We start from the raw sequence: 243,793 nt of genomic DNA on the forward strand, positions 1-243,793 counted from the left end.
AGATTTGGATTTCGATTGATCGGATCCCGTCTATTTGTCGCTACGCGAAAATAAAATAAAATAAAATAAAAAAAAAAAAAATAATAAGCGGACGTACAATAACTGACATTCAATACACGTGTTAGAGAATCCAATGCCTCCTACCTCCTCTAGCCAAGTCCAATCTCTATTAAAACAGGGTCGCTTCGTTGCTTCGCTGTTCGAAGCTTCTCTAAAAAGCCCTCTGCAAACTCAATTACACCCCCCGTCATATAGTAATCCAGGAACAAAACAGAACCACCAAGTTTCCGCTTGTTCTATCGTTCTACCGCTTCCATCAGCCTTACCTAACTGTATCTCTCGATCATACCCACCCACTTCCAGATCGAGTTAGACATTTATTTTGCAACAGCTATTAGCTCGAGATTGTTAAGATCCGTTTCTTCGTCTTTCTTGGTTACCGAAGAAATAACCCATTGAATTATTCAAGCCGCCCCTTTCCTTCCAATTTCTCCTATCGTATATCCCCTCTCGCACAACCCCCTTCTTTTCTTAACAATAGTAACAACATATCGTATAAAAATCACATCTTTCAACAAAGAAACTTTCCTTCTGTTATATATATAAACTAAAAAAAGATCAACACCAAGCGTTAACAATCAAGTAAATATATTTAACAATAATACTAATACGATAATAATCGACGATAATAGTAATGGAAAGAAAAAAAAGGAGAAACAAACGAGAAGAGAAAAATAAACAAAATAATACCAATGGAATAGAATTATGACGCAAACTTGATGTAGCGTGCCGAATAACGAAAGAAAGAGGAGCGGCGAGGATCGTATTCGAGCAATAACGTGGAACTTGGCCACTCGCAATAAGTTTGTCGATTGTGCCGATGCGGGAGAAGAGGAAATTAAAACTTGTGCAATTCGGCGGGATCCGTCCAGCTTTATCAGCCGCGGGGCTCGATGTTTCCGGGTTGAAACAAAGGCTCGAGGCTCGAGGTTGGGCGAGGAAGGGTGAGCGGCGAAATAAACAGGTTTGTCGTACGCGTGGAAAAAGGGCAAGCGGTGGCCGGAAGCGAGAGAGACGGCGCGGCGAGGGAAATTGTTTACTCTGCGACCGTGCGAATAATAGGCGAGACTAGGCCTGGCCGCGATTATTCTCAGGGGTAATTTTAATCCTCGCATCTTCCACCTCCGGGCGGGGTTTCATATTGCCATGGTTATATATTAAACCCTCTGTTCCGATCATACACGAGCTCGTCGATGGGCAGAAAAATAATCTGGAGCAACCGCTCCCGGGAGGATGGTTCATTAGCGTGGCTGTTTACAAGACTTTCGACGATGCCACGCTCGATTTCTCAATTTAACGACCCGATTTTTCAACCTCCTACTTCCGCTTTTTATCCACCGGATTTCCGCGAGCGAAGAATATTTCGTTGTCAGCCGTTGCCTGGTAACCGCAACGAGCTACTAATTGGTCGGATTCTTCATCGATTTTTGGAAGGGAGCGGTGTTTCGTCCAATTCGTATCGATTAAATACGAACGATTGTATTCGACACGAGGCTCGTTTCATGGCGCGGGTCGGGCAATCGCTCTAAAAATCACGACGAGGATGATATCCCTGGGTGTACGTCTCAATTTCTTCTTGGGAGAGGAGAAAGAATTCCAGGGAGGGACCGCAAGCATTCGGTGCATGAAGAAACGGGCGAGCGATGGAACGAGGCTGTGGAAAGGGTGAGGGGAAGGAATAAAAGAAGAGAAAGAGAGAGGACGAATCGTTGCAGAGGGGTCGCGCGAACGTTTTACGCTTCGTGTTGCGTAGGAAAAAAAAAGAAAAGAAAAGAAGAGAGAGAGAAAAAAAAAGAGCGAACGGTCGAGCCTGGAGCGACGTACACTCGTAATCCGTGAAAACCGCAAGACGATGTGGTAAAACGAGAAATTTCGCGCTGGCCCTGGGTGGACGTAGCCGTGCTTACGCGGATATGAATTAGGATAGAGTAGAGTGTGCACAAAAGCGGAGGCGCTTGCGCTAAAAGCGGGCAACAGAGGGGGTGGCGGAGGGCGGCGGTGGCGGTGGTTGTCGAAAGAGGGGTAGAACCTCCGGCGAGCAAGGCCAAGCGGCGAGGGAGGGGGTGTTGCAAGCTTCTGCGGGAAACGGAGAATCTGCGAGAGTCAGTGCAATTCGCGACGCGACGCCCTTCGTTCCCTCGATCCGCGCTCAAGGGGTGGATCGAGCCGCGAGACTCGAGGGCCGAGCTCGATAGCAGAGGCTCGCCAGTGTTCACGTGCCGGGAAAACTGCAACACCTTTGCCATCGTCAAGTGTTCGACGAACGAGAAGAGAATGAAAAGATACGAAAGATTTATTTGAAACTCGCGTTCACGTGCGTTCGCGTTGCTCAGTGAGACGTTTCGAAGGAGGATCGAACGATTTTAGAAACGATATATGTGTCTTCGTACAGTTTCTTGCTCTGTAACCAATCATTCGGGGAAATCGATCGAATTTCACTTTTATCGAACGATTCCACGATTTCTTACGGGTCTACGTTTCGCTCGTGAGAATAGAAAATGTGCCGAATCGTGTGTGCTCGATAGAAAACGTGTACGATAAATGGAGTAACGAGAGAGAGAGGGAGAGAAAAGAGGGGAAAAAATAATATTATTCGGCGTGGCAAAGCCGGCCACGTTGATATTCAGCTTTCACCGATCCGTCCGTGTTTGGATCATCGATCCCAAAGGCCGGTCGTTAGTTTTTCATAATCGCATGAATCTTCGTATGGCGCGACGCCACTGCCTCTCCCGTTCCGCCGGAGGATGTTGGAAAAATTGAAAATTATGCAAACATAATTTCCATCGTGGCGCTCGGTTTCGCATCCACGCTCGCGCCACAGGCGTACAACCCGTGTATGCGTCGCCCCGCAAAGTTCATTGTCATCGGGGTAGCGACCGACGTAGTTTCAAGTAAATTTTTCGACCATCTCCCTTATCGTTCTATCTTTCCTTATTCTTTCTTCCACCTTCCCGATTTCAAACCTTAATCAATCTGATCAAACCTTAATCAATTTTCCATGAATACTTGTTTACTTCTCGCCTCCTCCTTCTCTGTCGAATTTATCGAGTCTCGCCTTTCCCTTTTCCGCACGACGAGTTCTCTTTTCTTCTCTCGCTCTGTTTCTTCGATCGTGGCCTTCGAAATCCCGTTCGAGGCTCGATCTCGCGCCGAAACAAACGGGCAGAGAAATCTCTCCCAATGAGCGAGCGAAGAAACTTGGATAGTTGAAGAAACTTTTGTTTCTCGCATCTCCCTCCGTGCGCCACCCTCTCGAGCGTTTCTCGAGCGTGTTGTCGCGAAGCGATTACGGGCCTCGGTGTTTATTTCGAAATCAGGATTTGCCGAGGGCCGATCCCCGCTGCAAATCTGCAACCCGTTAAATGATTTTTAATCGAGGCCCATTAAACGGAGTGCATCAAAATTACATGAATATTTACGCCCCTCGACGAAATTACGTTTTAAACGATCCGCCGGCACCGCGGCCCCCAATGAAAATTGCATATTAAACGTCCTCCTCCTCCCTCCTCGGTATAATGTAAACTGATTTGCGTAAGTAAGTCGCGTTACGATCGATTAATTAACAACACTGCAACGACGAGGGAAGTGCACGGCCGAGATTTCTCCCTGATCAGTCGGATAATTCGAATTCGAATTACGGGGAGGAAAGGGAGCCTCGGAGGGAAGAACGTTCGAACGCCTATTTTTATTTCGACCCCATCCGATTCGAGCCACTATCGTACCCGTTATTAACGCGCGTTGAAGCCGTGCCGCTCCATGAATATGAATCGTCGCCACCACGCTAATGCAACGCCACTGGAAATCCCCTCTGCCCACCCCGAACGTCACCGCCGTGATTACATAATTTATCGCGCAGCCGAGGATGCATCGCCAGATGGCCGGATCTGGACTCCAAGGAAAAAACGTTTCGGTGAGTATATACGTTAGTAGCCGTTGTCCTTCCGTCGATTTTGGCAAATCGATCGATTCGGCAAATACGGGAGAGAATTCGAACTGCTTCTTTTTTTTCCTTTTCACAGAGGAATAAAAAGGACGCGAAAATTTGTGCGCCCGGTTAATTTACTCGCGGTCCTCGTTAGCGATTGTAAACAAACGGGACGCGAATGCATCGTTTGCACGATAAAAAATCGAAAGAAAATCGGTATGATATAAGCAACATCTCGATTGTTTCTTTTTCCCACGTTGGAATTAGGTCGAAATGGAAATTTTCGATCGATATCTCGAGAAAATTCTTTGGGAAAAACGAAGATCGCGATCGATCGGCGGTGAAATTTCGAGAGAGGTATCTTTCCAATTTCCAAATGCGAAAATCTGAAATCGGATGACGGAGGAACGATCATCGGGGAAGCGTATCGGTAACGAAGAGCGAAATTGATGAGAAAAGAAACTGGATAATTCTCCGGGTCTCTCGATCCGGATCATTCCATCCCGATAATAATCTTTCGAGGTTGATCCGATTAGTCTGATCAATGCCACTCGACTCGCGGCCCCAGCCGAGCCGAGTCAAGGTTCGATCGTTAATTACGCCGGGGGGTGAAACCGGATGTGAATAATCTCTCGTGGCTTCCCCTCTCTTCGCCCCTCCTCCTCCCTCTTCGAATTCGGGCAGGGATTGATCCGATTGATTGACAACCACCTTTTTTTTCGAAAAGTGTTTCTCCCGGCGTTTTTTTTTTTTCGAATCGCAGGAGAGCCCGCAATTCCGCTGCACCGTGGCGTAACGAATCGCGATGAACGCCGCCACGCGAATTGATATTCCCCCTTCGTTGTTATCGTACGTAGTGGCTCGTTCAATGCCCGATTTTCACCGTTCGTTGTTCCCTCGGGAGCGGGGGAAAAAAAAAAAAAAGAAAAAAGGAAAAAAGGGAAAAGAAAAAGAAAGAATCGTGAAATTTTTCAAGGCCGGCGGGAAGGGGAGGGAAGGGTTCGATCGTTTTCCAAATTTCCTCGACTAGGTTCGTTACCTCGTGGTCGGGTAATGAACGATTCCCGCTCATTAGCTTTTTCTTCTCGTCGAATCGAAAGATTGGCGAAAATATCGAAGAAGCTTTTTGCTCGATATTTGACGATGGAATATCGATGCCGAGGATCGATAGGCGCCGTTCGAAAAAAACGATTGCGAAACACGTTTCCGTTTCTTGGCGGAACGTTCGAGGGCAAAGTTTGCAAAGGATTAGAATCGAGCATTAATTATTGATGAAAAACAGATGAAACTGGCGGTAAAAATTTCGCGTCCAACGTTTGCACGCATGGATTACAGGCGGTTAAAAGGGATTTCAAAGGTAATAAAAAGCGTTCGACTCTGTAAATCGTTACAATGTTTCTCTATTTTCTGTTGGCGCAATTTCGTACCACTGTTATTATTATATCGGTTTGCTCCCTTTGAAAACCATAATAAATCATAATCTTTCCTAAGCTGCGCCCCATGAAAAACTTTCTATGCCGAGTATAGAAATCCGTGGATTTGGTTTTTCATGGAAATTAATCTCCTATTTTCCTTTTTTAAAGCAACTCGATCGCGTTAAGTTTCATACGATGTTTGCGCGAAAAGGAAAGGGAAATGTGAAACGATTGGAACGGTCTAACGTTTAAGGAGAAAAGATCTATCTATAGTCGGACACATTGAAAATCACAATGCAACTTTTCTTTTTCTTATCGTAAGTGCAATATTTTGAAAGCTGTTTCGAGTAAAGTTTTTTTAAAGTATATATAAGAACGTATATACTCGATGCATTGTTCACAAAAATATTAACAATAAAAATATTATATCGGTTTAATAATTCTAATATTCACAAATAGATAATTAATATACACAAATTTCCCCAAATTTAAACACATATGCCATAACTTTCGCAAGTTATTCCTTTCCACTTTTCAATTATTTATTTCGTATCGCAGGAATTACTTCGATTTAAATCACCCGCGTTCGAATCGAAGATTTGAAAATGCAAAAAGGATGCAGACTCAATTGATTGTTACCTCGAACGTTACCTTTTTCGAAATCACGAATCGATAACCGTACGAGCCACGCTTATTAAAATATTAATAATCGCAAAGTCGCCCCTCCCTTTTCAACCGATAAACCGAATATCGTACACGCGTTAGCGGCCCGTTATCTCGCGCCAATGGAATATGTTAATGGAAGATAAACGTTGGAGCGTGAAACGTTGGAAAACGTTTGGAAGAAAAATCGGTCGGAAAACATCGGATCCCCTTCCTCCCCCACCCCATAAGCGCGATCATAAGCTTTTAAGCCCCGCCTAAACGAGCGGCGTAAAACGCAGTTTGTACAGTTGCACGGGTTGATGCCCCGATCCGTGCAATTCAGGCGCCGTTAATCGTGCCACAGCTCCGTCCGGCTTTTATCCGTGCCACGATAACGAGAAATTAGCTGCGAAACACGCGGGCGCAGCCGGTGTAATTGGGCGCATCGATTAAAAACCGGTCGCCCATCCGTTTTTTTCCACCCCGCCCACGACCCCCTTTCACGGCCGCGTGATGAACGCGGCTAGATGAGGCATCGATTCGAGGACGCCAACTCCGGGGACGCATTAGCGTGCACTCGATCGCGAATCAATAGTAGCACACGATCGATAGAACCGATAGCGTTATAGGATCGGGACGAAAGTGTAGGGGAGTTGTTGGTTGGAGACAGAGTTTCGTTTCGTTCGTATTTGTTATCAGGGGATGTTATCGGTTGAAATAAAGTAAAGAATACGTTTAACGAAGAAAGTAGGAATAAGTAATTGTTAAAAAGGGAAATGGGATCGTCCAGTGATATCCAATTCATAAATATACAAGATATGAGTCGCATATATTATATGTGTATAAAACTCAAATTTTAGTGGAAACATGTAGAGTAAAGATGAAATCGTGAATCAAGAGTAAGTAGAATTTATGCTAGTTGCATGAAACGGGGATGAATATGCAAGAAGGGGAAAGAGGAAAGTTATTAAATTAAATTATATTTGTAATGAAAGATTGCAACAAGTTTTAATTTATTAAAAAATATTTCTTTTTCGATTTCAGCTGGATAAATTTATCGTAGAAAAATCGATCCCAATTTTCCCAAGTTTAATCCACAAATTCGACGAGTTACGTAGAAATACGCGAGCAGAAATGGACCTCTTGATTAAACTTATTCAAACTTTCTCGTTCAAAATTACGAGGTGGGTGTGAGTGACGTTTGCATTGGAATCTCATACGTATGGTGTCGATAGTAACAAGGGTTAGAGGCACACCTGCACGCAATATGCGCAAGGAACACGGAGTTATTCTCCTCGTGTTCATCCGCGTACACCATAACTGTGGTCAATTCGGTAAACGGTGACCGAGTTTCTCCACGTTCCATATCCATAACACTTTCGTGAACGTTCACACGTGTCGCCAAGTTTCGACCGTCCTCGTCCTCTCTGCAATTCCCCGTTAATCGTTATTACCTGTAGGTTCTGCGCCTGCTGTAATTCTAATATATATATATATATATATATAAAATATATATATATGTGCTTGTGTGTATACATTTCCACGAGAACGGTTTTCCTTTAACTTGTCGTGACCCAGGTTCGTTCAAATCGAACGAAGTTAGATTTCGATCGGGGAAAACTCGCGATGAAATATCGCGACCGTTACTCACTCCGGGGTGTATGTAATTCACGTTTTCATCCACTTCGAAAGGGTTAATTTTCATCCGATATAAATGAGATACATCGAGTCGTTACGTATGCATCGATATCGTCTCGCGCTATAATTGCTATAATTAAACGCTAATTGCCATCGAAATCTAGAATGGGAAAATGCAGGAAAGGGACAGAAGGAACGTTCATTAGTTTACCGCGTTTGAATTTCCGATCGATAATATTTCACTCCGCTTCTGGTGCGGAAATAAAACCAAGTGAAAAATGGTAAATCTACTTTTCAAACCGTAGAAATCCACTGTGACAGAGCATACGGATGGAGGAAAAAAAAAAAAAAAAAAAAAAAAGAAAGAAAGAAAAAATATTGCTCGATCAGCCGATTTAAATCGGTCGGTCGTACAGAATGTGGTATTGTTCTTACGGTATTTTATTGTATCGATCTCGAATCATGATTCAACATTATCGACCGATCCTCTGATCTTCTCAACCAGTCTCTCTCTCTCTCTTTCTCTTTTTTCTTTGCATTTAAAGAATCGAGAATCGGATAGAATTTTTAAACCGTTTTGCTACATACGCGTACATTCTCCCTCTTGTACGGTCCAATTGCCTCGCTTTTAACGACACGATAATCCTCGTAATGCGATTTCTACGCTGCAATCCTTTATTGTATAATCGCGAATTGGGTAAAAAAGTACTAGGTATACTGCTTTGAAAATTTTTTCGGCTCGCCGGGCGTAGATTCAAAAGAGAGAAAAAAAAAAAAAGAAAAAGAAAAGAAGGATGCTTAATATTTCGTTCTTTATGAAACAAAAATTTAATTTACGCGTATTATCCTGAGACGAAATCCTCAACAGCGGGAATGGGACGGAATAACGTGAATTTTTAAATTTCATACAACGAGTTTAACGAATTTAAAATAAACAAATAACAAAGAAATGGAAGAAGTATCGTGCGTAAAGCGGACGAATAATTGAGGAATCCTCGCGGATTATCGTTTTCTGAAATCGTGCAAAAATATTCAAATACATTCCGTTTCGATTCAACAACAAAAGAGTCGAGAACGAAAGAGGATGAATTAATCGTTGGAAACGCCGTGTGACACGCGTAACATTCGTCGATATTTCGATCGCGACGCGTTTCACGGTTGCTTGACGTTCGATGGATAAACTTTTATCCACGAAACTAGCTGCGCGTTGCACGCTTTGAGTCGCTCGTCGATCGTCGATCGAAGGCGAGGTTTTTGCCTTTCGCGACAGAAATCGCGAACCGGTCGAGTGTCAAAGAGGTTTCGATAATTTCGCAAATGGGAATTGGAAATAAGCGACGTCCACCAATGGTAGTTCGTTTAACACTTTCATCCACTTGTGAAAGTCCGTTGAAACGAGATTAACGCGTCAGAGGGAAATATGCAGTTGGTTACCTTTATGCAGATTTTTTTCAGCATCCAGTTTTTGATCTCTTCCTCTTTTCTGTTTTTCCCATTCTGTTTCGTTTGTTTCTCTTGTTTTTATACACGAATTCTAGGAAATAATATCCAATCTTACGTCGAATCGTAACAAATTAACGATTACGGAAGAGTTGATCGATTAATTTTGTTTTTTGTTCGAATCGATACTCGAGTTTTGCCAATTTTGTTACAAGTTCAACTTGAAAGCTCGCTCTTTCGTTACATCCTTGAAACAAAATCTCTCTTTGTGTAAAAACGAGTCAAAATTCTGAAGATTCTGAAGAGGTTAAAAATCTAGGATCTTATTTATCGATCACTCGGATGATCGAGATACCATCTCTTAAAAATAACACATTTTGAAACATATTATCGGTCATTTTATCCTTAAAAAAAAAAAAGAAATAAAATAATTTTGCTATTTTGCACGAACGAATCGAAGACAAAAGTTTCTTGTTAAAAACATAAATTATTTAAGTTTGACAGGTTGTTGAAGGGGTGCTCGACATAACACGTTTCATTCACAAACATACACGGGGATTTAATTGCCAAGTAATCCGGCAGTTTGACGGATTAACGAGGATTTGCGGTTGAAAACAAAGGAAACCCTGACCGACTACGATTTCTGTAATCGGTCTCCTAGTTTCACCCCGATGTTTCACACCAGCTTTGATGTTTGCTCGTGAATCGTGATATTCGTTGTTCCCCGTGTTATCGGACACAACCTGGCCGACACAAATTTGCTTATTAATTTCCAATTACAATTCGGATTCGACGGTTATTCTTCCATCGTTTCGCGACGTTTATCAATATTGAAATTATTATTCCGGCTTTTTTTTTATAAAATACATCGATCAATTTCCAATTGTAATTATACAACGTGTGCAATTAATGCACGAAGATATAATTGACATTATATCTCTTATTACGTATGGATATATCCGTTTAAAAATACGATTTCAAGGGAAATTATTATTTTCACAGATGTATTCAGGAAGAATCGTAATAAACCGTGCTCTTAATTCTCCCTTTCCTAATTTTATCGAATCTTTAAATTGTTCAAATAAAAACCTGAAGAGGAATAAAATAATCTCGCAATCGAAGGGAATGTTTTACATCGATTCGAAACTATTTATTTGTACGAGATAAAATGCGCGAGTGTGGGAAAAGATCTCAAAGATGATCGACTAAATTATCACAAGTCGAGCGTGAAAGACATATTCAAGCACGCTTTCATATCGTTCACAAGGTGTTCGAGCGTTGAAGCTCAAAAAGATCCTTCCGTTGATTTCCGTCTCCAAGTTGGAGGCACGCCAATTTCTACGTCAATTAATACAACTTAAAGCCAAGAATATTTCATCTATTCGGGTCTGTCAATAATTCTGCTCGAAAAGAAGAAAAAAGAAAAAGAAAGAAAGATATGGCTGGATCGTTTGAATGCTCGCCACTCTTCTGGAAATATTAATTCTCGTCCTCGTTTCGTACGAATTTTATATTTCCATGGTTGGATATAAATTGTCCGATTTATATCCGGACGGGGGTTTATATCGATAATAGAAAAATGGGGAATAAAGTTGTTGCAAAAATACGCTCTTCCACGCAGAAGTCGTTAACTGGATGATCTTTCTTTTGTTCGAGCCAACGATCCATCCTGTTCACGGTTTTTAAACACTCGATGAACGACGGATCGTCGATTTATAATTTTGCAATATTGATGCAAACTTGAATTGCCACATTTCATTCTTCTTCACATCGAATTGAGTTTCGATTGGCGATTCCGTTACGTTTTCTGGGAATCGGAATCAAGCCATCGAATTTAATCAAGAAACGAAAAAAAAAAAAATTCGAGGATTGCCGCCGATAAGAAAAGATTTTAATCTGGGAAAAATTAATCTCGCCATCTTCTCGTTTACGTCATTTCAAATTCCAGCATTTTCATAGCTTTACTAGGTCAATTGATCTAGGAAGGCAGGAAGAAAGTTGAAGTCTGCCAAGTGTATATTAATCAGATTTCCTGAGCTGCTTCCACTCATAAACCCCGTGCTTAAAAATTACGAAACGATCACGTCGTAAACGCAAATACGAAAGTTGACGTGAAATGAATATCAGCCCCGTAATATAAATTTTATTCCTTCGAAATTATTCTCATCGAATTCTAAATCGATGATCCTCGACATTGAGGACAGAGACTAAGAAATTCACTTCCTCGATAGAAAATCATCGTTTTGTTTTCATCTGCTTGCAAAATAATAATGGCTATTCCACAAGCCATCAACGCGCCGATCTTCAGAAACCATTTTTCACCATTATTTCATCCACTTTTCTCGAGAGTAATTAATCGAAGCGTAAAGTCGACGAAAGTATCAATGAAAATCAAAGTTTGAAAAAATAATTGAAAAATATAATAACAGTCTCGCAACTGAATGGATGATCCTTCCGACTTGTCACGGTTCACCGTTTCGCGGGACAATGAAGATCGGGTTGACCCTTTATCACACCCGATTCATCGGTGTCAATAAACGAGGAGGACGGGTCATCGATCGACAAAAGTACACTCGCCGCGCGAAATAACAGCGGCCGTTGTGCGACGTGGGTATCGGCGTGACAACGGCCTTGGTTTCGGGGATCCCTCCACTTTGTGAATATCAATGAGACCAAGAGTGGGTACACTCGGTGGGCTACTTTCGCGGAAGCACAGTTTCGGCCGCCTGTTCGTGTCACCGAGGCTGTAACCAGCCCGGGCAACCCTTTGTCATTGACGACCGTGCGGTTTGATACCCTCGTCAATTAAAGTTTAGAGGCCGACCGATAACACTGTCTCGAGTATGCTTCCCTGGGATTAAGAGGAATAAAAGGCACGAGGATTAAGGATGGAGAAAAATAATAGAAGTGTAATGGATACGTGTTGCGATTTTTTTTGTATATATATTTTTTTTCTTTACTTCGTATCTCTCGAGTGGAATTATATAATTTGAAAAATAAGAAAGGTCAAAGGTATCACGAGAGGATTCCCCTTTTTGAAGAGAGGAAACGTGTGGCACGAGCGAAGCGTTTCATTTTGCAAGATCCATTGTTTGCTCGCGGCACGCAAAAGCACGAAAGAAAGATCGTTTTTCTACGCACGGAAAAATAATACCGCAGTTGTTCGTTTAAGGTGGATAGTACACGTGGCCGAGTAATTCAAATTAATTAAAGATCAACAAAGACGTTGAAGACGTTCAAAAAGGTGGGATTGATTCAATGGGATGATTGAATGAAGGAAAATTAGTTTCAAAAGTAAAATTGTATAAATCATAATTCTTTTACTCGACGACATTTAAACTTTTTATCTAGATTTCTTTCCCCGATAATTGTACATTTTGTACAATTATTCTCGAGATGAAATCTCGAACGATTGATCTTCCATCGATCTTTTATCAAATAAATTTAAAGAAAATATATATCGTTTCTCAAGTACACAACAAGTAGTGTCGAAGGAGGGAACGTAGGCTAATGTAGCGGGTAAATAAATTATACGACCCATTAAATTTCACAAACTCGTGCAATTAATTACAGCGCTGATGCTCCCTGCGATTTACGACCGCGGCCAAATCGCAACTGCGTTCCCCGAATCGTGTCTAAGTCTTGTTCGAAATTTTCCAGGAACGCGTTTAAATCTAATCAAGATGGTTCCCACCGATTTCGAGATATATAATTCTTAGAAGGGTTTTCGTGTTGAAAGAAGGGTTGGAAGGGTCGAGACCCTTAATGGAGGAAGTAACGAATCCAACGATCGTAAGTCTTAATAATGTCGTGATCGAGATATAAAGAAGAATTTCGAGGAATCACGAGTTTTATTAGAATCTAGAGAGATATCTTTTTTTTTTTCTAGAAACTTTAAACGAAGGTTATTATTATTCGTTCAAAAATTCAATTACACAAGAATCATCGTTTTAACGATATCACCATTTTTTTATTATAACTTCATTGATCCTAAACAGAATGTTTATATGAAGATTTAGTATCGATAAAGTGCGAGAGAACGCGTTTGTTTGAGAAAATTACAAAAACAGAAATAAATATTAGGTTGATAAGTAAGAGAGAAAAAAAAGTAAATAAATTTCTTTCGAGCATCAAACACAACTTTAACAATCTCCGCCTAAAGATCTCTCTTTCATTCCCTTTCTTTCTTCCCTGGCCAGGAAGAAACTCCATTCGAGCTATCGCGTGCGATTCGATTACTTTTTTTCTCCACCTTAATCACATTGCCTCCTTCGACCGAAGACCAAGTCTTTGGATAAATGAATCTCGTAAGAAGAGACACGCCCCCTCGTAGCCACCCCTGTGTAAAAGAAATAATTGCGACACAGATGAAGTTTCATAGCAAAACGCGTCAAGAGGCACAGAAATTCGTCTGTTTCATCCTTTTCCTCGCCAATTTCCACGAGAATCGAGGACCTCGCGCGCGTATGATACAAAATATCTACTTTCCTTCTCAGAATATTCTCGATGGACTTCTGATTTCAACCGTGGTCGTTTCAGAAGCGTTCGTGCGTTAGCGCGTCGAAGAAGTCGGCTTTCCTCGAAAAAAGGCCAACCCTCTCGAATGCAAATTTGAAAAGGAGAGAAAGGAGGGGAGGAAATAGAAAGGACAATACGTTGTGCGTCTATGAATTGAGAGACGAAACAATTCCGGCCTGGTCACAACGGGTTAATCCAATTTCGTTTCTGCAGAATTTCCAAGAGAAATTCGGTTTACGGTGGCGCAGCGTTGTGCGTCACACGTATGCCTGTGTGCGCGATGCTGGACGAAGGTCCATGTCGAGATCGTAATTGGCGCGATAAGTCGGATTAATGAAGATATTTTGAGGCCAACGAAGGGGGGCGAGAAAAAAGAAATATTGGTTTCGATTCGTTTCGGCGTTTCGAAGAAGAAAAGTATAATAGATAATAATTTTGTCATGATTCAAGAAATGATATAGGTACAAGGATGAGATAGGTTTAAATGGGAATTAAATTACGAGCTAATTATTATTAATAGATTGAAAGTAGAAGAAAAGATGAGAATAAGTTTTTTCCACGTTTATAATTCGCGTTTTCTCTTCGGATTCTCTACGAGATATTTCGTACTTAATTATCAATTATTGCTCAATAATTGAAATTTAGAAATAAATAAACGCTTTACCGGAACATTGGAGAGATACAGAAAACTGATAATTTGCATGTACCCACGAGTTTTGCGATAATGAATTCCTCGTGTGTTATTAACGATACGGATCGTTATACTGTGATTATATTAACCAGATTCGTTTGTTATTGTTAGTTTTACTCTCTCATGATATACGCGCATTTTATCAAATATATTTTATCAAGTGATTTTAAGGGAGGGAAAAAATATTTTTAACGAAATTGATTACGGCTATCAAAGGTACGTGATAATTTTCGATTAATAATTTTAATTTTTTTTGATTAAAAAATTTTGAATATTAATATTTTTAGTTAAAGAATGAATTTATTCGCGTTTCTCTACACGGAAAGGTGTTTAATTAAGTTCAGGATCTCGTTTCTTCCGTTAAAAAAGCTTACTGTTCGTCAGTAAGTGAATAGATGCTTAATGTTATTCCAACGTGAATGAATTCTTTTCCACGTATATATAATACGATATAAAAATTTTATGAAATCTGTTTGCGCCCTATGAATTAAATATTTTGCATTATCGATTATTTGAGATACGGAAAATATTAGTCAAACATTATCGTTTATGAATATTTATATTTGCAATATTTTCATTTATTGCGTTTATTAATATTTATAATGGGCCATTTACTTACATTACATTGGTACATTTACATTTTTGAAAATATATACCCATCGATAATTAAATACAAATCATGATTTAATAAAGTGATCATCGCACACGAATTCGTCGTGTAAAGATATTTTTAAAATTTTATTCGAGCCAATAATAATTCATCTTTCCACGGGTTATAAACGCGAATTTTTACTCTTTTGAACTTGAGTTCGAACGTACATACGTAAATCGTGATCGAGGAAGACAGATTTTGAGCGATTTTCGTATCATGATGCCATGCAAAATTTAAACCACGCGACACGGAGGATAATATACGTACGTGTTTCGTCGAACTTTCAACGTCTCTTTCGCGTGGCGAAACGTTGAACGCACATACGCGAGCTCATGAAAGATTTATGATGTTTCGAAGAGCAACGACGAGACACCTAAAACGTTCGTCCTCGTGGAATCAATTCGAAGGAATCGAGCCACTTAAGTCTACGAGTCTACTCGGCCAGACTGTTAAACTATCGAGACAGATATGAAACGCGGGCGAATCGATCGAACCGATCATTTATCATCTTGTCGCGCATTGGGAACGGCGTAACAACCTGACGTATTTGCCACTGCGTCGAGCAATAATTTTCAACGAGATATCCGCATAATATACCAACATTACCCCTTTGTATATCTCGCGTGTTCGATTCATGGAAAATATGTCGAAACGTATCCACATAAGATCGTATTTTCGAGCTTTAAAACGACAACTTGTCGGAATAATTCATAATTGATAATTTCTTTCTCCGATAACTCTGTTCAATGAGGATTTTACCGTGTTGCCTTTATGGCTGATGTTTCATTCTGCGTTTTTATCTTTATAATTTTTTTTGAAATATAATGTGAGTTTTTTTTTTTTTTTTAACGATTAATGCAATTCATAATATCGAGAGGGTACATTGAACCGAACCCCGTTCGGTGAAATAATGCGAAATTTTCTGTTGGCAGAATAGCAGCGAGGAATATTTAGTGGTCGTAAATTTCCAAGATCGTTTCATTCTATCGTTGGCATCTGCCTACCGACTTTTATCGTTTAATGTTTTACGAGTACCGGCTACATGTGCTATACTTTTTAATCGTTTCATCTAATTGAAATTTTCCTTGCCATTAAACTAACGAAAAATCGAATGGTTCGTTTTCTCGTAAATCGAAATATCGTCTTTAGGTTAGGGAACAGTTTGATATTTAATTAAAATATCAATTTTGGAAAAAAGATATCGAGTTTCTTCATCAAGGAATTATAATCCCTTAAATAAATTAATATAATTCGATACGAATACAATTTGTCAAATTTTACAAGAAAGAAAATAAAAAACATCCCTTAAACTTAACTCAACCAATTCACACTTTTCGATCATTTTCAATCTCAGATCGATACCGTCGAATCGATTCGAGTGAACATCACGACTACAAATTGAAAATTTATTCGCCGATAATTGAGAACTGCGAAGAAAACTTTAATCCAGACGGGGAGGAGGGAGAAACGGACGACAAAAGGGGTGATATTTAATTAAAATATCAATTTTGGAAAAAGATATCGAGTTTCTTCATCAATTATAATCCCTTAAATAAATTAATATAATTCGATACGAATACAATTTGTCAAATTCACTCATAATTTTACAAGAAACAAAGTAAAAAACATCCCTTAAGCTTAACTCATAATTCACACTTTTCGATCATTTTCAATCTCAGATCGATACCGTCGAATCGATTCGATAAATGAACGTCACGACTACAAATTGGAAATTTATTCGCCGATAATTGAGAACCGCGAAGAAGACTTTAATCCAGACGGGGAGGGAGGAAGGGAGAAGCGGACGACAAAAGGGGTGGTGTGAACGGCAGCTCGGTACGGCGATACGTCTTGCAAGGGTGGTGCGTGGCAAGGGTGAAGCCGGATCAAGCCTCGAACAAAGTGAGTAGACGAAGATTGGCGAACGTTTCGCGCGGGCAAAATTGGCGGTGATTAGATTTAATAAGCCCGGCGGGAGGTCCGCGACGCCGACGTGCAATTTGCCAGGACACCGGCGTGGCGTGGCGTCTCAGGATCGGCTGTCTCTCCCAAGTAGCGGTTTCCCTCTCACCCTTCTCGCGGTAGCCCCTCCCCCTTCCTCTCCTTCTATCTGCCACTAATAGAGAATCTCGATTGCCTCTGAAACCCCCCTCAACTTAATGGAATATTTTGCACGCGTTCTAATTGCCCTCTTTCGCCTCCGTGCTTTCCTGCACGAAAATTGCACGGGTTTATTTTAAACATTTAATCGGGCCTTACGGCGATAAGCGCGAAGAATTATTCGTGATCAGATTATGGATTCTTCGTGTAAGAAGTGTTCAAATATTTTGGAGGGAATTTTTTCATATAAAAAAAAAAAAAAAGAAACGAGGAGAAAATTTCGTCGTTCAAGATTTACTCGAGAATATTAAGTCATTTTTTGTTTCATGTCTCATCTCGATTATCGTGGATATTAGGATTCAAAGTTTTAGTATTTGAGATTATAAATGGATCCAGTGACTTATATTTTTTCCTATACGTAGTGTGTTTCCCAGGAGTCTTGTCTGTTTGGAGTTTAGAATCAATGAGATCAATGAGGTGTAAGCAAGAGATCCGAGTAAAGGACGAGATAACGAACGATTAAAAATTCGAAAAACCTTTTTAAAAAATAAAGTTTAATGATTGTTCATTCGTTAAAGTCGCTATCTTTAGAGTTTACGATTTTTCCTAATTTTAGGAGGATTTAATTAAGAGGATATAAAGTAAAACATTAAAAATTATCTTTCGTTTTATCGATAATATCTCGGGAACCGGATGTCGTATCGAAATAAATGAAAAAGCGTATTAAAGGGGAAGGTTCCGTGCGTCTAATAATCTTTGATCTAATCTCCGGAAATTATTAAGTTCGGAGTCATAGCGATTAAAATTCGCGGTCTAGTTTACGCGATATATCCGATGAAAATTTTTTTCTTTAACGTGAAGAAAATATCGCGTGGATAAAATAATATTTATATTGCTCTCTATTTGATTGTCAGAGAGTTTCATTTTCTTTTTTTAATAATCGTACGTCACAGAGAAAATCACGTTTACCTAATTCCCTTGCAATTACCTTAAAATTCCTCTAGCTTTGGGAATAGAGTAGAGAATCGTGAAATTAGCGATAATTAGGTTTAATAAGTCGTAGGAAGTTTCAACATGAGACGTAACCGTGCACATTCTGCTAGGTATCAAAACGGAATTTCCAACTAAGTCTTATTATCACGATTGCCTCGTTGATAGTCATTGCACGTACGTTACGAATCGAGGGTTTCCTTTCGGATAAAATTTTTACAATTAAAATAAATTATCAAAATAATATCATAGTCTCTCCATCACTTCTTATTCCCATAAGAAACATTGTTAATAAGACGTTACTATCGATTTAAGTGGAAAAATTGTTATTTTCTTTCGTTCTTCTTTCTGCAAATACATTTCATTATCGCAAGAAATCTATCTCTGAAACGTTATCTTTTTTTTTATGTTTCTCCGTAAAGTTTACTGTCAAGCGATAACTGTAAGTCTGGCTTCATCTTTCTCGTTACGACTTCTTTCCACTCTCAGCAACGTAGGCAAATTGCGCGTCATAGGATACAATCATTTCCGCCTATCTTCGAGGATATCTGTTGAATTTGCTCAAGTAATCGTAAGAAATTTTTTCGATCGAGACTATCATATCGTGTCGATCATCTCTTTTATCTCTCACCTGTATGCATCAGGAGGAGAAAGCAGATTTTTTTCTTTGGTCTACGTTTCGGATATCGATCGTGTTATTATTGGATTTGATATTACGTTCGAAAACGGTTGAATCCGAAATTTATTGAAATCTCTTGATTGATCGCTGGTTAATGAGGGAATTTGTGAATTAGCAGCCTCGAACAGTTCCCAGGAATGAATTTATCTTAGTCAGGAAAATGTGCAAAATTTCTATTACCGTTATAAACGCGGAAATGTCACTTTGATAATAAATTACAAGCGTGACGAGGATTGGATAGGGGTGAAAGTAACTTAATGCCTGCATAGTTGGTTGGAAAGTAAGTGAAAAAGAATTGAAAATAGAGGAAGAGAAGACGTGACGTAATAATAAATGTACAGATTTGAACAAGAATTCGATTCTCCTCTCCGAAAACTTTATTTGAGAATAGATTTTCCTCGGATGGGAAAAATCAATTCGATTCATTTCGAAAATTCGGGATATAAAAGATCTCGTTACGACTAATGTTTCTTTGCTTAATGATGGCGAATGAATACAAGATGATTCACAGAATTTAAGAGCGCGAAATATCAAACTCTTGAAAGATTTTAATTCGCGAAGGAGCATTGAGGTGTCGAGAAGAGGGAAATGCGTTTGAGGATAAAGAAAATTTTTTTCTCTCTCTCTCCTCTTCTTTCTCCCCAATAGCTAGAGATAAATTCGCGTTTCTGGCCGGCAGAAACTTTTAATTGGTGGGCCAATTATCCTTCCAACCGACTGCATCCGAACTTGCTTCTCCTTATTCTTTCCTCGACATAAAGTTTTTCTTTTCTTTTCTTTATTCCCATCGGTGAGCGTGTTTCCCTACGTGACGTGACGCTCGTGCTCTCGCTCTGTTTCGTGCCGATTTTCATTCGGGCAGATGCGATGGCGTGGCCAATTTAAAAGTCGAAACTTATTAATGACTTCGAACGAGGCGGGATCGAATTAATCGTTGACCGAGCGAACTTTTTTGGTCTTTCCGTGAACTTCGATGCGACTCCATTTTTAGTTACACAGTTGTACACGGCGAAAAGGAGTAAAAGAAAAAAAAAAGAAAAAAGAAATCGTATTTGAAACTCGAAAAAGTCGGAATAAGTTTCGAATAAATCTTGCTTACTTTACTTTCGAAAGAATTCGATCGTGAGGAATATAATAAACGGTGTTGCTGGAATTTTTTTCGACGCGAAACCTGTCTCGAACGAGTGGAGGAAAATTTCGACAAAGGACACGTAGTCCATCTTCGCGGACAATGGATGTTTTTTTTTTTTTTTTTTTCAGGGGGAGAGAGTCCGTGATTCGAGTAACTGTAGGGGTTGTTTGGCGCGCGGAGGATTGCAGAGGGTGCCCTCACGTGCATCGAGGGTGTGTATAAAGGAAGGGGCAGGAACGGCTAATGGAAGCCAAGAAAGTTCGAAAGGGGGTTTGGAATTCGTTTCGCCCCTGTCCGACGTCTGCTGGACATGCAGACAACAAAGCGCCTACAGCGCTCTCTCGCCTCGTATTTTTTTCCTCTCCTCCCCCCACTCTTCCAATCCCCCAATCCCTTTGGGGGTCGAGTGGAAACTTGAGAATGGAAGTTCGGTCTCCGGGATACCGGATTCGAAGTTTCACGAGAGAGAGAGAGAGAGAGAGAGTGGGAGGGCATTGGCAATGACGTTTCACCAAAGGTGACGGACCAACCTGAGTTTTCTCGTTTCCTGTGGATTTCCTGTGTTTCAATAGTGAAAAAAAAAAAAAAAAATTCTGTTAGTCGAAGAGGAACGATTGATCCTTCGAATCAAGATTTTCCTCGATCAGGAATATCTTCGTTATGCGGAACAAACCGTTCGGACAATCATTGTTCCAAAATTAATCGTCGTTAATTGGTGCCGCGCGGATGAAATCATTTCCGCTCCGTGTAGCGCGATCAATGCTTCCACTCCCAATTTTCTCCCGCTTCGCAACACGTTATGTATATATATTCGATTATGATCTCGTAAATTTTTAGTAAACGAATTCTTTCATCGATATCTGTCGGTTAAGTGAATAATAATCGTTTCGATGTTTGGACCGTTCCTGTTTATGGATCACGCGCTTCCGGGATCGTTATGATCGATCGACGTAGCAATTTTACGAATTGTTTATTCCATTTCTATTTTTCTTCTTTTTTTTTTTTTTCATTTTACTTCGTTGACTTTATTTTTTTCCTATATCGAATTCCTCAGCCGCGAATACTTTCTCCGATTAATTTTTGAAATGACGATGAAATATATTTATATTTTTCTTTATATAATAATTTTGATAAAAATTATAATTATAATCGATTAACGGTAAGGAACGATGCGTGATGGGAAAAATAAGGGTTGCAATTGGGGACAAATTCATTCGGGGGCAAAATTACTGGGAATTGTCGCGCTCGTATCCTCGTGTTCCTCGTTCCTGTGACGCCCGCCCGATTTCCCATCGATTTAATGCCGTCGGTATTTCAACGGAATTCCGTCACACTCCAAATTCTATTTTCAACTGCGAATTGTCCACAAGTACTTGTCGAAACTGTTAATCGATACGCGATGTTAATGAAATTCGTCTATAGTCGCCACTAGCGAAGAGAAGAGAGATTATTCCAGGATAACGTAATCTACCTTCGATATTTACTCACGAGTTTCGATGCGAACCTTCCAACCGAATAATGCCGGTATCAACGTTTTCTAATAAAGAACAATTTCAATTAAATATTTTAACTCGAATATCAATTGAAATTAACATTTTAATTATTATTGTTGTTATTTCGGATCAAAGATTTATCATATTTTGTCATCAAATTCGACAAACAGATCTTTGACTCGGTCGTCTCGAAATGATATAATCGAAAGAATTATTGTTCGTGGCCGAATTGCGGATATTTATCCAAATTGAGATATATTTTATGAATATTTTATTACACAGAAACGGAGCTGAGATAAATAAATAATATTTTCCGATCGAGGGATGGATCGAACGAATTTCAAATCGGATCCTCAAAGATTTGAAGAACGGAGCGATCTCTTGGAGGAAGAGGCGAGCGAGTCGATCGTTTATCTCGGCCCATAAACGCACGATTTCACGGGCAATTTGGCAAATTGGAAAGGCAAACCGCGATTCCAAAATTCCTCGCTTCACGAGAAGCGATCTCTGCATTTCTCTGGAAACGCCAAACGATAGCCCGCGTTACGCGTGCCTCTCTCTTCTCTCGCGTCCCTTCTTTCGTACGAAACGGCGAAGAAGAGGAGATCTCCTCCTCCTCCTCCTGCTCCTCCTCTCTGGATGGGATCGGCGCCGCGCCGCTGGAAAATCCGACGCCGCCTCATCGAGACGCCGAGTTTACAAACGGGACGAGTCGGCAAAGAGGATTACCGTGAAAGGCGCGCCGGCAACTTTACGCGTCGAGACGTTTAATCTTCGTGTACGACAAAGTATCGTAACGGGGGATTAGGCGTGAATTTCATTTTTCATGGACCGCGGTTCGACTTTGAATCCCGTGGAAAAGGTTGGAAAGAATCCCGCCGCTCGACCTTTGATTTATTCGTTTCGCTTGATTTATTATTCGCTTGGAAATTGCATGCTCTCAAATTGGAGGATTCGAGATGGATTGTAAAAGTGCAGACACGTTGAAACGTGTCGCGAGTTACGCACCGAGTGATGGGTTTAAATTAATAATTTACGTAACTTTGGAAGCTTGATGCGAGATAGAAATTTTATTTTTTCGAACAGTATTCGAGTGAAATATGAAAGTGTTATTTCTCAAATATTTTCACTTATTTTTCTACCGATTATAAATTCTCGAGGCATTTACACCGCGTATTGAAATAAATCTTTTCATTATTTTCTCAAATGTAATAATGCGCGCTTTTTTCTATCTTTTTCTCGTGTCACGTGTATAAATGCTCGACACGTAACCAATCTATTTAACTATTGCATCTTCCCCAAAGCAAGAAGAATTTTCCAATTAAAACATCGATAACCGAAGGATGGTCATTCTCTTGCTTCACTTCTATCTTAATATCTCCTCGATGATGTGAGATTTCCTCTCTCCTTTTCCCCATCGTTGCCTCCTTTTTACCATGTTTATTCGAGAAGGATGACAACGATTTTAATCCTGCTTTAAGTTGCAACGAACTTGTACATTAAAAAGGTATTAGCGATACATTAACGGGATATTAGTTACGGGCAAAGAGAAACGCGGGGACTGGATAAAGTGCTGGGGCAACTTTTACTCGTTATATATTCCGCCACTGCTTCCGAAGGACAAAAATTTTCTTCAAAAATGCTCCGATTACGGAAAGCATTTTTATCGTATCACGCTGTCGAAATAATTCATCATCGTCCATTGGAATTATTACAGCGCAGCACACTCTCTTCTCATAAATATTCCCACTCGTAATTAAAAATATAAAATGCATATGTATATCTTGAAATTAAATCGATGTAACGTTTTTTCCAGCCACACGATGCGATCGCAAAACTCTTTTACAACGTGCACTGTTGTGTAAGGAAAATCATCCATCATGGATAATTTGTACATACGCACATAGAGTATAATAGATTGTATACATTTTATAAAATTTCGCTTGAAAATAATTTTTTTTACGGGAAGATAACAAAGCAGTAAAAATTGAATATTTTTACAATTCAAAATTTTTTTCCGTTGCGAAATTATAACGAAAATAATATAAAAATTTCAAAGTAACATTTCATTAATAAAAAAATAATTGCAGGCATAACCTATTATAATCTACATACTCATAATAACGTAATTTGATTCGTTAAAACAGAACGATCGTTGTTTTGATAACACAATTTATTAATTGAATTTGCATAAGACGAGGACTTTAGCAAATAACTACCACGCGTAAATTAAAATTGAAGAAAATAACAATTCTTGTAATATTAACATTGTCCTTTTTTTCGTGACAATAGGTGCAATTTGTGGTTTTATTGCGATATTTGAAATAATAACGACACAATATCGCGTACACGCGTTTCTCTACCGTTTCATTTCCATCTGTAATTAACGCAGGGAAGAGTTTCACGGGGAGGGGAAGCGGAGAGGGGGTGAAGCTTCGTTTAAAAAAACGGTAGGCCAAAGCAGACGACGGACCGCCATGCATAATCTCGTTCGAAATAGATGGGACGCGGTTTATTGAAATATTCATTATAATTTTTCTCCCTTTTCTCTCTTTTTTTCCCCTCTCCATTGCGACTCCAGAAGCGAAACGCTTGCCAACCCGACGACAAGGGGCAACCTTTGATTCACGATAAGTACAGAGGGACCGTCCACGATTACGATTCGGCCTGCGACGATCGTGCACCGGATATTTCGTCACTGGGAACCTTCCTTTTTTCACGTTATTACGGATACGTTTTACACGTTTTCTCCACCAATGGACGTAGATATCGTGGAAATTTCATTTCGTTTCACCAATATTTTCGGCATATTATAAAATAGTTTATGTTGCTTGAAATTTTAGTCCATTCGCGATAGGATATGTGTATATTTTACGTTAATTGTAATCACGAATATCGCAGGATGATAAAATGTTCGAAGATAAAAATATTTTCCTTAATTGGAATGGATACGAGATATGAATGTACTTTGAGAAAAAAGGATAATTCTTTTTAATACCGTTCAATTCATCGTTCAATTTAACGCTTTGTGATTCTATATTCGAGAATAAGTACATAAATTACAGATTTTATTCCGATAGATTTATAGATTTTATTTCAGCCAGTTATTTCTTGTTATATTCATATTGCATTTAAATCGTTACTAAATAATATTTTAAAGATTAAACTCTTTTCAATATTGCATTTAATTCATTCGATCTAGTTCTCTATACTTCTTTATACATTCAGATTACAATACACGATTATTAATAGATTTTATTCCGACAGATTTCCCAGTATAAAATATCTCGATATACGAAACAATACAACTCTTTTATATCTTACATTTAATTTTAATGATAATACAATATTTACATTGTTAAATAATCACGAAATAATCTTAAATAATCGAGAATTTAATAAGTAAAATCCCCCGTAAACTTTCCTTCTCCTCTGTCGAAACCTCGTATTCGTTTCGCCTTACTCTGTTTACAATAACAAAACTTCTCCTCTCGACGCGGCGAAATAGTTTCGCGTGTATTCCTTCGCCGCAGTCGGGAGTGGAAGCCACGACAACGACGACGCTCCTCTCCTCTCCTACGAAACTTACATTTTCGACGTCCCCTCTCTCTCTTTCGACCCCCTCCCCCTCCCCCTGCCCTGCGACGAGCTGCCTCATAATTTATCGGCGTTATTCGGCGTCGTTTCGAGTATACTTTGCCGCCGTTTCGGTGCCGACTATCGATCGTCCCTCCCCCTCCTCCACCACGGTGACGCATACTCGCGCAAGAAATTAATTCCGTATGCACCCTTCCCCTACGGCGGCGATAACGAGTGATTTCGAAGAAAATTTCGCATCGAAACTTTCGCCCTTCTCTTCCGAAACTCGCACACTTTTCCCAGACGATCCGTGAATCGAGTGATCGACGTGGACGTGACTCGATTGCCGATTATTTTCCCAACCCGAAGGGATCTTCGAATTCGTCTCGTTTCCAAGAAAAGTTAGGAACGAAATCGATGCAACTGTGTATACTACAGAGATACGATTGATGAAGAATGATAATATCTGTCTTAAATTAAAATACGAAGAATCTGGGATGGGAAGAAAATTTTAAGAGATAAATCTCTGTAACGAGAGAAAGAATTGTCTCGCGAATCGAGCCATGAATCCTTCCCCGCAAAAATATGTGTAACAATAACGGATCTCCCTTAAAAGCGCACGCGAAATTTAGTAGGGAAGTTCGGGAAGAAGAAGATTTTTCGGGTGGTTTAAAACTGTTTTAAAAGTTTCTCGTTACCCTCGCCCCGTTTCTATCGTAAGAATCGCTTCCGGTTGGACATTCTCTAAAACCGGTGACAGATAATATCGCTATTCCTCGTTCTCCCATTGCAATCGATTTTCACGAGGAGAGAGAGAGAGAGAGGGGGAGAGGAAGGATCTAGAAAGGATTCGCAATTTCACGAGCAAATTTCAAAAAACGTCCGCCCGGATTCCAGTGCACAGTTTTTCGCTGGAAAGTAGGATCACGGGGCTCAATAATTTTCGAAACTTATCGAGCTCCTGTACACGCGTATATACACCGAGCGAACAATGTACATTCGGCAAATACGAGAGCGTTTCCACGGGAATTTAACGGGGATTAAGAAGGAATTTCATTTCTATCGAAATCCTTTTAAAACGGCCGCCTCTATTCCCCGGTTTGGGATTAGCCGCCTTCCTCGATCGAAGAGGGAGCTAACGCGATAAACCGCAAGATTCAGTGTATCCATTGGTGTGCAAGAGTGAAATAACAGGGAGAGAAATAAGGAGAGAGGATGTTAACAATCCGAAAGAACGTTGTTGATCGAGAAATCCATCCGTTGTTTATAACACGTACCGGCTCCATTGCTCTTAAAGATCGAAGGAGAATAAATAGGAGATTTTGAGATATACCTTTGTTTCGTGCTGAAGACGTTATTACCAGACGTTTTAGAGTACAATGGATTGATTTGTTCATCGTTTGAGAGCGTCTTGACTATCTCTTGCTCTCTCTCTCCTTTTCTCCAAATATTTGCCAGCTTCCTGATCGACCGGATATCACTACCACCACCGAAAAGACCCTTCCTCACCTGCCCCATGGCGAAGTTAATACTCCTCCACGGTTGTTGGTTGCAAACTGCACCACCTAAAGTAGTAAGCGGAGCGCAAGGAGGTTTCGTTCTTAATGAAAAATGGAACAGAGAAAATTGAAGGAAAAAGAGAGAGATGAATATCGAGAATAAAATTAGAGCGAATGAAATCGTTCGATTTGGGTGCTCGATCAATTCCTCTGGAAAAAAGGAAGCAGGAATTACATTGACGATGATGGATGGACGCCTAAAAATACAAAATCCTGGTTACGAATATCCCGTGTTGACTGGTAAGGTGTTGCGCGTGGGGAGCAAAAATAAAAATGATGGCCAGTCTGAATTATTGCCAGTCGTTCCACCCTTTCCCATCCGTTCAAGCGTGTTCTCGTCACCAGAGATGCAACATCTATACATCTCGCCTCTCCACTCGTCTACTGAAAATTGTAATCGTTTCCAGACTTCGATTCGCTACTTTCTGGTATTATATTTAACGTGATTTCCATTTCTTTTTTTTTCTTTGATCGAGTCAATTTTTTCCACGAATGCAAAAAAAAAAAGGAAAGAAAAGCTCGAATAGTCAATGTTATATTTTTTTGGCAGGAGGAATCAAGCAGGCGAGAAATGGCGTGAAAATATCAATTAACACCATCAGCATCATCAACACTGTGCAAGATTAAACTCTTTAATTCGTCCGGCCGTCGACAGGCTATTCGAAAATGCTCGTTAATTAGTCACCAGAGGGGATTCATCCGGCGCGAACACCGGGATTCCATTAAAAATTTTTACCGCTGTCAATTCGATTCTCGCATCGAAACCAGTACACACGCGCCGCGAATACACACAGATTGCAAGTTATAAATATATACATATATATATATATATATATATATATATATATATATATATATATAACACAATGCGACGCCCACTGTTCCACGATTTATCCTTTTCCCGATTTCGCTCGCCAGCCAGTTTGGTCTCGTGAACTCGCGATTAAAGTATTAAATATTTAATAACGGCTCGCGGATTCGCTATAAACAAGCGCGTCGTTTATCGGTGGACACGCGTGCACGTGGTCGCTCCTCGTATCCTCGTTTATACAGCGTGGCTGGATAAACGACGATAAATGTTGCCGGTCTGGTAGGTTCGATGTCGTACGCCATCCATTTTTGAGCGGTGGACTGCGAATTTTTATCGAAACGTGTTCAAATATTTAAACTAATGTACGAGAAAAGGTGTAATGGGGGAAATTATGTTTCTATGCATTTCGTATCGCGAGAACGGATAAAATTTTGACGCTTCGTAACAAAAAAAAAAAAAAAGAAACGAGAAGAAGAAGGAAAGTTTCGTCGTCATTGGAAAAATCGTGGAATGGAATTTAAATACGTTACCATTCCGAATATCTATCGAAGAAAATGAGAAAGTAGACGGTAGATATTGCGGGCTTGGAGGAATCGAGGATGGCGCGTGATTAATGTTAACTCCGACAACGAAACTCCTCGGACTTTCGCTATGAATAATTCGACTACGATGACTACGGGACGCTGATGAACCGGTGGACTGTTCGTTCGCGTCATGTTAAGAGGATTATCTAAAATGTTCGTCAACGATGATTGCTCGAAACGTTAATTTCGCTTCTCGACCCTCGTGTCGAACGAAAATTATTAAACTTTCTTCGACTTGTACACTCGACGTGAACGATTACCTCGGTTATTATCCACGTCGTTTGGAAATGGAAATATCAGCCTCGATCCCTGCTGGTTTTTCGCTTATCGATAGATCCTACGAATCAGTGGCCGGTGACAAATTAATCCTTTCTTCGAACGATTAATTAAAATGTATTATAAGGCAGATTCGCCGTCGGTGTCGCATCACGTGACGTTAGAACGGGCCGATTTATCATGTTTTACGCCGCTGCTTTACGTCGATGATAATAAATCTTTGTCAGATGTGGTTCCGGCGAAACAGAGGAAGAGCGAAGTTTTGGGGTGGACAGGTGACGCGCATCATGACGGGGGAGGGAAAAATGACTTGTGGTGGCAACATTTCTGTTTCATCTACGTTTTCTACAACGACCAGTCACCCGTGCTGCGCGACCGTGTACCTTTCGCCTCTATTTTCTCCCGTATATACCCCTCGACGGAGGGGCCGCGCTAAATAATGATCTACGATGCTTTCGTGATGCGCGAATGTATTCTCACTCTCTCTCTCTCTCTCTCTCTCGTTCTACATGTATATACGTCGATGAAACGAAGGTGTGAGGATCCCAGTTAACCGCCACCCCTCCGCATCCCCCTTTCGCGACGTACACGTAAACGCGATCCCATCCAAGTCCCGAAAGATATATTATCTTCCGCGTGAAATATATATATTCCTTCTATCGGTATCGATTTTTACTCGAGCGGGGAAAGGGAATGGAAAGAGAGATCGCCCTCGAGTTAATTCGATCTTTGAATGTTTATTGTCCCCCTGTTAGGATTTCTTTCGCCAAAGGATAAATCTGTAAATCCTTTTATCCTGTAGCGTAGGGAGAAAATAAGGAGAGAGATTTTCGAACAATAAAGTATCTTGATCCTTTTGTATTCAACTTTAATCGTACGTTTCTCGCGAATGCAATTTCTCATCAAAGCGATGCTTTTTTGATCCATATATATATGTATTTATCACGACAACATGGACAGGCGCGTTTCTTGTCAATAAACGTTGTCGATTCCAAATTGACGCACGCAAATTGAGTCAAACAATAATAACAATGCTATTGAAATTTACAGCGTCTGATGGACATCGCTGTTGATTTTCGACAATCGTTACATTTACTCGATCGATCGAGGACACGAGCTTGATGAAAAGAAGGATCCGCTTCGAAGCTGGATACGACGAAGGAGGGGGTTCGAGTTACGGCTTACGACGTCGCTAAGTTAGCCGTGCATCGTGCATCTTGTCCGGATAACATTGTTACGCTGTGTTCGAACCAAAGACCTGTTCGAGGCTTACGTACACTCCCTCCTCCTTCTCGATTTCGCCGAAATTTATCAACAATCTAACGTTGAAATCTCGTTTACCAAACAAATAAAATAATAATATTAATTCTTTCACGATATTAATTTTATAAAAGTTATAATATTATCCTATGATTCACTAATTATCGTATACGATGTGGATGTATCGATTATCGCGATCGATCATTTCTTGAAGAATAATTGGATCGAAATTAAGGCGAGAAAGATTCATCCGGCAGATTGTAACCTATCGACCCCCAGGGTAATATCGATCACCAGAAGAACCAACGGCGGTTGATTATTATGCTGGGGTGTTTTGCCAACTCGGCTGAATGTATTATGAATTTTCTACTACCTATGCGCCTTCCCCCCTGGGGCCGGTTACATAATGCAGGATGCGCGGGTGTTGGAGGGTGTACACGCGTGCGTCAGCTCGACCACAATTCTGGCACGTACGCCCTGGATGAACCTCTGGGAGAAGGGAGATATACATATACATATATATATATTATTTTCAATTTACCGTTTACATTTTACGCAGCTGCTCTTTATCGATTCCAATTGATCAAGCCGCGTATCTCGTTCAAGACTCGATCTAAATGCAATGAACGGCGGTGAACGGAGGGAAATTTTATCTCTGGGGCGCCAATTAAATAATCCGATTTAAATCTATGTAACGAAATCTTTGCCCATTTTCGTTACAACGCGATTCGTTACGCTTCGCGCGTGCGACCGTTTTCGAATCCAATCAGGGAAAAAAGAGGAAAAAAAAAAAAAAACGGATTAATCGTGTTTTTAATACGATTCCCCCAAGCGTGTAAATCCTTACGTTTGATACGCATCTATCGCGCTTTGAAAAATATATACCGGCTTCCGCTTTATTTTTCCAATTGATGAATCACTTCTCGGTATTATCGTTTATTAATCCTAAACGTTCGATTAACTTTCCGCGTTTTATTTATTTCTCTCCTCCTTGATGAATGAAACCTGGCCTTTATTTAAATATTGTTCTTTTATCTCGTATATATATTTTTTTTTAAATTTTACTTTGAAGGAATAATATTATATCATCGTTCTTCGACTTCGTCACCACCACAGGCAAGGCTGTAATTAATATTAAACCACCAGTTTCACACCGGTTTTTTTTTCGATACCGTAGAAATTTAATTTCTCTCAATTTCCATCGAAGGCGAGAGAGAAAGAGAGAGAGAGAGAGAGGCAACGATATCCATCGGGAACGACTAAGCTGACATTGATTTTCTGGCCCATTTAAAGAGCCTGTCTCGCACTTCTTGACACAACCAACCCCATCGGTGGGGATAATTTAATTTGAGCGTCGTCGACCGGTCGCGAAAGAGCGGGATCGATCGATATCGGTTATCCGTGATATTATTCACAGAGGACAACGAAAATTTATAGGGAAATTACATTTTATCACGGACGAAAAACAAAACAGACGTGGTGTGTAATCCTTTTTTCGCGTGTCGCGGGAATTAGAGGATATCGCTTGATATTTTTATATACGAAGATGATCCTAGCTTTGGTTGGAATTATCGGTTTCTTGGATTTAAATAAAATAATGGACGGAAAAATAAGTCAAAAATATATCAATTTTATTCGGAATTACGGAATAATTTCACGTATCATTCAATAATTCTGCTTTCAAATAATATTCTCTCGGCAGAATCGAAAATTTGGATAAAAATTTTGCTGAAATTCCCGACTATTTTTGTATTAGGAGAATATAATTCATCAGAAATGGTGGTACTCGAAATTTTTCCAAGAATTTTTCTAAGTCCTAAGATAATATTTGTCCAATTTTTCGATTTTAAAATAATAACAGAAGGAACGGCACGCGCGAAATTTTTCAAATATTTTCCAAAATATTACAACAATATTTCTGCTACGATATTTTTCCATTTTGCAAAAAGATATAATTGCGAAGCAACGAAATAATACAGAGAAGATGATACAGCGAGAAAAGAATTTTAAACATTTCTCTCTCAGTAAGATATCTTGGATCGCGGAAAACATCGTGGAAACACGAGCAGCGCGTGCGGTTAGCACGGGAATTAATTTAATAGAATCGTCCCATAGTCGATTAACTTTTATCTCACGGTCGCCCCATTGTCGAGCAACTATCGAGGCCAGATCGTTTGCGTTCGTTGCAATTGCGACCGATTGACAGATACCTCGTTCGAGCCTTCGTTTTATCGTGCCATTTAATCCGATATGCCGACCAAGGCTGAGTGTTTCGTGTGTATATATATATATATATATATATATATATATATATATATATATATATATATATATATATATATATCTATCACGATATGCTCTGTCTCTCGTTATCAGGGATATTTTCTCCCCCCTTATTTTTCGCGTTCGTCTCTCGCGTTTGCAATTTTCTACTATGACGCCATTAACGCCGCAATTGCTTGCTCACGTACAGTCGATTGTCGTTATGTAAATCGGTCGATTTCGGCCAAACGGGGAATATTTATCTAAAAATCGTGACCCGTATTGAACCCGTTTCGTCTTAGCTTTCGTATAATATTTGCGTATCACGTCCACGATTGAAGTATACCGTTGCATAATATTTAACTTCAAACACGATCAAGATTTCTACATCTTAATCGAACGAGCCAATAGGAAGAGGGGACAGAAACTTATCATTTCAGATAGATATAATTTTACTTTATTTTAGAAAAAGAACGTATAAATTTACGCATAAACGAGTTATGAATAATTAACAAAGAGGGGAAGGAGGGATAAAGATTAAATCAATTTAAAAATTAAGAAGCATCGGGCTTATTTTATTAATTTAAGAGCGACGTGTTTAATTTTCTTTCGGCGCGAACAGGTTTGAAAATCAATTTTCCACCACTCGGGAAATTGGCGAGATTCTCGTGGAAGGTGAACGACCCTTCCCGGTGAAAGTTTCGTCATCAAAATTTCAGATCCGCGGTAATTAGAAGTATGTAAAATTCAGGGCCCGATCGAGGCCGATGCACCGTAAAATTTGATATCGGCCATGTTATAACAAAGTTGGCGGGAACGCGACGACGTCGCCGTGCGCCACGTCTCGTCGAATCGAAGCTTAAAAATTAATGGAGTTTCCCAACTGTTTGTCTGAAAAGTTTTCGCAAAGATCGAACGGCCCGCCATCCATCCAATCCCCCGACGGATCTCTCCCCGACGATCGATCGAAATTTACCCGCCGTTTGAATTATCGCCGTTTCGTATTCCCTGGCCGATGATTAAAAGGATGGCCAATAAAGTTTTAACCACGTTAATTTACCTATATTTTTCAAATGGCGCCGCTTTTCCTTTTAATTCTCTCTCTCTTTTTCTCTTTCTCTCTCCTCGCGCCTCGAATCCAGTGAATTTTCGAACAGATTTTCGGGATTAACGCGAGCGCGATGAAATAAATGTTGCGATAGTGGTTGAATAATCGACTTACGATAATATTCCATTTATAATAATAACGTTTCGTTCGAGATTGTGCGAGAAAAAAAAAAAGCAACGACGAAAATCCTGAAATACACGTATTATTAACGCGTTAAAGAAAATACATGCAACGAAATTATTCAGAGGAGGGGGGGATTAGCTTACTTTGGAAAAATTCTCATTCTCTCCGTTCCGTCTAAAATGATATTCCCTTCCTTGATTCGGATCTGATCCGAAGGAAAACATAAAACATTTCCACCGGTTGTTCATCGTTGGATATTTCCAGCGTCGAATTTGTTTGACGTTCCCGAAACATTTGGAGTTTCAAAGTCACCCGTTCCGAAACTCTGTTTAACTTTCCATTGCACGTGTTAGGATAACTTCCAAACCACTAATCGTTTAACGTTCCCCGGGCTGACAGCATTCCCTCTGTTTGATGTTTAAACGAACGTCCGCCAAGTTCAAATAACAGCGCTGTGTCGAGTTTGAAACGCGTTGGTGCAAGATTTTGCAGGAAAAATCCTTTCGTCCCGCTACCAATTATCGTAGTGACGTAACATCCTCCCCGTCATAGAGGAGGATTTTATTCGAGGATGAAACCGTGCCAAAAATCGCGTTTGCGTTGATTTGTGGGAAACTCGGTGGGAACACGGAGTAGGAAGAAAATAATCCCGATGGATACGACGACGTGCTCGAGTTCTCGAGAGATGGAAAGGGAGAGACGAGTAGGTTCGGCGTCAAGGGACTCGGTATTATACAGTAATCCTATACGCGAGCACCGTAGCTTGCTTCTATTTAATCTAAAACGATTTCGACTCGAAATTTAGAAAATCAGTTATTATAAATTAGCATCGAATCGAATCTTATTAATTTCGTATTAATTAAACCGGATTTCATCCATCCTCTCATCTTATATATATCTATATAATTTTAAAATATAAAATTCACGATTTATTGTAAAACTTTCATGTCGCAAATATTACGCGCGAATATCGAAAATATAAGCGTTGTAAAATTTCACAAAAAGGAAGAAGAACAAGAAGAAAATAAACGATCAAATCGAGTTTGGCATCAAATTAACAAATCTCATTGTTTATAGGAAAATCGGTCGCGGGAGTTCGTTCACCTCGAACGGAGCCATCGGGTCACCGCGGATTTTCCACGGATGGAATAAATCCTGGATGGTGGCCACCATCCCGTCTCTTCGCGATGTTTGGAAAGATCGTGTACACTGGAATAAACGCGGGTCGTGCGCCATACTTTATTTAATTCTTCTCGACTTGTCGACTGAACGCGGGTCGAGGACGTTGTTTATCATAGAGTAACGCGAATGAAGACGCAGTCCCCTGCTCGCAATCGAATTAATTCAAGCGACTGCACGGAGGAGAATTGTTGCCGTCTGTCGGTTTGAAATATGTATATATATATATATGTGTACACTCTTTCGAGGAACGCATCAGGATCCGCCGGACTCCACGTCGAATTTCCACGCGGAAGGAACGCGGCGAGCAAACAAGGAAAGTGGAGTTTGATCGATAACTCGTATCCTCCATACGGCGAAAGGGTCTGATTCCTCTCTGTACAACATCGGCTCGCCTCCGGCCTCGTAACTTAAACCTTTACCCGTTCTTATGTTTGCTATTTTGACTTGTTAATATTTGGACCGTCCGACGGTCTTTTCATATTTCCGAATTATTTGTAGAGCCGCGGTTCGTACGAGGCAATGTACATTTCCTCGTGATCGTGATGACGATGATGTGAATTTTGAGAATATTCGTTGTATTTTTGTAGAACCTGTTGTATTTACAACTCTCGTATTGGGTTTCAATTTCTCGCAAGAGAAATCCTATCTCACGTATTTTCGTAATTAATCTACAATCAACAACAAAAAAAGAGACAAATGAACATACAAGGAAACATCGATGATTTCATTAATATTGAACACATGTTCTGATAATCGACAAAGTTAGAATTTCTGTCAATTTCTCTGACATTATGGCGAAGAGGTTCACTAAACTCACTAATGATAAACATATTATTATTATTATTGTTATATCCAAAAATCACTTCGCTCGCTTATACCTCCCTCTTCGTCTCCGTGCAGGTGCATAAATCACGATGAAAGGAATCACGTTATTATTAATGAGAAAAGCGAGGACAAGGCGACGCGCGGCTTTACGGGGGCGAGCTCGAGGAATCCCTCGAACAATGCGGAAAATTTCTTGCCCCGGCCAAATGGGATGGGGAACTTAGGTCGGTACTTACGTCGTTTGTCATCGCCTCGGATCAGATTTCTTCGCAAGTCGCGTCAATCTAAGCCAGATCCAACCAGACTTTTCCATAATTTACTCGTCGCGAAACTTGGAGGCGGCCCGCTCGAGCGTTTCGCGCTCGAACGGCGGAAGGAAGGAAATGCGTTCCGGTTGAATTCGTTCGTTCGTACGTCGCAGACACAAAGACCGCGGAACGCGGGATCGAGTGTGAGGGGAGGAGGAGGAGGAGGAGGAGGGAGGCAGGCAAGTGATATTTCTCGAGAAGAAGTTTCGATCCGCCTCGACACGGAGGGAAGAACGATCGCGGGAGAATTTCTGATTCGTCGAGCATCGGGGGAAGGCTCGAGATGTTGGGCGCACGTCGTAAATCAACGCGGATGCGCCGGCAAACTCGCGAGCAACTTGCCGATTACCGATATCGTTGGTGAATTAATGGCTGTTTCTCCTCCGCAGCCGTTCGTTCGGAGCCGGTGGTTGATCGGTAATTAAACGGCAAACATCGTTGCTCCTCGATCGCGAGAACTTTTCCCTCGGCGAGGAATCTTATATGAACGTTTTCGCTTCCTTCGATAACGCGTCGATACTTCTTTCGTATCAAGCAGCGTAAGATCTCTTCTGAAATGTTGGAAATTTTAGGTTTGCTCGAGTTATTAATTCAATCCAATTTTTACAGATGGATTCAAAAGGCTTGGCAAGACAAAATTTTGATGTCTTGGACTCTTCACGATGTGCAGTAAATTTTTCATCGTTGATACGTATCCTTCGCTCAACCGAGAGAGAACAAATTTATACGTACGGTTCTTTCTATATTGGACAGAGAGCTTATTCACTCCAAGCAATTCTGCAATAACGCGTTAATATCGGTAACAGGATTCTTGCGAGTTTCCACGAATCTTGCACGAATCGGGAGTAGCTCACGTAATTTCTCTCGACACGCGGGATACGTGAGTGTATCCATTCGTATGCATCAGAATGCGCGTTACATCAGGGGCGTATTCAAGAGGGAAGCGGTTGCAGCGAAGAACCAACTTCGTTGATGGATAATGCGGTCGGTTTACAGAAGCGAAAGCTCGGATTATATCCGCGGGATTCGACAGTCGAGACGATAAAAGCTGTTCTCGAAAGATGCAAATATTTGGCGTGGTATCACCTGCGAAAAGAGGGAACTAAGATAAACGAGTCATTATATGGGTTATTTATATTCCAAGATCGGAGAAAAGAAACCGGAGAATCGAGATTCTTTTAGATTGTTTCGCGAAAGAGTCTATTGATATCGTGATACTTTGATTGAAAATTATTATCTTTTATGTTTTATTCAATTTTGTAGAATATTTTATTTGTAATTTTCTTTTCCAATGTATTTGTATTATTGAATTTTGTTTTTTTAAGAATTTTCTTGATTTAAATATTCATTATTTTATTTAATAATTGAAGATCGTATTTATTAGAATTTAATTTCAGTTAATTATTTCAAGAATTTGTTCAATTATTATTATTTTTCTCTCATCTTCTGAAGATCCTATAATTTTGAAAATAAAGAAGATGAAAATCTTCTTAGAATTAATTATTAAATAAAATCGAAACGATGGAAAATTTCTCTTATATTGGCCACGATATCTTTCCTTTCTATCTGGATCTTATAATTTTACAAAATTTAAAGATAGGGGAAAGATAAACTGAAAATCGTTCCATCATTTACAAGAAAATTTAACGGAGGTTAAATCGTAACGATGGAAAATTCCTCTCGAACAGGACAGTATAACGTTCCATCTTAAAGATTTACGGCAGAATTTCGATTGATCGGCGGAATGAATGGCATTTATGATGCTCGACGCGCGACACAGAACCGATAGGAATTTCACCTGGGACTAGGCCTGTGCGACGGGATCAAATCGAATTCATCCGTCGTGGGAGTGCGACGTTTTAAGTGTTCCTCGACGAACGAGTGTTTTATCGTTTACGACCGCGTAAAATAGAATGGATATAAATGGTGGTGGCGAGCGGAGGGCCGTAAAAAAGAAAACAACATTTACGATTCATGCGGCCATTCATGTAAAGGGTCTTCCAACACTTGATTCCTTCATAAAAGCCAAGTTTCGAAGGGTCGTGCCTCGATTATGCGAATCATCACCGGCTATCGATCAACGATTGCCTTCGACACGAAAGCTTGTCCTTTTCTTTTCTCTCTTTTTTTTTTAAGCCGAGCGAATTATATTTTTTAATTCTCTCATCGACAAATTTAAATTATTAGAATTAATCGGTGTTAATAATTCCTTTGTTTCTTTTTTATGATCTCTAATATTTTAACAACGTTTTACACGTTATATCGAATTTTAAATAATAAAATATTCGGATTTAACGTTGAGGTGCGATATGAATCAAATCAACGTTCAATTCGATTGTTCAAACTTGTTCAAATTTTAATCGATCGATCTAATTCGAGTCCAATCACGTTATCACGATTCACACCTTTGGTCGACAGATGCGAATAAACGCACCTGTGTATATTCGCACGACGCACGACGTTTCGCACAAACGCTTCATTCGCTTCCAGTCAATCATCCGTAAGTAAGCATCATCAAGAATGACACAGTCAGAAATTCATATTTGTCCCCATGAAACGTAACACCGTAGGAGACACAGGTGGCTTTCAATTAAAGTTCACAAGCCTCTCTTCTCCTCTCCTTCTCCCACCCCCACCACCCGTCGTTGTGATTTAATTAAAGCGTTCGGGAGTAATACGATGACTTTACGGCCCGATTCAGCCGAACAAAGACCATATTTATCGAATGTCGGGACGTCCTCGACGAGTGGAATGCTGAAAATTGAACCGGAATCATTTTAATATGACGCGGCTCCATTCAAAGGGCAGATAATCGGGCCAGATTACGAGCACGCGAACCACCCTTTCGCGAGCGTAAACTCCGAGTAATGAGATTTTCACGATCCCGTAGACATACGTGGGGGATAAAATCTTCGAAATCTGATCTCATTCCCTCCGACAACGACTTGAAATACGGATGAAAAACAGGAGAATGTGTATATTCGACAAATAATACCATCTAATAACGGCAGGTTGTAGAGTTGAGTATGGATCTCGCGTCGAGAGTAGATCGAATTTTTTGATCTTTTGCTCGATAAGTAAAAACTCGGTATTTTTCAGAATAATGACACCGGATGTTGAATCTCTAAAGGAAATATCGAAAAGATCGAATAACGAAAAGATAATCGAGATATTTTGAAGAGGCATCGATAAACATTCGAGAAAAGTAATCAAGAAAATTACAAATACTATAGTTGAGTAACATGGAGCAACGCTAGGAATTAAAAATATTTACACGAAATACTGGAAACACGCGTTCAAAGAATCACGAGAGAAGTGTTTACCTATCGCAGCATAAATTCAAGATACTAAGATATGAATGGAGCAACAATTCGACTCAATAAGAGAGAAATTGTAAAAGTTATACAATAATATAACACATATATGTTTGGCAAGATTCAAATGGAGCCGTTTAATCGGCACCACGCTTGGCCAGAATAATTTAAGCCGCGTAACTGCGAGGCGGAGCTCGATAACGCTTCAACCGAAACACGATGGAGTAACAATTCGACGAGAATTAAAAATACAATAATATCCAAACACGGAAACAAGCGTGTTTGGCAAGGTTCAAAGGACCCGTTTAATCGCGCACTTGGTCGGCATAATTTAAGCCACGGAACTTCGACCAAAATCACGATCGAGCAACAATTCGACTCGATACTGCCTCAAAATTCCCGGAATTAAAAATACAATAATATCGAAACACACACGGGTGTTTGGCAAGGTTCAAAGGGCCGTTTAATCGGCGGCACACTTGGCCGGCATAATTTAAGCCACGGCTGGGGCGCACGGAACTCGTATAACTCAAATTCGAAATCCCCTCCGCGTGGACCACCATCCCGGGCTCACCGTGTCTGCATATTACACCCGAATACTACAACGCGTCCACGGTGGGTTGCGTATGCGCCAACAACCTCCCCTCTCTTCCCCCCTCGGTGTGCAAATTTAAGGGATGGAATGGAGCGCGCAAGAAGCCGGCCTAATTAACAGATAATGGTCACCGGGATATTAGTTTATCCGCAGGCGATACGTTGTCCACGTCATTGTGACGTAACACGAGATCTCGCGGTGTCGTTGAAGAGGAAGCGGCTCGATCGAAATGTGCCCGCCTCCTCTAATGAACGCGCTTTTAATTAGCATTCACACAGGGAGGAGATTGATTGTCGGGGATTTTGTCATGTATTCCCTTCCGAAGGATTCGTTTTTCTTTTTTCTTTGGAGGATCAGGAATTGGATAATTTGTTTCTCGCCAGTTGATTATTTAATTTAACGATATTTTGGTTGTGGTTGACCGAGAGAGATGTATAGGTATAGTGTTTAATCGAAGTTGCATCGAAGTGGAGCAAATTGATTTTTTCTTTCTTTTTTTTTTTAGAAGACAATGGATGGAGCGAACGATAGTTTCGAAGATGGGGAGTTTTGGGATGAGGATATGGGAAAAGCGGTATGATATTGATTTTTGGATGGATAAAGCAGTGTTAGGCATTCAGTTTTGGCAAGTTTGCATAAATCTTGCGGTTACTCGAGCAAATCTTAGCACGCAGGAAGTTGAAAGCCCCGATCAGGAAGGCAATTCGTTTACCCAGAACTCCTCTCTCGCCGAGCCACCCCCATGGTTTTGTCATCGTTATTCTGAACGCGTCTTGGTATATCGTCTCTTAACTTTTCCGCTTTAGAGCTTAACTTCGTTCGCGCCAACACCCGCAGCCCCCTCCTTAGTCCTTTTGTAAACTTCGTTACAAACGTATCAAGTGAATATGTATATATATATATACACGTAGCTTTGAACTCATCAGTCTGTGTTAAAATTACAACTGAACAGCTACGATATTTTAACTCTTAAAAAAATGAAACTTTAAAGTTTTATCGCGTATATTACAAATTGTTTTATTAACACTTTTGCATAAAATGCTAATCAAAAATATTGATCATCGATCTCACGGCAAAGATTAGATTAACCAGTCGATAAGACGAAACATCAGGAAGAAAAGACGTGGATGATTAATCCGTTCGAGCACCTCCAACTGATCATCGTTCTTCGCTCGCTTCGAACTTTTGACGAGCATAAATACAGAAAGGGCCCAATAAACGGTATTACGGACGATAATTCGACGATGATAGAACTTGGTAATTGAGCTGAGCGGTACTTAAAGGGAAATGGCGGGGGCAGTAAAGTTGGCAAGTTTCGAATATATAACCGTTGGGCAAGATCAACCGGTGCTCGGAGCGTAGCGGTAGCCGTAACTCGATAATAGCTGAATAACGAAATTAATGGCAGATTTACATAGATGCATAACCATCCATTGAAACACGTTTGTCTTCCGGCTCTACGATGTTAGCGCAGCTGACCAAGCTTTGATATTAAACGTCCGAGGCGAGTGTTGCCGTGTTAACAATTTACCGGACACGGTTATAACCGGTTAATGCAAGTGCCCGAGGATTAAAGAAACTTGACCCATTACGATGCTTGGGTCTCGGTTCAGGCAAGTGATATTTTATATCCCGTGTATAAAAAAAAAGGAAAAAAAATTAGAAAGCAGAAAATCAGGAAAAAGAATCGATAACAATACGTTTGCGAGTGAAATAGAAACCTCTTTAAGGGTCGAGAACGAAACGATTAACATCCCTCTACAAATTGATTATTACGCGTGATTGATATGATATTTCAATTTGGCATTTTAGGATCGAAGATTATCTGAATAATACCTCAAATCTATTCCACGATATACCAAAATTATTCAAGTCTCTTAGGAGCTAGAATTTATCTTTATATTCTCAATCTCGAGCTGCTCCATCGGCTATAATCTCCACGCGATAGTTATTTTTCCTTATTTTTTCCTACACTCCATTCCACTCGACTCTCCGTTTTCGAATCATCATCTTTTCATGCGAGATCTCGTATATTCAGAGGATCGTGTTATTTTTTTCTCTCCCCCCTTCCGTTTATATCTAAAAAGCTTCGATCCAAACAAGTCTCGTCTCTTTTCCACCCAAGGATGGAATTCGATTAAACCGGCTGTAAGGACGTTCGGAGTTTCTTCGAGTCGAATTCCAGCTATCTATCTCGTCCTATCAGCTTCGCGAGAAGAGTCCCATCCAAGTCGTGATTCCGCTCCAAGACTCTCTCATCTGTCTCGCACAACTTCCGCGAGGAATTATAATTAGAAAAAAAAAAAAAAGAAGAAGAACTTTGACCGACAGAGATTTCTACCTCAGGGATTATCCACTAGGCTTTGCTTTCGTGCACGCGTAAGGATTATAAACTTAGCTTTGTGGCCGCGTTTCAGGGCGCAAAAGAGGGCGGTCTTTTTTATCGAATCGAGCGAAGAGGCTGAAAACGTAAAATGAAACTCTTTGCAGCTGGTCTTCCGCCGTCTGTCCTTTAATTAAATCGTGCTCGCGCACTCGTCGCGCAGCCGGACAAATGTGAGAACTCCGGGGAAATTTGCGGCGGTGAAAAAAAAAAAGAAAAAGAAAAAAAGAAAACGAAAAGTTTCCACCCCTTTGTGTACATCCTCCACACGTTGGTCGAAAGGCGGTGTTGGTTTATAGGGGAGCAACGATTCGAGTGCAACCGGTTCGAATTGGTTCGAGCGGTTCATCCTTGACCGGTTTGCGTTTAAAATCGTTTCCTTTCCCCGCCATTGCCTCGAACGCGATGCGATTCGATTTTGTGATTTATAACAAAGTTGGAAGATCGATATTGTACGGATCTAGCGGCACAGCTATTTATAGGATAAAGCGAGGGGAAAAAAAAAAAGAGAACACGATGCAGAACGAAATAGAGAATCGTATATGCGTGCGCGTGAAATTACGGGGCGCGATAAGGAAAAATCCAACGTAACCGTGTTGCTGCTCTCGCACTTCGCTAATGGAATGGATAAAATATAGATATCCATTCGCCAGATTTTACCGTACCATCGTACCGTTTCTGCGTCGTTTTACTCTATCCGACGAATTCGATTTTTCTTTCCTTTTTTAATCCAGCTTTAATCCAACGCGAGAAACATTTTTATTTGAACAGAGAAAGTTGAAATTCCGATGTTCACCGCCGATTACGTTCGAAAATAATAATTAGATTTAAAGAGATTGGCGCGGATAATTGGAGGAGAAGTCGTGTGGAGGGCGAGATTTAATTAATTTCCATTTCACGCCAAAGGGAACAATAGGAATACGTTCGAACAGTTAGATTCCTCGAAAAGCATCGTCTTCTTTCTTAATATTCACGATGCCTTGTGCAGTTGTGAACTTTCTCGAGTCGTCGTCTCGAAATTAATCAACATCCCAACCGGCGATCTAATTAAACAAGTTCGTCAACCGTGACGTAACCGAAACCTTGCAAATTGCACCGAGTTTCACACTGGTTTGGAGTTGGACGGTTTGGTGTGCTGTGTGTGTTTTCGATGTTCGATGACGACTCGATCAAGCATCCCACTCCGATACCTTTGTACGTCCTAGCAAACAACTGTCTTACGATAACCGGATTTCGAACGTTTATGCGATATTCGAACGACACCCTAAAATATAATCTGAAACTCGTCATCAAACATCTTGGAACAATTGCCAAATCCCCAGAGAACTTTTTCGCATCTATAAAATTTCTTTCGACGTTGGAGGAACAAAAGTTGAAGCTACCCCATCGATTCGCAACGTCCGTCAAACTCCATATCAATCGCAACTTCCGTTTCCAGCTTCAGAGAAATGGCGACCGCCAAACTCGGAGAGGGCGAGAATTAACTCGTTGGCGCAGAGCGTATAAACGAAGTTCCATCGTACATCACCCGCCGCTCGAAGATTCAGTCGCATATATCAATCCTTTCGTTCCCCCATTTCCAACAATCAAATATTCTAACTCCTCCTCGATCGAGTTCCGCGTTATAAAACTTTCGCGAGAGCGCGAGCGCCTCTTTCTGAAGTGCTTTGCACGCGCACACACGCGCACATACACACTGATGCGGAGTTCGAACCATCTGAAATATTATTCCCCGTCACGGAAACCAGAGAGAGAGAGGGAGAGGGAGAGGGAAGAACTTTAATCCTTGGAACGATGGCCGAATCGCGAAAGGAGGAAAGGTTCGATTAATCATATAAGCAACTCTCAGTCTCTCCAATTCGTACGATGATGCTGGAAGGGAGGGAAGGGAGGAGAGTTCAACAGTTCGAAATTGTCACGATGATAAATCGGCTCGGTATCGTGTATCTCGGTCTCCGTGCGACCATTCGTACGCGGTTTAAAGCTCTGGACAGGTGTGCTCTGCTCTCTCTCTCTCCAGCGAATGCGACGACGACACTGTGCCGCTTTTGTCGCGCGGAAAGACAAAAAGAACGCGGGATAACCCATTTTCGTATGACACACGGGGGCGTGACGTTCTTCGCGAGTTTTCCTCTGAATGGAAAACAATCTCACCTGCCTCGTTCCCTCTTCCCGCGAGAGAATGGGAAATCGGAGAAATCGAAAATTTTGTCCGTTCGTTCGTTCGGTGTTTGAGGATTTACGGACATTTTGTAAGAAAGTTTAAATAGAGAGAAATGGATTTTTTTTACCACCGTGATGAAATTATTACGGGGAAAAAAGAATGGATGTTTGCACGCATGGATTTTATCCATGGACGGTATTTGCATGTTTGGTTTAATCGATGGTTAATACCATCTTGGCGGTAAACATCGGATAGGGAGCGTTTAAACGTGAATATTTATAACATTAACCAATCGGCCACTTGTTTGAACGTGATTCTATTTATCGATCATGATTCTAACTAATTGACTAATTCTGCTTCGAGCTTGTTCGGTATGCGGTGATAAAATCGTGTTTGCGATTTTGTGTACCCACTTGATTAATTAACTCGATGTATTTCTTTCCCCTTATTTGTTCGATTAACTTCTATCCATAATTCTATACACGATATATCGAGAGAAAAAAGTATATATATAATTGCACGGTGTGAACGAAATATTTATTTACTTTTTCCACGGAATATTGTATATGGCTTCGCGTATAGCTTGCCACGATTTCACGCGATTTTCTATGGTTTCTCGCAATCATCTCGCGCAAGAAAATAATTCTATACAGGTTGACTTTTTCCCATAACGCAGTTTCCATGGATTAATTTCTTCCCATTTTATATATACATAACCATCGCGCGACAGATTTTTTCCAATTCGAGCAATTTTAATTATAAAATCTTTCCAGAAATATACGAAAAGAACGTTATTTTTCTTAAAACAATTTCAACGAAACCCGTTCGATAAATAAATAAATAAATAAACCCTCTCCGCGTTTCATTCCGCTCGTTTTCAACACCGCGCCAATTCGGCGAACTTTGACGCAGATTCACGCGGCGTGGCCGAGTTTCGACGCGGTTGCAGCGTTCATTCTCCCACGTAGACCGCGCGCATCGAGCGCATCCGGCCAGTTTCACCGCCGATAACGCCTCCCCCCTCTCTCTCTCTCTTCCAGATGTAAATTAATTAAGCGGTCCTAAATCACGGCGATAAATCAACGGATGTAACGGTGTATGGTGGCGCGGGATGCGTTTGATCGGCGCGACGCGTGGCATCGAAATCGACGTCGCGTGTCAAGGGGTTACGCGACGCCACGATTTCCATCCACGATAGGCGAAGTCGGGGGCCTCTTCAGTGCTTAGATGGCATCGCTCGTTTCTACATCGACGCGCGTCAACCGATCTGTCACGCGGAAACCCTCCTCGCCCCGCCAGCCTCGACTCGAACGCATCGATCGGTTGCCTAGATTCCATTGTTTCCGATACGCGGAATCTATGGTTTTCGCGTGATAATTTTAACTGGGTCGGCGTTCGGATAATGGGGCTACGATGCGGGTGAAGCAAAGGATGGTACGTTTGCGGATTTTAAAAGATTATTAGTACTGGATCCTATTTGTTACGAGGTATTTAATTTTATGTGTGATTGATCATTGGATGGAACTTTTCCAAAAGTGTTATAATTTGCGATGCAGTTGTAAAAGTGTTTAGAGTGAGTGATCGGATCGATTCTTGTTCTGGGAGAAATTTGTGGAAACTTGGAGTGCGGGAGGGAGCTTAGCATCTTCTAAGATGATTGATACGATAATCGTATCTGATACGTAATCGATAATCTGCGTACATTTATATATATACATCGGTGATGTAAATAATATTTACACGATTTTTTAGAGTGAAACGTTGAGAAGGAGATGGAGAAGTGTTATATATAAAAATCGAAACGGTCGAATTGACAAATTAGAGAAAAGTGTATCGCTCCTGATTGGCTGGCCGAGTTAAAATATCCGAACGAGGGACTTCAACCACGCTTCAAAGTGTTCATTGAGTACGTCATTCATTGAGTACATCCGTAAGTGAAGTAGAGCGTTGAACACCTATTTAAGAACGGTATTGAGGTTGACTATAGTTTGTCGGTAATTCCCTTTTCGAGTTTTTTCCCCCTCGCTAAATAGACTTTGAAAACGGGAATAAACGAAAACTTAACGCTGCTTTTGTCGATTAACCAACCATGATGATTCGTGTATTGTTTTTTTCTTTTTTTCTTTTTAAGTTCAAATTGAATTCCCATTTATAATTTTACAAAAAACGTTTTCGAAAAACGTTTCGCTCGAATCGCGAGAATCGATAAATCGTTCTATCCGAATTTAATCCGAATTATTACGGATATAAACACGGCCACGTTGATTTAAACGTCGAAAGAAATAATGTACGTACGGCTTAATTTACCCCTTTATAATATATATTATCCCCTTCGATCATGGTGTATTTATTTTTAAATGGGAAAAATTTTAAATGCGGGCTATTTCAAAGGATAAATCGCGAGATACGTCATAATCTTTCGCAAAATCGTGGAATTTTAAACACAGCGGCGGAAAATATCGCAGCAACGAAAACATGGAGCGAAACTGGCCGCAACGGGGACAGGGGAGGGGGAGGGGGGATGGAAACGGCTTACTGAAAAATACGAGTTTGATAATCCGTCGCATTAGCGTTTGTGCCGTGAAAAAGGGAAGAATCAGGTCGAAAAAAGAAGCGGCGAAGAAGAAACGCAAAAATTGCGATCTTCGTTTTTCCATTTCGACATTGCCATCCGCATCCGTTTGCGCTTCCCCCGTTTTTAACGGTTCGTTAAATCATAAAAATCATCGTCAATGCGCGAAAGGGTTGATTGATTACTTTTTTAAAAAAGTGAAAATCGATAAGAACTACTTTTTCCAGTAGTGATAAACATTTTCAATACGATAAAGATTGGAAGAATTTGCAAAAACTTTAACGAATACCGGAAAAATGTAAGAACAGATTATTTCATTCCAATAATAACAATCGAAATAAAGATAATCCTTTCTAAATTTTTATATTTTCGTCCTCTTGAATCTTCGACGAAGAAATCGCCCTCACTTCTCGTTTCCTCGGATCGTCTCTTTATCTTATCCTTTTCTTCTTCTTCTCCAGGGAACGGCGGCTCTCGAAACGAAAAACTTTCATCGCGATCTCCCTCCTTATCTGAATCCGAATGAACCGGGCGAGAATCGAGCGAGAATATTTACCGTTCCAATCGTTCTTAATCGCGTGGCCGACAAGTCAAAAGTTAGGCGAGGAGGAAAGATGGCCGAGGAACGTATCCATCGATACCCCGATCCGTCTCGTCTGAGGCGCCGCTCACCCTCCATCCCTTTTGTCTCCCCGTAACCGGAACCTTGCCTCCTCCCTCCTTGTCTCCGCTGCGGGCAAACAGTCGGAATATTCGTTGTTGGCCGTGAGTGAAGAACAAATATCGCCGGTCTACGCTCTCGATGGATCTCGCCGTTTAAGCCGAGAACGCCTAACGTGTTTGGAAACGAGCTCGTGTGCGTGCGTGTGTGTGTCATTGCACATTACGACGAGAAATAAATCAGTCAGTGGAAATCTCGAGCCGCGTCTGGCTCGAGGAGCTGCTCTCCTTTGATTACGCCCGCACGTTCGGGATCGCGCGATTCACGCGACGAGTGGAACACTGGGAAACAAATGGAGACGCGAGCTTCCGTGTTCTTGGGAGGGAAGAGCGGAGGATTTACTCGATTCGGGGAAAACCGATCCCCTCGAAAACCGGGATTGATGGTAACATTGGGGTTGAAATATCGTTCGATTGGAAGTCAAGAGGGAGGGAGGCATTCAACGTCGAATGCTGGTGACGTGTCGTGGGTTTTTCTTTGCGAGGGGAGGGAGAGAAATTTAGAAAGAGCGGTCGATTTTTCAATTTTTCAACATCGGATGCGTGTTAATAAACAAGGGGAGGAAAGGGAAGAAGAAAGGGGGAATGTTGGAAGGGGAAAATGGGAAGAAGGAGGTGAAGGGAAGCTGGTGGATGGATGCAAGTGGAAACGTAATAGCCGAAGTATTCGCTAGTCGTAGACTGCGCGCCGGAAGTTGGCGAAACACGATTGCGTTTCACGAAATCTAGAATTTCTATCGCGTAACATTAACTCGCGGCGCATTTACCTGTACATATTGCGTTGCCGTATCACCGTGTATAAATTCAGATCACATATTTAATATGCATATATATATATATATATATATATATATGTATGTATGTATAGGAAAACGATTCTAGTTTGAGTCATTAGGACGACGAGGAAGTAGGGATTAAAGCGTGTACATTACGCGGAAATTGTACGATTAAACGTGGAAAAAGAGAGATTGATTTGAAGACGTTTCGATGATTTTATATGCGCGACGTTAAACAATGCGTGAATTCGTTTAACTTTCCTCTTCTTCGTGGTTCGAGATGAAGTGGATCGCGTGATGCGTACATTTATAATTAATTCAATTTGTTAATTTATCCCGTAGAGATATACCGTAATTGTAATTCGTTATTCGGGTGGTATAACAGATGGGATCGACCACTCGATACCACTTGATACGATCGTTTTAGATAATTTACAAGCTTGCTCCGTTCTGTATGAAAACGCATTACGCGATTATTTTGCGCGGAAAATTTGTACAACGTAGCGGTAACTCGATCATCGCGCCAGTTTTTGCGCCGAGATGATTATATACACGAGGAGGAAGGTTAATAAATTATATATATTTCACAAATTGGAATCGGAGGACGGAGTGCATAATTTAAATAAAAGTGTTTATCGTGCGAAACACTTATTTCCTACATACATCGTTCGATACACACTCGTCGAAACGAGTGAAAATTTAATTAACGAACGATTAAATTTTTAAAATACGGCTCGAACAATAACGCGAATAATATCGGAGTCCCGTTTATACGATATTTATAAACGGTGAGCTCATTGCGAATGTACGAATCACTCTGTACGCTCAAAGCGCAATAATATGTTCACCGTCCCCGAAACGATTATTAATCAGGCGTGATTTGATAAAATGCATAACTGGATGAAATTTGACGTTAAGCGACGTCGCAATCCACGATCGTGACGGTTGATTAATCGAATGATGAAACGCACAGTCATCGAAAGCCGCGGATAATCGAAATCGTGGCTGTGCACGGGCCAAGACACGCGCCTCTGATGCGCGATTAATCGATATTCCGACTAATTGATGCCTGACTCGATTAATAATTACAACGGCCCGTTCCATCCCCCTGCCAGAGAATCTAACCCGCAAAAGCGACTCGGTTTCTAATCGAATCGAATCAAACGCGTTCCAATTTAACGAAATAACGAGAGGGAGGGAGGGAGAGAAAGAGAGACAGAGAGAGGAGGAAAGAAATTTTCATTCTTCAATTTTATTAATAATTAAGGAAGCAAAGAGGAAGGGATGTTTGACATTGCGAAAAAATTGTTTGTTCTTCCATTGAAATAGCAAAGAAGGATCGTTAACAATGAACGAGCGACGATTAAAGGCAGATTTCAGAAGTAATTATTTCCGCGAATGCCATTTTCTCGCAAAACTTTGAAATTTTCTTTTTTTTTTTTCTTCTTCTTCATCAAAGTTCGCGAAATTAATAGAAATGAAATCGACTCGCCTAAGAAAAGTCGTCTAACGTTTCTACGAGTTTCTTCTCGCGAGAATATTATTCTGGTGAAAAAGAGAAAAAAAAAAGAAAATGTCATAAATATCATAACAAACTTGATTATATACCTCGTACTCGCAACTCATTATGGAAATTTATGGGACAAGCTCGACAACGTAAGTTGCATGCTTCCAAATGTAATATCTAAAATCACACAAGAACGCACTTATCGTTCGTTTCGAGGATGGCGTGTTAAAAATCACCCTTAATTACGTATAAGAATAACTATTTTCCATATAATAACATTAGATTAGGACAGTACCATTCTATCCCCAAAATTCATTCCATTTTTCTGCGTTCCACGAGTATCCAAGCTAAGTCTAAAGTAATAAAATCAAACGTTTTCTCCGCCGAATCGAGCCAATTTACCAAACTACCACCTTGGCGCGAGAATTTTTGCCACGAGACCCTTCTCCCTCACCTTTTACCAACTCGAGAATAGACCAGGTATCGCGAGAAAGATCCCGCCTTTATTTTTCCATCCAACGAGACCTAGCCCTCCCCTTTTCGCCTTTTCTCGCGAGAAAAGAGACAGGACACGGAATCGTAATAACGGCGAGAAGACGGTGGAAGAGGTGGAAGACAGGGTAGCGTTGCTCTCCTCATCGGAAGGAGAGAAAAGGGTGGCTTTGTGCCGGTGACGTTCTCATAACCACAGATTCCCTCCCCCGCTTTATCGAGTCTCTCTCTCCCTCTCTTTTTTTTAACGGCGCATTACTTCCATCAAACGGAAGTGGCCATAATTGCGTGGCGCAATTAAGGTCAACCCCCTGGCGAGAGGAGTCCACGTAAGGGCAACCTCTTTTTCTTTTCTTCTTCTATTCCTTTTCTCTTTCTATTCCATCGCGTTTCTCGGTTGCCGTGTCCAATCAGCACCTGGATTAAGTTAACTGCATCGGCGCCTTTTCAATGGGCTCGTTCGTGCCGCGGCCGCGTTCCACGAGTTCTCTCCCTCCCTCCATCTATCTACGCCCTCCTTTTCTCTGTCCGAAGAGGAAAAAAAGGGAGGGGGAGGACGAGCCAAAGAAAGGAAGCTTCTTCCGTATAAAGAGACACTTGGCCAGACTCGGCCTCCAATAGACGCGACCTGACCTGTAATTGGACGATTGGATCCGGTACACTTCGACCACTGACCTATAACCGGCATCGCGATAATGGAATCGAAATCTTTTTTTTTTTTTTTTTTTCAATTTCTCGCACGATCTTTTTTAATTAACGATATTATAATTGACGTGTTACGAGAGAGTTTCGATATCTCCTTTTATCTTGCCTCGAAGAAAAATTTAAGGAGATCCTTCTTGGTATCGACAATTTCTCCGAGATGGACAAAATTTTAACGATCGAAGTTACGAATAAAGTTTATTTAACATTATTCGAAGCATTTTGAACAATGTTATTATTCATCATGTTGGAACAATCAAAATCAAATTCGTTCAAACGATGGATTTTTCATTTCACGAAAAATAGAAATGTTTCGTTAAAACCAACTTTATCCAAAATTTTAATTCTTTCTCATTATTTCCTCAAATAATATCAAATTTTTATCCAACGCGATATTTTTATCGAGGAGGAACTCCTCAGAAATTGTTCTCCGCATCTCTGGTAGCCGATGAGCCGGCGCATTATGACTCGAAAGCGTGGATATAACGAGTAAATAACGATAACAAAACCAGTAGCTTCGCCCCGCTGGCTTGTCGTATTACGGACCACTCTCGAAGCTAGTACACGCTCTCGTTACAGAGAGAGAGCCTTGCCTCCTCCTCTTTCTCCTTCTCCTCCTCGTCTCTGATCCCTCAGACATGACGGTCACCCTGGTACACGAGATATCGACAATGCCTTACACGCGTTGCTTCCAGCTGGATGGAAGACACGCTAACGAGACATTGACGACATTTTCCACGGGATGAAAACGCGGACGTGGGTGATTCGCGACGCGGGGATCACGTCGAGTATTCGGCATGTTTTGTACGGATTCCCCTCATTACCGGGGAGAGGGGAAGGGGAAGGGGAGGCTGGGATGATGTCGCAGCGGAGACGAGCGTTCCATTCGAATCCGATGCGCTGTCTGCGGTAACGAGCTCCCCATCGATGGAAAATGTTGATGCCGGAGACGAGACGTGCTCGCCGTCATGCGAATTAAGAAGGATCGTCGTAAGAGAAATTATCTTGGAAATTAGTGCGTCGAAGCCGTTCTTTTATTAACTTTTTTAAAATTCAACCCTTTTAAGAGAGAATATTCTCGATACCTTTTTTTAATACGAAAGTTATATTAAATTGATCAAATTAGAAATAAAGAAGAATCGTGGATCGAGAATGATACGAATCTTGCTTTATTATTTTTTTTTTAAATAGCGAGAAAGATTTCGATACTTTTTTACAAAATATCGTTGCAAATGATTAAACTTCTCTCGTTGTTCCTCATTTCTTCCAACATTCGAACGATCGATTTCCACGGTGTATCTCTAATGGTTCGCGTTTCTGCTTTGTTACAGAGATCTGCGAGGGTAACAAGAGCACGGATGGAGACAAAAGGCCCCGCGGAGGACGTTTCTCGAACGAAGATCACGGATTGAACCGAGGTCGAGGCGGAGAGGTGTTCGCGCAGAAATCGTGACACGCCTTTGTGAAGGCGTCACCGATGCCGAGAGCTCGCGGATTTCTCATTCACGTTGATCGTGCACGCGTATGAAACAAAAAGAAAAAAAAGAGAACATCCAGGGGTGGAGAACACGGAGACACAAATCAAAAAAAAACTGGCGCGGAAATGAAGATTCAGAAGCGATGAAAAGTGACTCGGGTCGCGAACTTCTTCGCGAGTCGCGGTTCGTGAAAAACAGGAACGGGCGGCGTATAAAGTGGCGCTAATTCAAAAGTTTCTCTAATTTAAAAGCCGATAATACCACGGACAATTTAACCGCGAACGTCGAAATCCGCGAAAACAGATGCCCCGTTTCACGGATCATTAACCCTTCCGTGCCTGTGTGAAATCGCCACACAGTTTAGATTACTTCTCGCTGGGCTAATTGCCGCGCAAAACGATTCGACTCGGCCCCCACCATTCAATATTCATTCGTAATCTTATTTTATCATATGTGTGTGTGTATAAAAAATAAATTTGACGCGTTTCGTTCGAAATTGCTCGAGCAGGGTGGAACGGGGATGGAAGGGGACGGGGACAGTTTGAAAAGTTGAGTTAAAAAAAGAAAATCGAATTTAAAGTCGCGTGATAAAAGTGAAGTACAAAAGTGGATTGAAAGTTTGACGGATGATACTTACGTTTCTCTTTCTTACTTTTCTCTTTTCTTTTCTTTTCTTTTCGTTTTTTTTATAGAAGAGATAGAAATAAAATCGAAGACACGGCGGATCGGTGCGCGATAGAAGGGGAGAGGGGCGGCGGGAAAGCGGGAAGATGATCGGTGAAGATGATATTAAGGCGGAGGACTGATTGAAAACGTGGGAAATGGCGATTGTCGGGGCTATTAGTGAGATGAGTGCGACACGTTTGAGTGTACGGTTGGCCGCTGTTCTGTTCGTTGCTACGACTCTCGTCGATTCCCAGGTCACATGGACGCCGATCTACGTGGGCACCTACAGTGAGTATTCTTTTCCCTTCTTCTCCTCTAATCTTTCCGTATAAACTCCGTGATATATCGTAAATCGCGTTTCGATGAAATTGGATGGAGCCTTTTTTATTGCATCCTCTCAATTACGGGGGAGGAGGGGAAAGAGTAAAAAATTGACTTTATTATTATTAGTATTCGTAATTAGCTCGCGCTTTAACTTGCCCTTCCGTCACACACCAATGTTTCATTGTTCATTAAAAAATTCATTTAGATGTATATTGAATAAAAAAGTACGGGTGCTCCATCCGTCCAGAGCACGAGCGCCTACTTCAAAGAAAAGATTCATAAAAGTGGGAACGAAAATTGTTTGAAACTTGACACGTGGATAATTACCATTTTCTATTAAAATCTCGTTTAAATCAATTTTCATTTCTAATTAAAGGGACTCGTATATTTTTTTCGAGTTAACACGGTGATGAAAGGAGGGAGGGAAATATGAAAGGGCGAGAATAAAAATTTTAAAAAAGCTCGAGAATTAGAATTTTCATTGAAACGATTAAAATTTGAACAATAAAAAAATAATATAATTAAATCAGGGAATTTCATCGATCGTGCTCGAATCGTTTTTCAAAATAACTTTCCTTTTCCTGTATAAAAAAAAATACAACGAAGAAATTTTTTATTCAGAATTTTCAAACCTTCCTCGAGTTCGACATAATTTTTACTCTCGTAAACCAGTCGAATTAACCACTCGTTAGCCGGAGTCGCGCTAAATTTCATCTGTACTCTGCGCAGAGTCGCCTAATTGGTGATACCGGTGATCTCGAGAGCGTTTAAGGCCCACGAGAGATAAGGAGGAGGTGAAATATCCTCCATCCATCTGTGTAAACCGGTCTCATCGTGAAACACATCGAGTAACGTCGTTCATTCATAGCCTGTGCCAACCGATTCATATTCCGCGGAGGGGGAAGAGCGAGAGGGACGCGTTTCTCACGCGCGAGCAATTTCTTCTCGGCCTCGATTGATCTCGAAACGACATTGCACCCGTCTAGCGCCTGCTTGACTTACAAATAACCGTATCGACGCGTTTACATATTTTCACGAGTCGCGAAAACCGACCGATTTTCGTGACAAACGACGGAAGTAAGGAGAGAAGCAAGGAGAATTGCAATTTTCAGTTATTTGCAGATTTATCGATGGCGCGAAGGAAACAATTTTTAATAGAAATATAGGATCTCTCGAAAGTCTAATCGTGATGATTGTTTCAGATTCAAATATTAAAGTTATTCGAAGAAGATTTATACGTTGTCCAACGCTTCATACGAGTCCAAATATTATCTCGATACACGCAAGACAAAACGTTCGATTAAACCTGTTCCAACTCTTGTCTTTTCCATCGAAGTTTCGCCAATCAAGCGTAGAACAACCGTTTCGTTAGAAAGCTTCGGATTGATCGCGTCAATTAACTCGCAGCGCAAGTGCAAAGTTGCAGCAGCAGTGGAACTTGTACAAACGAGGGGAGTACAATTAACGAGGGGGAGGGCGTCGAGTTTGTGCCGCGACGGGGATGGAGGAAAAAGTCGCAACGGAGGGATGATTTGCAACGGCGCCGATGGATTTCGGATTACCGACTCCGGCTGCTAATAACTCTGACAACACCGAGTCTCGCGACTCGATCGCGGCGACACGTGACAAATAGGAAAAAATCAGCGAGCCGTGCCGTGTTTTAATCAGGCGATCCGGGTCAAGTGTGGACGACGATCAATCCAACCCCGATCCGTTTTTCCCCGGCATCTCGGGCGAACAGCGATCGAGCGTCATCTTTCCAGACGTGCCCACCTAACACGTCTCGCCTCGCTAATGAAATTCCTGCCCACGTTTTTCATCCACCCGTGACGATAGAAATTCGATTCAGTTGGCGAATATTTCGACCGGATTCGTCGTATCCATCGCGAACCCGTACGTGAATTGGAAATGCGACTCGGCCATAGTTCTCGAGATATTCGCGCGACGTTTCTCTACGATCGCTTTTATCGTTGAACGATGTTGAAGGATGATTCACGGAATATTTATTTATGTCGAATTGTTAATTTCGATAACGATTCATCCGTGCGACGTTCACAATGATTTCGATCGAGATTATTCTTTCCATCGAAACGAGCATACGTTTTCAATTAAGAATCGAACAGCATAATTCCCGAATTTTCGCCTTCGCTCTGTTGCGCAGTAACTGGAGTATTAATCGTTATAAAAGCGTAATCCGATGCAAAGTTATTCGATAACGGGTGAAATTAATTTCAATGGATCGATAAAGCATCTTTCCAAGTAAATTCACTTCCGATTGGACGCGAAATTTATCGTACGCTAATTTAAATATTCAATAAGCTATAATATAATTCCACCCGTCTCCTCTTTCAATTCTCGCATCATCGAGAAACAAAAAAGAAAAAAGGAAGAAGAGGATGGAAAATTCATCGAAATTGTTCTTCCTTTCCAAAAAAGAAAGAAAAAAAAAAAAAGAAACGAGAATATAACTTGAAACAGAGTTCGGCAAAATTGCTCGTATTTTCCGCCGGGGAATACCCGTTTTATGAAATATTTAGATTTCCTTTCACGCGTCCAGATTGGATCTTGCCGGTTTGAAAGGGAACGGAATGGAAACTCGGTCCATTTATTAAAACGCGCGAACACGGCCGATTCTTTTCCATTAAGGTTTATAGAGATCGGTCGATCCTTTCGATCGATAACAATGCGTCACGCGGGGATCGAATTATCACCGCCCCGGAGACGCTATCTTTCACGATGGTTGGGGTTATCGGCCATCATTCGATCCACGTAGATCCGATTGAAAAGTAATCACTCGGCCGATTCCCCGAAAAGATACGTTCGAGATCGATTTTAAAACGATTTCATGATGGATACATCTACGATTACCAACTCCGGGAGATGTACACCCGAAACGAAGACGATTCGAACCGTGGTTTAATCACTCGTGCTATTCGATTAAAATAGATTTGCACGACTGTACACGTGAAATACGAGGACTTGGAGGATTGGGCGTTGATAAGCTGAAAGATTAATTAGTTAAAATTTGTGAATAGAGTTGAAAGTTGAACTTTGAATAGTTAATAACTTTGTTTAAAATGGTGGGATAGCATTTATTCGTTGGCCACTGCGGTTGCTTGCTCCTCCGTATAACACCAGGTTAACCGCGGTTATTCCATGCTTTGAATAATAAACTACTTATTCAGCTAACTTTATTCTTAACTTTAACCGTTTGAATTTTGCCCATCTCTCACGACTTCAAATAATAAACTGAAATTCGTTCGTTCGTTGAAAAAAAATGTTTCGTGAAAAAGTTGTAAAAAAGATGGTGTAGAAGAGATGATATAATAAATACGATGTTATCGATTCTTTTTTTCTCGGAAGGATATTCGAAGGATCAAGTTTGTTTCTTTTTTTAAATGGAATCATTTTTTAATTAAATTAATCGATCCAGAGAAAATCTATTCCCCCTTAATTTGCAATAAAAAATTCTTATTTTTAATAAGATATTTTTAACTTGAACTTGATAAAAAAAAGCGTGACTAAATACAAATAGTTTAACTATATCTATGATCAGACATATATCCAAGGATCAATTTTCCTCGAGATTTTTCCTCTTTTTTTCCTTTGATTGATTAGCTTACTCTCTTTCCAACTTTCAATATCCTCCACTTCGCCATCATTCCTTTCCTCCTCCTTCTTTCGCTCGTTCATCCAAAAAATCCTTCCAACCACCTCCCACCCTGGCGAATCGCATATTCCTTCCGCCCGGAATAAGCATATCTTTCACCCCCACCGCCCGCACAAGGGGAAACTCGTCGGCAGTTGTTGGAGGATAATTCGGGGATGACCCCCGACCCGGCCATTCCACGCTTCCCCGACCACCTCTTAAAGGCCACTCACGGGTCATGTGGGGAATTCGGTGGAATAATTCAAGCCGCAAGCATCGCGTGGATCAACTGTGGGAGGAGGGGGAGGAGGAGAATGAGAAGGGAGGCTTGGAGAGGGGGGCGAAGTGGTGGAGTGTTAGGAAAGGGCGTGTTGCTGAAGACTCTCCTTTGCAGTTGGTTGTCGTCAGTAGCAGACTGTACTCTAATTAACGGGTGGGATGGGGAGGGTAACAAGGGTGGCTGCCGAGATAGAGATGGAGAGTCGTTCTAATAATTCGCGCGCGCATCTCGACGAAGAGACCAACTAATACGCGCGGCTCGTGGCGGAGAAAGAGGGCGAGACGAGAAGAAGAAGAAGAAGAAGATAGGGTGAAGGAGGAAGGGGAAGTTATAACGGGAGGAAGACGTTCTCGGGTGTCGGTATCGAGCCTTGGCTCGAGGGGGTTTACCTTAAATGTTTTTAATTAATTACGAGACTACCTCCTCTTTCGCCGCTTTCCTATTAGGTCCCGTTAAGCGCTGTTCAACCATTAACTGTCAGCGATAATTGTTTAGGCTTATTTTGTTTATACGGAATTAATTGTAATAATTCGTTTGGATAATTCTTTGCTTTTTTTTTTTAGACGATTCGTATATAACAAATAATTCGAAGTGAGGAAATATGAAACGAGGATTAAAAATTTCGTCGTTCGTAAGATTGTCGTTAATAAAAATACGCTTCGAAATTCGTATCGAAGCGAGATCCAAATATTATCAACCTCTTCCCTGTTTACACTGCGATATGAAATCTAAAATACCATTCCCCTTTCGCAAACTATAAATATTTTTCCATCATCGAAAACCTCGAACCCTCCCTCCCTCCCTTTCCTTCCCTTTCCTCGTTGCTCCAAAAGAATATGATTTCCTCGGGAAACGTTTTCTTCGCAAACATTCGCATTTAAATTATCCCGCCTCTGGTTGGCTCGCGTTACCAAGCCGATCGATCGCGCGCTTGCGGAACGCTCGCTTGGCGAAAGTCGGCAGGATACCAAAATGAAATTCGACCTGCAGTCTAGGTCGACTCTTCCCTCCGATTGTCGTCCTTCGTTCGTTTGCTCGAACGAAGGAGGAAGAGAGGAAGGAAAGGAAAATGAATGATGGAAAGGGAGAAAATTTGGAGAAGTCGAGTCGAACAACGACTTGGCGTTCACTTGGCGTCGGATCTTTCCTCGGTGGAAACTTTCCTCTGGTAAATGAAGAACCAGGTTGTAAAAAAAAAAAAAAAAGAAAAAAGAAAAATTTGTTGTAGAGCAGATCGTAAAACAAGAGTCAGCTCGTTTCGAACGAGGGTCGAATGTTGCGGCCATTTTGGGTTGCTCGTAAGTTCTTACGAAACTGAACGAACGGCCCTCTTTCGTCACGCTTTTCTAACCATCCTTTTCCTAGGTTAAGTGGCCCTTCCTACCGCCCTCGCACTCCGTTCCTCGTCTTTTTTTTGCGGTTTCTACACGGGGTATCGAATTTTCCTCACGGACCAAACTTTGATCCGTTCACGAGTTTCATTACATTGTTTCATTAACGAGTTCCACTGCTGATACTGGATCGTGAGACGAATTAATTACATCCCACTCGACCTCGAGCTTATTTATCTTATTTTTATTACAGCGCCTGTTGCGGTGTACGGATTACACGTGGATCGAACGATATCTTTTATTCTTGATTAAAAAAAGAGTGGCTCGAGAGATGATGATCTTCGAAGGAAAGGAATCCCAGGATTGGATTAATGTTTGACTCCCTCGTAGTTCTTCGGGGACCGTCGATTTTTATGAAAATTCCTCGATTATTCTATTCGAAAGTACGAATGAAAAGAAAGAAGAGGACATGAATCGTTTTCTTTTTTTTAACAAAAATTATAGAGAACAAGAGAACATTCGATATTCTTATAATCCTTTGGAGATCTTCGATTATTTATACGACGTATGAAAATTCGTTGGAAGGGAGAAGAGGACATGGATTGTCGTATCGTCCCTTTTAAAACAAAAATTACAACGAACCAACAACAGAAGTTATTCAAAATGTAATTTAAAATCAGAGGTAGAGACAATGCAAAGAGTTATATTATATTGAGAAAAGTTTGCGATGGAGAAAATGTCGGGTGTAGACGAGCAAATATAACGCGATCCTATTTGCTTTTTCAAAGAAAGGGCACCATGGTCTATTGCATACGGATGGAAAAGAGAAACGGTGTCCCTCTCTCTCTCTCTCTCTCTCTCTCTCTTTCTCTCTGTGTATTCCACCGCGTGTCTGCACATACAAGGGATCCAATATTGATGATCGCCTTTCTTCCATAAACAATTCCGACCCAACAATTCCCTGTATTCGTGATGAAATGTGCTCGCAAATTTGAAAGGAAACTATACGTCGTTGTTATCTCTCGGTGAACTCGCGCGAATACGAAACGATAAATTGGATATTCATATCCTCGTGAAAATATCTCTCGAATGTAAGCAGTTTCATTTTTTTTTTCATCGATCAAGTGGCTTCCGTATCCACTTTCTTATCATTATTGTCTTATTCCTCTTACTCCTACCTATAAATAATCGACACCTATTTATTCTACGGATGATTCTGACAAACGCGTTTCCAATTCCAAACTCGAAATACAAAAAATCATCAAAAATAGAGAATCAATTCCAATTCGCGAACACTTTCTTCCCTTCTCTTTTAAATATCTCAAAGATTCAGCATTTTTCGCCAATTTTCCTTCCCATTTAACCATCTAATCCTCTCGCGCTACGAGACAAAAGGCTCATAGAGAGGGGGCCGCCAACAACAAGGTTGGCTTCGACGATTTTGGTGGCCGGCGCGAAGTTGGGGACCACGCTCGTGCCGAAAACCAGCGAAAACAAAGCGGACGAACCACGTTGAGGAGCCATCTGTGTATATGTGTGTGTGTGCAGGTGCACTGCAGTTTCAGTGGTCTTGGACGAGATTCCGTGAAGCGAACTGTAATCCTGTTTTCTAAATGTAACCTAACTTGGAGGCGAACATGTGTACGTTCTACCGCAACCACTGTTCGACAATTTGTCTCCTCGGCCAACACGCTCGCCCTATCCTCGTCCCCTTTCTCCCCTCTTCATCCCTTTTTTTTCTCTTCCACGAACGAAGCGTTCCCTCGAATGAAGCAACCGATTGTTTGGATTTTAGCTCGGGCCACGAAAGAACGTGTTGTGGAACGTGGAAAGGTGGTCCTCTCCTTTTGAAATTCAACCAGGCAGATCAGGGGACAAAGTCAAAGCTTGTGTTGCCGCTCCTTAAGCGGGAATTAACGGGCGCCAGATGCGCCGGGAGATGGCTGTGACCGCGTTGTTTTGCGGTTCTAATTCGTTCGACGACAAATTAGGGAATTACGAGAGGAGGATGGTGGAACGAGGGAACGATTTGTTTGTACACGCTTGAGACGCTTGCAAGAGTTTCGTCGATCTAGAGAAAATTTTCTCGAGTTCGCAGAGTTTGTCCCTGATCCGTTCAATTTAAAAAGATTTTAAACGCGTTTCGGTCACAATGATTATCGTGGATACGTTGGAATTGTAAAGTAGAATGTCGTGTCTTTAACGTTGAAATGAGTTATACGTCGAGTGTTTATGAATAGAAGTATTACAGATAAGTGAAATTGATCGTTAAATAATTTAGAAAGGAGTTTGAACTTAAACTAGAACGGAATTTCTTCTAAATTCTACGTGTGAGATTAGGTATTTCCAGGGGAGAAACGGCCAGAATTCTCGAAACTAGAAGTGTAACGTATTGCGCGTGGTAAATTGGAGTCGAGAGAATTCGGTATTCCAAGAATTTCGGTTTATGACGGTCTATCCCTGCTCGAGAGGTGGTAAACTAAACTTCTTGGGAGATGTCCCCGCGTTAATGAAATGCCATTACGTAATCTTTCCCTTTCCGACAACTAGAAAAAAAAACTGTAATATAAACCCATGATAAACTGTAATTGAACAAGTAGACGCAATCAACCTATTCCAACATCTACTTTCAATTTCAAATTGGTCATAAAACGAAACAAGTCCAAAATTGAAAAAAATCACAAAAAGAAATTAGAATCTTCACTTTTTTTTTAAATTAATCGTTCACGAAATCGGCTACATATCTCCTCTCTCTACACAACGATATATATACATATATATATATACATATGTACGTAGAGTAAATAGCTCGACATAGGGCGTGGATTAGAGAACACGATAATTTGCCACGTGACTGGCGCCAGTCCTTGGGCGAATCGCATTACCATATGGTAATCATTGTAATTTCGTTACCATTCCGCTCCCCCGATAGCGGGTAGAAATTATCTCCGAAATATAATATCGGGCCGGCCAATCCAATCTGGTAACGAGCACGCGCCCCCCTTCCCTCACGAATTAACAAATAATTCTCGTTTCCCGAAGACGAAGAAATTACACCATTCAATTAACCTTCACGTCCCGACTATTAGCCGCGTTAATTTGTTTATCGATGTTAATTACCGCCCGCGACGATAATAGGTCGCAGATAACGCGAGCAATTATACGAGGTGGGGGGTACACACATACACGTTCAGTTTGTCTCGTCCCACGGTGTTGCTTGCCAAGAGCTTTACGCCTTATAATAAATCGTGCTTAATCGCCGTGCAGGCGTTATCCAATCAACTATTTACGCGGTCCATTGTTCACGTTTCGTTAATCCCCCTCCCTTAATCCCGCTTAACGTTAACCTCCTGCCACCGCGCATTCCTCGCTTCGTTTCTCAATTTTCTGTTCGAATAGGAATTTATTCTTCTTTTCTTTTTCTATTGAAAGTTCGTGAGAAAGTCATCCTGCCGACGATTCATTGGATCTAATTATTCGTTATTATTATTCGAAGGAATGCAGAGAGAAAGAGAGAGAAAGAGGCAAGGATAGATGTTAAAGCCAACATTTTGAGAACAGAGAGATTCGAAAGAAATACAATATATATATATATTCAATTGCAACGAATCAAACAAATTTTCAATCATCAACATTCCTTTTTTCGTTGAATAGTCTCGTCGCCGAAAAAAAAAAGGGAAAAGGAGGGATCTCGAAGGACGAAAAACGCGAAACGGAGAAAATTAGGCGCGTGAAGAGGCGCGCACAATTTCGAGCGCTCGTCATCGTTCAATAGACGGTTGAACCCGGCCAACGGACAATTAGTCACGGGCCCGTGGAATTGGCGAGGGCGATACAATTGGCCTCTCCCCGCCCCCTCGTCCGCTTCCCGCGATTCCAATCACCGTCACACGCGCCTATGCTCGCCCCACAACACAACTCGTCCAAGTTCCCGTGCCGCGATATTGTTCGAAATCTCCGGAAACTGCCCTCGCCCGATGTGACCGAGCGAATGCGCGTCTTCCTCCATCCAACCCGTTGAAACCGCGCTGCACTTTGCGCCGAGCAAACGCGCGACGCCAATTAGGGGCGGAAGGGGGGATTAAACGGTGGCCAGCCGATTATTCGTCGTTGAAACGGAGTGAAGAAATCGGATCAGATCAGTGTAACGCTGTTGGCGAGAGAATTTGTATCGAGAGAATCCGTTTGCTTGGTTAATTGACGATTAATTTTAATTCAATTTCAAATCGACGAGGAAAGGAGAGCGTGTTAAGATGCTTCCACGCAATGGAGAACGATTATCTTATTTCGGTGCCGTACGAATTTCTACGGGATAAATAAACTCGAGAGGGTGTGTAAGAAGACGGGATTCGGATTGCAATTAGTACACGCTCCGTATCATTTCGTTCGACAGTGGCTCAACCAGCGTACTAACAAGACATAATCCACTTGTTTAATGAAAATTAACCGACGTCACCGCGTATCACGGAACACGCAACGAAGCGGTGAACCGTGAGACTGGGGGGATTCAGGTAAGGATAGAGAGAGAGAAAGGGGAGGCTCGAAGCAAGGGTTATGTTTCAATTTTGGCCCCGTAATCGCGTGTAAAACGTTTAACAACACGATTTATGACGGGGGAGTTAAAATATAGTTTCTTATTAAACTGAGCTGTCGTTCGTTCGTTCCCTTCATTACTGCGACATCGAGATCTTGTTGCAATAAGGAGGAAAGATCACACGCAGGCTGCGCGCGCGTAGATTAAAGCATAAATTTCACAGTTGCGTCGGTTAAAAAGAGCCATCCTCCGATTTAATTTTAGATGACGCATTTGCATCGTTCAATTTGAATTTTATATAACCACTGTGCAAAGGATGCAACATCTTCTCTTCTTGAACACGATATTCAAAGTGGAAGAAATAGAAGGAAGAAAAAAAAGAGAAGGAAAAGAGAAAATCGAAGGATAACGAGAATCCACGATCAATTTCTGATTATTGAATCTAAACTATAAATCAATCTTGTTTAGTTTGCGTTTCGAATAAAAGCATTGCGTGCGATATAATTACGGGTATACGTGTTTTGTGGCTGATTTAACTCGACTCGTCGATAATTATAAAAGATAATAATATCGCACGATGGAAATTATATATGGAAAAAATTGGAGGCGATCGGAAAAGAGACGTTAATTGAAAATATTTCGCATATTGCTCGGATACCCGAGTGAAACATGATTATTCATTTCGAATTGTTCTAATTAAGCTCGCTTCAAATTCGTCCGGAATTAATTAATTCTTCAATAATTTGAAACTTCCATTCAGATTCCTGCCAATAAACAAAAGTATCCAATAACATTCGATTCGACGATCCTCCACTACGCGATTCCTTTTCAATGTAACAGAACGTAACAGAAGGCTGCGAGTTCTGATAAGTTTTCGATTATTATAAACTGTTCAATTAACGAGCTCGCTTATTCGAAACTTATTCATCCCCAGTATTGATGCATCGATAAACAAAGATTGTTATGAATTTCTGCACAAGCATATCTCATTATACTTCTTCGTCAGATCGGATCGGAAAAAAGAAATAAATTTGATGATATCTCGAAACAACAACGTCCTTTGTTGTGTCGCCACCTCTTGATGATCCGAACAAGGGGAAAGGGAATCAGAGATTACTCGTTTTTCCTCGACCACGTGAGACCTCGTGGTCCGCGAGGATATACCGTTGCTTATACGTATTTCGCGTGGCAAATATATACACGTTTTGTGTTTATTCGCAAACGATTTTTGCGGAAGCATGGAGGACCGTCGTCTCGAAGAGACGAGAACTTTAGCGAGCCTTAATCTTTACTGCAAACACACGTTCGAAATTTCGCTTCCTCCTCTCGGCAAACTGCCGCCCCTTCTATCTCTTATTTTTCTCCTCCTCCTCTTCATCATCGAAGAGAGCTGCGATCCTTTAATGAATTTTCCACACGGTCGATGAAGTTGTCTTCAAACGAATAATATTTTTTCGTTTTTGTCTTATGAAATAAGTGGAAAATAGATGGAAGCAAAGAATCGTATTGTTAGTTTTGAAAGAATGGATAGTGTATGTTAACGTAAGAGATTTGTTTGTGTATTTGGTGATTAAATGTGAAGAGATTAAGAGGATAGGTATTCTCGTTATTTATTATATAAAATTAAATTTATCCGAGAGATATCTTTATAAATGCTTGAGTTGAAGAGCATGCTAAAGATTCAGGGCGAAATATCTTTTTCTTTTTCTTTTTTTTAATTTTCCTATCTCTTTCTTCTTCCTCCATTTCTTTACAAATCTCTGTATACAATTAATAATCTTCTAAAATTGTACAGTTGGATGCAGAAGAGTCCTTTTTGAGTAAAATAAGAACGGATAGAATTTAATTAAGTTTTCTTTCTTTCCATTTGTAACTTCAAAACTGACGAAATTTATAAATCAATGGCTAATGAATACTTATTTTTCTAAACATATCAGAAACGATTGTCGAAGCTGTTCTTCCTGTTCAAGTGTATACAATACAATTCTTTAAATGATCAGACATCACATCTTGCGTCTTTCAAGATTTTCTCTTCAAATTTCGTATCCGTTTGAAACAGATCTCCCCCGAAGCATTCCGTTAAACGCAATGTCCCGCTTCAGTTGCAAAGGATAGACGTCGAAGAAAAGTTTGATTTATTTTAATCAAGGTCCATGCTCGAGTTGCAAAACAATTCACAGAGATGCAACCGAGCAATCGTTTTGTCGATGCACAGGGATAAGCAACCGCTTGAAACCGTTTACGAACAGGTGCTCGCTTCACAATCATCGTATATCATACTCAAAGTTCGATTTTCAATCAAGAGAATCTGTATCAACTCGTATAATGAAACTGGACAATCTTACAAATTCTTGTTTCTTCGAAATCTAAGAATAAGTTTTCATTGAAATGAGACGCAGTTTTTCTACGAAAATATCGCAGATATATCCTCTTTTTAAAAAAATTCAAGTAAAAGTTAATAATTTAGGAAAGGTAAGATAGTGAAAAAATTCATTTCATATCTTTCAATGGAAATTTAACATCAATGTAACTGATTTCTATGACACTCGTCGTAATCTTTTTCAAAAGGATGAATATATCTTCTCTGCATACGCAAAAGGAATTGTATTTCTTCATACTCCTCGTACAAATCAATATATTCTCCGATACAAGATTCCTCTCCCGATTGAATTTCGCAATTGATCAATTTTCTTGCAGTTCACCAATAAATATCCTCTCTCTCTCCTTTTCCATGGATTCTCAAGTCGATCAAAATCGTGGGAAGCAACGAAAACACGCCACTGTTTTAGAGTAACGAAGATCACGATTTTTGGAAAGGATAACAGTTTCATTCGTCGAGTAATATCCAACGATCTCCCGCGAGAGCGAGGCTTCGTAAACTTAGATTCGTCGATTAAACGGGGAGGTTGGAATGTTTTCTCGCGGTGATGTCGGGCATCGTTTCGACAAATTTACCTTGGCCCTGTGGATGATCTGCGCACCCAAGGGTCCACAGATGAGATTCGAAAGGAAATTTCTTCGAGGAGAAGGGAGGAAAGAAAATATCGAAGAGGGAGAAGCTCGTGCAACGCGTCGAAAATTCTCTGTCCGTCCCGAATGAAAATTTCTCAACGGACAGAGAGAAATCCTTTGACCCTTTTCTCTCTTCCGAATAACTTTTCAGAATCCCTCTGTAATCATTAACCGTGCTTATTCTCCCTTCCAACTTTCTTCATCTTACTTCGATTGCGGATACGTGGATCCTGCGCAAATAGAATTTTTGGAAAGGAAATTCCTCGATCGAATCCTTAAATTCTTATCCCATCTGTTTCGTTTGAAGCAAAACAATATTTTATAGGGAAGAGTTAAATTCGTGGAAATGTATTATGGTAAATTGGTTTCTGATGAAGCATCACTTTCACGCCTCCTAATGACTCTAATCTCAGTTTCGCGAATACGTGGAGCAAATCTGGCCACTTTTCGGACAATCGATTTATCGACACTTTAACATAATAAATAAATTGATATCTAATGATCGCACGGCGCGATACAATTTGTCCATTGTTTGATATCCCCGCGATAGAGAAAGGAAAGTGCGTAGATGGAATATTGAAATTAAATCCTCACCACGGATTTATTGATTTATGATCACACATTTATGAATGGTGGAAGAACCATTAGAGTATATTGAAATTAACGGACACGCTTGCTAATAAATATATCGGGCATAATTTCGAAATCGAATAATCCATTATCAGACACCATCGCACGGTTATTAATTCAACGGATGAGAGAGAGACGAAGGATTATCGTCCTTCCATGCTGCTCGGAATATCGCATAACGAAATAAAAAAAAAAAGAAAAAAGAAAAAAGAAAACCAGGGACGGGGTCTGAAAAGGCGGCATAGAACGAGAGACAAAGCGGATATAAAACTAATAAAGTTGTCTTCTCTTTTTTCTCCCGGAAGTCGCGATCGTTACCAGTGCTTTTGTCCCGCTGCGAAAACCGACTCGAAATATCCCCTTTGATCGCCTCGTTCCTATCTGAAAATTCTTTCCTTGCGCTCGTCGCACACTCGTCGCAACGGAGTGGTGCAGCGTGGAGAGAGAAAAAAAAAAAGAAGCGTAGTCTTTTTCACCGTGATGATTCTCTTTCTCGGTTGTATCGAGTTCCCGGATTCCTTTACGAGCGATCGAACAAAAGAGTGGAATTAACATGTGTTCAATTTTCCTTTGAACAAATGGATTGGATTTCTGATTTTTTTTCCCCCTTCTTTCTTTTTCCTATTCCTTTTTTTCTATTTGTTATTTGTCGTTTAACCGGTATCGACACAAATGCCCTGGTCAGTAATAGGAATGGATACACTTTTAAAATGGATTCCCAACACGGTATTTCGAATAAGAAAGACTGTTCAATCTCAAAAATTTAAAACTTTCAGGAGCCAAGCTTTTTATTAAAATTTTCGATCGTGTCAAGTTTTGATAAAGCTATTGATATAATTACAAAATAAAATTTCTATTAAATCTAGCTTGAGATCCTAATACAATTATATGAATTTTAATACAATGTATCAAACGAGATTGATATTGTAAAGAGTTTCTTTCTGTAATTTTCTCGTCAATCTCACGAGGTAATTAATTCTTTCTTTCTTGTATAATCTTTCTTCATCATCTTTACAAACGTCTCAATAACGAATCTCAAGTTTAATCTCGTTTAATCTTTAGTTGAATCTTTAAGTTGAATCTTCGCGGGATGTCAAAAGCTCGATTGATCGTTGAACAAGACGATCTCTTCCGGTTCGAGGCGAGGAAAGGACGGAGATCCTCGACTCGAAGCCGAAGCTGTTTTCGAAAGTCAATTTTCGCATACTTGAAAAAGCCCCGTTTATAATGGGAAGCGAGGCGGCGAAGTTGAGAGACGCATAATTATGCAGATTTGTTCCGGAAGTGGTTTCTCGCGGACAGTTGAATGCTTGAGCGTATCGCGGCTGGGAGGGAAACACGTTATTACCATTTCAGCGAGCGCGGCGCATCGCATTGTCTCCTTTCGCGAGAGTGGAAATAAAGAAAACAATTTAGGATAAACACGTTCTCGTTGAGAGAATCGCGTTTATTTCCGGAAAGCCGCCGTTTCGACGCCGCCATTTTTACGGGATGGATGTTTTCTTTTTTCCTTTTATCTTTTTCCCTTTTCGAGGAAAAGAGAATTAATTCCTTTAATTATAGAAATACGTATTTGGAAAATTTCAATATTGAATTTTTAATTAAAGGATCATCGACTTTGATCAACGTTTATCTTATCTATTTTAATCTTGACAATTATTAATTTTAAAAGCATCAACGAAGATTGAAATAAACTTTCCGTGAAATATAATACAATCTTCGCTATAAAAAAGAACAACGCAAGTACATTCTTTTCTTTTTTCTTCCACGCAAACATTATCCAAATCGATGATCCATGTAGTCCATCATCCGCAGTTACTTTTTTCCTTTTTCAACGTGATGAGGTTGTTTCCAAGAATGGGCAATCAAGGTGCCGCTGTTTACCCGCGTGCTTTTGTTCTGTTCTGATACGGGGAAAGAGAACGGCAAAGATCTCGGGGGGAGGCAGAAGCAAGGTAGCCTCTTTGAGACAGCTTTTCAACGCGGCCGAGTCTTCAAAGCTTTCGGCCGTTCCTTTCTCCTCCTGGACCCACTCTATTTCTCCCTTTCATCGGAAAGAAATATAGAATGGAAGCGCAACACGGATGGCCACTTCGCGTCCCGTCGCGCCGCAAGTCGAGTGCCGAGGAAAGGGTTGGAGGCGTGTGTGTGTCGGCGAGGACGATTTCGGCGTGGAGCCATCATCTGTTATCGAGCCACGGCTCGTCCTAAGTGCTCTTTCCAGCCGCGAATGCTTCCTCGAAAAGCTTTTTCGGCGGCGACAACAACGAGAGAAAGAGAGAGAGAGAGAGAGAAGCGAAAGTGTCGTCGATTGATCGGAAGATCGTAAGAAATGTATTTCTTTTTCCTTTTTCCTTTACAGAAATTTCTGCGTACAAATAGACCGACTTTTTTCTTTCTTAGGAAAATTATGCAAAATAGAAGAAGCTTGGTATATAAAATATATACCTGAAAAATCTATCGAATTAATTACTCTAACGGAGGATGGTTAAGAGAAAAACGCGATGTCTCTCGATTAGAGATGCAGATAGACTCTAATATCCTCGAGTGCTGGATGAAAAGATTCAATGGGACAGAACGAAAAAGGGGAGGCGGCGCGAAATGATTATCGAACAGTTTTTCAATATCGAGGGGGGGTGGTCGGATTGATAATTAGCAGTTTCCTTCGACCTCTCGATCGGCCTTTCAGAGTTTCCCCCCCTTGGACTTTATAGTCCAAGTTGGCAGTCAAAGTTTTTAATCGCTTCCACGGGCTCGAGCTGTCGGTGAAATGACGCTCACGTCCCAACCCCGTGCCTTATTTGCATGCATAATTCCCCGCCCGTAGAATGGTAGAATTCTGTCAATAATTTATTATTCCACCACGACGGAACGTGGCCCCCGTCGACGTACTTTGAATACGAATCGTCGCAGTGTGTATACGCTGCAATCGGCCCCTTCCTTTGTTCCCTTTCGATAAAACGTGCCCTTTGCTCGATTGTTGTTGTAACCGACAACACGAAGAATTCTTCGTTAAACGTATCTCGTTTGAAATTTCGTCATGGACAGATATTGGAAGAAGAGACGAATAAACGGAATAATCGAGACGAAGTGCGGGGGACGCTGTGCGTGATTTCAATTTGTCAACTCGCGATACACAACAGGGGCTCGACAGGTGTTAGTTAAACAATCTTGAAACAAGGTAGACAATTCCCAAAGAGGATTTTCATCCAGGCCCAAGAAACTTACGCCCCTTGAATTTGATGGGACACGAAAGATGCGAAATCGCTGAAACTCGAGGGTATACCAGAAGGTTTATACGAGGGGCAATCAGACGAAGAGTCTCGAAACTTTGGTTACAGAGTAAATGCTCGTGATGTGTTTAATGTGTAATCGTAATTAAGCGACCTTTGATAAGTTTCGAAATTTCTTAAACAGATTTCCCTCCTTCGATCGTTTTTATGTATACTTCTTTCCTTATCGATATCCAAAATCCGGAGATATTTGCAAGGACAAAAGGCTCGCCGCGAAAATTACCATTTCAATGCGGGAATATGAAACGAAGCCACGTTCGTGGAAGATTTCCCTTTTCATAGACGTGAAAAATAAAAATTCCTGGTTATTAAATGTGGACAGTTTGGGGAGTTGTGCTTAACGCTTGATCCGGTTGCTGCAACAACCCCCGTGCGAGTCGAATATCCCGTGCTCTGAATTCCAACGTTTGCTGTTTGCGATAAACAGCGCGTAATCCTGGCGCGGCGATAACTTGAACTGAAACTCAGACCAGCCAAAGTCTGGTGGAAATCGGTGGCGTTGCGTCTCGAAACGCGTGGCGGTTTTTAAACGGCGATCGCGTGAAACGTGGCTGGATCGGGCGCGAGTTATCGCCGTTAATCGAATATCGATTTTTCGAAATGCAAAAATTAATTTCTACGTTATTCGCGCGGAGGCAGCGAGAGGACAAAGAGCCGTTTAACCGAGATTGATTGGATAATTTTATCGGTCGTTTGTCGCGTGGCTTGAATGATTGAATTATCGAACCTTGTCACGGGGTTATTTCATTTTTCCCCCCCTCCCACTTCTTTTATTGTTTTTGTTTCCCTCGATCGGGAAAAGAGTTTTAATAAACGCAAAGTTTGACGCTTGTTTCGCAACGGCAATTCGTTTTGACGAAATAATATGCGAGGACGATTTGTTTGTTATTTTTAAAATCTCGTGTATATATATATTTTTTTTTCTTGTATCGTGTGGATATTATTATATGAAATTTTAATTTCAAATATTTTACTAATTGTTTCTGTGCGCTTTTAAAGCCTCGAGGAAAGGTTAAAATAGGTTCGATCAAAAGCAAGAGGGATTAGGCGTTAAAAAATTAACCATCTAAAATAAAGTTTCCTTAAAAACCGCTTTTCGTGGATTTACTCGATTTACTTTGAATAATATAAACTTATTTTTAAGAGGAACTTTATTCCTAACTTCAATCGTCAAAAAATTTCCGATCAAAAGAATCGATTCTTTCCGAATCATTTCGATCGATTGAAAATTCATATGAAAAAAAAAAGCAACGAAAAAATATTTTACGTCTCAAACACGTTGTTTTACCCATCATATTCGATTCAAGTGAAGCATCGCATCGGATGAAATCAATGTCGCGGCCACGTCCCTATTTTCAATCGATTCCCGATCGTTTCAGCTGGTCGCTTCGGTTCAACTGTAAACCACCGGTCAACTTTGACGGAGGGAAAAATGTGTTTACCGCGACGAAACGACCACCACCAGTTTTGCACCGTCCCGCTCGGTTTGCGAACTTTTTCGCTTGTTTGTTGTACGCGCACGAAACCACGAAACAGAAATTTTTACCTCGTCTCCCCTTTATCTTTTCGAAATCAATCTCGAAAATCAATCTCAAACCGATTTCGACTCCTTTCTCACCGCCTTCTCGATCGATCTTTCCACGCGTCATTTTTATTATTAGTTTTATTTAGCGCGCTCTTTATTCGCAAACACGCGCCTCGGCTCGAGTTTTAATCGAAAATTTACGCTGCCGGCGTGAACGCTCCCTCAATTTGGGATCGGTTCGATCGATCGTCCGAAATTTACATTCTTCATGATCGTTCGAATAATCGGCCAAGAGAATCGTGAATCGTGACAATTATGCGGGAATAGAAGTTTTTGATGAGAGATTATTCAGCTGAGCGGGATCGATATAATTTTACTCGTGATTGAAAGAGAAGATTAAAAAGTGAATTTGTTATTTTTAATTTTCGCCTCTTCGCGATTTGCATTCGTGAGATTTATAACGAATATATATATATTTTTTTCGAGAAATATTATAAATGTTCTACTCGTAGAATATGTATTCATTTGAATCTTTTCCATGCTTCATATTATCATAGTTACACGCAATAATTTGATTAATAACGAGAGTGGAGGAATATCGCGAGCGATGAAATATTCGTAGATGTCTCCTCCGTGGTTGACTCTTCTCGTTTCGCCCAAACTCTCTAAACGTGTTTCCTCTCCGCTGGTAAATTCACATTCGGTTCTACTTTGACGAGCACGCGTCTATTTCAACCGAAAAAAAAGACTCGACTTCCGCTTAAAACCGGCACTTTCACCGTTCCAGATTAATACCGCGTCTACGAATACGCTGCAATTCTACGAAAAATTCGCACGCTTGTGCACGGAATCTTTAATACGCTTTTCTATTTATTCCAGTCGGATTTCATCGTCGAGATATTATTAAAAATTTTCTAATTTCATTCCTTTTACATTCCTATTAAAATTAATGAAAAATTCGAATCGCTATATCATTAGAATCTTTTCTTTTCTATTCTATTTTATGATTTTCGATTCTAGATGTAATGTTATTCTCGTGTAAAGAAAACAATATTCTTTAATTTTATTTATTTACATCGTCTCTTGCTCATTTTATTGATCTGTTTCAAATTTGGAACGAAGCGATGAACTATCCTAAGCGTTATGGATCTTTGAATCCTTATATCTCGGCAACCCATGATGGGCAAAATTTAATAGTCGAAGTTACGAATAAAGTTCTTACTTCGATAAGTTGGTTCGATAATTTATCGTTCAAAATATAATATAATAATCGCGAATAATTGTCGAGGTTATACGAAGAGATAATCAATTATAATAGCTTCGAATAAATGTTATTCGAAATTTTAATTAATTACTTACTTTTCCAACTCTGTCGAATTATTAATGACTTTTCTTATGATGATAACGAAACGACAAAAATTTCTTCTCACGTTCTTTCGTAAAATCAAAAGGTTTCATTCGCTTCGATATTTAATAAAATATTTTCAAAAAAAAAAAAAAACAAACAAAATTCCCCTAAAATTCAACTAATTTTCCATCCATGAATAAATAAGGGCGTTTGCGAGATCCTCGACTTTTCCACTCGAAATTCCTTTCCTTTGCGGTCTCGAATGTTTCGAGGCTTGTAAGTTTGCAGGAAAGGACAGTTGTGATGCTCGCGAGTGGGAACACTTAGGATTCATATTATCCTCGCAACATCTGCTCAAACAAAGCGGCAGCAATTTCTGATGGTCAATATACGCGAAACATCCTGAACGTGGATCCTGAAACGCCCTCCTCCCCCACCCGCAAGCCCGAGGATCCGCTCGATCAACTTGCAAACTCGGTATAATGTCCGTTAATCCTAGGGGATTGGTTGCGAGGGGGGAAGGTAACTGTCCCGCAAAATACAGACGAACGGAACGGTTCCTCGTGGAAAATATATCGATCTATGAACGCGGAGGTTTACAATTTCGAGTATCGCGGAATAGGTGGATGAGCTTTCTCCTTTCAGTTTCGGTAAGATTGAACCTTAGAGTTTCTTGACATTCAGTTTAAGGAAGGATTTAACCCTCGTGGCTCGTTGCATTGAACGTAGAATCGCGGTGTTAAAGGAGTTTAAGGAGATCGAAGTGGCAATGTTTAGGGAGAGGATTTGGTTTTCTTGGTTGAACTTGGTTCAGGATTAGGATTGATTTGCTGCGGTATTATGGATAAACTTTATCGTTTATATATCGGTGACATTGGTTTCCTTCGAGGATTGCAATGTGTCGTTAATTTATTGTATAAATGAAACTACGTTCAACGTAAATGGTGTAGTGTGCGAGAGGTAGTTGGAATCGTAGCATCTCGATTCATTTTCAATAGGGTATGAATAAACGTAGAGATTCTTTCACTGAGCCTGGTAGAAAAGATTCGAGTCGTACTCGTTGAAATTCGAGGCAACGAATCGAAGAACGCCGTGAGAAGAAAATAATACCACCATTCACGCATTTATTTACGAATCAACTTTGAAAAATTCTTCGATATTCGATAGAAGTTTCCTTTCCCGAAGCGCAACACCGAATCCAGTTATCTTCAAAAGTTGGTACTTTTTCGCTCGATATAAACCCGATATCTGCAGCTGCCACGAATTGAATTCGCGTACCTACTTTATTACAAAGTGAGGAGAGAAGGAAAGGTAAGTTTCTTTTCTTTTCTTGTTTCTTTTTTTTTTCTTGATAAGAAAGGAATACGTTAGATCGGTAACGTAACATCTGGGATCCCCGTGGATCGACCTGGATCGAGGCACAATTAGCGGCTTCATAACTCGACCGCTTTGTGGAAATTAATTGGAAACCAATGAATGCGAATGAGCTCGCGACGACGTTAAAGTTTCACAGCGAGGAATCCGACCGCCTTTCTCTCTCACTCTCCCTCTCTCTCTCTCCTTTTCTCTCGCGCTATTGTCTAACCGAAACTCCTTGGCTAAGCCAATTATTGGGGGATCCAGGAACGGTGAGATTCGACGAAGCTAATTTATGCCGATTTCCTTCTGATTTCTTTAAGATCCCTCGTACCTTCCAATTACCAGAATCCACGAAATCATTGGAACCTTTATCGCGCCCAGCCTGCGCTCATTGGATTTTGCTCGACTGGCTGCGTTTCACAATCGATGCTTCTAATTTATATTCGTGCAATTATTTCGATACATCTTTAAAAATTTCAACGAATAAATTGCATTATCGAGAGGCGAAGAATAAAGATTCGAAGATATCAAGATCGTAGATGAATTTTGAATAATGAAATTTCATTTTTTGTTTCAGTTTACGAATTTGTCAATCAAATTTTTCAATCATCATTTCACATTCATTTGTAGAACCAAAGATCTTAAAGATCCGATCTTAAAGTTCACTCGAATTCACACGATGGCAGCATCTGCTTCAAAGATATGTGGCTAATGTAACCACGATTGCTGCCACTTTTCCCGCCAGGAGATCGCCACTTACCGGTGTTTCGAAATGGCGGCCAACCACTTGGACAGAGAAAGAATTGAATGTGTCGGATGGAAATGGAAAACACGAGAAAATATTCGATTTCTTCGAAGAGGACACGCTCTTATATTCGAGCCACGCTTTCGTAAAAAAGAACAAATATTGGTGTTTTAATTCCATTTTTCATCGAAGAATGTCCCGAGGGGGTAACTTCATCTTCAGTTCGTTGAATACGTGTTCATTACTGAGATATTCTTGTGCATTTTGAATGAAAAGATTGTCAGAATGAATTTTATTCGTATTATTCGTATATGCTAATCGATACTGAATATATTTCATTCTCGAAAATTTTCTTTCTTTTTACGATAAAAATATTCCATACGAGGAATTAACTATGATTAATGATTAAAGATATGAATGGAATTAAAAATGTATAAACATTGTATCGAATCGAGAAGTTAACGATAAAAGACAGAAGAATGTTAAGACTTAAAATCCTCGTGTAAAATAAAAGAATATTAAAAAAGCATAAGAGAAATGTTGCGATATGATAAGTAATTGAAAATTATACGTTCAATTTTAAACTGTCTTATCACGTTGAAATGAATTTCCCGTTTTAATACAATAATTATAGTTTAATCAACGAGTTTTATATTTCTTATATTCAAAAGTAATTCCCTCCCCTCCTCCTTCCCCATTAAAGTTTCTACTTGAAGCACAAGGTAGGGGAAAATTAAATATTTATAAATCCCGAAGAAATTCGAAGAAGTTCACGGATTAATTTAGTTTTCTCAGATGTTACCACCACGGTGGTTGTCCGAAAATACTTGTGTCCCCTTTCCAATCTTGCCATCCCCATCCCCTGGAATAAATCGATCTAAAAGGATCCCGAAAATACTCGCGACAGGAAACTTGCGCCTGCGTTCGGTTAATGAATTTTTTAACACGATTTCAGAGAGAAAGAGAGAGAGAGAAAGAGAGAGCGAACTGTTGACCCGGTTAACTTTCCGCCGCTAATTCTCGCCCTGCTAAATTTAAACTCTCCCTAAAAAAAAAATAAAAGTCTCGTGCGCTTATTCATTACATCCACCGCTCGCGATTTTAATTATAAAATATTCTATTGATTCCGTGACGAGTTTGGAGAAAAAGGCAAAAACGGAGCGAGGAAAAGAAGAAGAAGGAAAGAGAAGAGAGTAAATATTATATCTGGCTATCATCATAAATCGAGAAGAGGCGAGAAAAGTTAGAAATCATTCATTTTCTAAAATCCTGAAGCGAATAATTCCATTTAAATCGCACGAGTTTACAAATCATGGGAAAAGAATAGCTAACAATATTTTGAAGGAAAATCGGGGACGTAATTAATCGTAAAGATGACGATACGTGAACCAATTCTGAAGACTTTTTGAGACTATTGTAGGGATAAGAAGACTACCAAGGAGATAGAAGAACGACGAGTTAACTCGGTTACTCGGTAATTTCGATCGCATACACGGATGGAACGAGAGTTTATAAGAATAGTTTCGACGATCAATTCCGGAAAAAGATTAAAAGTTTAACCTTCTTCCTTTTCCCCGTGCCCTAGAAACTTCGCTAACTAACGCCCCTATCTTCTTTCTACTTCATCTCTTTTCTCTTCCTTCACTCCTTTCTTCACGCACACACGCGTCCTTTTCTTCCTCGCCATCTTTTATTCTTCCTCTTTATCTCTCTTACCACTTCAGAATCATAAAGAGTGAAGTTTTAATTCGTTAAAACTATCCTGGATGAAAAGTGTTAGCCAGTTTGGACAAAGGGATGAAAGAGAGTCGAGAGTGGATGCACGCGTAGAATTCTTTCTTAATATTGGGCGGAAATTAAAGAGCAATTTTGGGGGCGAATCTCGTTGAACCACGTTTCCTTCCCAAAAGGGAAATCCTTTTTTCGATTTTTCGTTCAACGGATGTGTCCGCCTTGGTTGAATTTCACCTTCTGGAAAGAGGTGCAAGATAGGGAGAGGAGGAGGGAAAAAAGTGAGAAAAAAAGAAACGAACGGTTCTTCTTTTTTTTTTTTCTTTCGCAAAGTTTCTTTTTTGCGGCACGATTAATTAGAGGCGTTAAAAATGGCACCGTTTTCCTTCAAGAGGTCGCGTTAAAACCCTGAGCCGGAAAGAATGGGGAAAGAAAAGCTGGACTTACCCTCGTTCCTCGGCCATCACGACCTTGGTGATATAGTGCTTGTTTGGAAAGAACCTTCTTCCATGGGAAGTTCGGAAGGTGACTCTCGGAAGAACTCCGCCTCCACCTCCCTACCCTTATTCTTCCATTTTTCTTCGACAATTTAAGGCTACGAAGATAAAGTGGATGTAACGGAGAATGTTCCTCTTAGAGAGATTCCCCGAGCTAAAGGGGAATCATTCTCTTTAACGCGAAGATTATCAATTAAAAAAGAAGCTGAAGAATCGTCTTTCTAAGTAATAAAAAGGAATAAAAGTATCTTAAGATCGATGGAAAGATTAAATTTGCAATTTTACGCAAATTGTATTATTCTTCTACATGACAGAGAAACGTTTCTGTTCTGAGATTTTTTCAGCAAGAATGGTAAAAGTTATCGGTTGAAGAGAAATCAAGGAGTTGCTTTCGAGAAGCTTAGGTTAAAAAGTGAAACGCTTGATCGAAATATCGAAACGCGATCCCTATTGAATTTTACACTCGCGAAATTACATTATTTATGTATGCACGTGTATGCATTCTGATTAATTCAATCCTGCAATCCTGCAGAAATCCCAAAACGAGGTACCGTTGTAACTTACGAGCAAATAGAATCGCTAATGGCACGATTAGACCTACGATCAAATGCAGACACTACAAAAGATCCTCTCCGTCATCGAGGCTTACATTATACGGAAGATTCATCCGGGTTAATTTCGTTCTCTCGAAACGCGTCTTAATCCCCCCCTTCTCCTCCCCCACGATACACGATTCACCGTGGATTACCCTATGTTCCGGGATGGAAATAACGACGTTGCGCGGACAAAACGGGTCGCGTTGTTGAGCACAAGGATTCGGCTCGCTCGAAGGATTAATTTCATTATCAAAGGATGATGGATCATGATGGATCCGTCCCGTTCCGCTAATAACGGAATTGAAATTTTATATTTGCGAACGAAGGAGAACATATCCCCGCGAAGATCTTCTCCCGCGAAGCAAAGAAATTATTCTTACGTCGATAAATCATCCCGGACATCGACGAAGGGAATATTCGCAGGATAATTGGACGTTGGTTCTCGCCTGAACGTAGATTCGTTAGCGAAATTTATCTTTAATCAAGAGCGTGAACCACTTGTCCCGTTGAATATATCTATTGAGAACGGGGATATTTGAGATGGAATCTCGTCGATGAGGTATAAATTTGATAAAAATAATAGGATCTATCCATTTAGACGTTTATTCTCCCAGTGCCGCAACAACTCGTTCAAAAATTCCAACGACTATTCTCGAAAAAACCGCCGAGAGCAAGCGTTACTCGCAAGAATTTTGATTGCCAATCACGCTTCGCATTTCCATTATATCCCCAGCAACGATATATATATATATATATATATGGATGGAAAAATTCGGGGCTCGAAATCGTTGGAATAGCGAGACCCTATTAAAAGGACACGCGATACACCCGCAGTTACGCAAAAAAAAAAAAATCATGGAAAAATGGGAACGTTCGAAAAAAAGTCAGAAGAATTCCTTGGGAAACGATCGATATTGTTCCCTTTTTTTTTCTGCCTCATTCGGGTTATTATTCGCGATAATTGGGCCAACGAATGATCTCCGAGTCGTTTCGTGGAGCTCGTTGCATCGCGGAGCAGATATTGCAACTGTCTCGAAAGAGAGATAGAGCTAGACAAACGGCGTGGCAAGGTGGGTGGTGGAGGATATAAGCTCGTTGGTCGGAGACGTAATGGGTTCCGTTCCTGCCCTCTGGCTGAGATAATGAGGAGTGATACTGGGATTATTAAGGAGGCCATCAGCACGCGCCGTTGTGCCGCCGCGTTTCTCTTCGGGCAGAACCGGAATGCGCCATTCCCCCGAAAATCTAAGTTTTCGCCGCTGTGAAATCGAAAACCGGTGGAATATTCCGTGTAACATCGGGTGTAACACGATCAAACGTTTCAACTTGTAATCGCGGTTGAATCGGAACGATGAATAGATGGTTTTAGATGGAAAGGATGACTTGGTAAAATTGTGATTTGGATCCTTGGAAAAAGATTCGTGGAAGAAACGTGAGATTCTACTTTTCTGAGATATTTTGATATGATAGTCTCGAAATCATCGATATTTAAAAATCAATATTTAAAATATTAAGAATAATCTTCTCTTAAAAGTCATTTTAAATATTAATTTCAATGCTCATAAATTTTTACTGTCGATAATGTTTAATCGATTGTTTAAAAAATTTGTAATTAATATTAAAATAGAACATTCAAGGAATTCACTCTCGAGGAAATATTTGGAAAAACTTTTAAAAAAGCTTTATAACTAACGACTTTCCGTTACAATAAGCTGGACGTTTATTTATGCAGATGAATCTGAAAGAAACAAGCAGCCCTATTACGTTAATGAAGGAATGTAGAGGCTATATAGCTTTTTATACTTAAGTAAAAGTGTTGAATTTTTCCGATATGGTTGCAATGTTTCCAACCCCCTTTGCAAAAATATTATTCAATATTAACATCTAACCATGGATTTCGGAGAAGAAGCCACCCCTATAGAATTTCTTTCTTTTTTTTTTTTTAGCTTGTGGAACAATTTCCTAGGGAGATGGGTTAAAACAGGGTTCTTCCTTAATGTTTTTCAACGCAGACGGAAAACAAACGAAGCATTAAATGGAACGCAGACGAAAACTCGGCTGGATTAAAATCGTGAAAAAGGGTAGAGAATTCTTGTGGCAGTCGTGGAAGAAAACTCGGGGGCCTCTCGTCATTGCATCGAAGCTCGAAAGCGAGACAGATGTTACGTTGTCGATGTTACGTATAATTTCGTCACGGTTTACACCGGTATTTATCGAGCCATTTGACGAGTTAACGACCATGCTCGACTTCATTCGCTTCCATAAACGGAATCTCATTGTCCGACGATTCTTGTAAAATCTTGCGGTGAAGCAACACGATATATAAATATATTTTGGATATATAGAATTACGTGAAACGGAAATATATAGTGGAGGAATGTTCTCGTAAAACTCTCGAAATTATAATTATTGCCAGTCATAAAATCCGTCAAGTGTGTCACTCCATCCTTTTATATTAATCCTCCCTTTCAACATTCGATTCGAATATCATCGTCCTTTTTAATTTTATTCCCCTAGAAAGAAATTATATATAAAAATTGTCTCTCTTTTGTCCCCTCCTTTTTTTTCTTCGTGTGACTCGTAATTTATAACGAAGGGAGATCGAATATCACGAGGCGAATTCGAAAACAAGATGATAAGCGTTCGAGCGGTCAGCAAATATCCCACGCAGGAGTTAAGTAACTGTAAGTGGAAACGATTTGTCACTTTTATGAGCGCACTATCGAACTGACTAACAATACCATAGGACGCGCGGCTTCAAGACGACCACTTTTGTGGAAATCGTTTGTCCGGTTCCGCAAATAAAAAAAAAAAAAGGAAATAAAAAAAAAAGCGCGCACATCCCGGCGGTTTTGACGCGAGGAGAGAGGGGAGAAAAAAAACAAGGATATCGTCGAAAAATTTATTTCAAAGGGACTCGATATTTCGGATAGCTTTGAGCCCCGATGGATACGGTAACGGGATAAAGTGCTACTCGAAACAATTTTATGGGCTGTATTTTTCTCTCTGAATTTATTGTTTATGGTCATATGTCGCGCATATAATCCGTTAACATCACTTCGCAACCATAAAATTTACAAAAACTAGGAAAAAGAGATAAAAAAAAAAGAAATCTTCCCCCATAATAACGTGTATAAGAATCTTTATAATATTCGTAAGAATTTTTACATAGAGTGCTCGTTATGAAGAGGGTTCCATGCAATCCATTTCTTTGTTCTACGTTTTTCCACAATTATCATCGCTGCGACTAACATCGATCTTTGCATAACTATCCATCAGAATTTCTAAACTATGCAAAATTTCTCTCTCTCTCTTTCTGTCCAATTTCATCTCAAACGAATCGATCTTTATCTGATCTTCATATTCGATCGTCTCTCTCCCGTTTATCGTGGGCGAGGTTCATACGAGGCGCTGCATTAATCCCCGGGAAAGAACGAATTGGGGAAGGAATCGTGGATAGGAAGGGCACGAATCGATCCCGCAGTCTCAGGTACAGCGTTTTGCGTCCAAAACTACTTTCCTCGAGGCAACAACGTTTCGACGAGGCTGACAAGTGGATCGTTACGGGCGAACAGCCTTTTAATAATTCATGGATGGAAGGAAGGAAGGAAGGAAGGAAGGAAACAGAGGGAAGATGGAGGGAGGTTGGCGAAACTAACGAACAAGTTTTCTGATACGTCGAACTTCAATCGCTCGCCACTGTGTTTGAACGCTCTTCAAATCCGCTGCGCCCGTGTTTCGCAGGGGACGAGAACTTTCGCGTGTTTATTCACGACGACGACGACGGTCCTCGCGAAGTCGTCACGTTTTTCCAAAGACATTCTCCCTTTTCATCGTCCCCTCGCCGCGTTTCGTTTCGTCTTGCTTATTTATTTCTCCCCGCACGATGGCAGCAAACGTTTCCTCGTCAAAACAATTTTTCGAGAATACGTTTGGCGCGCTCAAAGTCGCGCCTTTTCCTCCCCTCCCGCCCGTACACGAGACAAAAGACGCGGCAAGACGGCCGTGTTTCTCGCCGAATGGAAATACCGTTACGAGGCTTCCGTGGGTATGTGCGTGTATGTGCGTGTATGTGTGCGAAATTCGCGAATGCACGCTGCGTGGTGGTTGCAACCAGAGAAGGGGAGAAGATGGAAGGGTAGACGCGTCGGTTTACTTAGCATTTTGCCTCGCGTCGGAGGGAGGAAAGGGGAGCTATTGTTGGGTTGCTATAGTTTTAGACGTCGTACATATAGGAGCTTATCTCGTGTTTATTTTTTTGAAACGTATCGAGCGGGATAATGGAGTTATCGTGTTGATTATTTTCGTTTGATCTTTTTTCTTCTTTTTTTTTTTCTTCTTTTTCTTGCGACGATAATTCTTTTCGACGAGTCTAAGAGGCGCAAGAGTTAAGAGGATTAAGAGGTTGCACAATCGAGTAAACGTTTGAAAACGTTCGAGGCGGAATTCAGACGCGTAATATTTCGCGTACGCGTTTGTTATCGAAGGGGGGAAATTTAACTGAAAAGGAATATTTATCTTTGATCCCGCGTTTACAGAAACAATAAAGAATGCAATTAAACGTTATCCCCTTGTCATTTTCCAACCAAGGGAAAACACTGTCCCCGGTATCGGTGATGGTGTGATATATATATATATATATATATATATATAAATAGCTGTTGCAAGGTGTCTTTCGCTTTGAACAATTCCTCCTTGTTTACTTCACGGCGAGTAATTCGCAATTACTGAATGAGAACGCCTCGGCCCCGCCTAGTCGCCCTCTTAAAATGTTTCATCGTTATTAAGAGGTCCCTTGATCAAGAAATTCCAACGAGACTTTGCGAAGACAATTTACGAGGGAATATCTCTTGTTCTATGATGATAATAATAATAATAATAATAATAATCTATCCCCTCTCCAGAATTGAAGCTTTTGTCAAACACGCGAATTTACTTGAGAATTTACTTTTCTCAATTTTGCGCGCCAAGCATTTACCGCGTTAATAGCTCGTTTTATGCATTAGCATAATCGTCGTTCTTTTGCGCAACAAGGCGCAAGGCGCAAAAATATTCGAGCGGTCAGTTATTATAGCTGGCCGCGTTAGCATCCCCTGTGAATATTTCAAGTGCCTCTTTCCCCCCTCTTTCCGTTGGCGAAGAGAAACGGCGAAGAGAACGCGTCGCGCGAGATCGTTGAATTATTAAAACGATACGAAAGAAATAGGAATTTCCGCCTTCCTCTCAAATTGATGTTTAATCTCATCATTGATTCACCATCTCCACCTGAGAGAATTCTGCGTAAGAAAGAAAGAGAGAAAGAGAGAGAGGATTTAACGATTCTCTCTTCGCAATACTTGTAGAATTGAAAACGAGGGAGGATCATCTTCAGGGATCACGTTCAACAAGGAATCAATTACGGGAAAAATACAATACATTTTTAGATTCTTAAAAAAATCTTTAAAGCCCTCGAAATTTTTTTATATTCCGTTGAAAGATACGCTTTTTTTTCCAGATATTCGAATCATCCAGAAATTAAAAAAAAAAAGGAGAGAGAGAGAGGGGGATGATTTCGTAAAATATCGTTGAATATCGCTAAATATCGGTGAAACGGTAAATTAAACAGGCGGGAAAAAGGTGTAATATAACGTGAAACTGGGTGGATATTATTCATGCCATTATTTAACCCGAAAACAGATTTGCAAATACGCGACTCTACGTAGCGGTCAATGAATAATTGATGCACTTTAAACGAGCCGGGAACCTGGTCGCGATTTCCCTCCCCCCCCTAAAAACAGCGTATCGGGTTCCTGTTACGCGGTGCAATCACAGGATGCGGAAGCTCATTATTACCCGATATTTCGACACACCGACGCGCCAGATGAAATGACACTGCGCCATTTTCCCTCCTCCACGGGGCCGCCGATAATCGGTCGGAATTCGAATACGCTCGACATTCGCGTAATCGTTTTCGACTACCCCTGCAAAACCGGCAGTGTCCCCGAACAAACTCACCCTCTCTCTCTCTCTCTCTCTCTGGAGCCGATATTTTCCATCCCGCTATTTCGATTTGAATTGATTTGCGGCCGCGGGACAAAAGTCATTTCCGCGGATATTTTCATATTTTACGTTCCATTCATACGCTCATTGACGCGAAGGATATTTTCAATTTTAAAAAACGGACGGATTTTCAATATAAATACGCGTATTTTTTTACTCGCAATGGAAGGGCAATATTTGTCGGGAGTAATTTTTTTTATTCCCTTTTTTTTTTATAGATCACGCGACACAGATATTTCCGTGGCTTATTTATCGATCGTTTGTTGTTATTTAGAACGATCGATTTTTTTTTTTCAATACGCGGTATTGCGTGTAACTTGCTAAGTAAGCGTAATGTACAAACGTTCGTGAAAAATGATCGAAGAATATCGATCGAATGTGTTATTGCATTATTTGATTTTTCGAAATAACGATAGAAACCGAAATTTTTCCCGCTCGAAAAAAAAAAAAAGAATATTAACATTTCGGCCTACCATACGCGTAACAATTCACTTCAATCCGATTTTAGAAATCCGCATACGTATTTCCCCTCGAATTTTCACGAAATTTTTTTACATCGTGTACCACGTTTCTTATTCCCCAAACAAACGGAAAGAAAAAATTCTTTCACGCTTCTTCAACCACTCGTTATCGTTCCTCCAAACTCGAGGAAGCTCGAAACGAAGGAAGACATCCTCGAATTCTCGAAAGCACGGGTCGAAACATAATGAAACCTCCTTCCATCTATCGTCGTTAAAATCGGTATTAAAAAAAAAAAGAAAAATAATAACCCCCCTTCGTTCCAAGGATCGAAATCTCGAGTTCAGGGATAATAGGGAATCCGGGCTAGGCGAAAGCCGCGTTATTAAGGAAGCGAGTTTCCACGCGGGAACTATTTCCAAGAGAGCTGGCAAGAATGCTCTTGGTTTGTCTTCCTCTCTCCCTCTCTCCCCCCGTTTCCAGGCTACCGAGTTCCGATCGATCGATCGATCGGATCGGCGAAAGAAACCGGCGAAATGGAGGAATCATTAAAGTCGAATTCCGGAGGAATTCGTCTCGAGGAAGTAGAGAGGATTCCACGGGTGACGACGGTTCGAGATTCGGAGCATATTTAAAGGGGGAGAGGGGGAGCGCCGTTGGCCGGCAATTGCCGTCAACTTTGAAGTCTCGGGCATCCGGCTTCCGGTCGGACGTCCGTGCTCGACTTATCGCCCCCTTCCTTTTCTCCAACCCCTATGAAAATCGTCCAACTTATCGGGATCGATAATTCATTTTCGGATTGAAATTTTCTTACTTCTCCCGAGAGGAGGAGGAGGGAAGGGGAAGGGGAAGGGGAAATGGGATTTATGGGGAAATCGTCGAGACTGGAAATGGAATGGCCTCCACGGAGGCCGTATTCCAAGGATACACGTGGATGGTATTATTTCTCGATATAAGTAGTCGTATTAATTTCACTGGCAGATTCGAGATGAAAGGTTATTTCTCATCGTCATTTCGTTCGGATTATGCGACATCGAGATATGTTCGATTCATTCGTGCTACTTCTTTTTTTTTCTTTTTCTTTTCAATTGATGGGCAGACTATTGTAAAAGAAAGAAAGAGTGAAATATCGAGATCGGTACGAACAACCAATAAATTACCAGTAAATTCAAACAGACGTGGAAGCTGGATGTTAATCGCGAGACCGTCTTGGACAATTTGAGATGGCCGCAGGGACGTCTGTCTCCTTAATCTTTACAAATGATGTACCGTACATGGACCGCTAACTCCGCCCGTTCCCCCGCATCCATCAAAATCACGCAAACCCGGGATCCATTTCTCGTTTCCCCGCGGAATACCTGGCTGCCTCTCTCCTCCACCCGTTTCGCCCGTTTCGTGTGCGTATATATCAACTAAGATTATTCCTCTCGGTGTTCCCCATTATTACATTCCTCGGGCCGAAATTTTCAACCACTCCCGTCCCCTTCCCTTCGTAACACGTTCGTTCCATCACGTTTCTATCCTACTCCCTTTCCTGGCCACGAGGGGCCAAGGTTATCCTCTAACGTTTCTCAAGGGACCGGCTCTCAACGAAGGAAACCAGAGGCCAATTTCAATTCTCGAATGAAGCATTCTTACATTACGTTGCAACGTTTAATATTCGAAAAGATCGTAGACTTCGACTTCAATCGAGACCCAATTTTGACTCGAACGATGACTCACTTTCTCGATAGATGGAAGAGAAGCGAATCAACCGAAGAAGAAGAAGAAGAAGAAGAAGAGGTTCGAATTCCTGCCGCGTTCCAGCACGCGTTGTAAGTTTGCAATTCCGCGCAAATATGGGCAACCCCGTCAGCCTAGCCGGAGGCGTCAGCAACTGTGGGGTTTCAACCGAGCCTCGTTTCAAGGATATCTGGTATGCACCATAGCGAACGGACATAATGCAGGTTCGGTCCGCACATAATGGCAATAGTTGGCTCCGATCCCACAGGCCCATCCCACTTTCGCAACCGCGTTACCTCTCCTATCCGCCGACGTCGCCGCCATCTCTATCTGCCTTTCCTCGTTGCCTCCTCCTCGAGTCTCTGCCCTTCACCCCGATCCTGCAACGACGCGACACGAGGACCGCAACCAGCCATCTCTCTCTCGCTTTCTAACGAAATTCCCGGATCCGATCGATCCGGTTTGCCGGTGGATTCTGTATCGAGTAATACGAATACGAAGCAGCAGGATAAATCTCTGTTGCTTCTCTTCCCCGCGAAATCGATGGAACGGTGACGCGAACGAGATCGGCCGAACACGATTCGGCATACTTCCAAATCAGGATGAATTTCCGGGTATAACATCCGCTGGAAAAGTTTTTTGGTCAGGTTGGATTGGAAATGGGTTAGGTCGGAGCGAGAGCGTGGAATTGAATTGACAATGAGAACGGTGAGATGGGCGAGGAGCCTCTTTTTTTTTTAGCCTCGTCGTGGAGCGAGTGGATTTTTGATTAATTTGTTTGGTAAAGTTGTACAGGAATTTAATATCGGTCGATGGTTGGACGGAATTGGAAGATGTTCGATATCGAGATATTTCGGGGATTGGTTGATTTATTGTCCCTCCGTTTGAATTTTCATTATTTTTCATTTTAAATATACGCGTGATATTGGATTCGTTTAACTGGTTAAGAAAGATCGTGTTTACTTTATATCCCGTGGATTGGACGGGATTTCGGTGAATTTCGGTGTGGTGACCGAAGATGAATTGTACGCTTCGAAAGATTACTCCGCGATCGTGGAGGAACGAGATATATCAGAATTATTTTGACCAGATTCACTATATGGATTTATTCTACGGGATTATATTGGCCAATGTTCTGATGCAAATATTTTACAGGAATCAAGAGCTTTTTTTCTATGCGAATATTCGAAAAGCTAGTTCTAAGCAAGAGTTGAAAATATTTTGTCTGTTAATTATAAAAAAAAATTTCTCGATCCAATATCTCCAATTTATATTTTCGTAAAAATATACTTAATCGTATTAAGATATTCCCTAATCAAGATTCTATTTCCTCTTTATCCCTAAAAATAATTATACGCTGAAAATGAATCCAAGAGTTGATTAACAACACCTTTGAGAACGATGTTACGATCGAAGATCCGAAAGATATCAATTTATATTTATCAAACAGCTATCTATCAATATTTATATTCCCAGCCTCGCTTTTAACGCTTTTAAAACTCTATTTAATCTCGACGAATGGCCGTTGGTAGCGGTAAAGCGCATTAAACAATCGTAAAGTTTGCCGTTCTGTTTCCACCGTAATTAATCGTGATAATCCAAGGAGCGTAAAATGCAAACTGAACGAGAAACTAATTAGAGTCCGGCGGGACAACAATTTTTACCGAGTTGGATACGATTTCACGGGCGACCGAGTGAAAACACGAAACGAAGTTACGTTATACACGGAAAATAATATAACGGTAAATCCCGTCGCATCGACGAAGCCTCGAAAAATAACATTGGGGAGGAAGGAGGGGGCAGGAGGGCTTTATGAATAAAATATCCAGCCGCGAAAATTTTTCCACGGGGAAAAGGGGGAGGGGAAAAATGTTGGCGAACTTCGTTAACTTATCGTCCGTCCCCTTCTCGTCGTCGCCATGGAGGGTTGCTACTCTCGGTTTTTTCCTTTTTTTTTTTTTCGAAAGGATCATCGTTAGCACGGAGTCAAATGGGAACAGAGCGAGATACATTGTAATTTAGGGAAGTACCGTTTCACCGAATAAGGGGGATGGTAGATTTAAGTCTGGAATGGGAGATTGGGCTCGCAATCGCGTCCTCTTCACCTGTCACCCCTTTCCTGTGAAATTTAACACTGGTGGAAGCTTAGAATGGTTCGAAAGTTCGCGCGTGTCTTCGAATAGCAATTTGCTACCGTCTACCGAATAATTGAAATTCTTATCAAGGGGTTACATTATGATTCTGCATTTTCGTACACAACGCACGAAATTAAATTTCTTCTTCTCGTTATATAAATATTTTAATTTAAATGTTTTACGTTTCGGAGAGAAATGACTTATCGTGCTAAAAAGAAAAATTATTTGATATCAAATAATTCTCGTTTTTTGGTGAACAAATATATTGACAAAAATTATGAAACAAACTGCAAATTTATTTTTCATCCTCGAATGAATAGATTGAAACTAAAAGATAACAGTTCATATATCATTAATAAGTAATAATTGAAAAAGAAATCATTTTAGAATAGAAATCACGCAAAAGGCAATGAACTTGTTAAACCTATCCAAATTGTCTCCCTCAAAAAAAGACGAATAATTCAATTCTCTCATCATTCCACAATTAAATCCTCATCAAGATAATAAAATAAAAACGTTCTACCTAAATTATCCGAAGAATCTCGAATCAACTTTGCAAATTTAAACCCACCCTTGGCCATCGATCGCCATCGATCCACGCGTCGTTCCAACTGATTTACTTGCTTAGCGATTCATAGGCGAACCCAACATTGGGTTGATTGATATATGCGAGTATTGCAAGCCCCGTTTCCAACCAAGGGCGCGAATTTTTGCCCCAAGTGCATTAGATTTATTTCAAGTCTGACCGCACCATTCTTCATGAAAATCGGCAACGCTCGTGAATGCAGGTCGAAAACAATCGAACGAATGCACGATCCTTCTCGTCAATGTCTTTTACAGATTCTTTATCGGTTTTAATGGCCAATTTTCGCATGCATCTCGTCGCTGTTACACGCACGAGGATTTGTTCGATCCCGATTCCTCGATTTGCTCTCGTTCCCGAATAATTTTTGGAGAGATTTAAAGGTTTTTAGAGGAGGAGGAGGAGAAAATGGGGAGATTTGAAGATCTCATAAAGATGTATTTTCGTCATATAAGTATGAATCCAATTTTATACCAGCCATCATATTATGATGACAATTTTTAATCTTTCGTTTGTTAAAACTTTAATTATTGTCGAACGTTGAAACATTTCCGAGGATAACCGCGGTTGAGGAAGAAGCGATTTTCGAAAACGTGTCGTCGTTTACGACGTCGACGTCACGCGAATCGATCGAGATGTTTTCCACTTTCCTTGGAAAGTGCCGATCGCAGCGTTCCACTAAACGTACAAACCCGTTATCGAAGCTATTTTCACAAATATTTATCGCTGGCTGAACCTGAGGGGGGGATCGATACATCGATCCCTTCGCCGATATGACAGCGGATACTGCGAATACGGCGTATTTGAAAAACGTCACGTATAACATTCGTTCTAACGGGACAATTTCAATCGGGACGATGAAGCATCATTGGATGGTAATAACGCGAGTGGGGGGAGGGGAATAGAGCGGAAAGACGCGAAGTGTGAAATTCAGGTGAAGGATGAAAATCGTTGAAAAACGTATCGATAATATCGGAAGAGAAAGGAGTGCGATTGTAGTGGAAATTAAAATTTATAAAAAATAAAAGAGAAAGAGAGAAGAGATTTAGATTTATGATAAGTAGAATTGCTAGATGAATCTTTGAGGCGAGATTTCATACTTGTGTCATAATATATTTAATTAAGGATAATTAAATTTAATTAAATAGATATCCCAGTTAAACTGATTGTTTGCCTCTAAGTGAAAGAAAAATTTAATAAAAATGTTGCTCGTTCATTTGTAATGAAGGGGAATGAAGAAGAATATATGATACGTTTATTCAAGAAAAAAAAAGAAGAAAAAGATACCACAGATCTCTTTCTTTTCTCTCTTTATTCTCAATCTTTCTATCTCCTTTTCTAAATAATACGTATCTATCCAACGTGGACGTACGTAGATATTGAAAAATTCTGATAAGCCGCGCGCGTTCGATTGTTTGATTGAAAAACAATTTCACCGCAATGTATTTTCTAGCAGAAATTTTTCCCGAGGCGAGCTCGCGTGTAACGTCATGTTTACAATATTATAACGCCTGCTAAACTGTCCATCCTTTACAGCGCTCGTGTTTCTCGATATTTTAAAATTTTATCAATTAAAAAAAAAAGAGAAAAAGAAAAAGACAAAGAATCCATCATTATAACAAAAGGACAAACATCGTCACTTATTACGATATTACCAAGATTCATAACAGATCCATCATTATCATTCTAAATTAAAAAGTGGAAAAAATATTCACTCGAATATTTCGAAATATCAACGATTCATCGGGGATGACAAAAATGGAAGGAAACTTGAAGATTACACGGTTCAACGACGTCTACGAAATACCAACGAATGGAAGGTAGCTCGTAAAAATGTGCATTTCCAAATTGGCCGTGTGTATATGGCGAGCACAATGAACATCTCCTTGGAATCCTTGGACTCGTCAGACTCTATTCTCACGATGGGAATCGTTGATGCCCGGTTTACCTCTTCTTCACGGGGATAAATTCAGAGGGATGGCTGCTCGTATCGACGATCCACGTTCCAGTGACAAAGCCCGGCTCGCTTTATTTATAAGTATCTCGAAACGATTCGTAGACGTTTAATATCGCACGATGGAATTTCTCGTCGATCCCGGTTCTCTTCACTTTTCCCTCAACCTGCCTGTGCTTCTTTCTCTTAGGAATCTTATCGTGACACCACCCGCTTTCGACCACCTTTCCAGAGGATCGTGGAAGATTATTGTCCCATCAGATCATGGATCTGGTAATCTCGAGAGGTTATTTCTTTTTTTTTTCCTTTTTTTCGCTGCACGGTTCGCTTGCCCTCACGCTCAGAGATTGCGAGAACGATTGGAAAAATATTTGTCTTTTTATTGGCGATGCTTCTATGCTCTTCAACCGGCGCTTCGTTAACCTGTTTCGTTTAATTGCACTGCCGCCGGTATGAATTTTAATGGCTCTACCGTTGTTGTATTTCCAATTCGAAGCAGTTGGTAAATTGATTTCATTGCCAATTTCTCATAGATCGTGTTTTATTATTTTTTTATTATTATTTTTTCCTTTTTTTTTTTTTTTTTGGAGCTTTTGTTGGACCTATTAGAAAGAGGATTTTTATATTTGGAGAGAGAGTTCAAAAGCCAATCGGTTGAACAATTCTCTGAAAACACTTTCGAACTTTCGATTCCAAAAAAAAAACTAATCGTGCCATTGCTGAACTATCGGAATGATTACTTGATTGTTTCCTCCGATCGAAAGTTTAAATAATAAAGTTAAAATTCTCGAATCATCTTCTGCTCCAGCAAGTTTTCCTTTCCTAACGAACGACAAAGACAATTTGTTTCTTCAAATCTCGAGGAATCGAACGGAGGAAAAAAATATGAGTAAATTTCGACATCTCGCGAAAGATGCGATCGTCGAAAACGATCCCGTCATTTCCCAGATTTAATACCGTGATTTTAACGTTGAACTTTGTAATCTAGTTTCAACGGTAAGCCGTGTCCCAAGTAAAAGATTTCTGCGGAGATTACGGTGGGGGAGGATCGAAATCGGATTTCTGGTCCCACCGATGTTCGGCATTGAGCCAAAGCCGATTATGATAACTTGTCCGTGTCATCTTGGACAGTTATAAGGGTACCCCGCCTCTGCAATAGTTGTTTCTCGCGACTAATGGCGATAATTGGCGCGGGTCGTGCGCCTCGAGGCGATTAATCAAAAGTGCTGTGACTTCGATATTGAAAGCTCGTTTGTCCACCTCTCGTTACCAATCGATGACACGATTTTAATTACGACGGCACGCGGCTCCGAGATGGAACAGAGTGATGCTTAACGGAGAGAATTGTCCCCCGTGATCGTGATTTATTACAAAGTTTCCTCAGTTTGCATAACGTAAACACTCTTTAAGTTACTCTTAAAGTTCTCTCTCTCTCTTGAAACAATTAAACAACAGAGTTTAAACGTTGTTCAAAACTCTTTCAGACTTTCTTTCGTGAAAGTCCGACGGATTTCTTTTAATCGAATAATTAGAAGCGTGAGATTAAATATTCATTCGCGTAATTATTATAATAAAATTAATCTTGTCATCAATACAATTGACGCAGTATAATTTTCCAGGAATATAAATGCATCGGATAATTAATTTTTCTAAACGTTCGAAATGACGGAGCGACCAATCAATCTCCTCAAATCGAACAAACATCGTCCTTTAAAGTTTTTGTCCTTTCTACTGAATAACGTGATGAAGCAGAGAAGCTTTCATCGCAGAAATACACCAGAAATTGGCATCAATTAATTTTCACCGATGAATCTTGTTAATGCTCGAACAGATTCGGCAATCTCCAACCTCTCAAGATTCGCGTGGACTAATCCCTTCGATCGAGCAGATGCACCGAGGACAAAATTATATCGAAGGAGAGGAGTAAAATTAACCCCAAAGATTGGCAATATTTTCTATCAACCTCTCTGATCCATCCCTTACGATACGACAATGGATCGCGGGAAATTCTATTACGCGATCGGCGAGACAGTGATCAACGAGGTCGCCGTCGAAGAAAGGCGAAAGTTTTTCGTTCGAATCGAAGTCGCCCCTTTTCTGCATCGTAGATTAATATGGAACGATCGATAGAGATTAATGGAAGGAATAATGAGAAACTTTGGATCCCGGAACGAATTTCTGATTCCAGCGAAAATGGATCCACGAGTAATTGTAAAAATTGGTACTGAACTTTTTTGAACGAAGTGGCTCGATCTGAAAGATACCAAAAATCATTATCAATAACTCCTTCCTCCGATGCAAATTTAAATTGTTCATAATGTAATAAAAGAAAGAAATGTTTCTATGTATTAATTTCCAGAATTAATTTTAAATTGATCTTTGAAAAGCGTATTAACTAATTTCAATTATCATAGAAATGGAGAAAATATCGGCGAGTTTGCGACCTTTGCCGACCGAAAAGCAAGGACCAGTCACTTCATCAAACCACCCTCTCAATGATCCTCCTCCCCCACCCTTTCCAGGCCACGATCCCACGATTATTATTCGAACGACACCCGAAATATCCTCTCTTCTCAACACTTCCTCCCCCTATAATTCCCACTTTCCACCCTTTCTTCCACGATTCCCCTTCGAGTCGACAACGCATTCATCATCCTCGGCCGGGGTCTAGGAAAATGACGAAAGAATGAAGCAAGGGGAGAGGGAGAACGAAGCGATTCCGATAATTCCAACTCGGATCCACTAAATCATTAGGAACAAAGCGAAACACGTGGCTAGGCCGCGCTTACCCGCCCGCACCGATTCACTTTGGCAAGGGCATTTATCACTCAACGTCCGGCGTATCGCATGAGTTTCGAAACGTTGCCCGTTTCACGACCGCCTAACGGGTAAAATAGTTGGCCAGGTTCGTTCCCCCCTCCCTCTCGCCGCTTGCGGCTCGCTCGCGCGTGCGACGCGTCCACCCCTCGCCCCCCCAGGTTTGCTATTATACATATTTATGCCGGGCGGATGGGGGAGGCACGAAGCCAATTAAAGTGCAAATGTATGGAGATGCGGATGGAATTGCAAGTAGCACAGTGACCGGGAAATCGTCATAAAAGGGAAACGCGGGCTAATCGACAGCACCTTCTCGACGAGAAGAAGGGGAGAGGAAGAGTGATCGAGGGAAGAAGGATGAGCGCAAGTTAGAATGACCGTGCGGAAAGATTGGGAGGGGACGAGTGCCACGTGGTTGTGATAAATTCGAGGGGGCGTGAAAAGCAGAAACGAGAATTTCGTCGGTTGGATGAAGGGATAGAATGGGATTCGAGACGAGGGGGAGATAGAGGTAATTTCGGATTCTTTATCGGCTTTGGATGGAAATCTTCGATGGATAATTTCCGATTTCCTCGTAATTTTCATTCATATCCTTGGATCCTTGAATCTTTTTAACGTTTATCAGTTTCGTTCGCGAGACGTTGGAACGGAACGGAACGGTTTACGAGCGGTGGAAAATCGTCGCGGTGGATGATCGATGCGTACATCGGCCAAATTTTTGGAGATCGGAGCACCAAGCCAAATAAATCCGGCGTGTACATGCGACCTATACGAACGAATATATATCCGAGAACGGAGGGGTGGACGGGCAAACAGGGAAATGGGATCGTGACAAATCGAATCATCATCAATATCGGAGGAACGAGTAAACAGCGCGACCAATGTTTCTCGGGCATCGAAGTTGATAAATTAATAACGGGGAAGCAATATAGCGGCAGCTATAGAGGCTATAGAGGGGGGTAGAGGGGGTCGAAGTAGAAAAAAATGTTGGACGCCAGGCCGAAACCGGAGAACGTGAAAAATGCAGAGAGGCGCGCGTGTATCAACGGCCAGCCCAATAAATTTCTCCCGTTCGTCGAACTCTCTGTGTTTTGCGCAAATTTCCGTGGAACCGCGGTCCCAGTTTCGCCCAGAAATTCGACGATTTAAGTCGGGAACGGAACAAAAACCCACCCCCGATTCCCATATAAAATATCGGCCCAGCCGGATTCGAGAACTGGCGATTTTTCTCGGCCGCGGGGATATCAATCCCTGATTGTTCACCGGCGAAATTTATCGCGTTTTAAATTTCCGTTTGACCGCTCGTTACTTCCCCGCAATCGTTCTTCATCAAGGGGACAATGCTATCGGTCGGACGTACGTGAAAATGGGAACAACGAGATTCGAACGAATCTCTCGTTTTCGATTCTCGGTTCTCTAATATCGGTGATAACGAACGACCCCCCTAAGCACCATTCTCTCTCTCTCTCTCTGGCTTTCTACGCCACATTTATCTCTTAACTACGATCAGCCATTTCGTCTATTAGCGGACTAATGCGTTCGCCTCTCGGCAGTCGAGTAGGAGAGCAGCTGCGCGTAAGAGCCGGGTTCGCGCTCGGGTTTGAACGAAAATTATTAGACACTTGCGAAGGGGTGACCACAGCCGTGGTCGTCGACAGTATCTGCCGCCATTACGCGACAACCGCCACGTTGGATATCACTCGGATCCACTCGAGGACGGCTCCTTCGACTGAAATTGACCGAAGGGGTAGGGATGCGGAATTGGAATTTAACGCCGCCCACGCTGATAAGTGGGATCTTTTTGCGCGGCATCCTGCATGGATGGAGCAGGAATGGGATGGTAATTCGTCTCGAGAGGTGTTTTTGGATTTTATACGGTGGAGAGGAGGACTCGGGATCTGGTTAGATCTGGTGAAATAAGAGAGGCGAGAGCGAGATAGGATTTATAGGATCTGAATTGCAGCGGGTTCGGTCGTTAAGAGGGAGATGGATTGTGAGAAAGTGGGTAGTATCTCGAGAGGCGCGGGTGTATGTACGTAGCGGTGGTAAGATATACCCGGTCGTTGCACCGAAGTGAATAACGCTTTTTGTTTTTAAATTTTTTTTTAGATCGATGTCGGTTTATCCCTGGGAATCTAGAAAAGTCGCGGGGAAAGAAACGATAAAGGGCTGCCGCCTAAGTGCAATCCATAAGGCAAAGAATGAACGTTAAGTAGAACGGATGCGATCCTAAATTGAAAATCACGGATTTGGAACGTCGGTTAGGACAAGCGAAGGTAACAAATCTTCTTTTACCTGAAAGGAAAACTCGAATGCTCGCGTAAAAAAAGTGGCGGCTGGTGTAACCCGGTGGTGTAACACCAGTGGCGGTGTGCGTTCCTCGTTCCGTGATTCATGCGTCTCGCGATGTAGGTTGCCGTGAGAGAGCGCCATGGGGTTACGAACGGACCTTAATGGTCTCCGGCTAAGCAGAAAAGGAAGAAAGGTTCGCGAGGGCAAAAATTCTACCGAGGAAAGATTCGAGGGAGTAAAGTATAGCGGCAGCTATATACATATAGTTGGCTCTTTGTTTGCACTAGATTTTCCTTAATTCCCCTCTTTCTTCCATCCAACCTGCTCACTTCTGACAAAACTTCTTCTTTGCTTTCCCCTTTCTTCCTTTTTCTTTTCTCCTTTTTTTTTTTAAAAAAGCACATCATTTGGACGCGCTTCAAAATTAAAATCTCCCTTCCCGATCGATTTGGTAAATTCCACTTTTCCTTTACTCCCTTTTTCATCTCTGATGATGTGAAATATGAAACGTTGCTCCTTTTTCCATCCACTTTCTTCCCTTTTCTCTATTTCTGTTTTTTTCTTTTAAAGAATCATTAGAAATGTTGGGCTTGTTTCAAGTAGAATCTTTTCAACCGATTTGACATAACAAATTCATTCTTTCCCTCTTTTCAATCCGTTCACTTCGTACGATAAATTATTATATCGCCTCTTCCCTTTCTTCTTTTCAAAAGAATCACATCACCCTCGCCAAACCAACTAAAATCTTTCCAGGCTAGGTTCCCTATCCACGTTAAACAAACCCGCGTAATCGAGCTTGAATCGATGGATTAAGAATCCAATTGGAGCTGTCCGACCTGCTTCCACCCCCCATTCCTCTCTCCTTCCTCCGATTTCACCGTGAAATCCCTCGAAATCCGTATCCCACTACCCACCTTCGTAGCACATTCACGCTCCTGAAACGTTCGTCTTTTTTTTTTCTTTCTTTCCTTCTTTCTTTTTTTTTTTTTTTTTTTCTCTGTGAAACACACATTTCCAGAGGCGGTTCCACTGGTTGGCGGTGATGGTGGTGGTGGCGGCAATAAACTTTGCTTTATTTTTACTACCCCTCTGGCCAAGTACCGCCCCGTATTTCCTTGGGATATTGACATATCGGGGGTGGCTAGGCTTCTCCTCTTAACGCCCTTTTTACACTGCCATGGAATTTATGTCTTCTTCCTCCGCGTTTCCTTTCCACCACCCTTCTTTTCCCACCTTTGCCCCGATCTACATCTCCACCAAGCTTCTCTTTTTCTCTCTTTCTCTTTCCTTTTCGCTCATTCTTTTATCTTTTTTGGATTACTTATAAGAATTTCTTTTGTCTTTCTTCGTGTTCTCGGATTGGCTTCTTGTCTCTTTCGTTCGTCGATCCTCCCATCACGATTTCCTCCACGATGGAAAGGAAGACAATCAATCGCTCGTATCCCCGCGTTTTGCAAAAATTCAACGTCTATCAGACGTCGTAATAAACTGGGACATTTTTCTCTTGGCTAATCATGATCCGTTGAGAGAATTTTGATCATGGATATATATATAAATGAATGGAAAAAGGAAATATGTTCACGTTACGATAGAAAATTAATTGTATAAGTGAGAGATGCGATTAATTTTAATTGTAGATTTGTCCAACAATGATTAACATTATACTTAAACACATTTACAAACTGTTTTACTATAAAACCAGTTTTCTAATAAAAACGTTATTTTCTTTTTCAATCTAGAAAGAAAAGAAAAAAGAGAACTCTTCCGCGATAAAATAATACGTTCAAAAATATATCCAAAACTTTCAACTTCGTATCCAACTTAAACTCGCGTTGGTTTCGTAAAAGCAAGACCGGTCACCTCGATGGAACGACAGTTTATTAATTGTTCACGAGGTCGAGGGTCTCCCGCGGAAAGTGCAATAAAACCGAAAAAAAGGGGAGAGGTTGGAGCAAAAACAATGAGCAATCGCTCGTCCAGGGGCTTATATTCTTCGTGGTGGTCCGTTTTTCGCCGCTTTTGTATTTATCGGCGTCACGGGACACAACGGGCGTAAGAGCGACTCGAACGAACGAAAAAAAAAAGAGAGAGAGGATCGAGGCGAGAGAGGATAGTCGTGGGGGGAGGGGAGGAGACAGCGGTCACACGGGCAGTGGACACGGACGATCGAGGGAAAAACGTAATACCACGGATCGGAATGTTGGACGGGAAACGGATCGGATGGACGAAACAAAGGTCGCTATGGCAAAATCGTTTGAACTGCGATTGCAATCGGGGAGAAGAACGTGGAAACCAGCCGCATACCGTCATTTCACAGAGAAGAATTACATTTTCTAGACAAGGCAACCGTGGTACGGGTTGGGTCAATACGCCGGGAACCACGGCGAAATAAATAGATTCCGTGGTAATCATCGGACGCCACAGGTGCGTTTGCACGGAAGCCGAGTTTGAAGCAACGCGATTTCACGTGTGTTCGAAATTCGCTTCGAATAGGAATCGAATAGATTAATGAATCGGTTTCGGGGAAACATTTTTCCATTTATAACAATTTTGTATATCTATCGGTATAATTATTGGAAATGTATCGAATGGATTTTCATTCGTGATTTAATTTTTGTTTACGATAACATTAAAGTTATATACGAAATTATAGAACATAGTAGAATATAATAATACAGTTTCATATATTTATAATCCTGTTTAACGATTCAAAACACACGAGGAAATTACTATTATCTTTATCAGGATTATTATTAGAAGTTCTCTTATTTTCAAAACTTACAATTAAATAAAATCGACTTAAATATCTTTCATGTATACGACGTTCAGTCTCTAATAAAATATATCCTTTTATTCCTGATATTTACATTACTTCGATTTATAATTAATCTCCGTTTCATGTAAAAAAAAAAATATCGCGAAGAATCAAATTCGACGGAATACTTCTCGCCCGAGAAGAATTGAAAGAGCTTTGAATCTGTATCTGAATAAGTGAAAAGAAACTAGATAGGAAATTTTAACCAGGGATGATTCTCGGTAGCGAAAGCTCGTTTAAAATGTGACCATTTACCGTTTCTTAATTGCGTGCCATCTGCGAAGAGACGTAGCTACGCGAAAAAAAAAGGCCGTTTCACTTAATCCTTTCTCTGGTTTCAGGTCAAGTGGACCTTTGGACGCAAACGACGAACGGGTGCGCGTGCAGTTTTAATTCGTCGAGCAACGAATGCGCGTGCTGCGTCCCATCCGGAGGATGCAGTTGCGGGGCCGCGTCGCCGGACAGATGTGCTCAGTGCGGGTTGGAGCAATACTGCGCCAACAGTAAGTAGCGTCGTTATGCTTCATGACCATTAGTCTCAATATTCCTTGCGTCGCTTTAAGCGGCCCGCTGTACGCGCGGATTTACAACTAGGGGCTCATTTAGCGCGCATACCTCGAGATAAGAATTTCTTAAGAATTCCAGATCAACTTCAGATCTGGATTTTTCGAATAATTTGGAATTTATTTATCTGTGATTATAATTACTTGTATTTTATAGATTTTAATTATTCGATATTATATTTCTAGTTTTCCTAGGAATTCGAATAATTCTCGGGATTCGTTAATTAAATAATCGTTATTTCAAATTTTTGAATCGTCTTATTAAGACATTCTTTCGTGTCTCAGTTCTCGTTCTAAGTTTTTTTTTAAAGAATTAATTTAATATCATCTTATTTATATAATAATAATGTGTCTAAAAAGAAATTGGTAACGAAGAAAGATTAGAATGGAAGAAGATTGAATTCCTTTTTGTATTCATATTTTAATTAAAATCGAGAAATCGGTGAAACGGTCACTGCGACCACGAACAAGTTTTCCAATCGAGGGAAATTCGCACGCGTCTAAAACTGTAACTTCCAGTTAAATCCTTTCCATATTAAACTTGTTAGAGATCCAACTAGCAATTCGTAACGTCATTACCGTCCCTCCTTTCGATCGATTGATTTGTGTATTTACTTCCATCTCTGCCGATGGCAATGTAATTCCGTCAAAAATGCAATTGCCGTCCCTTTGATCCCGCGCCGTCGTTAAAAAACAAGATTTACGCCATTAATCCACTCTTTGTCGTCTTCTTGGAGGGTGTTTCGCGTTTTCCGTGAACAAATTAAACCGCGTGGAAAAAAGTTTTTCTCGAATGGGACGCAGCAAATGTCTTAGAAAAATATAAAGCTGATTCTTTTACGAGATAAAAGAAACGCGTTTTTCTTTTTTAATCTAAACACGATCGATGATATATTGTACCAATATCATCGAGGTAACAGAATTTGTTGAAAATTTTTAATATACCAAACTTGCAGCTGATCAAATATCTGAGAGAGCACGCCGCACTTCTATTAATATAAACTTTCCTTATCGAACAATCAGTTTGCCAAAGTTGTTAGAACATCTTAACATCGCTTAAATTTCTAAAAGAAAGCGTAAAATAACGTTGGAGCAAAGTTGTGGAAAGGGAATGTTCACCCGAATGTTTGTTGAACAAGCCACTCCCTCCACCGTTTTCGCAAAGTATAAATCCTACTACTGAAATTACCACCGTGTCCCGAGCATTTCTTTCTGCTAACTAATTACGTCAGTGGGTTCTTCTTTCCTATCCCTGCCCCGTTCATCCATCTACCACCACGCTTTCTCTTACCCACGTTAATTACATCTGACGTTATTGGCCCTCCCTCCTCCCCCCCACATCCCATCCATCAAACCTTTCTTTCCTTTGAGACCTTCTTCTACACACGGTTGAAACGTACACTCTCTCCTTCCTCCCCCTTCCCCCTCCGCCTTTTAATCATGCCAGAACCATTAATGGCGTCTTACTTTTACTTCTTTTCTCGAGCGGCTCGATTATTTTTCAACCTCTCTTCTCTTCTCTTCTCGCCAAAGTCTATGAAATCCCCCATCGACCAACTTAACGAGTTTCCAATTAATTGATTTATCGATTTAATCAGCTTTAAGCGTAAGTTTCCATTAATTCAAAACTCCGTTTTTCATCCCTTAAAGAGAAGAATTAGAGGAACCGATAGAATTAATATCGTTTGTGACGTTTTTTTACGATATCGAAGTTGTGTGTATATCTCATCGACAATTCGAAGTTCTTACTATCGTTGCACGAAGAAGTATACATTTCGATTCGTATCAATCCTGTCATAGAATTTTTCTAAATCATTGTTCGAAAAGGAGAAATGCAGTCTTTTTTTTTTTTATTATATCGAATTCACGAAGAATTAAGAATCGATTTATACTCGAGAAAAGTGTTAGAGCGTTGCGTGTTATTGTCGCGACTGGTCGTCGCCTGGAATGGAAAAGGCGAAGATCCGTTGTCTCGCGCGGGCGTCGATGGAACGATGCGAGCAAGAAAAATCGTTATGAGCGACGCAGCATTTTTCTTTCGGGGCTGTGTTGCGCTTCCACGTGACCCGGATTTTTGTCAGACAATGGCGAAATATATCGCGGATACAATCGGAACGAATATGATTCGGGATTCGAAAAATTCGTCGCCGCCGTGTTTGATCGATCGAAAATTCTTTTTATCGTTTATTATCTCGAATCGTGAGTATTTTAAGCAAGAAAATTAAATAAACGAAGTGGCAATAAAAATTAGATTGATAATATTATTAAAAGTGTCTTTGATTTCGTTTAATTCAGAGTGATATTAAAAATTATTTCGATAAACTCGATTTAAAAATGATGTATAAGTTAATTCTGGACGAAAAAGAAAAAGAATAGAAGCACCTCTCGAGATTGCGAGAGAATTCGTCCCTCTTTCCTTAGGCACGAAGATATTCAGGTAGTAAGGAAACGATGACTGGGCGAAAACTTGCAGAAATAGGGAGTGGTAGAATCATTTATTGGCTTGGACACAATGGTTATATATAGACAGCTGATAATGGGACAGGAGAGGAATATTTTCTTCCCTCCGCCCAGAGGAAAATGGGTTACGAAGCTAATATGATAAAAATTGTGAACTTAAAATATCCGATCGTTACGTAACGATTCTTCGAGTATAAGAAGTAGATCCCTCGATAAAGAAAAAAGATTCTTATTACAATTCAATCGTTACTGTTATTATCTTACTTTGTAATTCGTTAACTTATGGAATGGAAAAACATTTCAATTTATTCCAATCGATCTTGTACATACGACGATATTTCATTATAATTCTACGTTAATTCCCTACGTTATAAATAAAAAAAAAAAATAAAGACTACGCGCATCCACCTCATCTCCGATGCACTACATTTAATTAACATCGATCGGGTGTGAAGGAATGCCTTCCAATCGGCCAAGTGTGCAACAGGTGTGCTCGAAATGAGTTTTTTTCCCCATGTAAGGTCGTCGAGAACGAAAATCCGAAATCTATCATCGCTGAAAACTGGACTCGGTCGGGAAAACCACCCTTCACCGCCAGAATGACCGCAAATCAAATTAAACAGCCATAACAATCACACACGATCCATGCATTTCACGCGATGCGTGATAAATTATACGTAATATTCGCTAAATTGCGTGATAAAGTTTCGTTTGCAACACGTTATTACGTTTAATCCGCAATGGATTACAGAGTGCAGGTCGATAAACAACAGAGGAGTCCATTACAGCGGGGAAATGATTCGATCGGAGGCGCGCGCTATGGGTAATAATTCGCCACACGTCTTTCGCCGTTTCCTGGATCCGCGGATTTTCGAAAACTTCGTCGTTCTTACTTACGTTTCACCTTTTATTTCTGTTTCAGTGTGCAACATAACGCTCGACAGCAGACAGTTGTTCAGCAAATCGGATCGCGGATTCGGTCAAATAAAGTCGCCATCCCTTGAAGGGCCATCGAGGTGTACCTACAGATTCGTCCCGGACACGGGGCAAAGGGTCGAGTTGCAGATCTATCGATTGATCTCTATAGGACGGCACAACGGCACCGCGTAAGTAGTATTTCCTATGCTTTTCTTTCTTACCCGGAAGAATGGCCGGTTTTAAACGGTTTTAAATAGAGTTTGATTACAAAATTGCATATCTCCGAATTTACATTTTATCTTTTGCGAAACAAGATCAAAGGGATGTTTTCGTAATCAAAGCGAAATTGAAATTTCAATTTGTAGATTTATATTTACGAGATTCGAATAATTCCTCGTATATTATATAAAGGAATTGTTTTCGGTGATATTTATCTACATATTGTTATTGGGTTTTTTTTTCTCCTTGTTTAAATATCATATACAATTTTGTATCGTATCCGCAGGTGAAAATATGATATTGATTTTTAATTTTAAAAGGGATTTATTAAATTCCGTCGATTTATCGTATTTTTTATTAATTTCACTTTGTCAATGTTTTTATTAATTTCCCGTATTTTTTTTTCTTTTTTTACTTATCTTGTTAAGATTGTTTCTCAAATATTTTTTACCATAAATTCTTCGTGATTCATTCGAAATACAAAAAAAAAAATTATTGAAAGAAATTATTAAAAAAAATAATCATTTCGGACCAACTGTTGGATAATTTGTCGAATTGTTCAACGATGTTCTGCGTTTCAAACGATAAAAAGGTATGTTTCGTTTCAACGAGAAAAATTGGAATCGTGAAAAAAATAGCGTAGCAATAATATTTATTCGACGCGATTACATCAGCAATTGCGTGTAATAAATAATATAAAATCGAAGGGAACAATGAGACGACGCTGGCGGGTATTCGCGATATGATTCAACCTTTCAGCATTAATCAAAAATACTTTTTAATCACTTTGGCCATACTCATCGCTCTCTCTCTCTCTCTCTCTCTCTCTCTCTCTCGTTGCTCTTTTATTTCGTTGCGCTTTTAATTAAATTAACATGGTGCGCGAAGCGTACAACTTGAAATGCGTTTTACCAGGTTGAAAATTGTTATTGCGATAAATCTTGTTTCGCGATATCCGTTGTATCGGGCTCTTTTCATGCGAGAAACAATCCATTTCTCGTTACACGTGTCACTTGACGGGAAAAAGCGGTCAACGACGCGTGATGTGTGCTGTTCAAGCTTCATTATATCCCAGAGTAATCCGGCCACTTACATCAAATTAACCAAAGTGTATAAAATTAGCGGGACGTTGCCGCCATCATTTACATTTAGCGGAAAGTTTCTTCATTTTGTTCATTGAATTACCGTTTGTAACGTGTTTGCAATATTTCAACTTCAAAGTAGAACAAAGTTGCACGAAGTTAATACTCGTATAATATTGCTTTCGTCTATTCTATTCATAATCTTCGCGTATATCGTACAGGAATTTGATGCAGCTGTTTATTTCTACTTTATTTGAATTGATTTTAAATAAAAAAAAAAAAGATCAAATATATCCTAATCTTACATTATCGAAGATAGTATAAATATTTAAATCATGATTATCCTAATCACTTTACACGTGATAACTCGTCTCAAATTCAAAAGATCATCAAGACAGAAAATATCAATTGTTGGAAAAATAATTTTCCTTTAAAGCGAATGTACGGAGGCGATTTCACGAGAAGAGGAATCGAGGGAAGTTTTCCAGTGACCGATATGATTTGAGATCGCCCGTGTCGATGGTCGTTTCAATTTGTCATACTTCCGTTCTTACATGGACCATCGCCGCCACACTTAAACTCCTCTCGACGCGTGTAGAGGAGCAACGCGACCCTGAGAACCGGCCGGACAGTCTCGAAAGAAAAATTATCGTTTTCCGAAACCGTTCTTCCCAGCCCTCGCCCAGGCCAGAATGTTCGACGAAAGTTCGAGTTCGCAAGAGGCCTTCGACGAAAGCTTCGCGAAAGTTGTTACAATTTTACGACGAGACCTATCCCCTCTTATTCGTTCTTCTCCCCCTTCGATATCGAACAAGAGCTTGGACCATCCTTGGAAACGGCTCGAGTGTTTTCGTTTTCATCAAACTCGTCAAAACTATGTCCCTCCACTCGTACCTTTCGAATTAGCTTCGAAAGCTGTTACGTAAAGAAGTTTATTTGCCGAAACATCTCGAATTCCGTATACTTGATTTTTCCCGGAAAGGCGTTTTTACGGAAGAGGGAAGAGAGAGGTTGCTTGTAATTCGTTCGAGAATTCATACGCTCCGCGAAGTAGGTTTCGTAGGGGAAGAGAAATCGGGTTGCCTAACAAAGAACGTATATGCACAAAGGTTCGAAGGGGACGGCAGGGAGAGAACGGGCGGGGAGAAAAAAGTAAAAATAATCGTTGTGGCGTATTGTGGTAACGGCAATAATTCCGGATAAAGCTCGATAAGCCCGAGGGGAATGGAAATTCGCATTATGGCTTTTCGATACCACGCTCTCGCGCTTCTTCTCCCCCCCCATAGATAATTTAAATCTGACGTTCACCGCCGTAAGGCCTCGATGTATCGCGGCAAACAGATTACCACTTAACCTGTCGATACTCGTCGATCCGTCGGAAAATCTGGAGACACTCCCGCGCCAATCTCCTTATCTACCTAGGGATAATTTCCTTTCCCTCCGCCGATTCACTCGCTCGCGGAACGATTTTCATTCGCTCACCGGGGGAGTTGGATGGGATGGACGTTCGTTTAATAAACGGTTATAAAACGAGGCGCGCATTTTGTGGAAGCTGTCGGTGAAGTTTTCCAGCGAATGGAAAATACTGGAAACTACGGGCATTCAGCATTCACGGGACTGTTCATTACCGCCAGTCCTTCTTTCACGGGCGGTCCGCTTTATTTTTCAAACTTGAACGATTTATCACCGGCCGTGTCCTCCTTTAACTAAAAGCGCCGCGAAAATGGAACTTGTAAAAAATATAAAAGCTCGAAGTTTCCCCGTTAACGAAAGCGAGCCACGGCTTGAAGAGAGAAATATCGTTACGCTCGCGCATGTTCGCCTTTTACCTGTTCCTTGAACGTTCCCGTTTTGAGAAATTGCAATGGCTCTTGGAAAAATTGCGAGACCGACCGAGCTTCTCCTTGCCTATCCTGTCGTTGGGATATTTCTCACGCTAGATAGTCGATACGTTGTTGAAAATATCGACGCGTATCGATGCGTTTTTACTGAATTTATGATAATCCGTAGCGAGATCATCGACGAAAGTAAAGCGTCTTGAGTCAACTTTTTGGAAAATGAAAACGAGTCGAGTTTACGTTCGAGAACGATCCAAACGCTATTTTACAACGATCGTAAAAACTTCGTAAACTCCATCAATTGATAGTTGCTAAATTACAGACGTAAAACTGAAAGTAAAAGCTATTTGCTAGCCGTCTGATCGCATAGGGGGGTTAACTACTCGTCTGAGCATCGACATATAACTACTTGATGATACACATATCTGTAGAATGAGTTTTTCGAAAAAAAAAAAAAGAAATCACTTTATCCATTTAATATATTTGGCGCGGAACATTTTCTATCAATTACTAATATGTCCATTTTTTTTTTCTTTCTAGAAGAACCATTCCATGAAAAAAAGGAACGCATCCATCGAAAAATCTTACGTCAATATCTCTAATTTTCCAAGTGCAACTTCCAACACGTCTCTCAACGTCAAACACGGGTCTCTTTTACTCTTCTTCGAATTTCAACGCGTGCGCGCATACGAGGGTAGTTCAAAAGAATTTCCATCCCTTTCAGAAAAGACGACCACTCGAACGATATATTCAAATATTTACCCTCCTCGCGCCCTTTGCCTCACTGTGCATACACTTCGACGAGACGAAGGCGTCTCCAGCGTCGATTTTTTCCCGCAACTCCTCCTCGCATTGCATAGGCGTGCACGAACGCACGAAACGAGCACCGCGTTGAGTGAAATTACATCGCTCACCGGAATACTATTAAATAAGGTAACGGAATAAAATTATGGCCCGTGGGTGATGGATGATCTTAATTTTGCTATGATTACCGGCGGTGGCTCGGGAATTTGTATGAAAATCGCTCAGGGCTGGTTCTTTCACTATCCTGTATCCCATCGTCTTCTTCCCACCCGCTCTCTTTTTTCCCGCTTCCGTTCTTTCTTTCACGGACCCCATATTTTTTAATCACTCTCCCGTTCGTTTCTCATTAACTCAATATTGCCAACTCGAAAGGTGAAAGACGCTGATAGACGCTTATGAATGTTGCATAATTTTGAATAAGAGGAATTTTTATTTAATTTCCGTCAACAACGATTTTCTTTTTTCTAAGGATTTCTTTTCTTATTCGTAAAGATAGTCATAAAGAAATTTAATCGATTTCTCATGAAGAAAGATGATCGTGGAATATGAGATTTTAGCGTTAACGTATCAAGATATATAAGACTCATTCTCATATTCGTGTTTAAAAATCTTTTATATTGTTATTTTTCTTTTAATAAAAATGTATTCGTGTTTTAATTCCTACTACTATTTTTTATTGGGCTTGATAAATTTTGTATACGTAGACTTAAAATATTCACATAATATAATATATTTATATATATATTATATATATATATATATATATATATATATATATATATACATAATATAATATATTTATATATATATATTATATATATATATATATATATATATATATATATATATAATATATTATAATATATTCATTTATTTTTCAAATTGTAAAAAAAGAATAATTTTATCTTTTTCCTTAGGAATATTCCTAATTCATAACCTTAAATTATTTTATATAAAAATCATTATTCTGTTTTAACCTATCTTGCAAGTCTTTCCTTTGTAATAGTAGAATGTTAATAATAATTTGTGAAATAAACCTCATCCTATTAGCTAAGATTTCAAATTCTTATTTAAATACATATCTATACAATTTTGAAATATATATTTCGTTTTGAAATACATTTAACTCTCGACTAATTTTATGATCTCGCTATATCGTACTGTACTTGTACTGTACCTAACCTCACTCTCGGCACGGTTGCAATAATCAAAATCAGAAATACATAGTCACACAATTCATTGAAATAATTTATAATTCAGCTAACAACTAATTCTACAATTCTATTTCTAAGATATAAATACCAGAATTCGTGTTCTATCTATTCGGAATTTATTTAAAAAATATTCGATCCTACTATCGACGAAAATTACAAGATCGTGGAATTTGAGATTTTGGCGTTAACGTATCAAAATATATAAGAATCATTCTCGTATTCGTGTTTAAAAATCTTTCACACTGTTATTTTTCTTTTAATAAAAATATATTCGTGTTTTAATTCCTATTACTATTTTTCATTGGGCTTGATAAATTTTGTATACGTACATTTGAAATATTCACATAATATAACTATTTATTTATTTTTCATATTGTAAAGAAAGAATTATTTTATCTTTTTCGATTATTATTCCTAATTCTTAAATTTAAATTATCTTATATAAAAATCATTGTTCTGTTTTAACCTATCTCGCAAGTCTTTCCTTTGTAATAGTAGAATGTTAATAATAATTTGTGAAATAAATCTCATCCTACTAGCTAAGATTTCAAATTCTTATTTAAATATATATCTACACAATTTTGAAATATATATTTCGTTCTAAAATATATTTACTTTAACTCTCGACTGATTTTACGATCTCGCTATATCGTACTGTACTTGTACCGTACTTAACCTCACTCTCGGCGTCTGTTGCAATAATCAAAATCACACAATTCATTGAAGTAACTTACAACTCAGGCAACAACTAATTCTATAATTCTATTTCTAAGATATAAAGACCAGAATTCATGTTCTATCTATTCGGAATTCATTTAAAAAGTATTCGATCCTACTATCGACGAAAATTACAAGATCGTGGAATATGAGATTTTGGCGTTAACCTATCAAAGTATATAAGAATCATTCTCATATTCGTATTTAAAAATCTTTCACACTGTTATTTTTCTTTTAATAAAAATGTATTCGTGTTTTAATTCCTATTACTGTTTTTCATTGGGCTTGATAAATTTTGTATACGTACATTTGAAATATTCATATAATATAACTATTTATTCATTTTTCATATTGTAAAGAAAGAATTATTTTATCTTTTTCGATTATTATTCCTAATTCTTAAGCTTAAATTATCTTATTTATAAATTATCTTAAATTATCTATAAAAATCATTGTTCTGTTTTAACCTATCTTGCAAGTCTTTCCTTTGTAATAGTAGAATGTTAATAATAATTTGTGAAATAAACCTCATCCTACTAGCTAAGATTTCAAATTCTTATTTAAATACATATCTATACAATTTTGAAATATATATTTCGTTCTGAAATATATTTACTTTAACTCTCGACTGATTTTACGATCTCGCTATATCGTACTGTACTGTATCTAACCTCACTCTCGGCGTCTGTTGCAATAATCAAAATCAGAAATACATAATCATACAATTCATTGAAATAACTTACAATTCAGCCAACAACTAATTCTATAATTCTATTTCTAAGATATAAAGACCAGAATTCATGTTCTATCTACTCGGAATTCATTTAAGAAATATTCGATCCTACTATCGAAGAAATTTACGAAGAAAGTTACAAATTTCCCTAAGATAATTTTAAAAATTTTATTTATTGCTTTAAAAATTACTTACCCTATTCAGATCCATTCGCTGGTTTCTTGAATTTTGTCCAATATAGTCGTTTTATTCACGTTATTTTATTTTATTTGCACAGAAATCACTCACTCACTGTACATAGGTATGAACTGAAATTGCGTACGAACTGAAATTGCGCGCGAAACGTGTTTCCCGCGCAAAATGGATGCTTAATGGCGGCCGTGCACTTTTCTACGTTGTATTATAATGGTAATTTCTAGAAGGACGAGACGCCATTGTTTCCGACCAGTGTATATAATACCAAGTTTCGAGCTCGCCAAGAAAACGTTAAAACCGGAACAAACGATAAAACACGGAAAGCGTCTACGATATTCGTTCGGTTTTAACATTCCGTGCAAAATTCCAACGTATTATATTTAAATTCGTGCTATTCGTGCCCGTTGTTCGTTCAATGGCAGCTCTAGTGCAACTCGTTTTCGTTTCTGTTTCGTGTGCTCGAAACGTTTCTTTTTACATCGGACTTAATAGTATAAAATATCTCGTTGTAGATGATTCTGTAATATATACGGAATAATAACTGTGCAAATGAAGATGGAGATTATATTCTTTTTGTTTAATTGGAAGATTTACGTATCAAATATGAAGAAATACAATTTGTAATAGTGTCGTAAATATAACGTTGTTGAAAAATTTAGATAAAATTATTATATATTTTTTGTCAAAATATAAAAATTTATTAGAATAATAGTAGAATTCTTATTTATTGTATTATTTAGTGTTGTGTAAAATACGTTATACGAGTGGAATATGTGTTATTCGAGTTTAGGTTATGTGTGTGCTTGAAAAATGTATCAACCAATGTTTCCGATGCTTGCTTCGTTTACTTTCTTCCATTGTAAGTACTTTTACACTATTATACGTATTATAATAAGATAGTTTTGCAATATTATACGAACATATATTTTTCTCAATACGCTTCTATCTAGATTTAACGAACTAGCATTATACTCGTCAATTTTCTCAAAGCTATATTTTATTATTTCAATCTATCATTTTGTTTCTTAGTTTGTAACTTATTACTTGAAAAAGAAAGCGTTAAAACGAATAAGATTCAAAATAACAAAGATATCCTGATTTAAGCAGAGTGCTTATTTTAACGTTTTATTTATTACTTGGCAAGAAGTAATTTGTATCTGTGCGAACAATTAGAATTCTACGTCCATTTATCGTCATAAAGCTGCCACTCACTAGACTCGGTTAACAAAATGTGAAATGTATACGTATAAAAATTGCAAAACAGGAGTAAGATAATGTCAATGTAAAGCGTATAAATATCTCGAACACGAGCAAGCCTTTATCGGTGCTTACACATGACCCGTAATAAATTACTTTCCGGATAATTCTTTTAACCTAACATTCCTTTTTCCAATTTATAAAATGGAATATTCATTATATTTGTTATATTTATTTATTCAAATAATTTATTCAAAATATTCGTAATTCAAATAAATGCTATAAATTTCGTAAAATATTATTTTAATTTTCAATATATTTATAATTCTATTTTACGCGATTATGATTACGATACTCGTTCGTCTTGAAATCTCTCTGATTTTTCATGAATTTTTCCCCTTCGAGTATAATTATATTATTATAAAAAAATCGTAGTTACATTGTATAAAAAAAAAGAAATAATATTTAAACGAACATAGAACGTCAGTTAGTTAAAATAGCTTCTTATCTATCTGTAAATTAATTCTTAAAAATTATTTCTCGGTATTTCATAAAGAAACGAGATAGAAATATACCCGAATTTAAGCGAACAAAGAGTGTACACGAAACCAGTGTTGTAATTTAATTTGTAAGCGCAACCAAGCCGATATGAGCGAAAGCTTTCGAGCCGCCATTTGCTTCATGTATTCTCGAAAAAAGTGAACTCGGCCGTGCGGTGCAACGATAATTCTCTGTTCAAAGAGTTCATCTCGCCGCAGCATCACGAAGGTCCAACGATTTCCTCATTGTGGAAAAGTATTAACCGAGGCGGGGGGGATTTAAGTAGCTTCATAAATTACGTCACTTTTACGGCGAGATTACCTAATCTGCAACGGACCGGCTCGGCTTTAGCTTCGTGAAAACGTGCTACGTTGTAAACTCGCCCGCACAAAATGCCGTCGTCGTATCAAACGGTTCTCGCTCCGCGAAAAATAGATGTCGTTGTTCGCATCGGTGGCATCCTATTCAAAGATGTCGGACGAGTTAAATGGCGTTAAAACGTTAGATATTCAGCATTGTTATATTCGTAGAAAATTTTGCAGTCTGTTCGAGTTTTTGATACGTGATGGTTTAAAAGAAATTTTGACGTAAACGGAGCGTAAATATTTTTCGGACAAAAGATACAGAATTATATTTTTCGTACGAAGACGTTGAAAAATATATGATAAATAGAAAAGAATTTAAACGTTAGAAATTTTCAATGTTAAAAATAGAAATTTTGTGCAAGGGAGAATGAAAAGTAAAGTTGATATAAATGTAGAAATTTCGTAACTTATTCGCTGTAAATCAGAATGGAAAGGAAGAGAGATAGAGAAGGAAAGATTGATTTCGGTACAGTTCGGTTAGTCGTGGAAGGTTTCTCTGTGGTTTATCGATCTCCAAGCACTCACGGCGTTCGGTGAAGAGCAAATTCTCCATCTGTATACTCGCGAGATTTCCCGTCATGGCGGCCTGTTAATATTCGGCACGAAAGAAGCACTCGACACCGACGCGATGCCAATTACACGCGCGACCTGAATTTCGCATTCCTGTTCGATTTAAAAGAGATACCGATAACTGAAAAATTTTTCTGCCTTCCAAATTATGTCTATATATTTCTTCGTTAATAATTAAAAATTATTTACCATTCGATATTACCATATGATATAAAATTTATCATCATAAAAGTATATATAAAAATTCATAAAAAATGGATAAATACGTATAAAATAATCGACTAAATTTCAAAAATATTCATCGAAACAAACATTAATCATATACAATTCACTTGAATTAAATATATCAATAAAATAGAACAAATGTATTAAATCGCAATTTTAATTCGATTAAAAATCTTCCCTCTCTGATCCCGGGAAGAATATTTTTAATTAAACACTATTATTGGAAATATTCGCGATTAATATATCCACGAATTTTTCCCTTCTAATCCGTGAACAAAAGAGAAATGAAATTATTATTCGAAGATGGCGTGAATACGGTTAATAAAATTCGTGGAAGGCGATAGGATAGGCGAAATACGATTTCGGGATCGAAAACGAGGATAGGCAAAAGTCCAGGGATTAGAGGCGGAATCCTAAACCAGGGATAAATCGTGGAGAACGATGGTTGGACCCGCGGTCCAGGCAAATTCGACTCGCGTAATGCACGGAGAATCTAGCTAATAAATAATGGGACCATTGTTTCGTCCGTTGCACTCGATCGTAAAATCACGACTCTGCACGATCCGTACAGCTGCATTATTTCCATGGGTCGCGTGGACGCTTGTCGACATCGATCCGGAGAAATTTGTTTGACACGATCAATTGTCTCCTGTTCATTGTCCATCAACGTACCTCCTCGTCGTCGACATTCCTCTGGTCACGCGTTCGGATATCTTGAAAAATATTCCATTTGAATCGATTTATCTTCGAAGGGAATAATGATCATAAAGCAAATCTCGTTCCGTGGCATAATTAGATCCATGATTAATTCGATAATCGAAATTCATAATTAAATTCGAACTTATCACGACGAATAGAAATAATATTCTGTATTTAGAATTTTCGTATCGAATCTGTATTGTAAACACATCTAATTAAAAAATGGATCGGAGCTCGCGAAGTTTTTCATACGGATTTTTTTTCGATTCTCGGAAATATTTGATCTGGAATTAAACAAAGGAAGAATAGAGTGCATAAATTGAAGATCGAAAATTGAAGATTTTTAAATTTATAGATTTTTATATTTATTATGACATATCTTGTTTTCCACGGGATCGATCAATTTCTTTAAATTATTTAAATTATTTATCATGAAGTTGCGTATAGTCTTTATCAAAAATAATAGTTTTTCAACATTATCTTTTCTAAAAACGTTCTCATAAACACAAATAAAAATATTAATAAACTCTGTAATTCTCGATACATATTTTCAAGTTTTTCACGTTATTATCACTTCATTGCGATAGAGTTTCGAATCACGAGAGAAGAGTTACAAACCGTAATCTTCAAGCGTCACGTGGAAGTTGAAAATTCGTGCAGGCGAAGCAAACGTCCGGTCGAAATCGGGCGGCAATTAACGTGCCGACGAATTGTGCCGACCGCATCATTGTTTCCGATTCCGAGGCTTGACCGTTCTCGGGCGTAGCGCAGCAGCTACGAGAATCCGTGCGAGCGGGGGTGTTTTCAGAAAACTTGGGATCCAATTGCCGAACTTTCCGCATTACGACAATGCCGCGCCCGAGTTGTCGAGGGAGGAGGATTCATCGAGGCCGGATGCGCTCGCGCGCCAACGGACGAGTAAATGAGAAGGGCCTCGGTTTGAAAGGCGTGTGGGCGTGTAGACCCAGATGGACAACGGCGATGGAGCCGGCTTTACCGCTGATTACACGCTTCGCGACTGAGTGAAATTTGTCTCGCCGGAAATAAATTAGTTAATGGATCGAAATGGTAGCTGCAGCGCGCGTTCCGTCCCATGTATATGGAGTAGGTCGCTTGTTTTCTCTCCCCGAACAAAGAGTATTGGGAAGTTGTAAAATGGATAATAATGAGAAACATTGAGGGAGTGTTAACTTAAAGAAGAGTGTTCCCTTAAAAGTTTTCTTTGCGCAAGGGAAATTATGTAATCTTTGGATTGGAGAAAAATGAATAGAGTCTATTGTCACGATGATTACATTTAAAAGAAAAAAGAAATCGAATAATTTTATGTTGTGGATGATATTAGAGATTCGATCCTCTATTCTTTTCGGACGCGAGGTTAAAAAATCTAGGGACAAATATTTAAAAATTTATCGAGGTAATTAGCAACGAATCCATAAAAAGGAAAAAAAATAGAATTGGCTTGGCACAGTTTCATTTCGATATCCTTCCATCGAGGTCGCCCTGTCGACGACTAGAAAATGACACACTTCACGCTTATCGCTTGTCTCTGAAACATTCCATATATCATATTTTCAAATTTCATCGACGAAACGTGGGATCGGTAATGAAATGTGGTCAATATTGAATTTCACGGACACACGACGGCGAAACAGATGTTAATCAAGAGTTAATTTCAGGAGGACAGGAGGAAGCGCGGATTTAATTTCCGTTCTGGGGGTTTAAAGAGGGACCGAAGGGAAGATGGAGGTGGTTCGTAATTGACCACGTTCGATATATCGAAGGATATAGGTTCTTTTGTTCGTAATGAATCTCTCGAATCAAATAGTGCAAATATTTTTTTACCATTTCAGCTGATATTTATTTCTGTATTGTTCTACCGTCATAAAGATTTTTTCACGATTTTAATATCAAACAAATATCTCTTATTCCTTGCTATTTTTAATAACTTTTTGTACTTCTTTCAACATTCGTGAAAAGATTAAATTACGAATGCACGTACTAAGATGTGCTTCGAATATACCGGAGGGTGTATGAACCGCGATATTTAATTCCATATACTTTTACGTGGCAAACGGGGCAAACAAAATCTTCTCCAAGATTAAGCCGCATTTCTTAAAGGTTAAACTCCCTCCCTAAAAGTGTATTAAGAAACCAGGAACCAAATCCAGGGATAACTTTCTCCATAAAACGCTCGAGTTCGAAGAACCACCTCTTCTCTCCAAACAACGCTCCCACATCGAAGCATAAAATTACCTACCAACTCCAGGGAAATCATTCATTTAACGAGCAGCGAGCAATTGTCGAAAACAATTAAGCCCGATCAAGTGGGCCCGAATTAACCGTACGATCGAACCATCCAGAAACTTCCACGACTTAAACAGACTGAAAATAAATTTTCTCCTCCTTTTAAGTGCCAACAATTTACGCAGAACAATCGATCGCTTTCAACCGTTGCAAAATTTCTCAACTATCGACCGTACATCGTTTAAATACGATCACGTCCCTATGCACGCATCCATTGTACACACGCGTGTACATTCACGCGCATCGGTATCGGATTAATCGAGGCGGCGGATCGATGAACTCAGCTGGTTCGCCGCCGGTGATTTTCACGGTGTTGGAGGAAGACGCGAGCGCGGCAGGCAGGCAGGCAGGCAGCGAGCCGGAGTGGAATCGTTTCGATCGTTAGAAATTTGATTTCACGCTGGTCGCATCCATAACATCCTCTCCGGGCGTTGCATACAACAGCATAAACGGTAAACGCGGGTGGACAGCCAGCGGGTGGCGGTGTATGGAAAACAGGAGAGGGCATATACGGTATATATATTATATATATATATACACGTGCACCGGCGGAAAATGACGAGAGCCCATACCCTTCCTCGTAAGTTGATCGAAGTTAGTAGGCCGTAACGGGCGAAATATACGCGCCGGCCAGAAATTCGGATCGGTGCCCACGGAAATGATTCGTCGCGGGGTTAATGCCGATCCCCTCTCGCGACCTTTCTCTCTCTCTCTCGACGAACGGCCGGCCAGAGATAGCACGCCGCGCGGAAATGGAAAATGGTGACCCGGGGACTGTCACCGGGCTCGGTGTGAATCGTGTGTCGCCTGGAAATTTGTCGAGTTGACGATGAATCGAGGGAGTTTTTCTCGGTTTTTCGGTGTGACAGCTTTTGTTAAGAATTTCAAGAGTTGGTGGATTTTTTTTTTTTTTCTATCTTCGAAGAATTTTGAACCGTAATAACGTCGAGAAATAGAATATTTTGTAACATATAACTTTTGTATTTCGACGATGTAGAAATCTTTAAATATTGTTTTAAAGAAACTCTGAGTTAATTGAATAGAATCTTTAAAAAAAGAATGGCTCTAGGCTTCGTGTAGAAGGAGAAGGATAAACGCGGAAAGTGTATATTTTTAAACTTGGATCTTGTTAGTTTTGTATGTAAAGTGTAAAGATGTTTCGGAAGATATTTCTTGATAAATAATATCGTGACAGTGATGAATAGACGCGATGTGAAAAATGGTGGTTAGATAGTATATCTATAAATTCCTGGAACCCTTGGGCCAGTATATTCTCTCGCGAAAGCTTACTATCATAAGCGATCGTGCTAAAGACCGAATGGCGCCGATGCGACGTTTCGGAAGGCTACTCGGTATTTATAAGGGGGAGATACTTCCTTAAATATCGTTCCTCTACTACTTTCCTCAACTTTCCTACGCTCTCCTATTATTTTTCTGCACGCTCGTTCTATTATTTTCCTGGTAGGAAATCGTTAAAATAAATAACATTCCTCCTTTCTACGCTGTTTCAGAAAATCACCATGAACAATTAATACCATTAATAATTGTCGTAGGATATTAAGAAAAAAAGAAACAATTTTTCTCACTTTCCTTTCTATCTCATTCCACGTTTTCTTTTTAAATAAGTAAATAAATAGAAAGAAAGATTCGTATGAGTCACCCTATATGAACTCGATAAACATCCTCTCTTTTTCTCTTTTTCACTTCTCTCTCTATCCTCCCTTTCATTTTCCGTTACAACCTTTCATATCTATCTACTGTAACGAGCTCACTGCCAACGCGAAATAATTCGTATAAATCACCGATGACTGCATATACAAATTTCACACGGTTCCAGTCATCGAGCTGGCAATGTTTTAATAAAACCGGACGAGGTCCAATTATTCAATTCAACGCCGATAATCTGAACTCTCTCTCTCTAAAAAAAAAAAAACTCTTTTCTGCATTTTCATCCGTCCAAAATGTCAACCGATCGTTCGTGGCAAAGAATCGTTCCGTGTTTCTTTTCGCATAAACGATGGGACGGTGACAATTGAATTAAAACGATGCTCATCTTATTTCATTTATCATTCTCGGAATGATGAATTTATCAAGAAAGAAGTCGATTTTGCTAAAGGAGACAAATAATGTGAAAAGAAAAATCTGTCAAATTTCTCTTGAATAGAATAAAAGAATAAATTCCGAACTAAGAATAAGCTTCGATAAAAGTATTCGATTTTTCAAAAAAAAAAAACAAACGCTCGCACAAAGTACAATACAATTTCGTAAAAAGCTTATCCGTGAAATCGATAATCTTCGCGAAGAAAAACGGGCTCTGACTGCGCTCGCCGTCGGGAAATACGGCCAATACAAAGTCAAAAAACGCTGTCGCAGACTTCACCCTTCTCTCCAACGTTCCCTCGAAAATTCGTCGAAACAGCTTCGTTCTGTTACTCGCCAGACATCGTTATCGCGAATTACGCGAACGCGGTCCGACAGGTCTGAGCATCAACCGCGATTTCCAGAAGCCGTCATCCCGTAATATTAGCGAGAGCAGCGTTTTCGAGAACTGGCCGTGGCACGAGACGTGGATTTCAGATGCCAAAAGCATGCGTGCAAGTTTGACGTATTCCTGGCAAGCTTTAACCTATCCGCCTCTATCCTGGATAAAGGAATCGAGCACGAACGAATATTTTACAATTGCGCGCCATTGTGAAATTCCTATTATGAAAAAAAAAAAAAAATTTGCGCGGAGATGCGCAATACCTCTTTCGTTTCGAGGTTATTTTTTTTGCCTCGTTTCCATTCTTCTGATCGTTGTTTGAGTTAGATCTTATCCCTATCTCTTCTCTTGTCTTCTCGCCAACTTTTCTCTATTTTTTTAACCATTTTCCCTCCCTTTTATTTATTTTGTTTATCTTTCCACGAGATAAAATTCGCTTTTCATCTCTTTATGGATGGAAAATGAAAATTTTATCAGTTGCTTTACTTTTAGCCGATCTTGAATCTTTTTGCCCCTCGAATCGAATGAAAAGAATCTTAACCCCACGTTTTATATCGAAAAAATTTTCGCGATTTAGCGACGAAACGTGATGTATATTTTTTTTTTTCACTATTTATATAACAAGGGGAGGATTTAACGCGTTTTGTCTGAAATTTTCCACTTTTCCACTCGCAAAAAGTGAATTTTTCGCGAATCAATTGGCCGGTCGGACAAGCTCGTGAAGATTTTCAATGCATCGTAAAGTAGTCTGGGTGGAAATGTTTACAAAAACAGGGAGATGAAAGTTCGCGGAGTTTCACCATCAGCTAAGTGTTTTCATAAAACGGTTAAAGACCCGTACTTTTATTGTTATATTATACAACGATTCTTATTTAAGTTTCAGAGATAAAACATCTGCCCGGGGCTTGTCTCGAATCGGGTTTGAATATATAATTTGTGCTGCCCATTCCAGATTCGACGAAAGAACGAAATCGTTATCACTTTTCTAGACATCTTTACGTATGTATTACGTCACGAATGCCTTTAATAGAACGTGAAATTTTAATTAAATTATCATTAATACGCATTTAATCTATATCTCTAGATTAATTATAACGATATAGATATTTATTATAATGCCGATTATAATTATCAGGATGGAAACTGTATTTTTGCCTCGAATTCTCCAGAGCTTAATTTCGAATGAAATATTAATTTAATTTCAATGGATATATCACGCAGGATTAATCTGTACAAGTTTAATAACATATCTCACAATATGATTTCCCGTACAATTATCCGGGCCGTGGAATGATGGCACAATAAATTGCATAACTTTTATATTTCAGCTTATCTGAAAGTGTCATACTTGGCTTAGGATGATGTAGCACGCTCTATTATTCATCGAGATTCGCTGTTCATATTTTATACCGGGCCCACGTTATAGCGATCGCGAAAAGCTTCAAAAGCTTCCCTCCTTGCTCTACTTTAAAATCTGTTTTTTTACGATCATGAATATTTTCAAAGTATCGCCATTATAATTACTCAAAATGACAACTATAGAGAGCCATTCTCATAATATGTCCGCGATCCTTCCACTTCAAAAGATAATTCGAACAGCTTAAAGATGACCTTTGTATGTACTCGTATATACATACATTCATATCTTCATTAAATTATTTCAATCGATCTTTCGCTTAAAAAAAAAAAGAAATACCAGGAACTTTCCTGAAAATATTCATAAAACCAGAAATTATTCCCAAAACGTCTGGTTACTCGAAAATCTTGGCATCCATCTCGAATTTGACGCAATCCACACTCAGCAATTTCTTTCGAGAGGATGAACTGATGATGGTAGAAAACGAGGACCGTTCTCGTCACTCCACAACCACGTCGGTTTACGATTTAAATTTATAATCCGCCGCGATTCCATTCGAATGCCCGAGCTGAATTGATTTGCGGTATAACTTTGCCTCTCCTCTCTTTCTCTCTCTCTCGCAGGAACGTCTACTAGAAAACTACTTGCTATGAAGTGAAATGTAAAATACCCTCAACTGATCCCCTCCTCCATCTTTTCATGAAAGAGAAAATGGAAAGGATGAATACAGCGATTTCCAGTTGACATCCAGTTGCTTACCTTTTACCCCGAGTCAACTCCTTTTCCACTCAGGGATCTGTCTTCCCTGTAAGGTGTAACCGCATTCGTACGAACATCCCCTCTATACGCGGCCAGAACCGCCGGATGCACAAACGTAACGGATGCATCCTACAACCCGGCTCCGTTTTCCGCTCGGAGACTCGACTGCGATTAAGCCGCTTCTCGACAAGACGAACCAAATTGCACGGTATTTCGAAGAGGCGGTTCCGCCGCATCCGTCTGCCATTCCCTTCTCTTCTCCGTGCACCGATCCCTGTCAAATGGAGCTTTCCCGTTCTCGCACGGAGAAGACGTTTATCACCGCGAAGCTGAAACATCTTTCAGACCAATTACACTGATCCGCTGATTATATCTTTGTTTCGTTCCCCTCCCCTCATTCGTGTTTTCTGCCTAATCTCGTTACGGATTCGCTTTTGTTTCCTCGAGCGAAAGTGCCATTTCCCTTGAAAATCGAAGTTGTCGAATATTCGTTTCTTTTCATTCAAATATTTTGAATGTAATTAATCACTTTTAATGCACCATCTTCGATACGAGGAAAATTTCGGGGATAATTAAAAGATAATCTTCCTCGCGAAGGATATACACGTATCATGTACACTTTTCCTTCTTTTAATTCCAAAATATACATATTTTATCATTCTTTATTATTCCATACATATATTCTCGAATATATATTTTCTTTTCCTAAATTTATTATTAAGTGTTCATCCGATTTGGAAAATTTCTCTACAATAACGGTCGATCACGGTTAATGTCGAGGCACGGCGCCGGCAATTTTCAGCAACACAGAAATTCCGGTTTCTCTATCTCACGTTTCGGGGAACAGTGTCCACGGAGTTGGCTGTTTCGTGCCTTGTGCCAACAGCGCGATTACAAGGGACTCCGCGTAGACGAGAGCTTCCAAATTGCGGCGGAGTGTTTCGCAACTTCGCTTGAAAGCGCATAGCGATATCCTCGAGGGAAGCTGGGCATGCGAGACGTACCCATTCCCAAGAAATCTCGGTTGCATAATTCAAAAACCTGCTATTTTCCTCCCCCCTCCCTCTCCCCCTCGTCCGCGCGCCAGAAAACTCGCTGACAGTGGAAATTTTTGACGCAGATGCGGAGGAATAGTTATCATGGGCGCCGTAATTGTCACAGATTGTTGATTTTAATTAACAAGTATGCGTTTTTCTCCAATATGATTATTCGATACATTCAATTCTTGGAATTTAGATTTCTTTCGAGAATCGAAAAGTAATTTTTAACTCGTATAAATACCAGTTTGAATACCAGTTTTTCCAACTTATTTTACTTCTTCCCTTAAAACGGGATTTATAAAACAATTTCGAGAAATAAATTAATATACGCGCGGTTTTGCTTTAAAAACCAATTTACGATCCACCAAACGAAGATAGAAGATACATTTTCAGAACGAAATTTCTTTCTTCATTATTCATCTTTATTATTCGAACGGAGAAGAAACATTGTTTTATTTCATTCGAAGCAATCAAAGTGCTTCGAAAGTGACCGCTTTGATGTTTCGCACGGAAAAAAAGGTTAAGAGATATTACGAATCTATTGTTTGCCACATCGAGCAATAACGAGCTTTGGCTCGAAAAGGTATACGAAAAAAAAATCTCTTCGCAAACATTCTCGTTTCTCTCTCTCTCTCTCCAATTCGCCATCCCTCGATTTCGCGACGATATCGATTCGTCCCTCGAAAATTCCATCCCTCTTCCCCCTCTCTCTCCCTCCCTGAGTTTAATTTTCCGCGGCGCGATCGTAATCGGAGGCAAACGAAACAAAAATTGCATTCTTTCGAAGGTATCGAGGCGCACGAGACGCGTCGCGTCTACGAAACGGGGGAAATCGAATGGACTTTGCCGGGGTTAACTTCGTTTGATGGACGACAACGCGAGGCTGGTGGCGGAGTAACGAAACAAAGGTATACACGCGGAAAAGGGGGAGGAGGGGGAGGAGGTGGAAGGGTGGAGAGGACGCTGTACACGGGTAGAATCGTGGAAAATAAAAAGCGTCCAATTTCCTGGGGATACCTTGTCGGATCTGGCTACGCCGTTCTTTCTTTCTTTCTTTCTTTCTTTCTTTTCTGTTTCGTTTTGTTGTTCACTCGTCGACGAGAGAAAGAGGAGAAAATTTTTATCACGCGATTTTGAATATCTGGCAGATGAAAAACGAATTCTAACGATCTAATATTGCTTTTATATAGAAGATCCTTTGCTTTTAGGATCTTGAACTTTTGATTCGATTATGATTCGATAATCGTTAGGTTATAAATCTTTGAAGCGAGATAAAAGCTTTTTTGATTTGATACTTGTTGAAGATGAGACTTTTTAGATTTATCAAGGATGCTGGAGTCTCAAACATTAGATTAAGTTTGCAAATATTGATTTTGATTTCTTACAATTTTGCATAACGATGAGTCAGTTTTGATTAATATTGATAATTAAATAACCTTTTTTAAATTCTTTTTTAATAATTATTCTTACTCTATCAAACGATCTTCGGTCGTATTAAAAAAAAGGAAAGAAACCGAGGAAGAAAGCTCAGTAAATCTTGACTTTTCCCAAGGTGTTTCGTTTCCGAAAACTAACGGACGGCGAAAAAGTGGTTGATCTGCAAGTCAATTGAAACGAGGTCTCTCGAACGGCCGTCTTTTAAGTATTCCCGGTTTCTTTCCTCCTTCATTATTATTCCCTTACCCGCAAGAATGTTTCTCCCTTTCTCCCTTTTTTTTTTTTTATTTCATAGTGAATCGTTACTTCTTGAACGAGGATAATACCAAAGAAGCGAAGGAGAGAAGTCCTATATCTCTTCTACATCTCTTCCTCTCGACGCAAACAATTCCTCCAGTTCCTTCCTTTAAAAAAAACAAAAAGAAAAATAGATGAAAAGCTGGAAATAATGAAGTGAAGTGGCGTAAAAGGAGAAAAAAAAATATTATTCGATTGTCCGCTTCTCGAAATCATCGTAGTCCACCGTGAGCATTCTCATCTTCGGAATAAAATGGAAGCATCACAGCACCCCTTCCGCCAGTTTTACCCTCCTCCTCTCCCCGATAAAACATTTGAAAGGCTCTTCTATCCGAAATGGCTCGCGAAACGCGCAATTAACGCCCAATTACCCGACCGGTGTAGTCGGTCACCGCGTAATTACATTCACTGCCGTGCCCTTTAAAACACGCTTATTTATGCACTCTCATTTCGGCGGCCGTTCGCGCGTTTATGGTTTCCGGCACATCGGTAAAAGCAGCAACGATAAAATCGTCGATCGCCGCCCACAACGAAGAGTAGCGAAAAAACTGGAATGGAGTGAATTCTCTTCTGTTCGAAATTTTTCTTTTTCTTTTCCTTTTTTTCTCGGAGAACATCCTCCGCTGGACATTTAGCACTCGTATCGAGTAAAAGTCTGACTTTTTTTTTCGACAGAGTTTTTTTATTACGAATTCTGACGAACACGTTGAAGCACTCCAATGTGTTTTTGTCGCACTTTCTTCTCTACTTGACACATAATGCCGCGTTACCGGGATTATCTTTCTTTAGCGACATTCTAAACTTTTGTACCAACAATGGTCCAACTGCTTCCATCGAGATGACTCCTTTCTGCCGTTGTATTAACCGTGTAACATTTCGACACGAGAGAAGACATGAAAAAATTTTGAATTGCGGAAAAATATCTTTTAATCAGAAATAAAGGAAGTGTATTCTTCTTATCGAAGAATAAAATACTTTCGCGTATCGTTGTAATAAGAGTAACAACGTTTCGCTGCAAATCTTATATATCCTGAAAGATTGAGAAATCTGATGATATCTTCGAATGAATTTTGAAGAGGAAATGTCGAATTAATCGCAAGCAAAATGTGCTTAAGATAGAAAAGCAAATTTCTAGAAAGAGATACAACGAATAACGATAACAAATGACGACGAATAATAACTTGGACTAGGATATTGCTTGTTTCTTTTTTTTTTTTTTCCAATGTTTTCCATGTTTCACGAGCATTAGTTAAACAGATCGCGTGAGAGATAAGAATTAATCATTTCTCAGGTGCATTTTTATCGAACGAGGCCAGCCAGGAATATCGAATCTCGGTGTTATTATTATTTCATCGAAATTTCGCACTTCCCGCCGGGCTATACTTTAAATCATCCCGAAAAACCCAGGCCATGAATGTCGCCCCGATAATTTTTTCCTAATTAATTACCGCGGCAATAATTCTCATCCAATCGTCTGGAAATCCAGTTGGCGCGAATCGAAACGAAAACCGTCAATCATGATAATGGAATAATTCGATACGTTCCGCAAACTTGAAATGGAGATAAATAAAAAAACAATTTCATTAATCACAATATCGAACCCGTACAATCGTCCTTAACAAAACGCAAATTAAAAATTGTATTCCGTATTAAATAAACAACATCTTAGATAAAAAAAAAACTTGATTACATTTATAAAATGAAACGTTCCGAAGGAAGTGGATGTTGAAAACTGTTTCCATCCAACATTTATGAAAAAAATAAATCCTACTCTTTAAATTAAACGCAAAATTAACGTACATGCAGACGCAATACACGTACAACGTAGCCGTACGAATTGCAACGCGCGCCCGTTTATCTCAACGACAACGAACGAACGACAAATTGAACTTTTATTCGCTAAACCGCCAACGTACGAAAAAAAAAAAAAGCGCAGCAAGTACGAAACGAAAGTATTCATAAAAGTACGTACGTATCAATTAAACTTTTCCATCCTCCCCCTCCCCCTCCAATGGTTAACAATGGTATATACGAAGGAGAGACACCGAGAATGGAAATTAAACCGGATTTAATAGACAGCCCCAGGTCGAAGCCGACTGCACGACCCGCACCGGCATCAATAACGTTAATTAACATATCAACGAGACAATCCCGGAGATGCGTTTCCCGGTGGTAATACCTTTACTCGGGGATGAGGGTGAGGGGGGGGGGGTGAGAGGGATGCATCCCGTGTATCTGAGCTGGCTCATTCAAATCTTGATACACCGCGTACGTGTACGTGTGCACCGGCGTGGCTCTCGGGGTTCCATTGTCGCATCAAGGGTCGGATACGTGACCCCATAGTTCACCATTGTATCGGACGTATGGTTTTGAATTAATTGCCACGCGGCATCGACGAGCCCACGGATTCGATTCCCATCCCTCCTCCTCCCTCGCGTATTTTCCATCCTCGCTAATCCTCCGGCTAGATAAAACTTTTGATTAGAGTTACGAGCACGGAGATAAGCGACTTTTATCGATCGACGCGAGAAGAGAAAAATTGCTCTTTCTCTCTTTATTTTTTCGTATTGTATTTAAATACTTTATTTTATATATTCTTCGTTATTTCGTTTTGTACATAGTTGGAAATAGTATAGTGAAATGTAAGGATCGTGAGGTAATAAATTTTGAGATATTATTTATATTCGAAAATTAATCGATTAGTCAATAAGTGGCAGGATATAGGAGTGATTAAAAAAAAATCGAGAGTACTCGTTAAAGAATCCGAAGAATTTGTGCGAGTTCGTTTTTTAAGCCACTTGTATAAAGGTTTAATAAGTAAGGTTCCCGTTAATCAAGAAACTTTCTCATACCGTGTACACAAACATTTCCCGCAATTTCTTCTTTTCCCATCCTTTCTTCGAACTGAGCGAGTTCCAACTTTCATCCTCGTCCTCTCCTCCTTTCACCTCTTTAATTCCTCGCTTTCGAAATTCGGGTTATTTAAAGAAACCGTGCGGATTCGAATTTCGTTGCCCGATTTTCTGAAATCCAACGGTGCCCGGGGTCCTATCCAAACACTCGTTATTGTATTTTCGAATAATGGGGGAGAAGAAGAAATTGTATAAGACGTGCTGGTGGGTTACGACCAATCATGCAAATGCATCGAATCGATTCTCGTTCTTTCTTTTTTTTTTCATTTATTTTTTCTTTTCTTTTTTTTTTTCTCTCCCATTTCAATGCACCGACTAACTAACCGTGGCTGTAGGCCAGACTTCAAAAGAATTAATTTCCATAATTATCTTAATTCTCGTCGAGGATAAGAGGAGCCTGGCATTTTCTTTCTTTCTTTCTTTTTCTTCCGTGAAACGGAAGTAATTACCAGATTACGTTCCTTTTTTCGAAATACCATATATGCCATCTTCCGCAATTCGTTATAATGGAAATGATAGCCGACGTCGTTTTCATTTCGATTAACGTCGAATTCTAGCAAATAGTTGGATAAAACTCGAAAACTCTTTCCATGGATCCTTTCAGCATCGTTGCTTGGAGAACTTGGAGAACTTGGAGAATCAGTTCATTCTTCCAGGTTTTTTTTTCATCGGAGAAGCTATCTTGTCAGATCAACTGCGAGATTAACGTTAAAATGGGAATGAAAAGTCTGTTCATTGGAGATGGTTTTACATTGCTGGTTAGATACCTAGAAGAAAAGTAAAGATTTCTTTTTTTTTAAATAATGTTAAAATGTAACATTTTATCAAGATCTTGTTCTTTGAGAGATTTATTAGATATAAATTGAAAAAATATATATAAGATCTTCTTAAATCTAATCTAATTACCATTATAATTGTTTATTATTATCAATTGTATTTCTCCATTCTCTGAATATATTTTTCCATGAAAAAGATGTTCTTGATCTCGTCGAAAGATTATTCTAAAGATTAGTGATTCCAGAATCGAACAGAATTGAAAAGATATCCCAATCATCCTCCATGGAATTTGATTAAATAAAATTGTATCGAAATATTTCAATTTGTTCGAGCAAATCTGAACGAATTTTCGATAAAATTAAAATGAATTTCGTAATTGACAAATCGGAATTCTAGATTCTATTCCGACGAATAATAATCATGTTACATGGGGCGTCTCCCTTTTACGGAAAGTCGAATTGAATCAGCACAATTCCATCAGCGTTACGTATAGCCCATTGCGTAATCGTTCCAATCCACAACCATTTACGAACGCAGCCTTCTCGTGGAAAGGAGAACGAATCCTTTGAAGTCGTTCCACGATCGAAGAAGCAATTCTTCCCTTCGAATCAAACCTACGACTACGGTCGTTCCATCCCGAAAAGTGAACTTCGTGCTAATAATAATGTATCTGGATGTGATTCCATTCTTCGATGATGGGTTTAACGTTAAACTTTGAAGTATAATCAACTTGAAAATAAATGAATTAAAGATACATTCTAATCTAGATTCCGTTTAAATTGTAAAAGTAAGGGACGATTTAAAGGATAAGTGTTTAAATACTTTTCTTTCTTTCTTTCTTTTTTCATTCGTGACGAAATATATTTTGCATTCGATAGAAAATACGTTCATTTACTTTTTTTTTAAGATAAAAAAATAATCTCGACGAGATCATAGTGGAAATATAGGGAAAAAGAGAGACGAATCAAAAATGTGTTTGGTCCAATAACCAATGCGATCGTCAATATTCCAGAAATCGGTATCGAACTACTACGGTCATACGTGATTGGTATCGGCTCGTACGACCCAAGGACTATTACTGTCTATTCTGCTGATCTTGAAACTTGCCAATACCATGTCGATACATCTCGCGGCTATTAAATTTCCCAACTCGATACTTGTTTCCATCGAGATTCTAAGATTATTTTAAACCAGGGATCAAATCACTTTTTCCATTCTCCAAATTCTCTCTCTCGTTATTCAACGAAAAGAGAGAAAGATAATAAACGATGGAATGGAAAAAATATCAAAGGATAGAAAGGAGGAATTAAAATTTTTATCGTTTTTATAAATTGAAATAATTAAGCTTACTTAACTAACGTGTCGTCTTTTTATTGCAGATGCGAGGGTGGTTGGCTGCAACTCGAAGGAGGTGGACGAGTTTGCGGCCCCAACGAACGCTTCGATCGACCTGTCGTGCTGTTCTCCGACAAATCAGTCCCGATACTCCACATGCAGTGAGTCACATATTGTTAAATATTCGTTACATAAACACCACGCTCCTTTTTTTTTCCGATTTATTTCGTCCTACTCGAATAGGAAGCTCCAAAAAAAAATCGAAGTTAAATATATAACGGATCCTTCTTTTTATTTCCTCGACACGATACGTCGTCCAATAGGAGATAAGTTTCTCGTTTAAACTAACGTATTAACGAAGAGATTCGTTTTCAATTAACCGTATTATACCGTTCTGCATATTTTAACATCAACAGTACGTGATATTACGCGATATCGGCAATTTGCTCTACGGTAAAAAAAAGAAAACTTCGTTTTCCACGTGTTATCGAGCTCGTTCGTTTCAATAACTAATGACTAATAATCGAAGCAAATATATATATATATATATATATATATATATATATATATATATATATATATATATGATAATCGAAAACGATAAGTAGAAACAATAAAATTGGTAAAGATAAACTAGAAATAGATTATTGGAAATATAGGAAGGGAAATGGAGAAGGAATTGAAGAGATCGTTGCAATCACGATTCGCGTTACTTACAAATCACCCCGGGCTGTAATGGAAGAGCGCAATCGGAATGAATTGCTGCTTTACAAAATCGATTTAACATCGTTGCGCGAATTACCGTGGACGCGGAGGCCGACAACGACGAAAGAGATAGAATTCTGGCTCCATTACGAAATAGGAACACGTTCTTGGCTAAGTGCTTCTTATTACTCCTACCCCCGGCATCGTTTCACTTAGTCCAACGAACAGCGAAAGCGTTCGCGTATCGAATTTTACCCTTACACCCCTACCCCGCTTTTAACTGTGATCGATGGAAAAAAAGGAATATTTTTTTTTTTTTTTTCCCTTAATCTGCGAGAAACTAACGAAAAATTTGCATCCAATAAAATTTCAATTTTGAAATGTGCATAAGATGATTTAATTACGAGGGAAATTAAATAAAATAGTATCTATGTATGAAATAGGGAAAGGAGACTTTTTTAAAATTTGGTTGTATTAATTGGGTATTTCTCTTTTTCTTGAAATTTTGAAACGTGCACGCGTTAATTTAAACGCAGTCAAAGGAAAAAAAAAAGAAATAATAATAAATTGTTACGAGAGAAATTAATTAAAATAATATTTATAAAATATTAATTGGGCATTTCTTAAAATTTTCCTAAAAATTTTACTCTTTCTTTTTCTTGAAATTTTGAAAACGTGCACAGAAGAAAATTAAGCAATGGAGAGTATATCCTTAAGAATATATCCTTTTCAGTCTCTGTAGTAATTAATTGGATCTTTTTTCCTCCCCCTATTTAATGCTCCTTTGTTTTTTTGAATTTTGAAATGTATACAGTAGTTTCAACGCGGTCGAAAGTAATAACTTCCGTTAGAAATGGAACGAAACAAAGAAGAAGAGGTATCCGTAGAATATATACTTTTCTGAGTAAAGAAGGCTCTGCAGTAATTAATTGGGTCTTTTTCCCTTTGTCCACCATTCACGCGGCGTTATCCGGCGTTTTTACGTGCCTTCATTTAAATGCAAATTAATTTACCTTCTCACGAAACGGAACGGACTTACTCCATCGTCGACTGTTTCCAAGCCGCGATTACTTTTCGTTAGGAAGATCGTGTCGAGCGTTAAACTCTTCTCCTCCCCTCCCCCTTTCTCCTCCCTCTCTTCTCGATCATCGTTAATTGCGTCCTCGTAACGCGATTAATATTTCAACTGATTATATCCCTCCTCCTTCGTTCGAGTTAACAGGATGGATGATATTTAATTGACAATGTAAATTATTTTACGATGCGATTCAATTAATTACGAAAAGTGGATGGGAGCGTAAATTGATTTAAACGGATTTCTGTTAAACATTTTTCTACCAAAATGTCTGATCATTTCGATATAATCTATATTTCCTTAATATATCCTTCTTGTCGTTCAAATTTTCAAATGATTTTTTAGGATTCAATTCAGTAATGAAAGATTGATATTAATATTTACTGATATTAGAATTCTTTTATATTTTCATATTTTAATGAGTTGGAGAGTTTAAAGTCCGAGAGATGGATAAAGTAAATCTGTAATAAAAATATCTTTGCTACTGCTAATAAGAAATACTTGTACATTTTTCTTTCAAAATATTTATGCATGTATTTTTTTTCTCCCTCGAAAAGACTGTACTTATATTACTTTTCCATCAGGCTCTTCATTCAATGAAAATATTTAGCATTGTTAAAAAAAATATAAAAATCTTCGATCACTTCTCTAAAGGATTCGTTAGTAAAAATATTCAATATTTATTACAATCTCTTACTTGCAATTAACTCTATTCTAAGTACTCTGTAAGATTCATCTTCAACTAGAAATTCGGTAGAAATTCGTTCAAATAATTCTATAATCGTTTCCCGTAGAATGTTCGAAAAGAAAGAAATAATTGATTGTCAGATTAGAGGGCGATGAAGCATAATTTAAACGAAAGTATTCGTCCCTTAATTGACGAGAGACTATGAGAAAGCGCAACTATATATCTGGAAAACGTTTTTCATTATAGTAAGCTTATTAAATATTTATGAAGGAATCACCATCCTGCACGTATACATAAAACATCAGCGTTTTCGCTACGCATCTTATACTCTTTTTTCTTTTCTTTTCTTTTTTTTTTTTTTCATCCAAAGACGCCTCTCTTCGACCCTCGTGATTCTTCCTCTTTTTTTTCTTCTTTTTTTTTTTTTTACGCTCAAAGGGCCTTCGACGATTTTCATAGTTTCCCTTCAGAACGCTTTCGATCAACTTTCGTTTCTCGTCGTCTCGCGTTGTTTAAACAGGATTCTGACAAAGGAAATTCTATACCTCGTCCTTTCGCGACTTCGTTAACTGGAATCACGATAATACTCTTATGAAATTTTCTTCTTAGATCTTGCAATTTATAACATTGCCGTCCCTCCCCATAGACGACGCTCCCCTTTCATTCTTTCATCGCGGAAATCAAATTATTTACATCGTTACAGATACTTATATCTGTTTTCTTTATACACGTTTTATACGCATTTTGATCGTTAAGGTTTTTTTTTCTCTTTTTTTTTTTTTTTCCTTTTGTCTTAAATCATAATACAGTTGAGAAGTTGGAAAACGAAAAACGAGTTTTTGAAGTACAAAGTATTGTCCCGTAATCTAAAAATGTCATATCGTTTTTCAACTACTTTTCATAATGAAACGCATTACATCGCTCGGTCGTGGAGGTAGTAAGAATTTCACGAGAAATTCAAGAATCGTGACAAAAGAACACCAGGGCCATTATCTTAATGATCCAATGAATAATATCCCTACCGACGTTCATTACTTTGATACACAGGGTATTCGCGTAATTATTAGTCAGCGTTTTTTTTTTTTTTTTTTATTCATGAACGTTATCGTGTATGGAAAAAGTGAAAGAGGAGAAAGTTTCGATATTTTCTCTCTCTCTCTCTCTCTCTCTTTTTTTTTTATATACGAACGATACAATATCGCATGTTTCAATTTTCTCGTGCTCGCAGTGTTTTTCGTAGAGCAAAGTTGATTTTCACTTTTTGTAATCAACGCAGTGTCGCATTTTGTTATGCTCGCAATATTTAAAAAAAAAGAAAAGAACGAAATTTCCATTTTTTTTTTTTATTTTTGTAACAAAACGTTACATTTACCTTCGTGTCGATAGAAAAACGACCGTCACAAAATCAATCATCATAGCATCTTCTATACTTTTTGTCATATTGTTCGAGTTATTTCCATCTTATTGAAATCTATTATCAATTTCATCAAAGAATCGTCACGACGTTGATTCCAATCGATCATTTCGAACTTCGTATCGGTGGTCTGTCGATCGTTTCACACACATGTGTGTGTGTGTGTGTGTGTGTGTGTTTGTGTGCGTTTCTCATCTAATCGCGAGAATTGTCAATTTTACGGGCAAGCTAACAATTCGCCGAGGACAAACGCGTTTTCAAAATAAATAAATCGACTTGATTGCGCGTATAATCGGTCTCGGTTTTGCGGTCGGTCGACGTTCATGCGACCGATCTAGGACGGTTCATCAATTTCATAAATTGTCGCGTGATCAGCCCGTGGATCCACAATAATCGAACTAACTGCGGACCGACTTTATTTCCGCCCACGTGTATGCTGCGGTGACGTTAATTGGAAAATATGGAATCGAACGATTAACCTTACCAGCTCGTCAACTATAATCATTTGTAGATGATCAATCCTCTTACGAATAGAGAATAACATTATTACTTTTTCTCTCTTAAAGTATATCCTGAAAATTAGCGGCTGTTTATAAAGAATCGTGAACTTTTGAAATTTTTAAAAAATTTCGAAGAGCATTTAATAAACCGTGATTGCTATGGCAAATCTTCTTTGCAAGAACTCGAACTGGTTTTTTGGAATCGAATAATGAACCTTACCAGTCAATTATAATCATTTGTAGATGATCAATCCTTACGAATAGAGAACAGTATTACTTTTTCTCTCTTTCTCTTAAAGTATATCCTGAAAATTAAAGAATCGTGAATTGAAACATTTGAAATTTTTAAAAAGTTTCGAACAAGAGGTATTTAAGAAACCACGAAGGAATCAATAGTTTCCTCCTCGCAAGAACACGAATTGATTTTTACAAATTCGCCAACTATGAGCCTTTATCCCTGAAACATCACGTTATTATTTAAACGACGGTAATCAGGAGCAGCTGTTGTCGAAATAAAGTGTCTCTTTAGCGGGAGGGAGGCGAATCTGGGGTGTTGTTCGCGAAACTGCGACAAATTGTCGCAGTTGTGAATCTCTGGTGGGAAAAGAGAAAATGAAAGAAGAATGAAAGTAATAAATAGGATGGATCGCTTTTGATACGTGAAAAATAACGTTCGTCCTATTGCAAGTCGGTTTCAAATCGGGATTCGGATGATGGAGTTCGGCAGCCGGCCTCCTGAAATTTATATAACTTACGAAAGTCGAGTGTCACATGGCAAACCGGAGGCGCTCGACTGGCATAAATGCGCCACGACGTGATTTATGACGTCCAACTTCCTTTAACTTTCGCGATCTCCCCTTTTTCTCTCCCCGAATTCGTTCGTGTTGCACGTTAAGGACGCTTCCAAGTCGTTCGAAAATTACTTGGATGTCGGTTGGAGGGTCGAGGATGAAAGGAGGGAGGGGGAGATCACGTTTGGAATTCACGGTCAAGATCGCTCGGAGGTTAAACTGGATGGCCGAGATCATTGGAGGATCAAAGCGGAAGATCAAGGTCGCATGATCATTGAATCACGTTATAACGTGAGTCAGAATCACTCCAAGACTAATAAAGAAGGTCGATTTTTCTCTGATCTTCAGCTCCAAAATATTATATCCATTCTAAAAATCGATTCGCAAGGTTGATCGAGATAGAATAGCGATTGGACAAGAGTAAAAGAATAATCGTTTCGAAGAGACAGTTCGACTTGAAGATAACAATAATAGGATCAAAAAAGGAAAAAAAGAAATTATTCTTCCGTGAAAAGGATGGCAAAATTAGATTAGATTAGCAACTGAAAATCAAACGGGTTAGCGTAAACAGAGGATCATTATCGGGGAAATTAATTCTCGTTTAAAGCCGAAATTATCGATTGAAATCCAATGGAATGTCATAATCGCGGCGAGCGTCGAAAGTAATAAGAGCATTAACTCGGGCCGATTAGCAATGCGGATTTAGCCGGGAACTGCAAATTGCTCGATTTAACGAGCATCCCCCGTAATTCGACTGTCGCGATTTAAAATTCAAAAGGCAGGGGCCGCGCTCGATATCGTACGTATAATACGATATGCGTTGCCGTTCTCGCCCCCCTCCCTCCCCCGTGTCACGCGTGGCCAACCCCATTTCCCGATGGTGATAAAAAATTTCGTTTCTTTCCACGAACGTCGTTCGCTCTCCGCGAAACAAAAACGAATTCCTTCTTTCTTCGTAACAGTGGCCGCCTCCATTCGATTCGAAAAGTTTATGCATTACGTCGCTTTTTAACCGCACACCCTGTATATAAGCTTTAAAAGTGGCTACACGATAAAGGTTATAATAAAGGTTGCGATCGGAGTTGTACGGCGGAATGGAGAAAGTTCGAAAAGATAAAATACCGTTTGAACGTAGTGTATCAGTCGGTGAATATATTACGTATATATATTTATATTGCGCCTCGAATGCACTTATGCATTCTCTCTTGAAGCGGCTACTCCACGCGTTGATTTTTTACCTTTGACTTTCGATTCGAAAGAGAGAAAAAAAAAAAGCTTCTCTCGGCTTGGCTTTCTCGCAAATTTTTCTATTTTTCGACGAACAGCTTTGGAGATTTGCAGATGAAAGGGAAAAGTTTGTTTTCGACGAGAAAAAAAAAAAAAAGATACGTATCGAACACCTTTTTCGACTCGATTCTAATCTCTTTGTAATCACCAGATTGTTGATATAAAATCGAGAAGGAAGAAAAAAAAATTGAAAAAGAATTGGTTCGGTTCCAGTTAAAAATCGGATAAAAGTGGATCGTCCCTCGTAAAATCTCAAAGTAGCTGGCTTCAAGTCTCTCGAAATAACATTGTGATTACGTGGCCAAAGCGAAGTAGGCAGAGTTATCATTATTACCGGAACAACGGGAATTACACATTTTGATTCGATCCACCGAGGAATGGTTTTATATACCGTTAGGAGAAAAAAGTTAAGTGGATTTTGGAGAAGAGAGAAAGGGGGAGGGGGGGCACGTTGGCACGGGAACGGGCGAAATTCCATGAAACGAAATCGCTATCATCTAGCAGAGAGTTTTATATCGAACGGTTATACGGAGTTAAGGATAAATTAAATGCGTTACGTAGCTCGAATTTTCTAAACCGTTTCCTAATCTATCTCGTTTCAAATTCTATCGATTGACCATTCTCTCCTTCTCTTCGATGTATCGATACCATCATTCTATCATCGAATCGAAAAATAATTGGCATTAATTTTCATTCGATTCATCGACACGCGGCAAGGATCAGAGATTAATTTTCGAATAAAATTTCTTCTTGATCGCGAGTATCGTTTTCGTTTCACGCAGTGTAACTTGGATGAGATCGATATCTCGACAAAGGAAGGAGCGGGCAGGCGTGCATCATACGATCCATTAGACGAGTCAAAAGAAGCCGCGAGGATGAAAGGAGGAGGGGAAAGACTTTTTCCATTCAGGCTTCTCGTGTCGTCCCCATCGTCAACTTCTCCCTTTGCCGGATGAAACTTGCAAAAAGAGTCCTCGTGAAAGGCGACGCGTGTATCGAATTTACCAGCGAGAAGGATTCTAGCCGCAATTCTGGAAGAAGCCACGAATTCGTGAAAACCGCGTGGCGTGGAATGGCTGATCAATGGAAATACGTTTACCGTGTATTGTACGCGTATTTGTAAGAATTTACGAATGAGAGTGAAAGTTGGTAGTTAATAGAGATTAGTAGAGAAAAGTTTTGAAGATACTTGTAATTTTATCTTTACGTTCCATGCAAATTTTGATACTTTGATTTATCTTTTCGGAGGATTTTAATATGAAAACGAGTTTTGGAGTGATTCTTGTTCTCGAGAATAATTTTTGCTCTCGAAAAGAAAAGAATTAATAAAAAGAAACGCGTATTATTATTACTTTTATTCGAGAACTCAATTTGTTTCGTAAAGCGTCATCATTAAACTCGCGGTAGCAGAAATCACGTGAAACACCTTCTACGATATTATTACAGTAAACCATATTTCATCCTTTTTTCTTTCGTTCATTTAACGTCGCTTTATTAAAATATCGTCACTCGTTAAAATCTCGCGATTTTAGAGTTTCGAGGCAAAGAGAGCCCTTATTAAAGCTCAAGGCTATAAACGGAGAAAAGAGAGGCAGCGACGTGGAAAATTCGAAAAGGGGAGGGAAAATGTTCGAACCAACGATACGATTTTTTAATCTCGATGCGAGAAAAGAAAATGACGCTCGATGATGGAAAAGCGTGATGAAAGGAACGGAAAGGATGACAATTCTCGTCGAATCTCGGTTTTCCGCGTTCGAGGCTCACTTCCACCGCTTTTCGATCTTCTCTTTTCTTTTTCTTTTTTTTTAAAGAAAGAGTCACGCTGATTGGATGGATGCGGGTCGTGCCACGTCTGCGTCTTCTCGAAATTCGCGAAATTTGTCGCACGGGGGAGAATTGGCTGGCCAAGCGACAAGCGAAAGAAAGAAACGAATCGACGTTCCAATCCATTATGTTCCATCTCGATTCGCCGGGAACACGGATGTGCAAAGATCTCTCTCTCTCTCTGTTGCTTTTTCCCTTCGACCGATCCAACCGATCCCATCCTTGCAAACTCTTTTGATCGGGATGACGCGGCAAACTTGGGTTTTTAAGGGGTTATTTCGTGGGATATTTTTTTTTTTTTTTTTAGGAAATGGAGTTTTCCACGGATTACCAGTAAAACTTTTAACGCGGCCTCTTTTTAATTTTACACGAATTTCCATTTTTAAAACGGGACGGGGAGAGAAGGTTCGAAGCAAACCTTCGATATATGGGTTGATGTAGTTTTAAAGAGGAAACGAAGTATCCCTCGTAAAGGAGGGATATACCATTAAGGACGGAAGTGGCTGAAATCCTAATCACTATTCCATTGCGCCCAATCTCTCTCACGCGTTCCTTCTTTACGCATGCTCTATATCCGCCCCAACTCGAAATCTTGTAAGCTCGCCATTAAATCAGAAAAGATCTACTATCCCTCCTCGCCATTTTGATAAGAGGATTCAAACTCTTTTCATTTTCTTTCCCTTTCATGATCGTTCAATCGTTCGGAAATATTCGAATCGGCCATTGTTACTTCAACGCGCCGATTTATCCGTTCACCGTTTGTTTTTAACGTTAACAGTCGGGATGAAGGAAGGATCACTTTGATATTCGAAGACACGTTTCTCTATCCGTGGAAGAAATTTTTGTATATATGTATATATTTTTAAAGATAATTTTCTCGTCAGTGGGGAAAGGTTATCGGGATCGAGATAAAGTGAAATCGTGGAAGATAGAAATTCGAGTTGACCCGGCTAGAAAATCTTTCTTAACTTGGAATGGAACGCTCTGCGAGGCTCGCGATTTATTCGACGCCATCTGACGAATATTTTATTAACCAATTAGAACGATTTACGAGGGAAAGGATTCCGGGACGATAAGATTTTGCCGAATTCCGCCACGAAATTTAGTGGATCGCGAAGGAACGAAGGGGGCTGGTTTGGATAATTCGGATAGAATTTTGTAATTTCATAATGAAATATTCCTTCGTACTCGACGGGTGAATGGCGTGCCGTTGGTGGTAATGGATTTTGGAGCGTCGAGCTTATGCTGCTGTTGCTAAGCAGATGCTGAAATTTAGGAATTTATTTCTGCGTTAAAAAATTAATCCATTTATCATTGCCGAATTTTATGTTCAAATTTTCAATTTAAATTATGTCGTATCATTTGCACGTCCATTTTTTTTCTCAATAACCGTCGATGAAACGTGAAAAAGATATCGATCGATTATTAAGCGCGATTGAATCGTGCACCTACTCAATTTAATTTTTCGTTGTTTAATAAATAGCCTACTATCATCTTCAACGTTGGAAAAAAAAAAAAGTTGAAGCAACACCTCGGAATCGAGTTTGTCCAGATCCAGGTGGAGAGAAAATAAGATAAACGCCGGGTCGGCCAACTTTTAATGAGTGCGTAACAAAGTTGTGAAGGAAAGAGATGGCGAGGAGTTCGCGATTAAGAACTCTCGCTCTGTTTGCCCGAACTTCTATTTCCATCGGCGCGAATATTACAGTGCGTATAGGTATCTGGCCTGGTTCGAATGCTCCGCTACAATTTTACAACAGCATTGAGCTCGAATCGAAACGACTTTTCTCATCTCCGACATTGCGAAACGTTTAATTCCGCGTGGCAATATTCTCTCTATTTTTTTCTCCCCTTTTTTCTTTTTTTTGTTCCGTCAGATGGACTGCGATGACCTGCTTCGACGAGTGATGCGATAGGAGAAACTAGAACGAGTTGTGGACATTTCCTATCATCGAAATATCGATCTCTCATTAATTATTCTATTTCTTGCCTTTTTTAGAATTTCCAAAGGAGAGAAAAAAGAATGCAACGATTTTATATCGAATTCTATGAAGGATTCGTTTAGGAGGAGGGGATCATTTATACGGATGCCGTAGTAATACCCGGGGAAACGGAGAGGAAGGAAAAACGATGGCAAGGAAATATATATATATGGTTAAAAACAGAGAATCGAGTTGGGCCATTTCAGATGATAATTCGTCCCTATTTCTCTTTTTTAACGCACCAATCCAGGGTGTTAGCGTATAAACGACGCGGCGTATAAACCAGGTCGGCCAATTTCTCAACCTGCAATCCTTCTAATAGCTCGGTTTCGGTTCAACCCGAGGAAGTGGCTGCATTAGAAAAGCGAGGAACAACGACGTACAGCGCAACACTTCATTGCGAAAATTACGCGATCCTATTCCATTATCGTTACCTGCACTGTTATTGTTCGCTTTCTAAAACAAAAGATGCATCACTTGCACTTATATGCTGGATAGTCGTATAAATATGGAACGGTTTCGAGCGGGAAAAAAAAAAAAATTCATGTTATTTATGGACAACTGCAAAAATTTTTCAGAGACACTTTCTGTTATTAAATAACGTATAAAAAAATTACATACACCTTAAGTTGTTAACTTCAATTACAATGATTTTATAATTTTCTACAATGGAGGATACGACACGAAAGTGTATAAATTTCCCGTAAAGAAAATAGGAAATGGAATTAAGCGAAATCTCGACGAGAATTAATTTCAAATATTTCGTAACACCGAATCAAAATTCGCTTTCAAGATGCAAATTTTCCGAATCCGCACACCCTGTATAAGTGTATAAAGTCTCTGAAGGTAGAAAGGGTGAGCGGGGGAGGAAGGATAGAGAGGGAGAGGCACGAAGTGGATCTAGAGTGTGCAAATTACGGGACTATGGCGCTAATGTTAACTACACGTTTTAGCAGCCTTGTTACCAGCCCATCCTGATGCACAGTCGCTTTCATTGAGAGAACAGGACATCGTTAATCGTGCTACTTTCAGACAGACATCCCCTGCCCTCCTCTTCGCGCGTTCTCCCCCTCCCTTTGAACCGTTTCTCTCGGTTAAGGGAGACAGTTTGAGAAAAAAAATGGCGGCGGTTAAATTAGAGAAAAATACACGCGGCAGGATCGAGGGGGGGTGCGCTCGTATATCACAACCGGAACATTATTTTAATTAAAAGTTTTTTTTCCCTTTGAACACATCAGCTCCGAATGTTCAACGACATCCCAGCGATCCTTCATTACGATTTATTTTAGTTCTTGCGAAAGAGAGAGAGACGAAGGTTTAAGCGGTGATAAATTGAACTGCGGAAGTGAAATGAGACAGAGAGAGAGGGAGAGAGAGCTGGAAAGAGGGTCGAGACGAATGTGCGACGCGCAAATTACGCGGCTCTGTCACCAATGTTAACGACAGACGTTAGCAGCGTCATTACAGGGTCACTTCGATGCGCCAGCTTTCACCGGAGGAAACGGAGTGTCGTTAATCGCGCTACGTTTTCCCTCTGATTCACCCTCTCTGCTTCTTGCGCCAACGCTCTCAATTTTTCTCTCTCCCTCTCCCTCTCTCCTTCTCTCTACTTTCTGCAAATCCACCCTTGAAAATGGCTCTCTTGCCACTGCTTTGCTCGGATATTTAAGTATTACCGCTCTTTCGCGACCGGTTTCGCCGGTTTATTAAAATTATCTTGAAATTATCTTCCGGGACGGATATTAAAATTTTTACGAATGAAGTTCACGAAGATAATAAAATCTTGGAGGTAAATTTTTCCCGATTCGAAATTGAAATTTGCCATTTGTTCTAATTTCAATTCTAATAATATTACTTATCATCTCTTCTTCAAATTGGACGATATTACGTAAGAAATTGCGCCGATCAATGACAATGGCAGCAAGTTTACCACTGAATTTAACACTAAATCGCCGACAAATCGAGTTTCCATCGTTCGATTACTCCAAAACAAATAGCCTACGTTAGGCTACCGTTTCACCTATCTTCTACCGGTTATCCGACAAATTATCCGTAGAACTAATATCATAAGTCGGTAAAGTATCGGGTTGAGAGGGAGGGAGGGGAAAAACCGCCCTAAACCTCGGCCACCTATCGCGGCGGTAAAGCGCGTTAAGAACGTTGGCGAATTTGTCACGCCGGTAATCCTCCTCCCCCGGTGGTGGGAACCGGAGGATGAATCAAGCCGTGAGGGCGTCCCGTAACCGAATGCAAATCGGGTGAAATTCCCGGCTCAGAGATAAGGGATGAAGCGGTGGCCGCGTGGCTAACGATCGTGACTGGGTGTCGCGCGCTCGAGGAAGTGTTAAAACGTTCGATCGTAAGGCTCGTGTTTCCAGAAACTCCGGTGAAATTTCAAGGATCGTAACCGGCGACCCGTGAAGGGGGATGGAAATTACGACCGGGTCGAAGCTAGCGACGAGGGGCAACGAGGGGACGACGGCGTGGAAGAGGGGCAAAGTTGGAATTTCTCTCGGCCGAGCGTCGATGAGGTTAACGAACACGAATTGAAACGATGGAGAGGGGACGAAAGGGTGGAAAGGAAAAAAGGAAGAAAGGAAACCGCGTGGAAAAAACGGACGGGGGGAGGGTGGTTTCGAGGAATCGCCTCGAAATCTCGAATAGGGCCAATATTCTCTCTTTTTAAAGTCGAAAACTAATTTTTATATAAATATATTCATGCATTCGAAACTCGTGAATCGAGTTTGATTCGTGGAAATCCATCCTTTTTTGACTTCGATCACGAAGTTAATCGTATAGGTTTCGATCGTTTCCCTTGAATTCCGCTGTTTGCAATTTGCATTTTCGAACGATACTGCGAAGAGTTGACGGGATCCATATTTCGAATTTGTTAACGCTGAATTTGGTAATTTGTGCATATGTGCGTGTATGCGTTCTTTTTAAATGTCTTCCTCGTGAATTTTGAATTGCTGTAAATTAATGAGCCGAGTGCGCTTTGCTGTTTGTAACGTGACGTTAATGCGAATATGACGCGCATAATAATCGAGTGGCTTGAAATATACTATATTTTGCGACACATTATGAACATCTACTCTCGTCATTATCGAATATTACAACTTTTTTACCTATCATAATTTCCAAATAACTCGAACAAAAATGAAACATTTCGATATCATTCGTTCGATGGAAACCATCGATTTTATGAAACTCAGAAATCAATACCGATTATTTACGAGAAACGAAGAAAAGCATAATTAAAAAGAAAATTCAAAGATTCAACTCATCTCAATAGACTTCGGTCGATCGATATCCACGATTCAAAATTAGCGACGCGATTCCTTTGAACAGAAGCCTCCGTGTCAACCCTCCCCGTCGGAACAGGTCCATTTGATTCGCAATCAGCAAGATAATCGCGACAAAGTGGCGAGTAGCCGTGAGAGAGCTCGGATCTAACGAAGCCTCCCGGCATAAACTTGATCAGCCTCCCTGCGCCGCTATTCATTCCCGATTAGAGTTTATATTCGGGCCAGATATTCGATCTCTTCGAGCGAGCCCCCTCCTCGCTATTTCCATACGCGAGTTTCGAAACGAACTAATAAACGGGGAGGAGGGCAAGCTGTGGATACGTACGCGCCTCGTGTACATTGGTTGGGATTATAGGAAGCGGACGGACGATTGGACGTTCGACTGGCCATGTCGCGGACAAATAAGCGAACCCGCAAATTTCCTCCTTCTCTGAAGGGAGATCGGCTTTACGAACCGTCACTGATCCGGCTAAATTGCCGGCCGTTAATGAGTCCTGATCGTTGGACCGGCCACAACGATCGAATTCGGAACGATCGGCTTCGAAGAGGCGCACGGATAGATTTTCTTTGAAGATCGGCGCTTCGATCCAATTGTTCGGATTGTGTTCGAATCGAATCGATGGGTTGGCTATGTTTTTCTTTTAAGGGTGGTTAGAGAATTCGAGCGTGGAGACGTCGAGGATAGTTGGGAAGCAATTATTAGAAAGGGTTTGTGGATGCTGTGGATTTGTTATTGTTATTCGAGGAAGTTGGAAAGCGGGGTGTTTTCCACGCGTTTCCTTTCTTCTACCAATCCTTAGACCAACTATTCTTTCGATAATTTCATTTACAGTGACGTAGAATCGATCGAAGAAACGCGTTCATGGATGCTGGAAGGGTTGTTCCGTTTTATCTCTTGTACGAGATAATTTCGACAGGAGCAATGTAAACGATGTTTCGTTGCGTGAGAAACAGAGGGGGAAGAGAGAGGAGGAGCACAAAAGATAAAAGCAATTAAGGTTACGTCATTGGAAATTTCGCGTGTATTTTTATCGTTCAATGATCATTTTGCTGTGCAAGCAATAATCATAGAGATGTGGAACATTTTCGAACCTCGAAATGAAGTGGAATCTTGTCACTTGGATGGAAGAATGGGAGAAATTGAAAAATGGGGATCGACGTTTACATTCTTTATTTTAAAGCGATACCTTTCGAATATACGTGGATATAAAGTTTGAAGTGCGTCCTCGAAAGGTGGTTGAAGGATAGGCGCACCTGTGTCGAGCATCCCTCAAAGATCCTCCGACCCGTGCAACCCCCGTGCAACGACTCTTAAACCCGCTTCGTTTACATTTCGCCCGACTTTACGCGGCTCGTTACTACTTTTCTACCCTCTGCGACTATTCGACAAATTAAAAGATCCCGCTTTGCGAAACGGATCGAGCTCGTTGCGAAACGGAGCGTTGCATAAAATTAAAATTACAAAAAAAAAAGAGAGAAAAATATCGAACGTATACTCAAATTAAACGAATAAAACAAGACTCTCCGATTTCAAATATGTTATTCTCGTTATCAACGAGTAGACGTCTAAATGATAAAATTACCACGATAAAAATTTATCAAAAATTTATATAGACATCCGATTAAAGCAAGGAATATAAGAAAATTTTTGTTTCGAGCGAAATTCGAAATTCTAAATTTATCAACAAAATTTGATATCAAAATTTATTTATGGGGGACAGAAGCATTAATCGGCATCGTTGTGGCGCTCTGTTGTTCTCGTTAAGGTGGACGGGCTTCCCCTTTGCAAGTTGGACGTTCCACGAAACCGCGGAAATCCGTTTTCCATTCTCTCGGGGGCAAAACCGCCCTATTCTCCTAAGACGACGCAACCGGCTGCTGGCTAGCCTGGATAACGTTTCGGTCTGTTGATCGCCGCGGGTTACACGAGTTCCGTGCACCTTGTAAACGCTTCCCCCGTATTTCTCAAATAAATAACCACCGCCGTTCTCTTCTCTTTCTTCTTCCCTCTCTCGGCTTTTGGAAGGAGCGATTATCTTTATGCAAAGTTTCGCCGCCGCCTAAACTCGTTTCCACGCCCGCTAGATATTCCCGCTAGAAGAATTTTACGTTGAATTACGTATGAGTTTGCACGGGATTTTCGTTTCCGTATATATTCGTTTTCCTGATGAAAATCGAGTAATTCGAGTAAATTGTTCGCGGATATTAAGAGGCCGATTAACTCTCTATTACTCCATCTTTTTCTGTAGGAAAAGAATCGTGAGATCGTCGGAACGGCATCGTTAAAATTTTTCGACGAAATTTTAGTAAAACTTCACTTATCATATCGTTTATATAATCGAATCATAGAATATTAGTTTATCGATTATTATTTTTTCGTAACTCTGATTTTTCCGCGTAACATTCTTATTCAAATTAAATTTTTATTTCTTTCGAATATCACATTCTAAAAGGGAAAAAGAATCAAATACACGACTTCAAAATCGCGTTATGCGCATAAATTTTAAACGCGTTAAAGTGACAGGATTCGATTGACTTTTTGTTTTATTTTATTTTATCCCTTTTTCTTTTCTTTTGTTTTCTCCTTTTTTTTTTTGTTTTATCTCTTGTCCCTCAATCCGGGAACAGAGTACAATAACAGAATGAACGGCAATAACCCGTGGGTAGATTGCGAACTAACGACTTCCACTTTGCGAACGATCGAAACAGCGCGAGCCAGTTACACCGCAGTCAGCTAACCGTGAATACGCGCTTCGCCATTGTCACGCCAATCACGTAGCGCTTGCATGGCCACCATTGGAATTTTTCCTTCTAATTTTTCCATCCGGCTTTGACTTCCGCCCGGACTCGTTCTCGTTTCACGCGGCTTCCTGTCGACATTGATTCCGACGACGACGACAAAAATATTATATCTCTCCGAGCCGAGTGTGTAAACAAAGAGGGAGCACTCGTCTCGAAAAATTTTATATGTATATATATATGTAGCTATAGATTCAATTCACTTCGGAATTCGGAGAAGCACGAGCGGGTCAAATTACGTTACGCGTTTAAATTCCATCTACCAATTATGATTTCTCGTTCAAATATAATAGGAATTTACGTACTGATGAACGGATTTAATTGGCGGGAATTTGATTAATCAAACGCTAAATCGAAGTTTGGTCCGGTTAAGTATAGCTATATCGCGTTATATCGCCGGTTTTGGTATTATTAATCTCTCGTTACGCGATATTATTTCTGATACTCGGTTCGACGATTGAACGTCAATCCGTTGTAATGAATTAGCGAGACGTGTACGTAAGAGACATCGTCAAAATCGTAGAAATTTTACACTCGCGCAATTTGTACTCTCGATCCAAACTCGTATTGGAGAGAATTGAATAAAATTTCTCGAAACGTGCACGTGTTTGTAAAGTAAATTTTAATTTACAAAAAAGAACCCGATGTAGGTTATTTATGCTGAGAAAACTCCACAAAACGCGGGGAGGGGAATTAATTTTTTCAAAGTTGAACTCGTTAATCTAAATTTGAGCGAGCGAGATTTCAAATCCGTTCCAAATTCCCCGCAACCGGATACTTTCATCGCTTCGCTCCACTTCGCTCCCCTCGCACGGTGACCGGTCTAAAGAACACTCGGCCGATCCAATGCAACCGCCCCTTTTCCTCTAGAAAAACCCTAGCCTCTCGAGCGACGCGGTTATACCTTACTCTCGGAGAGACCCTCGTCTTTTTCAAACCCTTTTCATACCCGTGTCGTGTTTTAACGCCAGCCGAGCATGGAGGAATCACGACTTGCTTTTGTTCCCTCGTATCACGGTCACCGAGTCCAAACTAATTTCGTTTACATTAACTTGGCGAAATGACTTTTCGGGAAAAATTGAGGGAACGACTAGTGCCAATTGTTCCGAAACCCGTTTATTTGCAAATGAATCGTAAGAGTTTAGACAAGAGAGATCATACATCCAATTCTATTTACTTTTTATTCTATAGAAGAAAAGAGGATTCTCTTTTGAATTATCTTCGATCTCCGTTTCTTCGTTTAAACGAGAAGGAAAATAGTATTTGTTGCGATACAAAGTAAGGATTAAAACGAATCTTTCGAATCTCGCATAAAATTCAAATTCCTATACAAATTTTTGTAACACATCTATCATGTTTCTCCTCATTATTTTTTTCTTTTATAAAAATTATACATCATATCTTTCTTTATTAACTTTCCATCAATTCTTTCGACACGGAAATTTAGTTAGAAATTTCGTGACGGTTCTGAATAATCGCGTTTAAGTTGAATTTATCGGCGAGAAGGTGGTGCAGGTTATTCGGACGTTTAAGGAGTCTCTGCGACCCCGGGTTTTATCGGGTTGAAATATTTCGACGAGGTTATCGATACCTGATAAGGATGGCGGCGGCACCACTCCCATTTCCCCTGGCTGTAATCAGGACGGATCGCAGTGACGTTTCCGCAGTGGAGGAGGGTATCGCGAACGTTTCCCGTGAACGATGGGACAACGAAGGAACCGGGACACCGTCTATTATTTCGAGATTGCCCTCGGCGCTCGCGATATTACCTCGTCGACTTTTACGTACGTACGCCGCCAACTTGTCACGGAGATATTGAAAACGTTTCTGGGAGGGACAAATAACGGGGCGTCGGTCATCGATAATCGAAATTTACTCCGTTAAGTTACTCGAAATTTTAAACTTCACCCAGAAGAATTGCGCGAATGTTTCTAGAGAAGCTCGGATCTTAATGAAACGAAAATCTCTGGTTCGAAAGAAAGGTTCGTCTATTAAAGGGAGGAGGAAAGGTTGAACAAGTTTTTGAATGAATAACGAGATTTGTGATATTAAAATTACAGCCTTTGATGCCTCCGCTATTAAATCTTATACCATCAAAGGGTAAAAAAAGAATTCGCAGAATTTCAAGGAAAAGTTCGTCGTTGCGACGCGATATTATGGATAATCTATTTTCGAATTTCCTGAATGTAAAATGAAAATTAAAGTAACACGCAAAAATAATTAATTTCCAGACCTTATGAAGTCTACTGGAATATATCCATTCCACAAAATTTCCATTCCCAATATCATAGAAACGTAAAAGAGAGAAAGAAATATATAAGATGGAAAACGTCTGAACGAAGTTGCTTGCCCATCCGTTTTTACTCTTAATCCAAACGTTTCCACGTAACCCGACGTTTCCAGGCAACGCGTCCGCACAATTTCGCTTTTCAAACACGTGAACTTTTATGCGTTTCGTATCCACGGTCGGTGATGAGAGCAACGCAGGAAATCGCATTTAACTCGAGGCGGAAAGTCCACGTGGGGGTGGGTGGTGAGAGCGCGCCACGAAAGTGAGCTGCCCCCTCCCCCTTGGGATTATAATCCGGCAACCTCTCAAGTATCCTGTTTACGACGACCGGCGAGGTAATTTTGCTCGCGAGGCCTCGAGAGCCGGCCATCAAAAGCCGCCCTTGAAACTATCCGCTCAGGGATTACTTAATTTTCAAAATTTTCCAGAACGCTCGTCAATTCGAGGATACACTTTGATGGCGTATATTATTCGATTCGAATGGTGAATTTTATGCACGAGTTAATTTTTATGATCGGAGATGATTTTTCTCTCTCTTTTTTTTAAATCGTCGCAGAGAAAGGTGTGGTAAATTGGTATTTGTGTCAGAGGAGGATTTTTGAAAAATGTAAAATCTTTTCTGGTTTCTTCGTTTTGTTAATCTTTTTATTTTTCCTTCGAAATATCGGAGAAGAAAATTTGCGAACGATTCAGAAGGATTTTTCTCTTCCTTTCTTTTATTTTTCTATTTTCTCTTTGAAGATATCGTTCAAAACGATACTTGTCTTTTGATATTTGTTTTCATCGAGATCGCTGGATGTTGAACAAAGTTAATTTTTCTATTTAGAGGGATTCTTTCTTGATTTTCCTTCTTTTAATCCCTTTTTTTTTATTTTCCCTTTGGGAAAGAATCCCGGTAAATAGCGTCATCGGAGGTGTTGTCTATTAAGGATAATAGCACTTGTTTTAAAAACCTTAAAGGAGAGTTTGAAAGTAAATACCGTTGTTAAGATGGACTCAAAAAAGTGCACTTTTTACAAGAGAGTAGCAAAGCTGAGAGTAATGTTAAACATCTCTTTCTCTTTACTTTTTTTCTTTTTTCTTTTTTCTTTTTTTTTTTTTTTCATTACAATTGTATTTAATTTACAAAAAGAAAAAACGAGAGACGATTCTTAAAAAATTCTACCATTCTTTAGAATCCCAAAAAATTTGTAAAAATTGCTCCCCAACACTATCTATCGTCTCGAGACGAATCGAGCAAATTTTAAATTCTCAATTAAGAGAATCGCCCGATTAAATAAACCTGAACGTGAATCGTGCGAAGGAGCAACAATTTTGCAGAAAATTATACAAAATTATACAAATAGCTTCAAATTCAATTCCCTACGAAATTACCCCGTAAATGAACATCCCAATATCTCCGAAAATCTATTCTACGCGATAACCCAGATCATTAGCGTGTCCCATTACGAAATTCGATCGTTCACAACGTACCATTGAAACACGCGTATATTGCACGGCCGAATTCGAGGCTTGATACACACACACACATATAAAGAAGTCGTTTGTATTTGTTTACCGTATCGAAAGAAGGGAGGAGATCGATGGTTTCATTGTGCGCGATGCATCCACCCCCTCCGCGATTATCATTCGCGGGGGATGATTAATCGAGTTGCAAAGGCGCGCCTTGCCGCAAATTGCGTCAAATATACGATCGATCGAAATTGATTCGAGCATCTGGCTTGAATCGATGAAACTTCATCAAAGTTTCGCGACGTCCAGCGTAAATTGGAAGCATCCCGTTGAAATTGCCACGGTAAATGAAGTGTCCGTGTTAAAGGGAAGGGGTGAGGCGTCTTGGGTAGAGACGAGACGAAGACGAGGAGGAGACGAGAGATATAGTTGAACGAGCGGATATACTTGTTTCGTGTGAAATGGAAAATGAAATAAATGAAAAGGAAAAAAATGATATTTAGAAAAACGATTTATTTTTAAATAAATTTCGATGTTGTCTTGTTGTTGCAAATAGAAATTTCATGGAATTTGATCGAGGACGATTATAAATATCGAGCGTGATAAACTGAAATTTAAAAGGAGAAGGAAAAAAAGGATCGGAATAATTTTAATGGTAAAGCTCCATCGCGGTAAATAACGTTTGCGATGGAATATTTTATATTCACGTCTCTCCCCATATATCAAACCCCCTTGTCAGAGATACGAGTTTCACGAGTTTCGTTCGATAGGGGAGCGCAGCCGAACGAGAGAAAATAGCGGCAGGAACGAGTCCCGCGAAAAACCATTTAACGCGAGCGACACAAGGAAGGCCGCGCGGCGGAATGTGGCGAGTTGGTGGCGCGTAGGGGGTGGGGAGAGAGAGAGAGAGAGAGAGAGAAAAAAGAAACATTTTCCTCGAGCGTGTTCTATTTCCATCCAGCGAACTTTTTTCCCGTGGTGTCATTCGATTTTGATCGATCGGGGTCGCGTCGTTTTTCCGTTCCTCCGATGGAAAATGCGTTTTCCGCTGACCCAGATCCGGCAAGGCGCGGAGGAACAAAACGAGACAACGCGCGAAAAATGGGGAAACGCTACACCCATCCGCTGATGGAACGTCCAACGAATAATTATTATCACCGAAAAATTCACGCTTTATACCGATCTACCAGGCAAATTTTCGAATCCTATTTACTCTAGATCGAACGAATATATTTTTTTCGTCCTGTCTGTAAAATATAACGTATTTCATATATATATGACAGATTTCTCAAATTGCATCATTCCATACAATTATAGAAAAGATTGTACAAAAAATTCTCGGTTTATACCGCTCTATTGGACAAATTTTCGAATCCTTACTCTAGATCGAATGAATATTCAATCTTTTGGATTATCTCGCTTCATCCATATTTTTTTTCGTCTTCTCTATAGAATACGAGCAACCAATAATAACGTATTTCATATATATATACTAGACAGATTTTTCAAATTGTATTATTCTATAAAATTATAGAAAAGATTGTAAAAGATTGTAACAAAGATCGGGAAAGTATTCCACTTTGGAAAAGGGCCAAAAATCGATCGAGTCGAAAGTCGAGTCGGACTCGATAACGAAACGCGTTGTTCCTTCTTCCTATAATTGGATTCTCACTTGCCGTGAACGCGGCAACTCGTTTTATGGAAGGAAGCATAATTAACCTCGGGGACAACGTCGTCCTCGAGTGGAGGTTCACGGAACCGTGACCTCGGGGTCGGCGCTTTCCACCCGCCTGTAGGCGGTGGTTTATTGTTGGACGGGAATCGAGTCGGTAAGTGGGCCATCCCCGACAACGAAGGCGCGAAACCGTTGACAGGGTGTCGATAACCCTCCAACCCTGGAGGAAATGGAAAGAGAGGGGGGATGGAAAGGGCGCCGCGGCAATCGAACTCCTGGAATACCGATAATATCTCTCTCTCTCTCTCTCTCTCCCTTTCCTACGGCGAAAAGGGGAGGGAAGAGATGGGGTGCAGGCTTCGGAGAAAGTTTCTTCGGAAGCCGGATCCTCGCCGTCATAAACAGTCCACCAACGTGCGCCGGCGGTTGCTTGGTCGTCTTGTCCTTTCGATTCTAAAAACCGTCACGATGGGAGGGGGAAGGGGAGAGAGAGAGTCGATATTAAAACTCTTGGCGAGTAGTGGCTCCGCTTCGAGCGGAATTTCGAGAAATTGGAGGGATTTTAATCGGTGGAACTCTCTCTCCGACCGTTTCACTCGAAACCGTGCCTCCCCTTCCGAAACCCAACTTGTCGGAGGGGAAGAAGTTTTTCGACTTCATGGGAGGGGGGAGAATTCATTAAGGAGAGCTCGATGTCGTGAACAACCACGGTCCAAGGATTATGTCGCTTCGCCGGTATTGAAAGGGTTGTCGAACGGAGTCTTGTTCCGGTGTGGAACAAATTCGATGGGTGGAGGGGGAGTTTGATGGAAATTTTCGGGTCACCGATGAAGGTAAAGGTATATTGTTCGAGATATTGGATTCTAAGATAATAGTATAAAAAATATATATATGTATATGTATAAAATCGTGGAACGGTTGTTAGAATTTTATTGCATCTTCATCTTTTGATCTTTTGATCTCGGCCAAGAGAGTCTACGATTCTATTGTCCGCGCAAATTGTCCTTTCATCTTGCCAATATCAACTTGTGCCCTACTTCCGAATCAATGACGTTTCGTTGCGTCTTCCCAACAATCACATTTTATTACGAATCTGCATCGAGCAAACGGATCTTCATTTTTCTGACGAATAAAATCGATATCTATCGATATATATAGTTACTCGTTTACGCATGATTTTCGATATATTATAAATTTTATTCTATCCCATTATCAAGCCAAGTCAGAGCTGTCGATCGATTTCCTCTTTATAATCGAGAAACGTCCGTTCCCTGCCATGACATGTCGACGGACTTTAGAAATGGAGATGAAAGCTCTTCTCGTGTCCGAGCGGATAGCGCAATCTTCTCCAAGATTTCTTTCCTCGATACGAATAATAGCTGCCTCGTCCATGATGTTCGCCATGTTCGAATTATTTTCGAATTATTTTCCACTGGTGATGGGACACGATCTGGACAACGCGATCTACGATCGTATCTCCCTCTTCTTCGATTCAACGTCGTCGTTACAAATCTGATCTCGAAAAAGAGGGGAGAGTTGTGTTTAAATCCGCAAACATGGCCGATGACTTTGGCCCAGCCGAGATTACGAGCACATCTTATAATCCTCCAATGATATAAATTTTACGGGTCTTTTCTCTGATATCCAATCCTCTCCTTTCAACAACGCTCTTCTTTCTTATCATTTTTCCATAATCGAATTTTACTGGGTGTAATATAAATTCGAGAACAAAATTCTTAATGAAATTTGAATAGAGAGTAATTCAATCGATAACTAGACTGATTTGTGCTCAAATATTATCGCGAAGGATAACTTTTATTCTTAGTTCCTTGAAAGAAGAGACTCTCAGGGAACGATATTTCGTATATAAGGAAAGAATCAAGCATCGACTATTTAAAAAGATTAGTAATCTGTATTATGAATTTGTTTCTAAAAAGTGAAATTACAACATGACACTATTTTATAGGAATGTAAACTTAATCCTGAATGATTAAAATAAAAATGGTAAACTTTCTTTTTTTATTGGGAACAAAAGCGACTTCGTCAGAAGAACTTTATTTCTAGAAAATCCTACAAATCTTCTTCTCAGCTACCGCTTCCGGTTTATTGGCTGCGAAGCGTTATGCATGCGCGTTCGAGATTCTCGAAATACAGGTTCACAGTCGACGAACGAAGACGTATGTATTTTAACTTCTCTCAATTTTATCTCTCTCTCTCCTTTCTCCCTTCGTATTTTTGTGATTTATTTTTTTTCTTTCTTTCTTTTTTCCGTTATACGTTGTTCTGCACGATTTCCGATTTTTTCGCGCACCCATGCACGTCACTCTTGCGATTTTTCGCACAGAAATGTACGAGAAAGAGAGAGAGAATACAATTTAATCCGATCGAAAAGCGGTATGATCGAATTCTTCAAAAAAATTTGAACAGAATGATTTTACTCACGGTCCAACTGCGGATAGTCGCGGCTCGATAAATCCGTGATTTCTGCGATATAAAACAATATATCTATTGCAGTCGATCGTAAAAATCTTCGTAAAAAGTGAAAATTCTTTCCGCTTTAAAATCCTTTTTTTTTAAGAGGATGATCCTTTCGCAATTTTCAGAAATTTCTTTTTCTCGTATCTCGTACACAATTTTACCTGGAAATATTTAATAATTGGTACACGTACAACAAATATCAAACATTTTACGTACATAAAAATTCTATCTGATTACGAAATTATTAATAAAGAAAAAGTTTTAAGGATTAATTTCACCTTCTCTGTACACATGTAATTATTTTTACACTACTCATAAATTTGACACAAAATTTCAACAATTGATTTTAAACAATTTGTTAGTAAGATATACGTTTGAAACTATTGACTGCAAGACATTTTCGTTTCTTCGTTTCCCAAGTTGTCAATAAAAATGCAATTTCCATACTACGTATTGGTTCGATAGCGGCAGTAATGCTTGGCGAAAGATTTGTTTACTTTACGTATCCGATATATATATATATATATATATATATATATATATATATATATATTGGTTCTGGAAATATGGTCTCGATGGAGAGAGGGTTCGAAACGTTCGTAGGACGTAGGCGAAGAAATTGACAGAGCTTCTTTCCCTCTTCATCCCCAATCCCGCGTTTTATCCCTCCCTCCCTCCCTGCCTGCCTCCTCATCTCCTGAGCACCGACAGAGAATCGTGCAACTTTTCGAAACCCCCGCGAGCTTCTTCCTCGCGCGCCATCGCGCCCTTTATTTCCTTTATATCCGAACTGCCTTTCGATCACGACCTTTTACTCTTCTCCTCTTCCCCGTGCCAGTCGGCTGTCGAAGTATTTTGTAATCCTAGAAAATGGTGTATCCCGAAAGGAAACAGATTTCATCCGTGAACGCGCCCTTTATGCACGTCTGAACCCGATATTCTTGTTTCTGCCTCCTCGGAGATTTGTCGGAATTTTAACGCATCGAAATTCATCTTCCCTTTTCATCTTCGGCCGGAATCGTCGTCGACAATTTTATTTCTATTTTCATTTTTCTTTCGTCGTAGAATGGAAGATTTTAGAAAATTAGTTGATCAAAATTAACGAAGCGATCTTGAAATTAGAAATTAATTTTCTTGAGTTTGATCTATCTTTGAATTAATCTGAAAATCTAATTTGGTAATGAGATTTACGAAATTATAGATAGATCAAATATTCAAACTCAGGTACTAAAATACTTGCTTGAATTTCGATTTGTCATAGACGTTGAGACGCCTATTCGTCGATATTTTCAAGAATAGTGAAAATAATTTAGTGATTCTAAATACTCTTTGTAATTCTCGATAAATCACGAATATTTTTCCTTACCTGTCACTCGGTGATCTAATTTTTGACGTTACTGTCATTTCACGAATAAAACCACCAATCCTGATTCGATCCGAATTTAAATCCTTTCTTTACTTATATCTTTTTATATCTTTCTAGAAAATAGCGCGAAATCAATGACACCAATCTCCAAATCAAATTGCCAATATTTCTCCTAAAAACAGCTGCACTGGAATAATCCAAGTGTCGATCAGATCACATCCGACGAATTCATGAAATCATTAATTTATCAACATCGTTAATCCTTTCAAGATATTTTCTAATCTTTCGATACAATATTCGCAAAAATTTTCAACAATCCTCCACAGTATTTTCCTCCGCAGTATGAAACTTTTCCAATCAATCGAAATTTCCGATCCGTCAAAAAAAAAAAGAAAAGGAAAAAAAGAAAGCTCGATGAGCTCGACGAAACATAATTTCTTCCTTCGGATATACGAACATATCACCATTCGAAATTTTGTAAAAGCTTTCTCTAACCTCTTCAAGCTTAGTACAAATAATGCATCCGCGGGAAAGAAGAAGAGAATAGCAAGTTTAACGCCGCTTGTCCCCGATTTTTTTTTATTTTCCCGTCCGTTTAATCCCCGTGAAGTTTCGCGAGAAATCCGCTCGTTGATATTCCACGGGCCTCGTCTCCATGCAAATAACGCAATTAAGAGATTCGAATACAGGCCAGATAACGCCCTTTCGACCGCGAGCAGTCAACCTTTTCTTCCGTTCTTCTTCCTCGCCCGTTCCTTTACGATTTGCATGGAAAACCAACCTCCTCGACCGTCGCTTTTCATTGAGAAAAGGGAGGGAAGAAGGGATTGGCGTCTTTGGTCAATTCGGTGACGGGGAATTAATCGTGATACAAGAGAAATTGTACGGAGTGAAGTGAGGTTTAATCGTTGGAATTGTATTTTTAAATTAAATCGATCGAATCGATCGATGAAACGTAGGTTTAATTTATTATTATTCCTTTTATTTTTCTCGAATATTTTATCACGTTATTTAAATTAACTTAAATTAAAAATATTGGTTTAATTAAGCTTCACTTTCGTTCGTATTCTATTCTTGATTCAATTTTAGATGTAATGAAACTTAAGATCTCGATTCCTCGAAAAATTGATGATCGAGATCGCTGAAATTTTTATAACGCTTCGCAAAATTTGAACGTTATTTGTTTTAATTAGTAACTCTTTCTTTTAAGTCCATACACGTGATTCGGATAAGAGACTCCCCATCTTCAATCGTGCAAGAAGTAAAAGAGAATGTTTCGCGAGAAGTTGATTTTCGAAGAGACGTACAAACGTGATTGGAATTCCAATAGTTTTTATCCTAAACTGGAAGAAAGTTCGTTACAGTAACGAACGCCTGGAAACCTTTATCCCTTGAATCGGACTCGTCTTAATTCCGTTTGTAGGAATTACACACGCGCATCTCTGTTTCCTTCTTGTGTTCTCAAAGATATTGGAAAAACATTTACCTTAAGATGTCGGATCGCTGTGCATTTTGAACACTCGTAATAATTTTATTATTCAATGGAATATTCTATCAATTTCCATTTTTCAAACAATACGATTCCGTGAGATAAAATAAATATTGAGAATAAATCGCGTGGTTTTTTTAAAAATTTTGAGAAATATCATCTTTAAGATGATTGTGTGTTTCGAAACGATTTTTCGTTACTCAATGGAATATTCTATCACATTTATTTCCATTTTTCATTGGAATCAAGATAATACGATTCCATTTCTGTAAACTGAAATAAAAGATTACTCGTTGTTTTGAATAAATTGTACGATTCTTAAAAGTACAAAATGATCTAAGTGGCGTATCTTGAAAGATTTTCAATGACGAAACAATCCTCTTTCATTTCCATGAACCAAAATTAACGAATTTTAGTAAATCGTACAGTTTCGATATTGCACGTCGTTTACATCAGCTTCAATTCTCGGATGTTTCGCGTCTGAAAAAGAATAACTGAAAGGAGAGAACTGAAAAAAAGTAAGAATCGTAGCGTCATTTCCCTCCTCTCCCTTCCGTAGAAGAAAAGGTTATTCACCGTCTAAAAGCGGAAAAGTTAAGAGGCCGAGTCCGCGCCCCTTTGTCAGCCCTTTCGATGTTAACAAGAGAGAGAGCCCCTCTTCCTCCCCCAGCCTCCTCCTATTGCCGCGACAGCTTCGACAGATTTTTCGCGCACACGTGTCGCGATCGATTCCACTTTTTCTCCGCCATCTCTCCCTATCTTCTCTTCCTCTTTGTGAAAACCAGCTCTCCCTCTAAATACCCTTTATCTCCCCTCTCGATTTCCAAATCGAGAATCGAAAAATTTCAAGGCCAGGGAAAAAGAAATTCACAAGGCGTTTCACAATTGTACATGAAAATATCACGATTACTCTCGAGATCTTGGCGAAAAAAACAGGGGGGAGAAAACTTTGTTGGATGGAGAGGAGGTGTCGCCAGGAGGTGGATTAATCAAATTCTCACGATTTGACGACGAACGAAAGGAGGGATTTATCGTAAGCAAATAGAATTTACTAGTTACGAGTGGGCCGAGTAACCTACGCTTCCCGCCACTCTGAACAGAGTTAACCTAAGAGTGATCCAATTAGAGAAACATCGGAGTGGATACTGGGTCCACGGAATCTCGGCCTCGTTGTCTCTCGTATCTGGTCAATCTTGCGAAATCCAACTTTCTTGCCTCGATATTCCGGTCGATTCCTTTATTGCCAAATTGGTTACGTACGCGAGAAACGGTCTCCCAATTACGAATTGTATCACGTTGGTGTTGAGAGAACGAGGTTGGCTCGTGAATTGAAACAAGTCTTTGACTTGTAGATAAAAGAAATGGAATTCGAAATTGATCGTAATAGTGGATAATAGTGGAATATCATATCGATTTATCACATTGTTCGATAACAGAATTTACGAGCACTGTTGATCTTTTACGCGCGATTAATATCGTGAATCGTTTCACGGATGCGCAAAATGGAAGTTACGAGGTCGTTGCGATCAGAGACGATGAAAGGCACGATGAAAGGCACCGCGTCTCGTCATTAACATGTCAGAAACAACGAGTTATCACGATCATGAGGGGACTGGTTATCACTGGCCGACTCGACGACCCAAAAGTAGTCAACTTTGGTATCACCGTCCCGAGGATAGGATAGTTTCTATCGCGTTTCACGATCCGAGATAACCAGTTTCTGGCGTTAAATCCCCCGGGTACTCGGTGTCGAGTCTCAAGGCACAAGAGTCATCAGACTGGTGCCTCGTGCCGCCAATATCGCCCTGTTCAAACCTTCTGCCGCCAATATCCTCTTCCCGTCGTTTTACCTTTTCGTGCAACGCCCTATCGCTTCGTGTCTATTAAATTTCCCCGGTAAAATCTTCCAGTTTGTTCTACGTGTATCGCGTGTCCATGTATTTCTTCTTTTTTTTTAAGAATTATGTCGTTGTAAATTACTTGATACATCTATCGATATAAATTAAGTAATTTATGCTTCGAACGATTGACGAGAGACGTGCGAGAAGAAAATGTTTTTTGTTACGATTGATGGCAGGAAAAATGTAGTTAAATTTTGGAGAAATTCATCAAACGTATTTATTACATTCTATTCACGGATCATGTGTGGATTATACGTGCAATAAATATGTTAATATACGTTATCGTATATATAAATTCATAAATATATTCCCGTCTCGAAGGGTTTCGACAAGGGAATTGGCGAGCAGAGGAGATAGAGATATCTCTTAACCAAAGTTAATTCAGTTCGAGGATTCGTGCACGAATTTCGAATATCCATCATTTCCAGAATCTTAAAGATTCTGTCGCGTTTTTACGATAAATAATCGTACTCCCCGATAAAAAATAAGCTAAAACGTAAGGAAAATCGATGTTTCCAACTTCATACCATGTTCAAAAATATAGGAAATACTGGCGGATAACATATCGGTTTAATTAAAAGGAAAAAGTGAGCAAGGAGAAGGCCATCCTCTCGAGCGATAAATTTTTTTTCTTTCTTTCTTTCCTTTTCTTTTTCTTTTTTTATATATATGTAGGACACAGATCTTGTCCTGTTGGAAGAAGTTCTTTTCTTTCGATGGGAGATGGTCCAGATATCGATTCTCGTCCATTCGACGAAGGACTCGGACGTGCTTGCTTTCTAAACAGCTCTCCAACACGACGAACGAGCATCCTCCCCCGGTATCCGTGGATCGACGTTCGACCAATCTCGAAGAAACATCCACGATCCTCTCGCTTCTCTTTTCTCCTTTCTTTCTTTCTTTCTTTCTTTCTTTCTTTCTTTCTTTCTTTTTCTCCTCCTCTTTTCCGACAACACGATTCTTTCGACGTGAAGATGCATGTTACGATGCATCTCCTCGCCGTCATCGTCGCGCGAACTTTCTTCTCTCCCGCCCGATATATGCATATCTTACTTCAAAGTTTTCGATCGAAACGAAAGGTTCGATCCATTCCTCCAACTTGCTGTGATAATAATAACGATACATACTCTCGTTTCTTTCCTTTTCGATCTGCAGGGGAATAAATCTATCTCTATCTCGTTGTGGGCGTAACACGATCGTTTTTTCAACGATATCTTGCGTTTCGATCACTTGCGTGGTATTTTATGGGAGAATTTTATTTTTTTAATATATTTTTTTTTGTTATACACACGGTATTTTTGTAAATTGATAGAGGAAAAGTTTTATTATTACGTGAGAAGGTATATTGAAAACTTGCGCGTGAAATAAAACTTAATTTTGAAGTGAATTTATGAAATATGATTTTGTTTATATGTTTTATCCTAATATTTAAAATATATATATGTATTAATATCCTACTGCTATTTGCATTTGTTTTATATCGAATAATATAGACACGCAGCGGAACGAAATGTTCGCAACGAAAGATAAATTTTATTTATTATTTTAGAAAATTGTTGAAAATTTGATTCCCATTCTACGTATATATATATATATGTATACATGGAATTATGTTTTCCGTATCGGGTTTCAGTGAAATTAAATTTTTTTCAATTATAAAATAATAAAATGTAAGTCGAGAGTTATATATCAGATACATAAAGCTAATTTTCTCGTGGAAATAAAGTCTCGTAAAAAAATATATTTCATTTCAACTACTTTTTTCTTTTTTCTTTTTTTTTTTTTTCTCTCAACTTACTTTTTCATTTCGTAGAATTATTCTCTCGTGCAACCGGTTACAAACGGAGCAGCGCCGTTTCAAAAGCGCAAGTGTATTAACCGTAATAAGGTTAAGCACATTTCCCCTCCCTCCCCTTCCCCTGGTACAAATTGCAAATTTGTAGGCTCGAGCCGTGGATAGCACGGCCCACACACTCGAACGAGCAGAGTTGGAGTTTGAAATTTGACGATGAACCGACTGTTCATTCAAAATTCTTACTTTTATTTTAAACATTTTTCAACCTACCTTTTATATATACATACATATATATACATATATTTCTTTCTCGTTTATTTTTTATCTTCGTTTCGAAACGGCAAAAAATTGTTTCACGGCCATTCTCTCACGGTCGGCCATCGTCTCCTCTTCCTTCTCCTCCTGCGTCATTCATTAGAAAAGAATTCGTAAATTTCCCAAGCGTATGCCGTGAGAATCGAGCGTAAACACGGAGGGATATAACTCGGCTCATAATATTTATCACGGGTTCCTCTTATTGCTTCGACGCGCGAGAATTCCGTGAACCGAGGTGAGTAAGTATTTATGTTTTGCTACAGGATAAACGAGAGCACGACGAGGTCCCAGTTCCTCGCTTACTTCAGTTTCTCGTCGAAGGCGAGCGTGTCCGTTGGTTGGCCGGTAAAAGGCGGAGAACCGAAGAACAACACTGGTAAGTGAACACTTTTCTTTCTTTTCTTTTCTTTCTCTGGTATATTGGTACTAAATCTGCTCCTCCGTTGCTGCGTAATTTTTCTTCGTCGTTAATTAAACAAGATAAATAGATATTTCGTTGGATTGATAAGTATTGCTTCAAATTTTTATTTTACTTTCACGATTATGATATTATTATTATTTGCATGAAAGATATTTTGTTAGAACAGTCCACGTTTCGATCCAAAACTCGGAAATAACTACCAAATCTTGATCTAATTATACTTCATAATCGTGTTGCGTAATTTTTCTTCGTCGTTAATTAAACAAAGTAAATAGATAGGTTGTATTATTTTATATATTTATTTTACTTAAACTTTCACAATTCTGATATTATTATTATTTGCATGAAAGATATTTTATTAGAACAGTCCACGTTTCGATCCAAAACTCGGAAATAACTACCAAATCTAATTATATTTCATAATCGTGTTGCGTAATTTTTCTTCGTCGTTAATTAAACAAAGTAAATAGATAGGTTGTATTATTTTATATATTTATTTTACTTAAACTTTCACGATTCTGATATTATTATTATTTGCATGAAAGATATTTTGTTAGAACAGTCCACGTTTCGATCCAAAACTCGGAAATAACTAACCAAATCTTGATCTAATTATACTTCATAATCGTGTTGCGTAATTTTTCTTCGTCATTAATTAAATAAAGTAAATAGATGTTTGGATTGATAGATCGTATTGCTTCAAATTTTTATTTTACTTTCACGATTGTGATATTATTATTTTTTGCATGAAAGATATTTTGTTAGAACAGTCCACGTTTCGATCCAAAACTTGGAAATAACTAACCAAATCTTGAACTAATCGTGTCATAGCTTCAACGATTAAATAACAAATATATCACGAAAATAAAATAATTTCATGCAAATTAAACATTAAAGTTAAGTTTCAATTCGATGGGCGAGAATTTCGAGTCGAAGAATGGGAAAATGGAAGAAAGTTTCCATTTATCCCCTTATGGGGTGATCTCTAATGATCGACGCAAACTCGGGCCGCGAAATCACAAGTCGATGAGGGGGGGAGGGATCGCAACACGTCGGAATTACGCGGCGATAGGTAAATTCGTCTCGTCGGGAGCGATATCGGGGAAACGAGGAGGTTGGATCGACGAACGAAGTAACGGCAAACTGTCCTGGCTGTGGATCAAGCGTTGATCCAGCGTGCGGGGGAGTTCGTTATACCGATAACTTTATCTAGCTGCAGGATATTACGCGATTGTATCATTAGCGAGTTCATTCTCGCCGGTAATAGGTAGAAAGCTGCGGTTCAAACGCGCGCTCAACTCATCGATTTTCGAACCCCGTTGTCCCGGCCCAACTTTCGCGCAAAACCAATCCTATCCTGGCTGGTGGAAATTAAACGGCGGATCGAGGCCGGAAATCAAACTCGAAGGGGGAAAAGTATTCGAAGAAGAGGAAGAGAAAAAGAATCCAATTCTGGGAAATGCAGATCGTGCTGCTGCAAGTATCTCGACTCGAGCGAAGAATTAAAGAAAGAAAGGAAGAAAGAAAGAAAGAGAAAGAAAGGTCCAATTTTAGAATTCGAACCATTCGGACCATTCGCTTATCGCGAATCGTAAAATTGTACGTACCGCTATCTTTCATCTCGCCCTGCAGAGATCCAAGATTCACGAAAGCGAACGAGGATAAGGAAGGTTTCCTTGACAGAGGCGTCTCTCTCGACAAGGGTATTCTTTTTCCAACGTTGAAATCCGGGGAGAAAATGTGAGGTACTCTCTCTCTCTCTCTCTCTCGAGTGCCCTCTCGGTGTCCGTGGAACCTTTGCACTCGACGTTAATTCCGAAACGGTCGAGGAAAGGAACGAGGTCGTAGATACCACTCAGCAAGGGGGATGGGATGGGAGGGAAGGAAAGGGGTTCGAGGACTAGGATGGAAGCGATAGGGGATGGGGGGATGCACGAATTTCCTTGCGCAAACAGAGAAGAGGCGTAATTTCTGCCTAGTTAGAAGGAAAATTATGCGAGCTTAAGTGCGCCACCGTCCGGGCTTAACCGAATAAAGACAGTTTAGGATCCGTGGAGAATTTAGACTGATCGAGCCCAGAAGCGTTAACGGCTGTACCCTAACCCCCTCGTCGAATACCACCATTCGTTGCGCCAACTTTCTTAATACGACGTTTTAATGGGTTAATCATCGGGGAGGGAGAGGGGCGGTGAAAAACATTATCGTTTGTACTCGTCAACGGAAAATTTACATAGGTGTGAGGCGAAAGGGCGTTTTGCCCATTAAATTGAAATAACGTAACGTTTCGTTTGCAATTCTAATCGGTTGATTTGCATAAAATTTTAACGTTTTGCACTTCGGTGTTGTAATTTTATGAGAAAATTAGAATTCTTTTTTCTTTTTTTGGAGAGGGAACAATAACGGAATTTGGAATTTTTCAACTATAGATATGTAAATAATATGGGGAATAGAGGGGAAAAAAAAGCAATATACGATCAAACGAGCCTTGTTCGATCAAAATTGTAAAATTGATCCATCGAAACGAATCTTTTAAACAGCCATGTGTTTTTGTATCATCGAATGGGCGAAAAAATTGGGAAGAGAGAGGAAGATACATGTGTAAAGCGACCTTTTTTATTAATACTTGGCTGACTTGGCTTTTGAATATCGATGCGAACGAAATTGCGCGTTCCAAATTGGCAGGAATATTTTGGAAACGCACCCACTCTAATTAGATAATGCCTCCCCGTGTGCAACACTCACCAAACGCATTAACGTAAATTCCGCAACCACGGCGTTTCGCGGAGCCGGTATAATAATAATAATAACTGGAATTGCTCGTTACGACGAATTTTGTCGAGAGCCTTATCTCCAGACACCAGGTGTTCAACGTATCGCTTAATCTTCCCGCGATGATAATAAACAAAAAAATTTAAGAAGCCTCACGAATTATTATTGTAAATATATCGAATCATCGAAGTGAAAATAACAATTTCCACTTAGTCAAAGTTACAAATTCGTATTCCCCGTATAACGTAATTGAACAAATATCTGGATTCAACAACGGAGGGGGGGGGGCGGTCTTAGAAGTTATGACGCGTGATTTTAATCGAAGGATTCCCGACACCCAATTAATCTTGCGCGGAACGGGGCGCGTGTTGTGCATGTATTACTTGCATCGCGCCACGGCTACGGGAACAATGAATAATTTATGGAGACCGAAATTGAGCCTTACGCCACTCGGCATCGTTCGATCGATACAGGACAGATTATTAACACCGCGTTCGATTGAACTTTTCCCCTCCCTCTTCGCGAAATCAAAGTGGTGAAAGCGGGGAGGGGATCTCGTTTTTGACGCGATTAAAAAATGACGAGAGTGGAGGAGGGGAAAAAAAAGGATCGTTTGACGTGATTAAAAAATGATGGGAAAAAAAGGGTGTGAGGGGAGAAAAAGGAAAGAGGAGGAGAAAAGAGGGGAGAAAATATTATATATATATAATAGAGGTATTGCGACTTGCTGGTTACATCGATGTCACATTTTTACGACGTCCTCGTTCACATTTTTTTTTTTTTCTTTTCTTTTTTATACGACACCCTATTTCCCGGGAACAGCGTGACGAATGTGCGTCCATTCTGCGACGAAATAGCCTTCGACGGAGGGGTGCGGGGTCGATCCTCGGAGGAAGAAGCTTAATTCGATGTTGGTCGTATTGAACGTAAAAAAAAAAAAGAGCATAGAGTTCATTTAAGGGTACAACGTTGAGAAACGCGAAATATTGGAAATTGGAATAGTAAAATTCATAGGAATTTTCAATCGTTCGATCTGTTAAATCTCCATTTAACAAATTACAAATTTGTAAATTAATCGGATAGCTCAAAATTAAAAAATTAATTCGACGACGATTACTTGGGGATTACGAATTACTAATTATAATATGAATTATAAGAATAATTCGTTTTCAAGGGGAAAAAAAGAAAATGAATTTTAATTTTTATCTTTTCGAAACGAGAAACACTTCCTTCCCTTCTCGTTCCCTGGAAATCTTCTCCTATCCATTCTCCCTTCCCTATATTGTTGTACATTATTCGCCGGTATATACACAACAAAAAAAGAGAAGAGAACGAGAAATATCAACGATATAATTTCTCCTCTCGAGGAATAAGAAGAAGAAGAAGAAGAAGAAGAAGCCGCAAACCTCTCGAGCACGATATCTCTCGAAGCGCAGGCAAGAAGAAGAGAAAGAAGAAGTGAAGTGGAGGAAGGAAGAAGTAGCAAATATAAAATGGAGGCTGAACCGGCGTGTATTATTCGCGCGCACGTGTGCATCCAGCTATTTCCTATTTCGTCGTACGTTTCTCCAACGAGTAGATTTAAGGTTTCCTTTACAACGGCGTTTGTATCGATGGGAGAGGAACCACGTCGGCCATCGTCCGTGGAATGAACGGGAAAAAGAGAGGAGGGGAGGGACGTGGAAAGTAGACCCGGTCGTTTTAGCGGTGACGGAGTAGCAATAAGAGGGATGGAGGAGAAGAGGCCTGGATGAATCCGTTTCGCGGTGGTGAAAGCGCCGATGGCCCAAGAGGGGAAGGAGGGGAGGGGAGGGAAGGGAAGAAAGCTCTTTCCCTCGCGTAGTAAGGGAATGTTGGTCCGCGTATAACGAGAGACGACAACGATTCTCGATTATCCCTGGGAGAAAGCTTGGTCCCTTCCATATGCGCGAGACGTACGATTCCGGACGTCGACGTGACTCCGCCCATTCGGATGAATTCACCCCTTCTTCCTTCCTTTCTTCTTCCTTTTTTCCTTTTTCGGCAACCGGTGGAGATGGCTTTATTGAGGTTTGGACGTGGACGGGGGGAGGAAGTAAGAATGAAGGGAAATGTCGGTTGACAAACGGATCGATCGATCCGCCACCCGCCTCTCCCAGTTTTTTGCTTCCTTCCTCTTCTTGTCTTCATGAAGGTTCTTTCGGTTTAATTCTTTCTCGGGGGAAGGTAGAAGGAATCATCTTCTAGGAGGAAGAGGAAGATCGGATAGATGTGATATTTCTACCCTGATACTACGAGGTTTCGTGAGAAACGTGCGAGGCAATCGGAAGAAAAAAACGAACCGTCCACCGATTGACAAACAGATCAATCGTGGACGTTTACGTATGCGATCCTCTGGTGGGGCGATTTGTCTGTGCCAGACAATGGATATATCTAAATCGGTTACTTGGAGATTCCTGTCCGAATGTGTGATTCTTTCTCTTAAAAAAAAAAAAGTGTATTGAGAGAGATGTGTCTTCATGAAGATCCGTTACTTTTACCTTAATGGTAGTTTTTCATAAAAAAAAAAAAAAAAAAAGAGGAATGGAAACGGAGAGCAAGAAAGTGGAATTAATAAATATTTTATTTATCAAGGAAGGAGAAAGTTGATGATGGAAGGATGGTTGAAGTAACGCAAATTGCGCTTCATAGAAATAGAATATGGAAAAATGGATGGTTTATTGCTTTCTTAAGCGGCCCATAACTTCGTCTCAAGAACATTCTACAGCTATCACGTTCACGCTACCTACCTCCTTCCAGAGCCAGGCTGGAAGGAAATATATTTCTCCAGCAACACGCGATTCTTCGACAAGCTGCTGCATAAACGCCTTGCCACTTTCTTTCTTTCTTTCTCCTACTCTGAAAGGTTGTGCCACGTCGTGATATTTGTCAAATTTCATTTCCAGCAGCCTCCTCTTCGAGTTTGGCCGCGATACGCTTTCCTTTTACGGTGTAAAAAAAATTCGAATAAAGAATAAACTGTTGCGATAAATTCTAAGCTACTAGATAAAAGGAATTATTTTCAAAATGATTATCAATCACTTTTCAAACTCGAACTTTCAAATTCTTTGTCTTTTAAACGTGGGTGTATATCTTTTTTTTTTTTTTACATTTTCAAGCAATAAACGAACGCGCGTATGAATATTCAAAAGGTAAAAATGCAATTTAAAAAAAATTTTTTCTTTCTTTTTTCATTTCAATGGTAATTTTCTTCAAACATCATTAGACGGAACGACATTGAATATCGATGACGCAGTCTATTTGCGATATCGCGATACGCGTTACGGTAAATATGACTCGTTGAGGGAGGGAAAAAAAAAAAAAAAAAAAAAAAAAAAAAAAATAACAATAAAATAAACTTCGATCTTTTCGCCATCGAACTGTTTGCACGCCAACAAAAGCGTGCAGCTATGAGCGAGTGGTTGGGGATAAAAAACTCGCTCGAATATATGTATATAGGCGTACATAACATGCACAGATTCGATGTATACATTCGGTTTACATTCTGTCTTCCGGATGACCTGGCAAACGTTTGCAAAGTAGGCGAAATCAAAAACGCCGGTTGTGTGCAAGCTATATACATATATATATATATATATATATACCGGTTACAGGTCGCACGTGAAACGTGGATGAAACGAGAAAAGCGTTCGAATTGGAAAAAACAAAAAAAAAAAAAAAAACTGGCGAGGGGCGAGAGAGAGGAAATCGCGATGCACCGAAGTAAATTGACTTCATTCAATCATACTGATTTGTTTGCGGCAACGAAACGCGAATGTCTTTTATTTCCTTCTTTTTTTTTTTTTTTTTCTATTATTAGTTTCACTTTTTTTCTCACCATTTTTCATATATAGTTTTTTGAATTTTCTCCTTTTTTTTCTTTACATATATATGTGTGTGCGTGCGCGCGTGTGTGTATTTTTTACAAATGTCGGATAGTATTTATAAACGAAGAATTCAACGGAAACGCGGTGCAAGCGAATTTTTTTCCTCGGATGAGAAACGTATAAAATCCGTGTTTTTATAGCCGGAAAATTTTGTTACGACTCTTCATCAATTTTTCAAATTAAAAATCTTGTCACTTGTTTTGCGTTACGTTTCTCCGTGTTCTTCAAATAAAAAAGAAGAAAAAAAAATTTAGATTTTTAGAAGCGAAAGTCAACAATAGGTGTCAAACGCAGGCATAGGTTGGCGTAATCTCGGATTTAAATTATTGACTGGAAAAAATGCTATTTACGTCCTTTTAAGGTGCTCGTTCTAAAAAAAAAAGAAGGAAAGAAGGAAAGAAAAAAAATATATGAAAGTCTATTTAAAGGCAGCTTTAACGCAGGTTTATCCCTTTAATCTTCCCCTCCTCGCCACGGTTTTTATCTTTTCCAAGCGAGATAAAAGGATTGTTCGTCTCGCTTTCTTTTGATACTTGATACTTAGAGCGCATTTTGAAAAGAGATAAATAGATTCTTTCGAATTTAATAAACGGATATATATATTCCTTGTGAAAAAATTTTTACATTCAGAAATTTCATTTCGAAATTCAATTCAAACCCTCCTCTCTCTCTCTCTTTCTCTCTCTCTCTCTTCAGTGTCTTCGTTTTATGCACTCCTCCTCCACTTTCTTGAAAACGAAGTTGCCCAACTTTCGTCGCGACACTTTCGCCGCGGAAATTGCCTTGTTTCGTGTTGCAAACGAATCGACACCGACTTTTAATTGAAACATTTTCGCCCAACAACGAAGTTTTTCCCTTCCTTCCTTCCCTCCCGTTAACGTTACGCTCGAACGATCGATCAATCGTTGCGCTTATCGCGGAAGATCGAAAATAAGAGATGGATCGATCGAGAAACGATGGATATCGTACGTAACGTTACGATAACATTATCGGAATGGAAGGGAAATGAATAACACCGGCATGAAATTACCGGAGCCGGGATGTATTTTAAATTTCCGGCCGATGGATCGATCGTTTGGATCACGTTTTCAACGACGATTTTCGCGACGATTCCTCGCACCGTTCGAGGGCCTCAAAGATAAATTTAATTCCATTTAATTGCAACGACGTGTTCCGCGACGAGAATAAAGAAATGGAGGAGGAAAAAGGGGAAAAAAAGAAACGATTCTCGAGGAGAAAAACGAGAAGAAAGAGGGATGGAATTAAGCGCCTTCGGACGCGAACAATTAGGTGGAAAAAGAGAAAGGGACGAGACTCTGGGCGCAGGAAGCCGAGAGGGTGGACTCGAGAGCGTGAAAAAAATATGCTAAAGGACAGGAGGGAGGGGGACGGAAAAAAGAATCCTCGAGACGGGGAGGAAGCATTATATAAATTCAGAGATGCTTGCGCCCTCGTGGGCTCGACGCGTCCCATCTCTAATGGGTCCACCCATTATGACAATTGCATCCTCCGGATATATAAAACTAAATAAAAAAAAAAAAAAGAATGAAAAAAAGAAAAACACACGAAGGAAGGAACAACGTGAAGCGTGACAACGATACACCCGTGAAAATTCTACGGCACTGGAAGAAAGAGGGCGGCAGAAATATCGTCTTGCCTCGTAAAGAGATTCTAATTCGACCTGACGAGATGCATCGTTTCTTAACACGTTGATACGTAAATGGAAAAATTCTGTTTTTAATTTACACTCGTAACACGTATATATAGCTGGTATAATTTTAATTATAGGATCTTTACTATCACGAGATTTCAATATACATATATTATTTTAGTATTTCACGACGAGTGAAAAGTTAACGTTTCCAATGTTTGTTATTCCATCGATATATTTATACGTTTATTAATCGTGTATCAATTTTATCGCGACGCTAATTACAAATGTATCGAATTTATTTAATTTTAACGTTAACAATTAGCACGATAAACTGGACGCGGCGTTTCAACGCGCGCCGATCTGAATTTTTGAAAATTTCGATTCGGAAAACATCCATCCGTGGATGGATGGAATTATATATACACACTGTATCCAGTTTCCAAGTTTGGTTTGTACACGAGATTATGAACGCTCGCGTATCCCTGTCCGTGGGAGGGACAGAGAGAGAAAGAGGGAGGGACAGAGAGGGGAAAAAAAAGACAGGTCTGGATGTGGCGCCGATTCGTAAATATTCGTACTACGCCCAGTTACACGGTTTGCTTGTTAGACAATATTTGTTTTACCGTCCCGACGCTGTTCCTCTTTCCCTTCTGCTAACGTGTATTCACGAACGTCGCTCGAAAATAACTCTTAAATTTGCTCGCGCTTGTGTCATCTTGTTCCATGACGTCGCGATTATTCGCGTATAATACGAATAAATTATATTTTTAGAAAAAAAAGAAAGAAAGAAAAAGGAACGTCGTTTGAATCAACGATCAAACGAAGTGGTACGATAATGAAAATTGTTTCTAAAAAAAATTATCTCGCGAAAACGGTATAACTGGTAGACCAAACTTCGAACTTGAACATTAAATTTTCCCAAACATCGGAATGTTTTTCACAAATTTCTCAATTCTAGAGAGAATCTAGAATAATCTAGAAAAAGTTTAAACTTCGAAAGTGGTGGAAAAAAATCGTCAAGCACGATTAGAATTCAAGGGAAGGTAACAAACAGCGACTTTAGTATTTTCATCGTGTAAAGAGGCGAGGTCGAAATTTTTTTTTTTTTTCTCTTTTTCTTTTTTCCTACGCGCGTATCACGCTCACGTTTTTCGATATCTGGGATTCGCGATCGAGACCCGTTTTTCACGCGGCCTCTTCGTTTTTTCCTCAATCATCGGTGCCGCACTTGAACCCCCTCGATGGCCGGTCCAACTGCGCCCACTCCCCTCCCCCTCCATAACTTTCCACGAACGCTGTGTGTTCGGGAGGGGAGGAAGCGAGGCGGCGCGCGATTAAATCGCGAACTGATATTGGCATACGGGGAAATTTACAGCGAATACCCCGCGATCTGTTTCTAGCGACGTGTTTCGCGGATTTTAATTGAATGTCTGGCGCGCCCTCTTTTTATCCGCCCCGAAAATTTCGTCTCGACGAAACCAAGTTCGCGTGAGGAAAGAAATAGAACGAATTATACGGAATAATTTTGAATCGCGTGCTTTGTCGCGATATTATCGGAACGGAAATTAGAAATCGTTTGGAAAATTTGGAACGTTGAAGAAGATAATTTGTACGATCTAGAAGAAAGAAAGGAAAAGGAAAAAAGAATAAAGTTTATTATGGCGCTATAAATGTTGAGACTACTCTTCCAATCTCTCTTAATTTAACGAGAAATTTCTTTTAAATTTCCTTCTCTTCCCCTCCGGTATATAGAGTAAAAAAGGAGAGAAGAAATGGCCAGGAAAAAAAAATGTATTAAGCAAATCCTTGAGATTTCCTTTTCTAAAAAAAAAAAAATGTTGGGAATTAAATAAGGCGGATTGAATAAAAAGTATTTCAAAGAAAATTACGTTGCGTTAAAGCAACGTAGGGTCTTAATGGATTTAGTGAGTGAACTCCCCGGTAAACAAAGTAAAAGGAAACGATTTGACGGACGCGAAATGTGAATAAGATATTTCGTTTGTGCGTTTGAATTACCGTGCTGTTAAATTTACACGTACGTACATATCCCGTTCCTTGCGGATATTATATATAATCCTAGAGAAGATTCATACATTTCGTAAGAATTAATAGGCACGTTTTCCTTTCCACTTTCAGAGTGCGACTGGGTTTACAAGGACACCGATTGCCTGGATGGATGCGTGTTGGCCAGCCCCGGATATCCTGGCCTATATCCACCCAACATTCGGTGCCTCTATTCGATTACTTCCGGTCCCCGGATGTCCATCGCGATTAACTTCACCGCTGTACTTCTGCCCGAGAAGTGAGTACACTATTATTATTATTAAATACTTTTCCTTTGCGTTCTTTCCTTCCCTCGTTTCACCTCGTTTTTTGCATTAACGAGAGAGAATGAATATTTTTTTTCTTAACAAAGGGAAAATTCAATATTTCCCTTTTCATCTTTTCATAATCTTCTTTATTGTAACACGGTTTTTATACGAATTTTTAATACGTAATTAAATTTGTTTTTGTTATCCCTCTCCCTTCGCGAAAGAATCGAAATTAAGTCGATTAATAATTTTATTAAAGATTTAGATTATCTCGTTAAATTATTCGATAATTTGTCGTAGTTGAAAACTATTTTCGAAAGCATCGTAAATGGCCAAAAAATTTCTACGAGCACCCTACAAACACTCGACAAAGAAATTCCCATTCACCCCAATTTACACACCGCTTAAGTGTGTAACCACTACTCCAAACCCTGAAAAAAAAGTAAATAAATAAACCAGACTCTCGAGCGAAGCTTATTCACTTCGGAGGGAAAACAAAACGAAACGAGAAAAAAAAGAGAGAGAGAGAAAAAATTGTATCGTCACCAAGCGTTGGAACACACGCATCGCGTTTCACGAGACGGCATAATTCCTGCGAAACGGGGTGAGTTCTGACGTTCGACGCGTCCACAAATATTTAAATAAGAATTTCTCGAAGAATACTGGAAACGTCTTGAGCCGGCCCTTCTCGCCTGCAAACTACACCATTTAATAGAAACGATGAAACCAATTTCGAATCTTCGAAAGAAAGAAGAAAAGCAAGTGTATGTTGCATAATCGTGTGTCGATACGCGAGTATTTGCGAGGGTTGCGTACCATTGACGATGGTGGTAGACACACCTTGCCACTGCCTGAATCATCCCCTCGGGCGAAAAGAAACGCGCGAGAACTCGTGTTATACCCGTGTTACACTCGTGTTATATATATATATATCGAGTTACCCCTCCAGCGTCTTTCTCGCCTTCCCTCCTCGAACGATTTCGAGCTCGCCTTTGCTTTGCGGCCAAGCTTTTGAAATCGAGGGTAGTTCTCCCTTTGTAGTTGCGCTGCGCCTGTTTGTTTAGGTTCGGGCGATGTGGAATTTTTCTTCCTTTGTTTCTTTGCCTTTAATTCGATTCAAGTATGGCGAGCAAAGAAGAGGAGGATTTATCGAAAATCAAGGGGTTGCAAAGCGATAATTGAACGCGTTGAGGGATTTTTATCGCGCATGCTTGCATACGCGCTTTCCTCGTTCCAATATAAATTGCAATGGCAAGGGGGAGGGTGTGATAAAGAGACGAGTTGAGGAGTTATTTCCATAGATAAGAAGCTAAAAAGAAAGAGAAAGAGAGAAAAAAACAAATTTCCCCGAGATTAGATTGCTTCTCCTATTGCCGTACCTCTAATGGCACTATGGAAGCCGACAAGGCGCGTTGCTTTCTAATTACGAAACATCGAAGGAGTATGCACACACTCTCGCATGCATCTTCTGTTCGAAGCTGCTCGCGTGCGTACTCTTAACTAGTTTCGTATTTCATTACACCGTGAATATGTATAAAGCATCGTTTCTCGGTTCTCGTTACCGCTTGTTTTCGAACTTCGACAATTTACCGCGAACGGTAACTTCACTCCATTATATCCCTCGACCTCATATATATATATATATATACGTAGAAGCAAATATATATATATATGGTAATCCGAACAGAAGAGCGAATCTTGAGGATTGACTGGTTGAAAGTTACCGAACGGAGACTATCAAATCACGAATCGTGCGTTATTCTCGAGACGTAGCCGTGTCTAGCCTCGTTAATGGTATGCAACGTTGCTTCTTAATCTGGATCAATGATAGAGAGAGGATTAGAGTGACGTGGATCGATGGAAATTAATGGAGACCGTTCCTCGAAACTATTAATCCTACGGTTGCTACGGAAATTATTTAGACGCGTATTAACGGCGATTCGTACGACTCGTGCATGATCGATATTGGAGTATAGGTAACTGTCGTTTAGTTGATCGATTAGATTGCGTTTCGGACACGCTTCGATAAAATTGGGTCAATTGTTGCCGTAAATCTTTGCATTAGATTCTAGCGAGCCTGTCTCGCAAAATATTTCGTAACCGATGGACGGAGTAATTTTTGCAAATTATTCAGAACTTCTAAAATTCTTTCGATTCGATTTTTTAAAATTCGATCGATATTTAATTCGTTCAAGACCTTGGAAGGAAACGTGCGTTTGAGACTCGACAAGGGATTGCGTAATTTCGATTCGATTTTTTAAAATTTGCCACAAAATCGAAGACGATCGATGCAACATCGTTTTCCTCTGAGAGTCGATATTTTTCGTTGAAAGTTTTGGAAGAAAACGTGCGTTTGAATGCGAAACTCAAGGAATTCGTATGTAATTTCGATTTTTTAAAATTCTCCACAAAATCGATGACGATCAATGCAACGTCGTTCTCCTTTGGTAGTTGATATTTAATTCAAGGCCTTGGAAGAAAATGTGCGTTTGAACGCGAAACTCGACAAGGAATTCGTAATTTCGATTTTTTAAATAAATTCTTCACAAAATCGAAGACGATCGATGCAACGTCGTTCTCCTCTGGCATATTTAATTCGTTCAAGGCCTTGGAAGGAAACGTGCGTTTGAATGTTTGAAATTCGAGGGATTCGTGCGTAATTTTTGTTAGGGCGCAGATCGAAAGCGAAACACGGGGGTGGACGCGAGTAGAGGGGAGGTGGGGCGGGCGGGCGGGGAATAATCACGGCAGAGGAAAGCAACGAGCGCGCCGCTTTTTCCGCGTTCTTTATTGCCGCCGACTAGTTTTTTACCCGCGCAGGGTGTACGAAAGCACTTGCATACGAGAGGGGCAGACGTCAAAAGTACACCGAGCACTTCTTCCCTTCTTTTGAGCCCCTTCTTTCTTTCTTTTACCGTGGCCCCCTTTCACTTTCTCCGCCCAGTCGGCCCATTCTTTGCCGGTGGCGGGCAAAGTTATTCAAAACCGGGTTGCAATCTGTCCGAATATTCTCGCGACAATTTTCAACCGGATGAAGCGAAGCCCGGTGCTTTAACCGAGATATTCCTCTCCGATGAATGCTACGTAGTCGCGTTAACTTTCGCTTTCCTTTTTTGTTCTTTTCTTTTCTTTTTTTTTTTTTTAATTTCTTTGATCGGAAACTGTACTTGTACTTCAAGTTCAATCGGCAGACATTGGATTGGAAAAATACTTATTTAATTTCGTTCAAAAATTTATGCGAAAAAAGGAGGGAATTTCACTTACATGTATGAGAAATTGCAAAAAATTAAAATTATTATAAATAGGAAAATATTTAATTTTTAATATTGGTTATCATAATCGAAATTGATCATAAATATATTTTTAACTTCCATTTGAAAATATCTGTACATTTACCAAGATAAAATTTGTTCCCATCGTTATCAAGTGACGATTATTTCGAAAAATTACTTGCGAATTCGATACGACAAAAGTTAAATATTTTAAAAGACAAATTGTCAAAGCTTTTGTACACGGTATCCGTCAGTAATCGATCCCGCCAGACGCATTTTCGTTTCCTCGAATAATTGAAATTTATTGACATGATTGATTCCCCACGATTGTGAAAGATCAAAGCGCCAATCCACCAAGGATATTTGAGTAGTAGGTGAACAGGGTGTCTGATCGTTCGCGAGGTGTGAAACGCACGGCTAAATCGGATTTTGACTTCACAAGTAAGAGGATAACCCGCGAAATCGTTCTGCTTGGAACGTGCTTCGAACCTCGCGTATGTTTCAACTACTCCAAGGAATATCGCTCGAGATTGAAAAGTCCAACTTCCCATTCGAACGTATCGCCTCGTCATCCTGTTCCCTATACTCTTACATTTCTCCTTTGAAATCCTCCTCTTTCTAATCCTTTTTTTCATCTTTGCACATTTATTCATAGAACAGTTTACGAAGAGTAAAATCGCAAAGAGGGAGAAGAAAAATATCGATAGATAACGCATCCCTAAATATATATATATATATTCGAATATTTATGAGAGACGTTGGGCTCCCCTTCATAATAATAAATTTTCATAGAATATGCAATCCATTTTAATTCCCCACCAAGACAAACAACGACGTGTGCGCGACGGGTCAGAAAAATCCCCAAGAGGACGAAGCTTATTTCCCTCTGTGCAACGTGATCGAAATTCCGAACGGTCTCGCGCTCCTTTCCTCTCCTCCCTTCCCTCCCATTCCCCGTGGAGTGGAAAATCCAACGCATCCTATCGCTACTATCGCTCCACGAGAAAAATAATAATAATTTTCCTTCGCGACGATTTTGCCCGATCGCTCGACGAGGCGGCGAAAATTGCGCGAAAACTTTTGTTCTCGATTGTCTTCAACTTTTTTCGCAATAACCGGACAACTTTTCTTTTTTCTTTTTTTTTTCTGTCCCCGCGGCATGCTAATTGAAACGAAGGGCGGGAGGAAATAAAAAAAAAAAAATTCGAGAAAAGATGTGAAACGAACGAGTAGTGCGGCAGTTTTTGAACAACGATTAATCGTATACGTTGGATGGAAATTTCTAACAACTGGGAACTGATTTCGCAGGCAATATCGCCGTTTTTTTTTTTTTTCCTTTCTTTATCCCCGCGAGACTATCGATTCCTGCAGGAAATGGAAATCGAGATGCATGGCATGGGGGATGCAATTTAAAAATCTTGATTATCATCGAAAATATTATGGGTAAATATTTATCCGTCGGCGTGAAACAATCGAGCTCGGTTTCGTTAAAATTCCCCTGGAAATGGATATTTATTTACGTTATTATATATAATTTCGAACGAGAGAGAGAGAGAGATAAACGGTTCGCTCGAAATGATCGCGGCAGGGGCTCGTTATCGCCAAGAGTGATAACTGCGAGATTAACGGGGATAAGCGCGAGAGAGAGAGGAAAGAATTAAATATATGGTCGACTAATTACGAAAGTTCTGCAAGCTCACAGGTTGTCTATTAACGTTAACTGGCTCGAAAACGGATATATACACGAGTTACGTTAATTATCCACCGACGCGTTTACCTCGTCCAGAATCCTGTGTGACTTTGAACCGAAATATCGGTGACATACACTTATGAAATCGGGTTAACGACGTTGATCGACTTTCTTCCATAAAAACCCGGATTTTTATAGATTTTTCCATCTTTCTCCATTTTTATTACTCTCGTTTCAGAGTAATATAATTTTCAAATCGAACCCTCGCTTTTTTATTTTATTAAATTTTACTAAATTTTCTTTTGTCGAAAAGATAAATCTAAGGTGATGTCGATACCAAAGATTATCAATTTCCAAAGTTAAACTTGTAATCGTAAATCATCTCTTCGAACAATTAATCGAATTGACTTGTGATCGGTTGCCAACGGAAGAAGCAAGGAGTATTACATAAAACAGGATCCCTGGGCGGGAATTGTAGATTCTCGAAAGAGAAAGGACAATATGTTCCGCGCGTTGTAACCGTTTCAATCCCCCCTTTCCCCCGTTTCGGTCTCTTCCCCCGATATGTAAACCGGCATCGGGATAACGGGCGGGCAACTTGCTCGAACATCTCATAGGGATCAGCCTTAAAGGATTCAAGGTAGCCTCGTTCCGATTCATTATTCACCGCCTTACTTTCGCCCCCCTCGCCGTTTCAAAGACGCTAATCGCTCCACACCCCGACGAATTCGCACGGGAAGAACGGGTTGCTCGAGATAAAAGTTGGGAGGAGGAGGAAAGGGAGGGAGTCACTGCCTTCATCCATGCAAACGTCCAAATTATTCCAACTATCCACCGAGGCAGCGATTTCTTGGACACCTCTCTCTCTTTTTTCTTTCTTTCTTTCTTTCTATATCTCTTATCACACCACAAATTCTCTTCTGTATTGTTCCAGTTTATTATCTTTTTTTTTTCTTTTTTCGATATTGACATAGAGTTTTTCCTTTGGATTTCTCTTTCGATGACAGATATTGGGATGGAATGTGTTGTGTTGTTCCTCAATTTTATCTTGCTTGGTCTTCGATCGGTTAAATTGGATTTGGCGAAATTTCGTAATTAATTAGTTTGGATTTTATTTCTGAATTATTATTTCAATATATTCTTCTTGGGAAAGAATTTAAAAGAACTGTGTATATTATATTTTGAAACATCTTATTGATCGACAGATTCTATCACTAATAGATTGTGTTAAAGAGTGTTCCTTTCAAATATCATCTATTCTTCTTTTTAGTGATTCGATATACGAGTTAATTTAATTAATCAGAGAACTGTTCCAAAGAACTTTGATGTTTCTTTCAAGTGTCATCTGTTCTATCTATTTCCAACAGCTTCATGTGTTGTTGACAGATGTGTTAATTGCGAACAGAAGAAAATTTAGTTTCTCTTTGATGGTTCGATGTACGAGTTTAATTGATCAGAGGGTTGACGAATGGACGATTCTTTCACAGTAATCGATGAATTACCGATACGTCATTAGATCGTTGACGAACGCCTCGCATCAAATCGGTTTCGACAAATTTTCGTCTGGCACGCGTCGAATATACGGCTCGATCCATCGTTCTTCGGACATTCGATTCGACTGGTTTTATTAAATCTCTTGTCAATAACGTTTAGAAAAGATAGAACGTTTCGAAAAGCTTTGTGTTATTAACCATCCCGCCTATCTGTCATCGGTGTCGTAAAATTCTGCTCGTTTCATGCTCGTTGACCGCCATTCCATAACATCTCTCGAACAACCTTAACCATTCTACGATAAATTCTACATTCAATAATATCCTAAAAACTCTCCAAGTTTTCCAAAATGAATTCCTCCTTTGTTCAATCTTTCTCCTTACTCTATCCCTGCTAACGTTCACAACGTTTGTTTCAATATTCGAAAAGAATCGAAGATTCTCGCCTTAAATACGCCCTAAGCTATTGGATTGGCAACTAAGTAATTGCGGATTTCAGTTGAAGTTGATGACGACCTAATCAAAGCAATAATCGATTCGGATCGTCACAGTACAACTCGTGAGATTGCAGAGAAGCTTCATGTATCACATGCATTGAAAACCACTTAAAACAACTTGGCTATGTTCAAAAACTCGATACATGGGTTCCTCACGAACTGAAAGAAAAGCATTTAACGCAACGCATTAATAGCTGCGATTTGCTAAAGAAACGTAATGAAAATGATCCATTTTTAAAACGACCGATAACTGGCGATGAAAAATGGGTTGTTTACAACAATATCAAGCGGAGAAGATGGTGGAGCAGGCCACGTGAACCAGCTCAAACAACATCAAAAGCTGGTATTCGTCGAAAGAAGGTTATCAGTTTGTTATCAGTTTGGTGGGATTACAAATGAATTGTCTATTTTGAATTCTTACCACCCAACCGAACGATCAATTCTGTTATCTACATTGAACAACTAACGAAATTAAACAATGCAGTCGAAGAAAAGCGGCCCGAATTGATAAATCGAAAAGGTGTTGTATTCCATCATGACGATGCAAGGCCACACACATCTTTGGTCACTCGGCAAAAATTATTGGAGCTTGGTTGGGATGTTTTGCTACATCCACCATATAGTCCTGATCTTGCATTATCTGATTACTTTTTGTTTCGATCTTTACAAAACTCCTTGAATGGTAAAAATTTCAATAATGATGATGATATCAAATCGTACCTGATTCAGTTTTTTGCTAATAAAAACCAGAAGTTTTATGAACGTGGGATTATGATGCTGCCTGAAAGATGGCAAAAGGTCATTGATCAAAATGGGCAACACATTACAGAATAAAGTTATTTAGTTCCATGAAAAAATTGTCTTTGATTTTCTAAAAAAAAATCCGCAATTTACTTAGTTGCCAACCCAATACAATAAATTTCGCAAAATTGCGCCGATTCAAGAAAATTCGACGCGTCGAAGTGACGGAGAGAGCCGCCGCGATGATAGATGCGCGAAAAAACGAAATAATGGGACGTCTTTAGCGATTCTCCTTCTCCTTCCGGAATTTAATAAGAGCCGCATAAAGTTAGGGGCGAAGCTTTCCCGTTTATTCGCTTCCTCCACGCGTACGTATCTCCTCCGCGTGGAATATGTGTCCTCCTTTCTATAGATGTGTGTATGCGCGCGTATACGTCCTCGCGCCACGTAAAATAGAGGGAATAAAGGAGGGAAGGGAGGAGGTTGAAAGCTTTTGTGACTCCCCGTCCTAGAGCCGCCTTAACCGCGCGACCAAGCTTCTGGCAAGCGGCAGCCTGGCTTGCTATACTACTCGCTATTGGCCGACATCGTATACGCCTGCGGACCCGCACGCTTTTCTTGTCGGGAAAACTGCGTTTGCGTATCTTTGTGGCGGCATTAACGGGGCCGAGACTTTCACGGTGAAAGACGATTTCTTGCGAAATTTATCCCCGCGCTTCGTTATTCGCGTCCCTGTTCCTCGTCCAACATTTCTCCCCTTTATTCATGCCTGGATAATCTTGGGTTTCAAGCAATTTCTATCTCTCTCTCTCTCTCTCTCTCGTTGTCTTTAATAGTTATAGTTGCTTCGTCGAGAAGTTGGAAAGATAATTACAAGGGGGAAATGTTTTTTTTTTCTCTCTCTCTTTGCTATATTAACGAGGCAAAGTTAATGTTTTTCTTTCCGGTTTAAACAACGTGCTTCCTCTTTTTTTTTTTTATGATTCTCGTGTTAATTATATCGGTAGTTAGCGGAAGAAAGTACTTTAATGCGACGCAAGGGATATCGTCGAACAAAGATATGGATAAACAAGTGGAATCGTCTTTGAAAGAAATTATGAATATCCGTCCCAGACTTGGATAACGTTGTTGGAAAGGAGAAATGTTATTAACCCAGGCGAGAAGAAGATACTATATAAGAGGCTAAGATCCAGAAAGTGAACGTATTGCAAATATTTTTAATTAAATGCATATTTTTACGCGCGAGGCATTTCGAAAAATGTAATAACGTCTATCTATCGAGAAAACGAGTAGCTATAAACAAATGTGTCCTTTCTTCTTTTTTTCCTTTTTCTCTTTCCCGCGAAATTCCTCCATAAAATTGTTAAAAAAAGCGGCGTGAATTTACATTGCGCGTTTATTAACGGATGCGTTCCCGTTTCGACGCGACACCACGTGGACCGGTTAATTAAATCAACCGGACCGACGTGTTTCGGTAATTAATGAAGTGTCACGAAAATCGAAGTGTACACAGATACGGGTGGAGGAGGGGGAGACTGACGCGCGCAATTTTCCCGATAAAATCAAGTTACACAAGCGACTCCGTTATAAACGCCATTGCCAAAAATTGGAAATCATTATTTCGACCAGCATGTTGTTCTCCTCTTAATCTGTAATTATGTAATTTGCGTTTCCACATTATTCGATATATCATCGAATTGTTTTTTCGATAATAAAATCGAAAGAATTGGAAGAAGATTGTCCTCGTAGCTCATTATTATCGAGTTTCGATTCCATCGAGTTGCAATTCTCAAAAATATCGTCAAAAATTGAAGAATAGAAAGAGAGAGAGGAAAAAGAATTAAAAAATATTCAGATCATAAATAGCTTCCGATTCGGCGAATATTCACCTGATCTCTGAAAGTTTCGTCGAGTTCAATTACTCCAAATAATCTCGCGGAGATGTCGCGTTCTGCATCGTTGCAAACATCGTCACAACAACGAAACGTCACGCTGCCAGGCGAGATTATTACGGGGATCGCACAATTCCGCTTGGACGCTTGAATCCATGGAACGTCGAACTTTTCTCGTCCCTTTTCTCGTTCTCCGCGTGACACGCGTCATTTCAAGTCCCGTGATACTCTCGCGCACGTGTGCAAAATGTATCTCACGCGTGGATGATAATTCCGCGAGCGAGTAAGGAAACGCTCGGGGGTCTGCTCCTAAATTTTTCTGCTCCCGCGTAAAAGGTATCGTTCAATTTGTCGAAAATTTTTTTTTTTATGCATCCAATTGAAACGGAAATTGGAGATGAGAGAATTGCCAGTTGTTGCGCGCGATTGACAATTTTCGTCCAGAATTGATTTACTCACATTTCGTACAATTTATTTCAACATTGTTTTTAACTGCTCTTCTTGCGCGAACATTGCGCGTGTAACAATTTATATATTCGAGGAGATTTTCGTGATAAATTATAATAAATTAACACGCGATATCAATGCGGATATAAGCAACTCTTCAAGTGGATAAAGGAAAAAACAATTTTTTATTCCTTTTTTTTATTCTTGGAATAACCCACGATCTACGAATGAATCCTCTTCTTCCAAAATCCACCCATTCTCCTCTAATTCACCTATAGCAACCGCAAAATTCCGGCTCTTCCAACGCAACATCTCTATACATCCAATTGACTTTCCCCGACACGATGAACAACCCCTTTGTACCAAGTTCCGAGCTCTAATCGCTCGAAACGGAATAAACCGTCGCATTGTGCGGGGGCCAAAGAGAAGCCAGAGGCTCGTCTCGAAAAGTCCTTATACACGGCGACCGCTGCAAAAGAGGGTTATACAATGCTTTGATGCGCTCTCTCCACGTGTATACATGTGTGTGTATGTGTATATGTGTCGCGTGTATTCACCTCGTTCGTGCACGAAACGAAAAAGAGGTTCCTCCTCGTCCTCGTCCACGTAACCGAATATAATTGGCCGTACACGAAGCCATTACTCGCGAATTTCCACCCCTCCTCCCTCTCCCCTTCTTTCAACGGTTGAAAAATTTCGCGAGCACGCTCCCCTTCTCCATCCTTCTCTCACCGGCGTTTTAATCTGCGAAATGAATTCTTGATGGCCGCGATGACTCGGCCCACGCTCGTAAATCGGGCGTCGCCAGAAACTGTTTAGAACGTTCCCTCCTCGTTCGCGTTCCACGAACGTCGTGTCCTCGTTCTCCGTCCTCATCATCCCTTCCCCCTCCCCCATCCTTGCACGGATCGTTTCCCGAAACCAACGAATTTTCGCCCGCCGCGATTTATCGCGGCCGTTGAATCTCCGCGACTTACCAACTCTCCCCCTCCCTCCTCGACCGCCGTTTTTCATCGTGCTCCACGTAAGGCTTCGACGACTCGTGGATATTTAATCAAGCCGGCGGCGGCGGCGGCATCGATTCCGCCGTCTGCGATTTAATAACGACAAATCGAGGGGGAGAGATTCGATACCCGTGTTGCGTAACTGAGGGAGGGGAAGAGGGGTCTTGACGATCGATGCGCGAAGGAATTATCGGTTCGGGATGGGATACTTGTTTTTGAACGTTCCCTCCAGCTTTTAACCGAACAAGAAACGTTAAGAGAATTGTATCGTTCTTTCGAGCGTATAAATGTGAGTCGTTTTTTTTTAAAACTGACTTTGAAAGTTTCTCCGGTTTTTTTTTTATAATAATAACTTTTTATTGGCAAAGTTTTAAATTAGAAATGTTCGTGATTGAATCGAGACGATATCGTGAGTGAATCTAAATTTTCGAATTTTGGAAAGAATTAAATATGTGAAAAAAAAAGAAAAAAGGGGGGAAGGAAAAAGCGATTGATAACATTTTTGTTTCAAAATTTCCAGTTTAATTGGAACGATTTTCGGAATTTCGTCGGAATTTCGAATACATGTAATGGCAAAGGGAAAGAACGGTGGGAAATTTTGTTTCCCCCGTCATAATTGACTTCCGTGACATGTGTCCGGGTTTTAGCGAATGGCAAATTTGAAAGCGTTTCGCATTTTCAACGTTCCTTCTTGTCCCCATTAACGCGTCAATTTTCCGGTCATCGATCGGCGAATGGTTTTCGGTTTAAAATTGGCCGAGTGTACACGGTGGAGGGTCGAAGCCGATTTTCAAAGCGTTTAATTATTCGAATAATTTATTCGCTCTCGCGGAAACACAGTGTCGGCCGGCCGAAAATAAGCTCGTTCATTATTTCGATAAGCCGCAACAGGATGTTTGGCGAAATTTACCAAACTGGCCGCCGCGTAAAATCGAAGAAAATTTCCGCCCATCGAACCGCGGATAAACCACCGCGAAATTATCCTATATTTTTCTCCGCGTAATAACGGACGAATTCGAGTAAGAAAAATGTAATTTAATTTTTACCATGCAACTTTCTTATGTTTACAAGACGACATCATCGTATTCTTAAAATCGAAATTGTATATTCAGAATCTTCATCGTCCTTAAAGAATAATTCAATTCTTTCGATGTGTATTTTCATACCTATCATCTATGAATGTAGGAATAATTAAAATATAATGGCAACACGAATATGCATTTATGGTAAATTCTCAGAAGCTTGATCGTTCGTCACAATATCTAATATTCAAGTCGAACCAACGACCCAATGACCAAATTTCCCAGATCTCGACGATATATTTACCCGTTTATTTACCCGGTTATATTCAAAATTAACGATCGGTGGAAGGGAGGGGAAAAACGGTGGCGTGGCGATATCCCGATGGTGCAATCAAACGAGCATCATCAAACTTTTCTGCCGATGTAATAACAGCTGACAATCTCTGGATTTTGCAATAACCACGGGAACGCTGCACCAGTCCGTTTTTAAATGGTACGCAATCCAGAGATTAAACGCTTTATCCGCACCCTCTCTCGTCCACACAGTTTCATAATTTCTTTTTCCCAACCGGTACATCGAAAGTATAGCATTGTATAGAGGAGGCGGCGGCAATTGTGTGGAATAAAATTTCTCTGTTTCACTGTGATATGTATGATGATGTGTGATAAAGTATAATAATATAAAAACGATTTATATCCAACTTGATTAAAATGCCCGTTTCGATTTAACCGGTATCGATCGGCACGCGATATTTTAATTTCATTCGAATAAATTAAACGATTCGTTTAACTTATCTAAAAGGCTAAACGAAACGCGTTTAGTTTATTATACAAGCGTTAATGGATAATGAAATCTGAAATCGATCTATCGGATGTTTCGAACTGCTTTTCTTCCCAGAGTATATATATATTCGTTCAGAAAATATCGATCGCGAAAAAAAAAAAAAAAGGAAATAATCTTCTCTCGAAACTTTATACTTCCATTTATATTACACGCGATGATAAATATCGCGTACGTGGAATCTGATGAATCGACGTTTTTAGAAGGTAGCGCGCGTTCCATTGCCTCTTTAAATCATCGGGCAGCGCGTATTAAAAAGAGAAGAAAGGGGAGGAGGAGGGGAGAGAAAGGAACGTATATTTGACGTATACGGGAATCGAACCAACTCTTTGAAGAAACATTGCACCGCCGATATGAACGGCGTAACTTTCCATTACGAATCCAACCGCATTTTTCCGTGGCCGATATAAATCAAGTCGAGGCGCGGTTAAACAAACTGTGTGGCGATTTTCGTGTGCGGCTCGTCGAGGCTCTCAAAAATTTGACTGGAAAAAAAAAAATAGGAGCGCGCACACAACGAAAAACGAGAAAAAAAAATATATATATATATTATACCGTTCGATGCGTTCGCGCAAACAAAAATACAAACATAAATTCCGACTCTGATACACCGATCAAAATCTTGGTTTGGAAAGGGAAAATTTATGCATTTATTTTGCTCGACCGTGAATTTCCACGTCTATCGATCCCTTCGTGCTCGTAGTGGTATCCAGTCAGCTGCTAATATCGTTTCACTGCTAAAATTCAATCGACGTTCTGCTTATACGATTTCGTATAACTATTACGTAATATAAAGTAATACATAAAGCACGACAATTAACAAATCAACGTGCGTTGTACAGAGAATATAAGTGAATGAATTAAAAACTGTAAACAAAGAGGGGAAAGGGGAGAATAGGTGAAGCAGAAATGTAAACGAATAACTTACGGATTGACAAATTGAAACAAACAAATCGTAAACGAACGAATTACGAAGTTGAATAAACCGAACGAGAATATAAATAAACGAATACGAATGAATCGATGATAAGCAAACCGAGCAACAATTTAAAAACGCAAATTATGAATGACGAAACGAATCGAAGAAATGATCCATTCGATCATTTTCATCAAAAAAAAGAAAAAACTCTCTCAACAACAAATTTCTCGTATCTTTACCCTTTTCACCAACAAACAATCCTTATGTAGAGCAAACAAGGAACCCAGAGAAAGGAGAGTAATGGCTGGCGACTGCCTTAATCCCACCATTTCACCCTCCTCCCTCGAATCTCTTATAAGAAAAGGATATAATCCGTAATCGTTGGTTTATTTATCGAGTGAGCGGCCGCCATATCGCGACATTCATACGACACTGATCCATTCCGCAAGTTGCGGCCACGTACACGCGTGGATCACGATCATTCAACATCACGACGTTACTTAACCGTGTTTGTAGACGTTTGTAGCTTCTTCTTCGTTCGGCTAACCGAATGGCAAACTCCACGCTTCGAGGATCGAATGGTTAAGTGAGCTACCGTGTTCGCCGATGTTAGCCTCATTTACCCCCGTTGTCCGACAATGGATCCCTGTCTGGCCGATGAATAAGCGGTTTGTCTCGTCGATTCTGCGGATCCGTCTCGGCCCGTTAATCATCGGTGATCTTTCTTTAAGGAGAGAAATTGAAGGGAATTATTTTTTGTCCACGATTCCTCTGTTTCATTATTGATTATTTTCTTCGATACATTTGAATAATTTTTCATTTGAAAATTTTCAACGAAGGTTGAACGAAGATTCGAGTTGAACTCAATTTTTACAAGACGGAGAGAACGGGAAGATAGGGAGCCATTTCCATTTGGATTGGTTTTTTTTTTCTCGCGAGTTAATTTATCGCGAAAAACGTGAAGTTTTTTTCACGGCTGGTGAAAAGGTTGGCGAAAAAACGAAAATCGGGTTTTTTTTAACAAAAGATCCGCGGCAGAATCGCGCATCCCGTGCGATCTGCGTTGCATGGCGCGGGTTCAGAAGTATGGAATCGAGCGCAAAACGATCCTATTATTTAAATGAATACGTCCGCTAAACTATTCGGAGCTGGCATTCTTTCTGAAACTTGGAAGGGGGGGGATTGGTAAATAAAACTAGCGTGACAATGGGAGGATAAATGTGAAAATTCTTACGAAAGAAAAATTACGAATGAAATATACAACTACTGGAAGTTTTTCTCTCGATAACCATTGATTCTTTGACCGAACTTTGTCAATTAAGGAAGGAAATGTTGGCGGTGAAAATTTTATCTCGATCTCGAAATGAATAGAAAGATCGATCCAAGTTTAAGTAAATTTTAAAACGCGCTTAGAAAATTATTCGCATTTGTCAAGGTAAAAATAATATGAATGTGTTAAAAATTAAACAATGTGTACAAGGATCAAAAAATGTCACGTATTTGTGGAACCAGCATTTGTAATATTCAACGGCCACGTATAAAATTACGCGAAAATTACGATGTACGATCCGTGGAAAAAATATATGCCGTGCATTCTGCCATTTTGAAAAGAAAAAAAGACGAAAGAAAGAAAGAAAAGGTCTCTGAAATAAAATACCAAATTTTATACGGCAAAAGCGTATGATTGTTTTATTCAAACGAGGAGAAATTCCCAAAGAAACTCGAAACCTTCCCTGCTTCGCAATTTCTAAATATATTTCACGCGGAAGAAATTTCTTTCCTCGAAATCGAGGGAAGATGTTCGTTTAATTAATTAAAATAATCGGTTGAAATTACTTTATAAGGATAATATGTAAATAACAAGTAGATATAACAACATAACGACTCGTAATTTTAATAGGCAATCACATTGGGCAAATTGACCCAGGCTTCGGTACACGTTTGCGTGTAACAGCTAGAAAATTAATTTTCCCATAATTGGCCTAGTATTCGCGTAATTAATAAGCGATCGGGTTAAATTCGAGTTAATAAGAGTAGTAGCACGCGGGTTAATTAATATATCGAAAAAAAAAATAAATAAACAAATAAATAAATGAGGGGAAAAAGAGGAGAGGAAACGTTTATTAATCCACGAATTATTTCCAACCGTACACGTTAATTACGAAGCTAACAGCTTTGAATATTAATCATTTTAATAACCACGTATGAGTGGTGGTTGTGCATAAATATATACGTACATATATTCCGCTTCGCGGAAACATTGTCATGTCGTTGTAATTCATGATTCATCATCAGTCGTCGGGGGCAAAAAATGCGCTTTTCATCCTTTTGTAAAAGAATTTATTATATTTATTATGTACACGTATTGACATACGCGTTGCTAATTGACCAATCGACAGGGCCCCGAAAATTGGCGATTATTACTGTTTTTCGATATTTTTCGATCGTTATTTATTTCCTCTTATCCCCCTCTCTCTCCACTCACCGGATTATTTCTCCTCCTTCCTGTTAAAATTTTTTTTCTTAAAAAAAAAGAACCCTTTTCACAAAGGATCCCTTTGAAAAGAAAGGGGAAAAAAGATCTCTTTATCCACTGGACGGAACGAGATCTGCCGCAAACTGTAATTTTAACGCGGTAACAAAGGTATTGGCCCGATCAAGCATCATTGCACGAATCGAAACAATCTTGATCCTTTAAACGCCGCCCCCAAAGACCGCCGATAAAAGCGATTTTAAAAATCCCCCCTGGGTCGGCCTCTCCAATACCTGTTTACCCTTTAATATCCCCTGTTACGCCAAGAACAACGGCCCCGGCCCTCGTTAAAACGTATCGCTGCCTCGCGCAATTACGTTCTCGCCGTGGAACGCGAAGGAAAGAAAGGAACAACGGCGGGGAGAATAGCGGAACAACGGCGAAAGAGAGGGGGGTGGGAATAAAAGAGAGAAAAGAAAAGAAAGAAGAAAAAAAAGGAAGGAAGAAACGAGAGGGCAAGCGGCGGAGCTACGGGGCATTGGCAATAATCCGGCCACTCTGCGATATCGCGAACGCGTTCCACCCCTCTCCTCGTCCCCTCCTCGTCCCCTCCTCGTCGCACGGTTTGCATTACCGTTCGGGGAACGAGAATCGTCGGATCCAATTATTCCCTCGCAAGAAAATATCTATGAAGGAGGAGAAGAAGAGGAAGAAGAAGGAGAAGGAAAAGCTGGCGGTTGATAATCGGGCTACTTTGCATTCCTCGACGAGGCGACGATTGAGACGCGAGAAGAGGAGGAGGAGGAGGAATCCCGGGTCTAACCGGACAAAGCTGGTAAAAATGCCCGCCACGAGGAGATGCTTGCAACGGAAAGAGGAAAAGGAGGAGGAGGAAGGGGAAGAGGATTAAGAAGGGTGATGAAACAGCTGCAAGAAGTCGGTGATAAAGGGGAGAGTGGTGGTGGTTGGTAGTTCGTGGTGGTTATTTAAATCGTGGCGACGGCTGATTGGTCAAAGCGATGTAAATGCTCGTTTCGTTCCACCGTGCGCCACCCACGGCGACAATTTCGCTAATGCGAAATCTCACCTGAGGGCCCGACACCGATTTCAAGGGTGACGAGAGAGAGAGAGGGATATCCCTCGAGAAAGGGGGAACGAGTTCATCAGGGGTCCTTTCCAAGGAACCCTTCGGCTCCTTTCATCCCTCTCTATTGCCTCTACGAGCTTTTCCCTCTCTGACGCTCCTCCCTCTTCTCTCTCCCATTCCATCTTTTCATGACCGGAGAAGAAGAGGAGGAGAGGAAGATGAGAGCGAGACATTTTCTTCCTCCTCCTCCTGCTCCTCCTTCTCCTCGAGTTCTCAAGACGTATTGATTTATATACCATGGAAAAGAGATAAGACCATGGGCCCGGGAGTAACGAGATAACACCCTGGATTCTTCTTCCCTTGCAATCTTTCGCGGCGATAACTTCTGCTTCGACGCGCCTACGCGGAGAAAACGACCCTTGAAATCGGATACGTAAATGTCGCGCGCGTTACTATGGGTCCGAGATAAACGTGATCCGAATCGCCGTGCCGGATAACATCAGGTGTCTACACCACCTCGCATTTACCCGGGGTTTACGCCGCTTTTTCGATCGGTGGAGAAAGGAGGATAAAGTAAAATCTTAGAGTAGTATTTATATATTTATAATGTTTTCATTTTTTCTTTCGAATTATTTTATTATTACACACTCCGATATCGTACTCGACATCTGCGTACAATAACAACGCGTAATTACAGCGAGGGAAAAAAAATATATATGCTCTTTACTTTAAACCAAGAGATCGATTTGCTTTATTTTTAATCAATTATTTGCTTTCTAAAATTTTAATTTTAACGAATTGTAATTACTTTTATATATATATATTTTTTTTTTACGTGTTTCGATTGAAGAAATTCGATGCACCAGAAATTTATAATTCTTAACCGGTCATCGTCCAAGAATCCAACAGATATTTCCTTTAATTCCCAGAAAAGGGGTATATAATCCGAGCTCCCCGTGAAAATATGCATCTTTTCCCCAGTGGCCGCGGTCATCGGTGCAGACAAGCTGAAAACCGCAACGGGGTCCACCGCTTCGTGGACCTGGTTACCCCCGGCGCCGCAGAATTAATTAACACGCAGCCTCTTTGCGGGTGTTTGGTTTAGTTAAGCGGAGGCGGAAAATCTTTTGAAAATAATCCGAAGATGTAGCCGGAGGGGTTTTTTAATAAGCTGCCGGGAGGGAGGGGATGTATCGAAGAAAATGATGGAAGACTGTTATTAGCCGCCTTCGCCTCCCTCCTTTTCCACCCTCGTTCCACCATTTTTCGTCTATCAACGACCGCGACCGGGAGAATTTTATTAAGATCGTAAGAGGTGTGCCAACCAACTCACTTTCCCCGCCGCCAACCTCTGTTACGTAATTGAAGATTGATCGCGAGACGATGGAAAGCGAGTAATCTAGGGAGAAGAAAGGGGGGAGGAGGAGGAAAAAGAAAAAAAAAAGGAAAAAGAAAGATGAATCCTTCTCATCGAGGACAAGGTAAATCTTCGTCCACGAGACAGTTGAGAATTCCGGGGAAGCAATCCGCGCGCGTGGAATGGAAAATACGGAGGGACGAAGGGGAACGAAGAGAGTCGAGATTTATCTCTGCGAAATTCAAGGAAGGGGTAACGTCCCGTTCCGTCTCGTCTCGCGTGATACGAATCTTTTTTTTTTTTTTTCTTTTTAATTTTTATTCTAGAATAATATTTCGTCCCTTCGAATTTTAATTTCGAGGAATCTTTTCTTTCTCTCTTCTTTTCTTCCTTTTTTATAAATTGGAATAGATCGCGATCAATTTATCGAAGTAATTCGTGGAAAGGGTAAACTCAAGGATTTAGTCCCCTTTGTCTTGTTTTTTTTTATTAAGATTTTAGATTTGTTATAGACAAGTGATCGATGAATTCTTTTTTTTTTTTTCGTAGATTACACTCTCTCTGTTACGAAGATCCTTTGTATGGAGGATTGAAAATTATAGCGATGCCAATCGATAAAAAAATGAAACTACGTTATAATTTCGTATTTATTTTATCCAGTGCGAATTAAATATAAGAATGAACGATAATTTCCACGCGACTTATGCGACGCTATGATTCTCAACACCCATACGAGTCTTATACACGAGTTGGACTAACGAACGCAAACGAATTTTCGTTAAGGAAGCAGGATTAAGTTGGGGATTATCCGATAAGACTTTTGCGGTTTTTCATAAATTACGATTCAAATCCGAATTTAAACTTAATTGGGGATTAATCAAGCAGATTGAAAACGTTTTAATCCGCTCGATTGCTTTTCCACGGGACAATCGCAAAGTGATACCGCTACCTACGCAATCTGTAACGATTTGGTCTAATTCGGTTGAATCCTGGATAGGGAAGCCATCCAGATAATGAGTTCGAGTACAACTAGAGCGTGGTATGGAGGAAATCTCGGTCGGATGCCGGGAAACCAGAGATGACACAGAGTGTTCTTTCCGTGCAGGCGGAAACCGGCTTCCTCCGCGACTTCCTCTTTAATACTATCGAATCTTTTCGGTGTCTTTTTGGGACGAAAAAACGTTCGAAACCGGCGTCTCGATTGGGAATAATGAAAAAAGAAAAGGAGGATTCTTTCTAATAAAAGCGGTTTTCGATCACGCTTGATGAATTTTTTATTTTCTGAAATTAATTATTTTGCTTCCTTTTTTTTATCTGTCCGAGAACATTATTTCAAGTTCAAGGATATATTCTTTTGCTTGGAAATTATAGAATCATCTATTATCATTTTAAAATTACGAAAATAGGGTTAAGAAAGCGTGGGTTTAAAAGCGTGAAAAAGTGGATGTCGAAACTTTTTCTTTATATTCTTTCCAAGCTTAAAATAAATTCACACTAAGAATGTCACTAAATTAAATAAAAGTAGTCGGACTATGATATTTTTATAATATTCCAAATTTCATTTTTTTTTAATTTTAATTTTAAGCATTGAAATTGATAGAATTGACGGTGATAAAATTTTATCAATTGTCCACAGTTTGGATAAATTTAAATATTTACGCTCGATTATCGTCGTAGATTTTTCTGGGAATTTTTTTATTCAATCGACAGATACGAGGGTGATAAAAATATACAAATTCATAATTTAACGTTATTAACTGTGAATTTGATAAAATTACCGACCGTGTTTATTGAAAATAAATAAAAAAAAAAAAGAAGAATTTGCTTCACACACGGGTTCAAGCATGAAACACAACTCTATTGAAAACATTCCTCGTTGGATTATAAAAAAAAGTTACTAATTCGTCTCCGCTTTAAAATTCATTCGCTAGTTTTATTCTAATGTTATTTATAAAAATATAAAAAAGGATAAATCTGAAACAAAAATGATTTTAATTCAATTTTATTCGATACGTATATGTATCCCGTTTTTTTTAAATCGTACGAAATCCAATATTTTGACTTCTACCCGAAGAGTAAATTTAATATATAAAAGCAGTTAACCGGATATTATCTCCATTCTCCAATTGTTTCATATATTAAAAAAAAAAATTCTCCATATTCAAAATTTAATAAATTTTATCCGAAAAAATAATATTCCAAACCATTCTCGTATTATCACGCAATTTGTACAAGTCTCGTCTCTTTTTAGATAACAGTATATTCAAGTTACACTAACCTATCTCCCTTTCTCTCTTTTTTTAATTGCTTCTCTTTCCTTTCTTCTCAATCTCTTTTAAAACCCTCATCCTTGGAACACCTAACATCGATCAATCGTTACAAACAAATTGTTTCCTTTCTTTCATTCAAACTCTTGCAAACCCTTCCTCTCCAATCCCTCTCTTTTTTTCGCTTCTTCGAAATCGACAACAAGTAGCGGAGAACCACTGCTCGATTCGAGAGCGTGTGCAATCACTGGCCGACTCTAAGTTCAATTTGATCAGATTGCGATCAACGCGTTGGTTTGTAGCCATCGCTACGGGGTCCGTGCAAGAAGAGAGAGAGAGAGAGAGAGAGAGTTGGAGCAAAGCCGTTAATTCGTACGTGTTGGTGTCAGCCAAGAACGGATAAGTGCGGCCAACGGAAGATATATATCTCCATTTAAGCGGAGATGGGACTTACTCGTTAAAACCGGACCGGTCTTGCTCTCTTAATAAATTCTCCAGGCTTTGAGCCTGGCTATGAGCATGCGGGGGAATTATATTTCGAATCGATCACGAGCGAGCAAGTTTCTCTATCGTCCGCTGCTTTCGCGATCTCAAAGAGGGAATTCTTTGCTTCCCCCTCGTTGTAATTTAAATGGCCGTTCGTTAAAGTCGAAGGGGATTCGATGGATTGGAAAATAGGGAGCTTGACCAAAGGAATTAGCGTGATTTTATCGAAAGAATTAGAAAGAATAATATCATCGTAGGATTACTGTTATAGGATTAACGTTATTAGAAATTGGAGATAGCAGTTATGAGATAGCAATTAGAAGATCGATAATTGAGTTAGAGATTTCAGTGTTTAAAAGTGTTTAACTGCTAATTCTTAAGGAGAACTTGATAGCTATTGTTATGCATATTAATTTCCAATCCAAGCAATCCTCTTGCTCCTCTTTTATCTACAAATTGCAAATAATATATCAATGATCAAATGAAAAATGATCAAGAATTTGTACTTTTCAATATCATTACTTCGCCAAAATTTTCGAAAAAATCGAACGATGACGAATTAACTCTCGAAACATTTAACAGCTCGATTACCATCCCCCCTTTGCAAATAACGCCAATATCAAAGACCAATATCATTCGTCTTGCCACGAATTCTCGAAATAGAATTTCGAGCCTATTCGAGTCCTTCCTTGACTCGCTAGGGAAGGATAAATTCCCGAGGAATAAAGAGGCACGAGCACAGTGAATCGATTTACATCGGTGATTCCCGCGGAGAGGAGAAGAGAGGGAGACCGTTTAATACGTTTCGTGCGTTCGGCCGATCAATCTCGCGTCGAGCTACTGCTACCAACCGGATTGATTTTGCCGCGGTCCTACGTGAAACGAATGGCTCAGTTTTGCCCAGTTTCCGACTGCTTGCGGCCATCGACACCGCCGTACGCGCACGTCCGCAAAATAGAAGCGTGTGCATCCGATAGAGGAGGAGCGGAGGGACCGTCCAAGTTTCTCCCTTCCGCCTCTCCGCGCAATCCATCATAATCGTAATTTTCATTCTCGACGGCCGTGATTAGGCGACGCGATGGCGGTATAATATCGTGCAATGCTCGATTGATAAACAAGAAAATCGGACACCGTGTGTGCCGCCGTTCTACTAATTCAATTATGATGCAAGTTACGGCTGATTATTATCGTATACGCTTCGCGAATACGAGATGATCCATCTATTCCACCGATTTAATGGATTTAAGGGAAGACGTAATGGAAGTGGTATATTGAACGAACGCGTTTAGATTTATTTAACAATATTTTAACAGGTTGAAGCTTCTAGATCTGGTATAAAAATCGATAAATTTTTAAAATTGCCGAATGGAGGAATTACATTCTTTTCAAAGATTCTCATCGATTGTATTTGATAATTTTATCAATTAAAACTGAAAATAAGTGATACCAAAGTTGACTTTCTTCTAATTACAATAAATTGTTGAAAAGAAGTGGATTGATGAAACGAAACATGGAATTTCTGAGGCGAGACATCTGAGGAGTCATCAACGGTTAAATGGATTCTGGGTTCGCAAACAATCTCGCGAGGCGAAGCCTCATAATCCTTTATGATCTCGATTAATGCCGAGAAACATTATACACGGATTTAGGGTGGCCCGTTAATTATTCGAACTAAATTAAAGCTGTAATGAAGTTAACCCAAATTAGAATAAATCGTCTTCGTAATTCGTCCAGGCGCGTTGTTCACCCATCGCGTTAAGGCGAAAAGTTATTTCCAAATTGCGAATATGCAAAATGCCAACTCTGTCTTCCAGCTATATATTCTTTATCTTGTCCCCGATCTTCTGATAAATTAAGTTTTAAACGAGTAACTTTCTCGAAAATAGGAGCAAAGAAATCGTCGATAAACACTTTCAATAAAGTAAAACGAAAAATTCTCACCAATTTTATCACTTCGATAAAATCAAATTATTATTTTATCAAATCGATCGCCATCAAATTAGCGGCCAATTCAAAGGCAAGCCTGGTTCCATCGATTTATGAAACCGATCAGCCTCGTAGCTAATTCGATTTCGACTCCTCTCCAACTTCTCCTCCGTCGAGGAGTTCTTCGAAATCGAGAAGAGAATCGGCTATCAAGAATCCTCTTTTCGATACAATACAAAAGAGAACGGAGTGAAAGCCAAATCCAACGTAACTCGCAACATACCTTTGAGTTATTCGTACACAGAGAAATTTTTTTCCATCGATTTTTCGATCAAACATTTTATTTTATTTTATTTTATTACCGCTCATAACGGTTCACGGCACGAGATATAATGAAGCTCGTTGATAACGTTGATAACGAATTTATATTTATTGGACAGGATCCACACTCTCCTCGAGTTTGTTCGGAAATAAATATTTACCGGTTGTGGTGTTGGGCGTGAAAAAAAAAAAAAAAATAGAAATACTGCGCACCGGCTAGGAATGAGATTAATCGTGACACGGCTCGTTTGTTGATCGCTCTCTGTTGTCAAATAACGGAGATCATCGTTATCGATTCGATACGAAGAAATTATTATTATTCGTGTTCGTTCTCGAGAATCATTTGATTTCGTTAAAATAAAGGATGGACGAAAATATATTGGAGGGAGGTGAAGATTATTCGTTAGAACGAAACGAGAAGAGAGAAGTTTCATTTTAGATTTCATTCGAGATTTGGAATAACAGTTTAGAGGCAATATCATCTGTTCGTTTCGCCGAGGCTTATTTTACGACCGGCTGTTTTACGACGGCGGTAAACTTATTTTCCATAATGCCGTCGCGATTTCGATGATAAACCGCGTTGGCAAAGACTCAAGGGTTTAATGTAATTCCGTGATTACATTAAACCCCGAGCAAGATCGCTTAATTTTAATTTATATTCTTTGCAAACGCGTGACAGAAAATTAGCTCTCTTAATCGTTCCTCCAAGTATCTTCACTCTTCCTAATACGTAGGAAAAGGACACGCCCTTTTGGAATAACCGCGTCGATCAATTGCTCGATCTCACAAGTCTTGGAAGGATTCTCTCCCTCGTCAGAGATGTGTTCACGGTTCGCCGAATATACGAATTATTCGAAGATGGTAATTAACTAATAATAAGCAGATCCCCAGTGGGTGAAGAGGGACGATTGTTAGAGGGTGGAAACGATCCTAAGCAGTGGTGATTAATGCGTTACGATGAGGAGGCGGCGGGTAAGAATCGCTCCGAGCGATAATTCATCCGCCGCCCTGTAACCGGTCATAAATTATACAACACCGTATTTTCCGACCAACTGTGGAAGTCTGAAATATGATGGTTGTATCGTTAGCTGGGACAATTAACGGGGGGGACGCGGTTTAAAGGGTTTAAGCATTCGAAAGATTATATCTTGCTGTAACCCGATAAATCATAATTATGGAATTTGGATTATGACTTTTAATCCGTTCTTCGATATCGAATCGTTCTCCCCACGATTAGTGGGTAAATTACACCGAAATTGAGCGAAATATACTGAAATTGAATGTATTGCGAAACGGAAGACGTAGAATTTCTTAGAAAAAAGTGATCGAACCGATCTGCATCGCATCATCTATTGACTTACGCCACTTATCTGTCAATTCTTTATTAACAATAGTAATGAATTGAAAATTTAATAATTGAATAAGTTAGATAATTTATTGTTCAAAACAATAATAATATGAAAACACGAATAAATGTTGAGTTCTTAACTAAATAATCGATCCAAGAAATCAATCTCAATCGATCCAAAATTTACTAACGAATTAACAATCTAATTAATATTTCTCGAAGATTTGTCGAGAAGTTTTTCAAATAACTTCCACGAAACACGTATCCTTGCCGTGTAATGAACGCTCTACGACGACAGATGCAACCAACATCAATGGAAATCAGATCAATGCGGAATCGTGTAGGATACATTTCCAAAGTAATTAGGGATACCGATATCGGCGATAGCCGGAGAATCCCTTCTGGATAATCGATTCTCCTTCTCCCCGTGGAGAAGTTGGAGGAAGGAAGCCTCCTTGGATCACTCTGGAGCAAAGTGTAGGCCTCTGATCGTGCAAAACGACCCTCTCGAAACAATCCAAATCTTAGATCGGAATCTGCTCGCGTTACGTGTTTAATCCGCGTAGAAATTCTGCGGAATCTGTGCGCGTTCATTTGCACTCTCCCTCCCTCTCTCTCTCTCTCTCTTCTTATTCGCTATCTATCCATCTCTCGACTTTATTTCGGGCCAAATCCAACGGGGCGTCGAGACTGAAAAACCTTGGGCCGCTCGCACGTCCGCCGGATGTTTCATTAAATTAAGAGACGGCCGAATAGGAACGCGATAAGAATTCCACTTGGATCGTTTAACGACCACGATAGCCCAGTTCACGTCTTTCCCCCTCGCTTCTTTCACGGGCAAATCTGATTTCTTTCTCGGGGGATGTCTTTATTTTCTTCGTTGAGTCGAGTAAAGGTCGTAGTTCGTGCGAGCAAGACGAGATTTTAGATTTTTAATTTTGGCGAAAATGGCGGAGTGGAGTGGTTTTTAGTATTCTGAAAAGATTCGACCTGGCGAGTTCGCCAAACGTTTTCTGTAACAAGTTGCTGCAATGTGTAAAATAAGGATTTGTATTTTATTTTTCTTTTTTTTAGAAAGAGCGGAATACCATCTACTTCACGTTTCGCACAGATGTAGAAGATTCTTTTCTCTTCCGTTTTAAAATTATTAAAAAATCGATCCATTCGAGATATCGCCATTTCTCACGAGGAGGGAAAGGAGGACAAATTGCTGTGGGTTTCAACAAGTTATATCGCACGATAAAATAACTCGTCAGCTAACTTTCCGCATGATTTCCGGCTCGCCATTTTTTCCGTCCGCGACTTCTTCTTTTTCTTCGCAACGTCAAGTTGTTCCATCCAACTTTCCACCAGGAAATTTTTCCCAAAATCGTTTAATCTTCACACACGGTATCGAACGAGCTATGACATTTCCCAATTTTCCTGATCTGGCTCGCAATGCTAATTTTCCCAAATAAATCAAGATACGGTGTTTCCTCCCCTCGATATCCCCCAATCTTTATTTATTGCACTTTTTTTTCGTATTTCCATTCGGAATTTATCTTTCTCTCGACGTCGAGAACGGAATGGAAGAAAAACTGATGGGTGCGAAAGCATCGATCAGCATCACGCGTATGCCTATCGTTTATCGCTTCCGTTCCTCGTTTTTCGCCTCTCTCTCTCTCTCTCTCTCTCTTCTTCCTTTTTCCTCTCAGGAAACTTCGACATCTCCTTTCTCCTTTCCGATCGGTGGAAACGGATTACGTTTTTTTAACGGCGTTCCATTAGTCTGATGGGAAATATGTTTTAAGCCCGTGGTAGTAAGCCTTGCTTGCTCTGCCAATCTTTCAAAATTCGAAGGATTCGTGGAAAATTCGTTATTATCGGAAGGATGTTGTACGAATTTTTATCTCTCTGCAAACTTTGAAGAATTAACTTTGATGGATCCTTTTTTTCCTTCAGATCAAGTAGAGGGAAGGTTCGATTAAATTTACGGTGGATTTGATCTGTTTATTAGGAGCTAGATTTATCATTTTGATGATATTTTAAAATGGCGAAATAATGTACTCACTTTGTTCTCGTATTATCATAATCTTCTTTGAGAGGAATGTATAATTAAAATATTAGTTGCAGGATTACTTGTAATGATGTAACATTCGTTAAAATTTTTAATCTTTTTGATTATTTATTTTCAGAAGGTCGATTTGTTAGTAATTTGTAATGGATGCCAAGTTCGTATTCTTTCCGAAAAAAAAAATTGAAAAATCTAGTATGGATCGAGGTATATTTGTCTTGTTCTGAAAGGATGATCGCAATGTTTTCTGAGAAAGAACATTGAAAGAAAATCTTTGATTTTAATCTCTTACATAAATTGAAGATATATTATCGAACGAATTCAAATGTTCAACAATTATAAATATTGCCGAGCTGATATTATTCGTGTCGTTAAATGAATTATTTGATTAAATTATTCAATTACATATTCTTTCATTTTTCTTTCCAATCAAATATTTCTACGTTCGACGATCGTTACATTTAAACTCGGCTTGAATAATCTATAAACAGTTCTGACGTTCCTGCGGCATCTTTGGATCGAATCAGTCCGTTATTATTATCTTCTATCCCCCATCCGTTTCTCGTTCATCATCGACTTCTTTAATTTTTCACTCCGCTCGACGTCCATTCCCATCGACGTCCGTGGAATATTCCCCCGGCGAAGGTGAAGCTTCTCTGAAGTTTATTTGTTGAAATAACACGCGAGATCGTGCATCGTTTAAATAAAAATTAAAGTTCGAAAGTGATCTCGCGTTATTCATCCGTCGATAAACGGACGGAAAATGTTCACGACTCAACTTAAAAAGTTCTCGTTTCGAATGCGAGCGTAGCCATCCATCGATCAATCTTGCTTTACTTTAACAACTCGGAAATTCGAGCCTTTTCGAGCCTTTCAAACTTTTTATCTTTATTTATATTAAGAAACTTGATATCGAGCGATTGAATTAAAAACTAAAGGCCCATAAAAGTTTGTAAACCATGCGTGAATTCTGATTCAATTGAGCAGGTTTTTTTTAAAAATATTTCTTGAAATTTTTTGAATAAATTCTCGGGAATGGTTTGGTTGAAACGATCAAAACAGAATTCAGAAAAATGGCGTTGCAGATGCATAATGAACTCGTATAAAATTGGAATAATCATAGAAAATTAATTCTGACCGACTGTAATGAAATTTCAAGTGGTCGAGAGAGAGAGTTGACACTATTCTCGCGCTATTTCCACGATATTTTATTCCTTCCTTTTTTTTTGTCTTCGTGTTGACTTAAACGCGCGGTAGAGAATGTCGGACGATTTTTTACTATTATCGCCCGTTATTATTCTCATCCCGTTGATACCAAGTGTTATATTATCCCGTGGAACAAGGGATATCGGATAAAACAGTCGCGTAATATTTCGTTTTGCAAATAAAATTCCTGGTACGCGATCTCTTCGCTCGCTCGAAGAGGAGATCGACGTTCGTCGTTGGCTTCCTCCTCTCCTCCCTCATTGTTCTCCATGCTAATATTATAGAGAAAATGCTTTTGCGCATTCCTCTTTCATTGTACTTCTTTTATATATATATAAATATCAGAAATATTAAAATCTGGAAATGAGATAATTTGAAGATAAGAATTAATAATAGCAAAATTCGATTCGAAGGAAATATATGCGTATAAAAATGTATAAAAATTATTAAATTCGTGGTCGTAATTCTCGATAAAAAAATTTTTCATCTCTGGTTTAAATCAAGATTGGTGATTTATAAACATGATATTGTAAGATGGTTAAAGCTCGGGAGATCATTTTTCATTGATACGGACAAGATTGTTTTCCGTTTTTCAATTCTTTATATACTAGTCCTTGGAGAAGCGTATTTTAAAAGTGATTCCACAGCCATCGTTATTTATATCCTCCGCAGGGGCAAATCGATCGATCGGTGATGCCTTATTGGCGCCCTATCGAATTGTTTCTACAACTCGTCCCAGACGAGTTCTATTCTTCCTTATCTTCCCAGAGATCCTCGGGAAAAAAATGGTATATCTGGTGAATTATTTCGCAATTATCAAATGGCAAAAAAAAAAAGTGGAGAAAATTTTTTTGAGGAAATAATGAGAGAGATGGAATTCAATGCAAAGTATTTAATATTTTTTTCTAATTATAATTATATTGGAAATTCTAAAACGAAAGAACTAAGAATAACCATATGGTATATAATATATTGTGATGGATATTGTAAAAGAGTTAATAAAAAAAAAGGAAGGAAAAAATTTTAAATACGAGTCAGCGTGAGTTGGAACGAAACTACAATTTGTATAAAAACATAGTACGAAGTCCAGAGTTTATAGATCTATTTCCGTTAAAATATTTGCACATTTATTTGCAACCAGAATCGACTTCCTTCCTTCATCAATCCAGTTTTGCTTCTGCTATACTCGATACACATTGCTATACTTTTATTATATATCTCTCTCTCCTCGTAAATAATAAGAAATAAATTTTCTCCTACAATACGAGATGATAAAATTTTCCAAAAGATTCCGTAAAACCGATATTGATATATAATATTTTTAAAAAGAGAAGCTTGAATGCTTCTTCTTCTTGTTGCTCCTTGGTTATCTTTGAAATGATCGAAATCACGAAGAAATAACAAATATAGAGACAATAATAACAGGAACAAAGGAAAGCATTACGGTTGTCGAGAATTTATTTCTATCTTTTTATTCAATCTATTACACAAATATTTCCTTTTCGAATATCCTCTTCGAAAAGTTATTGGGAAAAAAGAGAATTCTCGGAACTCCATTCGATGTAAAAAGATAAATTTGAAGACAAAAAGAAAAAAGGAAACAATAACAGTGAGTGAGATAAAAATGATTGGACAACAAGATTACGACGTTGTACCTTTAAGTAAGATCTTTTTGTTCCTTCGTAAAACTTTCGCCATCGGGGTAGATTTTTATATCACCCTTTAAGATGTTACGTTACGTTGGTGTTGGTCGAACAATCGAAAAGAAAATTGCAACGTTAAATCAATACTTCCTGTCTCGATACTTGTTGTGCGTATTTGATATCATTGAATCAAATTCTTATTGTTATTTTCACAAGCGTGACGAAGCTTCCCTTTGATTCGATCAGATCGGAATTGCAATTGGAATAAAGACGTTTCCGATTAAACACGGTTAGATAAATTGAGATCACGTGTTGCCAGATAGCCAGCAAGTATACTAGATCCACGTATGGTTGCACTAAGTAGAATAGACCAATGTATAGCCAGAGTACAATAGGACATCCGGAGAGTGAAACAGGATTGCACGAACACAGCCAGTTGGTAAAGTAGAATATAACCGTACATGGTCCACCGGTGTTTCAATGGAATGGAATACTCAACAAGTAGATTGTATTCGTCCACAATTGCAAAATAATACACAAACACAATGGAAGAAGCGTATCATCGTGCGGAGCGAAACAATAATAATCCGATGAAGCAACGTTTCAAACAAAACTTCTGATTCTAATTATCTAGAAAATTACAGGAAAATATTGTCACGCACTTACTTAGTGACCACTATTATCTCGTCACAACGTGTCTACGTTACTTCATTTGTAAATATGAATTTTGAAATATCTATTATTACTGTTAAGTAAAAAATCCTCAAAAACAAAAATAAAGCTTTTCGATCCAAGTGACAGGGAAAATTTAATAATTGAAGCATTATATTATTCATTGTTCAAAAAAGTTATTAAACTGTTAAAGATTATAATACCTACGAAGAGATTATTATTGCTCAAAGACAAATTTCTCTCTGTTTCAGAAATTTTTAATTACTTTTTCAACGGGGTTAACCCCTTCCAACCCCCAATTCTTCGATCTTTCCTCGGCTAAACTAGAAAAGATCGATGTACCAATTCGATTAAAGAACTTTATCTCAAGCCTTCTTAATCCCTCCCGAACTTCATCAAACCGATACCGCCCACTCACGACCGTATCTCTTGGGGGTGAATTATTTTTCCAAGATCTCTTTCTCCTCGTCGTAACAGCTTCACTTCAGAGAGGAGGAGAGGGAAGGTCACTTTCGCTGACCCTTATCCTCCCCTTTCCCGGCGGGGAAAGATTTTACCGCCTGATTCAGACTTCCCTCCCCACCCTTCTCGCGTTGAATTCTTGTTTCCACCATCGTCGTCGTCCTTTTTTTTTTTTTTTCCGTCTTCTATCCCCCGATGGAATGTTTCCTCCCCAACTGAAACGCGCCAACGAATGTGCCTCGTAACGAGCAACGCGTTTTCCACGCGTGAAAGAAGAAAGTTTCCATCCGTGAAAAGCCTCGGATGGAACTTGTCCTTGAAAGAACCACCCTTCCCTCCCCACACCCGTTCGACAAGTTTACCTCACCGTCGTCGAACGATCGTTGAATTTAATTATCAAACTACTGGTGAAGGAGAGGAGAAGGAAGGGGAGGTCGACTTCTCTCTCCTCGACTTTTCCATTCGTCCACCCGGTTTTGTGGTCGGAGCTACGATTAGAGTTGGCACGAAATTGTTGAATATGTTAACCGACAAGGGGAGGGGAGGGGAGGGTTAGGTGAGCCCGTAATTAAATCGCGGGGAGGGGGACAAAATGGGGCAGCGAGACAATGACGAAATAAGTCAGCCGAGGGGATTTAAGCGGCGCGAAAGTTTGCCGGGGCGCTTTTCGAAAGTTGCCTTTCCATTCCGGGCAAACTTTCTAACAATTGCTCCTCAGATTTGTGTTCTTTTTACTTATTTATTTTCTTCTCTCTCTCTTTTCTCTGTGTTTTATGCGTTTGTTTCGCTACGTTTGGAAAATATAAATATAATACGAAGGCTGAAACTTGACTTTTCGTCGCGAGTATGGAATGTTTTTTTTTTTTTTCTTGATACTTTTCGAAGATCAGAAGCATACAGGGCGTGTAATAACTGAATTTGGAAATAAGAAATTCACGGCATGAGTGAGTTTTGTCACATTCGAGATTAGAGTGTGAATAAGGAATGGTGTAGCACGGTCGTGGCAGAAGTTTTGGGTCTGAAAACGTGACCAGAAAATATCTGGACGCGTTATAAAAATGTAGGTTTTTTCGAAGCGACTGTAAACTAGAGAAAAGGGGGCGTGAAAAGTGTGTTGTAAAAATTTTTATTCGACCATGCATATTACACGTATAGAATCGTATACGCGAGGCGACAAATTTGCTTAAATAATTCGTTCGTTGCAATTGTATCGAATCTCACGAATCAAGTAATATTTGAATATTTTATTTAAATCGGGGGACATCGTTAATAAAGAAGAGAGGAAAGAAAAATATTGTTTGGCGTTGCGCGCGTAATGAATCGAAGACGGTTTACAATCGCTAGCCGCTCGCTTCGCGACGTGAACACGGAGGGAATTTCCGGGATCACGTTTGCGATCTATCAACGGAAGCGTAAGACGGTGGGAGTGTTCCGGAAGAAGTGTAACAGGGTCGACCTCATTTTTATTCCCACCGCGGGGAGCTCGGACCGTGAAAACTTCTTCTTCTTCCACCGGTGCTTTTAATAAACGTAATAGAGTGTAAAGCTTAGAGATAAGGTCCGCGCGCAACTCGAGACATCATCCACGCTCCGTTCCACCCTCCTGATCTGACGCCGCTTAAAATTTCCCCTCGAGCAGCCACTTTCGATAGAAGTAGCTTGCTCTCCCACCCGTCGTAATTAAGAAATTTTTCCTTTCGAAATAATCGCTCGGTTACGAAAATTACGTGCGACAAATTTTGACATGATTCGCTGGAAGATTGTGTATATAATAAAAAAGAAAGTAATAACGTTGATTTATTCGAAATTGTGATAAATTTTGGAAAGGTTTGAAAGAGGAAGATTTCTTTGCGAAAAATTCATATACGGATAAATTTTAAACGGATTCATTTTGTATGTAGGAAACGAATAAAAACGGTAATGAAAGGAAGGGAAAATCGACAATGCCAGTTTCGTCGACGCTTATATTTCTTATCACGGAAGTAGGAAAAACAAAATAAATATTCAACAGGCCAGGCTCGTTCGAATAAAAACGTGCAGCTTCGGCAAAAGTTAAATAAGTGGTAGCCGGAAGTTAGTTACGGGGAAACAAGCAGGCGCAATGCAAATCCATTTTCGCGCTTATCGAGAGCTTCGTTAATTTCCATACGACCGCCTCTGAATCTGATTATTTTTCATTTTCACCTACACACCTTCCCTCCAAAATTATCTTACGAAATCTCTAATTTGTTTAATGCTATTTGAACGTCTAATAACTAAAATTAAATCAATTTTATAAAAGTTACGTGACATTTTGTGTTCAAAATTACTTTTGAAATTATTTCAATTACTCGTTTCTGTAATAATTTTTTTTCACGCTTCTTCCAGATTTACTCTCACAAGCAACGAGATCGTTAAACAATTCGTCTTTACGAAATTATATTAATAAATTTTCATCTACATATAAAATATAATTTTTCCAGTAAAAAAATTTATCGCGATACTTTCGTATGATATATAATTATTGACAAATGATTGCAAATCCTCTTTTATTTATTTTCTTTTCTACATTTTGTACAGAATAAGATAGGATACTTTCGAGGGATGGTGTATCATCTATCCTCTCTGCTTTCGATGTCACTTCTCTCCCCTTGCCGATTTTATTTCTCCCGGAAATGAAGCACAGCCGAATACAGGATAGAATTAAACGCGACACGGGGCCGCCAACTTCCGTTTTTCCCTGAGGCGCGGGCGGAAAATAATATCCGGCACATCCTGTTGCTCCGTCTTCCGCCGTCTCGTATAAATTTCGCATTACGCCCCTGCACGCTCGAATGCGGGAATCCGATTGAATTTTCCGACTAATCCAGATTATACTTTAACATCGGCCGTCACTGGCGTGGTAACAAGATTTACGTTTAATTTCGTTCGATCCATGTTTGAACGTTGTCGAGTTGACCGAATCGAGAAAGAATAATTGTATCGGATTCGAATTCGAAAAGTAACCCGATCTAGGACGATGTGTAATCGTTCTCGAGAAGAGGATAATTACAAACAATATGTTTAATTCTGGAGAAAATATATAAAATGGTTGAACGATTTCTTGCAACTATTCGTGATAATATTAAAATATTTATTTACGATACAAATCGTAGATAAATCTTTCGAATAGAGAATATGAAATGAATATTATCTGAAAATACAATCTGAAAATAATATGGGGGGAGAGTAAAAGGATGAGAGGATTAGAAAATGATATGAAAAGACAACGTACCTCGCGATTTTACGATACGATACGATATCGAATCGTGATACGATACGAGGGAAAATTTCAAATTTCTTGACGAGCTAACGAATTCTCCAATTCCTCGTATATATACATATCCAATTCCGATAACTGAAATACAGGCAGAAAATCGGAATAGGAGGGAGCCTCGAGGAAGTTGAATTCAGCCCACTTATCGAATTCCCTTGGTATTTACCTAATTTTTCCATTGGCGATCCGCGGGAATATTTTCCGACCACTGTCAATAATGGCCGGGGACGGAGGGGGAGGGGAGTAACGAAATCATCCGCGCGAACAAGTTCCTCCTACTCTTCCCTCCCCTCAAATTTTCCATTCAATAACTGATTTAATGGCGAATCGATTTAATTGTATCCGCGGCGAGCGAATCATCGATTTCTCACGGTTCTCCCTTTTCAATCCTCTTCTTCTCCATCCTTTTCCTCCCTCTAGGGAGGACGTAGGAAAAATTTTTCACGCGTGGAAACTGTTTATTATCAAATTGTTGAATTCATGTATATGTTTATACGAAATCGAAATCAATATCTCATTTTTCTCGAATTCTATATCGAACGTTAATCAATTATTTTTTACTTGGAAAATGTATTCGTGTAAAATTATAATATCGTTTCACAGTTAACAGATTTTATCAAATTGTTGAATTCGTGTATATGTTTATACGAAATCGAAATCACGCTTCTGGATCAATATCTTATCTTCTCGAGCTATATATCGAACGTTAATCAATTATTTTTTACTTGGAAGATGTATTCGTGTAAAATTATAATATCGTTCAACGGATTTAATTATTTTCTTCTAGTCTGATTAATTTAGCGTGCAAATGACGACTTTACCGTGTAAACATTAATGCTCAAAGTTCCATCGTTGATAATTATCTCTTTGCTCGCTTTGATGCACGCTGGAAATCAAGATATTCAAATTCGCAAAAATTTTTTATAAAAATATCGTTCCACTTTAATTAACTCGTTACGGGAAGATTTGAAGGAAAAGAAAAAATTATTCTTGCTAGCGCAAAAATTCGCGTTTAACGTTTCGCGCGAATGGCAGTGAAACTTGCGTTTAATTATTATCTGCTACCTCTCTCTCTCTCCCTTGATTAATTCACCGTCACGGGAAAATGGAGACGAAACAGGATAGTATCGCATTTTGCGAAAACGATCTCGAGTAACAATGCATCGTGTCGAGAGAAAGAGAGAGAGAGAGAGAGAGAGAGAGAGAGAGAGAGAGAGAGAGAGAGAGAGAGAGAGAGTGGCGGATGCTCGGTGAAGGGTCATTTGCAAACGGTTGTAAGTTTCTCCCCGCGAGGAGAGGAATCCAGTTCTATTTCACTTGTGCGACAACACGGTTTCAACCACGGTTTCCAAGATAACGAGCGGTGGATTAAGTTCTAAACCGGTCGTAACCGTATATTGACGTTTAAAAGGGCCGTTAAAACGATGCTGGATCCGCGAGAGAGCAAATTTCTCTAAATGTTTGGTGTAACTCTGACTTGGCCGACGGATTATATAATTAACGTTGTTTTTCAGGTTGAAATTTAATAATCGCAAGTGTGGACGTCGAAATGGAAACGACGAGAGGATTACACTGGAATGTTAGATAATGATTAATTATTACTACTTTGTACAATTACAATAGGTATGGATATTTAAACTTTGAGATTCTTGTTACAATGTACATTGCGTGAAAATCGAAGAGAGATAGTTTAAAATATTCGATTATATATTTTATTCCTTTGCCTTTGGTTGTTGTTCAGCAACAATGACTTTTTCAAGAATACTTGCAAGGACATTGAAATTTTCTCACGAAGAGAAAGGGAGAAAAGAAACTTATTATTACGCGAAGAAATGCTAATTCTTTTAACAATAGGTAAACGTAAATTCCACGAAGAAAGTTTCAGCTTCGATTTTCTTTTTTTTCTACCGACGAATCGAATGATTCAGTCAACTCCTTACTCTAAGTTACGGCCAGTTTCCACGGAGGCTATTATTAAGGATAACCAATTCCTTCTGGTCTCATTCCATTGGAATCCGAACGAGGGATGAATGGAAAGCTGGAAACCGATAAAGCATCGAACCATGTCGCGTGTCGGTTGTAGAAGGATCACGCCATCGGATTATCCGCTGAAACGAAAGCGGAAACTTGAAATTGCTAGAGTTGGAATCGATTCTTTTCCGATTCTAAGATTGTAAACCGTTGTAAGAATCGATTTATTGGTGTACAAAAATACATTTCTATAATTTATATAACACACGAATGATCCTTTTAAAAATAAATAAATCTACGATTCCGTAATAAAAGATAAATCGATAATGATACGGCTCCAAGATCTCCACTTTTCTTGATAAAACGATACAATCGATTATTTCTCGACAACTGAGCTAATTATGATCCCTCGTTAACGGACGTAAATCTTCGCACAGTTTACAATGCGCGGCAAGCGGCACGATATACCACCACCGCATATGGCGTAACGTCATGTTTATCTACGTTATGACTCTGTAATTAGATGCCTGGTAACCTGCATGTGTTGCAAGTTATGGTTAGACATCTGCTCGGCCGAGCAGTATCTCCTGTGGTTATGTTCTTAATAAGAGGAACCGGATACTAATCAGTTATCGACCCGGAGTTCAGTGTACGTACGATTGAAGGCTGATGTAACGATATAAATAGAGCTCCCATTAGCTCGCGAGCAGGCATTTGCTAAGTAGAGCAGGCCGGCTTTGGTCGGACCCGGGGTAAGCTACGTAAAACATACGTACTCGGACAACCGTAAAATAGAAGCGTTATACGAGTCGAACGTGCAATTTATTGAAGGTAATGCGATGTGAACACCTGTCAAGATTCGTGATTAAACTTTTTCGCGATTAATTTTACGCTCCAATTACGTAATCAATGTGTAATTACAACACATTATCCTAATAAATTGGCAATATAATTCTTACCACGAAATGATTCTTCTTCTAAAATATGATATTTTATCAAAAGTACAAATTTACGAATGATCAATTTGTTTCCTTAACTTTTCTCATTAAGCGTATATATATATACAGATGATTAAAAGTTAAAGAAAAAAAATTTCTCAATTATCCCTCTCAAAACATTAAAGTTCATTTCCCGGGAACGATCTCGTAGTCCGATACAAGATTATACAATCAGACGGGCAATTAGTAGCGGAAGTAAAATAAAGTGGGATTAAAAATTCCAAGAAATTAAAAAAAAAAAAAAAAAGAATCTCTCGAACATCATAACATTTATAACTCGAATAAAAAAAAAAAGAATTCAAGGAATAAGATATAACGATATATCGATTCCTCTCTAAAACCACCGTTCGATCTCGCGTGATCCGATATCCGATTAATCCCATCCCTCCCCCGATATTTCCACCGATTACCCACTACCCCGAACCATATCCATTTTACATATTTGATATTCTCACGCGCCATCGATACACATACGCGCCCGCTTCGGGGTTGCTTCGTAGCTGGGATAAATTTCCGCGGCTTCGAAGACAATCGGTCGCCGCGAGAGCGTGCCGCATTAATCGCGACGTGTACAGCAGAGGTGGTGAATTAATTCAACGCTGCTCGAGAGTTCGACATTAGTTACGTGTGTAATGTAATCTGTTGCCCGATTACGTGGCACGAATGCTCGACGAATGCGTGCCCTGACGCGTCCCCTGGCCACCATTGCTATAATCGTGCACTCGTTTCGACGCGACATCCGTTTAATATTCCGATCGCTCGCGCCGTCTTCGAGCGGAATAAATAATAAAGAAACATTTCTCCTTCCTCCTTTTCTCTCTCTCTCTATCTTTTCCTTCGTTAATCATACATTCGAATCGTACAACGTGGAAATGAAAAATACCTCGTATTATCGCGTAACGAGGCACGATTAAAGTAAGATCGAGGAGAAGAGAGGGGAGAGAAGAAAGATCGATCGTTGCTCGAATGGAAATGGAATGGAAGAAATATCGTTTCCACTGGCCCCCGGCACACGGTGGGAAAAATTGAGAGGCTCGTTATCGAATTATCGTGATAACTGGAAACTGTTATAGCAAAGCTTATATTAGGCGGCCATTCAAAGCATTGAAATCACCGATGCGATCGCGGCTGTGACGTTCCTCGTTGGAATTGTCCCGATTTAACGTTCGTCCATATACGAATCGTTCTTTTCTTTCTTTCATTCGTTCTTTCTTAAACGAATCATCGCTACGAATGTTTCCTTGCGATTCTGCGATTCGTCTTTGTCTGTTTAATGCGGGCTTTCATTATTTATACAAATTGGAACAAATAGGTATTTTTTAAAGAGGGGACATGGGCGAGATCTCGAGACGAGCGGAGGACGAAGAAAATTCCTTAAATCGCTTCCTGTCCCCTTTCAAAACTTTTCCCTCTCGAGTCCTCTACTCGTGCAAAGAATTTATTCCGCCGATTACTTCGCTTTTCTTGGTCCACCCTTGATTGTCCTCTAGGATAAAAGGGAGGGGGAAGGAAAGGAACAAAGGGGAAAATGGAAGAAAAAAAGAAAGAAAGAACAATCCAAACGACGGTGTACAACGACATCGTCTGCAATTTCGGCTTATCTTTGTAGATAAACTCCGCCATTAGTGAAAGTAGCACGCTTCGGCGGAGAGGGGGAGGGGCTTTAATTAGGCTCACTCAATTATTTGAGCATTAAAGGAGTTTCCGGGAGAGCAGGGAGGGGGCGACGTCGTAGCTCTGGAAATGTCGTTAACAAAAGCTCTCCGCGTTAAAATCCCATAACTATCGCAAGGATGATAAGTTGCGGACAGGATTTTCTGGATTCGTGAAATGGAAAAAAGGAAAGAGAAGGGAGAAATAATAGAATAATGTTAAAGGTTTGATTAGATCGTAATCCTGATTTTATAGGATTACGTAGCGAGATTCTTATTGTTTCTTCTTTCCTCTCTGGTAGGAGGGAAAGAAGATCTCCCTCCAGACTCTTTATACCTCAATTTTCTGAACTCTGAACACTGAAGTGCCTGATTCAAATTAAGTAGCGCGTGTATTTTCTCATGAGCCTCGGTGGGAGGATAATACAATTGCATTCGTGAGAGATAATGGAAACTTTTAAATTTTTCTCAAGTTTTATACTTTTATGGCTGCAAACATATTGTACTTTACAACTTTATTCATCGCTCCCTCGAATTAAACACTTTTCCTCCATTCGTTCCTGCACTTTACTTTTGAATATTATTTTCTTTCTTTCGAGAAAGCCATCTGTAAAAAAAAAAATAAATCCAAACGCGTTCCCCCGCTTGAAATTTTTAAACTTTGCTCGATAATTTTATTATCCTGAAAAGAAAATGAAAGAAATAAAAGAGAATGTATCTATTTCCTTTATTCAAAATTATGGAGATTAAAAGATGTAACTGATATTCGTTAAAGAAATAAGACAAGTAAATATTCTTCCTCCATTCTTCTCTTCCACACTTCTTCGTTTTTTCAGATCGATACACGTTCTCTATTTATTTAATACAAATTCCACGATCCATACACGATATTTTTAATTTCAATTTGTTCACCGATTCGTTTTATTAAGCGAGAACCCGTATTGCTTTTTCTTCTCTGTTCTCTCGATAATTTGATCTCGAGTCAAATAAATTAAAAAATGGGTCGTTTTATTCCCCATATAACCTGCTACGCCTGTACAGGGGTTGGGGTTTAAAGATAGAAAGATAGTTTTATACGTCATTTTCTGCACGAGTGGCCTGAACACCGGAAAATCGGATTCCTCCGGCTCCATTTCATACGATCCAGCCACGTAACGGAGAAAAAATCGCGTAATAGACGAGAGAGAAAGAGAGATAGATAGGGTAAAGAGAAAAAGAGTACTGTATTGTGAGCATTCAAACTGATAAATAAAATGCCACGAAATTACTCGATCCGTCAGAGTAAATTAAAAATTCTCTACTCGAATCTGCCGATTGCGCCCACAATGCGTCTATTTCAATTTTTTTTCTTTTCTTTTTGGATCAGAATTCTCATCATTTTTGTCTTAATTCCTCTCTTCTAATAATCTATCCTATCGATCTTTCTCTTCTTTTTTCACTGAGAAAATCTAATCAAAAACGAACGAAATCAATTCTCATCGTTGGTTTCTCAATCTCTCTTTCGACTCGAAAATACATTCCTCCGTCCCCCAATTAAAATAATTTCATTCGCGCATAATACAGTTTCGCGAATTGTCCGCGAGATAATTGCTTCTTTAACGAAATATCGCGTTCCTTTTCGTTTCTAATTATCGTCGGTGGAAAAGGTCGGTGTTCGAACCGTTTCACAATTTACACGTGTTTTTCATTTTGCGCGAGAAGAAAGGAAGAGAGAGAGGGAGAGAGGGATGCGGTGAGTGAATTATGAAGATGGCCGCGGCTTTCTCGGTCGGTTAATTATTCATAAATTGGCGAGGAGCCACGCGTCCCGCCGTCTACGCCGCGCGTTTCCGTCCGGGAGGCGGAAGTCGAAGGAATTCCCGAAAAGGAATTAACCACCGCCGCGATGAAATCGAACGGGGCGAACCCTCTCCAACTTTCCCTATTAATTACTTTGCGCCACGGCGATTAATTAAAATTATAGGAAAAGTTTGTGGAACACCTGTTACGTGTTTAGAATTATTCCCCCTCTCTTGGATAATGAAATTCTTCGGGAGAAATGGTGAATCGATCGTGGATACGAACGAGTCTGCGATACGATAATGGAAAGAATATTTATGAATCAGTTTTGCGAATTTCAAGCGGTTTTATCTTTTCGGATCATTTGGATCTTTTTGATGTACGACGAGCGTAAGAAACGAGAGGAGCCGCCTTCTCTTCGCAACGAGCGTTTTACACGGGCGAGGCATGCACAACGATCCTCGTAAAAGATTGGCGTTCCTCGTGAAAGTACGCATCAAACGCGAGGGATAAAAGTTTCTGAGAGACGAGGCTACGTATAAAAATATTGGTCCTGAATGTTTGCAAGTGGCCTTCCTGAGCTTATTCTTACTCAGAAGCAAGTACAAGAGCGCAACAAGTTTTGACGAGCGATCAATTGTTCGGAAATATATTATTCGGATTACGGATAGAGAAACCGCGTCTTACATTTTTTCCTTTTTTTATGACCATGCCTCTATTCCAGGGAAGGAAAACTGAGAAAAGAAATTTGTTCCGTTTACAAAAGAGTTTCATTTCGTTTTACATCGCGATAGAAAATTTTTACAAGCGGCATCAAAGTTGAAACGAATTCCATTTCATTCTATCTCGACGTTTTTAGCAAGCGCGACGCTAAATGTGAGATAAGAACAAATTACGCGCGCGGCATAAGATTTAAAGTTGATCGCGTGGTAGAAGCTGCCCTTTCTTCGCCCTTTTCAAGATTTTCGCGAGACTTCCCCTTTATATTATTAGAAACTGGCTGGCGCCCTGTTATATTTTTTTCCACGGCCACGGCGGATCCAATCTTAACTCTAAATTACACCTTAATGGGCGAGCATCCGTCGGCCGGGTCCCCGGGACGTTCCTCTAATTTGAGCAGATTATTAAAATCGCATCGCGCTGATCCTCGAAATGAGGGATCACCCCGGCAGCCAAGCGACGATGGAACTTTTCTCGTAAAATAAATCAGCCGGTCCCCATCGTGGTAATTCGGCGCAGCCGCCTCTCCCTCCACCGGTAATATCCGATATTTTCTTAATGGTGAAACTTCCACCGACTCCTGTTCATCCTCATGAACTCGTTGATAAATCGGTACACCGTTCGTACGCTTCGATCCTCTTCTTATTCCAATTATATATATATTTCGATTCAATTATCGCGTTTCATCTTAATCAAAATTGAAAACGGTTGGAAAAATTTCTAAATTTTTCCGACGGGGAATGGAAATGCTTGAAAAAACACATTTCCCAGTGAAATTTTAACGTACGCGAGTTTGCGAGTAAAAATTAATAGACCGGTTGGAAAAGTTGTAGTGAAATTTTGTGAAATGTTTGGAATTTATATTTTACACAAATTTCTAGCTTCTAGTTTTTCGACATAATTCCAGTTTGTTAAAAAATATCGATCTTTTTTCCATTAATATTTGACGTTTAAGTTTGAAGTTTAAAGAAGGAATTTATCTTAACGTCGCGAATCCCGTGCATCCAGATGTTAAAACTAACACGAGTCTCCGTTTGTTCCAGGCACTGCACGAGCGACTACATAGCCGTATACTCGGGTTCAACAACGTCGAGTCCCCTTCTGAAGATGCTCTGCTTCAAGAACAAAACGTCGTTGACGTACAGCGGCCGGAAACTGTTGGTCGAGTTCAGGTAAGGGAAGAAACGTCGCGCACCTTTTGCTTCCAAAAAAGCATCGACTCGAAAGTATATAAAAGTATATTCAACCGTTTCTCTTCGTTATTTCGATAAACGCAAAAGTTTCGAATTCTGCTCTGAAAGAACGCGAAGAATGGAGAAGAGTCGTTTTGTTGCAGAACGGGGCCGGAAGTGCCGCCTTTCGATTACAACGGCTTCGTGGCGACCCTTAATTTTATAGAGATCACTACGGAAGCTCCGACAACGGTTACCACGGATATCACGAATAAAAGTGGTGAGTATTCGATAAAGAAATTAATCGAGATCCTTGTAAAACGTTGCACCGTTTCGTCTCGATACGATTTGAAAGATTCGGAACAATGAATTTAAAGTATAAAGGAAGGGTTTCAATCGCAATTTCTCAGAGGTTTGGTTAAATGATTTATTAAAAGACGAGTAAAGAAAAATACTTTTAATTCCTTACGAACTTAATCATCAAAAAATTTGAAAAAAATTCACGTTATCTGTCGCGAATTCATCAATCGTCGTTAAATTTATATCTTTTTTTACGTGGTAAAAAGTTAACGAATAATACCAATAATTTCCAATTACCGCAATTTTATTTTTTGTTTAACTCGTGCCGATCATCATTTATTTCGTTTCTACGTGTAGAATAATATGGAAAAAAAAAAAAAAAAAAGGAACGCGTAACGTTCCAACACGAACGATCGCAGTCGAACGGGATAGTTAAATCTGATTTAACAAGCGCCAACGATAAAAAATGGCGACGATGAAGCGGTTCTGTTCGTTAGAAGGGAATCGTGTTCCACGGGGGATTTTCTGAATTATTCTGAAAAATCCGCGGCTACACTTGCCGCCGGAGATAATTAATTCCGATTCTCGTTTTTATTCGATCGGATTATAACCTATCCGAAACTGGGTCGTTCTTATTTGACGAACGGGTGATTTTAACGATTCCGATCCGAATATCTACCCTACAATTTTTTCCTCTCCCCCCCCCCCAACCCATCCAATTACCCGATCGATTAAATTAATTCCTCGAGAATTAATTCTCTGCGAATTTCGCAGTGGACACGACGAAACCGATCAACGGCGACGGTGGTTACAGCGTGATGTTCAATCCGGATCTCCAGGATCATCGTAAAGATCAAGGCTCGATATCCGGAAGCTGCGACCTCGAGGTGAGTGGCGAGAAAGTCAGGTCTGGCCACCACGACACCAGAGGGAAACTGAAGTCCACCACGTGCAAGCTCGTGCTTCATGGACGTGCTTACGACACTGGACACGTCTCGTTGACCAGTTACAATCTCAGGTAACGGTGGAAACGCCCTTTAACTTTTACGTTCGTATACACATGTGTGTGTGAGTGTATAGTATATATACATGTATATTTGTGGAAATATTTGGGGATGGTGATTTATGTTTTCGAAACAATTTATATAAGATACGTGATCGGATTATATTTATCGAATTCAGGGTATTCAGGGTATTGAAATATTCTTTTAACGACAGGTTATTTCGTCGATGCGTATATTCTTTTTTTTTTTTTTTTTTTAATTTAGTAATGCGTTGAATTTTTTAATAAAAAATGGGATGCGATCGTGCTCGATAGGATTTTTCGATCGATTTCAATCGTGTTACGAATAATTTGAATAATCGAATAATTGGCATTTTTTGTTCCATCATTGATGTTCCAATGATTTTCGTTAAATTAATAAAGGAAATTGATGATAAGGAACGTGGGGGGAGATGAATCTATGGCTTATTCATTTTCGGATTAATATTGTTGTACGAGCAATATTATATTTGGTCTGAGTTTGAATAAGATTTCATTCGATACAGATTTGCCATTATCCGCTTAAATAATATGTCACAAGCGTACGTATTGTGCGTATTATTATCGATTGCGCCAAATTATTATTGGGAATCATTTACATGAAATAATTATTAATCAACATTCCCTTTTAAAACGATACTTGGCATAAGCAAACATTTATTCGGGCATCGAAATCGTTTTTACCGATCCGCAAATATGGAAATATTAAAGGGAGGGGGGAAAAAAAAAATTATTCGGCAAATTATTGCATTCAAAGAATTATTCAATAACTCGCGAAATATTGCAATTGCATTTCGAAAAAGTAATTCACGTTTATATAAAAATGGTTATTACAAAAATGGAAAACGGCAACTCCGAAATTTTAAATGTGCCTCGCGAATCGAGGAAAATTGTTAAAAATTATAAAAAAAACACCAGAGAGAAAAAAATAGAGAAGTCAAAATTATTCACATTCAAAGCTAACACATATATTACTAAAAATTCGATATTTTTTCTTTTTTTTTTTAAATTATTTTTTCCAAAAATGGAAGGAAAATTTCTCAAAATTTCTTCTTGGCACTTTTCGTTCCAAATTGGAAAGAAGCAATGTCTACACACGATCTCGAGAATCTTGGACACGGTGTTAAGGCGATTCGAGCGAAAAGCTTTTGTAAGAGAAATGCAGTCACGTAGCGAACCGTGTGCCACAAACGGCGTGGTCTGAATTGCGCATTTCATTTGTTTACCTTTTTCGAGTGCTCCTCGAGCGAATTCGACTCCATTCGGCTCTGATCGATCGATCGTACGAAATCCAACTACGGGGATGGCCGACACTTCGATTTAATTAGCCGGCTCTCGAGCGAGAAGCTCTTTCCTCGAGATATACGAGATGTATTAAATAATATTCGAGCTAATAATCGATGCTTCTCAGAAAGGAGTGAACAAATCGAAGAAAATTGAATCGAAGAAGTAATCTTGTTTCTGTTATTGAGAATAATTATTGCGAGAAATTTGTTTTATACATATTTAAAAAAATTTTCATATATATGTAAATATTTGCAATTTGATTATGATTTAAATTTTGCTTATGTTTAATTACATATAATTTTAAAAGTTTGATAAATCTTTGTTGAAGTCAAAGAAATATAAAATTAAAAAGAGAAATTAAAAAGAATAAAACTGTTCGTACACATTGAACTCATTGTCCTCTAAACAAAAATCTCTAGTTTGTATGATATACAAGAGAAAAGTAGAGGAAAAAATTTAAACACGAATGAATTCTTGATTCTTACATTTCTCGTCAATAATTATTCAACACTAATTGCAACCAAACAAACTAACTCATAATAATACTCAATTCAAGAGAAAACTTACCTCCTTGCTGATCTCCCTGTTTAAACGTTCTTGCGCCACCCCTTGAGAAACCGAAGAAGAATCTCGTTTTCCGGCCGCGCGAGTATCAATCAGCATAACTCATCGAAATACTGCCAGCTATAGATAGAAACCCATCCAACCCCTGCTCGTCCTCTCGGAAGTAATAGATACGAAGTAGTAGTAAATCACACGAGAATGCGGCTGGCTCGTATCCCTGGGATTTTCAATTATCATGCACAATGGCTGCAACTCGCGCGGACCATGCATTCGTGGCTTTGTTAGATATGTGCCCCGTAAGAGAGATGGAACACGCGGTGGGTTGGTTCAGAGCCGCTCCACCCCCGCTCAACCCCCCGCGAGATTCCCCGCGGGTCGAATCGTAGCCAAGGAGAGAACGTAACCCCTGTTGGTGCCTCCTCAGACGGCAGATATATAACCGGGAATAAACTAAGTGAAGACACGCAGAACCGTGAAGAGGGTGAGATGGGGTGGATGGAGGCTTCAGACGAAGGGTTTATCGGGGGGTGGCATAAATTTTCGATGGAATATTGCGAACCCGTGAAAGGTGATGGGACGTCCGTTTGAATTGGTGATGCATATGGAAAGGGTTAAATGATTGTTGGAAATTTTTTGGAGGGGGAATTTTAAGAACCTTCTTTGAATCAATGAGTATATTGAAGTATATTGGGGAAAAAGTGATAAGATTTCTTGAGGAGGTATGTAGAAAGATTGTAGATTAATTTTTTTTTTATTAATTTTATTATTTAATTTTTATTGAATTAGTTAGAATATGTTATTTAATTGTTAATTTGCCTTATTTCATTCTCGTATCTATTCTGCAATGTGCTAATTATTTTCAAAAGTCAACAATCGAGCTATTGTACAGAATATTCTGCAATCAACTCTAAAATTTCCATTGGGCAGTTAATTATCCCCCTGATATATTGTCAGATCAATAATAATCTAATAACGCATCACAATACCTGATACCACATTACATCGTTCATTTCATACCATAGTATGTACATATTACAGATTGTAATTAACATCATCACCACTTCATTATAAGAAGAAAATAATTGGATACGATATAACAAACATTTTGTTCCCCTAGATTTTATTACTTATCAATTTAAAATTTAACTTATTACTTCATTATAGATGTATGTATACATATCATGCCACTATGTACATATTATATAATAGATAGTATCGTTACTATCAGCGGTTTCAGATATTCCTAAGGGAAGTTCGAAAACTACCCCCCATCGATATCGTAGGATAGTATTTGCAATAATTTGCAATAATTTCTCCCAGAAAGAAAATGTGCAAATAAAGAATATTAAGTGATGAGATGTATGTAAAATTAAACAAAAACATTTCCAACAATTCAGAATTGTACATAATCGCACGTTTGTCAATCTGAGAATTCTCAAGTTATTCACAACGATTGCGTGTGTTACGTTTGACGGATGATTTGTTCGATCCCATGGAATCGATACACAGCTTAAATTTGGCTCGAATGTGATGCAGTAATAGGCAATAATACGCACGTAATCGGATCTGGCCCTGATATTGTACTTGGTAAGTTTAGAGGTTGTGATTACGATTGTCGCGACACGCGGCAAATTCGCAAGGATGAGACGGGACGTCGAATTTCGAGGAATAGAAATTTATTCCGGAATTTTGAACTCCGACATTCTATTAAACGAATTTCTATTATAATATATGTATAACGTATCAAGAAAATTTAATATAATGAACTCTTGATTGTTATTTATTTTTAAAACACTTTTCGATATAATATTCATTTTTTTTAATTTTTTTCAATTCGTTTTAGAAATAAGGAATTTTTTCTTTTACGTTTGAACGTTATCAATAACGGTATAAAATATAATATATATATAAGCATTATGCATTCATAGATGGAGTTTGAAAAAAAATTAAAAACAAATTTCACGAATTTATAACTTCGAAAATCGAAAACTTGAAATATACAGTGGATTAATTTTTAGCCCGGCTTTCATAACTTATATCTCGGTGAATGATGAATCTACTGATCCATATTCCATTTGAGTTTTATCGGGTTGACCTTTTTTCCATCGGCGTTCCAAACCCTCAAATATTCACCGGACGAAAAGTAGGTGCGGGACACGGAAATTTTTAACAACTCCCCATCCCTGGCATCGATTTATTCAAGCTGCATTATTTACCACGGCCGATACACATTGCATTCCATATTGCATTTCTCCTTGCAATTTTATATTTGAAACTTTTTACCATTAATTATTACTTTGTGTAATGAAACAGAGTAATTCAGAGTAAATTAAATGATTAAAAACGTTTAATTTCTACGTGGGCAGAAATTATAAATCATAGTCAAGATTCATTCATCTTGAGGAAAACGAGATTTTGTTTGAAAGTTTTTCTTTTTTGGAAAAAAGAATTTATGGAACTGATAATTGATAAATTGATTGATATAAATAAGAACCGGAAGATAACAATTCGTATTATTCCTAAAAATTATTATCTCTTGAAAAACGCAAATAATATGAATCAACTAATGAAACTCTATCTTTGCGTAACCAAATACGATATCTCTGAGCGCACCATTTTATAACATCTCTCGAAAGACTCGAAAGAAGTAGTACTTTTAAATTCTAACTAAGTTCTTAAGCGCTTTAATAAACATGGTATTAAATATCCGTCAAAAAAACCTCTTTTACGTCGCACAAATTTAAATTATAGAACGTATCCTTTGATTAACTTAATTTTCAAAACTTGATCAACCTCTACTACTACTAAATCTCTCACTTCCTTGCGCAATTAATTTCCTATTCGCGTAAAAATATTTCACCCGATGCAAGATTAAGACAAAATTTAAAATACTTCCCGGATAGGAAGAAATATCGTAAGCTTGATGATGAAACGAATGGAAACGGTACACCTCCTCTCTCTGTCTGGATGTTGCAGCGCCCAGGCTTGCCAATCTTCGATCGAAATATTCGACGGCCCCTCCGAAGGTACCGCGAAATCCCTCGAGAGAATCTGCAGTCCTGTACAGCGGCCTCCGCCTCCGGAATTCGTGCAACAAGATACGTAAGTGGATTCTCCAGTTATTAGACGAGAAATACCGGCGTCGTCTACATCGCGCGGCTTATTACTTGGATACTCCACCACTAAGAAGTAGTTGGAATTCCGTTCGATTCACGACGCGAAATGCAAACCACCTACCCTCTTCGAATTGACACACAGCTCGTTGAACTTGCGAAATTAATGCGGGGAGCTCGCCCCGTTGATCGGCAACGTTCAGTTGACATTCTCCCCTCTCTCCCTCCCCCTCTCTTCCCTCGAAGAGCGGTATTGTGAGCCGCCAGGTTGGAAAATTCGCTTCATCCGGTTCGGATGCGATTGATCAGAATTCAAAATTTAAGATTTCCAATGATACAACATGATACGGTAATAATTTCAGATCAATTTGTTATAGTAATCGAATTAAAGAATAATCGAAGTCGCGTATTAAGAATTCTGAAATAAATTCGTCTAAATTTTGACCTAAATAACCGCGCACCCTTCCGTAGAATTTTCCAAACTATTACCGGTAACCTACATTAACGGGCTCTCGATGCTGGAAAACGTGAAAACTCGTCCCGCATTCACCTTATCCAGGCCGTGTGTTTCACCAGTCGAAGAACCCGATTGAGCGCGATTCATCGAGACCTGCCTGCCTCCCTCCCTCTCTCCCTCCCTCTCTTCCTCGTGCTCGATGAATGGGATGAGCCGGGATCACGGTTTCCTGCCGTTTCCTTTTGCTCTCTGTTTCGATCTAATCAAAGTGACGGCGAAGCCGGCACAGATAGCCACGATAACACGCGTATACGCGCAGCGTTTTCGATCTGGAAAAAAACGCGATCGCCCATCCCTCTCCCTCCACCGAGAGAGGAGGATTGGAGGGGAGTTATGTGGTACGTAATCAGGAAACAGCCTCGACCTATCCGTCATTGGTGCATCCATAGATATGGGTAGAACGCGAGGGGCACACGTACGAGGAGGCGCTCATCTCGTCAAGGATGAAAGATGACTACTGCGCCGCCACTGCGATCCGCATCGTTGGCTGCGCATACGTTTGCATTTACGCCGAGTTCCAATGAGGGGAAGAGATATTACGGAGAGAGAGAGAGAGAGAGAAGGGGTGGAAGAGGGAAGACGACGATCATTCCTCGGGTCTCGAACCAAATCGACGAGATGATAGACGCGTGTGCGCCATATTGAACGGCGCGCATTATGGGAAACTCGTTTCTCTTCTCTAGACGCTGTTGTGAACAACGTTTAATACCGATCGATCTACTCGTAATAACGCGTCGTCTTTGGGACGAGGGGAAAAAAAACGAGAGACGAATTCCTTTCTCGTTCTTTGATATCGTGGAATTTGAATATCGACCCCTGGATCTCGCGCGATTTATATCCTTTGTCGAGGATTTCTTCTCGTTTTATTTTATTCTCTTCTCTCTTCTTCTCTTCGTATATCCTTTGATGTACTTACAGTCATATTGCGCGTTAACTCGACGGTAGGGTATTGTAAAAATTGTAATTCGGGGCGTGTAAGGAAGGTCGTTTCACGGAATTTTCGAGGATTATTGGAGGGAGGGGATGGAGATGGAAGGGAGATATCAGACGGGGTGAGCAATGGCGACATCGCAGGATCGGCGAAATTCTGGCGTGGGATGCCTTTAACTGTCGTGTTACGCGCGCGCGTAACTCGTGCCCCTTGTCAGTGGTACAATGCTGAGTAGAATAGATATGCATATACGGTCGGAGTCGAGGCGGAGAACGAAGGTAATTAGAGGTTTTGAGATGGAAAATTGAATACGGAGATTCGTGAAAAATTTAGAATTCGAGGAAGATATTTATGTGAATAATTATCCAATGATTTTCATTTTATAATATAATATAATAAAATTACACGACGAAAATGAAATATATATATTCAATGGTGAATAATTGATTTCAGGCGTTTGTGGGATTAAATTCGTAGAATCTCAATCTTTCGAGCTATCTAAATACAGTGATTTTGCTCGTTAAATGTGGCTCGGTTCGATGAAAAATCGATGACAGTAAATCCCAAAGCGGAACGATAAATTTCCGAATACATTTAACGACAACGATTTAAAATTCACGCCCGATTTAAAGCCAATCTAATAATAATCTTGATTCGATCTACTTATTCAAAAAGAAAAAAAAAGAAGAAAAAAAGAAGAAGAAAAGAAATTTATTTCAAACGTAGCGAATAATTTATATTCTCGAGACGTTCAACTGTACTCTGAAATGAGATATCAAAATTAGCGTTTGACGTATTGAAACGTGAGGAGGGGTTCGAAAAGGGAGGGGTCTCGCCCTCAAAGGAAACGGATCGTTCGATTTTAATCAGATAAATGTCAAAATGGGTCTGATAAAGAAGAATCACGCGGCCTAGAATGGACGTATCCCCGGCTGAAAAACGTGACGGGAAACCCGAGAAAGACTTTCCCCCGCACATATTGATCAGCGTGTCGAGGGAGAGAAGACGAGGAGGAGAGAAGAAGGGGGGTGGAGGCGGAGGTGGAGGAGCACGATCTGAATAGGTTACATTCCAAATCCTTTCAACCGCGATCGATGTTCAACCCTCCACAATCCGGAGGATCGTTGGCCCACGGACGAGGCCGTCGGTCCAGAAGCTGGGGACTGGAAGGACTCTAATTGTGAGATACGAAGCGACTGGAATTCCATCGTGAACGTAAACAACGCGGTTAATACTGTGTTTGACTTGCACGGTTAAACTTTAATGCACTGCCGGAATTCCTGACCTTTAGGGGTAGGAAAAACGGGGGTATACGATCTGTCCAAAGTCTGTCGTGTTCTATCGTGTTTTTGCGAGTTTTTCGAAATGAAAGATTACCATGTGTTACCACCGCGTGCATCTCGCGGTTTTTATCCACTAAAATGATGTAAAAAAAGAAGGTATAGATTAAAACTCCCTTTACTTCGAGAAAAATCTTTTTAATTCGATTGGATTTAAACTGTAAAAAGTTCTTCCAAAATTTTTTTTCTTTCCAAAATCAGCTTCGAATTAAAAAAAACACACACAAAAATCGAACATATGATTTGTTTTCCAACAAATCCATTATTAAAACTGTTCCAAAATTACTTCGAGTCACAATTCCTTCCATTATCCACCTCTCCTTAATCACCATTAAAATTACCTTCTCAAACAAGAATATAATACAAAGACATCGCGTAAAGAAGAGTCCCAGAAGATTGAACCAGCCAAGATTCGCAAGGTATACTTTTCCACGGTCTGAAGATCAAGCTCGAAAATTCTCGATAGAAATGATCGTAATTAAGGCGGAAAGAGGAGGGACGAAGGTAGGGGCGAGTATCTGGAGGATGCGATTCACAAGAGTGCAGGAGATCTCGTGGGACGAGCGGGGTCGGCCAACTGTGGAAAGAGCACGACGTACGAGGGCCAACGGCGGCAAACAAAGTATCGCAACCTTCCCCCTGGGATGGGAGGAGAAGTAAGTGCAAAAGGGAATGCTGCGGAGTGCACGGATGCGGCGCATGCATTATGCAAGCGGCGGGAAATAGACGGACGCGAAATGTCCATGGGTTTCCACGCGACGATATCTCGAAATGAAAAAGGAAAAGAGAAGGAAAGAAAAGGAAAGAAAGGAGAACGACGACTGACCGAGACCGGCTGATTATTTCCAAGTCGAATCGAATTTTCATGTTGCACACTTGATGAGATTATGGGTTTTATTTATTTGATTATGACGTGTTGTGTTTATCCATTGTGTTGTGAGAACAGTGTTTAGAGTAATGATGATTTATATTATTGCGCAGTGAAGATTATAATAAGAACTAAAATGAAAGATTAGAGAGACTGATTCTATCTACGTGAAAGTTTATTATTGTTATTATATGGTGATTCGAAATATATCTATGTTGATTATATCATATATGTTGAATATATGATTTAATTAACTCGATCAAACTTCTATATAACGGGTGAAATAGATGGATTGCGTTTCAAGATAATTTTTACCATCGTAATTATTATAATTTTTCCTTGTCGTCTATCAAGATAAATTTGCGATCGATGAAAATATTATATCACAAGTTTCAAATTTGCGCGACGCTAATGATGACGGATGATTGGAAAATATTTCGTATTATACTTTCAAAAACGCGATATCATCGATTATTAATTTAGATTCATCCAATAATTTGAAAATCGAAGGAAATGAATACGAAGTATCGTGAAATATACTTGGGAAAGTTTCTCATCGATTTAACCGAAGAATAATCTACAATTCACCTCTCATTTCCACCCAAATGAACGGATAAATTCAAAATTTACACGCGCCTCTCTGAAATTATTTCCATAAAACAACTTGAGAGGAGAACGCTTATTATTTCAGAGGAATAAAGTGGGATTGCAATTTTAAATAGATTTTTCAAGCTCTCCAACCATTTGGTTCCGTACCACTGTATTACATGGAAGAGTATCTCTGGAAAAACAATAATCACATGGAACAAGAGATTTCGTGAAATTTTAACGACACGTCCATCGCGTTTTCCACCCCGTCTGAATTCTGATAAATTCACCTATCGTATTTCTCTCTCTTTCTCTCTTTCGTTCGCGTGTAAAAGGACAGATATCTTATACTGTAACGTAAGACGAAGAAAAAAACTGACACGATCATTCTCTTATCATACGTTTAATAGGTATAATTCTTCGTAGGTTAAAATTTGCAGGATCTTCCGCAATGCATCCTCGGGAAAGGAATTGCAATTCAAAGGAAACAAAACCTCGACGGATTTCTCCCCGCAAAATTACTCGAATTTCCCTGTGTTACGATAAATTTCACGATAATTTCCTCTAAATTGTACAAAAACAAGATTTAACACGAGTAATTTCATTCCTGCCTTCCGTTGGAACGCGGGCACATATATATTCCAGCCAAACTTCTTCGACCATCCAAATTCGCAAAAACCATCCCCCATAACTTCTGCGCGACATCGCGCGTAAGACTTCCTTCTTATTTTTTTTCCCCTCCCCTCCTCCCTTTTTCTCATTCTTTTTCTTTCTCCTTTTTTTTCTCTTTTTTTTTTTTAAACAATCCAGCTTAATTTCTAACGCGACCAGGAACAAGGGCCGAGCTGCGGAATTTATGTCCGGTTACGGGTACACGACGAACGCGCGTACCTATGGGATTGTCGCGTGTTTTATGCCGGCTAATCTCGTAAAAATTCATGCAAAATAACGCCCGTGTTTCATCCGCGCGCGCTCTCCTCTCTGTAGCCGGAGGCACGTTTTCCATTGTTCAGCCGCGGTCCAACTTTCACGATGCATTTAAAGCGACTTGAGGGGAGGGGAAGGGGAAGGGGAAGGGGGAAAGCGATGCAAGAATCCGGACGGAATATTTTGCGCCCGGTAATAATGCGATCAACCGCGGTTTCCGGCTTATCGTTCGTCCACGGGCGCAACCTGTGCTCCCCTTGGAAAATTGGTGGAAAAAATCTCTGTCCAACGGAGAGAGAAATAGAGAGAGAAACGGAGAGATTGCAATGTAAAGCACGTTCTTTCTCTTATTTAGTAGTACGATAGTAACGAGATTATTATTATACTTTTATTTTCCTCGTTGTTGATAATTGAACCGAACAAGGCTTATCACGTATTAAAAAATGACCCTCGATCGGAGAATTTTTCCGACCGAACGATTTCCTCCCGAATCGTTCCCCGATCAATCGAATTTTTATCTCGCCGCGCCGATTTTACCTTCATCGAAATTCCGCGGCCGCGCATTGTTTGCCGCGAACTGCAACAATTTTCCCGAGGGGAGGGAAGGGACGGGGAAATTTTGAAAAACCTTCATCAAGCCGACATAACATTTCATCAAACGGCTCGGCAAACTTTCGCATTAAAAGAAAAAAAAACCTCGATTGGAAATCCCATTTCACCCCCTCTTCCTCCCTCTTTATCAAAGCGATTCGACGATCCTCCGCGGCGCGCGGACGACACGCGCGGCATAAAAAAGCGGCGCGATTATCCGCGCGCGGGCACGCGCCGTTTAATCCGCGCCCATGCGTGGGGGAGGAGCCGTGGGGATGCACGGCCGTGGAGATCAATCGAGGGTGGCCGGAGCTGTCGAGTAATTTAATCTCCGCTCGCCACCGGTGGCCAACTACCGAAAGCCGCGCCGCTTCTGTCCGCTGGCGGGAAGGCTAATGAACCGACCTCGCGTCGACACCGGCTGTGCTCTTCCGGCCAAATGAACCTCCAACTCGGCCTCTGCTTGGGGGCGCGATACGCAAACAGACGGGGGCGCGATATGTCCGCGTTGTATAATTTCCGCAGTAGTGGATAATAATTGATGATCGGGGGAGAGATCGGGATTAAACGCAGATTCGAACGTTGCTACGTTTCCGCGTCAGATTAGAGGCCGTTTACTTTGCCCTTCGATTCTCGTAGCTCGTTCAAAGGTTAAAGGCCTGGATCGTGATATGGTGTTTCCTCTTGAGGCTTCTGTTCGGGTTGTGATTCGTTAGATTACTTTCGATGTAGGAGAAATGAAAATATCACAGGTTTGGATGTTATAAAAAGTATAGTAAATTATTTTTACTTTTTTTTTTTTAGTGTATGTTGTTTACTTATTGTAATGGAAAATGTTTATCATGCGATTACAGTACTCCTTACTATTTCTAAATTATTATTTCGGATGGTGTGTATAAAAATATAAATACAGGTCGGTAAATGATTCATTGTTACGTTATTATATAAAAATACGAAATATCTGGTTTTTTGTTCGATACAGCGCGCAAATGGATTGTGTTTATTTTAGATCCATTTCAGAATGTTATTCGTTCTTATAAATACAAAACGATATTGATGGAAAATTAAATTTATTGCATTAGAAGTTTCGCGTTGAATTTTTTTTTTTTTTTTCCCTCTCGGTTCAGCGAATTTCGATATATTTCGATTCCTGAAGTTTATTTATTTTTACCTAGTAAACATTTTTCCTAGAAAGTTCCGAAATAAAAATCAACGAACGTGATATTTCGTGATCTCGTAGGCTAAAGAATCGAATGTCTCGTTAAAAATAATATTCGCTTATACGTTATACCTTTCAATAAAGTAAAATTCTTTTTATTTCATTTTATCGTATCACAAATTCTATTTAAGATTCATAAAAATCACTTTTAAAAGTGCTATGATATTTATAATAAATTCTCAAAAAATTATTTTTAGCTCGACTATTGTTCATATCTAAGTAAACCGGCCACAAATCTTTATTCCAGATATTAAAATCTCTCTTTCCCGATATTATTCTTTAACCATATCCAATTTTTACTCTTCATCTTGTATCCAATCGTCGCATAATCGAGTCTAACCTAGCCAACTTAAAATACACGCAGGTAGAATGATAGGGAATGGTAGAGGCAGAAAAATAAGAAGCATAAGCCGGGAGGAAATGAAGTCAGGCGTCGGAGCAACACCGGAGGGGGATGAAACAAAATCCTCATGCAAATTGTAAGGGAAGAGAGTAGGTACGCGGGATGGGGAGGAGTGACACGTGGGAATGGGGCGCGTTAAAATCTCGTTTGAGCGACGTACGAGCCGCGATCGGTGGTGTCTGACGATGCTCTCTGGCGGAGCAAGAAGAGATATCTCGGCCACGTCCGACCCGGTTTGCACGGGAAAAGTACACACACCAGATCCAGACTCCCTCGTCCAAAATCCGCGAATGAAAGTTGAAAATGAGCCAACTGGGTCGGTTGATCTCCGCGCTTTTAAAGAAACACTCGCCCCGCCAAAAACATGGAACGTCGTCGCCGCCTTCGATGAATTCGTCGCTCGATCCCGTGTGGAAAAATTGCAATCGGATCCGATCGAGATCCGAACGAGAAAAGAGATTTCACGTTGATGATAGAAAAAAGAAAGAAAGAAAGGAAAGGAAAGGAAAAAATTAAAATTTTTCGACGAATATTTCTCTGTTTTCTCAGGGAAAAATGGATGGTTTTTTTTTTTTTCTTATTTGAAATATCACGTGTAAAAATATCGCGCGATAACTTTTGCTCATTTTTTCTCCCCCCGTTTCTCTTTTCTATTTTTCCTCATTACCGTTTCATTTCGAGCCGCAACCATCTCTCCCTCCCCTCGTTCGTTTCGTTACCCACGTATCAACTCATCGTCATGAATATAATACGTTATTCGAAGTTTGAGCAAAGTTGCTCGCGTGAAATTATTTTTATTTTCAAGTTTCCCTTCGTTATTCACCGTTTGTTTGCCGCTCATTAACAAACAACGTTCCGTCACGCAATTACAATTTTTTTTTCCAAGTTTTTAATCAAAGCAATCGAAAACCGTTGCGCCTCCATCTTCCTTCCTTTCTTTCTCTCCTCTTCTGGAAGAAGCATAAGTCGATGAAACTTCGCCAATTTCACAGTTTATCGAACAACTGCAAGATTCTATGCAGATTAATCTTCCGGTTTCGCGTTGTAATCGTCGTTTTGTTTTATCTAATCAATGCAATTGTAATCGATAAGGATATCACGAAGAATTTATGTTTCTTTTTTTCTCAAAGAGAATCTTTGATTCTCTCGCGTCTTTTAATGGATATGCTATAATAATTTTTTCCTTTTTTTTTTCTTTACGTCCGAGCTTTTGAGCCTCAAAACTCATTAAGTAACTCTCAGACGATGTAACTGGCTCGGTGAATCTATGGGATATTGCAGGATCTAAAGGATATTATGAATTGGATGAGTTGAGAAAGTTCGTAGAGCTGCGAAACTTGGAGATGTCTTTACCTTTCGTGGGATAGTAGACATTTCTGCGATCCCGAAAGCTTAAGTGACTTCCATAACTCGAAGATTTTTTTTTTTTTTTAAATCGGAGGATATATATATATATATATATATATCTTAAAAAGCGGAATGGGAATCGTGAACGTTGGACGAGGGCAAAGAAGTTGAGCAGAAGAACTCGAAGAAGTTCGAAAATTTTCAAGAAAGACACGCGGGGGGATTGCAAGGGATATCCGATCTTCGATGAAAATTTTCCATGTAAAATTTCTTCCCAGATAAAAACAACCTGAACACTCGAGCCACTTTCCTTCTAAAATTCTAATATTTTTATCAAATTCCTCCCTGCAAAAATCTCCCTTCCCCCTCTTGTTTTATTTATAAATATCTCTACACATATTGAAAGAAAGTCCATCTCCAACATCCAAAATTCGATCGCGAATTTCGATACCTCGCGATATATGATATAATTCATAAATATGCACGGCTCGTCGACGCCACGAGCACCACCACCACCACCACCACCACCAGGGGTGGCGGCCGCGCAACACGCCATCCCACCTTTACCTTTTAATCTCGCGGTAAATTAATTTGCTCTGGAATTGGTCGAATGGCCATACACCGAACACCTGGCTGTCGTTGCCAGGCCAAAAACCGTGTTAATTTATTCCATCTATTAATAACCGTCCGATGCCATGCGGCAAGACGTTATCACGGGACAAAACCGGGCCCGCAAACATTGACTTATCACTATACGCTGTCTCATGGAGGATTCAGGCGCAGGTTATCGCGGGGCACCCGTTTTCCCAGGACGTCCATTTACAAGTTGGAGCCTGGGTAAAATGGAAGCGAACGACGTGGAAAATTTACATGCCGCTTTGTGCCACCACTTGCCCAACTTCCAAGCCTTGCTCCCTGCGCCGGCACACGTAAGCTTGTCAAGTATGGTGAGACGTGTACCTCTTTGACATAAAGGCGCCGGCTTCATAATTCACGGCAAACTTCCTTCGGGCGGTTCGACTTGGCGGCATAAAGGAAAAGAGCTCCTGATGGGGAGAGTAAGAGAAAGAATGGAAAGATGGGCGGATCCACCCTGCGTATGTGTGTACGATGGAAAATTCTCAAACTCAAACGAATCGAAGCTAATAACACGTGTCATTATCCCGTAACAACGGGATGAGCATAAACGTGTTTATTATTATTCAAATAATTTTCGGAATCGTTTCTCTCGTTATCATCGTTATCAGCGAAACTGAAACAATTAACGTAAGAACATGTAATAAGCTTTGATGGTTAAAGAAAAAAAAATTGTACAAATTGTAGATGATATTCTACGAATGAATTTTTATCTTTGGCATCTGGAAGTACTGCTAATTACCTTAATCTTGGAACGTAAGAAATTCTCTTTAAATAAATGTTCATCCTCGCCGACAACCACTCAGCGGTAAAAAAGAAAAAGAAAGGGAGGAAAGTAAAAAAGTAATCTCGTCAATCTCGCCACGAGGAAACGATCGAGGAGAAAGGTATATATACGACGTTTGCCTTTTTGAATTACGCGTGCTCCGTACACGTTGAAAACCACGGGGAGGATCCCGATTTCGGCAAGGTATATCCGATGGAAGATAGAGCTCGCGAGCTTTACGACATTTCTGATAGCAAACCCCTCCGTGATTTACAATCGGTCTCGATGGAACGAGAACGCGAAGAAATGACTCGAATCCCCCTCCCTCCTTCCAAGCCTTACGAATTATACGTCACCTCCGCGGTGACGACCGCGCTGTAAAAGCAGACTCTATTTTCCTTTTTTCCTCCTTTCTCTTCTCTTCTCTTCTCTTTTCTTTCTTTTTTTTTTTTCTCTTCCAGATACGTCGAGCCGAAAAGGTACTCGTCTAATGGCAGAGATATGACGGTCGTTCTGAAACGAGCAACAAACAGCCCCACCGACGAGGAATACATGGATGTCTCTTATTACTTCCACGATGGTAAGCCGACTATCTCTCACGTCTTCTTTCAACAACACGACGGGAACGTTATAAAAGTATCGAGGGATTTCTCAAGCAGACGTTCTCAATGGAATCATTGCCTTGGTCTTAATGGGTAATAGGTTTACGTATGTTGGCTTTGGCAATACGTAAATGGTTTACGGTTTATGGCGTGGGTAGCACGGCTTCTCTTATCGGTTTCTTCCTTACCGGTGAAAATTGAACGACGAAAATTACCTCTTGTCACTTTTAATAATTCTAAATCTATTAAATATATTCGGTATAATTATGAGAATTATTTACATTAAACGAATTTCATTTTTAACGCGAGGAATGATTACTTAGCAGTAATCAGCATCGATTAAACGAGAGTCAAAGAGAGACTGATTACCCCACGATTCATATGTTAATAGAAATCCTGTGAAAAGAAGACTACTTCGATCAATACTTCTTCCGCGGTACAAAACAAAGAAAAGTAAATTCTAAAAATCTATCCAAACGAACGAAATAATTTACGATTAATATTTCAATCTCGTTTTTCTTCGATATCAGATCAAATATTTTTTCTTCTTTTTCTTTAATTGTCACGTAAAATAATACTCGTCCGTGTTTCGAAAGGAATTAAGAGAGAAGGTTGAAATTCGCGTACACGCGACGCGTCGATTATTTTGGCTCCGATTCTTCTTGGCCGAGGTTTCAACGGCCAAGTACCTCGGCCTGGCTACTAATTACGACTAATTACACCCATTGCGAGCCGACATATCGGACGAAGGGGCCTAGCCCCCTTAATCGGATGAATATAGATGCGTCCGTGCGCGCGGTAATCCGGAAGTCCTGGTTGGAACGTGGCCAACAACTATCCATAAGGATAGCATTTAGCTGTGCACGAATCGTCGAAACAACGTTCGAGAAAAGAGAGAAAGAAAAATCTTGTAAACTTTGCGATTAAGATAGCGTAATAATGGAATCGCATAAAAGGGATGATCGTGAATTAATTGGAATTTTTTTTCTTCTCGTCGAGAAGTATTTTTGCAACTTTTCTTTTCTATACTCTTTCGTTCAATTGTAGGATAAGGCTGTTAGATGCGTTTATTCTTGGGAGGAATCCATCGAATTCCATGATCGAAACGATTCCATGAATCTTTTATTATTCGTCTCGATTGTCGCTTCATCTCGAAGTTTTCCGTTTCCGTGGAAAATTTCTTTCTCTTAAAATGACGAAGGGCTTCGCGTAAAAAGTTATCTAAATTAATTAATCTAAAAATGTTGAAAAGGAATTTACAATCGGGAGGAATTTGCAATAGGAAATTTACGTTTCTTTATGATGATGAAAGGAACGATATATAGAGATGGAAAATATATCTGTTTCTATTGCTTGCATAGTTTTTATTAATTTCGAAAAAGAGAAAGAAAATTAACGTAACGTTTAAACATTTAAATTAAATTATCGACGAAAACTATATATACAGGGAACATATTGGCGACTACTTTTAATAATTTCCCGTTAGGTTCTTTTAATCGGAAAAAAAGTGGAAGATGGAAGATCTCAAAGCATTATCCTATCTTTGCCATGTATTAAAGAGGTTCTGACGTAATACATCCCCTTTGTCATGTATGCTATCTTGGCAACAAAACGCTTGGAACAAGATATTTTCACGTGAATTTTCTTCTCTCTAAATATCGTTCTAAAAAGTATCTCGTTCGAGATCCGATGAGGAAAAGATTCATTTTCCAAGGAATTCATCGGTAGAGAGGGAGATATTCAATATCATCAAAATAGACGGGGAGCAAAGATGTGGAATTAAACGGAACGGAAAACGTGCTCGAATTGAAATTTTTGTATGGGAAATTAATCGAAAAGAAAGGAAGATCGAAGAGCAGCCACATTACATACACGATTTTATTCGTCTTTATGAGGTGTCCGTCAAATCGTTAATCCAGCATCTGATTATTTATCGCGGTACGGAAAAACCCAATCATCTGAAAAATCACCCACGCGGGCACACGCGATTAATGATAAACGATGAGAACGCGTCAGATTTTCCAATGAATATTTAATAAAATCTTATTCTGGTGATTATAGAGAAACACGATTAATCGCATTGAAACTCTAAGTTAAGTTTGAAAAGTATTCAAAATATGTGTATTTTTCTTCATATCTTTTTTTCATGAAAAATATATATATATAAATATAAAATTGGAGGAAGAGAATTCGTTTTACAAAATCTAATCAATACCATTAATGAAATTTTAAATGAATCGTAAATTATGAATGTTCAGTAGTCCCAATAATAGAAATTCCAATAAAGAAATATATAAATTCGAGTAGTATTGACGTTAATTTTCTGCGCCCAACAAACGTACCATTATCTATCATTAATAATTTCAAATATTACTAAAATAAATTTTACAATTTTCATAAATTATCGATCTTTAATCTTTGAATGATCTTGAGAGATCCTCAAGAAATACTCCAAGTAGTATTGACGTTAATTTTCTGCGCCCAACAAACGTACCATTATCTACCATTAATAATTTCAAATATTACTAAAATAAATTTTACAATTTTCATAAATTATCGATCTTTAATCTTTGAATCTTTAAGAGATCCTCGAGAAATGCTCCAAGTAGTATTGGTGTTAATTTTCTGCGCCCAAGGATCTACCATTTAAAATAATTCCTAACAAAAAGGATTCCTTACAAAAGTCCATCGTTTGTAGCTCGTCGCTTTTTTTTTTAATTAATGAATCGTGCGCCATATAAATTTTACTGTCGAACGCGTCGCCGCATAATAATTTGAAAATAATGCGAAAGCGTAAAGTAAGATTGACGCGCGGCGACGAGTTCATCCCGCCCTCGTTCCACACTTTTTGATCCCGTTGATTGCGTTTTCCAATTGGAACCGTACAATTTATCGATCGTTCATGTTCAGACACGCGTACACCGTGTGTAAACGTAATAACGTTGACGAACGACCAGGGCGTCCATCAATCACCGTCAAATCGATGCCGGCAGTTTGTCGCCGCGCCGACTTTCCATTCGCCCGTCATTTGCCCGTTATTAACGCGCGCCAATTTTTTTCCCTCCCCGATCATCATTGCGTCCCGATGACTTTGCGTTACGGAAACCGCCATTGTAAAGCGGCACCAGCGTAAACCGCCATTGTCTCTCGGTGGATCAAATAGCATCACTGTTGATCGATCGATCGATCTCTTTTCGGTGTGTAAGAAACGATCGTTTAAAAAATCTGTGTTAAAAAAAAATGATAACAGAGTTAAATTCTAAAAAATATATAAAAATATACCTCGAGAGAGAATTTGATTTTTTTTTCCTTTTTTTTTTTCGAATAAAAATTTTCGAATTTCTCGTTTTCGGGAAATGATAATCTCGGAATTTCTTCTGTCCTTTTTCTTAATCCACTCGAAGGTGTATACTCGATATACTTAAAAGGGAGCCAGGGATATTGTTTGAACACGGCAAAGATTTAATCTCCTCTCGAAATCACGGAACGGTAATAAGGACACGTCGGATTGATCGACGAACCACGAACACGTTCATGCATTTATGCATTCGGTCGACGTATATTATACGAACATCGACTCGACTCTTCGATTAATTGAATATTCCTTTGAAGGGGGTACATTGAATGTACACGGTCCCTCGAATACACGGTCCGTACAATTTCTATCGTGGAATGGGGCAAGCTTCCCTTCCTTTTAGGGCCGTAATACCGGAGGGCAATCTATCGGTGCGTAAAATTTTATGTTACCTAGAGGAGACCGATTTCCTTATATATAGGAAAATATACGTGCCCGATCGTCGACCTTCGCTCGCAATGGCGTCGCAAAATTCTCGCACGGCGAAACGAAACGTGAAAATTTCGCTTTCGCCCCTCCCCCACCCGCGGGAGGAAATAAATTCGTTTGACGTTAAAAAAAAAAAAAAAAATATTGAAACAGAATTACATTTTCTTCCTTTTTTTTTATATTATACGTTGTATAAAACGTTTCATTATTTGTACGTTGCTTCTTATTCCTTCAATTTTACATAAAATTCGCGCGCTATTATATTTACTTATGGAAAATACTTAATTAATCAAAACTCCATTATGATTCCGTATTATGATATCTTTTGATGTAGAATTGATATAGTTACCTGTTTCGATCGGATAAAAATATAAAATGTTATTTCAAAAGCACTCGTCGTGTATTATTAAAATTGAAACGAGCAATTTGTTAAAATACATTTAAAAAGTGTATATATAGTGTTATAAAAAAAAAACAAACACATCTTTGCTCTCTAATTACGATCACGATGCTGGTTTTAATACAATATAAATACGATCGTAAAAGTGCAGTTGGAAACGTTTCGTGAAAGTGCAGCTTAAACGCGGATTACACGTATAGGTGTAAGCTGCAAAACGGAAGTATCCTCCAAAACGGGGAACTTAAAGGGGAGGGGAAAAAGTTGGAGAAGAGAGGAAATAGGGTGATATCGGAGTGTGCCCCCGGCGAAAGTTTCCTTGTTTCTTTGCATATACCCGATCTCTCTGTTTTCCACGTCGCTTGGAAGAGGAACTCGGGCAAAAGAAACGAGAAATGTTTTTCCCCCCTGTGGGAATAAAATCCACATTGGATCGCGTGTATAATACGTACGATAATTAAGAATTTCAACTTACGAGTTGAAAAACAAAAAATACGTTCGCTACTCGAGAATTAAAGGAAATTTAAAAAAAAAAATATTATTATTAACGTTATCAAAATTATACCGCGAATAAATGAAAAAAGGAAGTATTATCTTAGGAATTTAATCAAAGCTACTATTAACCCAAATATTTCTCCATTTCTCTTTAATTTAATGCGAAGCTTAAACTAATTAAACGAAACAACCGCTACACAGCCCTCTTAACAACTTTTGCGTATAAAAGGAGCTAATTGCCAGAATCTATCGTGAAACAGTTGTTCGTATAACGGGGACAAACAAAAAAAGAAAAAAGAAACAAGGAGAAAAAAAAAGGAAGACTCATTTATGGGAAATCTCATTTGATCGCGAACTTGTTTCCCCCCCGTTTTACTTTATTAAACACGTTTCCGGGAAAACGGTCTCGCAATTGACGCTCCCGTTTATTTGCCGAGGTCGCGTTGCGCGCGGAATTTCGGTTAACCGGCGCAACAACACGAGGAAAGCTTTTACAACGTGACGAGCCCGCGTTTGACGTATCGTTCGTTCGCCTCTAAAATTGCCACCGCTAATTTAACCGACGTCTCGCCGCGTTTGAATGACGAAATCGTCGCTCTACGAGCCCGCCTCGTGCGCCTCGATCACCCGAAAATCGCTCGAAACCGGTTTCGCGACGCAATTCGACGCGTTTGACTTTAATACGACCGCTTCAACTTAACGACATAATTATATCTTGTATTATATATAAACGAATTTTTGCTCCAGATATTTGTAATTGTTACTTATCATTGCGAAAGGAAGCAAAAATAAAGAATTTTCTTTTCGAGAATAATTAAAATTGTGTAAAAAGTTTTCAAATAGAACGAGTGATCGATCAGACAGATGGAAACGAATTGAAAACAATTTTTTATATAGAAAGGAATCGAAGATGTCTTTCGAGAATCGCGAAAATAATCTACGCTCTTTAAGTGGAAGAGGCAAATTATTCGTCGGGCATGCCAATAAAATCGCGTCTCTTCGTCGTTCAATTTTCTCTGCCCGGAAACGAAAACAACTTTACAACGATGGAGATGGGAAAAAGAAATTAAACGGGCAAAAGATTAAATATAATCGATGAGACGTGAAAATATCCACGTTAGCCCGGGGGGGGGGGGCGAAACGATTTATCCTGCAATTCGGTTGGACGTCGATGAATCGAAAATATTTTTAATCCTGCCTCACTCCGGATACGATTGAATTCGTGCCGTTCGACAACCTTCGACTTGTCGATATTTCAGAACGCGAGGGTGGCACTCAACAGCCGGCCAGCGTGTGCGACGTCGAATATTACGGGCTCACGTCACCGGTGAAAGGTTCCGTGGTCCATCCGGATCCTTACCGATTATTCGCCATGGAGAGGCCAATAAAATGCAGGCAGCACTTTATCCCGGCGGCTAATCAGTCGGTCATCATACGCGTAAGTTCCATCATCCATGATTTCACTATCCAAATTATATGTCATTTGCGCGAAGCAAAGTGTTTTCTTCAAAGATAACGCAGGATATTATTTAATAATAAAATATTTAATTTGTTATGAGATATGTATATGACTTGGAAATTGAATTATTATAAGTGAAAGCTTACAAAAAAGAAATGAATTTTTCTAGAGACGTGGATATTGATATTATTATATCAATTAAATTTTACAATTGATTTTACAATTATTGAGAATTACTGGAAGAACTATCAAGGAGAATGTCTTGGTTGTTGTACAATGTTGGATTCAAAGTTGTTGTTGCTCTCGAAGGTGGAGAGCAGTTTGAAGCAGAGTCCGGACAGCCCTTGCAAAACCAAATGCGGGGATAGCGGCTGTCAGTGCGTGAGCAACAAGACCCTGGAGAGCATGGACCACCTTCTGCTCGTCTCTGAAACCGGTCACATCGTCACCTGCCTCTGTGGAAATTATCAGGTGAATAGTAAACTCTGTAAAATTTATCTCTCTCTAGATCCAATTTTACTGTAAATATTTTTATATTTTTAATCTTCTGATGCATTTTTTTTTCGATTGGTTAGGAACATGGACCATTGACAAACTTGGAAATATGAAAGCATGGAACATGTATAGATTTTCGTAGGAAAAATTTCAATTATTCTTCGCACTTTTATCTAATTTTAAAATTTTCATAATTTTTTTTCTAAAACGAATACACGAAAGAAAAAAAGAAAGAAAGGAGAAAATAACGAGAGATGACCTTGAAACATCAAAAGGATTCTCGAAAGATTGATGAAAAAACACGTCCGTCATGCACGTTTCACGGATGGCGCCTCGCAAATCGTTGCTCCCTCTCTTCTTCCCTTTCCTCCCTTTTTTCTCGTCCATACTCGATTCTTCGAAAAACAATTTCTCCCCTTTTGTCTACGTTGTCTCTACTTTTCGTGCGGGCATTATTTGTTTTATTCAACGGCCGATGAAATCGTTCGAAGTAATTCCACGCCAGTTGATGGAATAGGCGTTGAATAGGAACGGCAGAGAGCATTCAATGGCCGCCCGCCGGTACAATCGGTGTGAACGGGCCCGTTTGTCCGTGAATGAAAGTTGAATGAAACGGTGACAGTCGAACGGTGAGAAAAAATGCGGTGAGAAAATAAAAGGAACGAGAGAGGGATGGAAAAAGGAGAGCGGCGTAGGAATGCTTGGCGAGCAGTTTTTTTTTTTTCGAATCGAAAGGTTCGTGGTCATCGAGGAGAACCACCAGGGTTATGATTTTCGATCGAGATGGTTTCGAGTGTACACTTGAAACCATCGTTTCTGGTGATTCGAGATCGAATTTGTGCCTCTTGATTTTCCATTCTTCTCGTCGAGGAGAAGAAATTATTAGAAAGTATTCGTGAAGCAGTTGGATATATGTATTACTTTAATCCTTGAATTTCAGAACATATGTTGATTCGTCTAAAATTAATGTCTACACAGAGTTTATTTTTTCCAGAATACACAACATCTTCGATTAATAAAACTGAAAAAGATAACTCTTCTTCTATGAAAGAAGTAATCAAGTAATTACTATTACAATCTGTATAATTATACACGTAATAAAAATCTTGATTAATCAATACAGTCCAATCAACGTGGTCTAACAATTAGTCCTTCCTTTCAATGGTAACCAATTTCTGTACGCTCAAACTCCATTCTACCTTGATAATACATTCTAATGATGCAAACACACTTTCATAAATACTTCAAAATAATAACATTAATTTCTTATATTACCAACATTTATAAATTAAAAATTAATCCCTCTTACGAATATAATAATATAAATATTACACAATTCCCGTGACGAACATTCAATTCGCAATGTTAATATCGTGTTCGTTGACGACAAGTTAAATAAACTTTATACAACCGTTTTCACGGATTCCAAGTCATCCTGTATATATCCCACAGGACTGGCTACCAGTCGGTATCCGTAGCTGGATGCCGGTGTACATCGAATGGTCGAGATCCTCGAAGGCAGGCCTCAATTTCCGTGCGGCTTACGAGTTTATCAAGGACACTTACTGCGGTTATCACACAATGACAAAGCCGGAAGGCGAGGTGAATGGCGGTGACTTGGCCAGCAGCGGCTTAAAGCTCAATCAGTATTATCAACAGAAATGCACGTGGATCCTGAGCTCCATGACGGATCGACAGCTCACCATCGAAGTTAGATCAACTCAGAACCGTAAGAATAATTAATTATTTTTCTCTCTATATTTTTTTTTTTCTCCCTTTACTCACTTTAAACTCACTTTAAATTTCTAGATTATAAAGCGAATTTTCGTTCGATACTCGAGCAAACGAAAGTTCCAATACTCTTTTTCTTCCTCGAGAGAAAGAGATAGACAGAGAGAAAGAGATCTATTTTTAGATTATAGCTGCATCCTTGTATTAAATACGATCCAAACGTGCGAAGTCTCATCCTGAAATTTCTCAATCCTCGCACATCTGAACAGAGATCCTCCGATCCATCGTCAGGCGATTCAGCAGCGGATCAAAGGAGGCTACTTACCGACGCCACGCTTTGTCCCTTTCCAGCGGCGAATTTCGTTCAATTCCAGCCTCGGCTACTCCGCCGGAATTTCGATCCGCGCCATTGAGCCAGGCCATGGGCGCGAACCGAATCGAAAGGCCACCGTGGAAGGAAACGGGCTAAACAGAAAGGAAAAAAGGAAGAGGAAAAAAAGAGGGAGGAGGGGTTCGTCTCCGCAAAAGGGGAGGATGAACTTGGAGAACGAATGGCAGACAGGACTGGAGATTAAAGAGACTATTGGACGATGCAGGACAACGACGATGGACAGAGAGAGGGAACTGGTCTTTAAAGGCGCCCTGGCTTCTTCCTTCTTTCTCCCTCGATTTCCTTTTTCTGCTCCTTGGTCTTTTCTGCCTTTCCCTCTACCTCCGCTTTCGCGCCGTGAAACAAACGCGAGAACGTGGCAAAGAGACGAAACTGTTGCAACGAAGCCAGAAATGGCTCTCGCGCATTGGTCTCTTTTTATCCAGACCAGAGTTTTCTTCTATTCTCTCGACTTTTCCTCGGGAATCATCGGTGTGTTTCGCTCACAACTATCGATCTCTAATGGAAGTAATTTGATAAATTACAAAGGTTCGATAAGATAATTTTTAACGATTCAATTTCATTTTATTGGATAAGGATAAAATGATGTAGTTTGTTCTGTATCTTTTACGACATAATGATTTATCATAGATAAATGATTTTGTAATGAAGATGAACCGCGTACGAATAATTTAATATGTCTGTAACAAGTGCAAAAATAGAAATAATTCTCTTCAAAAAATTTTTGACTTCAAACTTTTCGATGATGGAAAATGTGTGTTAGAGAGCAAAATGGAAAAGTTGAGGGAATATAAATTAAATTTTGATTCGAGTATGGAAGATACATGCTGTTTAAAGGTAATATAAAATCGATATCACTCCTTGGATGTTTCATCAAAATATCGATCGATCAAATTCGACGTGGTTCGTGCACCTGCAAAATATAATAACAGCATCGAGAAACCTTCGTGTATTAGGTTCCTCGTAACTCGATATCCCTCTGAAACGTGTTGATCCATTGAATGAAAAAGGGGGAAAAAAGAAATAAAAAAAAAAAAACTACAAATCCCTTTTACAAACTGTAAAACGAGAAAAAAAAGAATGCGATTTGCACGCGTCAAGAGTTGGAATTTTTTCGAGCCATTGATATTCATACATTTCCAGTGGAAATCATTCAAAAAAAAAAAGCGTCATGAACTGTGAGTTCAGGGGAGAAAAAAAAAATTGTTTTCCAGTTCCTCTCCCCGGATAGATTTATTATTCGTAAAAAAAGAAAGGGAAAAAAATAAACAAACAAATAAACAAAAAATAAAATAAAACAAAAAGCGCGAAGGTCGTCTAGGTATTTGCATTATTTTTTACGCTTCCATGATACTGCGCTCGTTTTTTGTTTACATCAATGTTGCAAAAACAATTTTGTCATGGAAAAAAAAAATCGTCGGATAGTGGATAATAACAATAAAAAAGAGAGAGGGAAAGAGGAGGGAAATAAAAATAAATAATACAGAAAAAATTATTATACAGTCTCAACTATGTTAACCAATCGCCTCCAATTATACACGATGGTCTTCAATGATTGCTGGAACATCAATAGTCAGTCCGATCTTTTCCATCGACGCGTCAATGTCGCGACAATTAATTGTGAAATGACCTCCCTTAATTGATTGTTTGGAGACACGGATACATTTTATCCATCTCTCGTGATATGATCGCATGAAAAACGAATATTCTCGATCATGATTTATCCATTGTCGTCATCTCGTGCATCTCGTCAACGTTCCATTTTAATGGGCAAATTTTAAACTAAATACGACTCGATACGAAACTGCTAACAAATATGCACGTATAATAATAATAATTAATAATAATTGTATCATTAAATTTTGAAAAAGATTATAAATCTCGATAATAATGAACGCAAGAATTGTAAATGAATAATTTTAATCTTGATTCAACATTCAGTGTCGATCAATGTGTAATGTAAAATGTTTAATTAATTCATTTTTCGATATTAATTTGAACGCGTTATAATATCAGTGCGTTATATTGGCAAAAAGGAGTGCAATTTTTAATTTTGTTTTATATTTAAATCAATCCTTTCTTAAACCTATTTTACAGGACACGCAACTTTTTTAAAATTTTATCTAGAGTAGAATAAAAATTCCATCATCATTCGCGATTTCCTCTTCGTCGTTCGGGAAAAATTAATTTCTTTCGTGTTTCTCTTTTTCTCAGGTCCCTGCACCGCATGGAATTTGACGATACACGAGTACAGCAGGAACGGTGACCCGGCAGGGCCAAGATTGCACACATTTTGCTCGAGGGACACGTACAAAAATTTCACCCTACCATGGAAGACGAACATCGTGGTGGTTAGGTGAGTCCTCGCCCTATCCCTTCTCCGGTTCGGTGGACAGATTAGCCGGAAGTTGAGGGGAAACTTCGTCCATCGACGTCGACTAACGACAGTTACGCGACACTTTTCTCGAGGAGATTATGACACCATGGCCTGAATTATGGGGGCAATTTATACGGCCGGTTTTTGCGTGGGTGAAAGGGCCAACTTAAAAATCGATCGCCCGGAAAGATTTATCCACCGTCCAATGGGAAATCGTTCGAGGCCGAGGAGGAAAATCGCGGAGAGATTACATTTGTCATGGTTTTGTGTATCGATACGACATTTCCTTCGAGCGCGAAGAGACCGTGAAAATTCTTACGGATATTACATGTAAAAGTCTGGTGAAAAATCGTTTTCTTTTCTTTTTTTTTTTTCTCGTGTAAGAAATTGCGCTTGAGCTTGGTCTTGATAGAGAGCGGGTTAAGAATGATGATGCATATTAGAATAATATATCAGACTCCTCTACGAGTGGCTTATAAGAATCTTTGGTCGTTTTCTATGTGCATTTATTTGTTATTCATGTTGGATAAGAATCTTGAAGAAAGTTTGTTGAAACGTTATTCGATCTATTGGTGGATTTATTTAACTTTAGATTTTTATTGATTTATCTTTGTTACATTTATTAAACGATCTGTTCACAGATTACAAGCACTAGGAAGGACAGCACCGGAATATACGATGAAATGGCGGAGCGAGTCTGTAATTGCAAACACGCACAAGAGCGGGCCATCGCCAGCACCGAATCACGTGATAGACTCCTCGACTGGAAATGGATTACTAGAAGCGCGAAACCTAATTCTGTTCGCTATACTACTCGCTTACGTGGCCGGTTGTTGAGTCTACTCGACACACCGTGCCCTACACACGTTCCTGTTCACAATCAGACACAAACTGTTGCGAACGAGCCTAAGATTTGTACTATTGTACCACACTGTGTGTGTGTGAACGAACTCGAACATTAATATTATCGTAATGACTAGGATCGTGTTTCCTGAAAGTTCTTTCAGCGGTTCAATTTTCTTGAAAAATAAAAAAATTCATGGACAGAAATGTTTAAAGAGCGAAATGATTGCATAAAACGAAATTATGGAAGTTTTAAAAGTTTCATGTTAGTTTTCATAAAATATTACGTCGCTGGTATTGTGTGAAGTTTTCTAAAAGTTTAGAGGAGAAAAAGTCGGGAAAAACCGTGCCCTTTTGATGAAATATTAAAATCAGTCGCCATAAAATTACCTCGCTTTTAATCATACGGGAACCGAATGTATTCTAAATTAAATAGATTGCTCGAGAATAATTGCAATTAAACAAAATTCATTTCCAGTTCGTTTCTACGCAAATATTCGACAATTATTTTTTAAATTGTATATTACTCGTCTGCAATCTATTTTTTCTTTTTTTCTTTTTTTTTTTTTTTTCATTTAAAATAGGATTTCATCGTACTGAACAAAGGAGATAATGAAATGTTTAATAAAGATTAATTTGCAATCATAGTTCTCGAGCAAACAAGAGCATCGAATATTGATCAAAGAACACGAAAATTCTAAAATGATTTAATCGAAAGCTCAAATATTTTTCAATTACCGATATTTTAGCGTAATTGTTCGATATTGTCATACGTAGATGAATATTAACAAGGTTAAAATTTCATCCGATAAATTGAAGAGAATGAATGGCATGAAATCGAATTTTGGAATTCAACGCTCTAGTCAAATTACATATATATAAATATATATATAAATATATATATAAAAAATGAATTAAATACGAATCAGAGAAAATAAGAGAGAAATATATATATATATAAATATAATTATAAATCACACACTCGGTGTATACCACTCGTTTTAATTATAAGAGTTTAATAGAGCATGTACATATTATATATACATATACATATACATAAATTTATATACAGATTGAGACATTTATAAAGAAATATTTAAATATTATCTACTCTTATTAACAACATTATTTATTTCTACCATTATTAAAGATTTAAAAATGACAAAATTATATTATATTTTATTAAATTATTTATTTTCATTATATAATATTCGCATTATAAATCAATAATTTTTTATATAACTGTTTTGTAACCTTTATATATTAAAATATTTAAAGTTCTTTCTATACGTCACATTCTGTTAATATAAATATACATAAGTATAAATATAGTAAGTAAATATATACGTACGAAAAGAAATAAAAGAAAAAAACGCGATGCACGGATTTGAAATAGCGAAAAACCACGCGTCATCATTTTCACGCAAATGCCAAAATAAATATGTAAGAAAAGAAATTCTATATTATAGATTCTTGTAAATACGTAAATAGCATAAATAAGATTTGTACAGAATATCACGAAATATGTTAAGACCTCGATATAATTGTAAATTACGCGGCAATTTATTGTAAACATGGCGCGAACTCATGAACAGAAACAGATTGTATTTTATCGAACGAGCCTCGAGTGTCCTAAGGCAATATTGCAAATAATTGTTAACACATTTATGGGATTCTGTCAAAAAACTTTTTTTTCACGGTGAAAAACAATATTTATTTCACAAAATGAAAAATAATTAAATAAAAACTTCAATTTTTTAAAGAAATAATTGTTTCTTGATCGACTTCCGAAAATGCGATTGATCGTAGAATAAACGGAATGGACTAGAACATGAATGTTTAATATATTTATCGATTAAAAAATATATATTAAGCTAAATGACACAGGCTTATTGTATTAAAAGAATCATCCAACGATGTGAAAATGTTTCTATTGGTTAAGTTTTATAGCATTACGATATTGCTGCCATTATTTGTACAGAATGTAATAAGCCATATTCTTCGTTTAATGCATTCAAACAATATTTTGTAGGTTATGGCTATCGTATATATGGTGACTTCTATTGTTTATTTTTAGTAACATTTTTATATTTCGTAATTGCAAACTGTACCATTTCGCATCGAAACAATACAGTTATATTACCAGAGATTTTAATGCCTGTTAAAATTTCTAATTAAATCATAACATGTATAAAACAACCTCTTGTTGCGTGAAATTCATTCGAATCATTACAAACCTTCGATGTTATATATTAATCTTAATGCTTCTGTTAACATTTCATTTATTATGTTCGAATAAATATAATTAAACGATTTACAGCACAATTTTTATTGATTAATAGGAATATGTTTATTATGAGAAAAATTGATAATAACTTTAAAATTATTTTAGAATTAATTTATAATATTAGCTAATTGAAAGACTGAATTTTATCAGAATGCAACTTGAAGGCTAGTAATGATCGAAACGATTAATAAATAAAAGAATAGAAATTTATTCGTAATAAAGGATAAAAATGTTAAGATTTGTATAATAAAAGAATAAGCGCTCG

The 243,793-nt window shown here is 39.4% G+C and overlaps 1 protein-coding gene across 8 annotated transcripts; it reads left to right on the plus strand.

Annotated features, from left to right (window-relative positions):
- The first annotated feature begins 2,136 nt into the window (after positions 1-2,136).
- LOC100578611 lies at positions 2,137-242,295 on the plus strand. Of its 8 annotated transcripts, none has more exons than XM_006564704.3 (17): positions 2,143-3,970; positions 51,812-52,912; positions 98,636-98,797; positions 102,240-102,423; positions 127,378-127,494; positions 158,728-158,840; positions 169,350-169,515; positions 212,100-212,228; positions 212,393-212,508; positions 213,303-213,546; positions 218,398-218,523; positions 229,129-229,247; positions 235,205-235,383; positions 235,714-235,875; positions 237,352-237,628; positions 240,236-240,377; positions 241,040-242,294. In XM_006564704.3, the coding sequence occupies exons 2-17, from the start codon at positions 52,780-52,782 to the stop codon at positions 241,233-241,235; spliced, it is 2,565 nt and encodes an 854-aa protein (XP_006564767.2). In that variant the 5' UTR covers positions 2,143-3,970; positions 51,812-52,779; the 3' UTR covers positions 241,236-242,294. The 8 variants fall into 8 exon arrangements, with proteins under 8 accessions (XP_026295085.1, XP_026295086.1, XP_006564767.2 ...); XM_003250464.4 differs by having other exon boundaries at positions 2,143-2,951; positions 52,651-52,912; XM_026439298.1 differs by lacking the exon at positions 2,143-3,970 and adding an exon at positions 44,924-45,145.
- The last annotated feature ends 1,498 nt before the right edge of the window (positions 242,296-243,793 follow it).

Source organism: Apis mellifera, linkage group LG2 (genome assembly GCF_003254395.2).
Source record: "Apis mellifera strain DH4 linkage group LG2, Amel_HAv3.1, whole genome shotgun sequence".
Taxonomy (NCBI): Eukaryota; Metazoa; Arthropoda; class Insecta; order Hymenoptera; family Apidae; genus Apis; species Apis mellifera.

Bases quoted from the DNA above. Each gene is read 5' to 3' on its own strand.
- LOC100578611 (XM_006564704.3), top strand. From the start codon at position 52,780: ATGGCGATTGTCGGGGCTATTAGTGAGATGAGTGCGACACGTTTGAGT. The intron at 218,524-229,128 runs GTAAGTGGATTC...TTTCTCTTCCAG, and splicing joins GAATTCGTGCAACAAGATAC to ATACGTCGAGCCGAAAAGGT. The intron at 235,876-237,351 runs GTGAATAGTAAA...TATATCCCACAG, and splicing joins GCCTCTGTGGAAATTATCAG to GACTGGCTACCAGTCGGTAT.